The 288,358-nt window shown below is 39.7% G+C and overlaps 1 protein-coding gene, 4 long non-coding RNA genes and 1 pseudogene across 21 annotated transcripts, besides 8 other annotated features; 2 read left to right on the top strand and 4 right to left on the bottom strand.

Moving 5' to 3' along the window:
• On the bottom strand, nt 17,383-19,470 carry LOC146253 (tropomyosin 3 pseudogene; annotated as a pseudogene).
• Nucleotides 44,679-45,878: an enhancer, noted in NCBI's record as "CDK7 strongly-dependent group 2 enhancer chr16:52662737-52663936 (GRCh37/hg19 assembly coordinates)". NCBI's record gives its function as "activates an origin of replication core promoter dependent on BRD2, BRD4, P300/CBP, MED14 and CDK7 cofactors, with strong dependence on CDK7, by STARR-seq in HCT116 cells {active_cell/tissue: HCT116}" and the evidence as "EXISTENCE:reporter gene assay evidence [ECO:0000049][PMID:35650434]".
• Nucleotides 59,932-67,643, bottom strand: LINC03064 (long intergenic non-protein coding RNA 3064). Of its 13 annotated transcripts, none has more exons than NR_184326.1 (3): nt 67,165-67,643; nt 62,007-62,228; nt 59,932-61,050 (listed from the first exon to the last, which is right to left on the bottom strand). It is a non-coding gene; the product is annotated as a long intergenic non-protein coding RNA 3064 (long non-coding RNA). The 13 variants fall into 13 exon arrangements; NR_184325.1 differs by having other exon boundaries at nt 62,007-62,131; NR_184327.1 differs by having other exon boundaries at nt 62,007-62,131; nt 67,550-67,643.
• An 84-nt stretch (nt 67,644-67,727) lies between these two features.
• CASC16 (cancer susceptibility 16) lies at nt 67,728-122,616 on the top strand. The gene is made up of 4 exons (NR_033920.1): nt 67,728-68,199; nt 83,636-83,767; nt 111,841-111,889; nt 122,269-122,616. It is a non-coding gene; the product is annotated as a cancer susceptibility 16 (long non-coding RNA).
• On the bottom strand, nt 86,092-93,550 carry LOC105371265 (uncharacterized). The gene is made up of 4 exons (XR_933581.3): nt 93,362-93,550; nt 87,163-87,261; nt 86,782-86,893; nt 86,092-86,261 (listed from the first exon to the last, which is right to left on the bottom strand). It is a non-coding gene; the product is annotated as an uncharacterized LOC105371265 (long non-coding RNA).
• Nucleotides 96,256-97,455: an enhancer, noted in NCBI's record as "BRD4-independent group 4 enhancer chr16:52611160-52612359 (GRCh37/hg19 assembly coordinates)". NCBI's record gives its function as "activates an origin of replication core promoter dependent on BRD2, P300/CBP, MED14 and CDK7 cofactors, and independent of BRD4, by STARR-seq in HCT116 cells {active_cell/tissue: HCT116}" and the evidence as "EXISTENCE:reporter gene assay evidence [ECO:0000049][PMID:35650434]".
• TOX3 (TOX high mobility group box family member 3) lies at nt 126,901-238,287 on the top strand. 5 transcript variants are annotated; one of them, NM_001146188.2, is made up of 8 exons: nt 126,901-126,989; nt 155,124-155,297; nt 206,129-206,194; nt 210,518-210,769; nt 224,157-224,426; nt 228,482-228,709; nt 230,347-230,427; nt 234,735-238,287. In NM_001146188.2, the coding sequence occupies exons 2-8, from the start codon at nt 155,223-155,225 to the stop codon at nt 235,476-235,478; spliced, it is 1,716 nt and encodes a 571-aa protein (NP_001139660.1). In that variant the 5' UTR covers nt 126,901-126,989; nt 155,124-155,222; the 3' UTR covers nt 235,479-238,287. The 5 variants fall into 5 exon arrangements, with proteins under 5 accessions (NP_001139660.1, XP_047289865.1, XP_005255949.1 ...); XM_047433909.1 differs by lacking the exon at nt 126,901-126,989 and adding an exon at nt 127,560-128,066 and having other exon boundaries at nt 210,515-210,769; XM_005255892.4 differs by lacking the exons at nt 126,901-126,989; nt 155,124-155,297 and adding an exon at nt 127,560-128,066.
• Nucleotides 141,039-141,542: an enhancer, noted in NCBI's record as "NANOG hESC enhancer chr16:52567073-52567576 (GRCh37/hg19 assembly coordinates)". NCBI's record gives its function as "activates a minimal SCP1, AML or CMV promoter by ChIP-STARR-seq in primed H9 embryonic stem cells {active_cell/tissue: H9 hESC(primed)}" and the evidence as "EXISTENCE:reporter gene assay evidence [ECO:0000049][PMID:30033119]".
• Nucleotides 203,612-204,222: an enhancer, noted in NCBI's record as "OCT4-NANOG hESC enhancer chr16:52504393-52505003 (GRCh37/hg19 assembly coordinates)". NCBI's record gives its function as "activates a minimal SCP1, AML or CMV promoter by ChIP-STARR-seq in primed H9 embryonic stem cells {active_cell/tissue: H9 hESC(primed)}" and the evidence as "EXISTENCE:reporter gene assay evidence [ECO:0000049][PMID:30033119]".
• Nucleotides 234,688-235,188: an enhancer, noted in NCBI's record as "H3K4me1 hESC enhancer chr16:52473427-52473927 (GRCh37/hg19 assembly coordinates)". NCBI's record gives its function as "activates a minimal SCP1, AML or CMV promoter by ChIP-STARR-seq in naive H9 embryonic stem cells {active_cell/tissue: H9 hESC(naive)}" and the evidence as "EXISTENCE:reporter gene assay evidence [ECO:0000049][PMID:30033119]".
• Nucleotides 235,189-235,689: an enhancer, noted in NCBI's record as "H3K4me1 hESC enhancer chr16:52472926-52473426 (GRCh37/hg19 assembly coordinates)". NCBI's record gives its function as "activates a minimal SCP1, AML or CMV promoter by ChIP-STARR-seq in naive H9 embryonic stem cells {active_cell/tissue: H9 hESC(naive)}" and the evidence as "EXISTENCE:reporter gene assay evidence [ECO:0000049][PMID:30033119]".
• Nucleotides 236,853-240,086: an enhancer, noted in NCBI's record as "VISTA enhancer hs1300". NCBI's record gives its function as "enhancer in: neural tube[11/14] | hindbrain (rhombencephalon)[11/14] | midbrain (mesencephalon)[11/14] | dorsal root ganglion[9/14] | forebrain[11/14] | limb[9/14] | trigeminal V (ganglion, cranial)[8/14] | cranial nerve[9/14]" and the evidence as "EXISTENCE:transgenic organism evidence [ECO:0001131][PMID:17130149]".
• LOC105371262 (uncharacterized) lies at nt 254,837-257,913 on the bottom strand. Its single transcript, XR_933573.1, has 3 exons — nt 257,841-257,913; nt 256,189-256,341; nt 254,837-255,128 (listed from the first exon to the last, which is right to left on the bottom strand). It is a non-coding gene; the product is annotated as an uncharacterized LOC105371262 (long non-coding RNA).
• Nucleotides 261,378-262,565: an enhancer, noted in NCBI's record as "VISTA enhancer hs161". NCBI's record gives its function as "enhancer in: hindbrain (rhombencephalon)[3/4]" and the evidence as "EXISTENCE:transgenic organism evidence [ECO:0001131][PMID:17130149]".

The raw sequence follows: 288,358 nt of genomic DNA, 5'->3' as shown, positions 1-288,358 counted from the left end.
CTAGAAGGAAATATTGATAAACAGTGTACAACACAGGACTCAGAATTATCCCACTCAAGGGGCCAGGAAGCTGGGATGTTTATATGTCAACTCTCAAGACTCATTGGTTGAGGTCTTCTTCCCGGGTTTAATCCCTAGCACTTCTGGTCTGCTCTGCAGGGACAATACAGCCATCTGCAGACCCAGAAAAGCTCTTCAGAGAGGCAAACACTGGCAGTTGGAAGTCAGCCACCAAACAGCTAGGGGCAGGTGATTCTCTGACAGCATCTGTGGTATCCTTTAGCTATGGCTGAAGACAAATGGTATTTCAATACTTTGGAGGAAGCAGACCTAGTTTTTCACCTGGGTTCCACCACTTAAACACTTCGACCTTGAGCAAGTTATTTAATTTCTCTAAACCTCAGTTCCCTCCTCTACACAATGGAGGTGAAAAGAGTTATGACTTCTCAGGGTTGCTGTGGACACACTATGAAGTCACTCACATGGAGCACAGAGCACTGGGCCTGACTCAAAAATACAATGTCTTATGACTTTATGATGATTAACATCATTACTTAAAGTGATGATCCAAGAGGAGACTTCAGAAGGAAATGCTGGTCTCTATGGAGCTTGGAGCAACTCAACACTTGCCAAACAATTTAGAGCTGTCAAAAGAATTCAAACTGTTTGAGGCATCTACAAGCATTTTCTTCTTTTTCCTCCCCCAAAAGATCAAACATATGCTTGGAGTGGGACATTTCCTTCAATCACTTTCAAAATAACAATTTGTTGGAACATTTGTATTAACCTTGAAACTTGTCCAATCTGCTGAGAAATAAGAAACTACACTGACATGTATGATAATAAAGTCCCCAACAAACCTGGCCAACAAATGACACATGGACCCTCTCTTTGCACATAATTAAATGATTTTTTAAATGCCAAAAGTGATCGGCACACAGAGCTGGTCCTCTCAAGGGGGGTGTTCATATGGCAAACTGCCAAAAGAGGATGCACTGCTTTGCTTTAATAAAGAGGTAACAGCAACAATATTTTCCTCCTTAGCCATGAGTCAGGTGTAGACCAGCATGTGGGATGGTGAGGGGTCCAAGAGCTAAAGGCCCAAAGGGGCCGAGTGCAGTGGCTCATGTCTGTAATTGTAGCATTTTGGGGGGTCGAGGCAGAAGGATCCCTTGAGTCTAGGAGTTTGAGACCAGCCAGGGCAAGATAGGGAGACTGCATCTCTCCAAAATAAAAAAAGAAAAGAAAAAAGAAAAAATTAAGTCGAGCGTGGTGGTGTGTGCCTATAATCCCAGCTACTCGGGAGGCCGAGGTGGGAGGGTGCTTGAGCCTGGGAGGTCAAGGCTACAGTGAGCTACGATTGCACCACTGCACTCCAGCCTGGGCGAGAGTGACCCTGTCTCGAAAAATCAAAAAACAAAAGATAAAGATGCAGAAGGACTACCTGCAGGGAGACATTTCATTGGTGAAGACCTTATGTGCTCAATTAATCAGGCGTGAGAAAGTGGTTGCCTTGTACTTGGTCTCCTGGGAACAGATTTGTATGTGGAAGGCTGGTAGGGGCGTGTTCCTAGGCAACACTCTTGTAAGGAAGTAGGGAAGGCAGCGTCAGGCAAAGGGGGAAACTGATCTCCAATATGGCTACAACTGGTGCCTCTGTCAATCTTATGGGGAGCTCTGGAGCTGAGATGGTCCTTCAGGGTTATCCCATGTTGCGGCAAGGCAGCAGGAAACAATATCTTTTTAAATTTTTTTTATATGTTGTTATTACATTTTGGCAAAGTAGGAGAATAGGAATAGAGTGTACTTTATTTAACAGCTTTTAGCTACATTTATAACTTGCAGACATCCAGAAACAGGCTATGTGTGCCTCTACTTGTCATCCTGCCCTGGGACCTACAAATGTTGGAGGAAGCATCAAGGAAGGTGTTCAGTCTCAGAAGCTTTGAATTCACATGCGTGATTACCTGTGTGGAGTTAGCACAAGCAAGGAAAGAAAATTCTGCCATTTTCTGACTATGTGATTTTGTCTGCCAAAAGTGGGCACTGGTTTTATGACCCTCTTTCTCAGCAGAAACTGAGGATCAGAGTGCTTTATTCTCTTGCTCAAATCATGCAGCTGTTGGTAAGTGGTAGAGCCAGGACTGAATCTAGACAAACTGATCCCAGTGACTGTACACTGAACGACTCTGTGTCCAAGGCTGAGCAGGAATTTGATCAATTCTGAAGATGCTTGCACTGGGTCCACCTCTCCACTTTCTGAAATTCTGTTAGAATTTTAAGGCACAAATGTCACCTCCTCCATGAAGCCTTTTCTGATTTTCTTCAGCCATATTTTTTTCTCCATTTAGCTTGTCTTTCTCACACATAAGCTTATGTACCCTGACTAGTATTAAAATTACCTTATATGTATCTCATCTCCCCCCAGGACTTGCATATAATTTCCTTGATGTCAGTGAGCCTGCCATATTCCCATATCTGCATCACTTTATATTAGTTTTTTCTTGCACCATAAGAAATTCTCACAATTTTATCAGTTTAAAACAACAGAGAATGAGAGAAAACATTTGCAAACTACTCATCTAACAGGAGACACATATCTAGAATATACATGGAACCCAAACAACAGAAAAAAAAATTTCATTAAAAATGGGCAAAGGACATGAGTAGATATTTCTCAAAAGACATAAAAATGGCCAACAGATATATGAAAAAAATGCTCAACATCACTAATCATCAGGGAAATGCAAATCAAAACCACAATGAGATATCATCTTACCCCAGTTAGAACGGCTATTACTAAAAAGACAAAAAATAACAGATGTTAGTAAGGAGGTGGAGAAAAGGAAATTCCACATGGTTAATGAGAATGTAAATTAGTATAACCTTTATGGAAAACAGTATGGAGATTTCTCAAGAAAGTAAAAATAGAACTATTGCACAATCCAGCAAGCTCACTACTAGGTATGTATCCAAAGGAAAAAAAAATCAATCTATCAAAGGGATACATGCACTTCCATGTTTATTGCAGCACTATTCACAATAACAAAAATATTGAATCAACCTAAGCATCCATCAACAGATGAATGGATAAAGAAAATATGGTAGAGGTATACAATGGAATACTATGCAGCCACAAAAATGAATGCAACCCATCATTTGAAGGAACTTGGATGGAATGGGGAGATATTATGTTAAGTGAAATAAGCCAGGCACAGAAAGATGAATATTTCATGTTTTCACTCACATATGGCAGCTAAAAACATTGATTGTGTGGAGATAGAGATTGTGTGGAGATAGAGATTGTGTGGAGATAGTGAAATGATAGATACAAGACTAAGAAAGAGGTTGTTTAATGAATACAAACATACAATTAGGCAGAGGGAATAAGTTATAAGATTTGGTAGCATTGTAGGGTGAGTATAGTTAACAACAATGTATTGCATTTTTCAAAATAGCTAGAAGAGGAGACTTGAATGTACCTAACACATCGAAATGATAAATGTTTGAGTGATAGATACCTCAAATACCCCAAATAGAATTACACATTCTTTGCATGTAACAAAATTTCACATGTACCCCATACATATGTACAAATATAATATATCAGAAATAGGTAAAGGGTAAATCTAAAAAATAAAAATAAAAGGTAAAAAAATAATAAAACAACACAAAGTTATTATCTCATAGTTTCTGTGGGTCAGAAGTCTGGGCTCAGAGTCCTCTTCCAAATTCGCTAGTTGGCTGAATTCATTCCTTGCATTTGTAGGACTAAGGTTCCTACGCTCCTGCTAGTTGTTGGCCAGGAACTGCCTTCAGCTCCTAGAGTCTGCCCATAGTTCCTTGCCACGTGGCTCCCATAAGCAGTTCACAGCATGGATGTTTGCTTTATTCCCAGAGAGCTGGAGTGCATCTCTGTGACTTTCTTTTCTGCAACCTGCTGAAGAAAATTTGATTTTAAAGCACTCACATGGTTAGGTGAGGCCCCCAGGATAATCTCCCTTTTGCCATAAAATTTAACAGTCACAGATGTGATACAGTTATATTCACAGGTTCAACCCATACTTTAAGGGGGAGGGATTTTACAAGGATGAGGGCCCTTGCAGATCTTATAATTCTCCTACCATACTGTCTACCACCTGAAATGTATCCTGTGAAAGTTTGCAATGTAGTGAGTGATTCCTCGTTTAGTTTTCCTCGTTGATTGCATGTGGCATGGAAGCAAAGTGGCATATAAGCAAAGAATAACCCAGGAGCCCCACATTCTTTCAGTCTTGGAGATAAAAGAAGGAACTTATATCAAAGGGGGCAGATGTGATTTTGGTCACTCTTATACCTCGAATTCAATGTTTCCACCAAATAAGTATGCAGCTGAGGGGATGCAAGATGATTTTTAAGTGTTGCATAGGCATGATAATAAATAATATTGAAGCACAGGGTGAAAAATTTATTCCCTTCTAATTTCTTTGCCTGTGCCTCATATTACATTGAGGAGAAAGCCTCAGTTTGGTGCCACTATTTCTTTTAAGACCTCCTACATTTGGGAATCTCCCTTTTAACCAAGAGAAGGATGGCTCAGGCTCAGAAACTTAAAGAGGCAACATTAACAAAGTAGCACTGAACAGCATTTTTGTTTATATTGGGCCCATTTTTAGTTCTTTTTAAATTATGGCCATGACACCAACTTTTACTTACAGTACTGGTAAAGTATTTGCTTATTAAACTTTTAATTAAAGAAAAAAGTCAACATTAATTTAAATAAAATTTTTATGTAAATAATACTATGGGTGGTTTATGGATATGGCAAAAGTCATTGATATTGGATGTGAATGATGGAAGTTGGGAAAGGATGCTCGAACCCAGGGATAACACTGGCTGCAATACCTGTGCTGGGGCTGAACCTGCAGGTGAGAGTTAAAGGGTGGCTCAATTGCTAGCACTTGGGAAAAGAGTGGGACAAGACCTTGTGAATAGCCTGGGAACTGGGAGCCTGGGTTCTTATCTTAGCTCAGCCATTTACCAGCTGTGTGACTTTGTGCAACTTTGAGCATTCACTTTCCGGTCTGGACTTGTAGGGTCCTCATTGTGAAATAAGGAGTTTGGATCTCATGGTCTCCATTGTTCGTTGGAACCATGATGTTTTATGATTCTGTGAATGAGGCAGGCCATTATAGTCATTTTGACCCAATTTTAATGTGTCGTTACGAAAAAAACCCCTCTTCATAGCCGATCATGTAAAGCGGAGTTTTTCAACCTCTGCACTATTGATATCGGGGGCTCAATAATTATTTGTTGTGGGAGCTGTCCTGTATATTGTAGGACGTATAGCAGCAACCGTGGACTCTACCTGCACATAGCAGCCTACCAGTGGTGACAACCAAAAATGCCTCCAGATATTGCTAAATATCTCCTAGTGGGCAAAATTGCCCTGGTTGGAAATCGCCAGTTTAGTGAAAACTCGCCTGTTTTTGTGCGGCACCTGTTCCATTGGTTCTAATGGTATAATGCTACTCAAACTCCACCAGCAATTCTTTTAGTCTGCAAGTTGCCTTCCATGGAGCAATAGGAGACACTAGGCCACTGGATTTATCAATTGATTCATTGATTAATTCACTCATGAATCATTTATTTCGCATGTATATATTGAACACCAGGCATACAATGGTGAACAAGAACTTTCAAGAACCCACAACTGGCCACCATTGATTTATGCATCATTTCTTGCAAAACATATTAATGTATTACTTGTGTGCCTATTCTACATCTAACACGTATTTCTTGCATTTCTAGTTTTTATCAAGCACTATGATGAAATACTGACACAATAAACAGAACACACATGCTACATGCCTTTAAGAAGATTCCAGTGTGCAAGGCATTCTGCTAGACATTGGTTGGCACTCGACTATAATGAACGCATATGAATATGATGGATTGAACGCTACTTCAAGTAGGCTTCAATGCAGTGAGGACAATCAGGTGCACATCTAATTGAGTCTTTAGGAAGACAAGAAATGGAGAGATTCCTTCTTGGGAGGAGAGAACTCTGTGTACTCTGGCTGGGGAGAGTACATAGACCTTTCTGGATGCATTTGAACTGATTAATTAAATACATTTGTAAAGTGTTACTATATACCCCTTTGAGAGATGAAAAAACTTCTTCAGAAGGTTAAAGAGGTTGTCTAAGCTTACCTAGTGGAACACAGTAAATGAAGGGAGGGGTAGGGGAAGGAACTCAAATCCAGGCCTATCCATCAGGCACCAAAGCCCCATGAATGTGTTTACATTGACAGCCAGATACTAAAGGGTGTGGGGAAATTTCTCAGAGAAAGACAGATAGAAGTTATAGAAGTGTGAGGAAGCAACATCAGTAACTAAACATCTACAGATAATCATCACTAAGAAGGCTGTGTAAAAGTAAACGTATGACTCTTCCTGGTTTCAGGAGTCTAGGCTTTCAAAAAAATCCAGTACAGTGAGAAAGACATGACATGGCTGAGATGGAGAGAATATGAGGTGGCCACAGCAGAAAAGTTGAGAACAATTTGAAAGAGGAAAATCTGTGGCCAAATTCAAGGTGAGCTGCGTGGGACCTTGCTTAGTATTATCTTGCTTTTGTTGTTTTAGATCTTTGAAACCCTCTTTATGAAACCTATAAAAGTAAACTTTTTCTCATTCTTACTTTTTTAGTCTTGGTTTTTTTCCCAAAATTTACTTGGAAAACAAATCCAAATCTCAAAGACTTTCCCCATTACTGGAGAAAGAAATCTCTGCAAGCTCTTTACTAGTCTCACTACTGAGTGAACTGTCTTACCACAGAGGTCATTTTACACATTTGGCTAAGGAGCAGGGGAATATTTTCAGTACATGCTGTACATAAGTGAAGCATGGGTTTCCACGACATGATTTTATGTCTATTTGCTGCCCTTCCCCAGTGATTTGTGATTTTTTCATAAATAATACAAAATCTGAGAGCAAATGAAGTAATTTTTATCTTGTTCCATCAAAGGATTTCTGTTGAAGTGAGTCCTACTCTTTTTTTTTTTTTTTGCTAATGGTCTTTAAATATCTTGAGAGACTAGTTATGTCTAGCCACAAATGCCGTAATGCTAAATAGAAATTACCCAAGAATCCTATTACAGTGTGGGTCTTTAAAATGTAATAAGGTAGAACATTCGGAAGAGATGGTATTATAGCTGCATTGTTACAAATTGTCAACTTTTCAATCTTTGAGAATTGAACCTTTGGGAAACTCACTGTACTTACCTTGATGGGCTCCAAAGAACAATAAGTACTAATGCTGATGTGGATTTCTTTTGGAAAAAAGCAAAGCAATTAATCAAAATGGGTATGTCTGTGTCTCTACTAGAATGTAGGCTCAATGAGGTCAGGGAGAGGGGCTTTAGTATCTCTCATAGCACTTGGCATAGTCACTTGTATTATGGGGTGCTGGTACTGCCTGGGTATCTGTATTTAAAAGATGCAGTGATTTTCCAACCAGTTGCAAAACATTTGGTAGTTTGAAATTAGCCATAGTAGGAATATTTACTTCATAGAAGTTGGTAAACACTACCAACCAGGGTTTGTGTGTGTGTGTGTGTGTGTGTGTGTGTGTGCATTTGTATGTGCACTTGGTTGGTTTGTTTTGTTTTGAGAGCTGGTTTACCAACACACTGAAGCATATAATCCAGTACCCAGGAACTGTTTGCTCATTTACAATTTAGAAGCCTCCATTTTGGGGAAATAACAACAATGAAATCCTAAACTAATGGTCAATTTAGTTAGAATTTTTCCTTTGTTGCCTGGAACTCACTCTGTACTTCACTTCTCCCTCAATAACTTTATTTCACAGTATGTGTGAAGAGACTAGGGTAGAGAATTATCACAATTTTCCAAACATAAAAAATACTTGTCATATAGGCTATGTCTATGCAAAGAAAGCATTTCCAAGTTTACTGTATATTATACTCTGTTCACACTCTTTCCTCTTTAGAATTAATACTCTGATACATCCCTCATTGTAATTAATACTCTGATTCTATTTTGGAACTCAACAGTACACAAATCACTTTCCCAGGAACCAAAGGATGCTTAGCATGACTAAGAACTAGTTTATGCTGTTTGATATTCCTTATCTGGCAGGAGGAAGAGATGATAGCATTTGAGAAAATCTGGGTATGGCCACTCTTATCTTGTTACCCTGATGTGTGGAGTCAATATCCATAGGAAGTGATAGGTCAGGGCCAGGGTCACCTCTTAGAGCTAGAACAAAAAGCATGAGACAAGGTGTAAAATCAAGTAAGGTATAGATCAGGGAGTGTCAATGCAAGAAGAGATTTGGTGGGGAAGGTGGGGAGCTAGACTCAGTAATTCTAGAACCGAAGTCTGGGCAATGAGATAATTCCAGTATTGAGCTGTAGGCATGGGAATGACAATTGTTCCAGTCCTGGTGACTGTGGGCATGGGTGTGTTGAGACCATGGAGCAGGACATTAGTAAAACCTATGACTGCAAGGGGCTTGCAGCTGGCTTGAAGAGCCATTAAATATGCAGGAAAATGGATCTTATAATGGAGTCAAAAGAAGAAAATGTTAAGTATGTGGCAAGGATTGAAATGCAGCACATCTCTGGATTAATGACTTCAAGGATGAGGTAGGATTTTATATGGTCTTCAAAAGATGGGTAGAAAGAGGCAGTAGGTGAAAATGGTTTGAGTAAGCACAAATGAGAAAAATGCTTAATGTGATATTGGCAGATGAGGATGGTACCCGACTGACTGGAGTACAGGAAGATTTACCATGGCTACATTTGGATAGTTACAGGTTTTGGTTAATAGGGTCACCAAAACATTGATTTTTATTAAGAATTAAAATGCCATAACATTTTAAATGTTAAAAGAACACAAAAACATACACTTGAGAATGAAACTAGATTCAACAAAACTGTGTTATCTAAAGTCCTTAAATGTGTGCACTTCATCGTGATCAACATTTTTTGTACACTTTACACATTTCTGAAGACTAAGTTGGAGGATACCAAGATAAACCATACATGGTTTTGCCTTAAAAGGGTAGGGAAGAGAGAGCTAATATATGGGTGATGGCAACACAATGAAAATCATAAATGCTTTTAAGAGGAATATGGATAAAACACTGCAGACATTATTTTTTAAATTCTTTAAATTGTCACATAATAATTGTACATACTTACAGGGTACACAGTGATGTTGCAATACATATGATGTATAGTGATGAGATTAGGGAAATTAGCATATTCATAATCTCAAACATTTATCACTTCTTTGGGCTGAGAACATTCAATATCCTCCTTCTAGCTACTTGAAACTATGTAATATATTATTGTTAACTCTAGTCATCCTACAGTGCTATAGTACACTGAAACATTCCTCCTATCCAATTGTAATTGTGTATCCTTTAACAAATCTCCTTATTCCTCCCCTTCCCCCACTCTTCCCAGCCTCTAGTACCATCTATTCTTTTTTAGTTGTATAAGATCAACTTTTTTAAAGCTTCTATATATGAGTGAGAACATGCAATGTTCAACTTTCTGTTCCTAGCTAATTTCAATTAATGTAATATCCTCTAGTTCCATTCATGTTGCCAAAAATGGCAAGATTTTTGGCATTCTTATTTTATGGCTGAATAGTATTCCATTGTGTATATATGCCACAGTTTCTTTATCCATTCATCTGTTGTTGGACACCTAGGTTGATTCTATATCTTGGCTATTGTGAATAGTGATGCAATAAACATGGGAGTACAGGTATCTCTTCTAAGTACTGATTTTCTTTCCTTTGGATAAATGCCCAATAATGGAATAGCTGGATCATATGGTAATTCTATCTGTAGATTTTTGAGGAAACTCCATACTATTCTTCATAGTGGCTAAACTAATTTACATTTCTACCAACAGTGTATAAGAGTTCCCTTTCTCGGCATTTTCTCCAGAACTTGTTATTTTTCGTCTTTTTGATAATAGCCATCCTAACTGGGATGAGATGATACTTCATTGTGGTTTTGATTTGCATTTCCTTGATGATTCGTTATGTTGAGCATTTTTTTTCATATATTTGTTGGACATTTGTATGTCTTCTTTGAGAAGTGCCTATTCAGATAATTTACTCATTTTGAAATTTTATTGTTTGTTTTTATGCTGTTGAGATGTTTGAGTTTCTTGTATATTCTGGATATTAATCCCTGGTCAGATGAATAGTTTGCAAATGTTTTCTCCCATTCTGTAGGTGGTCTTTTTACTCTATTGATTGTTACCTTTGCTGTGCAGACATTTTTTAGTTTGATATAATTTCATTTGTTTATTTTTGCTTTTGTTGGCTGGGCTTTTGAGGTCTTAGTCATAATTTTTCCCCCAAACCATGTCCTGAAGCTTTTCCCTTTTGGTTTATTCTAGTACTTTTATGCTTTTGGGTGTTAGGCTTAAGTCTTTGATTCATTTTGAGTTGATTTTTATATAGGGTGAAAGGTAGAAGTCTAGTTTCATTCTTCTGCATGTAGATATCCAGTTTTTCCAGCGCTATTTATTGAAGAGACTATCCTTTCTTGTTAAAATGCCTTTTGACAAAGGCATACGTTCTTGGTGCCTTTGTCAAAAATCAGTTGGCTGAAGATAGGTGGATTAATTTTGGGTGGTCTCTATTCTGTGCCATTGGTATAAGTTACTGTTTTTATGCTAGTATCATGCTGTTTTGGTTACTACAGCTTTGTGGTAATTTTGAAGTCTGGTAGTGTGATGCCTCCAGCGTTTTTCTTTTTGCTCAGGATTGCTTTGGCTATTTGGGGTCTTTTCTGGCTCTATACAGATTTTAGAATTTCTTTTGGTTTCTCTGAAGAATGTCATTGGTATTTTGATAGGGCTTTCATTGAATCTGTAGATTGCTTTGGGTAGTATGGTCATTTTAACAATATTAATTCTTCCAATCCATGTTTTTCTATTTGTGTGTATCCTTTTCAATTTCTTTCATCAGTGTTTTGTAGTTCCACTTGTAAAGGTCTTTCACCTCCTTGGTTAAATTTATTCCTATGTATTTTATTATTTTTTGCAGCTATTATAAATCAGATTAACTTCTTGATTTCTTTTTCAGCTAGTTCATTGTGTATACAAATGCTACTGATTTTTGTACGTTGATTTTGTATCTGGCAACTTAACTGAATTATCTTTTGTATCTGGCAAGTTAACTGATAACTTATCAGTTCTAAGACTTTTTTGGTACAGTCTTTAGTTTTTCTCTGTACATAAGATGATGTCATCTACAAACAAGGAAAATTTGACTTCTCCTTTCCAATTTGGATGCCCTTTATTTCTTTCTCTTGCCCAACTGCCCTGGCTAGAACTTCCAGTACTATGTTGAATAGAAGTGGCATCCTTGTCTTGTTCCAGTTCTTAGAGGACGTTTAACTTTTCCCCATTCAGTATGATGTTAGCAGTGGATCTGTCACGTATGGTCTTTATTATGTTGAAGTACTTTACTTTTTTTTTGTTTGTTTTGTTTTTTTGAGACGGAGTCTTGCTCTGTCACCCAGGCTGCAGTGCAGTGGCGCGATCTCGTCTCACTGCAAGCTCCGCCTCCCGGGTTCATGCCATTCTCCTGCCTCAGCCTCCTCAGCAGCTGGGACTACAGGCGCACGCCCCCACGCCTGGCTAATTTTTTTTGTATTTTTAGTAGAGACGGGGTTTCACCATGTTAGCCAGGATGGCCTGGATCTCCTGATCTCATGACCCGACTGCCTCTGCCTCCCAAAGCGCTGGGATTACAGGCGTGAGCCACCACACCCGGCCAAAGTACTTTATTTCTATACCTGATTTATTGGGAATTTGTATCACAAAAGATGTTGAATTTTATCATAAGCGTTTTCTGCATCTATTGAGATGCATATGGGTTTTGTCCTTCATTCTATTCATGTAATGTAAGATGTTTATTATATGTTCAGCCATCCCTGCATTCCTAGGATATTCTGCTGGATCTTGAACTATTATCTTTTTGATGTCTTATCAGATTTGGTTTGCTAGTGTTGAAGATTTCTGTGTCTATGTTTATTAGGGATGTTGCCCTTTAGTTTTCTATTTTGTCCTGGGCTTTTCTGGTTTTGGTATCAGGATTATGTTAGCCCTGTAAAGTGGTTGGAAAGTATTCCTTCCACTTAAGTTATCTGAAATATTTTGAGAAGATTGGTATTAATTTTTCTTTAAAGTTTCAGTAGAATTTTGCAAAACAATTGGTTCTGGACTTTTCTTTTTTGGGAGACTTTTTATTACTGATTCAATCTCATGACTTGTTATTGGTCAGTTCAGGTTTTCTATTTCTTCTTGATTCAATCTCGGTAGGTTGTATATGCCTAGGAATTTATCCATTTCTTCTAGGTTTTTAAATTTATTGGCATATAGTTCATCATAGTTGTCTACATAATACTTTGTATTTCTGTGGTATCCATTGTGACATCTTCTTTTCATTTTTTTGTTTCATTTATTTAGCTCTTCTCTTTCTTTCCCAGTCTAGCTTATGGTTTATCAATTTTATCTTTCCCAAAAACCGTTTTTTATGTGTTTTGATTTTTTGTATTTTTTTAGTTTCAATTTCATTTATTTATCTCCTGATCTTTATTATTTCTTTACTCCTACTAGTTTTTGGTTTAATTTTTCTTGCTTCTCTAGTTCCTTGAGATGTATCATTAGGTTTTTTATTTGAAATTTTTCTAGTTTTTTTTTTTTTTAAATGTAGGCATTTGTTTTTAAGAGGTCTCTTGCCTCTTTTTACTGCTTTTGCTGTGTCCCATAGGTTTTGGTATGTTATGTTTCTATTTTCATTTGTTTCTAGAAATTTTTAAATTTTATTCTTAATTTTTTCCTCCACCCACTAGTCATTCAGAAGTATGTTGTTTAATGTTCAAGTATTTGTAGTTATATATATTCCTCTTGTGATTTCTTTCTAGTTTTATTACATTCTGGTTTGATAAGATACTTGATATAATTTTGATTTTGAAAAATTTTTTGAGACTTGTTTTGTGTCCTAACATATGGCCAATTCTGGAAAATGTTCTATGTGTTAATGAAAATAATGTGTATTCTGCAACTGTTGGGTGAAATCTTCTATAAATATCTGTTAGGTACATTTGGTCAATAGTACAGTTTAAATTCAATGTTTCTTTGTTGATTTCTGTCTAGATGATCTGTTCAAAGCTGAGAATAGGATGCTTTGTTGAGTAGGATGCCAAAGTCTTCAGCTACTATTGTATTAGGGTCTATATCTCCCTTTAGATCTAGTAATATTTGCTTCATATATCTGGGTGCTCCAATGTTGGATGCATATATATTTACATTTCTTATAGTCACTTGTCAAATTAATCCCTTTATTATTATATAATGTCCTTCTTTGTTCATTTTTACAGCTTTTGACTTAAAGTCTGTTTTGTGTGATATAGATACACACAAAACTGTATAGATACAGTTACTCCTGCTTGCTTTTGGTTTCCATGTGCATGACATGCCTTTTTCCATCTATTTACTTTAAGCCTAGCTGTGTCTTTACAGATTAGGTTGAGTTTCTGATAGGCAGCATATAGTTAGGTCTTGTTTATTTGTCCATTCAGCCAGTCTATATCTTTTAAATGAGAAATTTAATTCACTTACATTTAAGGTTATCACCGATAGGTGAAGACTTATCCTTGTCATTCTATTCATTTTTTTCCTGGTTGTTTTGTACATCCTTTGTTCCTTACTTCCTCTCTTATTGTTTATTTTTATAATCGGGTGGGGATTTTGTAATGAAAAGGTTTGATTCCTTTCTCTTTCTCCTTTGTATATGGGATCTACCAGGGAGTTTTATGGTTTTACATTCTCTCATGATGATGGTTATCAGTTTTTCACTTCCAGATGTAAGACTCTTCTGAATATTTCTAATAAGGCCAGTGTAATGCTGATAAATTCTTCTATTTTTTTATTGTGAAAGATTTTATCTCTCTTTCATTTCTAGAGGACAGCTTTGCTGGCTATAATATTCTTGGTTGGTAGCTTTTATTTCTCCCTTCAGTGCTTTAAAGATATCATTCCCTTCTCTCCTGGCCTGTAAGGTTTCTGCTGAGAAATCTGCTATTAGTCTAATGGAGATTCCCTGATATATGACTTGATGCTTTTCTCTTGCTGCTTTGAGAATTCTTTGTCTTCGCCTTTTTTTTTTTTTTTTTTTTTTTTTTTTTTTTTTAATTTTCTGAGACAGGGTCTCACTTTGTCACCCAGGGTGGAGTGCAGTGGTGCTATCTCAGCTCACTGCAACTTTGACCTCCCAGGCTCAAGCAATCTTCCCACCTCAGTCTCTCAAGTGTCTGGGACTACAGCCTTGCCCCACAATGCCCAACTAATTTTTCATGCTTTTTGTAGAGACAGGGTTTTGCCATGTTGCCCAGGCTGGTCTTAAACTCCTGAGCTCAAGCAATCTTCCTGCCTTGGCCTCCCAAAATGCTAAGATTACAGGCATGAGCCGCCACACCTGGCTGTCTTTCACTTTTGACAATTTGACTATAATGTGCCTCAGAAAGAATCTGGTTTGGTTTAACCTATTTGGAGTTCTTTGAGAATCCTGAAACTGGATATCCATCTCTCTCCCCAAACTTGGGAAGTTTTAAGCTAATATTTCCTTAAATATATTTTCTATCCCTTTTCTCTTCTCTTTTCCTTCTACAACACCCATTAGTTTTAAGCTAATACTTCCTTAAATATATTTTCTATCCCTTTTCTCTTCTCTTTTCCTTCTGCAAAACCCTCTTTTCCTTCTGCAACACACTCTTTTCCTTCTGCAACATGTGAATATTTGTTTGCTTAATGGTATCCCATACATCCTGTATGCTTTCTTTCTTTATTCTTTTCTAAGTATTCTTTTTTTCCTTTTCTTTTTTATCTTCCTGTGTTATTTCAAAGACCTGTCTTCAAGTTTAGAAATGTTTTCTTCTGCTTGATCTAGTCTGTTGTTGAAGCTCTTGATTTTATATTTTATTTCATTCTTTGAATTCTTCAGCTCTAGGAGTTCTGTTTGACTCTTTTTAAAAATGATTATCTCTTTGTTGAATATCTCATTCAAATCATGAATTGTTTTCCTTATTTTGTTGAATTGACTATTTGTATTATAGATAAACTTGTATCTCACTAAATTTTCTTAAGATTATTATTTCAAATTCTTTTTCTGGCATTTTATATATTTCCTTATGATTAGGGAATTATACTGGAAAATTATTGTGTTCCTTTGGAGGTGTCATTTTTCTTTGTTTTTTCATGTTTGATGTGTTGCTACCTTGATTTCTGTGCATCTGGTGTAAAATCACCTCTTTCAATTTATGGAGTAGGTTTCATAGGGAAAGATTTATTTGTGTAAATAGGTCTTGGGGTGTCAGTTTGGTGAGGTGTGTCAGCTTTGGTTCCAGGTGGATGCAGTAATGTAGTCCTCATGTTGTTTCTTCAGCTGTAATTCATGCTACTGACATTTGCAAGTGTCTTAGTGGCCTAGGCTGAGAGAGTTTGTAGCAATGATGGTGTGGGTTCATGAGGGTTAGGCTTGCCAGGCTATTTCTCAGGTTGGAGGTGCATGTGTACACACAGTGGGTTGGCCCACTTGGAGCTGGGGTAGGGGAGCTGGGGTTATTATTCTGAACAGCAGGATGCATGTGCACATGGCTGCTCAGCAGGCCTGGGGGCATGCCTGCCAGGAGGGGCCCATGAGGCTGTTTCTCAGGCCTGGGACTCGGGCACACAGCTGCTCAGTTGTATGTTTCTTAGGCCTGAGACATGGACACACAGCTGCTCAGCTGCTCAGGGGTGTGTTTGGCAGGGTGGGCTGTGGGGTTGTTTCTCAGGCCCAGAACATGGCTGCATGGCTTGTCAGCTGTCATGGGTACATGTCTTCTGGGGGTGGTCCATGGGATTCTTTCTCAGACCTCAGATGGGGCTGCATAACTGCTTGGCTGACCTGATGTGTCTGCTGGGGTGGCCCATGGGGCTCCACAGGCTTGGAACATGAATGCAAAGCTGCTCAGCCTGACTGGGGGGTTGTCCCTGCTGCGGGTGGCCCACAGGGCTGTTTTTCAGGCACAGGACATGGGCTCTCAGCTGCTCAGCCAGTGTGGGGGCTGGCCCATTGGGGGCAGCCTGTGAGGGCTGTTTCTCAGTCTCAGGATGCAGGCACAGAGCTGCTTGGCTGGTCTGGGGCAAGTCTGCTGGGGCAGCCCACATAGCTGGTTCTCTGCTGTTTGCAGTTGTGGGGCCACTGGGCAGGCCAGGGGCTTGTCTGCAAGGGATGGGGCACCACAGAGCTATTTCTGAAGTTCTGGACATGGGCACATAGCTGTTCTACTGGCTTGGGAGCCTGTCAGTGGCTTGAAGGCTTGGGGGCCTCTCTAGCTTGGGAGAGGACATAAAGCAGTTTGGCCCACTCAAGGGCAGGTTAGCCCTGGCACTGTCAGACTGTTCCTCTAGCTGGAACTGAGAATGGCAGAAGTTAGTTTTCCTGTGGTGCAGGACCTGAGCCACAGCCAATCCTGGGCCCAGGCTCTGTGCTACGGGGCTTGTGGTGTTCAGCCACCAGTGTGGGTTTGGCCGAATAAAGATGGAACCCCAGCACTGGAGAGGTGAAGTGGCTATTGGCCCCTAGAGGCGGGCACACTCCAGAGTGGGCTCTGGTCTCAAGAGAGTGATGTGCTGCAGCAGCTTGGCTCACAGAAGGTGGGTAGAGAGTGGGGAGTGTGCACACCTTGTGCTCCTAATCTGGGACAATGCAGCCGCATCAATTCTTGGCAGTTCTTCAGACTGGGCTGAGGGCTTGTGAGGACTGTGGGATTCTCCTTTGTTAAGGACTGTAGTGTTTGCAGTGGCAATGGGGGCTGGTAGAGTTCTTCTGCTTACTTTTTCCCTGCCATGGGAAGTCACTCCTGACTCTGGGCAGATCCAATCCAGGTGTCTGCAGAGGCTGGGTGTCTTCACACTGCCCTCCTAGACTTCTAATCACCAAAGGGGAATCTCTACTCCCCCACCCACTGCACTCCAATGCTCTCCGTTTGACAGTCAAGTCAAACCATACCATATCTATTTATTTGTTGCTTTGGTCTTTCTTTGTGGTGAGGATGAGCACCAGGCCTCTTTAGTCAGGCATCTTGCTGACATCATTCTCAGCACTCTAGACATTATGAGAAGGAAGAGATTATCTGTGACCAGCAGGAATCAGAGATGTTTCATGGAGAATAAGAAGAATGTGTGACATCCATTCAGCTTAAAAGTCATCTCCAAAGAGAGGCTTTCCTCTGCCACCTTAGAATCTAAAGTAGATCTTTTCTACCAAAACATGGCAAAAGTGTTTTTTTTTTTTTTTTTGGAGGGACTGGTTCTTTATTTCAAAAAGACACTTGTCAATATTCAGTATCAAAACAGTTGCACTATTGATTTCTCTTTCTCCCAATCAGCCCCAAAGAGACGACATAAAAGGAGAGTACATTTTAAGCCAATAAGCTGCAGGATGTACACCTAACAGACCTCCTAGAAACCTTACCAGAAAATGGGGACTGGGTAGGGAAAGAAATTTTAACAGATCAGCAAACTGCCAGCCCACGGACTGCAGAGGCTGTCACAGCCACATGGGGTGGCCAGGGTGCCACAAACCCAAAGAAGCAAAGTTTTAAAATAATATAAAATTTAAAAAGTTTTGTACATAAGCTATTCAAGATTTCTCCAGCACTGACTGATACGAAGCACAATGAGATGGCACTTCTAGAGACAGCAGCTTGAAACCCAGAAAAGGGTAATGAGATGAGTTTCACATGGCTAAATCAGTGGAGAAAACACAATCTTCTTTCTTTCAAGGAGGCAGGAAAGCAATTAAGTGGTCACCTCAACATAAGGGGGACATGATCCGTTCTGTGAGCAGTTGGGAGGGGGTAGAGATGAGAGAAAGTTTTGGTCTCAGAGGTCTTAACCATCTTAATTTGATCATTTCTAATGAAAAAAATAAAAAATAGAAATAATATTATCCAAAGATATCTTAAAGCTGAAAACTTGAACAGCACATTTTTGTTTTTGTTGTTGTTGGGCTAACTCCTCCTGGAATCACCTTTCTGGTTTAGCTAGTACTTTGTACAGAGCAATGAGGTTTCCCACAGTGGAGTCTCCCTGGGCTCTGTTTGGCTCTCAGCAAGGCAAGCCTATACCTTTTCCTCTCCTCTATGGAGAGGGGAATATGCATTAAGGTGAAAAGTCACCTTCCAAAAGTGAGAAAGGGATTTGATTGCTGCTTCAGGGCTGTGGAATTATTTGGAATGTTTTACAAATGTTTGCTACAAAACAACAAAAAAGGTAATTACAAAATGTGTACATCACAACACGCTTTTTAAAGACATTATGCATTGTGCTCACATTCCCTTAAATGTTGTTTCCAAAGGTGCTCAGCCTCTAGCCCAGCTGGATTCTCCGGGAAAAGGCAGAGACAGTTTGGCGAAAAAGACACAGGGAAGGAGGGGGCGGTGAAAGGAGAAAGCAGCCTTCCAGTTAAAGATCAGCCCTCAGTTAAAGGTCAGCTTCTGGCAGGCTGGCCTCAGGCGGAGTCTGGGTCACAGGGAGGAGCAGCAGCAGGGTGGGACTGGGGCATTCTACATCTCATTCAGGTCAAGCAGAGTCTGGTCCAGCATCCTTTGTGTACAGAGGTGCTCCTCTTTGGTGCATTTCAGTTTATCTTCCAAGTCATCAATTGTCTTTTCCAGCTTGGCTACCGATCGCTCAGCAAACTCAGCACAGGTCTCTGCCTCCTTGGGTTTATCAGTAAAAATCTTGATTTCTTCCTCATATTTGTCTTCTTTTTGAGAGTACTTTTCTTCAGCAGCACTCAGACACTTCAGGTTCTGGTCCATCAGTCTAATCTGCTCATCCATCTCTCGGCAACGGGACTCTGTCAGCTCAGCTCGTTCCTCTGTGCGTTCCAAGTCTCCTTCAATGGTCACCAACTTACGAGCCACCTCTTCATACTTCCTATCTGCCTCTTCTGCAATGTGCTTAGCTTCTTTGAGTTGGAGTTCTTGGAGTTCCATCTTTTCTTCATCTTTTAAAGCCCGGTTTTCAATAACCTTCATACCTCTCTCACTCTCACCAGCAGCTTTTTCTGCTTCTTCCAGCTTTTGCAGGGCAGTGGCCAGGCGCTCCTGAGGACGATCCAGCTCTTCTTCAACCAGCTGGATCCTACGGTTCAAGGAGGCCACCTCAGCCTCAGCCTGTTTCCGGGCCCGCCTTTCTCCCTCAACTTCTTGCTGGAGGCGCTCAGCTCGCTCCTCTGCATCATCTGCCTGCTGCTGCAGAACCTGGATCTTGCGCTTCACCGCCTCAATGGTGGTGATCCCAGCCGTGGTGCCCACCCAGCTACTGCTCGCGCTCCGGTTCCTGCCTCCTCCGCTCGGTGTTGCAGCCTCCTCTCACCGGCAAAAGTTTTTGCCATGGGGAAAAATCCAAGAAGAATGAAACATTAAGGGTCTTCCGTAGCCAAGAGCTGTGTCTGGAGGTTACCACCCCCATTCTATATCCATACATATTGGTTGGTTTGATTGCACTAATTTATTCATTAAATATTTTCTGAAAGCCTTGTGCCAGATGCAGCTCTAGGAGCTGGGGATAAAGTGATTAACAAAACAGACAGTGTCCAGGCACTCATGGAGTATATGTTCTGTGAGAAGACAGACATCAATCAAATAGCCATATGAATACACAGTGTCAAACTGCCAAATACTATCAAGGAAAAGGAGCTATGAGAACATGGAGCTGTGATATCTGGCCAGGTCTAGGGGCCCAGGAAGCCTTTCCAGATAACTAACCACAGTAAAAGAATGAGTAGGACTTTATGTAGCAGAAAAAGACAGTGGGTAGAAGTTTTAGGCAGAAGGAACAGCAAACACAAAAGCAGTGAAATTAGAAGGTCAGTGTGGTCAGTGTGCAAGGAATGGGAGAGTGTGGGACCTACAAAAAACACACATCTAACATCATATTAGATGTAACATCGAATACTTTTGACCTAACATCAGTACTAAGATGAAGATCTCTGTTCTTGCCATTTCTATTCAACATTGTACTGGTTCTAGCCAGAACAACTGAGTAAGAAAAATAAATAAAAGGCATCATATTTGGAAATGAAGAAGTAAAGATATCTTCATTTGCAGATGACATTATATTCAACATAGAAATTCTAAGGAATCCACAAAAAAACTGTTAGAAATAATGCACAAATTCAGGAAGATTGGAAGATATAAAATGAAGATATGAAAATCAGTTTTGTTTCTATACACTAGCAATGAAAAATTTGAAAGTGAAATTAAGAATACAATTTATAATGGCGTCAAAATAACAAAATACTTAAGAATAAATTAAACAAAATTATAAGAATTGTACATTGGAAACTACAAAATATTATCAAAAGAAATTTAAAAACATTTAAATAGATGGAAAGATATCCCATGTTTATGAATTAGAATATTTAATGTTGTTAAGATGGCAACACTCCCCCAATGTGATCTACAGATTCAATGCAATCTTACCAATATTCCAGCTGCCTATTTTGCAGAAATTGACAAGCTGATTTTAAAATTTGTTTGGAAATTCAAGGGTCCCAGAATAGCCAAAACAAGCTTGAAAAAGAAAGAGTAAGTTGGAGGACTCACAATTCCACATTTCAAAACTTACTGCCAAGCTTCAGTAATCACGGCAGTGTAGTACTATCATAAGGATAAACATGTAGGTGAGTGGAATAGCAAGCAATAAGAGTCTAACAACAAATTCTTATATTATGGTCAGTTAACTGTTAATAATCTTTTCCAAAAATGGTGCTAAATTAAAAATGGATGAAGGATATTAATAGATATTTCCAATATTTCCCCCAAAAAAGTATAAAAATGGACAAAAAGCCCATGAAAAGATGCTAAACATCATTTTTGATTAGGAAAATGCAAATCAAAAGTGGTATCTCATAGACACTACTTCACATTCATTAGGATGGCTAAAATTTAAAAGTCAGACAATAAGAAATATTGGTAAGAATGTAGAGAAATCAGATTTCCTGGTGGTGGGATTGTAAAATGGTGCAGCTGCAGTGGAAAACGGTTTGGCAATTCTTCAGAAAGTTAAAAATAGAGTTACCAGGTGATCTAGCAACTCTACTCCTAGGTATCTAACCAAGAAAAATGAAAGTATGTGTCCACACAAAACCTTATACATAAAATATTTATAACAGCCTGATTCAAAACAGACAAAAAGTAGAAACAACCCAAATGCTCATCAACTGAATGAATAGATTAAGAAAATATGTATAGCCATACAATGGAATATTATTTGCAATAAACAGGAAGGAAGTACTGATACATTCTACAGCATTAATAACCCTTGAACCATTATGTAACTGAAAGAAGCCAGACACATATTATATGCTTTCATTCACAGGAAATGTCTAGTACAGGCAAATTAATACAGACAAAAGTAAATTAGTGATTGTCATGGAATGGAGGGAGGGAGGAATAAAGAGTAACTGCTAATAGGTATAGAGTTTCTTTTTGGAGTAATGAAAATACTCTAGAATTAGACAGTGGTGTTGGCTTCACAACTCTGTGAACATACTAAAACGCTGAGTTGTGCTCGAAATTGTGAAATTTTTGGTTGTGAGTAGTAGGGGGAAGTGGATAATGAAGAGTTTATTAGTGGGTACAAATATACGGTTTGATAAAAGAAAGACCTAGTGTTAGATCAACAGGGTGACTATTGTTTACAATAATCTATTGTACATTTAAAAATAGCTAGAAGAGAATAATTTGAATGTTTCTAGCATAAAGAAAAGACAAATATTTAATGTGATCGATATCCCAAGTACACTGATTTGAGCTTTACAAATTATATAAATGTATTACATTATTATGTATACCCCAAAACTATGTACATCTATCAGGCATCAATAAAAATAAATAAATACATTTACGAAATGGCAGTAAAAAGCTAGTCTAATGTAATAGTCCTGGTGAGAGACGATGGTGGCATGGAAATAGGGTGACTGTGAAAATAAAGAGAAATGAGACATATGATGGAAAGCTATTCATAGGAATTTCTACTCACTGTCACACCACCCTGTACCAACCTAGCCCAAGCCCCAGCTGTGGGGAGTGGATCTAGAAGTGATGGTGGAGTAGGTTTTATTCTGGCAGGCTTTTTTCTCCAGCCAGTAACCGAGCAGATCATAATATGAAGCTGATACAAAGCTGAAGCTAAGCAGTCTCGGTGACATCGAAGGTTGATGCACAGCACAGTTGCTTTATTTAAGGTAATTTGGACATTGATTCAACACCAGCAAGGCCAGGGTTTAATTAGTATCCCCCTCCAGCTCTCGGCTAAAATATGTCCCTCCCTTCTTCATGTCCTTATTTCACTCAACTTGTCTTGACTAAACAGCTAATGGTATTCACTGACTGAGGCTGTGCTTCTCTTCAAGCAGTGAGCGTGGTACAAACATTGTGTCATTTAATCTCATAATAGCTCATTATTATGTCAGTTTTATAGATGAGTACACAGAAAATCAGAGGTTTAACTAACATGATCAAGATCTCCTAACCAGTTAAGTGGTGAAGTTGGAATTTTTACCCAAGTCTGTTTGCTAAATGTATGCTCTTCATCATTACATCTACATAGGACCAGCTACATAACTTGTAGTGCCCAGTGCAAAATGAAAATGTAAGTCCACTTGTTAAGAGATTATGAAGAATTTCAAGGGGATATCAGTGCATTAAACAGAGTTAGGACCTTCTGAGTTCCCTGTGTGATTGCATAGGTTGTACACCTCCGAAGCCAGCCCTGCTTCCATGTTTCTCCAGTTTACCTAATGGTAAGAATTACCTTGGGAAGGTGCTTTGATTTTACAGACTTCTATGTCTTTCTCCAGGATAATCCAATAGAGGGGGTTGGGGTGGAGCTCTGGAATCTATTCCTTTTTATTAGAAATAGAGTCTTGCTCTGTCACCCAGGCTGGAGTGCCGTGGCACAATCATGGCTCACTGCAGACTTGAACTCCTGGGCTCAAGCAATCTTCTCATCTTAGCCTTCCAAATAGCTGAGACTGCAGGTCTGGCTAATTAATGTGTTTTTTTTTTTTTTTTTTTTTTTTTTTTTTTTTTTTTTGTAGAGATGAGGGGTCTTGCTATGTTGCACAGGCTGGTCTTGAACTCTTGGCCTCAAGTGATCCTCCCACCTTGGCCTCCCAAAGTGCTAGGATTACAAGTGTGAGCCACCACCCCTGCCCAGGAATCTGTGTTTTTAACAGGTATCTTCAGTAATTCTTATTGCAAGCAAATTGGGGAAATTGTAATATGCCGTGCATCCTGGCTGTTTTGGAGGACTTGTTTCGTGTGTAGCACTGTGCTAGGCACTGTGTGTGTGTGTGTGTGTGTGTGTGTGGTGGGCAGGCATGGGATGCTGGTATTGTCAGGGAATTCAAATGTATACATTATGTGGGACAATCATTTTCCAAATTTGCCCTCTCTGACACCTCCAAAACCAGGAATGGGGCTCCTTTATTCCCCCGTGATTGGAACTGCTTGAATTTTAAAGCACTGCACACTTTATTCAGAGGAAGTCTTTCAAGAAGGAGTGGGAGCTAGGCCACAGGATTCTAATCTTGAATATTCAGGGAAAGCAGCATGTCCTATTCAACACGGCTGATCAATAATGAGTGCATTCACACTCTAAATGTGTGCATTATGTACAGATACAAAATATACAATGCCCCCAAAACGGGGAAAGACATTTCTGATTGAATTTTTTTGTTTGGGTTTATAAAAATAACTTGTGGTGCATCAATTACTCTCCATTTCCATGGATACAGGCAATACTTTATTATGTAACTCTACAGCTGTGCCGGTTTTTAATATAAAACCCAGATTTTTTCATCTATTTCTCTTTCATAGTTACTGAACTGAGATAATAACATCTTTTACCTATGAATGTATTCAGTTCCCCCTTTTTTTCAGCATCCTGCAAACTATTATTGATTAGAATTTCATTTTGTGGCTTTTGTAATAAAATCTGCAGTAAATGTTACCATTGCAGGCAGTAGAAGGGCGGAGTGGGGGAAGGTCATTCTTTATGTATATTGTGTGTAAATATGTATGTATAAAGAATGCCGTTTGTGTGTGCACATTCTTCCAAGTCTAACAAGTGAACGCCTGGACATTGTACTGACTTCCAATTTGCTCTAGGGCAGTTTTCAAATGGCTGTTTATGAAATGTTGAGAAAATATTCCTCTACACTTTTTTTTTAAAGACCCCATCACCCACTTTTTTGTGAACAGAACTTTATTTCTGCAGTCCTACAATTTGCAATTCAGTACCATTGTTTTCACCCTCCTGGTGATGCTCAAAGTTGATTGATATCTTGTTGTTCCCTGCACAGAAATGGCTTCCCATCATCCTAGTGGGGATTGGAACAGAGAGTGAGGGGAGAGCAAAGAAATGACATGGAATGAAAATCTGAGACAGGCCTAAAAGGGGCAGATTAGGGAAATGGAGCTGGAGGGGATTTGAGGGGCTATAGAAAGGGATTCTGCTTCTGCAAATTATCAACCATTAGGAATTCTTCTGCTGGCAATTCAAATCCTTTGTGTAAACAGGGTTAATCTCCAGGCCTGGAATGAGCATGAAGGGTCCAACAACTCCCTGGAATTTTATGTAAAAAACTGCACGTATGTGTGTCTGTGTACTTTTGGAGGAAAGGATCTGTTGTAGGTAGATTTGATGGTGATGGCCTGTCTTACAACAATTCTTAGAGAGGTCATTCCCCCTTTTGATGACAAAGCCAGCAAAGAGGTGGGGGCATAGCTAAGCCAGTCATCACCATCCTGATCACAGTGCTTGACTTGAGGGATGAGCACCTGACTCAAGCAGGGCCAGTTAGAGTCCTTCCCTGGGACATTTCCAACTTCATTTGGAGGAAAGAACATACTTCCCACTTTAGCTGATGGTGTAAGGATTCAGCCATGCCTCTGCCATGTGGCAAAAGCACATCTGTAATAGAAGGGAAGTAAGCTGTCAATCAGAAAAAAGCAGAGATGAGAATGAGAGCCAGGGAGAGAGAATATAAGAGATTGCTGACAGCACTCCACTGATCCGGTTACCCCTTGGACCAGTTCCACCCATGCCCTTTCTAATTTTGCATATTTGAATCACTAAACGGACCTTTTTGGCAAAAGCTAATTCTACCTGGTACCTGTCACCACAGCCAATAAAATCTTGATAAAACATAATCCACAGCTTTCATCAGATTTGTGTGACCACCAGATGGGGTGAAAACAGCCATGTAAGACCTCCTCTCCCAGTAGTTATCTTAAATTGTCATGGCCTCTGGGAGGGATGGCTCAGAAAGTGGTAAGCCCTGGTGTGAATGGGAAGGAGTTGATTATGTACTTTTTCCATTGATAAAAGATCCTAGGAATGAAAGTGGGGGCCTCCAGTGACCCACTTACTTCACAATTTTGCTTGGAATAGTCCCTGGGCTGATGGTGCTGACTGTGAGTAAGCACTTATTAAGGACCACTACATGCACAGTTACTGTGAGATGAAAAAGATTAAGGCTATGACCCATGCCTCCAACTTATATGAGGTTGAGGCTCAGAGAATATTTTCCAGGTATGTTGCAAGTAGGAGTGTGAGATGAGGTATAGCAAAGAGCTCATGTGTGAAGGAGGAGGTGGGGCAACTAGAAAAGCCACCAGAATTATTGCTGGAATATCAATTAAATTACTTAATTGATTAATTCAAGAGATCATCACAGAATAGGATGGTAATAGAACATCATGTAATGCTCAGCATTGGGCCTTTCCCTGTATTTGTGTGGTCCTCCTTCTCAGGAGGAATCAAATGCACAGGAATTCTGCTTCAATGACTTCTTTTTAGAGGACCTCCATGTCTCAGTCTTTCTTGTCTATCAAATGGTCATAATCATTTCAGTCCCACCCACTTCACTGAGGTGTCATGAGGATCTAATGAGATCTTTAAATGTTGTTAAATGTTGTTCAAATGCCCCAAGTAGCTGCATCTATACCTGCACTAGTGTGTCTTGGCCCTGGGAGAGAGACATTGCCATATAGAAGGCCATGCCTCCTTTCTACCTGTGGAAGACATCATCAATAGATCTTAGCAGTCTTTTCTGCCTCAACTTGCTTGAGCTCAACCTCTCTGGCTCAACTTTAGAGTCTTTTTCAACACAACACTCTATGAAGCGTCTGCCACTGATGAAAGCTGGCATGTAAAATGCTATTTGCAGTCCCTGATCTAGGTTCTCAAATGATTGGTATTAGGGTGGCAGGTTGGGGATGAATTTTCTAACTAATTATGGAGGAAGGATGAAGATATCATGATGTGTTTGAAAAGAACCAAATGGCATGACTGTTAGGCAAACATAAACAGGAATTTAGGAGTTAGGAGAAGGGCTTGCCATTTTAGTTATTTAAACATCTATGTTATCATTAAAAACAAAATGAGGAGTGTTAGCTAAAATCAGCCTAATTACTTCTCCCCAGGCACCCTAGGCTGTGATCCTGGAACTGAACATCTGATGAGTCAATACAGGGCACGGAGTAGGTAAGTCATTATTACTTTTTGCTCCTGGGGATATAAGACAGTGATATAAGAACAATCTGATGAACAGGGAACAAAAACAAATTAGCAAATTTACTTAAAAGTAAGTTTTGAGTAGTTGAAGATGAGAGCATTTGCATTCTTATTGGTATGTTTATCCAGAAGTGAGCAACCACATGCAAAACCATAACTCATCTACCACTGATTAAAAGACACAAGTGGCCTCTGGGCAGGGACTAGAAGCTTTAGCCAAACATAATTCAGAGACCCAGAGCTACTGCATTGCCTCGGGCTCTCCCCATATAGCCAGTGGCTTCTCAGAATACTCTGGACAGTGCTAATTTCCTGATTTCCACAGTGACTGATAGGCCACTGAAGACTCCCTCCAAGGCTTGTCTCAATCTTAGGGATGCTTACCCCCAGGGGTCACACCCCTACTGGCGCTATGGTCAACTGAGTCAGGGCTGGATTTCTCACCCACCCTGGCCAATCGGATTTTCTTTCCCCACATTCAGTATTAAATGACTGAATCTCTAGCAGGTGTGACTAGGCTTAGCAGGTCATTTAGATGTGAGGGATAAGAGTTCAATCTTGCAGGTGGAGCAGAGATGCTTTTCTGAAGAAAGGGGTTGGGGAGAGAATTGGCTGTGCTTTCTCAAGATAAAGCCCCTTTAATTTCATCTAGCTTAATTGGGCTTCTGTTCTCTGCAAGCAAACTTGCCTTGAACCAAACTGCTTCCCCAAATCTGGAATGTGTACCCCTGGGGTGCACAAGCTGATATTTAGGCAGCAGGAGAGATGATTTTTACATGGTGCATAGCTGCAGCCTTTTAAAACATCAGCATTGATTTCCATTCTGAGAAAGAAATTCCCTTTCAGTCCTTTTGATTATCTCAGTTTGGTGCTTGTCTTTAACACCTAAGACTTGCTAATTTCCTGTTTCAACAAAGAGAGGATAGGGCTTAAGTTAAGAGCCTTCAGCAATCAACATTATGTTGCTAGACTTGAATAATATTATTTTGCATTTATTCTTAGGTTGTCTTTTTTATGGTAGTTCATCTTACTTTTTTCATTTCCCTCATTCTGACCTACAGAATCCGTGAGAGATATTAAAATAATTGTTGTTGTTTAAAGCCACTATGTTTAGGGGTGGTTTGTTATATGGCAATAGAGAATGGGAACAGAATCCATACCAGATAATTAAATAGAGGGGAATTAATACAGAGAATCAGTTTTTAAAAAACTGTGTTACCAGAAAGGGTCCCAATCCAGACTCCAAGTGAGGGTTCTTGGATCTCATGCAAGAAAGAATTTGGAGCGAGTCCATAGAGTAAAGTGAAAGCAAGTTTATTAAAAAAAGTAAAGGAATAAAAGTATGGCTATTCCATAGGCAGAGCAGCAGCCTGAGATGCTGGTTGGCCATTTTTATGGTTATTTCTTGATGATATCTCAAACAAAGTGTGGATTATTCATGAGTTTTCTGGGAAAGGGGTGGGCACTTCCCAGAACTGAGGGTTCCTCCCCTTTTTAGACCATACAGGATAACTTCCTGACGTTGCCATGGCATTTGTAAACTGTCATGGCTTGTGGGAGTGTCTTTAACATGATAATGCATTATAATTAGCATGTAATGAGCAGCGAGGATGACCAGAGGTCAGTCTCATTGCCATCTTGGTTTTGGTGGGTTTTGAAGGGCTTCTTTACTGCAATCTGTTTGATCAGCAAGGTTTTTTTTTTTTTTTTTTTGAGACGGAGTCTCGCTCTGTGGCCCAGGTGGGAGTGCAGTGGCGCAATCTCGGCTTACTGCAAGCTCCGCCTCCCAGGTTCACGCCATTCTCCTGCCTCAGCCTCCCGAGTAGCTGGGACTACAGGCGCCCGCCACCACGCCCGGCTAATTTTTTTGTATTTTTAGTAGAGACGGGGTTTCACCGTGTTAGCCAGGATGGTCTCGATCTCCTGACCTCGTGATCCGCCCGCCTCGGCCTCCCAAAGTGCTGAGATTACAAGCGTGAGCCACCGCGCCCGGCCAGCAAGGTTTTTATGACCTCTATTTTGTACCAATCTCCTATCTCATTCTGTGACTTAGAATATGTAACCTCCTAGGAATGCAGCCCAGTAAGTCTTAGCTTTATTTTACCCATCCCCTATTTAAGATGGACTTGCTCTAGTTGGAATGCCTCGGACAATTAGAAGAGTACAAAAAGCAAATAGGAGATGGTGAGGCAATCCAGATTTAGCAATGGTAAGGAAGCATTACTGCTCATAGGACTGGAGGGACAAAGAGAGCAGGACGAGTTACAAGTGTCCAGGAACCAGAGTCACCTGTGAGAGCTGGAGCCATGGTAGGGACTGCCTGGTGGGAGCTGGAATCCAAGAGGTGATGTAGCTACTGCCAAAGAGAGTCCCAAGGAGATAGGGGCATATCAATACTTTAGCTCTATCCCTTCTCCCAGTCTTTAATCTCCTGTTGGGGCTCCCATGAGACTCCTACCAAAAGCCTGTTGCTATGGAGCCTAGGCATCATAATTGTCAAGGGCCAGTCCCCTGGGATACAGAAGAGGGCAAGGCCAAGGCTGGCAAGGGATTGAAGAGCAAATGGGGCAAGTGACCAGTACACAGGACCATGTGACACAAAGCAAGGCAAAGCACTTCCCAGGAATGACTGTGACCACAATGGCTGAGCGCAGAATCGAGGACATGAAAGGCATGTGGAGTTTCATAAATTGCCCTTCAGCCAGTTCAGGTGGCACCTGCTCAATAGCCATGCTTGATTCCTGGAGATCTGACTTAATTCTTTCCACACAATGCCACTGTTCTAGTAACAATCAGGGCTCTTTTCAGTTGCAAGTGGCCCACTTTTTAAAAATATCCAGTGTAAAAAGGCTTCAGGCAGAGAAGGAAGCAGATGTTCAACGATGTCATCAGGTAACTGTATTTGTCCATCTTTTAACTCTGCTCCCCTGTCTTGTTTTTATTTTCAAACAAAAGCTCCTCATGTAGGAACAACACACCTGCCAGGAACTCCAAGTTTGCATCCATTGGCTGCATAACCCCAGTGAAAACTCAACACCTCTTCCATAGGAACTTCAATAGTTCCAGCCAAAGTGCTGGAGTTGAGTTTCATTGTTCTGGCTTGGGTCAAGTGTCCATGCCTGAGCTGACCACTAGAGCCAGGAGAGTGGAGATGTTCTGATTGTTCAGACCTGGAACATGTGCCCAGCTCTGCAGCCAGGGCATGAAGTAGGGTGGTGTAGGAGTCAGCCTCATCTGAGTGGAAAGGCATTTCATCTAAAGAAAAAAAAGGTTTTTGTCTCCAGAAGAGGGGATGCTGGGCAGGTACAAATAATAGACATCTTCCCTAACCCCTTCAGCACTTCTGTTACCAGCCATGCTCAAGTTTCCCTTTGGTCTTGAGTGGTCAAACTAGTTCTGACAACACATTATACCCCCTTCATCTTCATATCCCCACAATGTCTGACACGGTGCCAGGGACATAGTAAGTGCTCAGTAAACATTTGTGGAAATGAATTGGGTGCAACTGATTGAAGTCTGCATTCATTTCTGGGGTGCAATGGGCATTTCCATATCCTGAGGATGCAGGCTATATTTCTCGTACTTTCCCTAGGGTGGGTAGTGGGCAGAGAAGAGGGAAGCAGCAGTGGCCCAAGTGCAGCCTCCCTCCCACGTCCTGCGACCTGATCTCTTGGGAACCCTGGCCAAACCAGCTGAGAGCTCATCTCCATTTGCTACAAATTAGAAAACCACCATTTTCCCTTCAGTCGGCCTGAGGCACAGTCTTTCCTTTCCAATTTGAATTGCATATAAGTCCCATTTCTTCCTGTTGGACGTTTAAGAACAATCTGACACTTCAGTTGTTTGTTCTTGTCTCAGATTTACAGGAGAAAATACATTTTAGAGCCCTGTTTGGTATTCTAGCTCCTTTTAGAAAGTTCCTTCAGTATCACACCACAAAACTGAAGTTCTTCAATCACTCTGCACAAATTAGCTTCAGACTCAGTCTTTGCACAGGGCCACCACGTAAGCCCGGACTCCTTTAGTCACTGGCCTCCAGACCAGCCTCCCACTAAGCAGAACCATTATGGAGTCTGTTTATAACAGCACCATTAAAAATGAAGAGCTGTCAAGAATCCCTTATAATGATGTTGGAAGCTGTATTCGCAAAGATTTTTTAATGACTAGATGGTTTTTAAAAGGCAATAGAACACTTTTAATGAACTGTAATGTAATAAATCAATCACAGTTTCTCTGACTTGACTACACTGTCTTTATATTTCTTGCAACTTATGGAAAACCACACAATTAATTCTTTCCTAATTTCCCTTTCCCACACCATACACCTGCAAAACTCAAGCAGACATCTAGGTAAAGCGTATTTATATTTTAAGAGATCTAGGTTTGCCATGAATATTGTTTAACAAACTCAATATTTAAGCTACCTATTGGAACATGGGCTCTTTTAAATTTTATTTTTAGTGTTTGTTCTTTTAAGGGTGTAGTATTAACTAGAGCATCCTAGTCATAGGCAAAAGAAACTAAGTCCAACTAACTTAAGAAGTGAACATTTATTGGAAGGATATCAGAAGCTCACAGAATTGCTGAGAGCTTTGAGCTTGATTAGAAATGGACAGGAACCAGGACAACTCTGAAGGGCTAGAAAATAGGAATTACAGAAAGTATCTTGTAGCAGAGCAGAGGGACGAGAAAGCTACTACCACCTCCAAACATGAAAATACCTCTCTCCTGGTTTCACTCTCTCCTAACACAGTATGCGATTGGTTGAGTTTAAGTCATGTTCCCTGGTGGCTCCCTGGCTGTGCTGAGGAGAGGAGAGGAAAAGATAGGGCCTTTTTGGCTTCCATCATGGGAAATGAGCACCTGATTTGCTATCTCATCCAGTTGACACACAACGGACAAGGTAATTTCCCAAAAGGAAATTATGGAACTGCTCAAAAGTGGTATTAATGAAAGGAATGCCAGCTGCCATACAAGATAATATCCTCAATTTTCTGTATTGGCTTAACACAGTACAAGTTTATTTCCAACTTACATAATAGTCCATTTTGGTTGTTTCTAATTAGAAGGCTCACTTTCAAGGGGTAATTCAGGGATCTAGGTTATTTTGTCTGATACCTCTGCATCCTGACATGTAGCTCCCAAATTTACACTGTAGGTCTTCTATATTCCTGGGGTAAAGAGTTTTTTGTTTTTGTTTTTAGAGACAAGGCCTGTTGCTCAGGCTGGAGTGCAGTGGCACAATCATAACTCACTGAAAACTTGAAAGGCTGGGGTCAAGAGATCCTCCTGCCTTAGTCTCCTGAATAGCTGAGATTATATGCCAGGTGCATGACACCATGCCTGGCAAACTACTTTTTTAAATTTTTTTTACTTTTTGTAGAGATGGGGTCTCTGGATATTGCCTAGGCTGGTCTCAAACTCCTGGCTCAAGTGACCCTCTCACCCTGGCCTCCCAAAGCACTGGGATTACAGGCGTGAGCCATTGCACCCAGCGTTTCTGCCTCTTTTTAATGGGCTACATCTGAAGTGGTGGGCATCACTTCTGTTCACATTCCATTGGCCGGAACTCACATGATCCCTTTTGAATTGCCAAGGAAGTGAGAAATACAACCCCACCTGGGAGAGCTGTTTCCTAGCAATGCTCTGCATCATGGAATGGGAAGCAGGAACCTTTGGAGGATGGAGACTAACCTTTGCCACAGCAGAGGAAATGGGAGATGGAGATGGATTGACAGCCCCTCCAATGGATAAAGGTCCACTATGGAGTTTGGGAAGGTCATGGACTTCCCTAATTTGAGCACAGGTAATTTCAGGAGGGAGAATTTTTCTAGTTTTGCCAACATATATTTCCCCCCTACAACGGGATTCTGATGCAAAAGTTCCCAGTGAGACTGGAAAGGTGTTGTTATTCCCAATTTTGCACCTGAAAATTTGAGGATTAGGGTTGATGAGGGCTAGCACTTAGCTCTTTTGACTCCTGAGAAAGTTCCCCTTTTACTACACAACCCTGTGTCCATAGCATTTTGACATCTTATTGCTTCCTTGAGTAGAGCAAAACAGAAAGTTCCATACCAGCACTGGAACCAAAACGAAATCCCATTCCCCACTCTAATGGAAAAGATTGCTGTGTACTTGTAATATCCTAAAGTAAAGCAAACTTTCCCTCATCTTCCTCTCCACATAGCTCCCCTTTAACTCGGCTCCCCAATTCAACTCTCTATCTGGGCTTGTCTCATGAATTTATTTTTTTCCCCAGAGACAAAACTTCCTTAGAACAACAACAATTTTAAAACAAAGATCTTAGTTGTTATGCAAACACAGTTTCATTTCCACAAAAGAACATTTCACAAAAAGAAAAATAAATGCACATTTTAAAATGTCAGCTAAAGAAAAGGAAAACCAAACCAAACCAAAAAAAAAAAAAACCAACGTAAACCTGCCATGGGGAATACATGGTATAATGCCATGTTGCCCAAAGAGTGATTTTACCAATGTCATTGAGGTAAGTGAAGGAGACTGGCCCTTGACCAGGAACATTCTGACAATTTAAAACGTGTGTGTGTGTGTGTGTGTGTGTGTGTATTTGTGTATATATCTACATCTATATTTATTAATATAATAGTGTGTGTATGTGTACACACATTATAGATACACTGTGACATATATATATATAAAATATGAAAATACATATCATTTAAACCAATGCAGTATATTGGATAGAATGGTAGGCTAGGAACAGAGTAAACAGAATAAGTCACAGAGTGATTGAGGTGTCTCAGCCACCACCACCATTACCCCATCTCCTAATTTCTTGCTTCTGTATCATGGACTTTTAATGGTAACTCCACTTAAATACATTATTAAGCAAAGTAGTAAGCTGGAAATGTAATTCTGATAAGTGCCATGCCATTTCATGGTGAGGTGGAGAAGGTCATTATTCCTGTGGCTGGAGTGTGCCTGAGTGGTGTGTGTGCTGGCTTTCAGGTTGGTAGAACTGGGTTCATGTCTCAGCCATGCCCATGACTGTGTGCACAGATCTTTATTTTTCTGGGACTCAGTTTCTCCTACCATAAAATGAAGGAGTTAGAGGAGGTGATTTTAGCATCACCTTCCAGCTCCGAATTTGTTCCCTGATTCTCAGTGCCAGAAAGTTGTGGCAAAGCAAGTGTGTTGTTCTTTTCCCAAATCACAATTTTTGGCTAATTATGTATCTCCCCATTTCCTCTTGCCATAAATTTTCATTTCAACTCAGTAAGTTGTAGACCTTCGTCAACACCGGTGCAGGAACGAGTGGACATGTCTTGTTGGATTTGCTCGCTCCTGCCCCTGCCTGCTTCCTAGATCCACAGATCCACAGGATGGAAATCCTGCATTACCTGTCCTGTCTCTCACTCTACAAAAGAAGGAACGGAGGTGATAGAACAGCTCAGATACAAAAAGCTTCAGCATGGGATGGGGTTTCCCACATTACTTACTGAGCCTGTTAGTGTACAGTAGAGGGTATGGAGGTGCTTCAGTCTCCACCACCATCACCCCATCTCCTAACACTGTTGGCTGCCTCCGCCTCCCCTGGGGGTGAAGCTGCATTTCAGCATGACCTCCATTGTCCTTGTCTTTGCTCTACCCCCAGTGCTCAGTCTAACCAGTTTGGACCCACAGAATGCAATGAGTAGAATGCATGTTGGAATCGTGGAGGAGAAACCTTTGTGAAGCAAACTCTATCCAATGAGAGGAAAGAGATGGGAAAAAGTCTGCAAATAAACCCCTCCCTCTTCCTTCTTCTCACAGACAAGTTGCAAGTTGCAGAGGTTCCATAGTTTCTTGAGAGATGTCCTACTTGACCAAGCGATGGGTTGTGTTTCTTGCAAGGCTGTGGCCAGCTCAGTAAAGCACTTCCTGGTATTTTTTTCTTCCTTCCTCCCTGATGCTCATCTCTTTTTCCTCACTTTTGCTGTCCTGGTGTTGTGTGCTCCAGTAAAGCCCCAGCCCATAAGCTTTTCCTCAGGCCATTCTCCAGGGAACTGTGCTAGGACACCACCTGTCAGCAGCATCTCCCCCAATACTGGACGCTACCACCAGTGTTTGGGAGATGGTTTTAGATGTTACAGCAGATACAACGTTGAATCTGATGGCGAAGATGTTACTTCTGTCTCAATTTGCTTTCAATCCTTTTAATTGCCCCATGGAGAAAGTTTCTGTTTAAAGCTGTTTTGTCTTAGGTAATTCTCTACCACTCTTAATAAATTCCTCTTCCACAAACAGACACCTGCTCTCAGGAGGAAAGCTTTCAGTGAAAATCATAAGCACATATCATTTAATCACATTGTTTCATTTCCAGTTTATTTATTTTGTGTTTAGCTTCTCTTTAGGGAGATACTTATTTTCTGATTATAAGTGATACACATCTTTCTTTCAAATAAATTTAACTACAAAAAGTCAATTAAAAATAACTAACCAAATAACACAGAGAGGTGATCAGGGATAGTACAGAAATATACACATGGTGTATAGGACAGGGATGTGGCCTAACCCATGAAGGTGAAACATGATCAGCTGGAATTTGGGAAACTGCTTTAGAGCAAAGGATTTTTCTTCATGCTTTAGGAGCAACAACAATTTGCCTCAACCTTCACTTCCAAATCTACTTTGTTCCTTGTAGCCTTTCCCTGAGATCTTCACACACTCTAAGTGGCCCCTTTCCTCCCCAGGGTACAGACATCCCCTAGTCTTTAAGCAGATTTTGGCAACTGTGTTTTATACAGTGCAACAGTGAGATTCATACTTCCCACTGTCTAGAACTACAGGCACTGAAATAACTAACAAGATTGCCAGAGAACAAGTAGGCCCCCACAGCCACCCCTGAGTTTTCTCCCTTTATTCACATGTTCCCCTACCACTCTGATCCCTAGCAATTTCTCTGAACTTGGTCTGGTTGCTGGTGTGGCCCCAGTCGTACCATCTCAGCTCACACTGCAAGGCCTACTGCAATCCATTCTTCATCTTCATTCCAGTTTAGTAGACCCAGTGTTGGCCCCAAGGCTGCCATTATATTCCCATAATCTTTATTGCCCCACCATTATTTGAGATGGTAATTGATGGCCTCTTAGTCTCTGTATACAGCTCTGCAACATAGTTTGGATATTTGTTCCTGCCCAAATCTCATGTTGAATTGTAATCCCCAATATTGGAGGTGGACTGGTGGATGGCATTTGGGTCATGGGGGCAGACCCCTCATCATAGCTTGGTGCTGTCCTTGCAATAGTGAGTGAGTTCTCTCGAGATCTGGTTGTTGTAAACTATGGCATCCCCCCACCTGCCCAACTTTCTCTCTTGCTTCTGCCTTTGCGATGTGACATGCCTTCACCTACTTCCCCTTTCCCCATGAGTAAAAGCTCCCTGAGGCCTCCCTAGAAGCTGCGTCAATTACTGTCCCATGCTTGTACAGTCTTCAGAACCATGAGCCAATTAACCCTCTTTTCTTGTTTTTTTGAGATGAAGTCTCACTCTGTCACCCAGGCTGGAGTGCAGTGGCACCATCTGGGCTCACTGCAATCTCCGCCTCCCAGGTTCACACCATTCTCCTGCCTCAGCCTCCCGAGTAGCTGGGACTACAGGCGCCCGCCACCACGCCCGGCTAATTTTTTTGTATTTTTAGTAGAGACGGGGTTTCACTGTGTTAGCCAGGAAGGTCTCAATCTCCTGACCTTGTGATCTGCCCGCCTTGGCCTCCCAAAGTGCTGGAATTACAGATGTGAGCCACCGCACCCGGCCAATTAACCCTCTTTTCTTTATAAGTTACCCAGACTCAGATATTTCTTTACAGCAATGCAAGAAATAGCCTTACACACTCTGAAGGCCATCTTCAAGCCCTCCTTTCTACCAGCCTGCTTTTCCTAGACTCCTCCTATCTAGAAATTCTGTAGTTTCTGCTGAATCCTTTCCTCCGTTCCTGTGGCTCATTGCTCTAGCCCACCCCTGCTATCTGCCATTTCTCTAGGTTCTTTCCCTTCCCTCCCTCTTTCACTCTAGACCTCTCTCACCTGGTTTTCTTCTTTCAGGTTCTCTGGGCCTCTTTTTAGGCTTACCCAGTGTCCTGAAAGCATGATGTTTAAATGCCACCTTTCTTCCATAATTCATGGAGAGAGGATTCTCAGGGCTTAGAAAATGCCATTGCAAAGGCCCTTCCCCTAATACCCCATCACTTCCTTCTCCTGCACCCATGCCTTGATCCAGATGCAGAGCTCCTCTTTGCATTTCAGGAGAAAAAGGTTTGTCCCCCAAGCAACTCCCCCTCTGCCAGACCTGGAGAGGACTGTGGCTAGCAGGGCAGTGCCGTCTTACCTTCTGCTACTGCACACTGGGACTAAGGGGCCAGAGGCCTCACCAGAACAAAGGCCTAACTGGGACCCAACACAGAAGGAGCTCATGTGATCCACAGAGGGAAATCCACTAAGAACCACATGCCACATTCGTATGTCTGAGATGCCCAAGAGAGTCTTCAGGACATACAACACCTATCCTGTGGTCCCAGTTCCTTTTTTGAGAAAGAAGCCAAAAAACAAAAGGAAAGAAAGAAAGGAAAGGAAAAAAAAAGGAAAAGAAAAGATGACAGAAAGGAAGGGGAAGAAAGAAAATGAAAAGTAAAGGAGGCCTCGGCCTTGTGCTTATCATGGGAAATGCAGGTCTTGTGCAACATAATGGAGAGCTTTGGCTCTATCAGCTCTTGCCTTTAGCACCCTGGATTGACAGAACACAGCATCCAACTCCACTCTAAATCCAAGGGGGAATGACCTTGGTTGCAATTTGCTGAGGCCTCTGTGGAAGTTGGAACAGCAACTCTGAACTCCAGGATTGGAAAGAATGAAGTCTTCCTGCCCTGGGATGGGCTCCCCAAAAATCTGAGGACAAGAGTTGAGGGTACCTCTTCCCCCATGTTCATATACCAAAGAAACTGGAAGGAAAGAGCCATTTTTCTATACCCTTCTTTTAATGTGGGCCCAGCACTACATCCTAGAAGCCTTCCTGGATGACCTTAGCTCATACTGAGTTTCCTTTTTGTAGGAATGGCACAACTCCTAATCTAATTATACACCATCCTGTTTTTCTTTCAGGGACATTGCCTTGTTTTTCTTTCAGCTCTGCCCTCAAATATGCATGTTTCTCAGAAATTCACGTAGTAGGTGCTTAATAAAGACTATCTGTTGAGTAAACAAACGAGAAGAACTGTGATCTAGGTAGGAAATACTGCGGAATTCTTTGGAAACTGTGTTCCATTTTCATCTACACCATTTATTTAGCTGTATGGTCCCCTGTAAGACTAATTCTTTGACCCTGAGTTTTCTCATCTGTAAAATCAGGATAATACCTACCTTACAGGGAAGTTAAAAAACTTACAAGTGTGGTAGGCAGAACAATACCTTCCCTACAAAGATGTCCACATCCTAATCCCTGGAACTTGGGAATATGTTATGTTACATAGTAAAGAAAGGGGAATTAAACATGCAGAAGGGATTAAGGATGCTAATCAGTTAACCTTAAAACAGGGAGATTATCCTGAATTATCTTCGTGGGCCCAATGTAATCATGAGGATCTTTAAAAAGGGAAAAGTGAGGCAGAAGAGAACCAGAGAGATGGCACTACAGGAAGGTGCTATAAGACTGAGATTGTTGACTTTGAAGATGGAAGAATGAGGCCACAAGCCAAGGGATGTGGGTGTCCTGGGAATTAGAAAAGGCTGGGAAATGCAGCTTGGATGACACCTGGCTTTCAGGACAGTGAGATCCATTTTGGATTTCCAGTCTCCAGAGCTGTAGGAGAATAAAGTTATGTTGCTGTAAGCCTCTGAATATGTGGTAGTTTCTTACAGCAGCAAGTGGAAACTAATACACAGGTGTTGTGTGGGAAGCACCTGGCATACAGTGGGTGGTTGAACAGTTGGTAGGCAGAGACTGTTAGTGTTTTCCCACTAGACTATCAGCAACTTAGAGACAATGTTTCTTACTCCTTTTTTTTTTTTTTTTTTGAGACAAGGTCTCACTCTGTCACCCAGGCAGAAGTGCAGTGTCAATCACAGCTCACTGTAGCCTTGGATTCTGGGCTTAAGCAATCCTCCAACCATCATCCTCCCACATAGTTTGGATGACAGGTGCACACCACTATGCCTAGTTAATTTTTTTTTTTTTTTGAGATGAGGTCTTGCTGTATTGCCCAGACTGGTCTTGAACTCCTGAGCTCAAATGATCCTCCCACCTCAGCCTCCCAAAATGTTAGGATTACAGGTGTGAGACACTGTGCTTGGCTGTTTCTTGCTTCTTTTGCATTCTTCTCAGTGCCTACCAGGTTACTGGGGACACACCAATGCTCAAAAAAGTTTCCAGACTCAGATTTAATTTTAGATTTGGGCATTGATTCTGGCAGGAAGGATGGGAAAGAGATTCAGTGTAGAAAGGGAACAAACGGGTTATAGAAGGCAAATCGGCTTTCTCTCGAAATGTGGGTTTAGTTTGCCTTCAAAGGCATATAATACAGAAGCCAGATTTAAATATACCCAAAGAAAAATAAAGTATCTACCAAAAAGACACCTGCACTTCATGTTCATCACGGCATTATTCTCAATCACAAAGGCATGGAATCAACCTAGTTGCCCATCAACAGTGGATTGGATAAGGAAAATGTGGTACATATGCACCATGGAATACTATACAGCCATAAAAAGGAAAAAAATCATATTGTTTGCAGCCACATGAATGCAGCTGGAGGCCATTTTCCTAAGCAAATTAATGCAGAAACAGAAAACCAAATATTGTATATTCTCACTTATAAGTGGGAGCTAAACACTGGGTACACATGAACATAAACATGGGCACAAAAGACACTGAGGATGGATGGAGAGAGAGGGAAGGGGGAAAAGGCTGAAAAACCACCTGTTGGATACTTTGCTCACTACTTGGGTTATGGATCCATTCATATCCCAAACTTCAGTATCATACAACATACCTTTTTATAACAAAGTTGCACATGTATCCCTGATTTTAAAAAGCTGAAAAATATTACTGCAAAAAAAAAAAAATAAATAAATACCACTGTGCCCTGAGATTCCAGGCAAAAATGTTTGGGGAAGATGTGGGGGAAAGACCTTTCACTCTTTTCCACAAAACACAAGAGGCCATCTCTCTGGGTGAGAGATGCTATTCATCGGGGGAAAACGTGTATTATGAGCAAGCCCGTTTCTATTTACCAACACTGTTTGCAGATGCATCAGTTTGAAGTCACCAGTGTGTCCAAAGGGCTGGGCCCTGGCATAGGCTAAGACAGTGAAAGCCATTGCAGAGCAGGATTTCGCAAATTTTCTTCATGTATTTGGCTCCACTCAGAACTCCAGGTTCCAAATAACAGAATCTTGGTTATGGGGATACTGCTGATCAATTGATCAGTATGATGCGGCTTCAAATCCCTGAATGTCTTCCTTCATTTTTAGAAGAAAGGAAAAAATTTTATTTCAGTTCTGAATGCATGGGGTAAGAAACCCAGAGGTCACTTTCTTTTTCTTTCCAGCTCTCTCTCACTCTCTTAAATAAGGAGAAAGGCTATATTTTTCCATGGATTAAGTCCAACACAGAGAAAACTGTCACTGTGAAAACAATAGAATTTATCTCCACTGATATAGCTTGACACTGGGACAAGTGCCTGAATTGTTGCCATAGCAATAAATGTGTCAGACTTATGCATGCGTTTTCTGCTATAGGATTTTGATTAATGGCATTGACTAACTGGTGTGAAGGGGGAGAGGCCATTCAGAAGGCCCAAGGAGAGAGAGCCAGGCTGCACAGGACTTGCTGTGGCCCACTTTGGAGGGATGTCACATAGCGTTGGCTAGAAACCAGTTAAACAAGGTGCAGAATCTCTTCCGTGGAGCAGAATCCACTTGCCAGCAGTGTCTTGTGGCAGGGGCTTGGGAGGTGGGTGCAAGACACTGAGGCCAGAGCTTGATCAGAGCCAGAAAGCTATTGAAATCTTACGTGTATGGTTGCTTCCTATATGCCAGGCACTGATCCAAGGACTTCGTGTCTCAACTTATTTAATCCTTACATGAACTCTATGAGTTAGATATTACTATTTTTTTCTGATAAGAAAATTGAAGCACAGAGAAGTTCATTAGCTTTTAAAAAGTCACACAGCTAGTTGGTGACAGAACCAGGATTTAAACCCAGTCAGCCTGGCTTTGGAAGGCAAGCTTAACCACCACACTGTGATTTGCTCTAGAAACAAATACTGCCCTCTTGACCTTGCTCATAGATGCTGGCAATGAGGGTAGAAGATAAGAGAGAGAGAGAGAGAGAATGGCTCAGTGAAAAAATCCCCACCCCTGGAAAATCAACTCAAAGCCCACACAGCTCTCTGAGGGAAGGCAGCGTATATTCCTCATTGCCAGCATTATAGGCACCCATTTAGCACCTGGGCCTGCAGTGTGCTTCCTGGAAGTCTGTACTGAATCTTTCACATTAATCAAAAAGCAGACTGGCGGGATGGTCAGAGCAAGGCCTGGGAGCCAGGGAGGCTTGAAACCTGGCTGATGGCTGTCGACGTGACCTCAGGCTGTTCACGTGACCTCTTTAGGCCTCCATTTCCTCATCTGCAAAATGGGTATAATAGTACAACCTTGCCTATGGTTGTGGGGATTAAATGAGATGATGTATTGTGACCACTGAACGCAGTGACTGGCACACAGTAAGTCCTAAAATTAAGTCAGATTTTTAAAAGACTCATTTTTACTAATATGCCTGGTGTTCAGAAAACCTTTTCAGTTTGCAGATTCAGACTTTCCTTTAGCTCAAACAAGTTTTCTATTATTATTTTCTTTGATTTTTTTGTTTCTGCTTCCTCTGTTCTTTCCTTTTTGATCTTCCCTTTACTTTTAAACCGCACCTCCTTAGGGTGCCCGCTCATCATTCTTCTCTCTTGTTTTCATTTTCAAACTCTTTGTTCTCTTTGGAGATGAGGCTGCTTTTGTCAAGTTTGTCTTCTACTTCACTCATTGGATAGTTTTCTTCATTATTCATCCTATTGTTCATGCCTTTGAAATTATTTCTAATTTTAGGTTATTCCTTTTTGACTAGTCTAATTTCACAGATTCAAAAATAGTTTTGAAATCACTACTCAGAATTCAATTTTTCAACAATAAATCTGTATAGGAAAGGCTGCTTCTCCAAAATGTTCCTATTCTGTTGGACCACTATGTTACTGATCAGATTTCATTCATTCACTCACTCATTCACTACCTCAAGAGTATTTTACTGTGTGTCTGTTATAAGTCCACATCATTTGTCATGTCATGGGCATAAGGACTCTGAAGGAAGATACAGCAGACTAAGGGAAACCAAGAGTGACAGGGGTAACTATTTCATGTGAAGTGGTCAGGGGAGGCCTCTCTGCACAGGCAACATTTGAGCACACACTTGAAAAAAGTAAGGGAGTGAGAGATGTGGCTATTGAGAGGAAGAATATTCCATGTGGAGGGACATCCAGTGCAAAGACCCTGCTGTGTTTGCAGAAGCAAACCTGTTTGCTGTGGAAGACAGCTCAAGTGGAAAACTCCAAAGAGATGGTTTTCACCTGGGTAACTCTTTCTCTCTCATGGCTTGCCTGCCCTATAGATTATTGTTTTTAGTGTTTTCTTTAATTCCCAGAAATAAAGTTCTTTCCTAAGAGGGGAAATTTTGAGTGGTCCATGATGCATCCTACAATAAGATTCTATTCGTACTCCAGCAGAAATCCTTTGAGTTTGGCATGTGGATGTCATCTGTCCTACTTTCAGGGACTGTTACTGAAATGCTAATGGCTTGAAAAGGGGACTGTACCCCATACCCCACTGCAGGAGATCAGGGATGGCAAATGCATGACACATATGCCTTGATTTCAGAGTAGATGGCACATATCGACTTAGAGGTCTTTCCTGCTGAGACAAGAAGCCACTTCAGAAATCTCTCAACAGCCCCAGTCAGTCAAGGTTGGCACCCAACATGAAACCTTTTGGCCAACCTTGATGATGATTTCTGATGAGACACCTATAAATTACATTTTTGTGTTAGGTTGAGCCACATGAAATTGCTGATAGGCAATTTTTTTATCCTCAATAATGGCTATTTTATATGGCCCAATTTAATGCATCGAATTAAATACAACTCTGTTCAATGGACCCTTGCTGGGAAATCTTTTGCTAAGCAAAGGTCTCTTTGTCTTCTCAGAACACTTAAGTCATAATATAAACTCACTTTTCATGTATTGAATTTTCTTGCAGTGGGACTCACCTGCATTCATTAATTTGCTAACACATCTACCACAGCACCAGCTCCATTTCTGGACCTTGTCTAATTTTTTTCACCTTCTGGGACCATGAGGTGGCTGAACCTAAAATAAGAAGCCCCTGGGCTTGATGCTGTGGCTCACACCTGTAATCCCAGTACTTAGGGAGGCCGAGGTGTGGATCATGAGGTCAGGAGTTCGAAACCAGCCTGGCCTATATGGTGAAACCCCATCTCTACTAAAAATACAAAAATTAGCCAAGCATGGTGGCACACGCCTGTAGTCCTAGCTACTTGGGAGGCTGATGCAGGAGAATCGCTTGAACCCAGGAGGCAGAGGTTGCAGTGAGTCGAGATTGCACCACTGCACTCCAACCTGGGTGACAGAAAAAAAAGGAGCCCCTAACAGACATACCAATAGACCATAGCTTTCTCCCCTAACCTCCATGTAGTTTCTGTGTTATTGTTCTCCTTTATTCACTCTCCTCCCTGTAGGAGGTTTATACTTTCCCCACCCACTGCCATGTGACTTGCAGTACTCCCTGAAGAAGTGTACTTTCCTGCCCTCTTGACCTCAAACTTGGTCATGTGACTTGCTTTGGCCAATGGAATGTGACACACAATATCTGTGTGCAGAAGTTTTAAAAGACTTTGTATGGTTCATTCACAGTGCTCTTCTCCCTGAACCATGAGACCTGCATCTCAGGTTGCAGAAAACATGTGGAGCAGAGGTACAGAGCCTTCACTTTGCTGCAGCAACAAATAAAGTGAGTGAGAAATGGACCTCCATAAGGCACTGAAAAGTTGGGGAATGTTTGTTACTGTAGCCTTACCTAGCCAAAGCTGACTGATATACCTTGTCAGCATTCAACACCATGTTAAGGAATAATTTTCCCCAGGGACTTGCTGTGGATAAGGGTCATATAGCCGTAGAGCTTGCTGGAGGGTATGTTGGTTTTCATACGTTGATATGAAGGCCATGGATGGTCCACCCTTTCTAAACATAACAAGTGATGGATGTGTCAGAAACCTGTAAGAGAATGTATCCAAATCATGGAAGGATCACAGATGCTTTGCAAGAAAAAAAAAGAGGTTTAAGGCTCAAATAAGCTTGGAAACACTGGATTCGATGAAGTAAAACAGGTTTCTTTCCAGCAAGACTTCTCAGAGCCTTTAATCTGCTAACATGCATTGTGAAACTCCAAGAAAAGAGGGTATACATAAATTCACTGTTTTCCAAAATTGTTTGATCATAGAGCGTTTCATGGGCTTAACACTCTGCAAAAAAGTTGGCAAATGTTGCCTCTGGTGGCGGCAGAATTTTGCATATTTCTCTTGTATTTCCCATCTCTTCTAACCATCTTTTACACTGCTTGTCTTCTTCTTCTCCTCATTTGTCTTCTTTCCTTTTCTCCCACCTGTTCTTCTGCCTCTACCTGCTCTTCCACATCCTCTCATTATTCTACCTTTGCTTCCAATTTCTCCTTCTCTTTTCCTCCCTCTTTTCTTTATTCTCACCTCTCCTCCCTTTCCTATTGTTCCCTCCTCCCCTCTGTTCACTCTCCTCATCCCTTTTCTCTTGTTCTCTTTGGCTTTTCAAGAAGCCAGTGAGTTTTCTTGGACTGGACGACCCAAGGGGATGTCCTGCCTGATTGACAGGTGTCATTCTTGAACAGGAAAGCCAGTGATGGTGCTGCCTGCTCTTCCCAGGTGTGGTGTCAATTTTAGAGTGATGGGCTTTAACATCGCATCAGCCTCCTTAAGGGCCGATCCTTTGTTCTAGATTCAGACAAAGCAGCACAGTCGGCCTTAAAAGAAAAAAAAAAAGCTGTTTCATTTTATATTGGAAAAATACAATGTGACATCTGGAGAATAAATTGTTCAGTCAGCCAGAAATACGCCTTGTAAAAATTGCTTAGGTTTCTGTAACAAGATTATTTACTGCGAGTGTTCACCTATAATACAGCACACTTTTGAAATGGACCTTTTATGAAACACATCAAGAACTGTAGAAATGTATTCAGTGCATTAATCTACAACACTGCACACTTTACCACACTTTTAGAGCAGATTTCAAAACTCAGACCATCTAATGAGATAGAAAAAAGTTATTCTCGTCCTGTATTCATTCCAGTCATGTTCTACACCGAGCCCTTGGGATATTTAACATAATGCAATAGGTTTTTCAACATACACACACCCACACACACACTCACACACACTGTCACACACAGTCTCATGCACAAACAAAATATATGACTGTTCAGATGAGTATTCAGTTTAGAATGCACCAGGCCCATATTTCAACAGCCCACGTGCAAGGCAAAGACTGGCTATTTCAGATACCAGAACTTTATAAATATTTAAAGAACTTGATTTAATCCAAATGAGAGATCGCTCAGGTGCTGTCAGTTACTTACATAACTCCTTCTTTTCTGATCAGGGGGTGACAGTTTGGATAGCGATCTCCTGGCAATTTGAGGATCTGACTCCGTTGGAGTCTGGCAGCTGGGATCAGGCCTGAGGTAGCTGAAGCAGGTGGATTGTGGAGAAGTGGGTCAGGTGGGGGAGGCAGAGAACAGACTCCTGCTTTTCTGACCTTGACTCTTTTTTATGTATTCTGATGACAGCAATAAATTCTTCTAGCTGGGCAACTCAGGAATAGGTGATTCAAGCCCTTCTACCTCAAGGTCAACTCAACTGCCCCTTTGGTTCAGTGGATATCAGCTCTAGAAGATAGAGAACAGAGACCCTGCAAACTGGTCCTCCACGTATCCAATGAGAGGCCCAGACTCTCCACAAAATTCTACTTGGCCTCTTGACCTTAATGTTGTTGCTGGGAGAGCTAACCTGAAGGAAAGAAGCTAGCACAGAAATTCAGGAGAGAAGAAATAGAACCTTCCCTAAATTCTCTCTCCAGTGTCAAAGATTGACTAATTTCTCTGCTACCACTTCCCATCCTCTAGTCATGACCACACTACAAAAGTTGCATTATACTCAAGGTAGGGCTAGTGGCAATTGTGCATCCTCTGCACCTTGGAGGATGGAGTGCTGGAGATAGCTTGCCCAGCCCTGCTTCCTGAGGATCTCTCTCTCTCTCTCTCTCTCTCTCTCTCTCTCTGAAACAGGGTCTCGCTCTGTCACCCAGGCTGGAGTGCAGTGACATGATCACAGCTGCAGCCTCAATCTCCTGGGCTCAACTGATCCTCCAAACTCAGCCTCCTAAGTAGCTGAGACTACAGGTATGTGCCACTAAGCCTGGCCAAAATTTTTTTTTTTTTTTGGTAGAGACAGGCTCTTGCTGTGTTTCTCATGCTGGTCCCGACCTCCTGGCCTCAAGCAATCCTCAGCCCTGAAGATCTCTTCTCTTCTTTAATTTATTAATTTTTATTTTAATAGTTTTGGGGGTTACAGGTGGTTTTTGGTTACATAATTAAGTTCTTCAGTGCTGATTTCTGAGATTTTAGGGCACCCATCTCCTGAGCAGTGTACACTGTATCCAATATGTAGTCTTTTATCCCTCAACTCCCTTCCCCTCTGAGTCCCCAGAGTACATTATGACATTCTTATACCTTTGCATCCTTATAAATTAGCTCCCAATTATAAGAGAGAACATATGATATTTGATTTTCCTTTTCTGAGTTATTTCACTTAGAATAATGGCCTCCAACTTCATCCAAGTTTCTGAGAAAGATATTATTTCTTTCCTTTTTATCACTATATAGATGACATTTTGTTTATCCATTTGTTGGTTGATGGGCATTTAAGTTGGTTCCATATCTTGGCAATTGAGAATTGCATTGCTATAAACATGCACATGCATGTGTCTTTTTCATGTAATGACTTACTTTCGTTTGGGTAGATACCCAGTAGTAGGAGTGCTGGATCAAATGGTAATTCTATTTTTGGTTCTTTAAGAAATCTCCATACTGTTTTCCTTAGTGGTAGTACTAGTTTATGTTCCAGAATAAAAGTGTTCTGAGAGCCTCTTCTTAATGGACTTCAGCATTTTCCATTTTTGTTTTTCTGAGTCTCATACTCTGGGAAACTAACAGCATCCTTGAGAAACTTTCTTCTTCTCATTGCTTCCATTCCTTTCATGGAAATGTTGTCTTCACTCTTTGTGGTCCAACTCAAGACACTTGTCCTTCCTCAAACCTTCCATGACCCTCTGGCTCCCCCTAATTTTTCATTTTTCTGCTTTTTTGAGACAGGATCTTGCTCACTGTGTTGCCAAAGCTGGAGTGCAGTGGTGTTTTCTATCATAGCTCACTGCAGCCTTGACCTCCCTCAAGTGATCCTTCCACCTAAGCCTCCCGAGTAGCTGGGATCACTGGTACACAACCATGGCTGGCTAATTTTTATTTTTCATAGGGATCGGGTTCACCCTGTGCTGTGCAGGCTTATCTTGAGCTGCTGGGCGCAAGTGATCCTACAGTCTTGACCAACCGAAGTGCTGGTATCACAGGAATGAGCCATCACAACTGGTCTTCATTATTGATCCTCTCATGTAATCTACTGGACTGTGCAGTCTAGAAATCCATCAGACATAGCCTTGCCTTATTTTTTACAGCATGTCTTCTCCTGTAGGTTAAGCGGAGGCATAGGGGATAGAAAGACAAGTGCACCAAGAAGAATCAAACTAGGATTCTAATTTTTCCTCCCTCACCATTTTTATGCATCATGTGAACCTTGGTCAAGCACCTTAACCATTCTGAGCCTCAATTTTCTCACCTATCAAAAGAAGGCATTTCTTATATTGCTTGTCTCATCAAATAGTTATTAGTATTAAGTGAACTAATTGAGTGAAAACATTTCACAAACTGAAAATTTTGGAATGTGTACGAGTATCAAAAATAATTAGCTGCTTGTCCTACACTTGCTTTTATTTCCCCCACAGAAGCTAGAAAATGGTTGAACACGGAGTAGGAAATCAACAAATATTTGTTAATTAGAATGTCTGTTCATTCTTCATGCCCCAAGTCACCCTTCACCAGTTCTGGCTTCTGGAAGGTCTACTAAGATACACAGAGCAAGCCCTAATCAGGATGAAAAGGATTTAATGACTGCATCTGTACTTTTCACAAAGATTCAGAGAGGTGGGTTTAGGTTTTCCTTTACAATTTTCTAAGAGCCTAAGTTGAAAGCTTCGTTATGGAATATTCTCTGGAAAGATTCTGGGTGGGGCTTAAAATTAAAACTTTAACACAAACTCTGAGATGATCTTTTCCCTTCTTTCAGGAACAGAGAATACTAATAAATTAGGAAGACCATTTGATAAGCCAGATGTCACTGAATTATTTCCTGTAAGGTTGTGACATGTCTGTACTACAGGAAAGTGAGAAACATCTAAAATTTTGGGGAGAGCCTGTCTCAGTCTGTTTTGTGTTGCTATAACAGAATACATGAGACTGGGGAATTTATGAAGAACAGAAATTTATTGGCTTACAGTTCTGGAGTCTGAGAAGTTCAAGATCAAGGTGCTGGCATCTTGTAAGGGCCTTCTTGTTTTGTCATAACCTAGCAGAAGGCATCATATGGGCTCAAGAGAGGTGGGAGGAGGCTGAACTCATCCTTCTATAAGGAACCCCCTCCTGCAATAATGGCATTAATCCATTCAAGAGAGCAGAGCCCTTACAACCTAATCACCTCTTAAAGGTCTCACCTCCCAACACTTCTGCACTGATGATCAAATTTCCAACACATAAACTTCGGAGACACATTCAAACCATAGCAGAGCCCATTTGATTAACAATTCAGTTGACTTACTCCTTGGTTTTGTATTTCTCCACAAATGACCCCTCCTTTGTATTCTGAAGAGAGCAATGGATTTCACTGTGGACAACCCTATTTTCCTTCATTGCAATGGTGGCTTGGGAGAGAAATTTGGTTAAAAGGCCTTAATACTGGCCCTGAGGCTCAGAGCCACTCAGATGCTTGAAGATTTCATCTTTAGGTAGATGCTGAAATGTGTGTTGTGGCTGTATATGGTTTGGCTATTCAGATTGGGAGTAAAGGCAGGTGAATCCTTTCAGTCAATCTCACCTGGTAGTTCTAGAATCTCCACCTCATTGTGATGTAAAAGAAATAAGGTGCAGGCTGGTCCAGAGAAAAGAGATAACATCAGGATTGCCAGCCCCCATGGGAGATCCTGGCTTCTGCACCCTGGCCGAAGCAACTGTTTCCCCTTGTTCCCATGAACTGACACATCTCTAAACATAAACTAATGTGGGGGAAACTGCAGGCTCCAAACTGAAGCCCCATTCATAGAATTCACTCCATTTTCCTTCAAATGATGTCAGAAGGGGGCTGAGAAAATCGTATCTCAACATGAGCCACATACATTGGTGAAAATTTCCCCTAAAATTTTTTTTAATGGCATTCATTGAAAGGATTGTAGTTTTAAGGTTTTGTAATAATAACTATGGGAGAAATAGAAACAAGTAAGATGTGATCCTTTTCTCAAATGACTCACCATCTGCAGGCGGAGACAGCTGTACAAATTCAATTATGGCTCTAGACTAACTGTTGTAAGTGTAGTAATATATGTGCAAGTGAAGTTCACTCAAAGAGCAGGGAGGAAGGGATATGTGAGGGCTGAGGGATCTAAGAAAACTTCTTGGAGGAGGAAGACAATCTAATGAGGGCTATCCATGGTGATGAAACCAATAGCTTCAGCCATTACATTTTAGCCATGGCTTCAGCACCAGATTGATCAATGAGGCATTTGAGGAGTATCTGGCAAGCCAGATTGGAGAAAAGGTCCTAGAAATGGGGTGTGTTCATGCTATTTAGAAAAGAGAGGTGCAGGCACAGTGGCTCACGCCTGTAATCCCAGCACCGTGGGAGGCCAAGTCAGGAGGATTGCTTGAGCCCAGAAGTTTGAGACCAGCCTGGGCAACAAAGTGAGACTCTGTCTCTATCAAAAAAAAAAAAAAAAAAAAAGAAAAATAATTAAAAAGTAGTGTGGCATGGTGGTGCATGCCTGTAGCTATTTAGGAGGCTGAGCTGGGAAGATTTCTTGAGCCCAGGAGGTCGAGGCTGCAGTGAGCTGTGTTCACACCACTGCACTCCAGCCTGGATAACAGAATGAGACTCCGTCTCAAAAGAAAACAAAAGGCAGGTGACTTGTTTCAGCAATATTAGTACTTGAGACTTTTTCTCCTCTCCTCCTCCATATCTTCTTAGTCTTTATGATTCCTGGTGGCCACTAGCAGGTGGGGACTCTGATTTAGGTACTGTCAAAACTATCTGGGTTTCAAGTAACAGAAGCCAACTTAAGAAAGCTCAAGCAAAAAAATATAGATTTACTAAGAATATGAATGTCTCATGGAACCCGAGGTGAGGAATATATTTGAGTCTGAGAAAGAAATTGCTCTCAAAAACTGGGAAAGCAGCTAGGAGTCCAGGCAGTGCTCCCACTCATCTCTGCTTCTCTCTGAGCATCTATGACTCTTCTCTTTATACAGCAGTTCTTTCTGCTTCTTAGTCTATATAAAAAATATGACTGTTCCAGAGTTTCTAAGCTTTTACCATGTCCTTCAAAATCTCCAGTTCACAGAGACTATGTGGTTATCTCTGAGTTCCTATTTTATTCACATTTCTGGTAAAGAGAATCTGTTTAAACTAACTTAAGCCATGTGTCTTGTCTCTCTTTGGTCCAATACGTTTTGCCTGTAGGGTGGCTGTCAAGATCCTATCCTTGTGGGTGGAAATGTTGTTCTTAAAACATAAAAGGATTGCTCAAAGCCTGGCCACATCACCCCCTGCCACCCTCAGCTCTCAAAAGGATATGCCATCTACCCCATCCCAAGCTCCTGTTCTGCAGGTGAATCACAAATCATCAGTTTAGGGAAAGCTCAGTTATAGGAAGAAATAAAAAGAAAAAAAGAATACTGCTGATTTGGGATGCCATCCTTTAAGAAAACAGTGATATAAGCCTTCTCTTTTTCATAAACTCAAGCTTTCACCACATCGAGGTTGTGTTTCTGGTTGTTCCTGCTGTGCATAAAAGGCTATTTTCTTGGTCTCAATAACTTCATTTTCTACCAGTCTTATTATCCTGCCTCACAGATGTGTATATGATGCTTCTGAATAAGGCAGATTCAGGAAGGCCCTAGTAAGTCCAAACTCTTGGTATTATACACAAGGCCATTTAAACTCTGACTCCTGACTACTTCTTCTGCCCGAACTATTACCACACTTGATCTTGCAATGAATGTTCCGGGCATTTATAATTGCTTTTAATCCCTGAAACTGCATGGTGTTTGTGACTCCATGCCTCTGAACATCCTGTTTCCTCTTTCTGAAGCCTCCTTCCCATCTGAACCTCTTTCCCATTAACTCCTACTCACCTGTTAGAACCTCGCTTACATATACCACTCCCTACCTCACTTCCAGAAAGCCCTCCCTGAGAAGGAGACTTTCTTTCTTTTCTGTCTGTCTTCTGTACTAAAATGAGATGATGAAGTGGCTTAATACAAAGTAGCACTCTGAGGCTGGATACCTCATTGCATAGCACCACCTTCCATTCCTCTCTTTTTATTTACTCACACATTATTCATATATACTAGACAACACTCTGAGCTCCCTTAGGGTATCTCTGTTCTGTTTATCTTCATATTTGTTCCTCTGCAAACACACACCTTTGTGCAAGAAAGTGTTATAGCTTGGAGATTAAGCACGAGCCCTCTCATGCCAGATGAACATGCTGGGGTTCAAATCTCAACTTGTCCAATCCTTAGCTGTAACCCTGGGCAAGTTATCCTACCCTCTACATCCAGTTTCCATGACTATAAAATGATTATAATCATAAGACTTACCTGTAAGTGTTCTAATGTGGTGATTTAGCGAGGTAATGCATGTAATATAGTAAGCCTCACCAAATGTTGGGTACTATCCAAAAGTCTTCTGAGCAGAATTTCTCTTTTACTTGATGACTTAGAAGACACTCTATTTCAACAACCAAAAATGTATTGTGCATCTTGGGGGCCTTTACTAAAGACACTGATAAAGTATTTTTCAGTAGATGGGCCAAAGTGCTGGTTGCCAGAAGGTTCTGATCAATTAGAGAGTCTTTCTCTTACTACATTTTTTAAAGGCTTTGATTCCATTGCCCTTTTCCTAGATGGGGAAGAAATGGAAATCCAAGCAACTTTGATTTTGCATCTGGGGATCTCCTTCGACCACCATGAGACTCTTGGATGAAATGTACACCCAGAGCTGCTTGCCAGTCAAACCTCTGCCCAGTTCACCCCAGAAAAATGCTCATCTTGGAACAATAGAGGAGCTTTTGCAAAGTTCTAGAACTCTCAGTTTTTCAAGCAGAACTCAGGACAGGGGAATAACCTATTATTCTGAAAGAGAAAACAGAGATTAGGAAAGGAAATCTGCCCTGCTCAACACACACCTATGATTATGGGATATAGGAATTTTGGATTTGTAAAAAAATACACCTACTTTCTAAGTCTGTGGTGACAGCTCTTCTTTCCAGATCTTATTGAGGGCTGTTCTCTGGGTGTCCCTACATCCTAAAAGGTACAAGGACTGAAGGCTTGCAGTTCCCCTGCCTCCCTTCTCATCCACCTTCTCTTGCTTTCTCTCTAGCCCCTCAGGCACTTGCTCCTTGTTTCTTCTATTTTTTCATCTCAGTTCTCTCTGCATTTCTTCCCTCTGTATCTCCTCTCCCCAGCCCTCTCTTTTCCTCTTTCCTTCTTCCTACCTCCCTCTCTCTCAGTTACTCAAGAGGCATGTTCATTCCTGGTCATATTCTATTCTCAACTCTAGAAGATGAGATGCATTTTCAGCTCCATAAAACCAGCCCCCGGGGCTGTGTTCATCATGCGTGAGCACAGCTTTTGTGGGCAGGCATATGCCCGGAGGGATGCTGGCACTGGAACACAGCAGAGCAGCCTCTTCCCTCCTCTGTAGAATTTGGACAATATTGCTCCATCCAGAAAAGCCTGCATTTCCAGAGCTGCCACTTTCAGCCCCGGCCAAGCGACTCTTTGAGCTCTTTATTTGGAAATCATGTCTTGTTGGATTCTCCAACAGTCTGTCTTGAAAGAAAGAAAAATAAAAAAAGAAAGAAAGACAAAAAGAGAGAAAGAGGGTGAGAAAGAGAGAAAGAAAGAAATAAAGAAAAGAAAGAAGAAAGAAAGAAGAAAAAGAAAGAAAGACCTGATTGCCACCTATTGATTACTGACCACGAAACACAATAGATCTCTAACATGAGGCAAATAACCATTTTAAATCTGCTGCGACTTTTCTAAGTATTAGCATTAGGATTAAACAGAAATTTCTCCTGCCAAAAAAAAAAAAAAAAAAAAAAAAAAGAAGACTAGGTTTAGGACCAAAGGGAGTTGATTCTGACATTCATTATAGTATTTTAAAAAATATTTCAATTTGGAGAAAGGGAAATAGGGGATGACTGATGACTGGGTACAGAAGAGGTTTTTTATTTATTTATTTATTTTTTTTGTGAAAGGGGGTTTGGTCTGAAGCTGTGCATGTCAGAGAATTTACCCAGGGGGATGGCAAACCTGCGACAGAGTCAATTTAGTTACAAGATCAAAATCTCTGGACTCACAGGAGACAGTGTTAAAAGGTTGGGAAAAGCTACAGATCTGTTAAAATCATGCTTTTGCAGCAAAATCAGATTCTGAATTGCTTTACAGGCTCTCCATTTATAAAGCCCCTTTCAAGCTGGCAGTTTTTGGTCCAAGCAGTCAGGATGTTTAGGAAGCCGTTGAACCAAGGCATTGACTTCACACAGCCCTCCTCTTCTATCTCCACCCCAACTCCCAGCCCCTACCTAGGTCAGGTTCAGCTGCTTAAAAGACAAAAGGAAAAAGTAAAGGCCCAGGCAAGAACTGATTTTCTGGTGCTTATAGAATGACAGGTTGCAGAACTAATGTCCAGTGCTCCCTTGTTAATAGTAATAACAAACAAGTTAACAATAGCTAATGAACACTTACTATGTGCCAGATATTGTACCAAATATTTACAGACAAGGGTGGGCAAACTATGGCTCATGGGCCAAGTCTAATCCACTGCTTCTTTTTGTGCAGCCGGCATGCTCAGAATTGTTTTGACATATTTTTAAATAATTTTTAAAAATTCAGAAAAAGAATATTTTATGACTCATAAAAATTACATGAAAATCAAATCACAATGTCCATAAGTAAAGTTTCATTGGAACACAGTTATGTTCATTCATCCATTCAATGAACTGTGTTCATCTCTACCTATTATTTATGGCTGCTTGTGGGCTATGAAGGCGGGGTTAAGCTGTCGTAGTAGAAATCATATGACCCACAAAGCCTAAAATATTTACTGTCTGGACCTTTACAGAAAAAGCTTGCCAATCCCTATTTATGTACAACACCTTATTCTTACAAATGTCTTGGAAAGTAGGGACTAAGATTATCCCCATTGCTGCAGGTGGAGAGGAAATGGGGGCCAGAAAAGTCACTGCACCTGAAGTACTTCTCTTAATTTCCTCCTTGAAAAGCCTCTTTTAATGAGACTATTCTAAAAGGAAGCACTTCCTTAGGTGCTAGGAAGTAGTGAAAAGTGACTGGAAAAAGTCAAAATCCACAAGAGTTTCAATCTACAGTGAAAGTCTATGGTAACTATAGCTAATGTAAATCTTCAAAGTCATAAACACTTTTTGATTTATTTAACAAGCATATATATAGAACTTAGTATGTGGCAGGTACTATTCTCAGTGCTTGGCAAATATTAACTAATTTCATTCTCTCAGCATCCCTATGAAGTAAATCCTATTACTACTTCCATTTTATAGATGGGGAAACAGGCACAGAGGTGTTTGTAGGTAACTAACAGTCACACAACTGTCAGTGGAGAGACAGGATTTGCACTTGGTTGAACTTGGTTGGAATGCCAGTGCTCTGCATCAATGTGTTATGCTGTTTCCTCCTCTCAACCTATCATTGGATCATTACAGCAAACCTGGGAGCAGAAGGCTGCTCGTTATTCCCACTTAACAGATATGGAAACTGAGGACTTATGAGGTAAATGACAGGACCAGGAATGAACACCTATTTAATTGCAAAGCCATCCCCTGCTTACTTCACTCCACATCACTTTCTTCTTGCTGTTTGCCTTTAAGCTACTCTGACTTTCTTTCAGTTTATTGCACCTGAGATTCCTTCTGCCTGGAGCACTTCCCCTTCACTTTTCATGTGCTTAGTTCCTTTTCAACTCTCATGTTAGACAGTCTTACTAAAAACAGGCCCTGCTTTCTCAACAAATAGATTTTCAAATAACAGTGTTTCTTTCTCTCGCATGCAGAAGTGTGGGTTAAAGGGTGTTAGGCAGCTGCACGGTCATGAAGGACCAGGCTCCTTCTTCAACATGGCTTCTGACTGGAAGTCCAGAAATGTTGCTGTAGCTCCTGCCATCACATCTGACTTCCAACCAATTAGAAGGAAGAAAAGAAAGTAGAACAACCCTCCACTTTTACTCATATCCTATTGTCTAGGATTTAGTCAGATGACCACACCTATCTGCAAAAGAGTCTGAGGGAATCTAATCTTTTTTTGTTTTGTTTTGTTTTTGAAGGCTTTATATCAGCTAAAAAGTAGAGTTCTGGTGGTGAATGAGAAAGGGAGGATGGGCACTATACGGCAACTGTCATAGAACTTTGTATTTTTCCTTTATCACACTTCTCCAACTTGTAATTAGATCTTTATTTGTGTGGTTATTACTCAATGTCTTTCTCTCTCACTGGACCAAAACTATGACCTTCTGACTCATTTCTGCTGTGTCCCCAGCACTTAGCAGAGAGCCTGGCACATTGCACCTGATCAGTAAGTATTTTTAAAATGGCTGCTGTATTAATCAAGGTTTTCCAGAGAGACAGAACCAATAGGATGGATGAATGGATGGATGGATGGATATATAGATAAGTAGATAGATAGATAGACAGATAGATAGATAGATGATAGATTAGATGGATAGATAAATTATATATTAGATAATAAATAATAGATGAATTGATAGATGTACAGATAGATGAATAGATAGATGGATAGACAAATGAACAGATAAATAGATGGATGGATGTGTATATAGATGAATAGATAGATAATTAGATGGTAGGTTAGACAGGCAGACACAGAGATAGATGATAGATAGATAGATAGATAGATAGATGAATAGATAGATAAATAGATGGATAGGTTAGACAGAGAGATGAGAGATAGATAGATGTATAGATAGATAGATAGAGAGATAGAGATATAGATGTGGCTATAGAGATACAGCTAGAGATAGACATAGATATGTGACAGGGGACTTATTAGGGGAATTGGCTCACATGATTATGGAGGCTGAGAAGACTCACCATAGGTCATCTGGAGAACCAGGGGAGCTAATGCCAGCTCCAGAATCCAAAGGCCAGAGAATCTGAAGCTCTGATGTCCAAGGACAGGAGTAGAAGGGTATTCTGGCTCCAGAAGAGAGAGAGCATTCACTTTTCCTCTGCTTTTTTAATCTGTCCAGGCCCTCAGCTCATTAGATAGTACCCACTCACATAGGATGAGGGTGGATCTTCCTTACTCAGTCCACTGATTTAAATGCGTCTCTTCTGGAAACACCCCCACAGACACACCCAGAAATAATGCTTTACCAGCTATCTGGGTATACCTTAATGCAGTCAAATTGAGACCTAAAATTAACAATCACAGAGGCCAAGCAGAGTTTGGATGCCAGACACTTATCCTATTTCCCCAACTTTAAACCAGGGTATAGGCAAAGATCACCTTATCCCTGTGAAGCTACAAGGTAAGAGAATTCCAGGCAGAGTATAAAGGTGAGCACTCCTTTCCTGAACCCCTGGGTAATGTTGTTTCATCTGGTTAGTAATTGTCCACTTGGCGGGAGAGACATTCAATAAGAATGTGATACTTGCCTGTACAGGTCCACAGCAATGGCCTAACTTGGTAGCAAGGGGGCTGGTTTCCTGTGTGTAACCCTCTGCCCAAGTCATGCTTGGCAATTTCATTTCGTGATGCTCAGACAATAGGGAGTGTAACCGTAAGTCCATTATATGGGCAAAATTAGCACCAATCCTCCTACTTTTGAATAAGATCTCTGCTAGCTGAGGTCATTTTTCTAGCTTTCTCATAGAGGAATACCTTTTAGAGCCAAATATAATTTTCATTTTGCAGAATGTTAATTAGAGGTATCATTTGTCAACTGCCCTCTATGTGCCTGGAACATCCAGTTCCTGGAACATACGTGATCTCAGAGCCCTCAACAGCTACGAGAGATTGCCAGTGTAGCCAGTGGAAGAAACAGGTTATCTTTTCACCAAATCATTTCTTTTTTTCTCTTGGGCTCTCAGGAAGGGTATATTTTTAAGATATTCCTTTTGATGGGAAGATGGAGGTGTGTGTGACAAGATCTGATCAGTGGAATGTGGGTAGGAATGACATTTGCTACCTCCAGGCCTGGCTTTTTCTTTTTCTCCATCTTCCCCTTCCGAGGCATGGAGGCCATGGGTGAAGATGGTCAGGCTGTAATATGGAAGAAGCCTATACCCTTTGTACTCACCTCCCTGGGTCTCTATGCATGAGACATCTCAAATGCACCCCTTCAGATTCTCAAGGTCTCACTTGGACAATGCTCCAGCCACTGCTATGGTTGCCGGCTCTCCATGAGAATTCAGTCATGCAACTCTTATATGTACACCAAGGGCTTCAGTGGTGCTGGAGAACATATGGAGGACAGACATGGGGACAAGTGGGAAAGCCTCGTTGGGGTAAAGTTTTGATCCAAGGGGATGGGAGCCAATGGGATAAACACTTCACCCTTATCCTACAAGACATATAGTCTTATGGCCCATTTTATGATTTTTTTTTGAGTCCGCAGGACCACACAGCCCACTGCCCTCAGTGGCAGACAATGCAACAAGGCATCCTTGTGCTCACTTTTCCTCTACCTGCTATACTCTCCTTGTTTTCACTGTTGTTCTCTGATACCATACTTCCTAACAAAGCACTTCCACATAAGCCTTTGCCTTTTCTCACTGTGGGACCCAGTTTAAGACACACTACTGGGTAGAAAGCTATCTGGTAGAACCACCCAACCAGGAACATAAATACTGAATTTTGTGTGAGTGAGAAATTAATTTTGATTGTATTAAACTATTGAAATTTGGGGTTTGTTTGTCAGAGCAGTTAATGCTAATTACCCTAATAGATGACTCTCCTTTTACAGATAAGAGAGCTGAGTTCAAAGAATTGAAATAACTTTTGCATAGTCACACAGTTACGTTGGAACAGAGAGTTCAAATCAAGGTCTGCTAGCTTGTAGTGATTTGTGGTAAATCACAATTTTCATGATCCATTTACAAAATGGTAATCTTTTGGAGGATGATTTCTTCATCTTTCTATCTCCCTCCTTCCAACTCCATCTCATTCAAAGGCTCATGCGTGTATTTGCTTAGCTGAGCTGAGTCCAGAAAGTACTTGTATAAGCAACCTTCCCTTTTCCATCAACGAATGCCCATTGATATACTTGGCTGCTTTTTAAAAAAATAGGTTGGGTAGGGGCAAAAACTTCCTTTGAGGATTACAGAAATAAGTGAGTGTGACTTTGAAGGGGTCTTAGTTCCTAATTTTCCATACTAGGATTGTTCCGACAAACAATCATTATTTATTATATGATAAAAATGTTTTTCATTTGACACATTCAGAAAAGTAGCAAAAAGAAAGAAAACTAATCTGTAATATCAGGGGTTAAATGAATTATTCAAAATGAGAAGGAAAGAATTGCCTCTCCACTCCTTACAAACTCCAGCACTATCAGATTCACCTTCCAAAGAAAAGCATTGTTAAAATTATGGAGCAAAGTTATTCCTCTATCTATGTACCTCCTATTTGCCCATCTATTTATCTATCTATTCACATATACAATTTTGAGCAAGTTTTTCAACTACATGCATTTGAAAACAATATTTGGATGTTACTCAAAATGGCTAAATCTTTTCTCTTAATTCTATATCATTAAAATGTTTCAATTACCATATATTCATTAATGTATACAACAAATATTTAGTGATCACTGTCTATATGCCTGGTGTTTTTTTAGTGGTGAACAAGACAAAGCTTCTACTCTAGTGAATCATACAATAAAAATTTATATTATGATGTAATATTTCATCATATAGATGTACCAGATTTTACTTAACCAATTCCCCAAAGATGGGCATTCTAAATTGTTTCAATTTTATTTACTGTTACAAAAAATACTGTAATGAGAACACTTGCATATTTATCTTTACATACTCACGCTATTATTTTTGTAGAGTAGAATCCCAGAAATAGAATTATTAGGTCACATGTAACATTTTAATGGATACTGGTAAGTTACCCTCCAAATATTGTACCAATGTTTTAATACAGTATGAATCTGCTCTCCTCTCCCTACTGTTTCCTGCACTTAATGTTATCAATGTTGGCTTTTGGTTTTTGGCCCATCTCTTTAGTGAAAATAATCTCTTTTTTTGTACATTTCTTTAATATTAGTGAAACTGAGCACCATTTGACATGTTTGTTGCTAAAGGTGCTTCTTCTGTAAGTGGCTGCTGATAGCATCTGTCCCTGTGTCTATCTGTTTATTTTTTCTTATGAATAAATATCGAGCTCCTACCATTGTGAACGTGACAGGTATATTCCCTCATGGAGCTTCCAATCCAGCTGGGAAGATAGACCTTGACCAATGGTAAAAAGACGCAGGACGCATCTTATGAACATGTGGTATCAGGTTCTATGGGAGCACATAACAGTCTTGGGTGAAAGTGAGCAGGAAAGGCTTCTTGGTAAAGGAGATGTTCCACAGTAGGAGGAATTGGCCCCGTGGAGGTAGAGACCGGAATTAAATTAACAGGATGAAGAAGCACTAAGCAGGAAGGCGATTAGGAGTCTCTGGTTTGGCTTTATTGCTTTACATATTTATGTAAATGTAATTGCTTGTATCCACCGACTGATGAGAAACAGGTGATATTAGGATTATAATAGCAATTGTTAATAATAATAGTAACTAACATTTTTGAATGTTCGGTTTATTCTAGATAATCTTATGAGCAATTTACATGTATTTTCATTTAATCCCTTCTCCATCTCTTGCACTAGCTACTCTTTCTTTTTTTTTTTTTTTTTTTTTTTTGTTGTTGTCGTTTTTTTTGAGACAGAGTCTCCCTCTGTCGCCCAGACTGGAGTGCAGTGGCGCGATCTCGGCTCACTGCAAGCTCCGCCTTCCGAGTTAACGACATTCTCCTACCTCAGCCTCCCGAGTAGCTGGGACTACAGGCACCCGCCACTGCGCACAGCTAATTTTTTGTATTTTTAGTAGAGACGGGGTTTCACTGTGGTCTCGATCTCCTGACCTCTTGATCTGCCCGCCTCGGCCTCCCAAAGTGCTGGGATTACAGGCGTGAGCCACCGCACCCAGCCACTAGCTGCTCTTTTATTAGTCCCATTTAACTGATCAGGAAATTGAGGCACAGCTAGGAAGTAGTGGGGCCTATTCTTTGCAGTTGTATAGCAAGAATTCCCTGCAGTTAGAAAATTTCTATTTATGCTATATTCCCCTTGGTGTCCACTTTAAAACGTGGGCCTTCAGTATGCTTCCATCACATAATTGCTGAGTGATATTGAGACCACTACTCTGAGCTTTAGATTCTTCTTCTGTAAAATAAATTTAGTGATACTTAACATTGATAGATGACTTTCTGCATGGGTCAGGGGAAGCTGAGTTATACTTCAGTTTAAAAAAAACTTCTAGCAACAAAGTGTTATTTATTTCTCACTCATGTTACATATTGACTGGGCTGGGAGCTCTGTTCCATGTCTCCTTTCTCCAGGACTCCCTGTCTCCTTGCTCCAGCATGGCACACATGTCTAGAATCTCTGCAGCAGGGGCAGGGGCCACTTGCTTCCATTCAGCAGTGTTACATACTCTTCCTCTTTCATTGGCCAAGGCAAGTCACGTGGTCATAGCTGAGCTTCAGCAGGCAGAGAATTGCAGTCTTGTCCTGGACAGGAAAGAAGAGAAACAGTACTGTTTATGAACTACCATAATCCACGTGCCAGTTTCTGTTCTACCTGCTTTACTGTAACAATCCACTTACTTGCCAACAACCCTGTGTAGTAACTATGATTGCTATCCCCATTTTAAAGATGAAGTATCTGAACTCCCATGGTCTCTGAAGCCCTGTTCACAAGAGCCAAGAAATGGAATCAACCTAAGTGCTCATCAGTGGATGAATGGACAAAGAAAATGTTACATATAAACACAGTGGAATACTATTCGGCCATAAAAAAGAAAGAACTCCTGTCGTTTGCAGCAAGATGGATGGAACTAGAGGTCATTGTGTTAAGTGAAATAAGAAAGGCAAAGAAAGACAAATACCATATTTGTTAGATAGTCGAGTGATGGTTATCAGAGGCATAGAAGGGTAGTGTGGAGGGTGGATGAGAAGTTGGTTAATGAATACAAACATACAGTTAAATAGAAGGAATAAGTTCTAGTATTATAGTATTAATATACTACATATTACTAATATAATATAGTATATCTAATATTCTATAGAACAGTAGAGAAATTATAGTTAATAATAATTTATTGCATATTTCAAAGTAGCCAGAAGAGAAAAATTGTTCTGTTTCCAACACAAACAAATGATAAATGTTTGAGGTAATGGGTATCCCAATCCTGATTTGATCATTCTGGATTGTACACAGGTCTCAAAATATCACGTGTACCCCCAAAATATGTACAGCTATTATATATCATTTTTTAAGATGAGGAAATTGAGGGAAATAAAGATTGAGTCACTTGCCCAAGGTCACTTGGCTAGAAAGTAATAGATCAAGTTTCTACCCAAGACACAGTCTCCAGATCCCATACTCTTAAACCACCCACTGTATTTACCTTATAGGGTTATTGTGAGAATAATAGATTAGATGGGACTTGGAAAGTGTAACTTACCATAAGGGAGCATTAGCATTATTGTTGTTGTTGCTGCTGGTCCTTCAGTGCGCTGGTCTTAGGAAGTCCTCAGGTGAGGAGATTGATTTGACTCAGCCTCTCCAGTGGCCATCTCCAGCAACACTCTGCCAGAAAGACACAGGTTTTTGAAGGAGGTGTCACTGCCTTTGCCATGAATGATTCCCACACAAACAATCCTTTTCCAGTCCAGGTCCCATTAACCTAAAAATCACAGGCAAGTGCGGTGATTAGAATGAATCAACATCAGGCGCCGAAGGGCTGGCTCTGTGAATAAGTCATGTAGCACAATGTAAAGTGGGATAGCACGTTGTAAATTAATGTTGTTAAAATGAATACTTGATAGTAATCCCAAGGAAGGCTATTTACCATCCGCACTTGAAGCGACAGGAGCTGTGTGGAAGCCAAAGCAATTTGCATTGCACAGAAACACTCAGGTTTGCTGCTGCTGATGAATTATCAAACACTTTGGCTTCTTTCCATGTGAAGTGCTGTTTAATGTTTACCTAAAAAGCAATGGGGCAGGAATGCGCTCTGTGTACCTTGGGAATGACGAGTGACAGAGGTCAGTGGGATGAACAAAACAAAGGAAATCTGTTTTAGTAGCCACCACCTTCTCTGGGCTATCACAACTGGCTTTCATTCTCTCTTGAATTTTGGATGGACCATTCCATCCTGGAGCTGGGTGAACAGAAGCACTGTCAAGACATCAGTAGTCACCTGTTCTTTCTGTCCAAGCTCACTTTCCTGGTCTGGGTCTTCTGATGTCCTGCCTCCATTTTTTAGGTGTTGGAATTTCTATATGCTTCATCAGAGAGCTGATGAATGGCACTGTTCATCAGTGCAAGTCTTGGGCAAAAATTATCTTTGTCTCTTTTAAAAAATATTCACCCCAGAATACTCAAGCTTACCTTGAATACTTTGAGTGCCACATAGAAAATAACACCCACTGTTTTTGACCTCCTCTCCTTCACGAAAAGTCAACATTACCCTGTACAATAGCTTCAGAATTCTGCTGCTTATGTGCATGGTTTATTTACATGATAGGCCCAGGAGACAACCAAAAGAAGGAGGAGAAAGAAAAATTTAAAAGTCCTGATGATTTTACCCACAGTTCCACTCCATGTGAGGCTGAGAAGGGGAATAGGAACTTAGTTTCCACAGGGCATGGCGCTTGCCTTCAAGCTAACTACTTTGTCAGGAAACAGACCCAAGAATCCACAATCATTCCAGTGTTAGAAGGAGAACTTCATGAGTTGAACTCACTGAGCTTCTTCCTATGGGATTCTGAAAACCACGACTTGCTTTTCATTTTAAGAGGTAGAAACTATACTCTACTGTAATGGGAGAGTCCAATAATAAATTAACATAATTTAAGCCCATTCTTTTAAACTTAACTTTTAGCAGATTTTGCACCTTCTGGGAGTTGTACCAGGAAGAATAAATGATTCCTCTTCCTGGTACTCCTTCTTCCTCCCTGCCACCACTAAAAAGCAAAATCATGTAGTCTAGAATAGGGCAGCCCATTGTTTGATTTTTATTTCATTGAGACTAGGGTTTCTCAAACTTGAGTTATATACAGACCCTTTTGAGAGGAAAATAATTACCATGGATCCCAATGAGTATATAAAAGACTTTTATTAAAATGTTAATATATAAAGTCAGATAGAAACTCTTTGTGCTTATTGTTTTAGTGAATTATGAAACCAAAACAAATTAGAAATTAAATACAAACATCAGTACAGATCTAATAAAATTCAAATTAACAATATTAAATAAATATGATGAATCATGTTGTCTGGCTGAAATGGAATCTTCTCTTTAAACGTGGCTGTTGTACTTTGGGCTTTGTTGCAAGTTCTCTTGGGGTAGGAGACCTAGACCATCGTGTATGAACAATGCTCTCATCTCTCTTCTCTAGTTCTCATCACTTGGCATGAATTGATCATTTCCTATGAGTTTTTGCACTGGATCTTTCTCTGTTCTTTTCTGCAGGTAACACAGGTAGTAGTATTAGGAGCCTAGAGGATGGCAAATTACAAAAGCAAAGTCTTTTCTGAAATCATATGGCTGAACTCAATGAGAAGGTGGCCATGCAAATAATCCACAACATGCTTCCATTGATTTATTCTTGCTTGTCTCTGAAACTTCATGTGAAATGAAAATTTATTTTGGAGAGAATGTGTGTGGACCCTGAGGGGCTGTGGACTCTAGTTTGGGTGCAGTGTTCTAGATGTATTCTCTTAATGACCTTCTTATTTCCCCACCAGTCATCTTCCTTTGTCCCATATACCATCAGAGCATGGTCAGTTTACAGGATCCAGCTGGACAATTAGGAGACCCAGGCTCTGGTTTTGGTTGTAGCTTTAACCACTCTCTGTCTGCAGTAAAGCCTCCTCTTAAGTCTCTACCAGTCCAAGAAAAGCCATCATTATCTCTTGCCCCAACTGGAATGGCCTCCCAACTTGCCAACCTGCTTCCATGCTTGGCCCCCTGCCCCATCCATTTTTCACCCTAGAGCAGAGGGCAATCTTCTTAAATTGTGCATTAATCATGTCACTTTCTTGTTTTATACCTCTCCACTGAAGTTCCAATTTTATTTACAATAAAACCCATGACCTACTATGCTGTAGGTCCATTTTCCACAACCCCCCCACTCTATTTTCGTCCTACAGCAGAGGGTAATCTTAAATTATAAATTAGTCATGTCATTTCCTTGTTTAATACCCTGCCATTGAGGTTCCAGTTTTACTTACAATAAAATCTATGACCTACCAAGTTGTATGGGATCCAGTCCCACCTATCTCTCCAGCTCCAACCCCTCCTCACTTCTTCACATTCTCCGTGCCCAGTCCTAGAGTTTCATTTCAATTCTTCAAATTGCCCAACTCTTCTTTGCATGAGGTTTTTGAATGGGCTTTTTGCTCTCCCTGAAACACTCCCCATTTCTACCAGTCAGCTCCTCTCTCCCTAGTTTCTAATAATCCTTTAGAGCTTATTTTAATTCCTGCCTTTTCAGATCAGGCTCCTCTGATTACCCTACCTTGGTTAAATTTACCCTCAAACCTTGCTCTCTGTATCCATATTTTGTTGAACTCCATCATGCCACAATTTAGTTGTGTGATGTGGGCATACATTCCTTTTTGCATCTGTCTTCCTCCACTAGAATGTCAGCTCCTTGAGGGCAGCAACATTGTCTGCCCTTTTATCATGGTATCTCCCTGCACCTAAGACAGTGCAGGTATGGAGACTCTATTGAATTATTGAATTAATATTTATGAAGGAATGAAAGCCTTCCTTCCACTGGACTCATTTCCTGGGCTTAATTTTCCTTAGCTATAAAGTGGAGCTAATAACATTTGCTTCTGCTACCACTGAGACAACACATCTCTGGCCCTAACATTGGGGCTTGGTGTGCTAGTTGCTTTTCTGAAGTCCATCTTCCTTATAGAACTCTGCGGCATCATAACCACGTGGTGAGCTGGAGTGGAATTTAGGAACTCAGCCTTCTTACCTCCTTCTACAGGAACAGTGTGACATTGGGTGGGTTTCTTAACCTCTCTAAATCAAGGATTTCCTAACATGTAAAACAGGGCTATAAATTCCTGCTCCACCTACTTCTTTGGGTTCTTTTCAGACTTGAGATAATGAGCACGAGGGAGCTTAAAAGAAGCATAGAGCAAAATGAAAATATAATTAACTCAATGACTGTAAAATGCCAAGAGAGGTAAAGATAAGGAAACTAATGCTGATTACATATTTACCATGTGCTTGAGGCTTTGCTAGATGCTTCATGTGCAATACTCAAACTGTCATGAAAAGCCATTTTTCCTGGAGAGAAAACTGGGACCAAGAATGCCAGGTCACTTTTTCAAGACTGTGCAGCCAGTAAGCAATGAGGTTGGCTTTCCAACCAGATCTGGGTGACTTTTAAGGCCAATATGCCCACTGCTTCAGGCTGTCCAAAATGACTGAACATTGTGTATCATTGTGGAGGGTCGTTCAGCCTCTACCTAAATGCTTCCATATGGGCGTGGCCCGATTTCTTTGGGATCCTTACCCTGGAGACAGATAGGATAGACCTAAGGTCAGAATATCTCTCTATTGGTAAAGTTAGATCTTTTGTCCTTCCTCCATCCAGCTGGAAGTGCGCTCTAGACGTCATGGGCTTGCTGGCAATTTGGGGAATGTCTTAAAAAATCCCTTTCTTGGCTGGGTGTGGTAGCTCATGCCTGTAATCCCAGCACTTTGGGAGGCCCAGGAGGGCAGATCACCTGAGGTCAGGAGTTTGAGAACAGCCTGACCAACATGGCGAAACCCCATCTCTACAAAAATACAAAATTAGCCAGGTGTAGTGGCACGTGCCTATAATCCAGCTACTTGGGAGGCTGAGGCAGGAGACTCCCTTGAACGTGGGAGGCGGAGGTTGCAGTGAGCTGAGATCGTGCCATTGCACTCCAGCCTAGGCAATAAGAACAAAACTCTGTCTCAAAAAAATAAAAAAATCCCTTCTCCTTTCAGACAACTCAAGTTGCCCCAAGTCCTGGTGGTAGGCCAACACCCTTACAATTCCAGAAATGCCTCCTTATCAGCTGAAAGCTCCAGCCCATTGACAACTGCTTTCTGAATTGTGAGGACGCTCCCTATCCTGTAGGTAATACAATAACAGGGTAGAGGCTGCAGCAAGAGAGATGAAGCCTGAAGCAGTTTGGTAGCAGCTAACACCCCAAATACCCTGAGCTTCATCTGTACTCATTCTCCCCAGCGCTGTGGATGGCTCCTGTGGACTCCAGTTTATCTCAGCCTCAAAGCTAATAGAGTTAAACCAGCTGCTCAATTTAAAGAGGAACTGAAGCAGTGAGATGTTACTGTATTCTGAGATGGGGCTAATAAACTTTAATAGATTTCAGCTAACAATTTGGTATAAATTAGACATTGCACTGCTGCTGAGGTAATAACTTTTGGCACTAAATAACAGAAAATCAAGCTCTGTGATGTGCTTCAAAAACACCTTCATCGAGCTTCCGAGATTCAGGCAGATTTCACTATTGATTACTGCTCACTCTTCCCCAAGCTTTAAGAAAACAGCAAACTGCTCCAAAATATACCCCCTCAAAGGGGCCCAGACTTTTTCTCTCACCTGCTCAGTAACTCATTTACGTTAAAGAGCCCTTGGGCTTGAAATGGGTACAAGGTGGCTGGAAGACTTCTAAGGATGAGTCAGGAGCCAAGATATTAGACAATCCCCTTAAGAGCACTCAAACACTTGTTCATGTTTTTCTGGAATCTTCCAAAATGTTCACCAGCTGAACGAAGTCATTTCCATTAGAGTCTGTTTAACAATGGTTCCAATGTGAGCTCTGTGATGAGCATGGGTTAGGCACTAGAGTCAATGGAGTATGTGACAAGAGGCCTGACCTGGCTTTAGGAGAACGTGCTCAGGTCTTGGCTATGGCATTAATGATCTGCATGACCTTAGGCAAGTGATTTAACTTCCCTGAACCAGAGTTCCCACACTCACTTGCCTTAAAAGGATGTGAGGTGGGAGGAAGTTTGAGAATCCCTGAGAAAGTGCGTTGTAGGCTGGGAAGTGCTATCCAAACATATGTTGTGAGATTCAATAGGTTGTGGGACGTTTGGGTGGTCTAGGGTATACTAGGGTTCTAAAGCTCTGTGACATCATCATGAGTCTCAGAAATGGCCAGAATGTTCCTTGCTGCAGATGCATTGGCCCCATCTGCAGGTCCTCTTTGACACCTACCTTACTCTCTCCCTCCACTCACACTCTGAGAACTGTGCTCAGGGGCAGCGCTACAACTTCCACATTGGTCTTTACAGGGCTTGAGTGATTATTTCAAGAACAGAACGCTGTGTGGAAACCTTTACCATATTTCGTTGTATCTAAGACACATTTTTTTTTTTTGAAATTTAACATCTCTAAGGTTGGGTTATGTTTCTTCATCATTGTCAGGTTGGAGCTTAATCAGCAGCACTTTTTTTTAATGTCACACACAGTAATGGTGATGCATCTCACAATTGAGATCATCTTAGACATGATGGAATATGGAATCGTGTGCCTGTTACAAGCCAGGCTCTTGTCTGGGTTCTAGAGACGGTGGAAACCAAGACAGCACCATCCTCTAGTGGTGTTCACATCCCACCACAGTGGAGTCAGGTAAGTCAAACAAGAGCAAGTCAACAAGAGGATTTCATATGGTATTACATTTTGGAACAACATAATAGAAAAAAACAAAGATGATCTAGAGTTTTAAGCTACTATTAAGAGGACAGTCCATGGGGGCATCTCAGAGGAGGTGAAATTTACACAGGAAGCTGAATGCTAGAAGGAAGGTTACCTGGTAAGGTCCAGGACCAAGAGCTTTCCAGTGTGAAGGAATAGCCAGGTCGTCCCTACAATGAGAATTGTGTTAGCAGGATGTTACTGGTAGAGTCCTTATGCGCATAATTCTCTAAATATGTGCACATGAGAATAGTCATAGATTTCCCCAAAGATCTTGTGCCTTTATCTTTCCTTGATTTTTTTTAAAACCAAGCTCCCAATCTACCTTCATCAAGGACTGTCTTAGTTTCCTAGGGCTGCTGTAGTAAATTACCACAAACTTGAGTGGTTTAAAACAAGAGAAATTTATTTCATTATAGTTCTAGAGGCTACCAGTCTGAAATAAAGGTGTCTGTAGGGCCATACTCTCTCTGAAGGATGTAGGGGAAAATGTGTTCTATGCTTTCTCATAGTTTTTGGTGTTAGCTGGAAATCCTTGTAATTCCTCGGCTTGGAGTAGACACATTTCTCCAAGCTCTGCCTCTGTAATCACAGGGCTTTCTCCCCATGCATGTCTGTCTCTTTTCCTCTTCTTACAAAGACATCAACCATGTCGGATTGGGACCCACTCTCATTCCGTATGACCTTGTCTTCACTTGATTACATCTACAAAGACTCTATAAAAGCATAGTCACAGGTACCAGGGATTAGGACTTCAACATATCTGTTTAGAGGACACGATTGAACTCATAACAGTTTTCCTAATAATACATATCAAGAGGAGGCCTTAATGGAAGTCTGATGCCACTTTGATAACATGAGACCCGAACCCTCTCACCACCAAACAGATCTCCTACATTTTGTTTACAGAGAAGAGAAGTCATGACCCCATCTTTAGGGTTTAGGATCCAAATGCCAGGTTTCCCTGCAAGCATTTTCTAATCTCTCTATTGGCCTAGGTGATTTTGGTGATAAGGTAAAAGCTTTATTTTGGTGGAAGATGGTCATCACCCTAAACCTCCCTAATGGTAATCATTGACTGCAACAATTAATGACACTATTTTTGGAGTATGCGGGTGGCAGCCATAGCCAAGTGAGAAATTTCTAATAACTTGGTAGCCAGTTGTCATCAGGAGTATTAGTATTAAAATAGGTAGTTCATTCCTCTGTCTATTCCTGTTATGATATAATGCCACCTTTGGAAGTCATCATAAAATAATAGCTGCCATTTATTGAGTGCTTATCATGTGTTAGGTATTTGCCACATGGTTTAAATGTATTGTGAACCCATTTAATTATTGCAGTAACCTCATGAAGTAGGTACTATTATTCCCCTCACTTTAAGTTGCGGGGAACGAAAGTTACAAAAGCTTCTGTGTCTTGCATACTGTCACTAAGCTGGTGGGTGATGTAAAGAAGATTCAAATTTAACAGGCCTGGCTTGAAAGCTTGTGGGTGTAACCACTCTCTCTACTGCTCTTCAACAGGGCAGCCCCCTCGTTTTATGCCAGACAAGGGAAATGATGTTCTCAAGGTCACACAGCTGAAAGATACCAGAACTGATTAAAGGACCCAGATTCTTCTGATTCCCGGGCCAAGTGCTTGCTCTGCTGCCCCTTGCTTTCCCAAGGCTTCATCAACATTCACGGCCCTGTGAAATTTCCCAGTGTGGTATCTGACCCCGATCCCTAAGAGCAAGCCTAAGATAGTCCATGAAAAGGTCCTGCTGGCAGAGGCTAGAGCCCTGACAGTGCCGCCCTGCACAGTGGACACCAGCCCCTGTGAAGTCCAGATGTTGCTCAGGAACATATTGGTCATTGTAGGCAAAGGAGTGCCCCTCGATGTAAAGTGTTTTCTGGACCTCTGTCATTGCTACAGAACTAAGTCTGCTCCATCTCAGCTCACTGCTGGCTGAAGCACAGTGGGGTCACTCTTCTGAAATGGAACTAGATTCTAAATCTGATCAGTTTCACCTTTCAAAGCTATTGGTTTCCTAAAATGCTGTCTCACAAGAGATTGAGACCAGGTACCTTGGTCTCCATTTGGGGAGGGGAACAGGGTGGTTTGGGGTCAGGGGTGGGAGGAAGGTTTCTCAAGTATATCTCTCCTTTTGTATTTTTTTTTTTTTGAATGTTGTACCCTGTGAATATATGGGCTATTGAAAAGAAGGTCTGAAGTACAACCTTGGGTTGGTGAGAAAATACTAAATACATTGTAACCGATTAGCAGTGTCTGCCGTGAGTGGGGATAAAGCAGTATCAGTACACGGGCTGACATTTCTTACCTCTGGATACTTTTCATGAGATTCATAATTTATAGCTCATGAGGATAGAGCTCCTTATTTCCCAGGGAGAAGATTGCAGGGCAGTTGTCAATGTTTTGCACATTTCCAGATCTTTTTCAAAGCTCATCATAGCTATGTGAGTGTCAGAAAATGGGTTTTAACAACTTCTCAGCTGTGAGAGGAAGCAAGACCCCCGGGGATCTATTTCATGTCTAACCTCACTCCCTCTTGTTGACTGCATAAAAAATAAGGGGTGGCATTTTTTGTTTCCCCCCAGGGGTGTCCTAACCTCATGCTCCCTGGTGTCACCCCTTCCTCCTTCTGCAGGAATTAGATAGCTCTTCTTCAGGTTCCTCCCGCTACTCAGGCTCCAGCCTCCAGCAGAGGCGCACAGGAGTGAAGACTCAAGATGATCCCATTTTGGGCCAGGCACAGTGACTCATGCCTGTAATCCCAGCACTTTGGGAGGCCCCAGCGGTGGGCAGATAGCTTGAGTTCAGGAGTTCGAGGCCAGCCTGGACAACATGGTGAAACCCCGTCTCTACTAAAAATATAAGCATTAGCTGGGTGTAGTGGTGTGCACCTGTAATTCTAGCTATTTGGGTGGCTGAGGCAGGAGAAATGCTTGAACCTGGGAGGTGGAGGTTGCAGTAGCCAAGACTGTGCCACTGCACTCCAGCCTGGGAGATAGAGTGAGACTCTGTTTCAAAAAAAGAAAAGAGAAAGATGAGCCTGTTTTGATGTTTCTGCCTGGAAAAACTACCCTTGACAAACACATTTGTTGCTCATGCTTTATCTGTTGGCTATCTACCCATGTGCCCATCTGTTGAGATGGCAGTGTGCCTGATCCCAGGCCCTGAAGCCAGCCCCAGTAAACCTAGGTGTCAATCATCAGTGAGCTGGCTGCAGGAGACTTTGCCCTCTGGGGATCCTTCTCCCAACTTTGCCTTGAGAAGACTGAGCCTGCAGGCATGCTTCCGGCTTTCTAGCCTGATTCTTGGCTGGAGGTATACTCCCTGTTGGAGATTCCCAGCTTAGGATGAGAGAGACTTGTCCTGTGGAGGATGAGGCCCAGTCTAAGCTGAGACTCTGTGTTGGAGGGAGAGGAGAGGTGGTGAACTTGGGACATGTGCTTAAGTCAAATGGGATCCTGCCTGCCTACACTGTGGAGAAAGGCAGGGATGTCAGTGTAGAGTAGAACCACATCTCTTCCACTGAATCCCATATGTGTGAGTGTGTGTATATGTGGGGTGGGGGGACTAAGTTCATCTACATCGCCAGTGACAAGTCAAATGTCTTTATTTCCCTCCCTTGTTCCAAAATGGATTTGAAGAGACAGATAAAATATGCTAACAAGGGCACATTTCCATCTCTGGTGATACATTTAGGCTCCAAAATGCACCTGGCAGGGTGGAGGTAGAAAATTAACTATGGCTTATGTCTGGCGTAGCATCAGCCACACAGTATGAATGAGAATATGAATGAATGATAGAGGTTCCCTCACAGATGGCTTTGTCAATGAAATGTGATGACCTATTTCTTTACCTTATATTTTGAGCAACTACTATATGCCAGGGACCCTTCTGGGCTATTGGGAAGTAATACCAAGCAAGATAGACAAGCCCTCTGCTCTCAGAGGGCTTATCTTCTATCAGTGAACATACAAAAACAAACAAATGAATGTGCAATGAAAACTGGGCAGAGCTCAAAAACTTTTCTCTTGCCCTGTGGAAAATAGCAGAATAGAAACTGGCATACATGTGTGTATTAATCCATTTTCATACGGCTATAAAGAAATACCTGAGACTGGATAATTTATAAAAGTAGAGGTTTAATTGACTCGCAGTTCTGCATGGCTGGGGAGGCCTCAGGAAACTTACAGTCACGGCAAAGATGAAGGGGAAGGAAGGATCTTCTTCACAAGGCAGCAGGAGGGAGAAAGAGAGAGAAGGAGGAACTTTCAAACACCTATAAAAGCATCAGATCTCGTGAGAACTCACTCACTATCATGAGAATAGCATGGGGGAAACCGCCCCCATGATCCAATCACCTTCCTCCCTGGACATGTGGGAATTACAGGTCCCTCCCTCCACACGTGGGGATTACAATTGGAGATGAGATTTGGGTGGGGACACAGAGCCAAACCATATCAACCTGTTAAGCCGTCACCTGTATTTGCTAGAAGGTTTCCAAAGAGCCCCCTGCCACAGCACACATACTCATGTATGTAAACATATACACTCACATGTACACATACTGTCTTCTTGAACTTGGAATGCTGCTCAGAGATACATAAGTTTTTCCTGTCAAATGTGCAAAAGGCATACCTCTATGACTAGACTGGGGGTCTTGTCAAGAATCCAGAGAGATCCCAGTTTGCTTGGATCTGTTGTCAGGTTTCTGTACCTCAAATCATAACATCTGGGCATCTCTTTGGAGCCCTAACACCTGCGTGCTGACTCTGGATATGTGTGGGAAAGGGCCGTGGCTTCTGTGTCATGTCCCCCCATGTATCTACCCTGGAAAGCTGCGAAGGTGGGAGAATGGCTACTGTAGAATCAGGGCACATGAAATGTGACTTGGGAGAAATTACCACATAGGATCCTCTACTTCTTCTAAGATTCCATCTGCCTTAGAGACTGTGATTCCTGGAAGATTCCAGAGCTCTGACTTCCTTGGGTTGCTTGAATGCTCAGGGGTTTGAAGAGTGATGGGAACCATGGCTTGGTTATATGATTGAAGATATTTGGATGTCAGGGAGACAATACCATCTAGATCTGAGGGATGGCAGTCAGAAAAATGTAATCTTCCATGGGATGGAGACTGAGTCTCCTTTTTAGCATACAAGGGCCACTCTGATTACGTCTAATAACCAAATCATCCATGAGTAGCCTGGTATAGTGCTCAGTCAGCCAGGGTGGTTATCTCCAATTATACCCAGCAGGATTAAGAACCTAATGCCCATTAAGTTCTCCATGGCTGGTGAGTGAGTGCCTGTGAGAGAGATAGAAGAGAATGTGATAATGGGACTATCTCATGTGCTGAGATGTGAGTAGACTATGAGCCCCAGGCAGTCTACTATGTAAATGGTGGGAAGGATGGTATTGTCTGTCACTATATTATCAAGATCTACCATAACAATGCTGGTCCAGGGTAGGATTCAGTAATATTGGTGTGATGAGTGAATGAATGAATGGTAGTAACTGTTCTTTTCCTCAAAATGAAGTAAATGTGATGGGAACATTTTTGATGTTAGTACCCATAGTGCAGAGAAATTGGTAGTGCTGGTGATGATGATGAGGGAGAGGGAAATTATTATTAGACTGAGAGACAACATGCTACCTTGGTGCTGGCTGCAAAATCCCAGCATAAATCAAATTGTCACAGATAAAAAGTAATAATCACCATTGTGGGTGACAGTATGGATAGACAGGCAAGTTTCTGCAACTTTTGTAGGAGCATAATTTGGTGTACTACCTCTCTGGAGATGCATGTTGGCAATAAGTTTCAAAAAAATTTAAATATGTGTGATGGTCCAGCTGGGCCCAGCTAAACTAGGACACATAAACTAGTTTACAGGTTTATCCTAAGATATCTAAGGATTTACATGGGTGCTTAGCTACTAGGGAGATCCTTAATACTTTGTTGAACATAGCAAAATATTGGAAATAGCTTAAACATCCTCCAAGAATGGGCTGGTTGAGTAAATGGTGGCCCTTCCCTATCCTAGAATACCATGCTGCCATTTAAACAGCATTGTAGACATATTTGTCGACATAGAAGCTTGTGTATTTATTAGGATCTGGTTAGGCTGCAAGTAACAGAGAAGAAAAAAAGTGTTGCTTTAACAACAGAAAAAGAAGCTGGTTTCTACTGTGGCTTGAATGTTTGTTCCCTCCCAAATGTAGGTTGAAGTTTAATTATAACAGTATTAAGAGATAGGACCTTTAAAAGGTGATTAGGCCGTGAGGGCTCTGCCCTGATGAATGATTAATGCTGTTATCTCAGGAGGGAGTTCCTTACAGAGGGATGAGTTTGGCCCCCTTTTGCTTCTCTCCCTCACCCTCTCTGGCCATTCCACCATGGAATGATGCAGCTAGAACACTCTTGTCGGATGCGGGTCCCATGATCTTGGATGTCCCAGCATTTAGAACTGTGAGAAAATAAATTTCTGTTCATTATAAATGACCTAGTCTGTGGTTTTCTCTTAATGGCAAACGAACTAAGAGTTCCTCTCTTATGTGAGAGTTCAGGGTCATGTTGGGGGCTCTTCAGTCTTCTAGGATCAAGCTTCCAGATTTCTGCTGTCAGGATTGTTAAAAAAAAAAAAAAAAACCTTGGCACTGGGTAGCCATCAAAGTGTTACAAGTAGCATGTGGCTTTCCTCTGCCTTCTTTGCAAAGATGTCCTCATTCTTCTCAATGAAGTTGGGAGTTGTTCTAGTTTGTAGGACTCATGCAAACTCAGACAGTGCTTATGAGGACTTTAGACAAAGAAGTAAAGATATGGGGCTCCACATAGTCATGACTCTGTATCCCTGAGTAAGCTGCTTTTAATTTTTGTTGGCTGTTTCACTTCCGTTACATTCTCAGTTAATAAATAGTGAAAGTTTAGAGAAACATCTCTCTATTTTTTTTGAGCTTTGAAGCCACAATAGCAAATGAAAGGCATATGTGAAGGATAAATCAGGTTTATTTTAGTACTTCCCAGCATATCCCCATGTGTAATTGTGTTGGGTGATCTCTAAGACACCAAGAAGTGTTTGTAAAGATTTTCTTTACAAGTCTACATTTGCAGCCTTCTGTGAAAGTAAGGCAGCATTTGCTCATTAGGATGGACCCTGAAGCAAGGAAAACATCACCAGTCTTACTGGAACACTCAATTCAGTCAAATTAGATATGAGAGCATCACTTCAATACCAGCTTTGCAAGGCCATGGCCTCAAGCCAAAATAACTACCACTAAGTGTTGACTATGATTACTTCTGGGAGGCAATAGAGTTCTCGGAAGCTGGGTGGGGTATGAGAGTTAGGGGGTCCCAAAGGACTGAAGTCAATAGGGGAGGTGGTGACATGTTAGTGGTGGACAATAAAGCCTCGTTTTACTGGGTTGGAAAGAGTTAGCACAGCATTGGTCTTGATAGAGGCCTTAGCAGTTTAGCAGTTTATACTTTATTTGATAGCAACTCCCACTCTGTTGTTTTTAATAGGTCCTTTAAATTTGCATTTTCACCAGAGACACTTAAAACTAAGATAGAGAGAAGTCAATGATGAGAGTGCTTTGTTATAGAAGGGACTCTTTGGGTTGCAAAAAATGGCAATGAACTTGAGTCAGCTAATGTACAGGGAAACTTCTATCAAATAATCAGAGATAGTCCATACACCCTGGGGCAAGAAGTTTGGTGGGAGAACTATAATGCCATTAGGAGTCTGGTGAACTTAACTGACAAGTGCTCTCTGATTGTTGGTGGGAATACAGGGTCCATGGTGGCTATCACGAAATAGCTACCTTGTCCACCTTCCAAGTCTGCATCGTCCTATAGTTTCAGCATCCAAAGTTAACTGGTACTGTTTCTTCATGCTCTGATTCAGAAATCTGAAACAATCAAATGTGACTGGCACAGTCTAGGTCAGGTGCTTATCCAATCAGCTGTGGTTGATGGGGGTAGCAGGTCATGTGGGGCTCATGAGAGCTGAGTCTTTGAAAAAATGAAAAGGGCAGATACTCTAAGAAGGAACGTGGAGTGGTTATAAATAATCAACAGAGAACATCATTTGTGTCTATAACATATTTACCTAAAAAGAGAAGCAAATATGCTAAGCTCACAGCCTACACAGTAGATTCTTAGGAGACAGGAAGACAATCTGTGTGCTGTGCTGCCCCCCTCTTTGGGCTTCTCTCCTTACTTCTTTACCAGTTTTCTAATTACTACCAGCAGAGCAATCAATACAAGGTTATCAACAATAGGAACAAGTTAATTAAGATGAGCAAATTAATCAGGTAATTAAATGGCCTTCCCTCAAAAGGTGAGCCTGTCGAGATGTTAGTAACATTAGGCCACATTAAGTTGTCTTTCTGCAGGCATACAGGAATCGTGGCAACTGTGGATCATGCCAGCCTGAACCAGGATTTATAATCCTCATCCGTGTGCACAGGATTTCTTTGGTCTTATCCACAGTAAGATCATATTCCAATGTAAACTCCCAGAGCCTTGATTTTGTTCCCAATGTATGAGCCCTTTGTGTCAGGGGCAGACCTGGGTAGCTTAGTAACCCGATACATATTCTTTCCTTTTACCTGGTAAACAAAAATCCAGTCTATCATTGGTGTGCCTGCTTAAAGACTACATTTCCCAGCATTCCTTGCAGCTGGAAAGTAGCCAAGGAAATTAGGTGAAAATCATTGAATAGTTCTTCTGCACTTCTTTGAATGGCTGATCTGGCTAGGAGACATGCCCTTTCTATTTCTGTTTTATTTTAGAGTTTCTGCATATTTTAGAGTTCTGTGGTTTCCTTTTTTTAAAAAAATAAAAAAACTATTTTTTGCCCAGATTTTATATTTTTTTTATTTGTTTCAAGAGAATGTGTAATTGATTGTTGAAGCATTTCTGTCTCCTTTAAAATCCTTGTTAGGCAATTCCAGCATCTGATTCATCTGAGCATGGCTGTCAGTTGATGGTCTTTTTTAGTTCACTTGTGTTTTGCTTGGTTCTCAGTGTCATGGCTTTTTACTGTATACTGAACATTTTGGCTATTATATTAGGAGACTCTGGATCCTGTTTTAATCTTTTATTTTAGCAGGCAGTCAGCCTGTTTAGGTTTAGCACGGAGGTCTTGGCATAGTTTCGTGGACTGTGGTTACAAAGACAGTTTAATTTTCAGAGCCTTTGTGATGTTGTTTTGGTCTGCTTGGTGTATCTGGTGCTGCTGCCTGAAGAGACAGAGGAGTTTCTGCAGACCAGCAGAAAGGTGACACTTGGTAGGAGAGGAGAATCTCAGGCCCCGTGAGGAAGAACAGCATTTCTCCTGGATGCTTATTTTCAAGGAGCAAAAAAGTAGAACCCTGGTCCTGTGGACTGGAACCCACCATACCAGCTTTAGGCTAAATAAGCTTTAGGCTGCTCTTTTCTTATGTAAGAGAAAAAAAATTGTATCTTGTTTTAGCCACTGTTATTCATGTTTTCTGCAATATACTTGATATGATTTGGCTGTGTCCCCACCCAAATCTCATCTTGAATTGTAGATCCCATAATTCCTAAGTGTTGTGGGAGGGACCTGGTGGGAGAGAAATGAATCATGGGGGACAGTTTCCTCATACTGTTCTCATGGTAGTGAGTAAGTCTCACGAGATCTGATGGTTTTATAAAGAGAGATCCCCCTTTCACTTGGCTCTCATTCTCTCTTGTCTGCCACCATGTAAGATGTGACTTTTGTCTTCTGCCATGATTGTGAGGCCTCCCCAGCCATGTGGAACTCTGAGTCCATTAAACCTCTTTTTTTTTTTTTTTAAGTAAATTACCCAGTCTTTGGTATGTCTTTATCAGCCTCATGAAAATGGACTAATACACAGAACTTAATCCTATTGCCATAAGAGGGAGGGGGATAGAACAGGGAGTCCCCAAAGTTGGCTGACTCTTGTTCTTCTAGGCTAAGCAATTTGACAGCCCCATGTCTATGGCTTATGCCACCATCCTTGGCTACAGGAATTCTCTCCTCCAAATCAGAGAATGCTTTCCTGTGTGAAGGGACAGAGTGACTATGTTTAGAGATTAAAGTATGGTCAGCCTGAGTCTGAATCCCAGCTTTATCACTGGCTTTGTGACCTCACGCATGTCACTTCAATTACAACTGAAAAAAGGATAATAATAACTGGTTGTTATGAACACTAAAATATATAATGCACATTTGGCCATCACCATCATCTTCTACTTGTAGCAAACATTATTTCATAAGAAATGGGTCACATAAAACACAGCATGTAAATAACCAAAGCTAACATTTACAGAGCACTTACTAAGAACCAGGCACTGGCTTACACACTTTGTGTTAACTCATTGAGTCCATACACACTCATGAGGTAGTTATTATAATTATAACCATTGTTCCCCTTTAATAAGCCATGGGACTCAAAGGAAGCTGAGAACTTTGTCTCAGTTACACAGCTAGCAAGAACTGGAGCTGAGATGTGATCCCAGGTCTGTCCAACTCCAGAGCAAAGTTTTAACAAAATAGATTATTAAACAGAGAGATATCTCTCAGATTTGGGGATACGAACAATTAATTCACTTCATTCATTCAGCCATTCAAGTAGTATCCATTGAGTTCTCATTCTGTATCAGTTCTGTGGTAGGCACTGCTATGGTTTGAATGTTTGTGTCTTTCTAAAATTTGTAAAACTTAATCACCAATGCAATGGTATTAAGAGGTGGGGCCATTAGGAGGTGATTAGGTTATGAGGCCCTGCCCTTATGAATGGAATTAGTGCCCTTGTAAAACATCTTAAAGAAGTCTGTTTAGTCCTTTTTACTCTCTGTCATTTTGCTATGTGAGGATGCACCAAGAAGGCACCATCTTGAAAGCAGAGACAGCCCTCTGCAGACATCAAATCTTCTGGTGCCCTGATGTTGGACTTCCCAGTCGTCAGGATTGTGAGAAATAAATCTCTATGATTTATAATTTACCAGATTTAAGGTATTTTCTTACAGCAATAGAAATGGACTAAGACAGGCACTATACATACAAAGATGTACAAAACATGGTCATGCTTTCAAGGGGCTTCCAGTGTAATTGCAGGAGGTAGACATGTAAAGAAATGTGTGCCCTAAAAATTTAGAGGCATGATGAGGTATGTATATATGGAGTTCATTTGGAGCATACAGCAGAAAGAAGTCAATTCTCAGGGAATGAAGGAATATTTGGTCCCATATCCCAGAAAGCCAATTCTGCAACATTTCCTGAAAGGTCTATTTTCTAATAGAATTTTGAAGGATCCCTAGTTTCTTGTTTTGCTTGTGACAAAGAAGCATGACAGCACGTGCCAAACATACCTGAACAAGGGCTTTTGTTAATTGTGAAGGAAAAGATCCATGCTTCGTTTAAAGCTGGAAAGTACTAGAAGGTGCCTCAGCAGACAAGGCACTTCCCTTTCTAGAGCACATGGGAAGCTCCAGGGCAGGTTAGGTTTGGCTTCTGTTTCTACTGTTGTTCCCTGACACCTCATTGGCCTTTACCCACTCACAGCTTCCACCAGTAGGCACCAGATGGTTGGATTGATGAGGAAAAGTCCACACAGCAAGAGAGTTGGCAGCCAAGTAAAAAAACAGAGGCTGAGCAGGGGTTGAAAGGCAGGTGCTCTTGAATCTTTTCACTAAGCACCACAACATTTCTTTTTCTCAAAAGCAACTTAAGTTCAAAATTTCTGTACTTAGAAAGATACTATGATGAAGCCAGTCACGGTAGCTCACGCCTGTAATCCCAGCACTTTGAGAGGCCGAGGTGGGCAGATCTCTTGAGGTCAAGAGTTAGAGACCAGGCTGGCCAGCATGGCAAAACCCTGTCTCTACTAAAAATACAAAAATTAGCTGAGTGTGGTGGCAAGTGCCTGTAATCCGGGCTGCTACATGAGAATCACTTGAACCCAGCAGGTGGAGGTTACAGTGAGGTGAGATGGTGCCACTGCACTGCAGTCTGGGTGATGGAGTGAGACTGTCTCACCAAAAAAAAAAAAAAGAAAAGAAAAAGAAATAAAGGAAGAAAGAAAAGAAAGAAAGAGAAAGAAAGAAAGAAAGAAAGAAAGAAAGAAAGAAAGAAAGAAAGAAAGAAAGAAAGAAACTATAAACAAAATGAAAATGAAAACCACAGGTTGGGAGATAATATTTGCAAAACATCTGACAAAGGGCTTATATCCAGAATATATGAAGAACTCCTACAACTCAATAAGACAAATGACCTAATAAAAAATGAAAAGAAGATTTGAATAGTCAACTCACAAAATAAAATACCCAAGTGGAGAATAAGCACATGAAAAGATGCTCACATTCTTAATTATTAGGGGAATGTAAATTAAAACGATAATGACATATCACTACACACCTGCCAGAATGGCTAAAATTAAAATGATTGGGAAACCAAGTATTGAGAAGGAGGTGGAGCAACTAGAATTTTCATACATTGTTGCAGTGTTGTAAAATGATATAATCACTTTGGAAACAAGTTTGGTAGTTCTTTATAAAGTTAAACATTTATTTCCCATATAATCCAGCTATTTTACTCATGGAGGGTTACCCAAAACAGATGAAAGCATCTATTTATAAAAAGAAAAACTATACAATAATTTCATAGTAGCTTTATTCATAAAAGTCCAAATTAGAAACAATCTAAATGCCCTCACTATGGGTTTTATTAAATGTAAATATCCTAAATGTTTTTAATAATTATATAAGTTGTGGAACATCATTTAATTAACTGGTCTCTATTGTTTGACACCTAGGTCATTTGTGATATTTTTGTCATATCATAAGTAAAACTACATTTTCATAGCTAAATTTGTGCACAAATCATAATTATGTCTTAAGATACATCCTAGAAGAACAATTTTTTGGTCAAAGGTTGGAAATGTTTTAAGGCTTTTGATATATTAATTTCATACATACATAGTTATTTGATAAATCATCTATAACTGGGGAGATCTGAACTGTCTTCAAATGGGATATTTTAAAGCAAGCTTGTCCTGCATGTGGCCCAGGATGGCTTTGAATGCGGCCCAACACAAATTTGTAAACTTTCTTAAAACATTATGAGAAATTTTTTGTGATTCTTTTTTTTTTTTTTTGCCCATCAGTTATCATTGGTGTTAGTGTATTTTATGTGTGGCCCAAGACAATTCTTCTTCCAGTGTGGCCCAGGGAAGCCAAAAGACTGAACACCGCTATTTTAAAGTGTATGCCAATTGAGAAGAGGAAGATGGTATCTCATTGGTGCCTTACTATGCATTTTTCTGATTGCTTCTACCACTCTTTTCTTGCTATTTTGGCTGTAACAGGATTGGACCCAGGAGTTTATCATGACTAAGTTCAAAGGGTGGAGCAGCAGCAAACATGGATGACTTCTGACTCTCTAAGTCACCCGACCCCAGGGTCAACCAGCTAATATCGGTCTTGACATTAAACAGATCCCCAGGCAACAAGAGTCTCTGAACCAAATCCTTAGCTCAATTGCAGCACTGGCCAGATGGGAGAAAAATGTCTCAGTGCCCAAGGATCATGGTCCAATTTCAGACAGCTAAGACCTGAAGAAAGTGAACTAATTCACACTAAAGGGATAAGTGCTACTATGGCCAACACCCCTCCTATTATCATCTCCTTCACAAGCACACAGATCTGTTAAGACTTTGATCCAGTTACTAAGCTCTCCCTTGGGGAATCAACACCACCGAAAAGAAAAAAAAAAAATGTAATACTCAAGGAGCATCTCTACTTTTCTATTCTCCTTCCAGATTTATCGGAGATGGAGACCAAATAAATGCTTTCTAATATTTATAGAAAAACAAAGATCTTACTGGTAGAGGGGTCGATTTTTCTTTTCTACAACATTCCAAGTGTTAGCACATGCCCCTGACTTTTGTTCGACTTTTCCTGGCCAGAGAGAAAGTCTGTTTATCCTTCAGTCTGAAAGAAAACCTTGGGATGGGAATTCTCCATAAAGGCAGAATTGTTGGTGCTGGTAAAAGAACAATGTTGTGTATTGTGAACACGAAAATTGATGAGGTCAGAACCACCCCAGGGACATGAAAATATATATTTATGTAAGAGGCAGTGAAATTTGTCTGCAATTAAGTTTTACCAAAACTCTCAAATCTGTTGTTTGGTTTTAAGCAGATGTTGAAAAGGTTTATCCTGGATTCTGTCTTTATTGATAGGATGTCTTTTGATCTGCAGCCAAATAAGAAATCTGGATGTTATTTTGGATTTGGAAATTTCTTTTAAATAAACATATTAGTTAAGTATGTAAATCTGCTTATCATCACTTCAGGCATATTGCCAGAGTGGGAAACATCTGGGGCCTGGTGTCAGCCGACTTATTAATTCACACTTAGAGTATGTTTCACCCAGGTTACTGCTGAATACTGTTGTCTTGATTGCCTAAGTCAGCTGTGTCTTGACAACAGTTAGTTACAAGTTTCGAGGCTTAAATTTTGACTCATGAGAAATTCATGGAGTGGGGTCTGCCTGGACCTAGCGATTTAGGCTTCTAGCCCCCTTCAGGATTGATTTTGGAAATTAATTGTTAACGTTTTGGATTATAAATGACAGAGATCTGGGTTATTTATCTGAACCGACCAGCATGTAATTCCGGGAAGGGATTATATGGCCTGCTCCTGATAAGCACTGAAGTGGGGTCATTAATAGAACTTTCTGCCATAAAGCTCTCACCACTTTATGGAAGCGCCTCTCCCTCCAGTTCAAAGGATACTCAATTGACTTCAACCTGTAAGTCTAGGGTGAATCATTTTGTCTGGCGGGCTGGTAGATAATGAATGGGTACAGCCTAGCATTCTTATTAATACAGGTAATGTAGTATATAGATCCAGGGAGTGTGCTGTTCCTCATATGCTTCTATACCAAGAAATGAACACCATGGAATGAATGCGTTTGGAGAGCACCCTCATGAATGAAGACTTTGCACTCAACAGCAAAAATGTTTCTAGACATTGGTTGACAGAGCAGCTGGAATTCACATTCTGAGGCCCTGAAGAAGTGATTTGTGACAAAAATGAATTTGAGCAAAGCTGTGTTTATGTGTGTCTTCTGGTTAGTCCTTACAAAGCATTGGAAAGACTTTTTGGTCTTCCTTGGCATTAGCTAGGGTAATTAATACTAGCAACTATAAGGAAGAGTCCTCAAATTTCCGTGACATAAGAGAAATGAAATTGTGTTTCTATGTCACATTCTTGTGCAATGTGGGACAGCAGGGCAGGGAGTGGGAGCTCTGCTCCACGTGGTCATTCATGGATGACATTCTTTCTGTCTTGTCGCTTTGCCATCTTCTAGGACTTTGAAGTCCTCCATTGGATCTTCTCGGAAGATGAGGGAAATGAGAGAGTGTGGAGAGAGATTTTGTAAGTCCGGTCTGGAAGTGGTCATTGTTCAGAATCCAGCCACGTGGGTACATGGAACTGTAAGGTAAGTTGGAAAATATGCTCAAGTTGTATGCTCAACAGAAAACATTTGATATATATTTAGTCTTGCAGTAGGCATCTTGACCATAATAATAACAAAGATTATCATAACACTAGCTAACAGTTGTGGCATATGTAATACATGCCATGATCTGAGCTAAATGTCTAGTGATGCATCATCTCATTTAATGTTATTAATTCCATTCTGTAGATGAGTAGTAAACTGAGGCTCAGGGAGCTGAAATGATCCTCACAGTCCGATAAATACTGCAGCTGAGACCTAAACCCAGAGTACACTTGACTTTGGGTCACATGAGCTCAATTATTTTCTCCCCATGCACATCTTCAGACTCGTCCAGCGCTGGGTCAACCCTGTCTCCTCTCTTCCTCTTTCTCTAGGCTGACACAGGTCGTTTTACTGACCGAGACCTAAAAATTTTCATTTAAATCCCCTGTCACTACCACGAACCTACAGTAAATCCTAGTGGGGGAAAGATACTTGAATATTCAGTCATAAACAATGCAAACTTCCTGCTCTGGGATGAGAAATGGATAAAATTGGTACCAGACATTTTAAGTCCCAAATATCACTCTAGTTAAAATTTTCCCTTTATAAGTATTTTCCCCTTTATAGGTAGAAGTAGTGATGTTTAACAAACATTTAAGTGACTCCTCCAACTCCTCATAATTCTAAAAAATAGGGGTCTTTGTATTTTTTGTTTTATTCCAAACTTTTTTTTTTCAAAATAAGAAACATATTTTTCTATAAACTGTTATTTCCTCTTTACTCACAGTAACTGTCCTAGCAGTTGAGTTTCAGGACAACTTAATTTCTTTTCTCCCTCCCGCCCCCTTTTCTCTAGCTCCCTCCTCCCTTCTTACCTTCCTCTTCCCTCCTTCTCTGTCTTCCTTTCATTTAATATTTTCTAACCAACAATTTCATACTAGATTTATTATAATGACAAAGATAGCCAAGGTTTCTCCTTTCAATGGGCTTACATCTGGTTTTCTACAAAAAAATAAAGTTCTTAATTTCTGTAAGAGTGCTGTCCATGTGAAAAGAGATGAGGACCACAAAGTAGCTTACAACATGAGTGTGAGGAAATTTCACAAATCTCCCCAGCAAAGCAACTTGCTTGCATATATCATGTATGTGGGATTTAAATCTGAACCATACAAAAAAAGAAATTGTATTTTTTTGTGCACAAACAAATGTATACTTTTGAATAAATGAAAAGTAATAATACAAAATTTGTTAGTGGGATAAAAGGAGTAGAGATCAAGGAAGAAATCAGATGGAGGTAGCATAGAGACTGGATCTTCATTGTGACTAGGGAACCCTACTGGGATGGAACATAAGTGTCCGATGGCAGGAAGTAATGATGGGTCACTCAGCTCAGTGCTATCCATGTACCAATTGCCATACTCTGTTAGGTGTGAAAGGGCCCGGGTAGAGATGAGAAGTAAATGTGACTGTCTTTAGGTCTCTTTCCATCACAAGGTCCATATTGCTGGGATAAAGAGACCAGTTCTCCTCCTACTCATTCCCTACTCTATTGTATCCTGGGCCATGTGGCTTTCCTGGAAGTGGGGAAGCCATGAGCCATTGGTTGGCATGGCCTGTGGACATGGATAAACAGAACCCTGCCTGCCCTCCAGAGAGTGGCTGGAATGAGGGAAGAGATTTCTGCCAGGAGCAGGTGGAGACAGAGGTAGCAGGCACAGGACAATTTATTATCAAGGTGCTTTAGTGGCCTGAGAGCAAGTGTTCTCAGGAGCCAGGATAGATTCTAATTTGTTCTGTGTTTGCGTATGTTTGTGTTTGGGAGGACATGTGTCCTGTCATGGAGCTGGTCCTCCCTTCAAGGACACCTGCTCTTCCAGTGCGTGTGTTCACTCAAGAAGGGGGAAAAAACCAGTGGAGTGTGAGGGTGGGAGTGGGACAGATGTGGGAAAACTCTCCTCACAGGGTGCAGGTAGTGAAGGGGCCATAGTCGGTATAGAATTAAAAAACAATAATCAACTAAAAGTTGTTTTGCTTTTTATTATCACCATACTCCACCAATTCTGAGCCACTCTTCCCATCAGGGTGCCATGCCACTGAAACCACATGAAGCCTGCAGGCACCCATGGGGCAGGTAACCCCTGCAGGCCAGATTGGTTCCCTGCCCCACTTCCCACACTACACCCCCACCCCCATTACTGGCCCCATGGGATGTGAAGATTCACAAAGCACAAACACCAATGACTAAGGACACATTCGTTGTAAAGACAATTAATATTTTATGAACTAAATTAATAATTAATATAAAATAGATTAATACTCTATTTTATTAAATAATCATTTAATGGTTGTTTTCTCTCCCAAGGCTGAGTTTCTTCATTTTTCTTTCAGTCAAGAAGTTTGCATTAAGTCCTATAATGTGCAAGGCTAGGTGCTGGGCATGGGTGGTACGACACAGTAGACCAGACAGTGACAGGGAGCCGACCTCCTAGAGCTAGAGACAGGCAGGGGGCAAGTGAGCAATCCACAAACAAGATGGTTTTAGCTGGTGTGAGCTATCACGAAGGGGCACATTGTAGGGTCATGAGATAGAAAGTGATGGGCAGGAGCAGATCTGTATTGTATAAAGGTGATCAAGGCTGGTGTCTCAGAGGAGATATTGTTTGGGCTGAGATTCCATGTTTGGGAAGGAGCCAGCTATGGCAGAAAAAACAGTGAATGCCAAGACCGGGAGCCAGGAACAAGTCTGGCCTGTTAGAGGAAATGAAGGAAGGCTTGTGTGGCTGGCAATAAGGAGGAGTCCTTTTGGGGAAGAGGCTGAAGGGATGCAGAGGCCAGGTGCAGTCAGTCATGTAGGGTCATAAGACTGAGTTTGCACTGGTTGAGCCATGAGAAACACACCTTTGACCACTCCCCCCTTATCATCCTAATTTGCACAACTGCTTGTTTTGTGTTGTGTCTTTCATGTTTGCTAGCTTCTGCTGACCCTTTTCCCAGCACTCCAGTCTCCCCACCTCCTCTGCACTTGCTTGCACCACCTTCACTCTGTTCATGCACCTTCGAATGTCTTCTCCTTGACACCCAATTCCACAATATGGCATCTTCTTCATGCTGCAGCCTTGTCATCTAATGAGGAAGGAAAGTTTGATTGGTTCTGGCCACAAGCAATTGTCAGAACTCACATCCATTGTTGAGGTTGGAGGAGATAAACCAAATTAACCTGTGCCTTCCTTTTCTTATAAATGGAATTTCTTATCTTGGACTTTTTCTTGAGTCTTCTTGGGGAAAGAGATGTGAATGAGGAGGAGGGAGAATGAAGAAAGGAAAGATTAGGAGCTGTTGAGGCCTGGGAGAGTTCAGAGAGAAGGGTAAATGTCAGTCTGTGATTCCCTTACCTGACCTCTGTGCTGAAAGGAGTTATCTCTGTCCACCAAGTATATTTCTCTTTTCAGTCTTCAACAAAATCTTCTTCCTTTGGACCTTCGTCTGCAGATCTGAGGGAAAAAAAAACCAGCCATTTAAGAATTTAAAGTGTAAACTCACTTGGGTGGGAGTAAGCCTGATTATCCTCTTATTTAAGAATAAAAATGCTGGTGTATATCTACCTTTTTTTTCTCTCTCTCTCTACACACACACACACACGCACACACGCACACACACACACACACAATTTTTCAATAATTGGAGAGAAATGGCTGCTGGATTCCACTCTGACATACAGAATAGGTCAGGTGGATTCTACCTTTTTACTAAAGTAGAGGATGAATTCTATGGAATCCCTGCTTTAGTTTTTTCTTCCTTTTTTTTTTGTGCAAAAAGAAGAAAATAAATTGCAGGAATAATGCAGCAAGTTGTAGCAATAAGTGGATGGTGTCCTGGAGGACAGGAAAGGCAGATACATCTAGACCTCTTGCCTAGAAGCACTACATGCCTTTATTTTATTTTAGAAAGAAAAAGATGACATCATTTCAGGTTTTTATAGCAAGGAGGGTAGGATTAAAGCCCAGATTTTTCTGGGTTCCCTTGAGGGAGATGGCAGAGTTGGGTTCCTTAGATACAATGTCTCAGATGTATTTGTTTTCAGCTATTGTGATGGTTGGAGAAGCACCTTGTATCTTCCAAATTTCTGTTGAGGCTCTAAGCCAAATAAAGTACAATTGCCCTACAGATGACATTGGAGACTCAAGAGCAAATATATTCTTTGCTCTTCAAAATGTGATTTGTGAATCTGTCAATATGACATAGTCAATCACTAAGTAGTTATTGATCAGTCACTCAGCTTTGGATCCAGATAGGGCAAGTGCTTTGGATAAGGATAAGACAGAATCCCTAATGATGCTATCTAGTGGGGGAAATAAAGACACATCTTTAATGTGTTAAGAATTGTTTTATTTCAAGTCACAGAAAACCCATTCCTAACTGACTACATCAAAAATAAAATTATCGGTTCATATAAATGAAAAATTCAGGGATGGGATGTGTATCAGTTATTGATGAATAATAAATCACCTCAACATACAGTAGCTTAAAACAACTGTTTATTTCGCAGAAAATCTGCAAGTCAGCAATTTAAGCTGGGCTCAGTTGGATGTTTCTTCTGGTCTGAACTGGGCTCCCTTATTGATCTGCAGTTAGCTGTGGGTCAGCTAGGCAACACTACTTCTGGCTGTTGGCTGGGATGCCTTGGCTCTCATCCACATTGTCTCTCATCCTCCAGCAGGTTCACCTAGGCTTTTCTGCATGGTGCAGGATTCTGACAGCAAAAGTGCACACCATCACTTCCACTGGAATGCATGGGTCAAAGCAAGCTACAAGAGCAGTCCATATTCAAGGAGTAGGAAGTAGTTTCCATCTCTTAATGTTCTCAATGGGAGAATCTGCAAAGTCACATTACAAAGGGTTTAGATAAAGGAAATTGTGAAAACTTGTCTATATTTTCTCCCAACCAATACCAGCTTTAGGCATGGCTCTATGTGGGGCTTGAACAATGTCATCCTTCTACTCTGTTGACTTCAGCCTCAGGCTCCCCATATATCCACAATGGCTGCAGCAGTTCCAGCCCTCACATTCAAGCCTAGTGAGAAAGGACAGCCTGTCTAATCACTTTCCTAGAAAGTCTCATTGGCTGTAACTGGATCATTTGCCTATAATTAAACAAATCTCTCTGCCCAAGGTATACAGTATATTAATTGGTCTAGGCTTGGTCACATGTTCCACCCTTGCCACAGAGATGGAGCTCCACCAGAAGTGGAAAGTGTGAGGCTTTAAGTGTGAGAGTGAGGGAACCTCAGTGAAAATGGGTGGCTTTTTCCAGGAGTAATGGATGCTACTTGTGATAGTCATAGTGGTGGAATGACAGCAGATGTCTGCAACCCCACAACAGAACACATTGCATTTGTTACAGCTCTATTTGCTGCTTCCATATGATAAAGAAGTAGGTTAGAAGTTCTATGAAGCCAGATTTGAATCCAGATCTTCAGATGCCAAGCCCTGCATTTTGGCCTGAATTATTTTTCTCAGCACAAAGCATAATTCTTACATGATATGAGAAATGGATAGCCCTGCCTGGAAGGGCTTTTACTTTGTAATAGAAATATCACCCTGATTGATGGCAGCATTGGCTCTTCGTGATCATCTTCTAGGTGTTGCAGGATCAATAAACTTTCAAATACTAGCCCATTCACTAGAGCATTATCTCCCCAAACTTCTTTGTCCCTGCTTATATTTGTCAACTTTACAATCCTTTTATTACCAGCAAAAGCTTTGGGAAGCTACAAATAAAAGCAGGGATTATAAAAGGATTCTTATTAAAGCATGCTTTCTTTGAGGAACAGAGTACAATGTCCTCCGTTCTCCCTTTGTGAAAAGATGTGTTTTCTTGTTTAATTAGAATAGACCTCCATTCCATTAGAAGAGGACAAGTAGGGCAGCAGGGTTGAGAGTGCAGGCCCCAGGGGAAAAAAAAAGGCTTATTTATTTCAGCTCCCATCAACTTTAAGAGTGTACTGCAACTTTGTGAAATATTCTATCATATTTGGGAATGGATGAATACATGTAAACACCACCACTTCCCTGCTACAGAGTAATTGGTTGTAGTCTCCATTTTCTTGTTTTTTTTGTTGTTGTTACTTTGCAATTAAAGCCTGTGTTGGAGAAATGCAAAGCCAAGTGCATCAATTAGGGTCCTAGCAAGAAACAGATGGCACACTCAATTTGGATAATTCGAGGGGAGCTTAGTAAAGGGGCTTTTTGCAAAGATGTGAGCAGGATTAAAGGAAACCACAAGGGACCGTGCTGTCCCAGAGTAAGCAACCATGGGGAACTGTATCACTTAGAGCAGGTGTTGGCAAACCATGGCCCATGGATCAAACCTGGCCCTGTACCTGTTTCTGAAAATAAAGTTTTATTGAAACACAGCTGTGCCCATTTGTTTACATATTGTCTATGACTGCCCTCACATTTCAAAAGCAGAATTGAATACTTGCATCAGAAACTGTGTGTCCTACAAAGCCTAAAATATTTATTCTCTAGTCCTTTACAAAGGAAGTTTTCATCAAGGCCGGGACAAGGGTAAGGCAAGTGAGGTGTCCAGGGTGCAAAATTTAAGAAAGAATGGACTCTCAGGCCCTGCATTTGCATAACTCCGAGGGTAACCTTGGCTTCCAAGGCACTTTGCTTGCCACCCCTTAGTCTGGGCCTTGTTTGACAATCCCTGACCTAGAGAGTAGCTATAAAGAGAGTGCTGCTTGACAAGGGTGGTGGCTTTGCCAAGAGAGAGGCTGCCAACACTTGACAATTCTGCAGATAGATAGATAGAGAACAAAACCCACAGCCTTCATCGCCTCCTGCTTTCCAAGCCACCTGGAGGCACAGGGTGAGGGAGGCAGTTGATTGGGTCCATAAAGGTCCACCTCTTGGGGAACAGAATAGAGATATCTTAGGGTTCTCTAGAGGGATGGAATTAATAGGATAGATGTATATATAAAAGGGAGTTTATTAACGAGCGTTGACTCACGGTCACAGGATGAGGTCCCACAATAGGCCGTCTGCAAGCTGAGGATCAGGGAAGCCAGAATTGAAGAACTTGGAGTCTGATGTTTGAGGGCAGGAAGCATCCAGCACAGGAGAAAGATGTAGGCCAGAAGACTAAACGAGTCTAGTCTTTTCACGTTCTTTGCCTGCTTTTATTGTGGTTACGCTGGCAGCTGATTAAATTGTGCCCACCCAGATTGAGGGTGAGTCTGCCTTCCCCAGTCCACTGACTCAAATGTTAATCTCCTTTGGCAACACCTTCATAGACACTCCCAGGAACAATAATTTGCATCCTTCAATCCAATCAAGTTGACACTCAATATTAACCATCATGAAGTGGAGAAGAGTGGAGAGAATATCCATGGAGTAAACTGAAATAACCTGCTCTAAGCTCCAAGGCAATCCAGCCACTATGGAATCACAGTCTGGAGCTGGTAAGGATGACGGTGATCATTTGGCCCAAAGAAACTGCATTAAAAATAGAATACAAGGAAGAAGGCTGGTGGCTCATCTACTCAGACACTTACTTTACCATTCAGAAGTAGGAAATCCATCCCAGGTCTGAGTTATATAAAAACAGAGTGAACTCTGAATTTCTCCATAACGCACACCACAGTTATTATTAAATGATGATTCTCTCATTATTTAAAGTCTGTTTTCTCTACTGTTGGCTCTACAGTTCGTTGGTCTATGCCCAGGACCCAGGCCAGTGCTTGGCACATAGTAATTGTCCAGGAAATATTTGTAGAGGGCCAGATGTGTTGGCTCATGCCTGTAACCCAGCACTTTGGGAGGCCAAGGTGGGAGGACTGCTTGAACCCAGGAGTTTGAGACCAACCTGGGCAACATAGGCAGATCCCATCTCTTTAAAAAATTTTTTAAAATAAATATTGTTGAATGAGGTAATTGGATAAAAAAAGATATGTGAAAGACCTCGCACTTAAAGGTAGCACAGTATGTCTGTGGAAGGGGAAATGGGAAAATGGCAAACAGGAAAAGTAATTATGTGAAAGTCCTTATATCAGAAGCAATTGGGACAAATAGGTAGGGCTTGAATTCAGAAATGATTAAAAACGATCCATACTTTAAATATTTCATTTTATTTTAACACAAAACCTATACATTGTTTTGGGTTATCGTTTTGACAATCATTTGATATATGACTTAGGCTTTTAAAAAACATGGTTACATTCCATTGCTAAGACGTCTAGATTGCCTTTCTTGTATAAATCACACTCGCAATGCATTGTCCATGAATTTCAGTTTGTTTCTTTAACACAGAATGTGAAGCCTTGGGAAACTAAAAGAACATTCTGAGGGCAGGTTCCACATAGACCATAACTTTTGTCAATTTTTTGTTACAGGTCTGCCAACACTCTTTTTAGTAACTTGCTTTTATCAAATCTTTCCAAAGCGTTCTATCCAGTCTTCACAGAAATATGTTTTTTTCTGACTCACATTACATTAAGGTACATAATGACAATAAGAAATACAGTGAGCATAAACAAGCCTGGGAATGAACCTAATAGACTCTTAGTAAACATAGCACTCAAAGATGGGAGAGCAGGACCTTGGACATGCTGGACAGTAGCCTACTTGCCAAGAGCCTCTAACCTGCATTAGAAGCATGTTTTATAGGAAAAAGGGAGAACTTTGGTTTGTTTAGTGAACTGGTTAAAAGGAGGTTATTTAGTTGAGATTCTTCCATATGCAAATTAGGAGACAATATTTTTAAGATCATATTACAAAGGTCAATCCTGCTACTACTAACTTTTGCCTTTCTATCTTGCAAAAACAATCACATGAAAGATGAACACAGGCCAGGCATGGTGGCTCACACCTATAATCCCAGCACTTTGGGAGGCCAACGTAGGAAGATCGCTTGATCCCAGGAGTTAGAGACGAGATTGAGCAACATAGGGAGACCCTGTCTCTAAAAAAAAAAAAAAAAAAATTAAATTTGCTGGGTGGGGTAGCACGCACCTGTGGTTCTAACTACTTGGGAGGCTGAGGTAGGAGGATCGCTTGAGCCCAGGATGTTGAGGCTGCAATGAGCAGTGATTGTGCCACTGCACTCCAGCCTGGGCGATGCAGTAAGACCCTTTCTCAAACAAAAAACAAAAAACACTCAAACTGGACAATGAAGCTCCTTACAGTTGACTTCATTGAGGGTTATCACTGTGAACTTTCTCTGGTGGTTTCTCTAGCAAAGACCCAATGTCGTCATCTGCTGGCAACTGCATGTACTTGTTTTTCCTTGGCCTGATTTTTGCCCAATAACTTGGATTCCTCCTGAGTGGTGGGGGAAGAGGAGTGTGAGTACAAAGCTAGATATACCAATCTGAGTATACCCAAGGGCAGGTAATGGTGCTCCAGTCCTTTTTTGGAGGAAGTGTTCTGCATTGAAGAAAGATCAGTCATTACAAGCCTTGTGCTCCAAACCTAGCCCTTCCACTTATAAACTTTGTGATCTTGGGCAGGACACTTAAACTGCTATGTCAGTGTTAAATTATCTGTAAATAGTAATTTATAAATACATAATAAATAATAGCCATTCCTTACCTTTCTCATAGGAATGCTGTGAGTCTCAAGTGAAAAAGTTGCAGTGTAGAAATGTTAACTGTTTCCCTTCACACGTCTTCCTAGCATCTGGAAGAGTGGGGATGGGCTCAGTGATGCTACAGTAGCAAGCAACCATCACACTTCAGGGGCTCAAAATAACACAAAGGTTTATTGCTTTTATCACTCTCATTATGTGTCTATCATAGGTTGGTGGGGGTCTCTGGTGAGCATATTCACTCACTATGGATACAGGTTTATGATGCAACCACCATCTTGAATATTGGCAATTTTCATGGCAGAGGAAAGAGAGATAGCTCTGTAAGGTGTCCACAAGCAATTAAATATTTGATCTGAAAATGAAACATGAAACCGCTGCTGCCAATTCATTGGCCAAACCTATTTACATGGCTCCCACCTACTTCTAAGCAGGGCAGGAAGTATAATCCTTCACATACCTCAGAGACTAAAAACTGGAGATTCTTGGTGAACAGCACTAATGACTACCACACCACCCTTTTATTTCATCTTGATTTCCTTCCCTTTTCCTTTTTTTTTTTTAAGAGAAAATAGAGTACAGTGAAAGTGTAAACTTTGAATCCAAGCCAAATACCATTTCTGTTACCCAGCAGTGTGGGTGACCTTGGGCATATCACTTAAACCTGTCGTCAGTCACCTTATCTTAAAAAGGTGCTTGTTGTGAAGATTAAATGAAGGAATACATGGAAAACCTCCAAGAACAGGGTAGAAACTTAACGAGTGTCTGTTTCCTTCCTTAATTCATCAGTTTCTCCCCTCTCCTTTCTCTCTATTTCACAAATTCTCTTTGGAAGAAAAAGGGGAAGATTTTCGGGTCTGCTGTGGATCCAGAAAGAGAAATCATTTCTGCTTTTACTATGTCCTCTACTTCCAGCCCTGTCTTCAGATAACATGAAAATGGAAGCCAGAATCAACCTTGATCACCCAAGATCATCTCAAGGTCATCTCAAGGTGTTGCAAATTGCAAGGAAATGCTTAACCAAGTAGTTGCTGGGAGATTTGCCTGAGTCACCATTCTCTCAAAAGGCAGTGTACTATCCAATAGTTCCAGTGCTTCTTAAACTTCAGTGTGTGAGAATCACTAGAGGATCTTATAAAATGTGGAGTCTTATTCTGCAGGTCTAGGGTGAGGCCCAAGATTCCAATGAGCTTCCAGGTGGCGCCAATGCTCCTGGTCCCTGGACCACACTTTGAGTAGCAAGGTTCTAGGGGAATGAAATGAAGATTTAGGGGCTGTAGACCTAAATTAGAATCCTGGATCTGCTACTCATGAGTAGCAAGGCTTGGACACCATACTTTTCTACTCCATCATTCTGTTTCCTCATCTGTACATCAGGCACCCTCACAGTGTTATCAGGAGGCCTCAGTGAAATCATACATGTAAAAAGCTTTATTAACTGGAAAGCACAGTGGAGTGTTAGCTTTTAGTGGAATCTCTTCAGCTGTCAAGCACTGGGCTCTCTCTAAACCAGAAGTGATTCTGTCCTCTCCCCTTTTTTGCATTGCCTTACATACCAGATGCTGGAAGATGCCTCTTTCCCATATGCTGTGGTAAGCACTTCTCACTTCCAGAGAGATTTACCTTCTGTAACTGACAAGTGTCAGGGAAAAGTGGGAGAGGAGCGCTAAATCTAGATCAGGTACGCATACGTGTGGGCAGGGAGCATGACAGACAGCTGGGGGGTGCGTGGCCCCAAAGCTAAGCAAAGTGAGTATAAATGGTGCCCACAAAGGCATCTTAACCAAATAGAACCTGTTAAACCAGGCCATGAGCAGCGAGACCCTACTTTTTCTTATGGGATGCGGTGATAAAGAAATTACATAGTTATTTGAGAGGAACATAAATAAAGATTAATAGGTTAATGAGTTATTTTCCTTTCATTACTACACTATTGTACTTTATTATAATTGCTTTGCACTCATTTAATTAAATTTGAACTGGGGCCAACACAAGATAATTTGTTTTCCCTGTACTGAACAATGAGTATGCAGATTGGATGTACTGAAGCAGTAATCAGCCCTCTGTTTGCAACACTTTTCTACTCTGAGTAGACATTATAATTGATAATTTGATTGTTGCAGCACTCTGTGCAATATATTTTAAAGCAACATTAACATAATGGAAATTATGTTGTGAGCTTAATCTCAGCTTTTCACTGAGAGGCTATCTGGTTCCTCAGCGTAAACCAGTCAGGTTCTGACAACAGCAGGTTTCTCTCTCATTCTTTCTTTTTGTCTCTCTCTCTGCCTCTCTCCTTCCTTCCTTTCTTCTTCCCTCTCCTTTCTGCTCCTTCCTCCCTCGCTCCCTCCCTGCCATCTTTTGTCCCCATTCTGCCCTCCCTTTCTTCCTTTCTCTCCCATCTTTTTTCCGCTTCCCTTCTGCCCCGCTGCCTTCCCTCTGTCTTTCCTCCCTCCTTTCATAATTGCATTATTTTCTTTTCTTGCCTGCTTCTCTAGCTCTATTGAAGAAAGAAAAAAGATGAAATAAGGGTTGTTGATAGCAGCCATTCCCAGCTGCATTTCCTAATTTTGAGACCTGTTCACATCCGGGACATTTGAGAAAAGCAAACAACAGCCTTTCCCGCAAACACCTAAGTAGGAAATTATTCCTGGTGGTCAGTGTGGTAGTCAGCACCACTCTTTGTGTTGTTGGTCAACATAGGGATTAATTCGCAAGGCAGTCATGAGCTCTTCAAGGGCATTTCTGCACGTATGGGCAGATGAGGAAAAAGTCACTGGTGTTTCCTTTGTCCAAAGTCCATTCTTCCTTGGAGCTGCAAACACTTTCTTGAAAAGATGAGGCCTTTATCCTTACGAACACATTCTGCAGACTGATTCTCTTTGGCTCAAAGATTTCCTGTCCCGTAATGGAAAGTAGGTGTGACGTTCTGTTTGATAATCCCAGGCCAGAGATCTTGGATGCAGGTGAGGAAATTTGTGCCCCTGTGACTTCTATTGAATTTTCATAACTCTGTAAATATTTGTTTCTGTGTTTGTTTTGGGAAGAAAAACACCTGTGAGTGGTTGGAAATGACTGTGTTTGTTTGGAAAAGCTGAAAGAGAGGGGTCTGAGCATTTTTTATTCTTCATTAAACTGTCCAGGCCCTGAATTTGTTGCAAAAAAATCGAATTTATTTGAAGAAAAGCCTATTCTTTAATCTCTTTGTTCTAAGGCGTGGGCACCCACACTCTAGTCGGCTGCTTTACTTTCAAACTCTCTGTCAGTGTGGAGGAAAAAATCCCACAACGAGAAGCATTTTTTTTGGAGGGGGCAATGTTTTGGAGAAGGCAGATTTTTCTCTGACACATATTAAATTTCTCCAGTGAACACTTGGGTGACATAGCTGCATCTGAGTGGCTTTTCTTTTCTCTATGTTGTTATTTTTCATAGAAAATTGGGCTAGAGCTTATTCATGAATCAATTACTGAGTTGAGAAGTAGCACTCTTAAGTTTTACTTTTTAGCTCACTATTTCCTTATCTGTTTGTGGGAGAGCGTGTTTTAGTCTCTCTTGTTATTATGAGACAGACTTCTCTCAGCTGGGTCTATTGTTCTAATTATTATTATTTTTTAAAAAATGTTTTTAACAGAAACAGGACCCAGAGAGTTAAGTTGGGTTTTGCTTTGTTTTGTGTTTACATTTTAACCTCTGTTAAAGATACAGGAAAGAAAACTTCAACTTGCCTGGATGGAGGGTGCTTCCTCTTGTGCCCAGATGTTGAGTTTAAATTGAGAAGCTCACAGCTGTGATGCTGTCGCAGCCTAGAGACACAACTGCAGTTTCTTGCATCAGCCCACCCGTGGCTCCCTGACCCCAGGGACATTGCTAAGCAAGCCTGTTGCCAAATAAGAACTCGAGGGTAGATTTGGAGCACAGGTATCAGACATACAGCAGCTTTCCACTGCGGGAAGCCGGGGAAAAGGACCTCTCTCCCAGTGGGCCCAAACACAAATTCCTGGCACTTGCCACGTATCTGGACATCACAGCACTTTGAAAGATTCGTCTTGGCACTTCAGTTTATATCTGTCATAATTTGGTTTCCCCAAAGCATACCTTAAGGCAAGGTTTCTTAAGGTCAGCAGCAGAAAGATGGGTCACGACAGTGCACATGAGCAGCAATGCTGAGACCAGATGGGTGGCACGGGCAGCACTGACTACAACTTTGCTGAGAAAAATCTCATGTGCACCTATTCTATCTGGACTGTAAGCTCCATGAGGCAAGTGCTGAACTTAAGTATCAGTCTGTGTTCCACAGTGCCCACCTGGATGATAACATCACCCAAGCAGCATCCATCCTGGTCCAAGCATTGTGCTGAGCACATTATAAGGGTGACCCCTGTCAATCTTCCCAACAGCCCAATGAGGTATCTCCATCTTACAGATGAGGCAAGAAGCACAGAGTTTAGTACCTTGCTGAAGTGGTAGAGTCAGGATATTTAAACTTAGGCAGCCTGGAGCCTACCCTTTTGCCACTGTGGGGACCATGTCTCATGGCTGTCTGGTTAGGAATCTGAGTCTGGAAGCTTTAGAGACCATCACCACCATAACTAGAGCTGTCCTTTGTTGAATACTTCTCATGTGCCTTGTCTTGGGATAAGTGCTTTACATTTGTTATTTTGCTTTAATTTGCTCATTGAGGCTGCTACCCCCATTTTAGAGCTAGAGACACTGAAGTTCAGAGAGATTAAACCACGCAGCTCACAAGTGGCTCTGTCCAAACTCTATCTACTCCCTGTCACCAGACACCAAAGCCATGACTTCAAGAAGTGACATTTTCCACTTGAGTCTCTGCAGCAGTAGCAGGCAAATGATGATGGAAATCAAGAAAGTTGTGTCCCCTGACTCATCTCAGAGGTAGCAGGTGGGCCACGGGTCATTCAAGAAATGGAGGTCATTGAGGACAACTTCCCCCCAGATTCCTATCACAAACCTGGCACAATCAGGTGAGGTCGTTGCTGTTTTTTTTCCCCAAATAACCTTGATAATATTCAAAGTATTTTACAGTCTGCTTCCCCTTCACCTGGTGCAGTGGCAAGGATACCGGAAAAGAGACAAACCTACCAGGCTTGCAGAAGTCACTATTCCAACTCACCCTTGAAAATTCTTTTCTCCCTATCTGTGCTCTATCTCTGCTCCATGCATGGGGGCAACAGTGAGGGTGCACAGTTGTTATTGGTGGTGGTGGGCTGTAGCAGGCAGGAGAAAGGGGTAGGCACCTGTGTTCCTCTGAAAGGCATGCTGGGCACTCCCTAGGTAATAACAACTGGGGACCTTCCTCTCTCTTCCTCTCTTTCCTTCACTAGCTCTTTCTCCTCTTTTGTCACTCCTTTTTCCATGTCCTTTCTAGCAAAGGAAGCCCATTGTGGTGGAATAAGGTCTGCCTAGGAAGCTAGGTGACCTTGCTAACCACAACAACCACGGTCACCTTGTGTTTAGCAAAGAACGATGAACACTGCATTCGGACTAGATGGCCCCAGCTCTGTGTTTCAATTGCTAACCAGTCAGGCAGCCTTTCTCTACTCCCTAGATTGCAGGCCCCAATCTACAACAAAGGGCAGATGCACTTGATTATGGTTTTCAGCTCTTTTAAGAAAAACAATAAAACTTGCCCTGTGCAGTGTTTACAATTGTTCTTGAGCCTGTATTTTGTAAATGGTAGATTTTATATTAAAAACAATCAGTATCACTGGCATTCCTTTAGAAGTCAGATTTGGACATCCTGGACTCATAGTCCTGCATGGTGCCTGTTCTTTGGCTCTGAATTCTGGCTTCCCCTTCTACCAGAGGCATGCATTCCCCATCCAGTGCCCACACAGTTTGTCCTACAGTCACCTTGCTTTCAGGTTTGCAAGAGGCTAAGGAAAGATATAACCCTAAAGGGATCTTGAAAGTTCCTGAAGTGCACATAGATAGAGAATTTACATGTCTGCATTTTTAATTTGTGAGAAAGGTGGAAAACATAGCAAACCAAAAGGCCAGCAATAACCTGGGATTGACCTTAGGTGATGGTAGAAATGATGTGCCCTGTATGTGCAATTTCAAGGTGCTGACTCACGTGGGATCCCACAGGATCCTCCAACCCGGAGAGGTTCTGCTTTCCACATTGCAAGATGAGGAACCTGCAGTGTGGAGAGGTGAAATGACTTGCCCAAAGTCACAAAGCTGCTGATCATCCAAGCCCAGGTTCAAATGCAGATTTGCTCACTCTTGGCCTGGTGTTCCTTCTCTCCACCTTGATTTTAATACTACTTGATTTTCAAAATAAGTTTCCCCATTGTCTTATCTATCTGGCTCTTCTAACACCTTGGACAGGTGTGCAGGGCAACTATTCCTAAACACATTTCGACAGATGAGGACACTGAGGCAGTAAGGTCATTGATACAAAAGCAGAGTGAGTTGTTTTCTCTGTGGCAAAATTTGAGGGATAATAGGAAGGATATTTTTACCTCTCTGTTTCCCTCTCTCTCTAATTCTAGATGGGGTAGGACTCTAACACACTCATCCCCCTTTTTTTTAAGAAAAGGAGAGATCAAAGAGTACCAAACACCAATCTTGCTCACTTTGGAAATTTGAAAATATCAGTCCTGAATTCTTTTCTCTTTTTCTCCTCTCCCTTCCTTCTTCCTTTCTCTTTCCTATGAAAACAAAACAAAACCAATCTAATAGTATTTTATATTTTCAAAATGCTACATGGACTTCTCGGTTATTCTTATCAAAATACTTAAAAGGAGGAGTGGAATGATGAGTTCTATTTCCCAACTTAGGATACTGAAGTCAACACCAGAACTAACATGTCCAGTTTCACTCAATGGCTTAGAAATGGCTGGAGAGTGAACCCTAGATCATTTGAGACTTCAGCCTGAGCCAAGCTAAGCTTCTAAGAACTGTTGCTTTGGTTTTGGGAGCACTTACTGTGTGCCAGGTGTCTGCTGGGGACTTTATATACAAAATCTGATAATCCATGCGATATTTCTAGGATGATGTATTATCTCTATCTTACAAGCTGAAGTGGGCCAAAGCTGCCTAGACTGCTTCCCAGGTCATCCTACAGGCCTGGGCCTGACTCCAAAGTCCATATTCACTCTATCATGCTGATTCTGCAGTAGAAACAAAATTGTCTATAATTCTCCACCCCGACCCCCAATAATCCCATAAATCAGGCCATTTCCTTAATCCATTTGTTGCCAGTGACCCCTCTGGGGTGCTTGGTGGTTTCCTGCAGATCCTCTGGGATTGTCTGGAGGTTAGATAATGTGTGGGCCATGTTGCCATCAAGGAATCTTCAACAATATAAAAGGAAAGACAAAATCTTGCATGGTAGTCAATCGCGTACTGGAATCAGCTCCTGTTTTTCTGTGAGCTTAAAGGGCTGTCACTTTTATGTCACTTTGAAAGAGAGTAAAGCTGGTTGAAACTGAGTAACAAACATTCAGGAAGTGAAAAGCCCATGCCACACCCTTAATGTGGTGTGCTAGGGAGGAGGGAGTAAATATTAACCAGAAGGCAAATACGGAAACATCCTAGAGGCAGTGCACGGAACAAAAATCAGTGAAGCTGGGTAGCAGCAGCTAAGCTTGTGGACTTGGAAACCAGCCAAGGCCTGGGTTCAAATCCGTTCTCTGATACTTACTAGCTGCAGGCTACTCGGCCAATTACCTAACATTCTTAGCCTTAATTTTCTCTGTGAATCTGGGATGGTAATACATTTACTCTGTAAATCTGGGATGGTAATACATTCCTCTGAGTGTTATTATGTAGATTAAATGAAGTAATGTGTAGAGCATATTTAGGGGAGTTACTAGTATTATTATAGGCTTAATCAATGGTAGCTCTTATTAGATACAATTAAACTACTATTAACCTATTTTCAGGCTCTTCTCTCAAATGTCTTTGCTATACTCATATTTCAAGCAAAAGTTGCATCAGGGTTTTCATTATATTATGTACTTTTAACTTCTAGAATATGTTCTGTGGACACTACAGATGCAGATTAAATCACCTGCAAAGTGAATCTGTCAGCCCTAACAATAAGAATAGCTCTTTTATGATGAGCAGGTGAGACCAGGTAATTACCGAAGAAAGAGAGTGATGTGTTCATTGAAGTCTACTCATGGAGGAAAGAAGGTAGGCAGAAAACCAATAGGTTTTCAAAAATATATGCAGAACAGGCTTTGGGGAGAATGCCAACCCTCAGTTAACCCAAGTCCCCGTCCAGGGTACGGGTATGCCGGTCAACTGATGTCCCACAAAAATGGAAACTTGGCAGAGGCTGGAAAACAGCAGCCCCAAGATACAGGGAGAAAAATTTCCTGGTTCATAAGAGGCAGGAGGAAAGCTGACACCAGCCCTTCCTGAAAAGAGAAAATGAGGGTATCCAATAGACAGCACATGGTATCTGCGATGAATGTAGTGATTCTGGCCAGGTACAAAAGTCTACTGTGTCATGTGGGATACCTTATTATGAAAAGGATATTGTGCCATTAGCAAGGCCCAGTGCAATACAGCCAAAGTGATTGGGGCACAAAGATCTGTGGATATTTTACAAGGGAAGTGAAACTAGGCTGGTATTCTCCAGGAAAGAAGAGATTATGAGGAGGGGATTCACTGATGACACAGCATTTTGAAGTGAAAAGAGAGAATAAAAGTGAAAAGGCTATTTGAGTTCATCGGTCCTTCTTTCTCCCTGACCCACATCTGCTTCCTCAAGCAAGGCAGGACAGTCTGAAAGAACTGTATATTAGCAAGGATTTATAATGTATGAGCATTTTTAAAAAGACTAAAAATTTACCTTGGATCAAACAAGGGAAAGTGAGAAAGAGAACAATGCAATATGTAATTAAGAAAAGGAATGCCTACAGGAACAATTCTGATGATTTTGGCATAGCACCAAATAATTGGAGGAAAAAAAAAGAAACCAAGAAATATGCAATTAATATGCTGCAGAACTGGCTTTGGAGTCAGACATATGGATTCAACCCTTGCCCATTAGCTTTGTGACTTTGGGCTGGTCCCTTCAATACTCTAAACGTTGGGAGCAACACAAGCCCCTAACTCATTGCATTTTTTGTGACGATGACGTGGCCAGGTGCAGTGGCTCATGCCTGTAATTTGGGAGGCCAAAGCAGGAGGATCACTTGAGGCTAGAAGTTTGAGAACCAGCCTGGGCAATATAGCAAAACCTCAGCCTCTACAAAAAAATGAAAAAAAAAATTAGCTGAAATTTGTAGTCCCAGCTATTCAGACAGGAGGCTGAGATGGTAGGATCACTTGAGCCCAGGAGTTTGAGGCTACAGTGAGCTGCAATTGCACCACTCCACTCCAGCCTAAGCAACAAAGCAAGACCATGTCTCAAAAAAAAAAAAAAGAAGAGAATGTGTATAAAATGCCTAGAGTCAGGCCTGTCATGGAATGGACACCCATGACAGGGTAACTGGTATTACTGTCATTATTATCAGTGTTGGTCTACATATCATCCCTGCAGGAGGGTTCATTTTATGCATGAGGAGAACAAGGCACCAAGGCTCAGAGAGGTTAAAGAATTTGCCCAAGGTCAAACAGGCAGCAAATGTTGAAACTAGTATTTGATCCCTGTTTTGTCTGATACATTCAGTCTCCATCCTGCCTTATTACAGGTGATGAAAGGAAAAGAAAAAATCATACATACTAGCTGTGCTTAATCCCTGCCTCCTTCATAGATATACATTTTTCTAGAAACCCAAATCATTAGCATATCTTTAGATGATTTCCACACCTGTGAGGGCTCTGTGGTTTTCTGTGAAAACCTGATTTATATTTGGAGATTCCGGGGAAATGAACATCCTCAAAAGCTAAAATAAGTGGGGCACGGGAGCTGCATGCATTGTAATCAGTTAAAAACAGCATTCAAGACAATGGCTTGGAGAAAGAGGCTTCAGTGGTTCACAAGTGACTATGGAACCTCTCTGAAGATTCCTAAAGCTTCTGTGTGCATGGACATGTTTCTGCCCACAGCAAGATTACTGCCCCATAGGGGCATCTACTTACTTAAGCTGCTCTTGTTATTCACCGTGTAAAGGAAGTTGTGGCCATCCCCTCTTCTTTCTTGCCTATCATTCAGAGCCTAGATTTTGTTCAGGACAGTTTAACCCCAACAATGGCTCCTGCTTGGCCTTAAGCAATTTTGATGACCCATTTCCCTTTGCCAATGATAGTTCAAGGATGTGCATGTGACCCAGTTCCAGCCAATGAGGTGTGAGGAAATGTCTGCAGGAAACTTCCTGGTTCTCTTTCTCGAGCAAGAGAGATATGTGAGAAGAACACTTTTCCTATGCTTGCTTTGTTCCTTGCAGGAAACTTCTTGGTTCTCTTTCTCGAGCAAGAGAGATATGTGAGAAGAACACTTTTCCTATGCTTGCTTTGTTCCTTCCTGGTATGCTGGTGTGAGGATGTGATGCTTGGAGCCATAGCAGCTGTTTTGCAACCATGAGGAAAGACATTGCTGATATATTGGGAATGGCAGATCAGGAAGAAAGAGCCTAGGTTCTTGGTGGCATCATTAAACTGCCATACCAACCCTGGAATAACTTATTTCCATACACTTTGCTATGTGAGTTCCTGCTTTATTGCTGACACTGCTATTACTTGGAGTTTCTGTTTCCAGATCAATAATATGAGACTATCTTGGGATGGGACCTGGGCGTGTATGATTTAAGTATTCTCAAGTCATCATGGATAGTTAGAGTGGAGAATCACTTTTCTATACCACAAACATCTCGAATACCATGAGAAGTGTTAAGACCACCCAGAAGAGGTAGAGAAACTTCTTTTTGGTTGGAGCATCAGTGAAAACATCTTGGAAAAGGTAGCACTTGGTTTGCACTGAGTGGGATGGATGGGGTCTAGACAAGGGAGGATAATGGTCTATAAGTGAGCAAAGACTTGAAAAGCAGGGGCTGTGTATCGGGAAGGACAGGTATCTCAATTCGGCTGGATAATAAGATGGGAAAGGTAGGAGAGAGGCTGCAAAGATGGTTTGAGGCTGCACTGGGTGTTGGGTGATGATTTAATGCCATGCTAAGGGCTTGGTGCCTGACACTGAGCTAATAGCTATAGGCAATTTAAGAGAAACTTAAGACTCAGCCTGCACACTGAAATGCTTCCAAAGCAATTAGGAAGACAAGAAATACTCATGGAATCTCTTAGAGACACAAAGAAGCCATATATAATTAGGTTCCCCAAGGAATGGCACAGAGAGTAAAAGCCTCAGGATGTCAGAGTCAAGAGGAAGAGTATGGGATAGAACAGGACTATGGAATTTGAGGATGTTGGAGTAGGAAAGATACTAACTGGCTCAGTCTCTAACTTTCCAAATGACACCGGAATTCCATCTGGGATGCTCTTGGGAAATGACCCATTGAACTCTGTCTAATCCCTTCTGGGACAAAGACTTCAGTTGTTTGCATCCATCTTTGGACAGTTCCAACGATCATCCAGTTTTTTATTACCAAAATCTATCTTCCTATAGCTTCAGACCACTGACCCTCATTTTGACCTGCTAGTCTGGAGTGGAATAAATTAAATTATTTGTTCCACTACTCCATAATAGGAATACATGCAGTTCCCTTCCCATGGCCTCACAGTGGCTGAAGCCCCTTAAATTTGGGATGGCTTAACTTGGGCAATGGATATTGGCAGACATGATATCAGCAGAGGCTTTTAATGCATGCACCCTCGTGTGCCTCTTCTATCACTGTAAGAAAAATATTCCCAGGGGCACCTACTGATTCCCAAAGAAAAAGAAACACATGCAGCAAACCTGAACCACAATCATGGCCTGGAGCCAAGCCCAGCCAAGCCTACATTAGATCAGACAAACTCCAGCTTATCTGTGAATGCATAAGAGATAAATAGATGTTATTACAAGCCAACATGGTATTAATGTGACCATAGCTGACTAAAGCATAGAGCAAAAAGAATAGGTTTACTCCCTTTTACACCTGAATACTCATCAAATAGATGGAGGTCACTATTATTCCTGTAAAATATTATCATTTTGTTCGCATTTATCCCCGGTGCTGATAACCAGTCCTTGTGTGACATGCATTTGAAATCCCTCCTGTATGTAATTGCTCACTCTTTCACCCAGAACTGAGTACACAATACTCCAGATGTAGCCTCACAGAATCTATTAGGATCATCACTGCTCTTCAGCTGAGAATAAGGCTTTTATTACTGCAGCCTAAAATTGCTTTAAAAAATAAGCTGTTTCATTGTTGGATCTTATTGAACTTTGGGTTAATTAAAACCCACAGGTCTTTTCCAACTCAATTGCTGTCAATCCAACTCCCCAATCCTGTGCCAACACAACTGACTTTTTAATGTTAAATACAGATTCTATTACTCTTAAATTGCATATGGTTGGTGTTGACCTAACATCCTGACCTGTCAGTACAATTTGAATCCTGATTCTGCCATCAAACATGCCAATGATTCCTTCCATAAATGTGGTGAGTATGCCTGCTACATCTTCTTCCAAATCATTGAGGAAAGAATATCGAATACAATAAACACAAGAGTAAAAACAAGCACCTGTGGCATATCTCTAGAGAGCTGAGTATAGTTGATTGAAATCTGCTGTATAGTCAAAAAATATTTTTGACTGTACAGTCATTCCACCTGTGTTTTGGCATGTTGTCCAGAAAAATATTATCAGTGACATGGCCAGAAGCAATGCTTAGATCAATGTATATCAGCAAAGTAATTCTATCAAAAATGGAAATTTGTTGGTACACTATGATCTATTTCTGGAGAACCAGAATTAGGTCCTAGTAATTACCTTTCTTTTCTACCTGCTCACCAACATTCTTTACCTTATAATCATCAATAAGCAATATTAAAATAATGTCTAGTCTTGAGAATCTACTTTTAAAAATGTTTATGAATTTTCTCCTTGGTGAAATAGCATAATGTGGTGCAATGTGCTCTAAGATGCTGTGAACTGTCAGGGCACTCCTCTTAGCCTTGGCGCAGTCTCCTTTGTTAGGTTCTGGATTAGGTTTCATTTATTCACCACCCTGGATCCATCCTGGCCTTGCTTTTGGATGGGAGGCCCTGACATCGGCATGCATGTTTCCCACTGTTGTAAAGCCTGCTTACTACAGTTTCCGCCAGTGTTACAGATGGAGGAGCTCACTGGGGCAGCAGCTCCCAGACTCTCAGGGTTATCAGGCACCTCCTCTCCCCTCTCCTGCATTATGTACCACTCACTTCCTGCCCCGGGACTTTCCTGCTGCCACCAAGGTGCAAGACACCACAATCCATACTCAATAAGCACCTTTACATGGACAATGCAGAAGTGCAGAGGAGCCGAAGTCCCCTGGAAATTTCTTCCTTCCTCTTTTACAGAGGCGTAATGTGTAGACAAAGTAGCTTCCTATGGTCTCCTAGAAAACATCTGATAAAACTAAAAAATCAACTTGTTGGCTGGGCACGGTGGCTCACGCCTGTAATCCCAGCACTTTGGGAGGCTGAGGCAGGTGGATCACCTGAGGTCAGGAGTTTGAGACCAGCCTGGCCAACATGGCAAAACTCCATCTCCACTAAAAAATACAAAAAAAAAAAAAATAGCCAGGCTTGGTGATGAGCGCCTGTAATCCCAGCTACCTGGGAGGCTGAGGGCAGGAGAATTGCTTGAAACTGGGAGGGAGACGTTGCAGTGAACTGATATAGCACCACTGCACTCCAGCCTGGTCAACAAGAGCAAAACTCCATCTCAAAAAAAAAAAAAATCATAAAGTAATGCACTTCCCTGCATGGTTCGCTCTCTCTCTCCTGCCACATAAGCACACGAGCTTTTGTCTCTGGCTTTGCTGTCTAGGTAAGCAAATGCACTGACAGTGCCCTGCCTGTATCTGCTCAGTACTCACCTCCTCTACACGCTGACAACTTCCCCAGACCAGCACTTGCTCTGGTATCTCAGCCAGCAAGCAGAGCTGACTGGAAACACTGGAGAATTGATGCCCCTGGGAGCAGAGTATAAATTCTCCAGATTCCTCCCACTTAGGATGGGACACCCTGAAACATGTCCTACAGTGTCTCCCAGAGGTCCCCAGTGGGACGAAACCCCAGTTGCCCACAAAGGTAACTCACAGTCCCTTCAGTGACTTCCTTTCCTTCTCTGTGTCCTTTCCCCACTTCTGTTTTGGTGCTTCTTGGGACCACTTCCCACATAGATTACTCTCATTAAAATCCTTCACTCTGAATTTGCTTCTTGGAGAACCCGACCTCAGGCACTAGGGAAGCCAATACCTTTTCCATTGTAAGAACCCCCTCCCCACTGCCATCTTCCTTTCTAATAGAATAGTTGGCAAGGGTATGCATTAGCCAGATGGGTTTTAAATTCTTTCCTCTATTCTTGTATTCGATTCTGAGTAAAATTTAGGCAAAACTCGAATCATCAAGTTTAATATAATAGTGTGTTCCCATAGTGTGGTAGCTAGTTGTCTTCAACATTATATAAGCAGGCCTCACTTTTTTGTTAAAATGTTATTTCTATGATTTGAATAAGTGATACCTGCAAATAAGGTAAAAATATGTACAAAAGGATACACAATGAAAATATGTACAAAAGGATACACAATCTCCCCTCTTCTTCAAGTCTTCCAGTCTGTTCTAATGTCTTATGTATCTTTCCAGAAATCTTCTATGCATTTACAAATTTATAGTCACACACACACACACACACACACAAATGCACATGCACGCATGCACAAATACTTACCTTCCCTTTTTCATGCAATGGCAAATCCCGTACTATACCCTACAGATTCTTCTGAATCTTGCTTTGTCATGTTAGGGTAAATCTTGGTGATTTTCTTTCATGTCGGTAAACATGGATTTGCCTTCTTCTTTTAATAGTTGTGCAGTTCTCCATTGTACTGATCAATTTTTTTATTGATGGCTATTTAGGGATCTCACATACTTAACATAATCTAAACTCTAAGATCATCTAAAAACCTTAAAACATCAACTGCTTTATTTGCTTACAATCTGCAATTTGAACTGGACTTGGCTGGGCTTGTGCTGGCCTGTCAGTGGTTACTCTTGTAGATGTGCTCAGTTGGCAGATGGGTTTGGAGTGGGGCTCAGCTGGGACACTGGGATGGCTGGGTGTTGTTCTTCCTAGCTCCATGTAGTCTCAGGGTCCCTCTCTTTCTCTATGAGCTCCCCATGGCCTCTCTCCATGGCCTTCCCAGCAGGGTAGCTGGACTTTCTTACTAGTAGCTCAGGGCTCTGGAAGCCACTGTGCCTTCTTTGAGCTTATGCCAGAAACCCACCTATTCTCATCTGTGCATTCTATGCATCAAATCAGGCCATAGGCCCAGTCCAGATTCAAGGTGAAGGACCTTCACAAGAGTGTGGATATGAGGAAATGTTCACTGGGGAGTCCCCATGTGAATAGGCTACTACAAGTGGCTTCAGGGAATACTAAACCAGTTATAGGATCAGGGGTCTCAACAGACGTACATTTCCTTTTATCAGAATTTATTTGTAATATTTAGTTTGAAAAGATAATTACACTTTTTAATGTTGAAAATCACTGAGTTACTTAATGGAGTTACATCATGTCCCTCTAAAGATTTGGAGAGATCTAACCCTTTGCCTTCATTTGACCAGTGAGGGATCTGAAAACATGTACAACATTCCTCTGACTTATGGTTCAGGGGTCTGTACCCCCAATTCTCTGCCCTTCTTTTTACTCTTACCTGCCTTCTACTGATTTCCCATCTGTGGGCTTCAACACAGTCAGTTCCTGGATCAACAAACATTTATTCAGCACCTGCTGTGTTCCAGGCATATGGTCCAGAAAGTTGCTATTCCAGTTATGTAGTAATTCTAGCCTCATATATAACAGTGGAGTGCTGGGGCCGGCTTGGGCCATCTCACGAGACCTGATTATGCCTGTTCATCTCCTTCCAACTCCAAGTTCAGTGTCAGCATGTTGGTAGCTTGAAATTGGTCATGATGGGAGTATTTACATCACAATAATCGGCAAACACTACAAATTGGGACTTTTTTCCTCCCCAAAGAGTTGGCTGTTAAACATTTACCAGCATATCCTGGATTTAATCTTAGATCACATTCTCTTTCAGGCTCAGCCAGGTTCCTTTACCGCCGTCCATGCTGACCTATAGGGCTCTGACTTTTCATTCATGTATTCTTTCATTCAGCAAATATTTACTGATCAACTCCCATGCTATTTATACCGTGTCTAAAGGGGTCAGTCCCTACTCTTTCCCAGCTAATTATTTTCAGGAAGGAATGTGGGCCTACCATTGCTAGATGTTATTTTTTTAAGAGACATGAGTAATTCAGATTTTTATGTAGAAATTGTCCAGTTTTTAAATGTGAACAACAAATTAAAACTTTTTTAAACTACTGCCTGGGTCAAAGTAAACACATCTTTAGGTTATCTTTGTGGCTGGGTGCAGTGGCTCATGTCTGTAATCCCAGCATTTTGGGAAGCCTAGATGGGAGGACTGCTTGAGCCCAAGAATTCGAGATCAACCTGAACAACAAGGTGAGACCCCATCTCTACAAAAAAGAAAAAGAAAAAAAATTAGCCGGGTGGAGTGGCATGTGCCTGTAGTCCCAGCTACTCAGGAGGCTGAGGTGGGGGAGCATGGCTTGAGCCAGGGAGTTTGAGGCTGCCGCGAGCTGAGATCATGCCACTGCACTCTAGCCTGTGTGACAGAGTGAGACTGTCTCAAAAAATAAAAAATTGAAAAAGAAAATTACATTTGCCATGGGGTCCAACAGTTTGTGACCCCTGTTCTAATCCTAACAAAAGTAGGTGACATCAAGACCTTAGCCTCTCCACTCCTTCAGTCCCGCCAGTCATGCTACAGTTCAGCCACCTGGAAACCCAGGCACACGCCTAGTACTCCACCCTCTGCCCTATGTCTGTCATGTAAGTAGTGAGTTTTAGATGTGTGTTTAAAACAATGTCCTCTCCTTAAAGGCCTTGTAGGGGTCCCCAGCAATGCTCACCTCTCAGCCTCCCATTCCACTCTCTCCTATATTATTTCCATTAGGCTGCTCTGGCCTTCTTTCAGTTTCTTGAACATCCCATGCTGCCTTCTGCCACAGGGCCTTTGCACTCGCCACTCTTTCTGGAACATTGCTCTTTTCCCTTGTGAATGTAAGACAGAGACTATTTTCTGAAACAATCTTCCTTGTCCCAGACCAGATCATGTCCCTCTAATTTATCTTGTTTTTATTGTGTTTTGCTCTATTTTAGCATTGCAGTGGCCATGAGCATGTAATTCTTAGATCCCTTACTGATGGACAGCCCCAGCTGCTGTACTCCAAATCCATCACCACATGTCTGCAGAGACCACACTTCCCAATGGCTGTTCCCAGCTTGTAGCTAAGCCCAGCAGGAAAACTAAGCCAGTTCCATCCTTGAGAAAGGGGGACTCTTCTGATGGGCAAATGTGGCCTTGCCAGAACTTCCTTAGGATGACACTGAATCTAAGACCATCCATCCTCCTCTCTCCTCTTCACAGAACTACTTCCCAGTCTGATGGCTTTCCTGGCCTTCTCCAGCCTCCCCCACCATTTTCTTTTACTTTTTCTTTTCATTTATTTTATTTTATTTATTTATTTTTTTGAGACACGGTCTCGGTCTGTTGCCCAGGCTGGAGCACAGTGGCGTGATCAAGACTCACTGTAGCCTGGAACTCCCTGGCTCAAGTGATTCTCCCACCTCAGCCTCCCAGTAGGTGGGATGACAGGCATGCGGCACCATAGCTGGCTAATTTTTGTATGTTTTTTTGTAGAGATGGGGTTTTGCTGTGTTTCCCAGGCTCATTTTGAACTCCTGGGCTCAAGCAGCCTACCTACCTCGGCCTCCCAAAGTGCTGGGATTATATGCATGAGCCATCGTGCTTGACCTCCAATTTTCACTCACAGGCATTTTCCCCAATAAATCCCTTACCTGTTTATTCCTGTCTTAGTGTGCATCACGGAGGACCTGCACTAAAACAAGTATCTATTATGGTGGTAAATTTATGTTTATATATGTAATTTTTTTTAACTGACTAATTTTTATTCCTTGATCTCATTCTTCAAAGCAAACTTCTTTTTGACCTTTTTAAATTAAACAACTGACAGCGTTTAGTTTTATACATACATACACAATCATATATGTGCGATTATTTGACAAATGCTTACCTCCCAGACTAGATATGAGGGCAGAGACCAGATTGAGCATATATTTGTCTTTGGTTTATCATTAAATCCCAGTACCTCCACCAGGGCGGAACTCCCACACTGTGAGCTCCCACAGTGGGTGCTCATGAACATTTGTTAATTTCACAGTGATTGAAACAATTAAAAATATAGTACCTTATAAAAAATGGAAGGTATGCTTAAATGTAATGTATGTTTGTCTCAACTGTAGGCTATTTCAACATGGGAAACTGAAATCGGGCATATCCCTGCGGAAGAAGGTAAATATAAGGCAAATGTGGTCAGTCACAATAGTCCATGTTGTAATACGGGGACTTAGAATTGGATTACATTTCAGTGTGCTTGTAGGATGGACCTCTGGTTTCTCCTTCCCTAAGCCATAATAGTCTAGTAATGGAGAATACACTAAAAAGTGCCAATCCAAATACTGACCAAGATTGAGCAAGTCAGGTAGTAGGCAATGAAAGCAGCTGGCACCGTTTTGAGACCTGACTTGCTTGAAGTGGGCTAGCTCCGGGTCTTGGGCAAGTCACTTTGCCTCTTCTGATTCTGATATTTCCATCTGTATCATGAGAGGAGTGGCCTGAGACTCTGAGGCACACCTCTAGCTTGGATTCTAAGTGGAGAGGAGAGAGAGGTGGGGGAGGAGGGACCTCTTTATTGTTCCTTACTGTGTTCCCAGTACCTACCTTGGTGCCTGCATTTTAGGAGGCACTCAAGAAATCTTGCCTGAATGAATGAATGGAAACCTAAATGGAGAATACCTCCTCTTTTGCCTGGGTACACACTGTTTCAGGGCCCCAATCTGTGCTAGCAGGGGAGGCAGAAAGCAGCTGTTTACCTTTGAGGGAGCGGCTGGGTGATCTGCCTGTGTAAACAGCCATTTACCCAGGTGTCAAGAGGAGCAACTGAAAGAGAACACACATTTATTCCCTTCCTCATGGTAATGATCCAGAAATCCTGGCTCGTCTCTGCATTTTTCCGGGCACTGCTGCAGTGGGAGCCTGGTCTTTTTCTAATGCAGCCCTGGGCCAAGCCACAAACCCCACTGCTACTGTCCTACACCTACCCCAAGTCACTCCCTCTCTAGTCACCCTGCTAGTCACCCTTTTGCCCTTCAGGACAAAAATCAGTATCTGAAGTTACCTTTTAATTGAATGTTTTGGCCTGCCTCTTGTCTATATCCTTTCCCTACAATGTAAACACCTTGAGAATAAATTGCCTTGCTCAATGCCCTGCCCTCACACCTGGAACAGTGTCTGGTACTTGGTGGGGCTGCTCAATCAATGGACATTGACTGATGGACAAGTGAGGCTTGTGTCAAGCCTGGTTTAGTACAGTCCCCAATGTGAAAGGGTGCCTGAAATTCCCATTAATAAAGTCATCTCTTGGGTTAAGTCTGCATTCGTCACTCAATCACAGCACACCACTTTTAGCTTTGTCATATTTCCTACTTTTACTTATTTCCTTAATTCATCTTCCCTCTTTAATTTAAACAAATGTATTTAAAATGCAAATTGTATGTCATGACTATAAACAGAAACCAATTGCACTTTCCATAAGTAGAAAGTAACCATGAAAATAAATACAACAATCACAAACTGTAGTGGCAAAAGGATGGTGGATGGAACTGTATTTCAACATATTCTTTACTTTGTAATACTAGGTATTTTATTGTAAGAATTTACAAGCATTATTTTGATATAGGGTTCATAGACTTTACCAGATGTCCAAAGGAGCCCATAGCATTTTCCTTAAGAACACCAGAGTAGAGATACCAAGACATTGACTGAGAAGCTTGAGATCTTTCTCTGTTAAAAAAAAAAAAAATCAAATAGCATTAGGATGGTATAAAAGACACGTCAGCACCAAGCTGAGACTCCCTCTATGGCATAATCAGAAGGACTAAAAGGAAACAGAAAAGGGGCCAGGTATCTCACACCTATAATTCTAGCACTTTGGGAGGTAAGAGGATCACTTGAGGCCAGGAGTTTAAGACTAGCTTGGGCAACATAGTGAGACCCTGTCTTTACAAAATTTTTGTTAGAAACTTAGTTAGATATGATGATGCATGCCTGTAGTCCCAGCTACTCAAGAGGCTGAGGCAGGAGGATCACTTGAGCCCAGGAGTTTGAGGCTGCAGTGAGCTATGATTGCACTACTGCACTACAGCCTGGACAACAGAGTGAGAACCTTCTCTTAAAAAAAATAGAAAAGAGTGACTTTCTCCATGTAATTTAGTGTCTGTGGGCTCCATTAAATCATCTCAAGGAACCTGAGGTGATTTAATGGAGCCCTCAGACAGTAAGACTTAATAGGGTGTTCAGAAACCCCAATTGCCCATATATTACTTAGGTTAAAATTGCAAATATATTAGTACCATTATTTTGGATTATCAGTTCATATCATTAAATATTTGTTGAGGGACTATTACATACACAGCTCATGTGCTAAGTCCATGTACTAAGTATCTCTTGAGTAATGTGAGTGGAGAATGACCATGTAATCACAGTTATTTTAAAGTCAATGTCTAGCAACTCCAATATCCCGACACTCTTAGGGTCCGCCCCTCTCATCTATTTCTTCAGTCATGTGGTCTTGTCTCCTTAAATGACTGGTAGTTTGAAATTAGATGCCAGATGTGTATATAAGATTAAGATAATTTGAGCCTCTTGGTAATTTTATTTTCTTTCAAGGAAGATTCATTTTTATTTTTAGTAAACTGTTAGCATAGAGGCAGATCACCTAATCCAATCACGGATAATGTTTAATCAAAGCTAGACTTTGTTCTTTGTGAGGGTTGGTCTATTTCTGGTTCACTCCTATGTTCTAGGGTATAGCCCTTGGTGGACGTCAACAAAAACCTTGGGATGCTTATCACGGACTCTTTTCCTTTTAGGGCTCTGAATTCTAATTTTTCCCTTCAGTATGATAAGACTACCAGAAGCTTAGCTCAGCTTCTCTGCTCTCAGCCACTACTTGTGAATCAGCTAAAGACCTTGAGAAGAAAGCAGACTGAATGTCGAGCACACTCCTTGTACTTCCCTTTTCTCAAAAATCTTAGCCCCTCAAGTCCTTGCAGACATGGTAGCTCTCTCACGCCTTCAAACCAAATCAATCGAATATTTTGTCTGGCTTTTCTAGTTGCCCTTGGCTAATGGATTGTTCTGCAAAAAACAAGTCTATCATTACAGCCTGCAGGCCATATTATTACATGGGAAAAGCAAATTACAAAAGAATAAGTAGGGTGTGATTCTATATTCATTAAAATAAAAATATTGATAATTTGTTAGAAAATGCTCAGGAATGTAATCTGAAAGAGGAGTCACCTAATCATTTACATTGGTTATGCAGTATTTCATTTCACTTCCTATGCTATGTATTTTTTGTAATGTTTGGACTCCAGTTTTCAATAAAGATATATTTCATAATAAGAGGAAATTCATAAGGTCATTTCCAAAAGTTGAAAGAAATAAAAAAGGCATAACGAAATAGCTGGAAAGTGAGTTTATCCTTATCTCTGTGTCCTAATTTGGGAAAGCCAAACTTACAGAATATCCAGCAATATAGGGAAAGGTATGGTACCCTGGTTAGACTTATGCTATTAATTATGGTAGCCCTCCCTTACAGTATCAAGGGGCCTCTTGGTTCAGGGATTTTCAAGGTTGGTGAGTTAACTGTGGTGACTCCAAATTATTTACTGGGTCATTTAAACTACTTGATCTGCAAACAAAAGGGAAACTGAAATTATAGAAATCTCCCAACCCTAGGAAAACATTTACTTAGCCAAACTAACTTTAGCATGCGACTAATTAAAAAGGACTTCCTTCTTGGAAAGAGAGACACATATCCACAGAGTGCTATAATTTATTTAAGAGTTCATTTTGAAAACTCCATTCCATCACTTTGCAAGTGAGCACTGAAATCCAAATTTGGAAGTTAATATTTATGTGAGCTAATTTTTATCTTATTGATTCTACACAGATTTCTAGCCCTTTAAGATGATTTTGAGTCTGAATCTCATTTCTAACTATCTTAACAAATGTTTCCATCATTTTGTCAACTAAAAATTCGTAGGTATATTTTCTATGTCCTAATCTGTTTATTAAAATATTGGGAACATTAAAAAAAAAATCAGAACCGAGGGCAAGATAAAGTGGGACTTTACTAAAGACTTCTTACAGCCTGTCAGTAATGAATCAACACCTTTGTGTATGACTGTTTCATCTGCTTCAAATCCACTTGACTACACTATAATTTTATCCACATTACCCTCTTCCACTAGAGCTGCTAAGGAATTTATTCCCATTCAAGTCCTCTGGGTGAGCTAACTTAGCCACAGATCACAAGAGGCAGCCCTTGTGTACCGCCTGACCCATGCCCCTGGCCACAGCCTATTGGATCAAGGATAAACACTTGATACAAACTGGGCCAATCAGATTCTCTATCTCAAGAATTTCACAAAGAGGCATGGAGCCTGAGTTTGCTAGCTAGGGGTAGCCAAACATAAGGGTCATGTGACTTAGGGGCTGAAGCCCATCATCGGGCACTCATGATGAGCTTTGTATAAGCAGAAGGGTGAGGAGAAAGAAAAAACCAAAGCATGCATGCTGAGAGAAATGTAAAATTGAAGCCATGAAGAGGGAAAAACATGAAGAGATTAGCTGCCTATTGGCTTCCCAGTTCTCTGGATGTCTGACTTTGATAAAGTGCACTTGGAGTCTGTGAGGCTTTTTTCTGAAATTTTAAACTCCTTTTTTTGGCTTGAGCAAATGTTATAGGCTGAACTGTGTCCCCCACAAAATTCATATTTGGGCCAGGTGCGGTGGCTCACGCCTGTAATCCCAGCACTTTGGGAGGCCGAGGTGGGCGGATCACTTGAGGTCAAGAGTTCGAGACCAGCCTGACCAACATGGTGAAACCCATCTCTACTAAAAATACAAAAATTAGCCGGGTGTGGTGGCATGTGCCTGTAATCCCAGCTACTCGGGAGGCTGAGGCAGGAGAATCACTTAAACACAGGAGGCGGAGGTTGCAGTGAGCCAAGATCACACTGCTGGACTCCAGCCTAGGCGACAGAGTGAGACTCCATCTCAAAAAAAAAATAAAAGAAAAAAAAAATTCATATTTCAAAGCTCTAACCCCCAGTACCTCAGAATGTGACTGTATTTGGAGACAGAGCCTTTAAAGAGGTGGTTAGGTTAAAATGAGGCCCTTAGGGTGGGCCCTAATCAAATCTGCCTTGTGACTTTATGAGAGAGGAAGAGACACCAGAGATGTGCACTCACAGAGGGAGGGCCATGTGAGGACACAGCAAGAAGGTGGCCATCCGCAAGCCAAGGAGAGAGGCTTCAAGAGAATCTAAACCTGCTGCACCTTGATCTGGGACTTCCAGCCTTCATAACCATGAGAATATGAATTTCTGTTATGAAAGCCACCCAGCCTATAGTATTTTGTTACGGGTACCCTAATGGACTCAGTCTAAGAGGGTTTCACTGCTTTCCATTGCACGTAACAGAAAACTAGGACTCAATTAGATCAAAAGATAAGATTATGAGTTATTTCACATAACTAGAAATCAGGACAGAAGGAGCTCCAGGGTTAGTTAATCAGTGACTCCTGACATCATCAAGGATCTATGTTCTTTCCGTGTTTCTGCCCCTCCATTCTCATCTCAGCGTGTCAGCTCTGACCTCGGGCTAGAGATCCTTTCATGCTGATGAGCTGGCTGCAACATTTCGAGACATGACACTGTCCAGAAGAAGAAATTATTATATATTTTCTGAGTGTTTCTTTTTAAAAGCACAGAAACCCTTCTTAGAAGCCCTCTTACACTCTTTTCCACAACTTATCAACCAGAAACGCATCAGAGTTCATGACTACAGTAATCATTGGCAGTGAAAATAGGGCCATTGTAAAGGATCCTCCCTAGATAAATATGGTCCCAAGGAGAAGGGCAGAACTTAAATAAAATAGAGGTAGAGTTAAGAAAAAAAAGAGGGAATGAATTTGGAGTAGATAACCAACAGGGTCTCCCTGGTTTCCTTTACCATTTCTCCCTAGACAGCAATTCCATGCAAGATTGTCATGGGAGATTTTGACAAATGTGCTACTGAAATGGCAACACATTTTTTAATGTCACTCCTCTGATCTATCAATTTATTTAATATATACCAACAACAAGTACAAAATAAATTTGGATTTTCATAATGCTGCATAACTTAAACTTTTGTATGCATTATGTCTTTTGCTACAAATAACAACTTTACAGAATGAGAAACTGAGGCTCAGAGACTTGAAATGATTTGCTTAAGAACACTAAATGTTTGTCCCTAGAACAGTGAATATAGTGACCAGGGGTCACAGGCCAGTAGTGATAGGTTAGATTGGATTAGAGCAATAAATTGGTAAAGTTGTAGGAATCTAGGTGAGATTATGGGGACCTTGAATGTCAAAGGAAGGAGTTTAAAATTGATTAAATATATAATAAAGTCTTAATCTGAGGAGTGATCTGATGAAATGATATATCAAAAAGATTGATCAACCACTGGTTTCTAAAAGCAGTAAATAAGTGGTTTAACCAAATAGTAGACAGAGGCCAGACTCAATTTGAGATTCATTCATTTTCCACTAATCAAACTTTATTGAGCATATATTATGTGGGAGGTCCTGTATTCAGCAGTAGGGATAAGAGGATGTGCAAGACAGATATGGTCACTTTCCTTGTATCAATTAAAGTCAGAAGGATCTGTATTAATCAGGATAGGTTGGGCTATGCTGCTGTAACAAATAGACACTGGATATCTTGTAGTGCAATACCATCAAGACATGGTTTCGCTCATGTGAATTCTGAGGCATGAATTGTCTTCTTCCATCTGGTGCATGTGTCTTCCAAGGACACCACAGCAGGTCAAGAAAGATATGGAGGAAGCACACCAATTCTTTATTGCCTCAGCTGCTCCTCACCTAACAGCAGGAAAAACTGGGAAATACATAGTGGAGAGCATTCTGTATTTGGTTAGAAGTAACTGTCTCTGCCACGAAATTTTATAATAAATACCTCAGTTAAAGATCTGTCTCTTTTTTATTCACTTATGAAGTTGTACTATGCAAGGATTAGTTATATAAACATCATTTTAATTAATATGAGAAAAAGCATCATATTAACCTTGCTTTCAGACTGTGTATTTAAGGAGAAGATAAAGAATAACAAGTCAATACTAAAGAAAGGTGACATTTTAATTTCTTTGCCCTGCAGTGATGCAGTAGAAAGACCTCACTTTGCATCACAGTTCTGTGTGCTGCTTTTGTGTCCTTAAGCAAGTCATTCAACCTTGGTGAGCCTCCTTCAGCTTAACAAAGAGAATAATACTTATCTAACCCAGAGAGGTGTCATGAGGATCAAAATTTAAAATATAGATCTATGCAAATGTCTACCTGCCACCACAACTGACACACAGTATAAACTAATTAAATGTTAAATGAGTCTGCTCTATATGGGTCAAAACAAACTTTAGATCAGAACTCACAGCTGCGTTTTTTCATGCCATCATACATCCTTTTGCATCGAATCTAACTCAGCTGCCCAGCCTTCAATACTTTATAATGTTTCACTTCCCAGCCTGTCTCCTTCCCCCTATCACTTCCCGGCATCTTATCTCACCAAACTCTTCCCCTCAACACTCACTCACTCCTTTTACTAAACAATTTTGCTTGCTGCCTGAAACTTTTGGTAGGTCTCTAAAACACTCTTTCCATGGCACCGACTACATTATTGCAAAATAGGGGACTCCTCCTTACTCTTTGCCAGACCAGTCCCTCCGGGAGGATCATACTTTCTGCCCCATTGACATGGGGCTTGGCCATCTGATTTGCTTTGCCCAGTGAAAAGTGAGCGGGAATGAGGTGAGCAGCTTTGACAACTGTAGCGGGTTTCCACTCTCTCTTTTTCCTCTGCTACAAGACCCACATGCCCCAGATAGAAGCTTCTTTTTCAGCTTTGGTCCTGAGATGAAGATGTGCAAATGAACAGCAGCTGATGGGTGGTGGACTGGAACGGGGCTGAGAAATAGTCCTCTGTGCTGGTAACCCACTAAGATATTAAAGGTTATTTGTTACTGAAGCTTAATCTACCCAACAAATGGCTGATGCAACCCAAAATTCCCACCACACATGGAATATTTTCTCTCTAATAACTGTGTTCAAAATCTCCCTCCACTAGTGTATTTTTTCATCCCTTTTGCCTCACCAAAATGCTATCTACTTTCAAATGCCTTCTCCATGAAGTTTCCTCTGATTATCCTGATCATAAATGATCCCCGCCTTTTCTAAGCAGCACACTAACATATTACCTGTAACAATTTCTGTAAATAAATGTTTGTTGACTACACTAGCCTAAGAATGCTTTTCCTATGGCACTCATTACAATATTTCATTATTATACTACTTTCCTCATGTCTTGTCATGTTTAGTATAAACAGGGATCATGCTTTTTCCCATTTCTGGAAACGTAGGAGCATATAGTTAGAAAGGCACAGTCAGCATTTGTTGAAAAATAAATGACACAGGTTTCAGCTGTGGGTAAGATGGGGTAATCACACTCTACTTTTTCTCACTGGCACTGAACACAGCTCTCTAACTTGGTGTTTAAGCACACAGGGGGAATTTAGTTGGTGGTTCCAGATTAAGAGGGCTCAGTCTTTCAGTTAAACAATAGTTGAAATGTGGTTTTGGACTGCAGAAGAAGTTTTAGACTGGTGAGATGCAAAAACTTTCTTAAACTCCTTTCTCTGGGCCTGAGAATTGGCCAGTTACACAAACATTAACCAGGACATTGGCTCTACAGTGGCTATAATTGTGTTGTTGTTGTTGCTGTTGTAGGTATGTGAGACACCAACCAGAGTTCGTAATTCTAATGACCTCTCCAGATTTATGGCTGCAGCATTCCCAAGAAGGGGTAGGGAGGGGCATATAATGAGCTACCCTCAGGGGATCAGAAAGAAAAGGGAAGGTGAGGAGGTATGATCTAGAATGCTCAGGGTGGTGTTTGCATGACAATCTGCATGCCTTATGAAACTGACTTTATTTCACAGTGAAGAAGACATTTTGAGGAACAGTAGAGAACCTTCTTGAATAAACAGTTACTTCCTCCTGGGGAAAAATAAAACAATTAAAGATGTAGTAGCACTGGGCAGATTGGCCAATAAATAAGCAACTTGGATGGAAAAAAATCAAACACGGATTTTACTCTAAGGTTTAGACTAATAGAGGACACTCATGGAATTTGTTGTGGGTGAATGAAGGAGGAGACCAAATGGGGAAAGAGGCAAGATGCAGTAGGAGAGGCCAGCTTCAGAATCAGCCACACCAGAGAGTGTCATTTTCAGTCGCCATCCTACCTCAAGATGTTCCACCCAAGCACCAGTTCTGAAGAGTCTTCAAAACTCCATTACCACCTTCATTTCCTTCCTGCCCTGGGCTTCTAGATGTGTGGGTTGGGATAAGAGGTGGAAGGAAAAACAGCAATGCTATTTCATCGCACAACTCTAGGGGGCACCATCCACACTGCATTTATGTAACAGAACATTGTAATTCCCCCTTTCCTCCCTGAGGCCTCAGCAGGGAGGAAACACAATGTTTTCCCTGAACCACTTTCAAAGACCACCTTTCTATTTGATTTCTATTATATATTTAACCATTCTTCAATTCCCAAAGCACTAGTTCAGAATTTTTAAATCTTTTCCTTTCCTTCAACATGTTGTTGACACAGGATAGATGGAGTAGATGAAGCTAAATGATTTTTACCTGCTGTCCTTAAAAAGAAAATCTCTTGTGCTAACTAACCTCAGTTTTTAAAACACGCATTTTAAAAAGTGCAAATCCTCTAATCTAACTTGTAAAACATTTAATATTTTGGATATGTGGCTTTAATGACCATCCAAAAGTCAGGGTGGCTGGACAATGGGAGCTGCCAGACTATTGTCCATTGGCCACAAAGCCATGAGGTGGCTCTTTTTCCTGGGTCAGGAGGTCAAGCTTCACAGCATTAATTTTGCAGAGTTTCTTTGTTATAAATAACAAACAAGGTCATTTATTTTCATTTTCTTGTTTCTAATTGCATGCATCTTCTCCCGAGGATGAACTCCATAAACAGGTGGCTGGAATGCTGGGGAGAAAACTTGAAACTGTTCCAGAAAAAGAGGGCATGTCCCATTCTGGCGAAACAGTTTGATGAGTTAGAGATTTAGTCACTGCAGGATACGCACCTGCACTATTACTCGAAAAGCAAACACTCATCTGTTTGGCACGCACAGATCTATGTAAATTAGGAGAGATTATTTTGCTGCTAGTCCTTGGCTGTTCTGTGATCAAATGCAATTGTTTCCCATTTCTTAAGAAACAGAATCTTTATTAGACTCAGTTCTTTTCTTGGTTATTTTTACAATTTTATTGTTCTATGGTTATTAAAAAATAACATGTCATATAAATTAAGCCTAGAAACATGGATGTTTATCAAAGAAAGGATTGTCATCCAAAGCACCAACTATGAGAGATATCTATGTGCAATGGTATATAGATCTGTCATAGAAGGGTTTAATTATATCTGCCTAATGATTTTCTCTCCTTAATGCCTCTATAGCTGTCTCTTAGCGAAGAATAAAACTGTGGACTGACCCCCACCCATTTGCGAAGAAAGTACTGGGTCTTCAGCTTTCATTGTTCAGCCGGTGGTCTTTGTGGACAACACCAGGGGCCCCTCCTGCTGAAGACTGTCTGGACTTCCTGATTTTCACTCCTGTATAAACCCCCTCCCCCATTACTACCTTTGTCTCCTTGGGGAAAAAAAATGTTTTTCACTTAAGCAAAATAATAACTACCCAGTATTTGTTTCTGGAGTGAAATTGTAAACTTCATTGTACATTCTTCCTGGCTTTGATGCTTATCGTGAAGAGTTCAGTGAAAATAAATTGTTTTTATGAAAGCAGAGAAACCATTTGATAAACACGCTGTCTCTGAAAATCGTTCCTGCAAAAGAGGTCATTCTTTCACTTTAAAAGAAATAGAATATATTTCAGAAAACAGGCAGGACAACATACAAATTTTTTTTTAAGGCAGAGTGTAAATACAGTGAAAATTGCACACCTCCTGATTGTGTGGAGTGTTTTGGTTTCTAAAATATCTTTATTGAAGAGCTACTTAGGTCACAAGCAAATACTTGCTGCATTCCATATTTGTGGTAATGAATTCTTGGCTTAATAGTTTTTTGCTACCAGGGTGTTGGAGGTGACTGTTCCATAATTACTATGTATCTGTCAGAACCTATGGGTGTTATCTATTCTTTGTAAAAGTAATAGTCAACTGACAAAATGATTAGTTTTCTAGAGCCCTTCTTGTGCCTGGTAATACAGAGACCAATAGGACTAAAATTGTAGTAGTATGGGAAACAACCTCATGTACACAACTGAATATATATTTATTATCATGAAGGAAAAGTTTGCTTATTTTTATCCCATTTCCCAGATTTCTGTATTTTTTGGATTTCTGTGTTTTTTTGACCAAAGTAAAAATATCAAAATAGCTCACATTTTCATACTAGAAGAGTTTAGATTCACTGAAAACTGAAGCTAACAATGTCTATGATTGGGGATTTTTTTTCACACTATAATTCCTGTGTGGATCTCTCTATGGTGATTCGCTTTAGGTCCTGCACTGGTAATGTGTCATCAGGTCTCCCAGGTAAGAATTCTTCCTCTATACCATGTGTAGGTTCACTATGGTGAGAGTCTTGGTAGGTTCTGACTTGCTTTTATCTGCATGTGGTTTAGACTATGCACATGAAGTGTTGATTTGCAGACACGAAACTCTCCTAAATTTCATGAGGATACACATATTAAGAATCCAGTCTGGATAGGAATGCTACGCTTTATGACACAACACCAAGTTCAGACATAAAACTGAATATAAGATATTTTAGCAATATAATACATTAGCTGTTACTATGGGAATAGATGAGAGGAAACGTGAGTAGCCCTGGCCTTGTTAATTTCCACCTGGAGCTATCGTTAATTTGGTTACATTACGTATTGCAAGGATCATAATATTTGGATAGGATTTTTCATCACCAAAACTCAAGAGAATTAAACTGTATATACTGTTTAATAGTATTTGCATCTGATCTTGGGCAAGCAGAACACAGAGGGGTTAAATTACTTTCATAGATTCGTAAAAGTGGGGGTTCCAGTGAGGTTTTTGGTTATAAAACTCTGGCAGGTTTAATGAAGTCCTCATGGGGACTTTCTTGCATAATTTGAAACCAGATAAAGTAGAGAAAGTTTTCAGGTTCCGTCAAGATGTAAGGTAGTTTTCCCACAATGTAAAGTTTGTGTATTTTCTCCCCATTTTTAAGGGATTCTTGGATGACATCAACTATTTAATTAGAAACATCAAGCATTATAATAAGATGGACAGTTTTGATCCGAATCATCTCAAAACCCTAAAGGAATTTTCTTATGCCCAGAAGTTGTATTTTGGCTGCAGAATTGATTCTTCTGCTGCCCTTCTAAATCAATAACTGTTAGCATTGTTCAGCATAAATTCAAAGCATATTTAAGATATGTTCTTGGAGAAGGTTCTTCAAATTCAAGGCTAATCCAGTATAAAGGAAACCTTTGTCTATGGCTTTCAGAAACAAGACTGCTGACAGACTGAAAATAGTGACACCCTTAAGATAACAAATACCATGACAGTTACAATTGCATTTAATTTTTTAAAGCATTATTCTAAAGTTTTTAATGGATAGTCTTCAAAACCACTGGAACTCTTAAAATTAGATGATAGTGCGAAAGCAATGGAGAGTGTAATCAGATCAGTTCTAAAGGAAACCACATAGGATCTTAGTTTTTATGTCTGCGAAGGGTCTACAACAGCAGGGTGCAAAAGGCCCCCACCCCACCCAAAGTAGATTGTTCTAATTCACATCAGAGGTCCTGGATATACTCTTCTCAAATCCTGCCTTAAGGTTCCCTGCAAATAAATTACACTATTAAAACATTCTGTGTTTTTTTCCTTCTTCCTTCCCATGTTCTTTCTAAACTTTCTTTCTTTAATGAATATTTATTTCCTGCAAACAAACTATGTATCAAGCATGGTCTGAGGTTCTTGGGATCCAGCAATGATGTAGCAAGGGATGCACTGCCTCATCCCTTGAGCCTTCTTATACAAATACCATGGGGGTGTAGAAGCTGGCATCCTTCACACTGTATGTGAGTTTGTTTTTCATGTCGCTTCTCTCAACAGCAGCTAGTGGCTGTGCCATGACAGTATCTCCAGGTGACTGGGATGGTTCAGGGCATGTATACACGTGTGCATGTGAGTTCGTGTGTATTTTGTGTTCCAAGAGCCAAAATCATAGTCCTCTTTGAGGACTTCTATATGTGTCATGTCGGGAATTGAATCCTCTTTCTCATTCACAAGTGCCTAAAATCATGTCTGGCACATGGTAGGTACTCAAAAAAAAAAAAAAAAAAAAAACAATAAATAAAGATAGCTGCCAAATGCGTGGAGATTGGGCTAAATCGTCAAGTCAGCAGCCTTCACCAATGCCCTTTTTCTGTTCCAGTGATTTTCTCATTCTAAATGCCTCAACATACACATCTTCAGCTCATCACCCGGATTCTTCCCCTCCCTCTAAATCAAAATCTAAACTCAGATCTTTTGCTTACCTTATATCCTAAATCAAATAATAAAATGCAGACAGATGAGTATTGTTCCCTTCACAAAGGTATTTGCATCCTAACAGGGAAGGGAAATTTAAGAGAAAGACTTTTCCAAAACAATGGCCAGGAGTTAGGGATTGTCACCGAGCATTCCTAACTCCTGAGAGCCTTAGGGGTAAAGTTCTCGCTTCATTTTCTAGGCTCTACCGCCCAAAGCTGAATGCAGTACATCAGCCCACTTGCAATTCCCATTCTTGCAGCTAGCGGGTTTCCACTGCGAAGCGTATTTATATTCCTGATCCTCGAAGTCTGATTACAAGTTCAGGTTTAGTCTCTGTAACTTTGATTATACTTTTCTTCATCCTTTAATCAAGCTCAGATTGCTTCAGATGCAAAACAGAATGAGCAGAAGGTGAGGATTGTGAGTGTGCAAAGAAAAACTTAGCTTTCCAGAGTTTTGGCTCCTTGTAAGAGCTATCTGTAAAATTTTTTTTTTAAAAAATTCTTTTTTGGTACCCCAGATCATCACACTGCTCCTCTCCTGTGGCCAGATCCTGCTCTGTAGGCCATTGTTAAATACTAATAGCGAAACTTAAAAGATGTTCTCTTGCGAGACAACAGGTGGCCACTGCAACCTCCAGCTCTGATTGGTGGAAAGGCCACAGGCGCCCAGTGGCCCAGAGAAAGGGCCTCCACTTCTGCGTTTCAAGAACTTGCTCAATGGGGTGTTGTCCTGATAATATCTCAGCTCACTGTCAATTTGTGCAACCTGCTGGGCCATTAGGGAGCACCGCTGGGTTGTCAACGTTAAATGGAGACTAGGGAGGGGAAACCAAAGCTTTTTCGGGAGGGTGGGGATCAGAGTCAACCCAGGGACAACGTGGGCAGTTGTTTCTTTTCTCAACACACACTGCTCTCTCATGCAGTAGTCTCCTGACCCAAGTTTTTGCTAAGAGAAGAGCAAATACACAAACTTTCACCTAATTGAAGTTTATTTTTTTCTGCTCCGTTCCAGAAAGATAATATTGAGTGAAGGTACACACACAGGTGTCACAAGCCCGATCTACTCTGGAGAACAGAAGAAATGAAAAGAAAACCCATGTCATGCTTGTCTGAAAAAGCTCAGGCCCTGGGCCAGCAAGGTGTGACCAGGGGATGAAACTGTTAGCGAGTGTCATAGGAAATATTTCAGAATGTCGCCACTCTGGTTAAAGTAGCTGGCAGATAACTAAACTGGGGAGGGCGCAGATCTCACGGCCTCTCCACAACGTTCCCATTTAGTATAAAGCCCCTTCCCTTCGCCAAGGCTGAAGGCCAAACTCTCAGATTAACTCAAAGCAATAAAGCCGATGAGAAAAAAAATTAAATAAAAAGATGGAGCTTAAGAAAGATAAAGAAATAAAGAGGGGTGGGTGAGTGTAGAGTGGGGAAGTTAATCAGCTAGGACCTTTTAGGAAAATAGGGACATTTTCTCTCCCAGAGCAGTGAATGATCTGCCTAGATCCAGTTACTCAAATGCCTTTCGAATACAAACAAGAGCAAAGAGAATACGAAGAGAACCGACACGAGGCTTCACCTGGGAAGCTTCAAGTCTGCCTACCTGTGAAAGGTCAGGCCCCAACACCCCTTCTGGGAAATCCTACAGGTGAACTTGGGGTCCCGGCTCCCGGCTACCGGGAGACACTCGTGCAGGTTGGCGTCTGGGTTAGGTGTGTCCACGCAGGGGACATTCGAAAGGCAAGGCGGGGTCGAGGAGAGGGGCCCGGGGACAGGCACCCATGAAGAAGGAAGGGGGTCATGGGGAGGAAAGCGACAGGAAGGGAGCAGACGGCTTGGGGATGCTGGGGCCCGGGGAAGCTGTGGTCGCGCAGGAGGAGGGTGGGACACACGGGACGCAGGGCTGGCGTCCGCTTCGGCCGAGGAAAGGAGGGGAGAGAGGAGCGCTCCGAGGCAGTGGGGACAAAGAGGACCGGAGCGGGAAGGGGGGCGAGGTAGGGAGAAGAGGGGCCCCGGAGAGGGGGCGGCCGCGGCGGGGGTGATGGGGCCGGCGGGGCGGGGTGGGCGCTCCCGGAGGCGGTCCGGGCCGAGGAGCGCACCGGCGGGGCGGGCGGCGCGCCAGCTGCCCGCGGTGGGAGGGGCGGAGCGGCGGCGGCGCGGGGAGGGGACCGGCGGCTGAGGCAGGAGGGGGAGAAGGAGGGGAGGGGCCGGGCCCCTTGTCTCCGCGGCTCGTCTCCTCAGTCCGCCCGGGGAGGAGGAGGAGGAGCGGGGCCAGCCGCCGCCGCCGCCGCCGTCCCAGCCTCGCCCAGCGCACCTGAACTCGCCTCGCCGACCCGGGCCCCAGCGCCGCGCCCCGCGCCCCCGGCGCCCGGCCCGCGCGCAGCGCTGCCTCGGTGCCCCGGCGGGGCGCGTCCCCCCGGCCGCCTCCCGCTCTCCCGCGGCTCGCGTGGCCGCGCCTTTGTGTGCGGCGGCCGCGGCTCCCGAGCTCCTCGGGCTCTGGGTCCCGGCGCCCCTCCGGCCGCGAGTCCCACGCGCCACCCCCGGGCGCCCTCGACGGTGGATCTAGCGGCGGCGAGGAGGCGGGTCCCGGCCCCGGCGAACCCCAGTCCCGGCCCCCGGCCCCGGGCCCAGCTTCGGCATGGATGTGAGGTTCTACCCCGCGGCGGCCGGGGACCCTGCCAGCCTGGACTTCGCGCAGTGCCTGGGGTACTACGGCTACAGCAAGGTGACCGGGCTGGGCCGGTGGGCCGGGGGGCGGGGGCCACCTCCCCATCCTGGGCGCGCCCCGCGCTCGGGCTCACCGCCTGCTGCACTTTTCTTTGGCCTCTTTCCTCCCATGTCTCTTCTACCTTTGAGCCTTCGTCTCTGTCCAGCTCTCCCCGCTTCTCTTTCTGCCCCATCCCACGCCGCTTTTTGTCCCCCAGCCGGCGCTCTCCTCAGCCCCTCCGCTCCCTCCCACCTCCCCGCCAGACTCTCCTTTGCTGCCCCCAAAAAGCGAAGAGAGCCCGAGGACTGAAAGAAGGGCTGGCGTGTGATTGTTTGTTGCTGTTATTAGTAAACACGATCGCAGCCCCCCTGGACTGAGTGGGGGCTACGCAGGGGTCCCTGATCTCCTGGTCCGATGATCTTGCCCTCCCCCACCCCCAGTCCTTCTTACCTCCCCCACCTACTCCAGAGCCGGCCTCGGGGCCGCTTACGGACGGAAAGGAACAAACTTTTGAGTATGCCTGGACAGGGGAGTGGGGGGAAGTGGTGGGACCCCGCAGGTGGCCTTTGCTGCCCTTTCGTTAGGGCACTTTGGACCTCGGAACCGGGGTGCCCGCCCCTCCCCGCTTAGAGTAAGTGGCTTCTTTCCTCTCATTTTTTTGGGGGGGCTAAGTTTTGCATTTCGGGGAGATCGGGATTGGAGACCTCCACACCACACCCTGGGGTCACTCCACCTTCTCCACCTCCCCCTGCGCCAACTTCGAGGACCGAGCGTTCCAGGTGGCGAGGTGGACCTCAGAAGGGCAGCGGGCGTCGCTCGGAGCAGCGAGGCGGGCGAGAGTCGCAGCCCTGGTACCCGGGCCGCGCGGAATTCCCCCCCACCATCCGGTGTCCTCTGTCCTCCCTGAAGCCCCCAGCGCCGAATTTGTCGAAAACATCACCCTGAGGGCGAGATTCAGAGAAACAGCCGGGCTCTGAATGGCCTGTGCCTTTTGAATGTGGTTTTCTTTCCCCTTCCTCCTGCTCCTCCCTCCTCCCTCTCTTTTTCTTTCAAATCGTAGTTTGTTTGTGATTGCTTGGATAACAGGAGGAAATAAGGAGCCTGCTGAAAGAAAGGTGCTAAACAAAACTAATGAATAAATAACAGGAAGAGGAGGAATTGCATCTAGAGTGAGGAACAGTTTGCTGTGCCCCGTGGCTGATGGAGGCTCGTGTTCCTTTCTATTTGTTTATACTGCGTTCCCAACTCTAGTGCTGAAGTTTGTAAAAGACCATTAGGGTCTCTCTTGCTCGCCCTCGCGTGTCATCATCGCCCAGCTCAGCGTCTGGCACAGAGGGGCCTCCCAAAAAATATAGATCGAGGGGACTTTATTCCGTGTGCTTTAACCCTTTGGTGGTTGGAGCGTTCCTGCTCTCCGAATTCTAAGGGCTACGCTAAGCATTTATAGAGAGGCAAGAAAAGGCCGATCGCTGGAGCCAGAGTTAAGGATTAGTTTGTGTCCTCTGATTTTGGATTTACTCAGGTTATTAAATGCTTTAAAAAGTCCCCCATGTATGCTCAGTAAGGGACTTAGGCAGCCTAATTAAGTATGTAGTGTTTCTGAGAATCTACCTAATTGTTCCAGTGGGGTATTATTTATCTCCTTACAACTTAGCATGTGGATGCAAGCCTTGTATAAACTGGGCATGCTCTTATTTTTGGAAGCCATTACCTTGCCTAATGTAACTCCTTCTTTCTCTGATTTAAGATCTGCAACACTCGAATGACACCAAAATAGAAACCTATTGTACAAATGCAGTCACTGCAATGCGTGGCAAATCTCTGTTCACTGGGATCCCAAGGGTACTTCAAGGGACCAGAGGAAATTGGGGGTGTTTTGTGTGTGTCTCTTTTTTATTTTCTGAGAAAGGCTATTTTGAGTCTATTTAAGCTCAGAACATTTATTTCAGGGAGGGTATATAAAGCTTGAAAACAGACATTATTTATTGAGATGCTTGTTCAGCTTCAGGAGTGTGGATACAAGTTGGCTTACTGTCGTATTTTCTTAATGCAGCTATTTGCCTGAAATAACTTGCTTTCTTACTTATTTAGCAATCTGATCGTCATCAGTGCTCTGTGTACCCAAGTTATGAAAGTTAGACATAGCGCTTAATATTGGTAGGAATCAAATTATACTTATTGTAAGGGATCTTTGTATTGACTTCCTTGCAAGTAAAAATATAACTATCTTTAAACTGAGCCACAATACTATATTTTGCTACTTTTATTTTCGGAAGTGAAAAACACAATTTTATTTCCCATAATTTTCCTTTACAGAGAATATAGTAGAAGAGGAAGTATTAACTTTATGGGTATAAAGCAGCAAGTGCTAATTAAAGGTTTATAGCATTTTGTTTCACAGCTAATTTGTGTGTCTGAAGTGGTGCTGTTCAATATAGGTTTATACTGAAAATGTAAAAACTAGCATATAAAGACATGCATTTATTTTATTTGAAAATACTCACATTATTAATTAATCTCTAAAGACTTAACTTTTGATGACATGTATTATCTTTCTGGATGGGAAATGATGGATTTCAAAGAAAGTATGTTTCTTCCCTCTCTTGTTTTAATGACCATCTGGGAAACTTTAGAAGAAACACCGAACTCTTGGCTCTAGGCTTAACAAGTGAAAGTTAGCGCTTATCTTTAAATTTATTTACAAACCGTGAATAATAGGGTTTCATTCATTACTCTCTTTAACAAATGACCAGAGTCCTTTGTATCAATTATATGCATGTGTATTATCTTTACATTCTGTGAGTATATGGATCCTTTTCAAATGTCAGTGCTCATGAAAGTGTACTGTGTCTGTGGAGAATGGATGAAAGAGTTTTGTGGGTTCAAAAGTCGTTGCAAGTAGGAGAATAACTTCAAATAAAATATAGCCAGGATCATTAAAATCAGTTAATAATTCATGAACCAGCCACTGATGTATAAACTTAAAGTCATCACTGTTTCCTAAGGGCTAATTTCCATTTTAATTTCAAGTAGAAAGTCGACTGTTTGAACATTTCTTTTTCTGGTGTGGTTAACAAATTAAACCCTGTATATTAAGAAATAAAAACTCATTATGTTGCTCAAATGATCTGGTGACTCTTTGACTATATATTTGTAATTTTTCTTTCCTGAGTTCAATTTGTCTTTTCACCAGTAAGAAAACAATACACAGAATATCAATTAGCAAATATAATTTAGCACTAATCTGAAATCCAACATACTCCAAAATCCAAAACTTTTTAGAGCACTGATGTGACAGTCAAAGGAAATGCTCATTGGAACATTTCGGATTTCAGATTTTTGGATTAGGGATGCTGAACTGGTAAGTATAATGCAAATATTCCAAAATCCAAAGAACCCCTAAATCTGAAACTTCTAGATCTAAGCATTTCAGATAAGGGATACTCAACCTGTAGTTGTCAGAATTCTGCCATCCCAAAATAAGATACTGTGTTTAATGTGGGTGTGAGGTGAAATCATACAGTGGGTTGTTAACAAACTTGGACTAAACTCCAGTTACTAGCTATTTCTGCATATTTTTAGGGCTTTTCCTTTTGAATTATGGCTATTGACCTCTCACCCTTACTTAGATTAGTGCTATGTTGTTTTTATTCTATCAGTCCCAGACTTTGCTTTCTAATTATTATGTGTATTATTTATTGATCACTTTGATTAATTAAGACATTCTTATATTAGTGCTTTGACTCCACCTGATTGGGCTTCTGCCTTGGCTAGCTTGAAGGGCAAAAGAAACTGCAGGGTAATTTGTCATTTGTCAATCTTCTTGGGGATCATGGTTCAAATTGAGAACATATTGGGGGGAATTTGATTGAAACTCTTCTTAGATTGAGAGATTCCTGTATCCTATCACGACAGGTCTTCACGTAAGATATTGAAGCCACATTGTGAAAAAGAAATAAGGTTTTCCTAAGAGCCTTAAACTAGGGGGCATAAACTCAATTGTCTCTTGGGACAGCAAGTTAGCCTACATGGAGACAGGGTTTGCGGCCAAGTAGAGAACATACCCCATTTAAAGGGATAGCCTTCGTCAGCATTAGTAGAGTGTTGCCATGCCAACATTTGGGTCCAATATCTCTATACTTTACAATTCTTTTTTCAAGAGGATGATAATCTGGGTTTTTATGTGAATTATCATGAATTTTAAATGTTGGAATAAATTAACAAAAAATAATTAAAATCATTATGTGGGACCCTCAAAACTTGCTTGTGTGCTGATTCTTGTACTTCTTGTCTTAAATTCATATGTAGATGAGGATCCAAACATAACTTTTTAATAAGTCATTTATGGTTTACATGCAACTATGTGGACAGTTCTGCTCCCATGTCCAACTATGTAGACAGTTCAATAGAATGGAGTAGAGCTGCGTAAAGAAATTTGTGACACCTGTGAAGACCAGACTTACCACAGAATGGTTGGCTTCAGGTTGGTACCCAGGGCCTTTTTAGAACCTTGGCAGCTCTAAGCACTATTGATCTGAGCTCCCTTCCATGCCCCATCAAACATTAAAATGCATCCACATCCTGCATTTAATCTAATGTGATATGATACCATATCTGAGTTGATATGGATCCGTTGACTTAGTTTACATTTTGTAAATATTTAGCTTCACATCTATTAGTTGTAATTTTGTAGTTTTCTGGTGATGTGTGGCCAGTTTATTTTTTTCTCACATTTTAAACATTGTTGTGGGCCCATGAGAAGCTTGCAGTTCTAAGTGTGTGGTGTATAGTGACTAATGGATAAAACAGTCCTGCTGCTCCTAACTAGAGGTCCACAAACTATTTGACCACTCCAGATGCTGGGCTACTGATGAAGACCCTGTGCTCAGTAGAGACTAGCATATAGTTAGCCAAAGAAAATTAATTTTAGTCATTTCAAATGAAGTCAATGCATGTAGGTGGTCACAGTTTTCAAAGTATGTGTCGATATTTCAAGGAATCTACTTCATGTCACAAACTCAGCTGGATGTGAATCCACTTGAAAATTTGTTTAATCTGCAGAGTATTAAAAAAGGCTTGGTTGTCTATATCTAAAAAACTTTGCATATAAATCTGGATTCCAGCTTTTCTTTAGACATCTGGCAACACTGAACCAATATCCTTGTATGGCAACATCTGCTCGGTGTCCTTCAGATGTGCCTGTACCCCATAGTTCATCACGGCCTGTTTCACAGCCTGTCTCATATTCAGACCTTTGTAATCCTCTCAGGACCTGAAGGCTTCAAGTTTGAAGATTTTGATTAAGAGGAGAAGAAACTAAAGGAGCAACAAATGATGCTCAAACCCGGAAAGGTTACTGCCACCAGACAAATTGCAGATCAAGTGCATCTCATGCTATGTACGGTAGTAGCTGAGATGGTAAAAAATAATTTGTGATCATTTTGTAGGGCAGTGTTTCTCAAACTTTACCATGCACAAGAACCACCTGGGAGCTTGTTATAACACAGGCTTTTGGACTTTACCCTTGGAGATTCTGATTCATGGGCCCAGGGCTGGGCTCCCAGGCAATGCTAAGGTTGTGGGTCTGTAGACTACACTTTGAGTAGCACATCAAGCAGAGGGCCTTCTAAGGTCAAGAGTTTGCTCTTTCTAAGTTTATCAGTTAGAGTGCTTTGGGCTGCAGAGAACAGAAAACTCAACAAATGGTGGCATAAACCATAAAAGACACTTGTTTACCTTCAAAGAAGTCTTTGGGTTGGCAGTGCCAGGTTGTTTTGGATGGTTCAATCATGTCTTGAAGAGCCCTTCTTTGATTTTCTTTTTATTCTGCTATCCTTGGAGTTTTATCAGTCTTCCCATGGCTACAAGTTGGCTGCTGTAGCTCTGGGTGTCACATCGTCACATGAAAACACACAAAATAAGAAGCAAGGTGATGGTGGTGGGAGTGGTCACAAATGAGTACTTTCTCTTCCTGTACATCTCTTGGCAAGAAGGAAAAGCTTTTCCACTAGACCGTCTCTTTTATCTTATTGGTCAGAAATGGGTTGCGTACCAACCCTAGGCTACTCACTAGCAAAGAGGAAGATTACTTTGATCAGTTTAGACCAATCCAATATCCCTTGAGGCTGGGCATTGCTACGTGAGCATAATTAATTAGTGTTATGCTCTGTTAGCAAGGAAGAAGGCTGTTGGAAAGTCAACGGTGTCTGCAACTGAGTGCATTCGAGGAATATATATATACACATAAATATTTTTTGAGATGGAGTCTTGCTGTGTCACCCAGGCTTGAGTGCAGTGACCATGGCTTATTGTAGTCTCAATTTCCCAGGCTCAAGAGATGCACACATACCTGTGGTCCCAGCTACTCAGGCCTCCTGAGTAGCTGGGACCACAGGTGTGTGTTCGCTATGCTTGGCTAACTTTTTCATTTTATTTTTTGCAGAGATAGGGTCTTGCTGTGTCACCAGGGTTGGTCTTGAACTCTTGGCCGCCAGTGATCCTCCTGCCTTTGACCTCCCAAAGTGCTGAGATTACAGGTGTGAACCACTGCGCCCAGCCTGAAAAATTTTAAGTGGACCGGTGGATTGGTTAGAGTTTTACTTTTGTAAAGATTGATCTGACCTTTTGAGTAGAATGGTGTAGGCCCCGGCAAGAGTAGGAGAGACCGGGAGTAGGATGCCATCACCCAGTTGAGGTAAGGTATGGGAAGGATTTGAATCAAGGAGATGTGAATTTGGATGCAAAAGAAAAGAAAGCACTAAACAGAACCTCCCGACTGGAAGGCAGAAAGAGGAAGCAGAAACGATTGAGGGTGTTTGAATTTGGGGCCTGGACGAATGGTAAGACCTTGAGTGGAAGCAGAGCGGAGAGAGGAGAAGCTGGTTTTGAGGAAAGATAACCAGATCAAGCTCATTTTGGATATTTCAGTGGTATATTCTCACAGAGTCATGCACTGGAACTCAAGAGAGAGTTTGGGGCTGAACAACCAAAGATGGAGTCTTTCTGTTTGTAGTAAAGCAGATGAATGAAATGAATTTGAGTCCTTCAAGAGGAAGGAGACAGGAAATGCAAGGACAACATCCTTGGACCTGAGGATTGGCTGGTGTTGCCAATTCAACTTCCCAGTCAGTGAGGCAGTAATTTAGGAAGTAACATGTGAAACAGAGAATTTGGAAATCCTACTGCACTGTTAAAAACAATGACATAAACAAGGAATGTGTGCTTATGTGTGTGTTTGCATGATGAAACATCCTTTCTCTCTTAATAGTTATTTGGAAGGAAACATTCTTGAATGTGTGAAACTTGAAGAATTTGGAAATCCTACTGCACCATTAAAAACAATGACATAAACAAGGAGTGTGTGTTTATGTGTGTGTATGCATGATGAAACATCCTTTCTCTCTTAATAGCTATTTGGAAGGAAACATTCTTAAATGGTTATTAAGGGGGAATGATGCAAAATTTGTGATAACATAATTTAAAACCATATTAGCCATTTATGAATGAAAACATTTATTTTTTTGGAAGACACATTTGTTTTGGATTTCATGAAATGTTAATGGTGTCATAACTATTTTAGAGAATCTGTTTTGAGTATGGTTAATAAGAAAGGACAGGATTTTTGTTGAGTATACTTACAAACTCAAATATATTTTGAAGGTGGAATTAGTGCTCTAAAAAAAAAAGAAAAATCCTGTTTAAAAATATAAGGAGTAGAGGCTTTTATTTAAGGTCCGCATGAGCTTCTCACAGGTTAATCTTATCCCTTTGAGGTAGATCGTTTTATTTTCTTTGTTTCCTAGGTTTGTATCCTTAATCTCTTCCTCAGGGAGGCCATGTTCTCTTAAATATGTTTCATGCTTGTGTAAAACATGCCAGGCCCTGGAAAATGGCCCTTCTTGTATGATTAACATTCTATCTTTAATCTTAATTCAATTTTGCTTTGTTTGTAAAAGAAGAATTTGAAGATAGACAAATGGGCTAATATGAAGACACATTTGAGTTTTTACTCTAAATTCATATTTGAATGATATATACTCATTCTTTTGGGGGAGTGAGGTTTTAAGCTGGGTCCTTCTATTCCAAATGTTGCAAATTTAATGTAGCCTTATCTACATTGACTAAATTGTTTATGCAGAAGAATTATGTCAAAGATGGTGATAAGAGTGAGTTTTAAAATTCAATTTATTTTAAATGGATGTAGTATAACTGTACCAAATTGTGAGATTTTTTCCAGCAATTTCTACAGCTAATTTGTAATAAGCAAGGGATTTACTGTAGAATAATAAAAATTCTACAGTTTCTTTAAAAAATCTCCTAGGTGTAGGAAGTAGAAGTTCAAAATGCTGACCTGACTAGAAAACTTTTATTAAATATGTATGATTGGTTGGAAGTTGATCTTCTTCAAAAGGGGATGAGTTAAATCTAGAAATATCAAACAGTTAATAAAATATACTCGGTAGATCCATCGTGCTGCTCCTTGATGCCAACTTATCTTTAATGAGAGATTCAACCCTTATTATTTGACTTATTTAAAAATTCTAATAAAAATGTTTAATGGAAAAGTGGTTAAAATGATTGTTTTAGTAAAAATGCTTTGGTTGCAAGTGAGAAAAAGACTTCAGTCAAACTGAGTTAAATAGAAAAGGGATTGTAAGTTTTGTTTCAGGCATAGCTGGATCTAGAGTCTCAAGGGATGCTATCAAGACTTTCTTATATTAGCTCTGCTTTCATCTGTTTTTTTCTTTTTCTTTCTTTTTTTTTTTTTTTTTTTTTTATCATATCAGCCAGGCTGTACTCAAGTAGTGGGAAGTTGTCCAGCAGCAGCTCCAAGTTACATTCTCACAGCTCAGCCTCTTCAAGAGGGAGAGATTCTTTCTTGCATGTTTCAGCAGCTTTTCTGGATCAAGTCTCATTGGATAGACTTGGGTCCCATGCCCAGGCTCGTAGCCACGTAGGCATACCAGTGGGGGAGCTGGACACTGTCATCTTCTTGGAAGCCACAGGAGCTAAGAGTATGGAGCAGTGGTTCTTTGGAGGAAAAACAAAGTGCTGATGTCACAATGAGAGAATGTGGGTGTAGGATAGGAAAGCAAAGTCCATTGAAACGGCTAACTGGAGTGAAGCTTGATGATTTTGAAGATTTCTGAGGATTTCCATTGTCTATGTTTATTATTATTCTTTGTGGAAACCAAAATGAGCCTGTGCTTATGTAATGTAAATATCATAAATATTGTTTATATTAGGAACGCCCTTCTTGTTGAGGCTGAGATTGGATGTGGTCTGCCTTCAAGAAACCTATAGGTCACCTGGATATTCTATGGATATGAGATTTTCTCTTTCCATGGTGGGAGATGTGGTTGGTTGAGAACAAACTGTGGAGACACTAGAATGTCTGGTGAAAGATCCTAGGTTGTATTGAGTAGGTACTAGTAAACTGTGTATGTGTGTGTCTCGGTACATTTGCATATGTATGTGTTTACATACATATATGTGTGTATAGGTAGAGGGTGACATTTTGAAGTGGGGCTAATGAGAAGATATTTTCAAGACAATGTCTGAACATGTTTGAAGAAGAGATTAGAGAGAGAGTGAGAGAGCTATTGAATGATGGATTGGGTGGTCAGTTGCTGTTGGAACGAACACTGTAGATAAAGGAGAGTTAGCCCTTAAATGAAGCCTTGGTAACTATTTCTTTGTGATAATAGGAAAGAAAGGGAAGATGGCTGAAGATTCATATATATATAAAATATGTAAATATGTGCACACATGTGTATATATACATATATATGTACACACACACACACACAGACACACACACCACTGCACTTCCAGCCTGGGAAACACAGCAAGACCTTGACTCTTAAAAATGTCAAGAGTTAAGGAAAAGGGCCAGTGGATTGGACTATGGGAATAAGATTCTCAGTGGCTGTATGGATATAGAGTGAGAAATATATCTTGTTCTATATATACACATGTATATATATATATATATATATATATATATATATATATATATATATATATAGTGTATATCTATTTCAGTAGAAAAGATGTTGGGGAAGAGAGGAGAGAGAGAGAGAACAATATGTATGGGCATGGGAATTGATTGACAAGCCTGAGATCTATCCCTGTGTACTTTTCCTACCTCATTTTCTTACCACTCCTCCCCTCTACCCTCGCTTTATGTGTTTTAACGGTACCAGCCTTCATCCCATCTTTTTGAACTTGATATTCTCTCTGTCTAGAGCCCTCTCCCCAAATGTCTTCACTTGGCTGGCCTCTTCTCAGCACCTATGTCTGAGCCCAGATATCACCTTCAAGTATGTCCTGACCATTAAAAAAATCTCAATTTCTAAAATATCCTTTTCCCCATCTCTCTAATTAATATCTCTCTACCTTCATAATTTTGTTCATAGCATGTACCCTATTTGAATTTCTTGATTATTCATTTATTCATCTGCTCTTGTTGATCTCTTTCCACTGAAATGTAAACTTCATGAGGATAGGGGGTGTATTTACTTTGATGCACATGGTACATCTCACATTTAGAGAAGTGCCTGGCACATAAAATGTGGTAAGAAGTGAACTAGAGATGAATAAAAATACTGTTGAGCAGAAGATCTGGTTGTAGTTTAGTATTTGAGTGAATATGTGTTGACATAGTATGGGTCAGACACTTCTAGGCAATAGGAATGCAGCAGTGAAGTCACTTGTCCATTTTCAAGGAGTTGGACTACAGTTGTGATGATCCCTATTAGAAGTGTTTAAGTTTACATTTTATTTTTAATTTTTTTTATCAGTATTTGATGTGTTGGTGGCAGGAAGAGAACAATGATTATGAAGCTGACTTGGTGGTGGATTTTGCCTAGGCAGGGATGAGAGAACAGGAGTTGAGGGAAATGTGGTATTGAAGTGACTGCTTTTAATCCAACTATTCAGGCCATTGAAGAAATGGTCAAGGAATAGGAGGCCCCCATAATAGCAAAGAGGGTACATTAGGGTTCAACTTACATGTAATAGAAAAAATCTTGAACAGCAACGTCTTAAATGAAGTAGATACTCATTTCTTGTTTCCCTAACCAAATCTAGAGGGAAGTAGTCCAAGGCTAGTATGGAGGCTTCTTAAACACTGAAGAGCCAAGCTGCCTCTAGCTATCCTGTGACCCTTATCCTTATGGCTCAAGGTTGACCTCTAGTCAACCTCCATGGTTTGACCAGCAAGAAGGACGAAGGGGATTGAAGGGGATCAAGGGCAAACGGAGGTTTCCAGAAGCTGCCACATGCCACTTTGCTTATATCTCACTGGCTAGCCTTCATCACATGGCCACACTTGGGTACTCAGGAAATGTACTTTATATTGTGGCTGGCCATGTGCCCAGTGAAACTCTCAATTACTGTGGAAGGAGTGAGTGGAGAGGAAGGGACACCAGGTAGTTCAGCAAGTGTGCTGTGTGTGAGTGAGCGATGGGTGAGGTCTGAGAAACCCTTCTTGGGTATCTCCAAGTTTGAAATTTTATGTATACTCTGTAGTGTTCTTGTTTTTCCTAAACTTCAAAGTTTTAGTTTTTATGTGCTTCTTGGATGATCCTCTTTTGGTGAGAGAGACACACTGTAATAAGATTTATATCTTTTCAGGCCTTTCTTCAGTTTTGGGATTTTATTTTGGGCACACTTAAAATACCCAGTGATTTATGTTCTTTGCAAGAACCACACATCATTATGTCCTAATTTTAATTGATTACCTGCATTTTAGGCCCAAATTTCTCTTCTTTTCAAAATTTTTCCTGAGTTTTTGTAGTGCCATTTATCAAGTCCCAACTCTTGGTAACAAAATTTTGAACACTAGTTAATATTTAGTTGACATTTTAAAAACCAGTTTTTTAAAAACATGATGTTTTTCCTTTTTGATCAAACCTAGTTTATTTCTCACTTCTTATATCCCTATATCCACTGAGAATCTTGTTCCCAGAGTCCAGTCTACTGGCCTTTTCCATTAACTCTTTTTTGTTTTTTTTAAGAGTCAGGGTCTTGTTGTGTTGCCCCGGCTGGAGTGCAGTGGTGTGATCATAGCCACTGCAGCCTCAAACTCCTGGGTTCAAGCAAACCTCCTGATTTAGCTTCCTGAGTAGCTAGGACTGCAAGTGCACACCCCATACCCAGCTAATTTTTAATATTTTTGTAGAGATGGGGTCTCACTATGTTGACCAGACTGGTCTTGAACTCCTGGCCTCAAGTGATCCTCTCGCCATGGCCCTGCAAAGAGTTGGAATTACAGACATGAGCCACTGCACCTAGCCAACCTTTGACTTTGTATGTAACCTTGACTATGAGGACTTGTCAGCTATGCTTGCCACTACTACCTAATCTCCTCTGCCCCCTTTCTTTGCTGTTGTATTTTTTGTGTCAGCCTTAGAGTTTCATTTCTCAGCTTTGGGATAAACTGTGTCCATTTTCCTTACTAAAAATTAATGCTGCCTGACTGTCCCTGGGCCTTTGCTGCGGAATCCTTTTCATCTGTTTGTTCTCTTGGTCATTGTCCACAATGGATATTCCAAGTCTTTCATACTCTTTTGCAGTCCCAGTCAAACCAACCTACCCTCATTTTAGAGGGGACCTCCAATCTTTTACTTATGAAGAATTTGATATTATCTGCCTTAGATCTCTGATTTGTCATCCTCACCCATTCAGGGACCAGATCTTTCTTTCTTCCAGGCCCAGAGAGGGCAGCTTCTACTCTGGGATAAATCCTTCCAACAGTCCTTCCTGCCTGTTGAATATTCTTTGTTCTGCAAACAGCTCCCATCTTTCCTGTCTCTTGCCTTTCTACCTTCAAATGTGCCCAGATGTCTTCTGACTTCCACTATAGATTTTCCAGTCTTCGCTTTGAGTGCCACCTCACTTGTAACAACTTTTGCTGTCTTCTCATTTGCATCCACATTATTATATGCTACATATTTTTATTTACCTCTTTTTTTCTCTTAAATAAATTAATGTGAAATTAAGACTACTGCAAATGGAAAACCTGATTGCTTTCCACACATAAAAGAAAATCCTAAAAATAAACACAAAAGGGGTGTAAACAGTGTTTTTCAAATCTCACTGGAGACCTTGCTTGCCTAAGGCTCTGCTCTCTGTTGAACTCTGTTGAAAAGGGAGATTTGCAAGTGTTAGGGAGGTGTCGAAGATGGCTTAGTACCAAGGCAAGACTTTGTGTTATTTTATCTGGGGGATTGAAAGGGAATTCAAAACAGAATGACTTTCTCAAGATGTCATTAAATGCTCTTCAGTTCCTTGTCTTTGTACTTCCTAGAGCAGAGCTTCTCAAACTTGAATGGCACATGGGGATGTGGATAAAAGACAGGTAGTGGGTCTGGGGTGGGCCTGAGAGTGGGCATTGCTAACAAATTCCCAAGTGATGCTGGCATGGATGGTCCCAGCCACACTTGTGATTGTAGGGTCCTAGAGAAAGGACCATTCACATTTACACTTTTGTCCAACTCTGTTGACCTCGTCTTCAACATCTCTCTGAATGATTCTTCAAACAAGTAATCTTTACCTAGGGTTCCATATCTTTCCCACCCAGGCCCTCCTTAACACTCCATAGACCACTTCTATTCCTTGTTACGTTACTGACACTGTCTTCTCACTCTTCTCCAGCGAGCTCTGCCTTGACAGATCAAACTTCAATCATTCATGCAAAAATACCAGTGCCTTCTCTAGGCAGATTCTCTGCTAAGCCCAGTGCTATACTTCCCTGATGAGTCCTTGACTTCTCCTACCCCCACTTTTATCCTCTGTGTCCCCTGCCCCCATGTTCCTGGTTCCCTGATATTATATACTTGAATGTTTCTGATTGCCATTGCCCTGTTGTCTTGTCTACAGCTTTCCCCCTTCTTCCTAGGAATTGGGAATATCCTCCTAAAGCTTGACCTCTTACTGTTTTGCCTTCGTATGTTTTTCACTTTCTAGGCAGACCCGTGTTGTCTGTACCAGTTATCTATCGCGAGTGATAAACCGCCTCTAAACTTTGTGACTTCAAAAACACATATTTTGTTTCTGATTCTGCATGTCAGCAATTTAGGTTGGGCTCAGAAGGGCAGTGCTTATCCTATTCTGGGTCTCTTATGTGTTTGCAGTCAACTGCAGATTGGCAGGGAGGGTTTGCTTCAGGAGGTTGGCTGGCTGTCCACCGGGGTCCCTCAGTTCTCTGGCATGTATCTTTCACCTCCAGCACGCCAGCCTGGGCTTGTTCATGATGGCAGTATTTCGGACAGCAGGAAAGTACACAAGAACCCTTGAGTCCAGGCCCAGAAATGGCACACTGTTCCTTCTACTACATTCTACTGGCTAAAGCAAGTCACTGGGCCAGCCCAGGTTCTAGGGGAGAGGACGCAGAATCCATTTCTTGATGGGAGGAGCCACAAAATTACATTACAGAAGGGCATGGATAGACAGAGGTGTGGAGAATTGTGGCCATTTTTGCAATTTACCCCAGGGTCTCAAATCCTCATCTCTACTGTGATCTACATTTCTCATCTCCTGCATAGTGGCTCTCTCCAGGCTATGACCGCTTCCCTGTCTGCCGTCAGTTCAAATCCAGCATAAGCCAGAGGGCAACCTGTATCCCCACTGCCCCCCAAACTCCCCTTTGAATTTCTGTTTTTTTCAGTGCCGTATTTCCAGGTGCAAAACTTCAAAATTAATTTAGATTACTTGGCTTCTTTCATTCCCTTAGTCCAGGGAGTCTTCATGTCTTCTTTATTATGCTTCTGATAATCTTTTTCTTTTCTTTCAGCCATCAGTATCCTAGCCCAGGCCTCTCTCCCTGCTTGTCATCTTTTCTCACCTTCAATGGAATCTATGCTTTACTTCTGGTTTAATCTTCTAAAGGATAGCTTAGACAGCTACCATTTTCCTTCTGAACACTTCCAGTGTCTTGCAATGTGTTCGCAGATTTGCCACATTCATTTCTGCTGTATCTACCTATCACTGCTATTATTTATAATTTTTTACATTGACCCACTTTTTAATTTGTATCACCATTGCATATGGCGACCCTGTATTGCTTGCAATGTGTAAAGATTACCCATACAATAAATGCATAGCTATTAAACTTTTAAAAAGTTTTTTATACACCACTTAAGTTAATCTAATATGAATAGTAGACACTAGGAACACTGGCCTGCAGGGTAAATTGCTATGTCCTCAACTTGACATTGAACACCCTCCGTATTTAGTATCAAACTTACCACCTTAAGCAAAAATAAAATTCCTTGGAAAACAGGTGGTGAGTTTTCTTAACTGTTTGAGTTCTGCTCAGGGTCACTATTGACAGTCATTGCAGTGGTAATAGATCAGCACCACAAACTAGGATTGCCTGCCTTTATATTTTTGCACCTTTCCTGGATATATTCGTTGTTTTTAAAATAGCTATTGTCCATGTGACTCAAAACCCATTGTTTATAATAAATAACTTTCTTGGTGGCATAAAAGCCTTGCTCTGTCTGCATTAATAACTTTTCGAATATCCTCCCCAATCCTGGCTTTGGCTAACGATTTCTAATTGCCAGTGGGGTAAAATAATATATTACATGTTCCTCTTTTTACATCTTGTCTCAATCCTAGATTCCTAGAAGACACTGTAGTTTTGACTATACAGCTTAAATCATCGGAGCCTTTCTTCATAGTTTAAACACTGAAAACAGTGGAGCTTTAAACAGGTACAAGATGGCAGGTGACAGCATTTTCCTTCCTCCATGTTTTTCAAGGCTGCATGATTATTAGGGTGAAGCTTGTGGAAGTCCAAGGCAGAAACCAAGTAAAGGAAAACGTAGTCAAGTTAAAAGCTAGTAAGATGAGTAAGAAGAGTGATAACAGAAGACCAAGAAGAATGCAATGGATGGGAGTGATCTAGAAGATTCTTATATCAGGGAGAAAGACCATTCAGTTGTAGAGAGGAAAAAGAGAAGGGTGTAGTTAGAAAAAAAAGAAAAAAAAAAAAGAGGGGCCAGGCATGGTGGCTCACGCCTACATTCCCAACACTTTGGGAGGCCGAGGCAGGGCATATCACCTGAGGTCAGGAGTTCCAGACCATCCTGGCCAACCATGACCAACATGGTGAAACCCCGTCTCTACTACAAATATAAAAAGTAGCCGGGCGTGGTGGCAGGCACCTGTAATCCCAGCTACTCGGGAGATTGAGGCCGGAGAATTGCTTGAACCTGGGAGGCGGAGGTTGCAGTGGGTTGAGATCATGGCACTGCACTTTAGCCTGGGCAAGAGAGTGAGACACTGTCTCAAAAAAAAAAAAAGTGGGGTGGGGGGCAGTTCAACCCTAAGTTAACAGATACATTTGATGACAGGCAAAACTCATGGCCTGATTCCAGTTGCACACTAAAATTTCCATTGTAACACCACACATACATTAGAATTCAACTTCCTGGGACGCTTTTCCTGATGATAAATGTTGCCAACATATGTAATGGTTTTGACACAGGATTTTTGTCCTTCTTGAAGTCCCTGCTGCCCAGTTTGTGTTAATAAAATCTGTTGGAAGAAATAATATATCTAAGGAGAATGGCATGAAGAAGATGCCTTGCTTCCTTCCGTTCATCCAGATAACCTAATTTGATAAGAGATTTCTGCCAGACTTGTGAGAGAGCTGAATGCTCACGATGGCATATTATGTGGCACCCCACTTCACAGTTGCCTTCACAGGCCCTCTCTGCTTTATTGAATTGCACACTGATTAAGGCTTCACTTTGTATTGAGAGGATTATGAGTAATAGTTTCGTGAACATCATTTTTTTTAAAAAGTTCTATTTACAATGTATAGCTCATTACACCTCATGGTGTCTTTTTAAATGATGATTTACAGAGAATCTTCTTAGGTTACTATATCAAGAAGAACTGAAAAAAATCCACTTCGCTGTATCTTACTGGGCATTAATCTTACCATTCTTGTTCTTTCTTTGCATTGATGGCCAAGAAGCTTGGAGTCAAACAGGAAACCCATTTAGTAGCTGTCTAGGGCAGTAGGATATGCATTCCTGTGTGCTGGCCATCTAGGCTTTATTATTTTCTCAAATTTACTTTTTCCTTGCTTTGATTCACCTGTTACTTACCTTTTAAAAATCACATATGCTTTTAAAAGTCACCTCACTTCCTTTGTAGAGAAAGGCAGGCTATGAATAAATACTTAAAGCACTTATAAGTACAATGACTATGTTTGTATAGTGTCCAGGCTAGTATTCTTATCGTTCTAAAAGGGAAATTTCCACATTTAAAAAAAAATAAAGCCTACTATGTCAATATTGTAAAACTAAAAAACAAGCTCTTATCTCTTCTTCTTTTAGTCTTTTTATAAAGGTGGATACAATTCTTTATTTACAGTACTTGCTAGAATTTATTTCTTATGGGATATTTCCCCCTAGAATTATAGAATCTACTGAAATGATGAAAACAGGAAAATTAGTATACTCTCTGAGACTTTAAATTAATGTTTGCACTCTCTTATCATTCAAAAAGTATTAATTCCTGAAAGTTGACCTCCTGACATAATCAGCATTGATCTAGATTTTACCCGAAGACTGTGCTAAGGTTAACTTGGCACTGGGGATCCATTGGACTGGTGGCCAAGTTGTTGTCTGGTCCACATGTAAATCCCATGATCCCTGAGTTAGCTCCCTAGTGGTTGCAAAGAGTTTCTGCACTCATGCAGGGCATTTGTCCTTTGAGAAAGTGGCCATTTTAGCTTCAGGAAGCCTGCCCGGTGCCTAGTGCCTGGTGCCACATGAGTCTTGCTCAAACTGAGAAGCAGTTAACCTCTTATAAAACCAGCCACCCTCTTAGATTGCTTTCAAGTGTCTCATGGCAATACAAATGTACTTCACCATTGTCTTGGGGTCACTGGTTTGTTTAATCAGTCTCTTGAATATTGGGAAACTTTTGGTAACTTTGGAAAGCAGCCTAATTCCTTCCCCCTTAGGTTGGTTCTGCTTATCTAAGGTTAGACTCAAGAGGTCTAATAGGTTTCAATGACTCCACATATGAAGCAGTTGGCCGGCTGGCACGGTGCGAGAGAGAGAGGCTAGGGAACCAGGCAGTCTGCCCGGTTTGAACTGGGGTTCCACCATTTATTGGCCCTGTGATCTCTGGCATGTTCCTGAGCCTCTCAGCATCATCATTTCTGAAATGGAGATTTCACTCTGCTGGGTGCTGGACAGATGGTGGTGAAAAAAAAAACAGATCAAGTCTTGCCCACAGCACACACTTCCTAGGGGGTTATAAACCCACCTACTCCATAGAGTTATTGTATGTGATTAATACAGTTACCTTCTAGAGGACACTAATAACATTTGCAACATAGGGTCATTGTAAATATGCACTATAACTCTCTGTATACCAAGCATTTCATTAATGTTACCATTACCATCAGTATTATTTTAAAATATTGTTAACATCCTAAGATCGGGTCAGTTTTTAACATCTGGTTAAGTTGCTGAACATAGACTCTGGGAGAAGAATCCTACTTCAGAATATTTTAACAGAACTATCTGGGGTCACCAGTAGATGCCCTGCTGTTCTTTATTTAATGTATAACTTAAGCAGGATTTCTTCATCTCAGCACTGTTGATGTTTTGGGCTAAATAGTTCTTTGTTTTGGGGAACTTTCCTGTGTATCATAGGAGGTTTAGCAGCATCCCTGGCCTCTACCCACTAGATGCCAGCAGCACCCCCAGTTGTGACAACAAAATATGTCTTTAGATATTGCCGAACGTCCCCTGGTTCAGAGCCACTGAGCTAGAAGAATATTTTCGAAAACTTTCTGGTTCTGTCATTTAGAAAGTGCTAACTGGGATGAATTATTCCTTTGTTACAAAGGGCATCTATCTAAATATAGGGCAGTTATTTCTCTAGGGCCTGATGGAGCTAAAAGGAGCCTCCATCATTGTGTTCCCCAGAATAGCTAAGAAGGCCAGCACTCATTCTGAGGAGTAGGTAGTCACCAGGGAAGGAGGCTCCTGGATCAGGTAAAATAATCTACGCGTGTTTCAGCACCTTGCAGATGTTTTCTTTTTCCATCTCCCTCTTTCTGTTAGAGAATACCTCTAGGTTAGCAAAAAGACTTTTCAAACTTATAAAGCTGTGTGATCTGGCGGATTGAGAAGAGAAGATCTTTGTTCATTTGAGAAAATAGTTGTCCTTCAACAGGGGACTTGCCTGAATTGGGGCTCATCTGTCTCTGGGTGCTTGGACTAAGTCACAAAGCTATTTAGGAGGAATTGTTAAAGCACCACCAATGACTGGTTCTGTGCAACGATGATATTAAAATAATAAATAGGAGCAATATGTCGAGGGTTTTGATTTCTTGTTCCATTTCTCCTAATATTGTGGGAGCACACTCTGGCTCATTATTTTGTGTGTTTGGTTCTAGTATACCTGCTAGCTTTTTCTTTTCTTTTACTTTTTTATTTTTTTATTTTTAAATCTTGAGTCACATGAACCTCAAGCTCTGAAGTCTTTTTATTCATTCATTCCTCAAATATTTATGGAATGGCTACTGTGTCTGGCATGGAGTGCACAGAGATTTAAGAAGCAGTTTTGTCTTTCCTAACTGTGATTTCCAGACAGTAGTGACCGCTGTGTTTCGTTTGTTCGCTGCTATGTGTTTAGTGCCCAGCACTGTGCCTGGTGTGTAGGAGAATCTCAATACATAACTAGTTATGAGATTTTATGCTAACATTTAATGTTCTTTGCTTAAAGATTTCATAAGCTGATTACACATTTTTGGAACAATTGACAGGATGTCTTAAGAAAGTCTGTAGCAATTTGTTTAAAAGAACACATTCCAAGAAAATGTATTGTTGTAGGCCAGCTTTTCCCAAACAGAAAATCGCAAAGACTACCTGGTTAGAGCCTTCCCAAGCAGTTGTCACTGTGACCCTCTTCTCTCTACTACGCCTGGAATTCCCAAAGGAGAGGGGAGTGCTGAAGACAACAATGTCCCCTCTCTGGCTCTGATCAGGGGTTTATTGTCAGGAAATCCCCCTTTTCAGGGACTTCATTGTCTGTATCCTCTAACCAGCCCTCCCCCACCACCCCCATCCCCTGCCGACCAACGATTTCAAGGCTTTATGGAAATGAAAAGTTGCTCTTCTTCACAAAAAAGATTGGGGGAGATAAAGTGATTAACACTTATTTTGTTCAGGAATCCATCCGAGCTACCATCCTTGAACACTCATTTGGCTTGTTGGAAGGGTAATCTCTTTCAGAAACATTGGACAGAATTGACCAATTCATTATGTATGTAAGTCTGCTTAAGAATGTTTAATTCAGTGTGCCCTCATCTCCTGGCTTCGTAATCTCCTGCCTTGGCTATTCTGTTCTCTTTGAGTTTCTGCAACTCATTTCTCCCTGATTATTGAAGCTTTCGCTGGACATTCCAGGCAGGCTTGGTCGAATCTTGATGAATAGATTTATGAGGGAAAAAAATACCATCCTCTTTTATTTGGTTATTGATGACCAGATTGTTCTGGGGTAATTAAACTTGGGAAACTACAAATTTAGGCAGAAAAGTATGAGAATACTTAAGCCAATGGGAATGTCAGAGAATATTTCAAAGGCAGTGGGAAATTCTTATAAAAAGTAGCTACTTTGGGCAACATGGGCAGTTCCTGAACAGCCAATTCTGGAAGATCTAGATTAAAACAAACAAACCTTTAGTTCTTTGTGGGCATACTAATATTTGCACTATTTAAAAACGGTAACAAGTAATTTAATTATGGGCACCTTTCAATGCGATGTATTGCATATTTTTTTCCTAATCGTTTTCCTTTTGGGTTCATTAGGCAGGTTTCCATTAAAGTGCATTATCACTGCTGCTACCCATAACAAGGAAGAGAGGGAGTGGACAAAATATGGGAAAATGTTGGAATGGTGTGCGTGTGTGTGTGTGTACGCAGGCATGCACGCACTTGCATTTTGGCATGTGCACTCTCTAGAACTCAAATGGACTTCCCAATATTGGAGAGGAGTAGAGGTGTGAGATGAGCCCCTCTTTTTAGTTATTGCCTTTGTAGTTCATGCCCCCACTGTCTTTGATAGCAAAGATACTTTGGGTTGCAGTGATAAATCCTTGACATTGCTCTGGATTTGAAATTAGCGTTTGCCCTCTGAGTATAGATGGTAATGTTACTGACTGCAGGATGCATGCTCTTAGCAAGTGTTCAAGTACCCAAAGTAACATTTGATTATCTTCTTTTGTATGTCCTTTATTGTCTTAGTAATTTAGGTAGGCACTCCGGACTCCACATAAGGTTTTCTTCCATTCCCTTTCCAGTAGGAGAGCTTCAGGAAAAAAGGACAGAGGAAAAGATAGAGAACCCCCCTCCCCAAACTTAATTAAATGGATCTTTAGTATACTCAAAGAAGATACATGAATAGCCCTCCACCCACAAAATATCATCAGCCTTTGCATTCGTCAGAAAGGTTCTCAAGTCATTTTATTTACTGTACCTGATTAGATTGCAGTGTGATCAGCACACACAAAGCACGGGATTGTCAGGACCTGCAAATTTATTTTTTAAAAAGCAACAAAACAATATTCTCTTTTTTCCCTCAAATATCTTGCCTTTCAGGTTTTTGAAATCAGAATAGAACAAAGTAGGATTTTTTTTTTTTTAATTTAATAATGATCACTCTAGCTCAAGAGACTTTCTGGGGAGGTTACCATCACAGAAGAAGAACACTGGGGTGGGTGAGCCAGGGAGGGAAAACAGCATCATGCATAAGTGTGGAGTTGTGAAAAGGCAGAAAATAGGGGTTCTCAGAAAGGAGACCCAGAGAGGATGGTCGAGGCCAGATTTTGAAAGGTCTTGCCTGTCGTGCTGAAGTTTAGGCTTTATCTTCTAGGCACTTTTAAGCTCAATGTGCTTCAAGGGCCATGCTGCGATTTCTTTTTGGATGGTGGCTGAAACTGGGGTGAGGGATGGACTGGGAAGAGGAAGAGAGGGAGGAGTGGCCGTGTTCTTGTAACAAGAGTGAGTCCCTTTCAGCCCTCTGTGGGAAGGGGAGGGCACTGAAGAGTTCATTTGCTTTATGTCTTGTTCAGTGAATGCTGAAATCTTTTCAATGCTCATTAAGAGACTTTGTAATTGAGTACACGTACCCGTGGTGATTGGAAATCATTTGCATTTACTGCTCCATACATGTAAATCATAGTAATTTTAGGAAGAAAGAATTGCAAACATCTAAAAAATTCATTTGAATTCATTTCTCAAATTCCATTTTTAATATATCATTTTCTTTCAGGCAGTCTAAAGTCTTATCAGAATTATTTTTTAAAACTCAAATAGACCACTTTTAGGCCCTATTGGATTCAGTGAGTTATTAAATTTGACATCTTCCAGGGTTTATTTTTTCTGATGCCATAGTTCAAGATAATGTTTTTAATACTACATGCAGAATTGTAGAGATTCATAATAGCTTATGGCATCTTAATGTCCACAGTGACATTCCACTGGTCATATCCAACTGTGATAAACAGCTCTATACTCCATAAAAGACGACAGTCACTAAGTAAATGCAGAAAGATGCAAACAGCCCCTCAATCTCATGAATAATGTTACAGATCCTGAATGTTAATTTTGAAGAAAACACATGCTTAAATTTAAAGTTTATGTCTTCAATTCACAGTTCTTTTATTCTTCCAGGGAAAAAAAATATCAAGCAGCTATGCTTTAAATGAATCTAATGAACTGCAAAGACTGACATTTTCACTATAAAAGTCACAATTCATTTAATGAGTAGTTAAATATTGATGCTATATTCAAATACAGGCAGAATAAAAATGGCACAATGGATTTCAAAATAGGAATTCAGGGTTCTTTTATGGTGAAAATTTCATGAACTGAAAAAAAAAGTCTCGTTCATCAGGATGTCTTCATAAACACAAATATTCCAGTGAAATAGAGTATTAGTTTGCAGTATATAAATCCCCATAAATAAACTGAGGTAAGTCTTCCCTTTTGCTGTTTGGTTCCCTGTCAGTCTTTATTCCCACAGGACTCATTGATGTTAAACGTGGTTCCTGTCTTCAATGAGAGGGGATGCTGAAATTATAGAAGGTGGGGAATCTAGTTTCCTTGGACTGACCTCCTTGAATAACAAGTCAAAACAACTAGATGTCGATGGCTATTTGAGAAAAATAAGTAAGCTAGGTCCCTGTGACTCCTCTGCTTGGAGCTCTCCAATGGCTCCCTGATTCATTCAGAGGAAAGCCTGGTCTTAACTCAGTGGTGGACATTATTTCCTTGACCTCATCAAGGCCTGTCTGACTTCCCTCCCACCACATACCCCGCTCTTCTTGATCACTTGGAAACCCCTGGCACACGCCCACCTCAAGGCCCAGGTCCTGTTTTCCTCTGCCCCAAATACCGTTGCATCAGATATTTGCATGGCTCAATTGTTCATTCTCTTCAAGTCTTTCCTCAGATGTCCCTTTTCTCAGGGAGGACTTTGATGGGCACCTCATTGCTTTCCCTGATACTCTCCGTCCTCCTGCCTTGCTTCCGTTTTCTCCAGGCACTTACTACCATTCAACATTCCCTCTGCCTTATTTATTCATTGTCTCTCTCCTCCATGCTAGAACATAACCTGGCGAAGGCAGAGATTTCTGTCTCTTTTGTTCGTTGCTTCATCTCCAGTGTCCAGGACTGTGCCTGCTATAGAGGAGGCCTTCATCCATGAAGTGCTTGAATAGCACATGATAAACGTGAAGGAAAGTGTGTTTTGAGGCAAAAGTGGGATTCGCAAAAAACAAAAAACAAACAAACAAAAAAATGCTTCTCATGGTACTTGGAAACAGGGACCAGATAGGAGAGACACTTGGATTGTAGACTTGGGAACCATCTGCACAGATAGGGTGACCATTTTTTCCCAGGTTTCCTGGGACTCTCCCTGTTGTTGCATGAAAGACCAGTGTCTTGGGAACTCCCTTGCTTTCCCAGTGGGACAGCTGTCACCCTGTCCTGCACACAGAGGACACACTTAGAGGCCTTAGAGTTTGCAGAAGGACAGGGCTCACAAACCCCTGTGTCATAGGTGTGAGGAAGATGGTACATGACTGCAACTGAACTGCCCATTTGTGTGAGACTGCAAGAGACGAGACTTCTTCAAAGGAGGTGGTTGCTCCTCCACTCTGCCTGCCAGTAGCTCTAGGGAATCCTAGAGTAGTGTTGTCTGAGGTCCTGATTTTTCAAGGGGAACCAGAAATTTTGATTTCTGTGATATTTTAACATTTTTAAATGTTAGCACTATTTGGAAACTGTCTAAAGTCTGCATCTGGCCTGTGGCCTGACATTTGGCTGTCTCTGCTGAAGTTCCACACTTCCACTTTATTAGGAGACAAAGCCTATGAACCTCATTCTGAGCATCAAATGAAGCTTGTAGTTATTAATTGTCTTTATTATTTGGAGAAAATACTATTATTTAGCTGTAAGTAAAGGTTTTATGTAGCTTACATGGAATACTATTGATATTTGTGCAGTATTTTCAGGAACTATTCTAAGTACTCTATCTGTATTAATAAATTTAATCCTCCACGACTCTATAAGGTAAGTACTATTAATGTCCCAGTTAACAGAAACGGAAATGGAAGCATGGCTGAAATTAAATAACTTGTTCAAAGTCTCAGGTGAGGAGGTGATTGATCTGGGATTCCTTCAAATCAACAGGCAGGTTCCAGAGACTGTGCTCGTTACCCACAGGCTTTTCAAACTTCACTGAGCATGAGAGTCACCTGAACGCCTTGTTAGAATCCATGTTGCCGCTCCACACCCAGAGTTTCTGATTCAGTAGGTCTGGGGTAGGGCCCAAGAATTTGCATTTCTAACAAGTTGCTAGGTGATGCTGATGCTGCCTTCCTGGGATCACAGTTTGAGTTCTACTGCTCAGAACCATCCAAAGGCCTCTGAAGGGACCCAGGATCATCGGAGAGATCATACTTGCATCCACTGAAGCTGTGTACGCACAGTTGATCACTGCACTCATATTTAGGTACTCTAGTGGTAACAGTGTCATCGGCACAGATGGCCATGCACAAAGGCAAAACATATTTAAGGGGCATAAAGTAAAATGGGCTTTATGTAAAATGAAGCACTTCCTGGACCCCTGTGGTCTTATACCACTGAACTTTTTTTTTTTCCAGCTGAATACTACAACCCTTGTATGTTTCCAAATATCTGGCAGAGAAGGTAGAACTGGCCAGGGACATGAGCAAACATGGTGTGCTGGTTGGCATAGGATAGATGGAAGCTAGGCAGGTGGTACTGGGCTTCTACCATTGGTAGGCTGTAGCTTGATTTTTAGCTACAAGGATATGTTTTTAAACCATATTGAATTACATAGAAAGCATTTCCATTTTCCTTTCAGGCTTTCTTATTACATCAGTGAGAAAATCTCAGTTTGGTGCGAATATGTCTTTAACACCTAATACTTGCTAATCTCTTTTTTAGCAGAGAGATTGAGACACATTATAGGGGAAGAGAGAGAGAGGGAGAGACGGAGGAGATCATACAGGACCCAGTTACAACCCTTCTGTAGCTTTGGTTTGCTAGAATTAAATAGATTATTTTGTATTTATTGTATTTATTTTGATAGTTATGTGCTATTTATAGAAAGGAATACCAGTTTTCCATGTATGAAATAAAGTGTCCTTTTGTTAACAAAAAAGCATATTAATTTTTATGCAAATGCATGAATTAAAGAAAAATAAAGGCTCACAATACTATACCTTAGCCATAATTCCAAATTCTAAATGCTCTGAAAAACAAATTAAAAAAAATGTTTAGGGTTACACATTTGCATCAAAACTTGACCTGAATTCACATGAAACTTTTTTTTCCTGTATTTATCTTTATGTGAATATTCAGACATTTTGCTACAAAAATGTCCACATGTTTGACTATGGGGTGCTGCCTCAGACCACTAGAGGTATTATGTAATAAGGGAATATGCACCATATTACTTTCCTAATCTTGAAAACTTTCAACTGTAAAATACATCTGGCCCTAAGGTTTTGGATAAGGAAGAGTGTGGACCTGCTTTAAATGGCAAAATGCATGAAAGTGATATACAAATAACTGAAATTTGGCAGACACTGATCTAGGAAGAAGAGCTGACATTGAACATGAGTCTATTAACACGAGCAGAACAAACATAACACCTAATAGGGCTTCCCAGCTTTTGCTTGTTGTAAACAGCTGGCAGTGGTTACATCTATATTTGTTAAGAGGCAGAGCACTGTATTTTGTGTAAGATAAGGTGCTAGTCTTGGCCAGGCTGCCAAGCCTGGGCTTTTAAAATAAAAGTTTTAAAGAAAAATTATAGCATAATAAATTACACAATTTTATTGGAAAACTGAAGGTGTTCAACCAATGCTAGTTTTTAAATATATTTAGAAATACTATTTCAGGAAATTTTAACTACACTCATTAGTCTTATGGATCTGATTTTTATGTTTGGATTTTATATACCCATATTTCATAAAATTAGATATATGGGACATGTCATATCTGCATCCATACTTCAGTTTCCTTCAGCCATTGGGGCATTGTATTTGTAGCTCATCTACTACTATTTCTTCTCCTTCTTCTTCTTCTTTTTTTTTTTTTTTTGTTTTTGAGACAGAGTCTTGCTCTGTCACGCAGGCTGGAGTGCAGTGGTGTGACCAGTGCTCACTGTGCTCACCGCAGCCTTGACCTCCCAGGCTCAAGCAATCCTCCCACCTCAACCTCTTGAGTAGCTGGGACTGTGGATGCGTGCCACCCTGCTCATCTAATTTTTTAATTTTTTTTTTGTAGAGATAAGCTCTCAATACATTGCCCAAGTTGGTCTTGAACTCCCAGGCCCAAGAGCTCCTGCTGTGTTGGCCTCCCAAAGTGCTGGGATTACAGGTGTGAGCGACTGCGCCCAGCCCATTCTACTACTTCTTGCTTGGTAAGAAGTGATGTCTTCTCAGTGTGACAAATAGCTGATTGCCCAACCATGTTGTTTTTTTTTTCGTCTGCTCAGCTAGGATGCATTTCTCTCACTGAACCCCATCCAGCAGAGGACAGAAGAGTCAGAAGAGGGTAGAGAGGATTTAGATACTCATAGAAGATGTAGTGGAGGATGAAGTGCCAACCTCGCTCGGGAGCCAGGCGCATTGAGGAGAGACTTCATTACCTGATAACTACCTATCTGAAAGTAAGACCTAATCTTCTGGTGAGGTTTCTAATGGATCTGGACAGGCTAACCAGATAGTGTCTTTTATCAGTTTGTCTGATGAATGCACTAACCCTTACATTTCTAGTTTAAGAATAAGATGAAAGTGGTTGGGAATAATGAGGTGTAGATTCAAATATAACATGCATGAGTGAATGTCAGTTTCAGTGGCTTTAAACAATTTGTGGCCCCCGCAGTATTTGTAGATAACTGAAGACGGATTAGCCCATCCATCTGTCTGGTGCATTTAGCGCTAGAACAGGTTGGTTCTACATGCCTCGCATGATACCATTTCCCTTTGATCTTCCTGGCAATAGTTGTCTTGTGAGTCGTCCTTACTATGAGGAAGGATTTCCTGATACCTGACATTTTGCTACCTGTATCTTCTAACAGCCTCTAAATCCAGGCTCATTAATCATTGCCATTGGTGTTTACACTCAAGTGTAGATTTTGGTTGGAAAAAATTGAAATGATTTGCTCAACCACAGGATATTAATGATTATTGAAATACGATTCAAATCAGAAACATATCCAGCTACAGAAGAGAATGGGAAAGCAGTTCATTGATCATCAGGCTTGTAATCTGTGAAAACTATATCCAGCAAAGTGGTTGTTCTTTTTATTTATATTACTCAAATGAACATTAAACTCAACAATTCCAAATTACTATGAGGTATTCTTCATCTCTGTTCCATACAGTGTTGCATTTTATCAAGATAATGTAGATATTTAAGAAATACATTGCTGACAATTCTTGTAAATATTAGAATTCTGTATGAGAATATTGATATTAAAGCTGTACTAGGATGGATACCATTAGCAACAATATAGAGAAGACGTTTTATTAAATACTAATTTCATATGTTATTTAACAAGTAGCCGGCTTTGAACGCATTAATCTCTCTTTTTAATTCAAGGTTGATGGTCTGGGTCTTACATATTGTATCCCTGAATAGGCCATTCAATAACTATGCAAAATATCTATTTCTCCCATGGGTATTTGTGCTTTGATATATTCTGATCCTTATTAAATTTAAACAGGATCAAATTTATACAGCTCTGGCAGAGATTTATTAAAATACACTGAATGGGCAGCTTGTGGGAGTGCAGTGTACTGTAATAACATATGCCTTTTACCAGAGAATAGTAATTATTGAGAATCAAATAAATCTGTAGGAGGTTAAGTATATACGGAAAAGATATCAATTTCAGTTCTTCAAAACTGGCCTGAAATATTATTAGGAGATGTGTTACTGTGCAAAATAATGAATCTCATCTTTTTAGACTCTAAATATTTAGCAATATTTGAAAAATGCAGATCTTATGCGGGATGTTTCAAATTCCAAAAGGGGAGGGGGTGGTTCAACATTATCAGAAGTGTTACATGTATTTAGTATACTCCATCTGTAGAGGCACCTGTTTTTCACTTTGCCCTACTTTTTATTAGATAAAATTGAAAGCACTTATATTATCCTGTTGGTAAAATATACTTTGTTTTTAGAAGCAAAAATCTGTGTCTCTTTCGGTCAGAGGTTTGGGAGAGAGATCAGAGATGGACTAAATAGAAACGTTTTTGATACTTTTAAACTGGTTTATATTTTAAAAGTATTATTTTGTTCTTAATTTGGTGTTTTCCTCCATACTTTCAGAGTGACCTTGGTGTGTTTAATCTGATCAGATTGCAATAGTTCCAATGGATTGGTCTTCTGGGTGGGGCATCACTGCAGAGGGCAGCTAGGATTTTTAATACTCAATGTGTAGGTAAGATGCATGTAGTCTACCTATTCTTTCAGAGCTCTCATGACTCTGATATTTTATCCTTCATAAATTATTTAATTATGTTATAATCATCATTAGTGCTTTTCTCTTCTCCTACTTATAGACACCCTTGAGGGTGGGCTGGGGCACCACCAAGAAGAGAGCCATCTGTATGACAAGAGAATACTTTGCCCCAACAAACCATCCTGGCTTCCCAATACCTTCTTTTCCTTCCAGTATTTGAATCTCTTTCTCTGCCTAATCCTTTCTAGTATAGAGGCAGAGGCACAGGTGGAGGTGGCGCACCCTTCTTTCCTGGTCAAAGTTGTATGAATGTCAAGTGAAGGCTCTGGGAACCACGGGAATCTTTGAGTGGTGGTATCTAGAGGAAGTGAATTAGGAAGTGAATTAGGATACTCTCTGAAATTCCCCCAATTCTTAAATTCGATTGAATGTTGGTAAATGATAGTTATGGCAGGGGGCAGGAAATCTGTTTCTGCCATGTATTATGGTAGCTCCCCTAATTTTTGTACTCATTTCTTAACATATTGTGTATGTGTGTAGATTTTATAGGAGAATCACTGTTTATGCATACTTTATAGTGTTTTCTTGGGTCATGGTTAATATTTGAGTGTCCATGATGTTCTAGGTAAGTCTCTGTAGGAATTATTTTTAGGTGTCATGGTATAACAGAGTTTTGGTTTTTTTGGTCGGGGAGTCAGATATGTTACATACAATAAAATCTGCCAATTTTAAATGTGCTATTGGTAAGTTTTGACAAACATGTACAGTTGTGAACAACCACCACATAATAAATATAGAACATTTCCATCACCACAAGTTTCCTTGTACCCCTTTGCAGTTAATCCCCTACCCCCAGCCACTGATCTGCTCTTCTGTTCACATGATGTGTATGATATGCATATTCATTTATATCAACTAAGTTAAACCAATAAGTACATAAATGTTTAGATATATCATATTGATAAACCTTTATGGGTAGCATATATCTGATTTTTTTCAATCTTTCATTCCATTTTGCTCACATGAAGTCATTATCAGTAGAATAAGGAAATGTCAGAAATCTGGAGTTTGAGCAAAAAATGTATATTTTAGTGAAAAAGATTTTTAAATGCCTCCAATTATTGGCTACTTAGAAAGTAAGTATACTTGGCTCTGTTGCCAACTTTTCTCCTTCATTGCTGCTGATGAATGAGACAGATTTTTCTAAATGCATGTAACTGATGAATCCAGTTCCCTTTCTCTTGCAATTAAAAGTTTTCATTTATGTGTCTATCTGTATATTGGGAAATCTTTGTAATTTTTCTTTTATAGTGCTTGTTAGATCTATAGGACAATATAGACCTAGTTTCTGAAATTTGAAAATGGATAAAAAATATTAAATGCAATGATTTTTAAAATCTAATGTCTTAATGTTAATCTTTGATTGATTTTCTTAGGTATTAATATTCATTACCATTTGGATAACTGTGAAATTTGAAAGTGATTTTACAATACCAACACTTTGGACCAGATGAACTCCAATATTCCTTCAGTTCTGTAATATGTGATTGATTCTTTGAGGATTTTTTTAAAACAAGTATATGTGTGTGTATTTGATTTATATGTACAGATTCAGATACACACACACACACACACACAAGCACACATTTCAAATGGGAAAGAAAAGAGAAAAAAGTAATTGTGCTGTTTATATTTTCAAGTTAGCATTTCAGAAGATTGATTATAAAGATAAAATAATTTGTACACTTTTTGGATGTTGATTAATGCTAGTGCAAATAGTGGAGAAAATAGAAAGCTAATATAGTTTGCTATAGATATCCTTAAAAGGAAAAAGGAAGTAAAGAAACGAAAAGAAGGAATTTAGCTTATGCCATTCTTCTGTTTTACCTGCTTCTAATTTAGAGTAACATGATCACTGGCTTCATAAATTCAAAGCTCTTAAATCGTTTGCAGTAACAAGAGCATGTTCCAGTGTTCTCAGAACTTTTGTTTGCACCTGGTGTTACACTTGATCACTGAATAATTGAGTGATAATGACTGTTATTTTTAAACTAAAGCGTAACATCAGGAGAGGATGGTAAACACAAACCGCCCAGCTTCCCAAAGCTGGTAGGGAAAATATTTCTAAGTGTCAAAGCATGATAGAATTGTTGAAAGTACATGCAGCCAGCTATGTAACCTCAGAAAATAAGACATGGAATGATTTGTTCTGCAGCTTAAAAATTATACTTTTTAGTTTCATGGAGATGGAAAGTTCAAACAAAGAAAAACTAGTAGAATTTGAACACCATGAGCTAGGGTTAGGAAACCATACTATCTGGCCAAACAGTTATTCAGGACCAAGGACAAGGCCATAGGCATGCCTCTCCCCACTTAATTTTTTCTTTTTTCTTTCTTTTTCTTTTTCTTTTTTTTTTTTTAACATTCATAGCTATACTTTTAAGTTATTCATTTGCTTAATTTATTCACTCAGAAATTAAATTACATATTGAGTATCAAATAGGTAATGTGACAAAACAAGACAGACTCGAGCTCTGTTTTCATGGGACTTATATTCTCTTGGGTCCTTTTTTTTTTTTTTTTTTTTTTTTTTTGAGATGGAGTCTCGCTCTGTGGTCCAGGATGGAGTGCAGTGGCTGTCATCTTGGCTCACTGCAACCTCCACCTCCCGGGTTCATGCCATTCTCCTGCCTCAACCTCCCAAGTAGCTGGGACTACAGGTGCCTGCCACCATGCCCGGCTGATTTTTTATATTGGTGGTAGAGACGAGGTTTCACCATGTTAACCAGGATGGTCTTGATCTCCTGATCTCGTGATCCACCCGCCTTGGCCTCCCAAAGTGCTGGGATTACAGGCCTAAGCCACCGCACCTGGCCCTGGGTCCTTTTATAGTTAGCTGTTATATTCTGTTTTTCTTCTTCTGGGGCTCTGCTCTTCCTTCAAGGTAATTCCTGTCTCCCACATAAATAGCTCTTCTTAGATTCTTGACCTACTGATCTTCTTCCAATATACTCATCCTCCCATAGCCTTCACAAGCCTTTCGGCTCTATTGAACTTGCCAAAATGTTCTTATCTCAGCTTTTACAGCCATACAGAGAAAACAATACCTATTTTTCTCATTTCTTAAATGGCTTCTTTTCAGTGTGTTATATGAATGGTTTAGTGGTTAGGCATCAGTTGGGCTCAAAACTCATAATGTGAAGTTAAATTTGTAAGCATTGGCTTATGATTCATGGTTGACATGATATTCAGAATACAAGGGAAGAAGGGCAATATTGAAACAAAAAAGTGTCTATTTAGGCCCCAATAATTTGGAATTTGTTAAACTTGTATGTTTGGGTGGCCGTCTGATAAGTGGAGCAACATGGATGTGGAGCCTAGTAAGCCAGGATTTGACTCCATTATTTAGCTCCATGTCTTTGTTTACAGTATTCTGATTCCCTTAGAAATAAGGAGATAGTAATACCTACCTCAAGTTCATTGCCAGGCCTAATGCATATAAAACGTCAAGAAAAATATATGTAAATCTCTTGCTCTCCCTTTTCTGCAGTGGTCAATGACTTTTAATGAATGAAACCCAGAATACTTCTTTCTGTACAAATATTTAGAGTTTAACTTTTCCAAGCCAAGGTTTCTGTCAAATAGAAACATACTTTCAAATTATGCTAGACATCTTGATCTTTCCATTATGGTTGAGAAACTTTTATATAAATGGTTTAATACAGGCCTCCCATTATTATTTCTTGAACTTCTAATTGAAGAATAACATATATAAAATGCACAAATCATAAGTCTACAGTTTTAAATTCACAATCACTAGGTATTTTTATTTTTAATGAGTCAAATAAGCAGTGAACATCCCCTTATTTTAAAAGTTTGACATTTTAGACTTTTCAGTTTTAGATTGGCCTATCTCAATTGTAAGTCACTCTGCTTTTATTCAGTAGAGGTTTAGCTTTAGATCTCAAGGGGGAGCAACACAGAAAAATCAGGTCACTTTTACTTTGGAAAGCAAACTAACATTTACTCAGCCCTTATAGGATTGTAGGTACGCTGTTAGGAACTATGCATATATTATCCCATGTTAACTATAGGAGACTTTAGGTTTTAGTGTATTTTCAATTTCCATCTCATCTAGATTTCTATAATTTTAATTCATGCCTTTACCCTTGTAACAGTTCCAGTTGCATGAATATTTGGGAAGCAGAGGCCTAGTCTTAGAGATTTCTGTCCATTGAATACACAAAGAGGAAATGATTATCATCTTTGTGATGAATATACCATACATCTCCAGTTATAACCCAAATGTTTCTATAACACAGAAGTAACATTGTATTACCTGTTGTTTGGAAGATGATGCCATTAATTGTGATAGCTCTCAGAGGGCATGAGAAGCATTGAACCAGTTGCCTTTTCTACAGCCTATGCCCTTAATATTGTTCTTTGAGTAAGGTTGTGATTTATTCAGCCTTTTGTGTTGGTGCCTGGACTTCTTTTTTCTTAAGCTCCCCAAAGAGTCAGTTGCTGTTTGTTTGCATTATAGCTCTTCTTTCCTTGTGTTCCACCGCAGTGGTATGCAACGTGACATTATGTACTTACATGTATTTTGGCATTGGAAAAAGAAATCTGATCAGCTTTTGGATGTGAAGAAAGGTATTATTTATTGTTTTCGCTTACGTTACTCACACCGTGTTCTCTAGCTCTTTCCTTCCCCTGCAAGCTCACATCTTAACACTTCTTGGCATTCACTTTGTTTAAGCCTTCTTTTCTTCTTCTTCTTTTTTTTTAATAACATGCCAGCCACATTCCTAACTCAGAGCTTTTCCATTGATTCTTTCTTCTGCAAGGAATTCTTTCCCCAGCTCTTTGTAATGCCAGCTCCTTGTCATTTGTGTCTCAGCTCAAAAATGTCACCTCTTCTGAGAAGCCTTTCAAAAGTATGCTACCCACCAAGTCATTTTAAGTGACATAGTCTTATTTTACTTCCTTCATCTAATATTCTTATTTATTGCCATCCACCTTTGCCTGTCCCCAGTCACCAAGGGCATGGACTTTGGCCTCTTTTGTCACTAACTGCATCTTAAGCACATAGAACGTGCCTGGCATGGGATCATGAATATGGCACTTGTTGCATGAATGGATGTATTGAGCAGCAACTATGCTCTGAGTAAATAGAAAACAGAGGTTCATGTTGGTTGGATTATCTCTGGAGTCAAGTTCTGGGTAATAGAGCATTTTGGGTTGGAATCATTTTGAACATTCAATCTGTCAGCTTCCTAGTTTTTCCTTTGAAACCTCCTGGTACTTGGTCAACTATTTCTGGGGCAAATTTTCATCCCTTTGATTCAGGTAAAACAAAATCCCTTTGATTCAGGTAAAACAAAATCCATTTGAGCCAATATTTATGTGTCTTTACCAGAATATGTCCTGATTTTGAGATAGGGTCATAAAAAGTACCTTGCTATCTTCATGGGCAAACTATCTTAAAGATGGACCTGCAAATACAGTTGAACAAACATAAACCACAGGGAGAGTTCCTCAGACTTACCCTGGGAGGCAGATATGGCAGGATTGATCATTCTTAAAGTTGAGGAATAGGCAACGTGGTGCTTGAACGTGGAATTTCTGATTCCAAGTTCTCTTGCCCTCTGTGTTCTGCTCGTTCCCTCAGGAGTTCTGAATGTGTCCATTTAGGCATTTCCCATACTGCTTTAAGTATTCTTTGAAATTATAAAGGCAAACATGACTTTACATTAAATATTTTTTCTCCATGCACTAAACTTTCAAGTCATTAGAATATAGGCTAACGGTTCTCAAACTACTTGTTTTCTGACTCACTCTTCAAACTATTGCTGCCATCTTTCATGGTATATTCCTACTTTTCTGGAACTATTTGGGTTAGAATTCTCTGCATTCATTCTGTCCTACAAACACACAAAAAGAAAAATGCTGATTCTTTCCTCATAAAGAAGCACATACTTCACAGGAGAAAGAGAGTATCCTAATCTTTAAATACTTCACCATCTATTTTTAGGACATCTTATAGTCACTCTTCTTTGGTATTATGATACAAATGTGTTTTCAGTAGGCCTTACCTTTTCTTCTCCTGCCCCGAGATGGAGTCTTGCTCTGTTGTCCAGAGCTGGAGTGCAATGGCACAATCTTGGCCCACTGCAACCTCCGCCTCCCAGGTTTAAGCAATTTTCCTGCCTCAGCCTCCCGAGTAGCTGGGATTACAGGCGCTTGCCACCACAGCCAGCTAATTTTTGTATTTTTAGTAGAGACAGGGTTTCACCATGTTGGCCAGGCTGGTCTCTAACTCCTGACCTCGTGATCCACCCTTCTCGGCCTCCCAAAGTGCTGGGATTACAGGCATGAGTCACCGTGCCCAGCCAGCCTTACTGTTTCTCTTTGAGTATCCTGGACTCTCAGCTTTTATGGGATGCACTTGTTCTAATTAATTAAAATTCATATTGTCATGTCGATGCTCAGATGGTCACAGCATGACCTGCGGGAGTCCCTTTAAATGTCCTCTTTGGTCCCCTTAGCATTACCCCCAGGCATTCTTGAAAGCACTGTTGTTTTCTGGGAACCACAAGTTCCAGTGGATCTTGATTTTCTCATGACCCAATACATGGAGTCAGCTATTCTCTGAGGAGCTCTGATTCCTTTGATAGAGCATAGTGGCATCCAAAATTTAGGTGCTCTGCATGATATCAAGCTGTTCCATTCAAATGCTTCTGGAAGGTAGAAATGATTCCCCAGTTAGTTCATTTTAGGGAGAGAGCCAGAAGACAAATTTTCTTTTTCTTCTTCTTCTTCTTCTTTTTTTTTTTTTTTTTTTTTGAGACAGGGTCCTTCTCTGTCTGTTTCCCAGGCTGGAGTGCAGTGGTCCCATCTCGGCTCACTGCAACCTCCACCTCCCAGGTTCAAGCGGTTCTCCTGCCTCAGCGCCCCAAGCAGCTGGGACTGCAGGCATGTACCACCATGCCCAGCTAATTTTTGTATTTTTAGTAGAGATGGGATTTCACCATGTTGGCCAGGCTGGTCTCAAACTTCTGACCTCAAGTGATCTGCCTGCCTTGGCCTCCCAAAGTGCTGGGATTACAGGCGTGAGCCACCGCAGTTGGCCAAGACAAATTTTCTTTAAGGTCATGAGTTTAAACAGCTATTTCCAATTTAAATCCAGCATTACTAAATCCATTTTTATTTTGTTCTAATGTAAATTTTTAGTATCTATTTCTGCTCAACATACTTACTCTAGATTTGTAAGACCCTGGTCCCAAATATTACTTTGATTCATTTCTCTAATCATTATGTCTTGTCTATCACTTTATTTTAATCACTTTATTGACAAACAAATATTTTGAGATTATTCATGCCTAGTCTAAGAGAAAGGGGAAAAAAACAAAACACCTTGCCTTTTATCTTGTAAGTAGTGGCATTTTTTTTTTTTTTTTTAACAGCAAGGCTTATATCATTGTTCTTTCCCTTGGAAATGCAACAGATATTTTTTGAGGTATCAGAGGCGAGGGCAGATTTCCAGGGAATGAAAGAATAGAGCTGATCTTGTACTTAGAAACCCCCTCCTCATTATTACCAGCAGCAAATATCTCTGGTTTCTGGTAGGGGCAGGACTGAGGGGCCTTTTAGACTCATCTCTTGAATACCATGACTTGCCATTATTGTACCGGCCTGAGAACCACTGCTCTCGGTCTTAGACTTTGAACTTGATAATTCAAATCTAAAGGTTAATTACATTAATGAAACTACTAATATCAATCATTATGTTTAATAAGTTGGTATGCTGTAAGCCTGTTTGTTTTAACCAATACCTAGCAATGAATGTGTTTATATGTATTTAAACATTATGCCTGTTTGTGTGTGCACATGTACATACATAAGCATACACATTAGGCCACATTGCATCATCTGGAGGAATTGTGAGTGGGCGTGTGTGATTGGCAAGTGTGAAATTGAATTTAATATGAGATTCTCTGTCTTAGGTAAAATATTTGAAAGAACGTGGATAGAGAAAAGCTGTCTAGCTTTGGAAAAAATGGCTTATGTGTTTTGGGAGCAAGAGGTCTGAATGTTAAAATTTCATTTAAATGGCAAAACACTTTTAGAACTATGCTGAAGAATTTGGTTTTAGTGGGAAAACTTTAATTTGCCTATAACATGAAGTACAAGTTATTAATTGCACCAAAGATAACATGCTAATTAAAAGGTTCATGCATAATTGTCAGAGGTTAACAGTGCACACTGACAGACTTGGAATAGAAACTAATTATATTATGTTCTCTAAAAGGAGTATTTTTACCCATGAATGTAAGATACCTTATTATAGCACTGTTTTTTCTTAGGTTGGAAAAAAATCTTTTAGATGTTCTTTGTAATGAGGCTGCAATGATAAGCATTCAAACAATGATGAAGCTATATATAAATAGCTTTATTTGAAACATGAGCTTCCAGTATAGTTATAATTCCAAATAAGCATTTATTTGTATTTGCAACTTAGAAGAAAGACACTCAAAGTAGAAACTTCCTAAAATTTATCTTCCTGGGGTAATAAATAATAAATGAATAATAAAGCAACCAGGATTTCTGGAAATAGTCTAATGTTCCTTTTTGAGATACTTTATGAATAACAATCATCTTTTGATTGGCAGTATGCTAGAGATTTGGGCTTGTACACTTTTTTATTGCATTTTATACCTCTGAATTGTTTTATATCTATAATACATAATATATAGCTATACATGTGAATTTAAATTATGAGCATGTTTAAATAATAGTAATAAAATGATCACCTATTTGTCTAACATCCAACTTTGTTGAAAGTTATCAATAATTTTGAAGTTCTCTCTGTGCGCTTCTCAGTTGCAACTCCCTCCCTTCCTGCCCCCAGAGATAGTCACTTTCCTGAATTTTACATTTATTATTCCCTTGTTTTTTCTTTATATAAAATTTTACCATACATCTCTTTATCCCCTAATAATATATTGCTTAGTTGTACATATTCCTGGTTTCTTTATAAGTGGAATGATGTTATATATTTTATTTTCTGACTTGCTTTTCCCCGCTTCAATATTAGTTTTGTAATATTCTTCTAAGTGGATGCAGGTGTCTTTCTTTTGGTTTGCCACTGTACAGTATTCCATGGTCTGAGTATACTCCCTCTGGACATTTGATTTTTTACCAGTGCTTTGCTATCATGGGCGGGTCCTGCAAACACCCTTGTGTATGCACGCTGTTGCACATGTGCAAGAATTGTTCTCATGTCTTTACTTGGGAGAGGAACTCATGGGTTTTAGGGAATGCTCTTGACTTGGCAACGTTGAATTATTTTCCAGAATGGTTGTATGAATTTAATACTTACACCCAGAATGTATCTGCATTATACATTTCCTCCAAATCAGCCTTCATAATAATGTCTTCAGATATTTGTATGTTTAATTGACTCTCCAATTAAACAAAGGAAACATTTTCTTATACAATGGAAACTTACAGGTGTCCTGCTATGATAGCGTATTTCTTTGCTTACAGTGCTTAGTCAAAACTGCTCGATATTTTGGATCAAATATTAAACATCTTCAGTAAGAAACCTCAAGCTCATTTATAATATTGTTATAGTTGTGCAAACATCACAGCTTAAATTGTAATATAGTTCAGTCATCTGATTTACCTTCACTCCTTCCTGGGAATTCTGTTGCCTAACATGATTTGAAGCCATTATTTACTTTCAAATAATGTAATCTAGAAATTCTAAAAAAGAAAGAAAAACTAGTATTAGGCTTAGTAAAATGTAATTAAGATCATAGACACACTGTAAAAATTATCTGATGTATTTCACTTCTCAGTATCTGACTTCTGGATTACCTGGTATCTTGGATTATTCATGGTATTCCTTTGCTCTATTAATATGAAAATAATTGATTATGTATCTTTTTTTAAAAAAGGTTTTTGAAGCAATATTGCTTATTTGTGACTTATTTTGCTTACCAAGCTGTGTGCATACAATTGAGTATGTTGAAGTAAAGATTTCAGTTACCTCCTTTAAGGTTTGCCTTCCTATACGTAATCACAGAAGCACTCCTGATGACAAAGAAGGCAGAGAACTTATATTCTTTAAGTCACGTAGCCTGCAGCAGTTCTTTAAAGCCTCTAGTTTCATTTTTTAATGCAAAGATGTTTTTGTGTGTGTGGAGATGGGGTCTCACTCTCACTGTGTTTCTCAGTCCTGTCTTGGACTTCTGACCTCAAGCAATTCTGCCTTGGCCTACCAAAATGGTGGGATTACAGGCATGAGCCACTACCCTCTGGCATTAACAATTTTGATAATTTCTTTTACACAGGATCTCCTTGTTTGCTGTGATACAAAACAGCCCCCTCCTTTATTTTGTCATGGCTCCCTTTCTATCCCCATTCTTTGAATCAATTGTTAATCTGAGACACGATCCAGTTCATTCTGTAACTCTGGAAACTTCTAAGATGTAGGTCTTAGGTGTACATGTACCCCAGTTGAGAAGTGAAGTGCCGAACATTTTAACATTACATGTGAACTCTATGGGTCTCTTCACTTTCAGAGTCCATCACTGTTTTGTTGTCAGCTTTGAACTGTTTGAGCAGAATTCAGATTTCTATGGGCAACTCTAATCAGGGTTTCCAGCTACTTAAATCCATTAACCTTCAAGATAACCTTTTTTGGGAATTTGACACAAACAATACTACATAATAAATACTAGTGCTTCTTAGATGCAGTGGATGTTGGACATTCTAAGGAGAGTCAGAGCTCTAATTAGGAGATTGTTAACATGTGATTCAATCATGTTTTTAAATCTTTAATGTAATTATAGGTGATATCTCATTGTTGGAGGCCTCTCCAATAATTCCCCACCCCAGCATAAGTGTCCTCTTATCTGCACCCTTCCTGTAGCCTCTAAAGAGTCTGAATCACTTTATAAACCTGACCAATAAGCTTGTGGTTATGAACAATTTATGGTAGGGGGCTGGCTTCCATGACTCTGTGGGTTCTATTCCTGTCTAGAAACCCCCCTTCTTTAAAAGAAGGGCCAAGAATCCAGGAGGTTCTTGGGTTGTGCATGCCAGTTCTTTCATAGAGTCTCCAATCTGTCTCCAATCCAATCTGATACATTGCTTGGTGGGTTGGGTTGAGATGAAGACATTGGTTGACTCTGTGTTGATTTCTCACCTTTGAGAGATGGTTTACCTTCTCGTTCTATCCTCTTTCTTCACCTTGGACTTGCTTCCATCAGTTGGGGGAAAATGCTCCTTTTTATCTGTCTTTTGATAGCTAGACCTTTGGACATGTGTATAAAGAGTATGAGCATTTTGCTGTGTTTCAGGCATCAGCCTAGTGAGGCTTAAACCTGAGAGGTGCTTTGTGCATTGGTTTTAGTGTGAGAAGACTTTTAATTGCAGTGCTCCCAAAATATTGGATGTGTATAAAATAGCCTTAGCATTTAACACGACGGCTCTTGTCCTACAATGATTGCAGTTTTCACCAGGAATGTCAGTTCAGGGCTAAGTTCATAAAATTCATCATTGAATTTTCAGATAGGTTTAGATAAAAATTAAGACTTTCCGAGAAATTCTTTTCTTTTTTTGAGACAGGGTCTTGCTCTGTCACCCAGGCTGGAGTGCAGTGGTGTGATCATGGCTCACTACAGCCGCCATCTCTTGGGCTCAATCAATCCTCCCACCTCAGCCTCCTGGGTAGCTGGGACTACAGGCATGTGCCACCATGCCCAGCTGATTTTTATATTTTTTGTAGGACGGGGTCTCCCTATGTTGCCCAGGCTGGTCTTGAACTGCTGGGCTTAAGTGATCTGCCTGCCTCGATCTCCCAAAGTGCTGGGATCACAGACATGAGCTACTGTACCCAGCCTTCTAGAGATTCCTAATTCTTATTGTGACATAAAATTATTAATTAGTTGAATGTGATTTTGACATTTTGTAGTTTTTGGAACTTGGGGCTTATCCATGAGGCCATTCTCTGGAAGCCAAAGCAGTTAGTGATTTTTGTGGCAAAATCCAGTCACGAGCTTCATGAAAACCCAATCTAGTGATATTGCCTAGCATCATCTGTAATTATTCCTATGCTTCCGAATTGTCAATCAGTTTGTTTAATGCTTAGTTTGGTGACTCTGGCATTCAGAGTTTATTATAGCTAAAGAAACAAGCAAACAAGTAATCCCGCTGAAGAAATGGATTAACCAGATGATTATTTTTATTGGAATGAGAAGTTAACAAAATTAGAGCTATTGGTGGCACAAATTAATCACTATGTGATTCGATTTGATTGCGTTGATTCTTAACTGCATTGATGACTAACAAGAGAGTAGTGAAATGAGAAGGTTCAGGGAATCCTAGCCAGGCCTTTTCCTTCCTATGCAGTTCTCTCTTTAACGGATCTTCCTATCTTGCTTCTTTAAAAGACCCTCTTCTTGGCCGGGTGCGGTGGTTCACGCCTGTAATCCCAGCACTTTGTGGGGCCAAGATGAGCAGAGCATTTGAGGTCAGGAGTTCAAGACCAGCCTGGCCAACATGGTGAAACCCGTCTCTACTAAAAATACAAAAATTAGCCGGGCGTGGTGGCGCGGGCCTGAAATCCCAGCTACTTGGGTGGCTGAGGCAGGAGAATCGCTTGAACCCGGGAGGCAGAGGTTGCAGTGAGCCAAGATCATGCCACTGCACTCCAGCCTGGGCAACAGAGCAAGACTCTATCTCAAACAAACAAACAAACAAACAAACAAAAAGACCCTCTTCTTTAAATATATCTCCAGTGACTGCCATTCCATTGGACTTCTTTCATCTCCACTCACCACTTCCTGAGATCGAGTCCCTTGCCTTGCCTTGCCTTGCCTTTCTGTCTCATTGATCCTTTACTTGTCCATCCCATAAGCCCCTAAAAGCCTCCGTTACCCCATCCATGAAACAAACGCCATTTCTTCCATCCTTTAAGTCTCATCTCTGCTTTGAAATGTCACGTGAGCTGGAGGGTGGGCATGACTGTGGTCTCTAACTAATGTGTGTATGTGGGAAGTTGTGTGCACATAGACATTTCTCATTTCTCTTCATTTTAGAGTGTGAACTTCTTTTTTTTTTTTTTTTTTGAGACGGAGTCTCGCTCTATCACCTAGGCTGGAGTGCAGTGACACGATCTCGGCTCACTGCAAGCTCCGCCTCCTGGGTTCACGCCATTCTCCTGCCTCAGCCTCCTGAGTAGCTGGAACGACAGGTGCCCACCACCACGCCTGGCTAATTTTTTTGTATTTTTAGTAGAGACGGGGTTTCACCGTCTTAGCCAGGATGGTCTCGATCTCCTGACCTAGTGATCCGCCTGCCTCAGCCACCCAAAGTGCTGGGATTATAGGTGTGAGCCACCGCGCCTGGCCTTTTAGAGTGTGAACTTCTTATGGGAAAATACTTGGCTTTGTTATCCTCTCCCAACACAGAAATTGTTGCTCAACTAGGAACGGCTGGCATATGCTACCCTCATATTAAATTTTGCTAAAAGAAACTACTTAATCCCTGGATTATGATGTCCTATTATTTATTAAATATCTCATCTCATGCTGTAGTGAATATGAAAGTGATGATTCTTTTGGAGAACAAATACCAGAGTATGACAATTGGATTTTACAAACAATGATAAAGCGGACTTCGGAATGATGTATTTATTTAATGTATTTATTTAAATTATCGACATGAGGTACATAGATTATATGATACATTTATTCTTGGAAGTATTATTTTATAACATTGAAACTGATTAATTTACAACATGTATGTTGTTACCATAAACACATTCTTTGGTTCAAATAAAGTCTTAAAATAACAGCTCTTTAAAAAAAATTTATTGCTTATTTTTGGAAGTTGGAGAATAACAAGTTCTATAGAATTTTCCCTGGAAAACCTGTCAGTACAGCTTAAATATTAATTATGGTTCTGATTGCCTTTCCTTTTTGTAAAGCATTAAAAAACTCAGGTTATACTTTAGCTTGGAAACCAAGGTAAAATTTTGCCATTGCCCTCCCTCCTTTCATTTGCTCATTCATTCACATCCTTATGCTGGCGTTATGCTGGGTGTTTTTATAGTATCATTAATGATAAGCTAGAAGAAAGTTGATAGCAATTGCTATAATAAGGTAGGTACAGGGTTATCCATAACTATGCTAAGTGCTGTATGCATGTTCACTTGTGTGGTCCTTGCAGTGAGTGACCCTATGAGGTGAGGGCTGTCAGCATCTTAATTTTACAAGTGAGGAAACTAACACCTAGAGATGGCAGGTCAGTTTCCCAAAGTCACACAGCAGTCCTGGAACCCAGTCCTATTTGACTTCATAGCCCAAGGCTTGCTCTTTATTCTGTATTTTAATACTTCCCAAATCACTTTCATAAAAACATAATTTTCATGATGGAAAGACCCTAAAAAACATCATCTTTTAAAAAAAGGTAGATACTAATAATAATTTAAACCAAGTTTCAGCAAATTACCACCCATGGGCCAGTTGCCTGTTTTTATTAATAAAATGTTATTGGAACACAGTCATACTCATTTGTTTATGTATTGTCTGTCTTCTGTGGTTGCTTTCCTGCTTTTCGTGTAGTTGCAACAGGGGTGATATAGTTTGTATAGTTGCAGTGTGTCTGTGGATGACCCATAGAGCTTAAAAGCTTGACTATCTGGTACTTTAAGAAAAAAGTTTTTTGACCCCAATTTAAAGTACATTGCATTGTCATTGTTAGGATTATTCTAGCAAACCAATGCTATACTTAATGCAAGAAGCAATATTATTTGGTAGTGTTTTAAAATTTCTAGAAACTGCATTACCTGGGTTCATTGCTCTTTAGGATATCATGGAATTCTTATGTTGGTGTCAAAAATTTGTAATATTAAAAAATACTTCCTCTGCTTTCTCAGTTTTGTTAAAAATTGTATTTCAGAGAACTTTCTGGCATTCTTCATTTTGATGACAAAGTAATTTATTTGGTTGAACTTCAATGCTAATATTTTCTTTAAGACCTTACTGCTTTTTATTAAAAATGGCAACCTGGATCAATGGTAATTTTCCTTTTTTGCTATTGAATTAGTTTCTCAATCTGTGCTTTTTTTGTTGAATATGGATTTTTAGATTTTGACCGAAAATTATTTCCCTTTCTTGAAGACCCATTCTTGTAGGTTTGACTTGCATAATATTTATTTCTGCTTGTCTTGCTGGAAACTGGCTTTCTGGCTAACATATGAGGACAGACATTTTAGAAATGGAAACTAAACTTGAAGCATGGAAAAGTGTGGCTTTTTTCCATCCATGTTAGATTTTCCTCCTATTTTTCATTTTGAAATCTTGTTCCTGAATGGCCATAGCTTTTATTTTTGTGTTCCTGGTGCTGCATACAGCCTGGCAAATAGTAGGCACTCAGGAAGTGCTTAGCTGTTTGTCTTACAGTGCCTACAGGCTTGGAAGGAACTTTTAGGAAAGAATGGAGTTGCAGTGTGTCAGAAAACTGTGTATTACTAAGCCACCTGGGAAATCGCGGCCACTTTTTCCCTCATTGGCATGGCTCAAGTTTTACTTGCGGAGGCAGGGAGGTATTTAAAGTACAGGAAACTGTGTTACCCTCCTTCTCTATTCTGTTGCTGCCTTCCTGCAGGTAATTGGGAATGGTGAGAAGGGTCCATCTTAGCCCACCCCAGGAGGGAAGGCAGAAGGAACTTTACTTGTTGACATGGTTGTCTCTTACAGACCATTCTCGATAGGGAGGCTTCTTAAAAGGAATCTGTTTACATTAGTGGGTTAAGGCAGTACTTTCACTAGTATAATCCACATAGCTCAGGGAGTGAGCATTAAGGTTGGAGAAGAAAATATTAGTAATTCTCTCTCTGTTTTTTTTTTTGTTTGTTTGTTTGTTTGTTTTTGAGATAGAGTCTTGCTTTGTCACCCAGGCTGGAGTGCAGTGGCGCGGTGTCGACTCACTGAAACCTCCGCCTCCTGGGTTCAAGCGATTCTCCTGCTTCAGCCTCCCTAGTAGCTGGGATCACCACCATGCCCGGCTAATTTTTGTATTTTTAGTAGACAGGGTTTCACCATGTTGGCCAGGCTGGTCTCGAACTCCTGGCCTCAGGTGATCCGCCCGCCTCAGCCTCCCAAAGTGCTGGGATTACAGGCATGAGCCACCACGCTCAGCCATCTCTATATTTTTATTCATCATTTTTAATTATAATTTTTGGTATGTTCTGAAATACACATAATACATCAGGATGGTGGTAACTGTGTATATAGTTTATGAATAAATAAACAAACCTGCATATGTTGCAATTGGGTGCCCATGTTATTAAAGAGACAGTATAGTGGCTCAGAGTGTAGACTTGGAGGCCTGTTTGTCTGCATCATCATCATGTAGGCTTGGCCAAAGTCCTGTTTGTTCCTCTGTAGAATGGGTACAGTGATTGTACCTGTATCATAGGCTGTTGTGAGGAATTAATGAGTTAACATATGGAAAGTGCTTTAAACTGTACTTGGCACATGGCAAGTTATATGTAAGTGTTAATTGGTATTATTTATATGAAAATCTTTAGTAGAGGTGTCTAGTAAAAAATAATTGGAGACTACTTATTTAGCACTTAAGACTTCAGACTCACACAGTTGTTAGTTCAAGTCCAGACTTTCTTGTGTGTAACTGTGGACAAGTTAGCTATAAATGGGCATGGTAATAATAGTAGCATATTTTACTGACTTAGGCACACATATTTTTCACATTTTAACATGTCTGTAGTTAGATTATATCTTATAATCAATGGTGTCTTAGATTTTATGAAATATGATAGTTTCTACTTTCTAAGGTTGTGAGGAAGAAATAAGACGATAAATGGGAAGTGGTTAGCATAATGCCTAGAATATAGATGGTGTTTAATAAATGTTAACTGTTATAATTAAGATATATTGGCATATGCATTATTCTAAGAGGGAAATGAGAATGCAAAATGCAGTGACAATAGTTGGAAGGTCTTGATCAGCCTTTGATATCTAGTAGGATTATAGATTTTCACCTTTACAACTCTTGGAATACTTCTGTGGTACCCAGCTTGGGAAATATGGCCACCTTTTAATATTCTCCAAAAACCCTGTGAAACACTGCCATGTGATATTATTGCTTCATATGATCGAATGCCGATTAACTGGTACCCATAGTCCTCAATTAACAAGGTATTTTTTGATTAGAAGTCTGTGCCAGGAGTTAAGGCCTAGGCTAAGATGATGTGCATGGGTTGTACCTGTTTTATTTACATACTCTTTGGTTTTTGCTCCAATCATAGTGCTGCATCCTCTAATAACCTAAATGTTTAAAACACATGAGAAGGAAGCATACAGATATAGAGTAACATTTGATGCGATGTGACTTCCTTTACAGACTAAACATTAATACGTTTTTAAGAATCTCTTAAATATAGCAGAATCTCTTCTGTTTGGAGGAGAAAACCATGATAAGCATTTTCATTTCCAGTATCAGAGCTCCCTGTCTCTGCAGAGATGGAAAACTTCTGGCCAACATAAACATATCTCTTGTTACATTGGATCAGAAGCAGAAATTTGTAGTTGTCACTTTGTAGCCAGCGACCCTTGTGTTCAGGCCAAAGATTGGTGCTTGTCATGGTTTTCTGCTCTTCTCAGATTGTACACTCTCAGAACCTGATGGAGAAGTGACTTGGAAAGAGCTTTTATAAAGAGCTTTGCATCCTTTCCTTGTACCTAGGGTGGCTGGAAAGTTGTTCAGCAGCTTCTGTGTTCACCCTCTGCCTGCCTAGGCAGGTATGTGTTTGAAGCCATAGGGAAAACATATTTTCAGCTCAGTAGAACCATGGCGTCCAGGTGAGAGTATGCTGGGGTGGGTCTTAGATCTTTCCGGACTCCTGTGGAGGACACTGGTTTAGAAATAATCACAACTGGTTTTAGCATCCTTGTTATTTAGGGTGAGAGCCATGTCTAAAAAAAGTCCTTTGACCTCAGGCAATTTTGTTTCTTGTGGATTCGTAGAATCAATCTGGTTCTAAGAATCTGATTCCTGAAGTGATAGATTCTTCATACTTTCCCTAGCATCATCTCATTTATGTTTTGTTTGTTTGTTTGTCTTGTATTTATTTTATGAATCAGTGAATCTTGCCTTAATACTATACTCAAACACAGCTTTAGTTAACGTTTTGAGTATCTGGAACACTTGCCACGAAGAAAAACAAAAGAAAACCTCTTGAATAATTTGCAAGGACTGGGTTTTGCATGTCGTTTCGAAGTAAATGCTGCCTGGCTTCATTTGAGCAGCTGTCTGCATTGCTAAGGCTCTGGTGTGGAGCACCTAATTCCCTTCTGTTGCTTACTGGCTTTCTAATTTTTCCCCTGTGATCATAGTTATAAAACCTAATTTCCAGGGGGTCTTGTGAATCATATTAGTAGCTTTGTGTTATAATAGCAATTTTATATTGCATTGGTATTCATTTTCACTATTACGGAATAATCAAATCAGCACCTCTCTTATTATGCCGTTGAAATAGAAAATAATGGGACTGTAATGTAAAACTGCTAATGTGATGAAACTCGCTCATTGTGTTAGGGTAAGAATGTTCTCCTTTCTTGTTCCAGCTCACTTGAAACTGTGATTGAGGAAGGAAATGGAAAGCATTTCTACATCTGTGATAAGGCCCCGCGTACATCCTTCATTTGAATACGTAATTGTCTTTCGATGGCGCAGGGTGTGCTTGTTCGCACACTCGGAGGCCTTCCCTGCCACCGTGGCGATGCACGGGGAAGCAGGATATGCACGGACCAGTTTTATCCTGTGGTTTCCCTTTTAATCATGAGTTACACTGAATGTCTCTTTGTTTCCAGAGGACTTGTTTGCACCCTTTCTTGCTCATGGAGGCCTTCTTCTGGCCTTTTTTAAAACTTGAAGGGCACATTTTGACTACGTTGTTAGAAAATACAGCCTCCCCCCCCCAACCCCACAAAGGTTCAGATTTGACAGGGATGTTGGGAGGCAGGTCAAGTGACTGCCTAATGAAGATGAATGAAGAAAATTGCTGGTACCAGGATCATGCGGGGGCTCCCAGCCCAGTTTGCTGCAAGTGTGATGGAATCTCATCGCTTCATTTATCAGTGTCATATTTGGGCTAAAAGTGAGCAGTATTGTTCTCATTTTTCCCAGATGGATAGGTCAACTTTAATATTTATTGCTCTTATATAACATTTGTTTGATGTATTTCCATTAGCTAGGCAATAATAGAAAAGCGGTGGAGAGAAACATAAAACAGTTCCCTTCCTATTCAGTTGAAATACAGTGTACACTAATGTATAACTACGGCTTGAAGTGCCATTGATTTTCTCCCCTTTTGGTTGATGACATGATTGTATATATTAAAGATTCCCATGAAAATAATGGAGAGGCAGCGTGAATGTCATATACATTGAGAGCAGCTGGCGGGGTAGAAATTGTGTTGTCTTTTTATTTTTGTGATTTGGTCACATAATTGGTGAATGTCTCTTGGCCGTATATTAAATTCTTAGCCCAAAATCATATTTTAGAATGGGGAGTAATGTGCAGTAGATCGCATCATCCTCTGGGTTCTACGGTGAATCTCAATAAAGCTAGAATTTTCTTCCCATTATAGAGCAAATTGTTTTCAGTTGCTGAATAATGTTGATTTTTTCTTTATATCTTTGCGGGTGAAAAATACCTTGTTATGAAAAGTATTTTCCCCTATGTTTTGAATATATTAAAGATATGGCCCTAAACATTAAAAAAAACACAACTGGCTCTGTAAGGACATCTAGCTCCTGAGATATTAGTTGATGATCACATTTTGCAGTAATCTGAACATTGGGCTATTATTTTGTACTGTGGAATAAACCTAGCTCTTTGTGAGGTAGGTGTTGTCTTAAGTGCAAAGCAAACATCCTAGCCATATGTTTCTATAATTTAAATTAATTTGGTACAGTCATACTGTTAATCTTTAGTGACTTGTTGATTGGCATTTTGCAGACATATTTCTGGAAGGCTCCCAATACCATTTTCTGCAGCCTTTCTGGCAGTAGCAGAGAGCAACATTTCCACAAATTGGAATCTTGTACAGCACTGGGAAGCAAGCCAAGATTTAAATTAGACAATAACCTCTGCTCTGTATATAGCTTCTATTCTTCAGCTGTAGGCAGAGTGATTTGTTTAATACAGTCAGCCCTGTAGCATATAATAGACTGATATATGAGTCACTCCTTGGCAATGTGTTTCTTAAATTTATATAGATTGAACAACTGGTTGGTAATGTACTTAGTTACAGTTGTACAAACAATAACTATTAGCAGGGCTGAAACAGGCCTAGAAAGGCTGCACTGGGCTGGTGTTTGTGAGGATCCCGAAGTATTGCTGATTTTCAGAATAATTCCCCTTTGAGGCTAAGGGAGACTCTATTTCATAAACATGAGTGTGCTTTTTTAGCAAAGTAGCAATAAAAGTTTTATGTTACAGTTTTCTGTTTCTCATTTTCTATTTGCTTAAAATTGAATTGGGGAACCTAATTTCCTTCAAAAATTAAACTTAACATCCGTCTACATTAGGGGCAAGATAATTTGATTGCAGGGGTTTTGTTTTTGTTTTTAAACACTTGCTTTTTTTTTTTAACAAATAAATAACATAGGTATAAATATGTATTTTCTGTTTTTTTTTCCCCAGGTTAGACTGCCGTGGGCACTAACTGTTCATGGGTTGAAAGAAATCTTTCTGAGCAACAAAGATCTTTTCTTAAGGGAAAAGCTTGTGCTCCAAGTTCAGTTCATGTTTATTTAAAAGATTAAAATCATTAGACCAGATCTCACTTTTTTGTCCAAAAGAAAATTGATTTTGCTTCCCATAAAAGTGGGATCTGAAAGAGGATATTCAGGAATACGCAAATAGAGGCAATGTCGAAATCTGTTTGTGCAGCTGAACAAAGCAATTCTGTTTTTACCGCTGAACATTTACTTAGCCTTGGTGTGAAAATTTCTGAACAGAATTGTCACCTGTCTTTAGAAAGTACTTCTTTTGTAAGGCAAAGAGGATCATTTTGATCTGAAATGTTTTAATGCTTTTTCTTTTTAAACTTCTGCCAACTGGAGCATTTATAAAATAACGTACCCTGTAAATATTGAACAATACAAAGACATCTTTCATAACAGTTTATAGTATGTTGCGTGTGCTCAGTGGAAGCCAGGCAGCAGTTAGTGGCAAATGATATGCCAATCAAAAATTATTACTGCAAGTATAACCTGGTATAATGCAGTATCTTATCTGGAAGTGTCAACTTGATATAAGCCAACTCTTTGTCTTTTAAAGTTAAGCTCTTGTTTGCCCTCAGTTAATTCTGTCTCCCAAAGGCTCATTTGAATTGCATAAAGGATAATCTGCTTGACAGTTTTATACATTTAAGCAATCTTGATTATATGGTATTTTACATGTTTTTTAAGCTCCCAGTTACTATTTTATTTGGCTTTTAAGTCTTTAGTTAGGAAAGAATGAGAGAAACTGATAGGTAGAATTTGATACTCTTTCTGTGAACAGCATTTAGTAAAACTGATATAGCACCTCTTTTTATTGCCCCATGGTTCATGATGGTAATATTTGATAATTGTTGATGATGGGGTGGAGGTGAGAGTAAATTCTTGTGAGAATAAACGGAAGAAAATGTAGTAGCCAAATTTCATTATACTGAAATAGAGATTTATAGATGATCTTTTCCTCCCTCTCAACCATGACTTAATTTGGAGAATTTCTAGATGAATTTTGGGTGAAATTTTAGGATCAAGTGCCTAGTGGAAGAATTTGGAGGTTGTATATGTGTTAACTGTACTCTGGAAAGGCATGAGTTGTGTGTTAACACCGTGGTGGTAGTTAAGAGCATACCATCTGGTATTATACAGACTGGCTTCAAATTCTGCGTACACCACATGTGCATGTGCTGTGTGATTTTAAAACAAGACACTAAACCTCTCTGAGAGTCTGCACCTATAACCAGAGGAGAAAGTAATACTCCCCCAATAGGGTTATGATCAAGGTGAAATGTGCTGAAATGCCAATAAATGCTACTGTTATTAAGGTCTGCCTTCCCCCACACTTTAGGCCTGGTGAGATTTGAAAAAGTTGGTCCAGAGTGGTAGCTTTAGTACTTACCTTCCTTTCACTAGCAAATTATTTGATAATCATTAGTGGAGAGTCACATGGCTGTTCTCTATATCCTGGGACGAAATGAATTTAATTTTGAAGAGAATATAAGGCATCAGGGAATTGCATTTTGGGGAATTAGGAAGCTCTTCTGTTTCCAAAAGCACGTTCTGGGCTCCCAACTCCTTTCAAAGTTTTATTATGATGTCTTAAAGGTAAAAGGGGTTTTGTTACATTGCTTTGTCAATTGATGGGCAACAATTCTGCAAGTTTAGCACCAGTATTATCTTGTTTTAAAGATAAGGAAATGAGAATGTAGAGAAGGACCTTATAAAGAACGTACCTAACCCCAGCAAGTGGATGGGATTTGAACCGATGCCGCTTTCACCCACAGCAGGTAGTAAGCCTGTTTCAGGAGAGTCACTTCTCCATGGAAGATCTCCCCTACCTGTATGGTACTGAGAATTGTGGTGTAAACAAGCCAATTACTAGCCATTTGACATAAACTCATACCTACTGGCCTATGCCACAGGTAGATGGTTTGTCACCAAAGAGCAAACAAACTGAAAAAAACCTCTCTCCTCTAGAATCATATAATCAGATTGGTGAAATAATTTTGCATCTGATGTAAGAGTGCTGAGTCAATATTTATTGATGGAGAGGCTGAATGGGCGATGTAACCAAATGCAAGCGAATGTAGTAGAAACATCCTCAAAATGTTGAGAGGATGATCTTGAGTGGAAGTTTTTGTTAGAGAGATGGATTTAATCAGAGACTTGAAGGACAAGAGGGGCACAGAGTAATCTAACAAATGTAGAACTACTGAGATAGCCTTAAAGGATATGGAAAGTAGAAATAAATAAATAGGATATGGTGGCTCAGTTAGAATATCGTAACAGCTGTTAACACATAAACCCACCATGTATAATGAGGTAAATGTAATAGAGGTGTATTTCCTGTTCAAGTATTAAGTTCAAGGTTGTTCTGGTAGGCAGTGGAGGAGGGACCCAGGCCGGTGGAGGCCTTGCCATCTTGTTTTAGGTTTTAACACCCAGTTGGGGTGGAACGGGACATAGAGAAGGTGGAGAAGCCACACCTGCTCAGCTGCTTTGGCCCCAAAGTGAGACACATCCTTCTGCTCACATTGCACTAGTAAGAGCTAAATTGCCTGCCCCCCAACCCGCATCAAAATGCAAGGGAGTTGGAAACAGCCCATAATGATTTATGATGGTAAGAGGAGCATGACTCTTAGAAAATAATTAGCCTAGCTGCCACATATGACAAGCAGATTTGTTTGTCAGTATTAGAAGATTCTTTGGGGAGTTGGAAGAAGAGATAATAAAATTATTATTACAGTTGTGGGTGAAAGGGTTATAGGGGAGTTTTGGATTATCAGTCAGAAAATATCTGTTCTCCTAAGATATGAAATTCAAGCCTTTCAATATTGGTGAAGATAAATGTTTAAAGAGCATGTGCCCACAGGGAGAATTATCAACAGTGGAAAAGCATCTGAAGTATTGACATTGAATATAAGGAGTGTGGCAGTGACTGAAGAACTGTCTGGGTAATTATGTGCTTAAATGGGTAGGAGTTTGGGAAATAATTACCACCTTTCCTCCAAATGAAAAGGGAGACTTTGTAGGAAAGGTGGGATTTCAAGAGGTGGAAGCAAAGACTGTTTAGATGAGAAGCCTTGTTCTTTAAACTAGGCGGTGTTTTTAAGATGATTCTGTGATGGAGTAGGATAAAAATAAGAAGATATGGAGGACATTTTCTGGTGAGAAAAAAGGGGCTAGGGAGAACAAACGAGAATATTTAGGTTTGTCCAATATTTATAAGCAATCTTCTCCCTTTATTCTTGCCAGTAAGTAATTCTCTTCAGATGATATTTGGCATAAAATGTACCTTATTGCTTTGCATCACCTTGTAGTTTATATATACATTTATTTTTTAACCTCTCCTGGGAATTCACCATTGCCACTTTCATTTTATGGTCCAATTTATGGATACGCTGAACTCGATTAAAAATTGCACTCTCACTTTCCCAAAGAGCTGGATTCTGAGAGGAAGAGGGCTGATATGTATGTGGTTATACGATGTGTGTGTAGGTGTGGCTATGCATATAGGTATATGCGTGTCCAAGGTGAAAGAGTTCTCAGTGTTACCTTACATGTCTTTCTCACTTGCACCTTATTCTGTGAAAGTTCCTTGAAATACTGCTATTGAGATCCTGTTCCCGTTGCCCCAGTTATAAGTCACCGATTCCAGGTGCCTATTTCTTTTGTAGGACTGTATAGTCTTTTGCAGGTATGAATATTGACTAAGCACAGGGAAGCTTGGTTCTGTCCACTTGCTCTGTGTTCAGTGAAAGTACAAAGTACATGTTTGTTTCACTTGTAAGTATAAAGGGAAAAACCCACCTGTTTTGCCTTCAGAAAAAGTCTTTTGATCTGACTGTTCTCAGAACGAAAGCTGGAGTGAACTTTTTTTTTTTTTTTGCAGTTGGGTTTTCTGATCTACCTTGTGCCTCTCATGAAAACACAATTGGGAGTTGAAAGAATCTACTGGTGAGGAAAAAAAGGAAGGGGCTTTTCATCATCCTGCAAATTAGAAGCAAAGATAGGGTCTTTTTTTTCTTTTCTTGTCATATCTGATAACACCTGGTAACATGTGGAGCCCTAACTCAGCTGGGAAAATGAAGAGTAACTTAATTTTGATTGGCCATCTGTCTTAGGTCTCAGATTCAGTATATGAAAATTTAGTTTCTCATGAACATTCTACCTGAAAGGAAAAAATTAAGGAATATATATATATATATATATATATATATATTTATATACAACTAATATAGTGTTGTGTTATTGGTCATTTTTCAAACTAATATATAATATTATATATATATCATATATTATATATATAAATTGGTCATCATATAATATATAAATATTGGTCATTTTTCAAACTAATATATATATAATATTCATGATGATAATATTTGATAATTGTTGATGATGGGATGGAGGTGAGAGTAAATTCTAGTGAGAATAAATGGAAGAAAATGTAATATCCAAATTTCATTATACTGAAATAGAGATTTATAGATGATCTTTTCCTCCCTCTCAACCATTATATATTTATATTGTATAATATATAATATAAATATATATAATATATAATATAAATATATATATTAGTTTGAAAAATGACCAATAACACAGCACTATTAAAAAGTTTCCCAAATATTGACAAAGTAATTATGATGTTAGAATTCATTGTACAGACCCATTTTGAGAAATAGATTTCACTTACAAAGACAGGAACAACTGAAGAGGAATGCTTCAGAGTCAGCCTTTGTTGTGTCAAGGGGCCTAGTAAAGCTGTTCAGATTGGAGTCCTGCAAAAGCTCAATGCTTCCTACTGCTCCTGGCAATGTGGTGTGTAGCCCCGAGCGCAGCTTCATCTGTGGCCGTGGTACTTTCTTTCATGAGAGGCAAGAAACCATCAGAAAAATTAGAACGGAATATTGAAACATACTGGCGTGTCATCTTCTCATCTTTGATGTGAAACCCAACCAAAGGAATTCTGCTTCAGTTCCCCTCTCTAAGGATGGAGATAACACTGTGAATGACCTCAGGGGGTCATTTCTTCATCTATGCAGAAAATACATATTTAGCATCAACAGTGTTCCACATAGTGTATCCAATACTGAGAACAAAAGAGGGAGCAAAAAGAGATGTAATTCCTTTGTGACATTTCCAGTCCATGGGTAGGACAAGCAGATCAGTCCAATAATTACCCAAAGACATGTAAAATTGCAACTCTGATGATCAAACAAGGTTATACATACCAGCACATACTTAGCACTCAATACATGTGAGCTCTTGTTAGAAATATTACACAATAAGTCCTTTTCTGCTGACAAATCTAAATGAAATAAAACATTACTCCCATTTATTTAACACAGATTTGAGGAGCTGCTGTGAGTCTTCAGCTGTGTGGTAAGATTACATGTCTACTGGGGGCGCTCACAGCTTAATTAGGAAGAAAGACAAAGAAACCAATCATAGTCCAGTGTGAAAGGGCTTCAGTGTAGGGGCAGGAGGAAGAAGAGCTCACCCCATTGGATGTTAACAGAAAAGGATCCTTCTATGAAAGGGACTGGAAGAACCAAGAAGAAGAGAAGGATTATGAGAGTAGAGGTGATGAGGTTGGCAATGGAGGAGAGGAGCAGAAGGAATAGAAGGGAATGAGGCTATATAAACAAAGTGATGTTGATTTGTAAATGGCTTTTTCCTTCAATGAGGAAAAGAGTTTTAATTAGGCTGTGGGTAACTGTGGAAGTATTTTAACCCTGACAGTGACATGTATGATCAGACTTCCATATTGGAAGACTAACCCTATTGAAAACCAATTAGGTAAATTACGCTTTAGCCATGCCTTGGCATACTGTGTTAAAAATCACATCTTAGGCCAGGTGTGGTAGCTTACAACTGTCATCCTGGCATTTTGGGAGGCTGAGGTGGGTGGATCGCTTGAGCCCAGAAGTTTGAGACCAGCCTGGGCAACATAGAGAAACCTTGTCTCTACAAAAAATAAAAAATTAGCTGGGTGTGATGGTGTGCACCTGTAGTCCCAGCTACTCAGGAGGCTGAGGTGGGAGGATTGGTTGAGTCCAGGAAGCTAAGGCTGCAGTAAGCCATGTTCATGCCACTGCACTCCAGCCTGGGTGACAGAGCAAGACCCTGTATTAAAAAAAAAAAAAAAAAAAAATTACATCCTAGAAGGAAGGTCTCAGTGAAGAAAATGATTACAGAATACTTTTCAATTTAAAAAATATACTAAATATACTTTTTGGTTCCCCCTTGTGAAGTGTTCATCTTGAGAGTGGGGTGAGAAATGCCTTTTGTGTTAGTCCTCAGGCTTTCCAGTATTTTCCATTATTTTAAACAATGCAATATAAATGACAAATGGAAATAAAGATGTATTAGTCCATTCTCACACTGCTATAAAGAACTACATGAGGCTGGGTAATTTATGAAGAAAAGAGGTTTAATTGACTCACAGTTCCACAGGCTTAACAGGAAGCATGACTGGGAGGCCTCAGGAAACTTACAATCATGGCAGAAGGCGGAAGGGAAGCAAGGACCTTCTTCACATAGTGGCAGGAGAGAGGGAGAGAGTGAAGGGGGAAGTGCCACACACTTTTACACCATCAGATTTCCTGAGAACTCACTCACTATCATGAGAACAGCAAGCGGGAAATCTTCCCCCATGATCCAGTCACCTCCTACCTTGGCATACTGCGTTAAAAAATCACATCATATGCTGGGCGCGGTAGCTTACACCTGTCATCAATTCAACGTGAGATTTGGGCAGGGACACAAATCCAAACCATATCAAAGGGTAACTCCAGGTGCAGTGTGGAGGATGGGTTTGAAGGGAGGAAATTGGCATCTGAAGATTGGTTAGGATTGCTGGTACCATTAGAAAGATATGCAGTGATGTGAAAGATGTTGGTGTGGTTGGTGTAGTTGAATGACCACATGTGGAGGATAAGAGAGAATCAAAGGTCGTGGCTTTGGAAAGGAAATTTAATAGAGTGATTGATTTCTGGGTGGGAGCATATCTGAGATTGGTAAAGATAAGCTCTGTATTTGATTTGTTGAATATAAGTTGGTAGTAAGTCATCCAAGGCAATATTCAGAAGGAGTAAGAAATTTGCAACTCAGTATAGTGAAAGATATTCAAACTGGAGAGTGTTCGTGGTTGATGCATTGGGACATGATGAATTGTTAGAGGATGTGTTAAGAAGAAGCTGAGAACCTTTCCAGGGGATAAGACCACTGGCTTAGAGTGACTGTTTCCAAATGAAAATAACTCTTTCCAGAGGGTGATAGCTGAAAATGTCAGAGGAGAAAAAGTAATCATTTGAGACCTAGATACTACGGGGGACATGTCCATGGGCTTTGGAGATTAGAAGTCCACAGTAGACTTAATGATCACAGCGCATTAAATAGAGGAAGACAAATTGTAGGAGGCTTAAAGGTGAAGGGGGACAGATCACAATGTGGAGATGGACACATAGTTAGTGGGTTTAGGGGAGGGAGGTACAAGATTAATTTGAGAGGGGCTCAGCAGTGTTTGCTCCCCTAACTCTAAGGGTGAATGGGACTGGAACATTTTGCTAGGAAGAAACAGTGGAGTGGGAAAAGATGAAGAATCAAATGAGAGGTAAATTGACAGAGCCAAACCAAACCATGGTGGAGTGGGATTCAGAACACAGATGGAAGAATATGTTTTGCTGGGCAAAGGAAAAAAAAGGGATGATTTGAAGTTCTGGTTTGGGGTGATAGTTGCAAAAGAACTGCATACCTCATGGCCTCTGTTTACCCATTGAGGGACAAAGTCCATTAGTTGACAAGTGGGTGAGGTTTGGTGCTGAAAGCTTGGCAGAGCTGCTGTGGGGAAATGGGATAGGAAAAGTTACAGGTGCTGAGTGCTTGGAGAGGCTCTGCTGAGTCAGAAACCTAACAATAAAAAAGCTCATGCCTATTGGGAGAGAGACATTTTTGATGCTTATGTCTCCAAGGTATATTAATCGTGTGTGTATCTGTATGTCTCTCTCTGTGTGTATATCTATTCCATAATGAGAGCTCAGTACACATTTGTTGAATAAATGAGTCAATCATAGATTTGAGGACAATTTTTTTGGTCTACTTCCTAGAACCCAAGTAAATATAATGCCAAGATTTGAGTCTTTTTCTTGAGTCTGCTTTACTTTTTTAACTTTTGTTTTCCTTCTCTATACTTGGTATTGCCTCTTCCACTAAAAAGAAAGTTTGTGCAAGAAGAAAAAATTGCATCCAAACACTTCTTGTGTCTTTTCTATGGATAAAGCATTAGAATTGCAGAAAAGTCATGGCAACAAGATGGTCATTGCCCTTAGAAGCTTCCACTGTAGTGGGCATGGGGGTGGTGGGATGGAGCAGAGGAAGAATTAACCATTATCAACACAAGCTGTGTCATAAAAAGAGATAGAAAGGAAGAGCTCTGGACATTCCAGAGAAGGAGGTCAGTAAATCTGGTAGCTTGAGCTGAGCAAAGTTCCTGCAGTAGGTGAGGTGGTTTACACGGGACACTGATGAAAGCATGGAATTTCAGCAGGGGGCCACTGGCTAGGGGCAGGGTGTTTTGGAATGGAGGTGGCAAGAAGAGTTTCCAATGGAAGAGAAAGCCTGAAGTTGGGAAAATATGGAATGTGGTCAAGAAATAAAATATACATACCAGGATACATAGGCAGAGACATCCATATGCAGAAAGCACAGTGAGTTAGTTACTCATTGTCAAGTTTTGGCACTTGGAAGTTTCCCTTTGGCTTACTTAAGATAACTGATAGGACCTCAGATGAAAGGGGAAAGGATTCAATATGGGTCAGTTTCATTTTTTTAGACATATCAGAATTGTGGGGGAAAATTTGCTTTTCCCTCTTAGTCATTAAATATTTGATTCCAAAAATCACAGACTTAAATTCACATTGCTCCACAGACACAACTGTCAGTTTCAAAGGGTCCCAACATCAACATTTATCAAAACCAAATTATGTTGAACAATGGTTTCAAGTTTTGTCAGAAATTTCTTTAAATTCCCAGTTAATATTTCATGTATTAACTTTAACTGCAAACCCTCATCTGATTCTCTTGTTTTTAAGACCTTATTGAAAAGATACAGGACAACAGTAGTTTGGGGCTTATACATTTTGTTGTCCTAGAGACAAAAACAATCCTTTAATCCTGTTTCTTTTAGTAGATGTCACTTTCTTATGAACACATTCAGATACTTTCCCCTACTTAAATGACGTGGGTATATAAAATTGGGGATGGAAGTGTTTCTCGAGCAATACATGTGTGTTTAGTTTTGAACTGACCCTCCTTTAGAGCTGTTAGTTCTTGAAGTGAAAGCAATCTACATTACTTTCTGATATATGACACTCCCTAGTAGTGAAAGGGTATTGAGGAAGCTTATTTTTCTTCATTTTGCCACCATTCATGATGAAGGGATGTCTTTTTCTTTTTCTCTTTCTTTTTTTTTTTTCCATCTGACTCAGCTGCTCTGGTGGTTGTTATGGAGAGGATTGTGGGATTAGGGGGTGAGCTTGGCGCCATGCATGGTCACTACCAGAAGCCAACAGTTTTCGAGTTGTACAACTGTTGTCATCCCATGGTGAACAAGGCCTTCTCACTAATCCCAAAAGATGCATCTTCTGCTTTATTATAAGAAAATAGTTTTTGTCCATTTGTTCCAAGGATTTCCATTTATGTACCATTTTGGACTCTTTATCTACACAGGGATAATTTATATGCTAGGGGCATAATGCTTATTATTTTTCCCCTTAGAACAAAGCAAGATCATATGGTGGATGGTCACCACTTTTTTTCTTTTAAAAATTAATTAATTAATTAAAGATGTAGAGGCTCGCTTTGTTGCTCAGGCTGGAGTGCAGTGGTACAATCATATCTTAATACACTCTCAACTTCCAGGGCTCAAGTGATACCCCCGTCTCAGCCTCCAGAGTAGCTGGGACTACAGGCGCGCACTACCACACTCTGCTAATTTAAAATACATTTTTTGTAAAGACAGGGGTCTCAATATGTTGCCCAGGCTGGTCTCGAACTCCAGGGCTCAGCTGATTCTCCTGCCTAGGTCTCCCAAAGTGCTGGGATTACAGGCATGAGGCACTGCACCCAGCCCACAATTTCTTTATATCTATAATTCTTCCTTGGCCATAGCAGGCCCTCTTACTCTCAGCCACTTTTCCATTCTCCCACCAAAACTGGAGTTGAGTATTTGAATTTTTTTTGATATGGTTCTGTGTAGGTACATGCATGTTCGTCCTGTTTTCACAACTCCTGGAGGGCAGCTGGTGCCATCCCTCCCTTATACTTCTTCTCTGTGCTTTTGATAAATACCAAAGTGTCTTTGATGTCATTGAACCCAACAGATCTATTTCAGCCTCATTGTACTTCAAGCTTTTGCAGCATTCAACATTATTAATCACTTTCTCTTTAGTGAAGTCTTCTCTTGATGTCAGGGATCCCACCCTTGCTAGGCTTCCCTTCCACATCCCTTGCTGCCCTTTCTCAGGCTCCTTTTTGGGATCCGTGTCTTGGTCATCAGACACTGGTGTTCTTCAGGGTTCTCCTCTAGGCCTCTTCTCATCTCCCTTGGGATGTTCTCCCTTCCCAGTCTCACTACGGGGGGCCTCATTCATTGAACACCAGCACCCATGTGTCTCACAAAGAGTCTCACATGAAAAGGTCACTGTATTCCAGACTTTTCTGGTAAATGACAGACATCTCTTGGCACCTCAACCCCAACAATGTTTAAAATGCACCCGTGCTTTGGCCCACTGCTGGAAGACTGATTCTGTTCAGCTTCCCCTGTGTTGATGAATGGCATTGCCACATATCCAGTTATGCCAGCCCCAAACCTAGAAGCTTCCTTGATGGCTCTTCTCCCTCACCCCTCTCAATTCATCATCAAGTCCAGGGAAAACACTCCAAAGGAAGTTCCTGGGATCCATCCATGACTCAACTTTCCCCATCTTTGCTCTCTTCTCTCCATTACCATCTGGGGTCATGCTCTCATCATCTCTCATCTGGTCTGAGGCACAATTTTCCTAACTGATCTGCCAGTGCTCACTCTTATTTATTCTCCATCTATATGCTTCCTTTTTTGTTAATTTTATTTTATTTTAGATTCAGGGGGTACATGTGCATGTTTGTTACATGGGTATATTCATGGGTATATTGCAACCCAACTGGTCGGGTTGGTCTTCTAATGTACCTGTTACCCAAATAGTGAACATTGTACCTGATAGGTAATTCTGCAACCTTCATCACCCCCCAACGTCCTTTTGGAGTCCCCAGTGTCTGCCATTTCCATTTTTTATGTCCATGTGTACCCATTATTTAGCTCTCACTTTTAAGTGACAATATGTGGTATTTGGTTTTCTGTTTCTGAGTTAAGTTTACTTAGGATAATGGCCTCCAGCTCTATCTATGTTGCTGCAAAGAACATGATTTCATTCTTTTTTTATGACTCCATAGTATTCCATGGGAGATATGTATATATATATATATATATATATATACACACACACATACACACACACACATGTATATACACACACACATATACACACACACTACATATACACACGCATATATACATACATGTATATATACACACACATATACACACATATGTATACACACACATATATACATACATGTGTATATATATACACACACATACATGTATATATGTGTGTGTTTGTGTGTGTGTATATATATATATATATTTATCTGACATTTTCTTTATCCAGTTAGCTGCTTATATGTACTTAGGTTGGTTCCATGACTTTGCTATTGTGAATAGTGCTGCAATGAACATAACAAGTATAGATGTCATTTTTATGTCATGATTTCTTTTTCTTTGGGTAGATACCCAGTTCTGGGATTGCTGGGTTGAATGGTAGCTCTATTTTTAGTTCTTTGAGAAACCTCCATACTGTTTTTCATAGAGATTGAACTAATTTCCATTCCCATCAATAGCTGTATCCTTCATGGCATAATTCACAGGAGAAGTCTCACATTCATTCATTTTTTCACTTATATCTGTAGTTATTTGACTGTTATCTTATTTCTCTGCACTGGGCTAGATGCTCCATGAAGGCATAGATTTTTTTTTTCTAATGTTTTTTCACTACCTTAGCAAACTTTCTGGCACATAGGAGTTAATCAGAATATATTTGTTGTAAGAATGAGTAAATGAATCAACAGTAAAACTTGATTATTGCTGTTTGTTATTTTCAGAATTTATGTTTATTTACATGCTTCATGCCGATGGAGATTAATGAAATCCTTCTTGAGCAGTTTCATTATAAATAAATATATACTTTTTTTCTGATTGCAGAACTAGTAGGTCCTAATGTTAAAACACCTGGAAAGCATAGAAAAGCAAAAGAATAAAAGAATTCTGTCAAACTGGATATGGTTTTGAATCATGTTTTTCTGTTATACCATGACTATTTTCCTTTGTCATTCAAACTGCTTCAGAATTGTTTAAAATTAAATTGACAAATTTGAGACACAAAACCTTTCTAGAATATTTATCTTTGATGAATGAAAACTCTTGGAAAGACTTTGTTTAAAGAAATTTCCCTAAAGTATTGGAGTCCATAAGGTATGATGAACTTTAGGCTCCTTTTAAAATATATTACATTTTGTTTAGGGTCAAAAATGTTTTCTGCTTCAGTAACTACTGCCAGTTTATGTAACCCCATGTTATTATCTAGATATTCCATCATTCCAATTTCTCAAGGCTAGTATGAGGATTCCTTGGTTAGTATTTTTTACAAAGCAACATTGTATATAGTTCCAGTTAACCACATTAAGTGCTAACTTCAGGTTCTACCACTAGGAATTAAATATTTCTTTGTTAAGGTTACTTTTCTTGTATTAAAAATACTGCCCTGTGGCTCCTCTCATGCCTGTAATCCCAGCACTTCGGGAGGCTGAGGTGGGAGGATCACTGAGGTCAGGAGTTTGAGACCAGCCTGACCAACATGGTGAAACCCTGTCTCTAATAAAAATACAAAAATTAGCCGGGTGTGGTGGCAGGCACCTGTAATCCAAGCTACTCGGGAGGCTGAGGCAGGAGAATGACTTGAACCCAGGAGGCAGAGGTTGAAGTGAGCCGTGATCGCGCCACTGCACTCCAGCCTGGGCGACAGAGCAAGACTCTGTCTCAAAAAAAAAAAAAAAAAAAAAACCAAACTGCCCTGTCTAATAGAGGAAGCAACTTTACCATTTTACCCAACGGTGAATGGGTAGGCAACATGTAGGTTTCATCTCAGCTCATTTCACAAAGGCACACGAAGGGAGATTATAACTGTACAGTGCTGGAATGAGTTACGCCCGTGGTGTTTTCCCAGCTCTCCCCTTCTAGGCAATGCAAGAGTCAAGAACTTTGACTTAATATAATGTATTTTCTGTTTTCTCTGGAGGGTTTATTTTTCCTTGGGGAATTCTGATCCCTTGTGTCTAGAGCTTTCCTTTGATATGCACCCTTTTATTTTCAGTTGTGCATTAAGATATTCAGTGTCACCACTTTACAATCTTATTAAAGTCATTAAAACATGGAAGTGAAACAGTGTGGGTGATGTGCGTCGTTGTTGAAGGCGTGGTTTTCCTGGGAGGTTTTCTTGGGAGGGCATATTTTTGGTCTGGAGTATTTAGCACAGTGGAAAAGGGAGTGGCTTATGGCTAGTGCCAGATGGACATCCCTCATGGAATCTGTTACTTATCCCAGGGGCCCTATTATACGGGGTTTATTTTCAATATTAATCTTGATATGAAGGCAGCTGCAGTTCTTAAAAAAAAATCATACCTCTAACTTATTTTTATTATGGCCAAAGAAATTTATAGATTGGCTTTATAGATGGATTCTACTATTCCCCTCAGTTATTAACCAGCACTGTGGAATGTGTAGTAATTTTTCCTGTGTGCCATATATATTTTTCCACTAGTAGCGATGAGAAAAATAATTCTTTTTTGTTAGGAATAAATGGAGTCAGTGTGTATGGTAATATGTACACTTCGTATAAGAGTTGCTGTGAATAAGGTGCTAACATTTTACTTTAAAGGTAAGTAGTGTGTCCCCCCTCCCTTTTTTTAGCTTCTCAACAAGAATTTTCTCTCCAAATATGCTGCATGTTTAACTGTGGCATATTCAGAGGGTTAATAAATATTTAGATAGTATATGTAGTGTCTTTAGCTTAAAATGCACCCTAACTGATATTCTTTTGTGGTTGTTTTAAGAACTTTTACATCTGTTTTTCCTCCCTTTTGGTCACTTTTGCATTTACAACTTGATATAATTTGCCTAAATACAGTTGAGTCACTCTTTTAGAATTTGATTTTTGCTGAAGTGAGTAAAATTTAATATATGATTTAAGAAGAGCTACTTACAAATTGCTGTATAATCACATCTTTTTAAATGTTTGTAAGGAAATGTTAAGGTAATCTTAAATGTATTAGTATGCAGTGACTGTTTGGGATCCCAAGAATAAAATGCCTCCATTATTTAGGAATACTTAAATTCATGGTTATTTTATATAAAATGCTAAAATAAGTTGTAGCTGAACGCCCGATTGAAATTTACATCTTGACTGAATTCCATTATTTGTCTTCAAGATGAAAGCCAGCAACCCCTACTTTGAAGGGATTTTATTTTATGGTTATGTTTAAGAAACCATTAGCCACATACTCAAACTAATGAAAATATAGGTTTAGCAAAAACCCTTCTTTTAAAATAAATATAAGATATAAAATCTTAAGTTACAGATTTTGGAATAGTTGGTTGGGAGGAATGTGATTTCTGTCCTTCCTGCCCTAAGACCTCGTCGGAAGTGGGATTTAGAGTCTCATGTGAGCTCTTTCCTAGTAAAAGATTTTAGATAAACACAACTGGTAAAATACAGAGAACTAATGATAGCTATATGATCACCCATCTGGTAAAAAGTTGTCCCTACAGAATTCCGGCAATCATAAAATCACAGAAAAATGTATGTAATCAAGATATTCTTGCAGTGTGAGCAAAAGCTCTCTGCCACTATGCAGTAAAACATTAGCCCTGACATGTTTCTAAAGCCAGACTGGTACCAGTGGTTTCATAGATTCCCATAATTTCTTATCAGCTATCTTAGACTTGCTCTTAAACAATGATAAATGTGAATTAAGAGACATTAATAGACCTCAGATGTAATCTTGTTTGGCTTAAGTGATTATATGTTATATATGCTTATGAACTTCTTATCATTGATGATTTGTGAGTTAAGTAGGCTTTAGGTATTTGGTTTATCAAATATGATTAAGACTGGAAAATAAACACATTCAGTCCCTTATAATACTTAAGGAAGAATTTATAGGTTTATTGATCTTTTAAAAATGTTAGCCTTAAAAGAACACGTTAAACTATTTCTGTTTCTTGGCTTATTCTCAGCAGGAACAAAAAAAGCAACTGGGTGTTTATATAAATGGAAAACTTCATTGCTGAGAACCTACTAGTTGATATATATTTGAAACACATTTAAGAGAATCTTTAATTGCAGTCAGTAATCTTATAGATATATCCAAAGGCAACACAATGCCCTCTTGAAGAAACAACACATTGTATTTGGATAGTGTAGAAGCAATGATTCTGTAATATTTATTGTAAAATACCTCATCTCGAATTTATGTTTAATGTATGGATTGATCTATATCAGAGTTTCTCAGTCTCTGTTGATGCTTTGGATAGGGCAGGTCTTTGTTGTGGGAGGCCGCCCCGTGAATTGTAGGATGTTTAGTGACACCCTGGCCTTTATCCCCTGGATGCCAGAAGTCATGACAATAAAAAAAAAAAACTCTCTTCAGACATTATCAAAGGTCCCCTGAGGAATAAAATTGCCCCGGCAGAGAATCACTGATGTTTATACCTGTCTGTTTATAACTGTTTATGGCTTTATCTGCATCTGTGCATTAGCACATTAGTTTTTGGCACCTGAACATGATTATGGTTTAAGAGCATTATATTTTATACTTTAGAAATCAAAGAATGGAAGATAGTATAGGAAGTCATTGATGTTTTGGTGGAATTCACACTAACTCATAATTAAAGGGATTTATTGAAATTAGAGAGCACATGTTTTTACTATTGGTTAGTGAAAGTTTGGTTACTGAACTAAGGGAGTTTTGTAATTCGTTAAAAGGTTTTCATTTAAAAATACTGAGGAACATTTTATTTAATTTGTTGTTCCTTTTTTACATTTGAAGTTTCATATGGTTGTGCAAGAAGTGATGCCCAGGAGACTTACTCGGGGTGTCCAGTGTAAATATGTCATGTCATTAGAGGCCTGAAAGTTTGTTTTCAGCAGAAAGTCTCTAAGGTCCTTCATTGGATTGCAGCAAGAACTACGAAGTCTGGCAGTACAAGGAAAATAACTCAGATTTTATCTTACATGACTTTTTATTTCTATTTTGTTTTAAGGCTTGACAGTACTTTGGCAACCATAATAACAGTGGTTCACCTGAATTTGATGTGGGCTGCATCATGTGCACAGAAAAATAAATGGCTTAGTAACAAGTGTCTTTAACCACATTGAAGCTGCCAAGTGCAAGCCTCCCTGGGGTTGATCCTGAGGCCATTGCATTATCAATTGAGAACCTATCGTGTGCCTGGCCCTGGTGTTGCAATGGCCAATGAGGCATTGCCTCTGCCCCCAAGGACTGTAGCAGGGAGACAGACACTGAAATGGGATCATTTTAACACAGTTTAGAGCAATGCACAGGTTGCCTTGGAGCTTAAAGGAGGAGAATCCAGTCCAGCTAGGGGAGGGGAAGGTGGTGCCAAGGAAGCCTTTTCCAAAGAGTTGTTTTCTGAGCATCCTTGAAGATGATACCCACTGTGTGCATCAGTAGAACTGCTTATTATGAACGAATTCACACTAAAGTGCCCATGGCAGATGAGAGCTAAGTTGTTATTCCTCCCAGCGATATTGGGATTTATAACAGGTCACAACCCTTTCTAAACCCAAGAGAGGATACTGCTAGTAATAGAAGCTTGCATGTCATATCTTTCCATGGAGAAGGGGTCTTTTCAATTCTAGCAACATCAGAGAAAGTAACCACCTTTTCCATCTGGACTAATGGATTCTCTCAGCTGTCACTTCAGTGATTCTCACAAAAACCATAACAGACTAAGCACATCTCTTTTGTAAGTTGCTGTCATTTTATAAGAGATGCCCAGTAGTTTGCCAAATACAAGAGAAGACACGCAGAATAGACATTATTCTTACCTTCTGAAAATTATGCCTCAAATTTTATCTTCAGCTGTCATGGTCTGATCTTCCTTCTCCTTTGTGCTTAGTTTCTTCTCTACCTGCAAACATTCGCAAGTCTCCTTTTATTCATAAGCATATTCAAGCTAAGCCTCCCCTAAGCACAGTGTATACTTGCAGGCTCCTATATCAGCCTTGTCTCTGTCCTTCCTGCCTAGAATGCATACATCTTCATTTCTTGGTATGCAAGGCTCACTTTGATGACATTAGGTAGGCCTTTGCCCAAGTAGTTTTATCTACCAAAGTGCTTTTGTCTTACAGGTGAGATCCTACACATCCTTCAAGACCCCACTCCAGTGGCTCCTCTTGTTTGAAAACTTATGCTGACTTTCAAGGGGGAGTACTTCAAATACCTCCTCCACGTAGTACCTGTCATGAGGAGTCATATATGTCTTTTCTATTAGAGCTGTTCTTGGGTAGAAACTGGGTCTTATTCACATTTTTAGCCTAATATTTACCATTGTATCTTTTATATTGTAGGCACTTAATAAATGTTATACAGAATGTTTCAATGACCCATTCATTTTCCCCAGATCATTGAACTTCTGTCTTCCCAGGCTTCTCACTTCCAACTCTGACATTTATCAAGTGCCTCTCTGTATGACATCCTTTCTTGGGAGTTTGTGTTGTCTCCCTTCTTCTTGCAAAGCCCAGTCCCATATAGTTCTATGCTTTCCTCCTTAGAAGTGAGGAAACAGAAGTTCAGAGAGGTAACATGAAGCAACTTACCTGATGATACCCAGCTTGTAAGTGGTAGAGCTGGGCTATGAATTTGGATGTTTCTGGCTCACTCATTCACTTATGCATTCAACAGAAACATACTGAGCAGCTCCTGTGGGCCAGATACTCTTCCAAGGAAACAGCATTGAACTAGACAAATGGACTGTCTATTCTAGAACGGAGAGAAATAGTGAATGGACAAATAAATCCAGTACATTAGTCAGTGATGAGTGACTTTGTATCTCTGATGAGATATAAAGGAAGAGAATGGGCAAGAGACAAGGAGGGCACATGGAGGTCCTTTTAGCTAAGCTGACCTGGGAGGACTCCCTGAGGAGTGAACATTGAGCAGAAACCTGCGTAAAGTAGGGATAGAAGGGAGAGTGGCCCAGGCAAGAACAGCAAGTGCAATGAGTGGCCCAGAGAAAGAACTGAGGACCAGGCAGTGCAGTGTTTCTGGAGCTTAGTGGGTGGCAGCTGCTCTCTTAGGAGGGAGTTTGGAGAAGGAGCCAGCACCCAGATGATATAGGGACTTGTAGCCCATGGCAAGGAGTTTGAATTTTACTCTAAGTGTCTTTGGGAAGCCATTGGATTTCTCTAAATAGTAAAATTCTCTTGCACTGTCATATAAGCTATAGCAGTTTGTAAAACAGATATGCTTGGTCTCTTTTGGTTTCTTCAAAACTCATTGAAATGTCACCTGGCCATTAGTATAGATACAAAAGGTGGCTTTAAGCCTGGCATGGTGGCACATTCCTGTAATCCAAGTGACTTGGGAGACTTAAGTGGGAGGATCATTTGAGCCTAGGAGTTTGAGGCCACAGTGAGCTATGGTAGCACCATTGCACTCCATCCTGGGCAACAGAGCAAGACTCTGTCTCTTAAAAAAATTAAACATTTCTGAAAAAGAAAAGGTGACGTTATAATACTTACCCATTTAATCCTCAAAACCCCTGTGATGTGGCAAATACTGTTCTTATCCCTGTTTTATTGATGGGAAAATTGAAACACATGGAGAGTAAACAGCTTGTACACAATGACCCCTAGCAAGCTTGTACACAATGACCCCTAGCAAGTAGTTCAGCTGGAAGCTGAACTTGTTCTTAAGGCAAGTAAGACAGCTTGCCTGCCATCCCACAACTAGTTTGGTGCTAGGATTGGAATTCAAAGTTAGTCTGACTCCTGTAAAGCGCTTTCTGAATTTTGTTCTCCCTACTGTTGCCTCTGCCCGGTCTAGACACTTTCAACCTCCTGCCAGCCTTGAAGTGTTCTTCACTGGTCTCCTTGGCACCAGCCTTTCTTAATACTACTCTTGTGCATCTCACACTATTGATAAGTTCGGGTGTGGGCTTTACATCTCTCTCTCTCTGCCTCCTTCCTCTAACAAAATCCTTTGTGGACACTCTTATTTAATATATTTCAAAATATTTAGGTTAGCCTTCAAGGCCCACCAGAGCCTGGCTTTCTACCATCTCCTCCAGCTTTCTTCCTTTTCTTCTGTAGCCAAATTGCTCTCTGCTTTGTTCTTTGAACACAGCCTGTGTACAAGTAGGTCTGAAGCTTCACTCACTCCCTCCTTTTTGCCTGGGACTCTCCCTCTGTCTGCCTTCTTTCTTGGTTAAAGACTTGTTCCTAACTATTGGGTACTATACTCAGTACCTAGATGATGGGATCATTCATATCCCAAACCTCAGCATCATGCAATATACCCATGTAACAAACATGTACATCTACTCCCTGAATCTAAAATAAAAGGTGAAATTATATATTGAAAAAAGACTTGTTCCTCTGAAAGGCCATTCCTTTTTGACTCCTCCTCCTAGATTTGCAAGCCACTTGTCACTGAGTTGGCCCTTAGCTTGATATATTTTTTTGTCTCATCACCCAAACTGAGTTTTCACCCCTTAAAATCAACAGTCATATCTTCTACTTCTCTGCATCTGCAGAGAAGTAGATAATATATTCCACTAAATATATCCTATTAAGTAGCATTTAATAGGGACTCAGTTAAGTGTTGGTAAGGCTTTCAGGCAGAAGGGAGGGAGACAAACTGGAATTAACACAAAAGATGTAGTCACTTCACAACATATGTGTTACCATTGGATTTTTTTGTGGGTGTGTATTCGAAGAGAACCAGAGATCAGAGGCCTTCTCTTCCTGTTCTCCGAATATTGGTGATGATTGGTTGCTTGGCCAATCTCAAAGATGGCCCCATTTTTGCTAAAAAAAAAAGCAAGAAAAAACTTCCCAAAACAAAACAAAAAAGCCCCCTTAATTCTGGAACCTTAGTATCCACTTCTACTTATATTTGTTTTCCTGATATTAAACAAGTGCAGTTGGGTTTGAGAGGGTGTTTTTCTTTTTTGCCACTTTTAACTAGTCCAGATGGTTATGCGATTCACAGACTCAAATGTGTCCAGATCATGAAAATCCCAAGGCCTCCGTGTTTGAGCAGAGTCCATATGTTTAGGCATTGTTGTTACTTGTGTGGGTCCACAGAACTTGTTGAAGAATCCAACAATGGAACTTGTGTTCCTGCTTGATCCAAGTTTGGATGTTCCCATCCTTTCTCCTGGTGATATGGGTAGAAGGGGCTGGATGGTCACTTCACAAATGGTTGCATGTCCCTATCATCCAGGAAAGTGAGAGGAGATTGTAAATATGCGTGCCAAGCCTTCATTGCTATCAACAAAACAGCCTGTGCTCTATCAGCATTTCTGTGAGATGTGTAGAAATGTTTATTTTAAAAAAAGGAATTTCCATATTAGTCTAAAATGAACTAGGCTAGTCGTTCTCAAATATTAGAGTGCTTTGGAGTTCCTTCAAAGCTGGTTAAAAATACATGTATTAGGGTCCCACCGCCTAGAGATTCTGCTACAGTAAATCCAGAGTGGGGAGCGGGTAATGCGCATTTTTAACAGCCATCTGGTTGTTCTGCAGTCCTTAGCACAACACTTGGAGAAACCCTGACCTATAATATAAAGCAGTTTTTTTAGAAGAGGAAATTTTAAATTAGAAAAAAAAATTAGCTGTCAAATCTAACACTTGAATCCTTGCCCCCATTGACTTTATGCTGTTGGTTCTCTCTTCTCTCAGCATTTTGCCTGCAGGCTAGAATCTGTGTTGTTCATTGCAGTTTGTGCTCAGCCACGGAAGGCACCTATCCCTAGCACCCAACCCCCATCCACCTAGGGCTCTATAAAAAGGTTAGTGCATTTTCTAGAATAAAGCCTTTTTCTAGGTAGATAGTTCTGGGGTTCAAAATGGGACTTTATTATAACACAGAAGCCTTAATGTTACCATATTTTTCCCATAGATGTAGTTTGGGGAGTGACTAGTGGTGTTGGCTGCTGGACATCTTATTTTCACTTGGATTTCAAGTTCTGTGTCTGGATGGGCTTGGACAGCAGTTCTGAGTATCATTATTTTGCACCCAGAAATTCATTTGTGCCTATTGAACACCTACTATTTACCAAACACTCTTCTTCTTACTGGGACATCAGTGTAAAAGGCAGACAAAACATTCTTATCTTTATTGAATTTATATTCTAGTGGGAGGAGAAAGGCAGTAATGATATTGTTGGATGTTGAAAACTATTCATGGAAAAAGTAGACTTGGGGAAGAGGGATAGAGAGTGTTGGAGGTGGAGGAGGGTAGTCAGAGAGAAGGTGACATCTGAGAAAAGACTCCAAAGGCAGGGAGTGAACGAACCCTGGGAACATTTACAGGGACAATAGTCCAGACAGAAGAAACAGCCAGTGCAAAGGCCCTGGGGTGGGAACATGTCTGGGGTGGTGAAGGAACAATAGGAAGCCAGTAGGCTAGAGGAGTGTGAGAAAGGGGAAGGACGATGGCCAAAAGGTAAGAAGAAATGGGGCAATTGTAAGGATTGGGCATCTCCCTTGAATGAATCGGAAGCCATTGGAGAGTTTTGAGCAGAAGAGTGACATGGTCTGAGTTAGATTTACTGCCTCCCTCCCTTCCTTCCCTCCTTCCTTAGTTCTTTTCTTCCTTCCCTCCGTCTCTTACTTTCTCTTTCTTTTCCTCTGTCCCTCTCTCCCTCCCTTCTTTCTTCCTTTCCTTCATTTTCTTTCTTTCCTCTTTCTTCTTTTTTTTTTTGAGACAGGGTCTCACTTTGTCACCCTGGCTAGAGTGCAGTGGCAGAGTCATAGCTTATTGCAGCCTCAAACTCCTGGGCTCAAGCAATCCTCCCATCTCAGCCTCCTGTGTAGCTGAAACTACAGGCATGTGCCAACATGCCTATAATTTTTTTTTTAGTAGAGATGGGGTCTCACTATGTTGCCCAGGCTAAACTTAGATTTTCGAAAGGCCTCTTTGTCTCTGTGTTGAGGATAGTCTGTTGGGAAGTATGGTAGAACCAGAGGGACTTGCTGGGAAGGTAGTTGCAGAGGTCCAGGAGGAAATGGATGGCTTCGGCCTGGGTGGATCCCAAAAGGCAGGCACACATGGTCCATTTTGGGTACAGTTGGAAAGATAAGCCAACAGAATCTCCTGATGATTGGATGAAGGAAGGGAGACAGAGAGAGAGGATTTAAGAATGATATTTGGCCGGAGTCACCAAAAGTGAGTCATTTCCCCATCAAAGACTGTGGGTGGAGCAGGCTTTGAGGAGAAGATGAGGAATTCAGTTTTGGACATAGGTCTAAGATGTTTACTGACATCCAATTGGAAGGGCTGTAGACCGTTGGATGTACGAGTGTGGTGCTCAGGGGATCCTCATCTAGGAGTTTTAGCATGTGGACGTGTGTGTGTGTGATTATATGTATGTGCGTGTAAATCTATATAATTGTATGTACATAATTAGCAGAATTGTGTGCATATATGCTTGTGTGTATACATAACTATATATGATTATATATAGATTCCTATATTATACCTCATAGCCTGTTGTTTGCAATGTTTTGTTTCTAAAGTATTGTTGAACCTCCAACCTTTGGTGTAGATGGTCTTTAGTCACAAAGTCATGCTTTGCCTTCTAATGTGGTGCTCCAGACCCATCCACGATAATCATCAGTATTCATCATCATCCGCCATATTGGCTTGTTTTCACTCCTTTGGGCTTTGTGTCTTGAAACAGATTACTAATGCTGAAAATGGTTGAACCTTGATGATCTCTCCTAAGTTCTCTTCCAGGGGGTAGTTAACCGAGCCTTCACGTGCGTGTGGACTTTGCAGTCCGGCCTCTGCCAGCATGTGACCGTGCGTGGCACACTTGATCCATCATGGCACAGTTCATTTGTGTAAGTGACTTGACAGATGTCCATAGTGAGGCATCAAGTTGGATGGTGTCTGCTAATAAATCTAATGGGGGAAAAAGAAAAGAGAATTCGAAGGATTATCTTTTTTTTTTTTAGGATTAAGTTTGTGCCATTTAGCTGTTTGAGACCCTGTAGTTAATGCTGCTTTATTAGAAGCCTATACAATTCTTCACATGGGTGTCAAAATAATTTCAGTGAAAATGATGTTGTGTGGACGCATCAAGCTGAAGTATTCGTCTTGTGATTACAGATGGGTTTTTGTCTGGGCTGTTCCACTTTCTTCCGGCCGCTTTGCTGGACTAGCTAGACTTAACAATCCACATTAATTTACTTTGGCACTTCACATGGTCAAATAGGCCACAGACACGATGGTCCTTAATAAATTTCTAAAAAATCCTGCGGTGCTCCTTTTTAATTGACATCCTTCACAAATTGTATTTGCCCAAGCTATAATTACTCATCAAGCAGCAAAAGCAAATCTACCTCCAAGTACAATGAGGATGTTCTTTTTGAAATTATTAAGATACAGAAGTTCAATGCAGAGTAATTTAGTTCTGCTTTATAATGATATCTTTGGGGACTCTATCTTTGGGGATCACATCTATTAGAGCCTATCAGCATGGAAAAGGACCTATTACCACCAGTGTGCCTCATAAATGCCAAATACCCCTGATTCCCAGTGACCATTTATGTGTCTTTAAAACAGTTGGAATTGCCTGATTTCTTTAATAATGTTTGTATATGACCTTTAGAACAATTAACTACTTTACCTGATATTCATTTAGTTTATTTGGAATATTTTGTCTTGACTCTTGAAATTGCATAGAAGGCCCCATATATGGTTGAGTAGGGGATCTTTGAGGGGACATCAGTGGAGGGTTATAATCTAGAAAGTTTAGAAATAGACCAAGTTAAGGTGACTTAGAATGAATAATTAAAAATTCTTATTTAGTTGATTCATATTAATAAAACAAATACATTTTACCATGGTGTAAAATTAGGATATTAGCTTTCCTAAGAAAGATTCAGGGAAAATAAAATAATATTGTCAATAAAGGGCTTAGAACAAGCCTTCCCAAACTGTGATTTCACAGGGTATTGCAGGGGAAACAGAAGCAAGTGATCCACAGCATGTTGTTTGTTTGTTTCCTGTCTCCCCCTTTAAGAAAAATGTAAGCTTCATCCAAGTAGAAAATTCGTCATCTTTTCCATAATATTGCCTCCAGTGCCTAGCACAGCCCCTTGTACATAATAGGCACATAAATATTTGTTGGATGAAGGAACTGTGGGCCTTCTCAGAGCCTTTAACTTTATAGCGAGCATCGTGACTCATCAAAGGGAAGTCAGCCTTTCCCAACCTTACTGGACCATGGAACCATTTCTTGAGGAGCATTTTACTAGACTTGAGTACCTCTGGGAAATTCTAACTTTGAGTAAAATAGATAAAAAAGTAAAACTGAATTGATCACTGAGTGAAATACTCAAGCTTTTGCAGATACCGGAATGTAAATGATAGAGATCATGAGGTAGGGAGGAGGCTAGACTTCCGTGGTTGAATCTATAACCTTCGGCAAGTTACTTGAGCCCTAGAAGCCTCAGTCTACTGATCCATAAAATAGGGATGATAATTATCTTACTGGGTGTTGGGAAAATAGATTATGATTAGTCCCAGTTTGGAAAACTAAATGAAATAAAGTATGTAGAGGGTGTCACTGGGCTAAATACTTATTCCTATCATCTTTTAAAAAGTAAGTGAAAATGACTCCAGTTAGGATGGGCGATTAGGAGGCATTGAAGTTTATGTGTGATCAACCTTTCTCCCTCTCTCCCTTCAACAAATACTAGAGTGCTTATAATATTCCAGACATTGTTAGTTCTGGGAGAGATGTCAGTGAACACAGTTAAGGCCCCTTCCCCATGGACCTATGGGGTTTTGTACTATAATGTGTTTACTGATGTCACTGCCTCTTAGAACATAAAGTAAATTTAATTGTACACAATTCACTTAAAGTTAATTGTTCTGAGGTCATTATATTAGAGACCTGCCCCAAAGGAGCACTTTTTCTCTCAGAATCAGATCTGTTCTTACACCAAATGACTAAAGCAGGATTCATAGGTCACATTTTAAAATAAAACAAATAAGATCAAGCTAGCATTACTAGGTAAGGTAATCAAATGAAAATACCACCCTTTCATTCTGATTAGTTTAACCACCATGGTAGGGTAGCCAGATTTACCAAATAAAAATACACAGCACCCAGTTAAATTTGAATCTCAGATAAATAAAGAATAGTTCTTTTATTATAAGTATACCCCAAATAGTGCATGGGATATACTTATACTAAAGCAAATTTGCTGTTTATTCAATAAATTTAACTGGGTGTCCTGTATATTATCTAACTACCTTGCCACACTGAACTAGGGTCCCAGGTACCTATGCAGGAGAAAGACAATTGCCTGCAACAAGTCAATATTTAAAGCCCCCTTTGTAGAGGGGCTGTTTTACCCAATACAGAATAGAAACCTTTAGTTCTATTTGAAGTGATTTATAACTGTTCCCGCCTGATCAGCAAGTGTTTCCAAATTAAAAGCCATTAATTAAGGCCTTCTATAGATACAAAAGATATGCAAGGAGTGCTTTGTAATGCTAGCTCAGTACTTCAGGTAAGAGCGTTTCAAATTACCTGGACCACTGGAGCCACCTGCTTGACTAAACGCTGCGTGGCCTGCTCTGCTCATCAGTGTGCACTGCGGTGCCAGTGTTGTTACTGATTTTTCTCATTTCTCCAGGGCAAATACTAATTAATGGATACAATTCACAGCTGATTAGCTGTAGTTTCTTCAGTAATTACATTCGCATACTAACTGTTCAGAAGAGGATTTCTAACCCAGTTCTTATTTCACTCTAAGCTTAATTTGTTTTTTGAATTGTTTAGGCCTTTAGTTTAATAGCCATTTTATTTTTCTTTGTTGTTTTAGGTGCTATTAGATAATAAGTAAGTTTAATCTTAAAAAAAATACTCTGTGATAATGAGCTGTTTGCTTTAAATGGATTTCTAATTCCCCAACAAAACCTACATTTAAATAACGTTGAGGTTGTGATATATGTTGTTAGGCGGTTTGGGGGGCCAGGACTGGTGCACGGAATACTCATCTCGAGCCCAGGTTCTCATAAATATCCAAAAGGAACATTTGCATGGAGACCTGAGATTTTAACTCTAGCATCATTCATTCATCAAAAATTTCATGATAGAAAATAAAATACTTAAAATACTTTTTCTTGCATGTATTTAACATTGTAGAAAAACAAGGGAAAATATGTGTGTGAGTGTGTGTGTGCCCATGTGCAGCCATGCACATGTTTCTGATATCACATGCCTTCAGAGAAACCAGATAAAGGTCTTTCTTAAGCGCCAATTCATCTTTCAGAAATCCTTATAAAGATATTTACCTAAATGAAGCTGAGTGCTCAGTGAGAGCTTGTCGGATGACTCATTGTATGTGCATTTCGGTGTGTTGGCTGTTGTGGGATACTCTGGAACCATTAGAGTCTTTTGTATAAATCCTGCTTAGTTCTTGGATCCCTGACATGATAAAGTGTAGCATGTCAATCCTGCTTCTGGGTGTAAGTCCTTCAGAGTCAGAGATTGAGAGCCCCCCAGAAATAAGTGTTAGTTTATTGAGGAAGAGGATTATATGAGTCTTCCATATCTATGTATCTCTCTCCATATTCTATTTATTCTCAATATTTATCTGTGTATTTATCTATGTACCTACCCATTTATCTCCATCCATCCATCTCTCACTCTCCTTGGGAAAATTCTATCTTTAAATAATTACTAGCTTTATTTATATTAGAGAATAGATATACACATTTCACCCTTTGGAGATCAAACCTATGTTTTATTTGATGCATTCAAGGAAGGAAATAATACACTTTATAAAAAGGACATTCTTTTACCAGTTAAAAATCATGAAAATAATATAGCTCTAGATTATTATACTCACAGAGCCTTTCCATATTACCAGACTGATAATGGAATGTTTAAAGCAACAAAATGTGCCGATTTAGACCATTTGAACCTGAAAATACATTTCTGCCAAAATCCAAGTTTTACGTTTTGATAACAGGTCCCTAGAGGTAAAGAGCTTAAGTCTGAAATGCTGATACGGTCTTATTTGTGATGATATGAATGGCCCATTGTGTTAGCGAATGAAATAAAAATTGATGTGTTCATGAGATCCCGCTTATTTTTAAACCTCTTTGCACTTAATGTTACATTGAGAGATTAAATATCACTGTTTTCAGCAACTCTGATGGATATAGATATCGCTTTAAGCTCTGTTTGGAGATTTTAAAAATATTCTTTAGTCTTACAATTTATATTCATGCCACACCCCATTCACTAGAAAATAGAATTTGAGTCCTGGGAATTGAATTTTATTCCCTTTAATTCATATTTTAACCTACCCACACTTGTGACATCTGTTCTTGAAAACTAAGCTATAAAATCCTTACATGCTTTTAAAATGTGTCAAGGTGATTTTCTTGGAAACTCTTTTCCCTCTCACCTCTCACAAATGCCAGGTCAATAAGCAACACACACTGGTGACCAGTTGGCTTAATGTTTGTAATCCTTTCCCTTCACAGTTAGTCTTGATGAGAAACAAAACTATTTTATAGAATTATTGAGTTAGCTTAACTCTGTGCTTTATTTTCTGAGGGAACCAGCTGACAGTATAGCCTTGAAACCTTTGTCATGTTTTGCATTTGGGCTGATAAAACTCTCTTTTATTTAGCAACACCAGCATTCTTTCCAAATCACAGCCAGAATGCTTTATTATGCCGCATATTAACGTAAAACAATCTGTTTTCTTTCAGTTTGGAAATAATAATAACTATATGAATATGGCTGAGGCGAACAATGCGTTCTTCGCTGCCAGTGAGGTAGGTGACTGTCTTAATGTGTTTGTTCCTGTTTTTTGTGTTATTGAGATAATTTAATAGGCTTGAAGGGAAAAACAAAGTATCAAATTTATCTCTCTCTTATGTGGCACAAGGTAACTACTTTGGAGGAGAAAAGAGAAAAGCTTATTGGAAAAGAAAACCTGATAAGTCTTTTATCACTTGTCTGTAGACTGTTACTAATGTTAGTAACTTCATACGAATCTTTTGATTAAAAAATAATGCAAACAAAAAGTAAATATATAAGAATGTATGTTAAAACACACACACACACATATACAGTGTTGGTATCTAAGCAGATAAGTGGTTATTTTTTTAGATACCAGGCTAGAAGTGACTTTTAATGGAAAATAGTTTAACTTCACATATATCTAGGGATAATTAAGTGTCATTAAGTTGTCATGGTTTGGGAAACTATGTGACAGAAGAGTATTATAGTTTCCTGGGGCTTGGGGTGATGTGAAATGAGTGTTGTAATTTGTTGCTAGATCCCCACAGCCCAGTACAGTGCCTGGCAGTAGTAGGTGCTCAATAAATATTTATAGAATGAATGAATGAGTGGCTGGCATGCTCCAAGACTTGGTCACAGCTGGGGAAACTGGGTGATGGAATCAAAATGCAGCACCTCATTGTCTCTGGGTCTGTCTTCAGTTTACGGGTGCAGATGAAACAAGCATCATCTTCTTGCTGCTCTTTTTACTGCATTTCCTATTATTGATTTTGGGCTGCTGTTTGGTCTCATTGGCCTGCCCTCCAGAAAAACCTCAATCTTGATTAGATAAAACATGGTTTCCTAAAAATGGTAGACTGTGTGAGATTTAAGATTTTAGAACAAGAACAAACAGAAGTGAAATTGGCCCAAATGGAACATTTCCTCTTGTGGTTCATGTAATATAAAGTCCTCATTTTCCAGATACATTCAAATACAGGAAACTGAACTAGCTTGACCCCAGAGAATGAAAATAATAATGGCTTCATAAATGATCTTGGTAAAGGGAGGCAAGTGTTATGAAAGAAATTAACTTTGAGAAATTATTAGAATAAACGGGGGATCAAGAATTAAAGCTATTCCTAGATTAATCATTTTTATAGTGACCATCATCTCTCTAACCAAGAAGACAGTTTAGATAAGGGAATATTGTTTGGCACTGGCTGCTGTGTTGTTTGTGGTAATGAACACAAACCCCATCTGTAAGGACGACATGATGTTTCATTCTGTAGGATTTTTTTTTCCCTACATTTGAATCAAACATTGATGAAAGCTCTACTGCCAGCAGCTGTTCAGAGACAATTTAATTCCAGCTGTGATAATTCACCGTGTCAGACATTGGCTGTTATATGTTGATACAACAGTTCTCCAGATTTGCATTTTTATCAAAAGGAACAAATGTTTTGAACATTTCAGTACAGATGGTATTTAACCATGTACATACTACTTTAACATGTTCAAGGTAAACATTGAAAAGTCAATATCTGTAAAAAAATAATCACGTAAACTCTAAATGATTAATCTGATATTGGTCAGATGGCACAGTTACCAAAGTCAGTGTGTCTTTTTGTTGTTTTTGTTGTTGTTGATGCCATATGTGGTTATTTTTTTATAATCTCAGATATCCAGCATTTTGGATTCCTTTTTTTCTCTAAGGAAAGCTTAATTTTAATATATTACCTGCCTTTAAAGGTAGTTTAACATTTTAACATTTTCTTGGTTATTTCAGTGGATTATTATATTAGGTTAGGATATTGTAATATGCTTAATTGAAATTAATTTGTCGTTAAAAAAATTATACCATAGGGACATATTGCATATGACATCTCTCTCTGTTCCTGAACAAAAATAAAAACCTTCCTAATTATGACTGCTTAGCATAGACATGTTTTATGTTAGTTTTGGAAGTAATCTTATGTAATGATTTCTCTGTACATCTTTTCTTGAACAAAAAATAAAGCCCAAGTAAATGTTAATGCTACATTATAGCACGTGCCTAATTTCCCAGTCACTGCATTAAAAGTAAATTTACTTGGTTTTTTAACATTTTAATGAGTGTAAACTAATTCAGGAAGTCTTTAGGTTTGCATGCTGTAAAGTCTAAATTGTGCCTGAAACCAATTCCCTTCACATGGATATTGTCCTGTAGATAACACTACAGGAACTAGGATACTCTGAGTTTGAAATTCACACATTTGCTTTATGTTTTCTATCTGTGTCATGATTACCCTGACCATTTTTAAAGTACTTTAAATATTTATTGAAATAATATTTCAAGTGTTAATTACAGTGGTAATGAAAACAGCCAAATGCCACATATCAAGAATGAGTGTTTATCCGTATTGTTAATGTGATATGTTAGATTTCATTAAGCAGTAATGGGGTAGCAAATGAGTCACAAATTACAGTTGCATCTGTTACTAGACCATATTAGTGCCAAAATAACGGCAAATGCAACCATAGGGTTATGCTCATTAGCCAACCACGTTTGTGGCCAATTCATCCCTTTGTGTTTGGGAACTAGGGGTTCCACAGTTAGAAACTGACAGCTTTTGGGGTCATTATTAGAATGCATGTGTCAGAAAATCCAATATTTTAGTCTAGCATTCAAATGTATTATTCTGCTACGATGTTTTGAATATATTGAGCCTGCTAAGAACCTCAAGATGTTCAGTTGTCCCACCATAGACTGCCATAGCTCGTGACCTCTTTTTTTCTGGTGAGATACAAATAACATTTGACAGGTTCTATATGTAAGAAATGTTTTTTGTTGCTTTTTTTTCTTGAGTTTTTCTTTTCCCTCAAGTGGTCATTACATTATATCATGATTGATAGCTTGAAGAATGATGATTTTCAGCACTTAATTAGTCCTCTTAACTGATAATAGCAGACTCAAATTATCTTGCACCAGTTCATTCTTTCAAATACTATTAATAGTAAATGAACTATAAGTTTGACTCTCTGAGCTAGGAATAAAAAATATGAGTAGCCCCCCAAACCCTCCACCTGACCAAAAAAAAAAAAAAAAAAACCAAAAAGAAACAAAAAAAAACCTAGACCTTGCCACTCCCCCAGAACCTCTCGCCAAAAAAATCCCCCCAAAAATGGTTAGTGTGGTTGGGTGGAGCAACACTGATTTATATCACGAGGCCCTATTTTAAAACACTGCCTTTAAGAATCTCAGTATTGGCTGGGCACGGTGGCTCACTCCTGTAATCCCAGCACTTTGGGAGGCCGAGGTGGGTGGATCACAAGGTCAGGAGATCGAGACCATCCTGCCTAACACGGTGAAACCCCGTCTCTACTAAAAAATTCAAGAATTAGCCGTGTATGGTGGCGGGCGCCTGTAGTCCCAGCTACTCGAGAGGCTGAGGCAGGAGAATGGCGTGAATCCGGGAGGCGGAGCTTGCAGTGAGCCGAGATGGCACCACTGCCCTCCAGCCTGGGAGACAGAGCGAGACTCTGTCTCAAAAAAAAAAAAAAAAAAAAAAAAAAAGAATGCATTAAGACTTACTTAGGTCTTGAGATATAATACTTCTCTAAGTAAGCGAACAGCATCAAATCTAGTTAGTATTTCTATATCAATATAGCTCTATGCTCTCTAGATCATCTTTAAAAAGTCGAAGACTGGTAGAAAATGTTCAGATAAATACATATTAAAATGTTCATGTAAAAGAAAATAACCCTCTTTGTAGTTTAAATAAAAGCGCTGGCATCTTTTAATATGAACTATGATAATCCTTATATAAAACATTGTATTACACACAGTAACAATTTCCATAGAAGTAGTCATTGCACTTGGGAATATACCAATGAGGAAATTAAAAAAGCAAACCACAAATTTAATATTACTTGTTTTATATGTTGTGGCAGAAAGTAAATATATGTAATGTTCACTTCTGGATTAATATGTGTGTGTGTGTGTGCATGCCACAAAATCATCAGCATTTTATAAAGCATGTGGATAGTGTCAGCGGTTTGAGCTGTTTCACTAACATATCAATAAAGTAGCAATTTGTTATATGCTCCAACTAACAACAAAGACAGATGTTGCTAATTAAGTAGGCATTAAAAAACTGTTAATACTGATACTCCATTAAAACCATATGATAATGAGACTTAAATCTTTAATCAGAATGATCAGCAAAACTTTATATATGGAAATCTGTGTTTAAGATATTTTCATTTGAGAAATAAATATTTGGCCTAGATATGTATGTAGTGTTTTCATGCAATGTCTTTCTCTTTCCCTCCCCGGAGGAATAAGATATAGGAACAGAATATGAAGATACCTGTATTTTGTTTCCTTTTAGCAGACATTCCACACACCAAGCCTTGGGGACGAGGAATTCGAAATTCCACCAATCACGCCTCCTCCAGAGTCAGACCCTGCCCTAGGCATGCCGGATGTACTGCTACCCTTTCAAGCCCTCAGCGATCCATTGCCTTCCCAGGGAAGTGAATTCACACCCCAGTTTCCCCCTCAAAGCCTGGACCTCCCTTCCATTACAATCTCAAGAAATCTCGTGGAACAAGATGGCGTGCTTCATAGCAGTGGGTTGCATATGGTAGGCACCACATTTATTACTTAAATTATTTTTTATCATTTGCACAAATCATAGTAAAGATCTGAGAGTCCATGTTCTGAAACGTGCTCTTGCCTGTTCCTAGTGGATTGATTCTAGTGCTATTTACATGCAGGTACTGGATCGCTGCCTGGTATTGAACAAAGGGGTATTGGGTTGGTTGACAGTAACCAAAAAGAGGATGATCCAAAAAGAGTCTGCTGATTTAAAATGATTTTTTTTTAAAGTCTAATTCATTAATTTGGAAGTAGCCAATCTTCCCTTGCTGTTGGCTTAACACAAAGGTGTGCTTGAGTTGAAAGTTTGCCCAGGCAAGATTTTAGAAATGGAAGTCCTTATCAGGTGCCTAAGTCTTTTGAGTTTTTAGTATTATAATGCTTACGATACACGATTTATTCTTATTGCAAATGAAATACCAAACTGAGATACCAAAAAAGGGAAAAAGTATAATTGCTTATAACCAGCAGAGAAAAATATAGAACAAGTGATTATGTGAAATACACCTAATTGCGTTATTTATTGTCATAAACATCGATTAAGGCACTCCAGAGAGCCAAGATAACTAATGCAATAATTTTGGTTCTATTTTTCTTAGTGTGCAATTATAGTCAGCAATCACTAGAGTAAATCTGCTTAAGTATTTTAAACTCTTCTGCTGGGATTTTTCTTTTTTTTCCATCATAGCATATAATGCATTTGTGTCTAGCTAGGTGAGGTACTAAGTAGACATTTTTAAAACAAGATTAATAGTTTATAGAGCTTTTTTTTAAAAAACCCTGATAAAATGAAACAGATGTGTTGGTATAACAAAAAACAAATCCTCTTGCTTGTTTACATATTTCTCTGCACATTAGGACCATGCCAGTGATGTTTATTGGCTTCATTGTTAATTCCCCAGATAACAACATATGATTGCAAAATATGTAGTGGATTAGTGGTGCAAAGATTCAAAGTGCTCTCTGAAATATAAGATTGCTTTCCCAAATAGGATTGCAGCAACATAATTTTCTTTGCTTGTGATCTTTTGTGTTTGAGCTGAACATCAGGGTTTTTATTTTTTACTTTTTTTTTTTTGGTCAGAAAAGAATTCAGTGAACAGTCGGGAAATAGTCATTAAGTATTCATAAACGTTACTAGACATCACAAATAATTGTTTCCTGGGGACTTTCTTATATTTTTGTACCTTTGACACTGGAATGGAGGGTTCTATTCTCTGTTTCTCTACAGCCAGGCTTGCAATGTTTTGCTTAGAAAAGAATAAAAATAAAATGGGTGTGTTTAGTCACCAAGGGAGTTTGCCAGGGTTCACCATCATTCATAGATGCTCAGAGAGGCTCATTTAAGTTGCAGAAATAGTTAAATGTGTGTTAAAATGTGTACTTTCTTAAATTGGTAAATATTTATTAATAATATAAGAATCTGCCTTTAAATTAAACATCTGATGAATTACCTTGCCTTAAAGCTATAAAACTGTTATTGCTGCCATAAAAAAGTGTAAAGGAGGCATTTTGACTATGAAATTTCATTTCATGGTCAATTGAATTTACTATATTGGAAAGAACTAAAGATGGAATCATAAAATAATTATGATATTCACATACACTTAAAGAACAATGCTTTCACGGACTGGCGTTGGGAAAGAGGACTCAATTTTTAATGCTTCTTTTGTAATGTATGGCTAATCACTAAAGCAGTTGAATTATTTCATTGATTTTTAAAAGTATAGGTACTTTAGCTAAGTGCAGGCTGTTGTCATGGTATTTACATGGACCTCATCACATTTATTGGTGCCTTTTTGAAGTTTTGCTGAACCTGAGTGATATTTATTTTGGCTTGAAACAAACTAATCTTGTTGAAAATTCTAGTAGAATTTCACCTTGAAGAAATGTCATGGGATTTTAAATCACAAATGTTGGAAAAAAATAAAATGTACTAGGACAGAATTATGATGAATACAATGTGTTGTTGGCTTTGTTCTATGTACTACCTGACATGTTCACCTATAAACTTGAATTCAGAATCGCCAGAGGCATGGTTAAAAATTGGTTATGTCAGGGTTCTTCTATATCTCTCTGCGGGTACTGAGTTGGCTGGCTACATCATAACACTCCACAGAAGCCTCCTCAGAGATTTCCCTTAGGAAAGTCACCAGAAAAATAATAAATAATACTTTATACGTCATGCATTCAGCTTCCCAGTGTGTGTTGGATATTTCATACCTTATGCAAGTAAGAAGTTTTATTATCCAAATGAATATGGCTGTCTGTTAAGGATTGCTATGGTGAATTAAGACTATCATATAAGAAGAAAAGCCAGCTTGTTGATGTTGTATTGAACCAGCTTTTCTTCAGAGCTTCATCGGTTTTCCTTTAGAAAGAGTGACAGTTTGTCACATTACTGATTAGCTGCATTATTGTTGGCAACAAGCACAACATGTTTATCTTCGTTAAATTTATGCCATTATATTTAAAAACAGAAGGCAGGAACAAAAAAGGGGGATTAAAAAGAGTCCAGTGATTAGCATTCACATTTCAAAATATGCAAATAATGCCCCAGTATTCAAAAGCGAATTGCTGAAAAATTGAATGTCGATGCATTTGTGACTTCAAAGAACAACCTTGATTTGCTTGTCGTGAATACGTGTATTTTAAAACAGGATGTGGTTGGCAAGTCAAAATCAACAGTATATTTTGGTTAAAAATTTGTTACCTCTAAGTGTTATTGTCAGTTCAGATGATCAGAGGAAATTGTTTTAATCCACAAAAGATTGCAATTCTAAAAATCTACAATGTGAGTTCCAAAGGGTTGTGTGTGTTTTTTTTTAACACCTCTCTATAATCTGCCCAGCCTGCTGAGTAGCACTGACATCAGTAGTACATCAATTTCAGAAAGTGGATTATTTTTACTAGACAGCTATTGTGACATATTGGGTCAGTCATAAATGAAAGATATTCATGCAAGCATGCAATACTTGTAATGAAGTCTCACTCTGACCTTCTGTATGATTGATTCTGTAATTTAGTTTTCTCAGGCAGTGCCTGAAATGAAATGAAATCATGTTGAACAAGTTTTGAATACCCACAGTGCACCAGGAGAAGAAAAATCTGCAGCCCTAGAGGCTTGAGAGAGAGCAGATGAACGATTTATCTCTATGCTATTATAGCCTTTGCCAGCATTCAACATTTCTTTTTTTTTTCTTATTTGGCTTAAGTACTTAATTCTGCAGGTAGCTGTAAATGGGAAAATAAAATGCTGTTCAGATTTAAAATGACAGGACAGGAGTATGTGCAGGGGACTGATAAAATATCTTGAATAGAACTGACCTTTCATGTAGCTGAAAGTTACTGGGGGATTCATCCTCATAATTACCATATAGATTATTTTTATTTCTTTCCTGCAATGAAACATTTCAGAGAGCAGTAGTGCTGATTGAATGAAAATTGAACTTGTTAACATTCTTTTCAGCTTAGCCTGTTGTACATAACAGAAGGTTAGCTTTGATGAATTTCAAAATTCTCTTTGATATCTAAGAAACAGACAGTAAAATAATTGTCTCTGGTCTGATATTTTGTATGCCCCCCAAAAGAGAATTTATAAAACACACTGATAATTCACATACTTTTCTTCATATATTATATTTCCATGTTTAGAGGACTGACATTTTCTGTTTGATATTACCTTGGATTTAATTGTGATCACACATATTTATAGAAAATGCTATAGTGGTGCTCTAGCAATATCAAACGGAGTATTAGAAAATTGAAAAAGATGGAAGTAAGGAAAGTATTTGAGTATGGTAGTATTCGTACCTGTTAAAGGGAAGAGAAAAAGAGAAGAAAAGGTCCTATAGGAGACATTTATGCAGAGAAGAAAATTATGAGCTTTTAAAATATTCATAAGACTCTTAAGTCATAATCCAGACAGATATCATTTTTGATAGAAAAATGGCAATTTATCAAAATATTACATCTAAAATTACCAGGCTTATTTTAGAAGTTTTTTTTATTATTATACTTGGCATGGCTCTAATTTTGAAGTTGAATTATTATATTTATTTTTAAGAAAATGACTTTCATGCCATTTTTATACTTAAAAAAATCTTACGTTAAGAGAAATAGCAGACTTTCAATTAATATGTTGTTTTTAGCAACGTTGCTTAATGTGTTACAGATAAAGCCGTTATTTCATGGGTCATTAATGTGTTTAATGCATGGAACATTCTATTAAAACAAGCCTTTATTATTGTTATGAACGCATTCATTGCCATTGTCAATAGAGGCTGGGGAGCTAAAGTTCACAGGATGATGACTATTTAGCCATGGGGGGACAAGCAATTTCTCATACAAATTGAATGCTTACAAATTTATCATACATATTGAATAATTTTGGTCAAGTTACGGTCAAAAACTATTTTATTATAAATTAACAATGTAAAGGTCACAACTTACCTAGGCAAAAATACACATTGAATGGAATAAGACCTATCTGCATGAACTCTAAATTATAAAACTGAAGCCATATATTAACCTTCAATGAATATTTACTGAGCACCTACTAAGTGCTGTATATTGTTTGTTGTTATTTTTTTTAATTTTACATATTTTTTAGAGAGAGGATCTTACTCTGTCACTCAGGCTGAGGTACAGTGGTATGATCATAGCTCATTGCAGTCTCGAACTCCCGTGTTCAAGCGATCCTCAGCTTCTCGAGTATCTTGGACTACAGGTGTGTGCCACCATGTCCAGCTAGTTTTTAAAATTATTATAGAGACAGGGCCTTGCTCTCAGTTGCCCAGGCTGGTCTTGAATTCCTGGCTTCCAGCTGTTCTCCTGTCTTGGCCTCCCAAAGTGCTGTGATTAGAGGCATGAGCCACTGCACCTGGCCTGTTTTTAATCATTAGAGATTGATTATACTGTTTGTGAAATTGTTTTGTGTTTCTTTCTTTTTTTTTGACTACCAGTGTCCCCTCAATGAATTACAGAGATTCAATCTGACTGCTGCCTGAAAGAAGCTTATTGTCAAAAACCAACTTTAATTTAGCTGTTACTATACCTTGATAATTGTCTGCCAAAAATACCCAGGCCACAGACACTTTTACAAGCTGCCTTCTTTGTAGAGCCTTGTACCACACTGAGCTTAAAATAAATATTCTTTATTCTTGGCCTGTGCATACTACTGACTCTGAACAGATAGGAATTGTCTTTAGGGCTGAGTTAACCTGAGGGTCATCTGTCAAAGTAGGACTGTGTTCCAAACTTCTACTAAACCTAATTAGACCTTGTGCAGTGTGATACATGATTATTGTTTAGTTTATAACATTTAAAGGAAAATGTTATGAGAAGGCTGGCTGTGGTTTATTTCCCTGTATCTTCTTTTTAACATAGATCATCTACAGTTAAGTATTGTAGTACTTAGTGATGGTTCAGAGACAGCAAAGACACCCTTTTACAGCACTTAGATTCCCACATAAGACTGACATGATGGCTCAAATATTTTTTGGAGAGGTGAGAGTTACTCTGTATGCCATTACCCCTGTTCCTTTTATTCACAGCCCTTGTCGTCCTTTGCAATGGTTTCCTTTGCTTGCTTCCCATCTGTCTCCTCCCTACCAGAATAGAAGCTCCAGGAAGGCAAGTGCTCCTTGGGTCTGTTTGGTGTCGTCCCTGGGCCTGGAATATACTTGGCTTTCAATAAATATTTCATTTGTTCAATATATAAATTAATAAAAGGACAATGAAAGAACATTTACTTGTTATTAAGAGCATACTTAGACTGCTAAGTTAAAATGGAGGGGAGGGGGCTTGAAGTATCAACAGCTATAAAAAGTGGAATTGCTCTTTAAAATTTTAATTTAGGACTGAATAAAATAAGTGTGGAGTTGTCCCTTTGGTAAAACAAAGGCAGTTGCAGGGTACATGAGTAAACTACCATTAAGTGTTCATAATAAACTCTTGAAAATTTTATTTTGCCAAGAAACTATTAATTAACTTTAGGGAACACTGTTTTTTACAAAACTTTCATGGGTAGGTATGTCTGATTACAACCCTGAGAGTAGTTATTAAGTAAAAATGATCTATTTCAGTGCAGATATTTTGATGAGTATAAAGGTGGTGGTATGCAGGTCTGTAATTATCATTGGTATGCATTTGGCATTACTGTGTCAGGGTCCATTGGAGTTACAAAAGTAGTAGCTATGCATAACTATTTGATCGTTGTTAATTTGGAAATAAAATTTTAACATTGCTATAAGACATAACTAAATAATTGAAGATAAAATTACTGGCCTGCATTTCCTATTTGCAGTTAACTCTGATATTTATGAATACAAAGTAATTTTTATTGCTGATAATTGTTTAATTACTTCATTTCTCAAGAAATATTGATTAAAAACTGGCACAGTGAAAATATATTTAGTCACACTCTAATATATTTGGGTTAGTTGCTTCTTAATTGGATGTTATGCTCTATTTTGAAAACCTAATATTGGATCGTTATGGAGAATATTTCTGTGTAAGTATAGATAGAAGATGCATTAAACACATTTGCATATTAGAATTTAAAAAAATTTTAATGATGAAATCAACCCAAGTGTAAGTGCCATTGTAATAAGTATAAACACATAATATAGAATAATAATGTGTAATATTTACAATAAAATGTCAGGGTGAAAGCTTATATCTTAGATTTGCAAAAAGAAACAAAACAAAGCAAGACCGTAGTATGTATAGCTATGGACTACTAATTGTGCAGCACAAAGATAAATGTAGCACTGCTCCAGGTTTGAAAAAATGAGTGAAAAGGATTTAAATATGTAGAGTTTTCTCATTTAAGGAAATTAGAGCAAGTTTTATCCATTCTCTTCTCATATCCTGCTACCCTAAGACATATCTTCATATGAAGTACAAACATGATATTATAACATAGTGACTTACACAGTAAGGAAGTTTTTCACCTTTCAATTCTCTTTTAATCTTGATTAAGTCCAGGAGAAAGACTCAGTTTGGGGCTAATTAAGTCTTTCACACCTTTCTTTTGCCTTCTTAAGTTAAAGAAAGCAGAACTCAGGCCCAGAGCCTTAGGCAGGCCCCAGTATCCACACTGACTATAACAGTATTGTTTTCTTTTCCTGGTGTTTATTTGGCATTCTATTGGCCATGAGTGATTTTAATTTTTCATTTATGTTAGTGATCTAAAGTTTCCTTATTAATATAACATTATTCAGATTTTAACCGTTCACTCAAATGATTAATGTTCAATAATAGACTGGGTTTCAGGCAATTTAAGAAAATGAGGGATTGCTACCCAAAATATCCATTCATTGGATTTTTCCTGTTTAAAAAAGACAAAGAGGCTCTTTCATCAGGTGGAGAGAGAGGCGAGCCTCCGCCAGGCACTCCCCTACCCCCACCAAGGCATACAGAAACCAGAAGGCTTTGTTGAACACCACAGGCATGAATCATATAGGCCAATAGATAGAAGGCAATGCCCCTCCTATTAGTGAGAGCATTTTATGAGATCCATGGCCCACCCACTCTGAGTGACCTTCTGTGACTGCAAATGTTAATCTTTGGGTATTCTTCGAAACACAGATTGAGGTGGCAGGCTATACATTTATATTTAAACTAAATAGAAATGTCCGCAATTGATTTAGATGGGTTGGTTGTCCATGAGGTATGGTCAGTTAATATTTATTGCAATGAATAGTCCCACCAGATATATACCATGCTTTAAACTTTCAATGGCAGCCTTCTACACTGTGAATATAATCCAGACTTCCTAACCCAGACAATAAACCTTGTCACTTTATGGCCATGACTTGCCGTTCCAGCCTCATAGCCAGCTATGCTCTTCCTGGCCCAGTCACACTGGACTGTCATTTCCTTATCGGCAGTATGTTTGCCCATGCCCCAGGTTTGGGTACATGTTCATCTCTGTCTGGGATGCCCTGGCTTGGTTAGCTTCTACTTCCCTTTATACCTCAGCATAGTAGGTCACCTCTTCGGGGAAGCATCCCATGATTTCCCCACCTTACACAATGAGGCCAGTCTCTCCAAGCCTATTGCATTTCACCCTTTACCTTGCCTACCCTGCACCCAGCTTTCCTGTCCACCTTTTCATTTCTCAAGCATGTCAAGATCTCTCCCACTTCAGACCTTGCACATGCTGTTCCCTCTGCATGAGACATGCTTTTCCCTTCACTTCACAGTTGGCTTCTCCCCATCCTTCAGCATCAGCTCAAATACTATCTTTTTTGAGAGGCCTTTCCTATTGACCCAATCAAATGTAGCCATCCTTCCCCAATAACTCTCTTTTGTATAACCTATTTATTTTCTTCCCAATATTTATCACAGTTGGAATCTTGTTTATGTGGATGCTTTCTATTTTTAGGAAAAGAATATAAGCTTTGAACATTCACTACCTGCCTCCCCCAAGGAGATGATTTTTATGATATTTGTCTAATACAGTAATTTGCAAATGAAGGGGATTTTGACATTTGCTAATGTCTGTATACATTTTGGTTGTCACAGCCCGGTAGGGAAAGGGCGGCTACTGGTATCTAGTGGGTAGAGGCCAGAGATGCTGCTAAATATTCTATAATGTACAGAATGCCCCTCCCCCAACAAAGGATCATCCAGACCCAAATGTCAGTACCACTCAGGCTGAGAAACTCTTATCTAATATCGCCAATTAGAAGACAAAACGAGACAAGGCAGAGAGAATGAGTTTTTCCCAAATACTGAAAAATTTAGGAAACTATATAAAGGAACATTACATATAAAATGTAATTGTGAAAGGAGTTGAAAAAGCTACCAGCATTCAGCTCTTATTGTTGGTTATGATAGTGGGCAATCTCTTAGAACCCAATAGCTGCTTTGCCTTTAAATGATCACTGGTAAATCTTTCAGGACTTAATTTTTGTAAGTAAGAAGTAATATTAACAAAATCACATTAAATTTCTCTGGGCTATATTCATAGTTATACATTTCCTTATTGTGTCATTACTACTGGGAAAAATTGTGAGCAATTTTGGTGGGAGTATATAAAAATTATTCTGGCCTACATTATGTTGTAGTAAATTTGTTCATCCATTCAGGATTTTGTTTAATGTGTAAAATAATCGCATGGTAATTTCCTGGTTCTCAAAGATATAAGGTTTGATATATTGCCTTCTCTGGCCTGATACATAGTAGGGGCTCAGTAAATACTTTTATACTGAGCTGACATCTTCCTCTTTTTATGTGGTAGTCCTAAGATCAAGGGTAACATCTTTTAAAGGTTACTTTTATGGAAAATGATTGGAGCTGTTGAGGATCCTCAAGTTCCCCAAGGCAGTTGTTAATAATTTGTGGCCCTAAAAGAGCTTGAATTTCCAAAGAGACACTTTAGCCATTAATCGTCTTATACTATAATCTTCACTCATAGGAGGTGATTATGGGATAACTGTGAACCGTGGTGAGTGGTGGCACATTTTGATGCATCAATTATGTGGGTCAGAGGTTACTTTAAAAATAGTCTAGAGGCCCTTGGTATCTTGTCCAGTGGGAGATGGCATCTTTTTGGATCTGAAGACTATGTGGATGACTCTAAGTTTTGGCAAGGCCTTGGCCCCACCACCAGTACTCTTCAGGAGTGGTTTCCATACTGTCACACTGCAAAATAATCTTTTTTTTTTTTGTAATGAAATATTATGAGGAACCTCAATTTATAAAACAAATGGAAATGGAGTTGATTTTGTTAAAGGGGGATGATGGCAGTGGAGATCCCAGAGTCTTATTCATCTATCTCTGCCGGGACATGCCTCTACCGTGAAGATACCATGGCTCTCTAGGGCCCAGGTTTTCTGTCAAGCATTCACTAGCTAGCTTGGGGGCCTGGGGAATCATTCTTATCTGTCTAAGAATAAGTATAGTACTAGTATCTAATGCAGAAAGCAATCTAGGGGATTAAATTAGAAAGTGCATATTAAGCTTAGCACAAATGCTGGCTCATAGTAATAAACACACAGTAAAACTCCCTTTTTAGTACAGTGAACCTTGGCTGTCTATCAGCAGGAGCTCCCCAGCAACAAGATCCATAATAAAGGCATAAATTGCAGATGGAATTCAGGAAGGGCTGACAAAGCCAAGGAGACATGCTTGTGTTTGGCCATGATAGCCATCTGAAAAATGCTCTAGGTGTGGGGTGAGTCAATCGAGCACCTATATGTGCAAATTTTCACAGGCATTGGAGCAAAGAGAGCAAAGTAACTCTCTGCTAATGAGAAAACTGCATAAATCAGATGATCACATTTCATGACCATACCAGTTAACTAATTTAGTATTATACAGTCAGAATTAAAATACTTCATTTAAATGTGCCCTAGAATTTGCCTGTAGATACTTTAAAACATCTAGATTTAAATAAGATGGAAAGATTTTTAAAAAGCATTCTGGGCCGGGCACGGTGCCTCATGCCTGTAATCCCAGCACTTTGGGAGGCCGAGGCTGGCAGATCACTTGAGGTCAGGAGTTCGAGACAAGCCTGACCAACATGGTGAAACCCCGTCTCTACTAAAAATACAAAAATTAGCTGGGTATGGTGGTGCGTGCCTGTAATTTCAGCTACTCAGGAGGCTAAGGAAGGAGAATCACTTGAACCTGGGAGGTGGAGGTTGCAGTGAGCCGAGATGGCACCACTGCACTCCAGCCTGGGCAACAGAGCGAGACTCCATCTAAAAAAAAAAAAAAGCATTCTGAAAGACATATATGAAGACGAAAATTTAGAATAAGCTAGATGGCGTAATTACCAGTAGTGTGGGGGTGGAAGTTATGTCAGTGAGCAGTGGTTACACTTCAAGAGAACATGGAAGACTGAATAGATAGCTCAGATTTTCTAGGAGAAATGAGCAAATGTGGTAGAATTCCAATAAAAAAAGATAATTAGGATGAACAGATAACATAAAATCCACACAATCTGTAGAAAGACACCTGCAAGTAGAACGTAATATTGTAGGAACAACGAAGGAGAACACTGCCGGTGATATAAGGGAGTGTGGTGTTCTGATACTTGTGACACTTTCCTCCAGGATTTCACAGTAATTATTCGGAAATTATTAAGAAATGGGAAATGTATGTATTTAATATTCTAACACTTGTTGGCAGACTCTTTTAACCACTTGCATTATCTTCCTTTTTTTTCTGATTAAAGTGTTTTAGTTTTTGTTTACTTTTTTTTTCCATTTCTTTTTTTTATTATTATTATACTTTAAGTTTTAGGGTACATGTGCACAATGTGCAGGTTTGTTATATATGTATACACATGCCATGTTGGTGTGCTGCACCCATTAACTCGTCATTTAGCATTAGGTATATCTCCTAATGCTATCCCTCCCCATTCCCCCCACCCCACAACAATAGCAAAGACTTGGAACCAACCCAAATGTCCAACAACAATAGACTGGATTAAGAAAATGTGGCACATATACACTATGGAATACTATGCAGCCATAAAAAATGAAGAGTTCATGTCCTTTATAGGTACATGGATGAAACTGGAAACCATTGTTCTCAGCAATCTATCACAAGGACAAAAAACCAAACACCGCATGTTCTCACTCATAGGTGGGAATTGAACAATGTTTACTTTTGTATTGTGGTCACAGCTTATCAAAACAGCATACACATGTACGTAGAAAAAGTTGAAACTCTCCCCTCCTTGCCCCTCCCATTCTACCCCTTATAATGTAACCATTGTTAATGTTAGGATACACTTTTTTTTTTCCCAAAGAAAACAAGGCTGTCCTGTATAGTTATTTTTTAACTTGCCTTTTATGTACTGTATCTTGGGTAGGTTAGTGGTTCTCAACTGGGAGTGGTTTTGCCCCGCCTGGGGCAAAGTCTGGAGACATTTTTCATTGTCATGACTGGTACGGGGAGGGACGTTGTTAGCATCTAGTGGGAAGAGGCTGGGGATGCATCTGAGTACCTACAATATGCAGGACAAGCCCCCTCAATATGCAGGACAAGCCCTTACAATAAAAATTATCTGGTCCAAAATGTCAAGAGAGCTGAAATTGAGAAACTCTGCCCTAGGTCAATGCACATAAATCTAATTCATTATTTTTAAAAGCTTCATAACACTTTGACGTATGGGTAGACCATAATTTATTCAACTAGTTTTCTTTGATAGATCTTCTCATTGAGTGGCATTTATATATTTAATATGAAGAAACCAAATGCTCCAATTTAGTTATTTACAATTCATTCCGCTTCTTTAAAGAGCAAAAATAAGCCTTATCGGAAGGACTCAAAAAAGGAACAGTTAAGAATTCATAGGCTTGTGTATAAAATTAGATTCTGGGTCACTGTGAGTCAAGAGAATTTGGTTTCAGCAAAATCACAGACTCACTCCAAATGACATGTCTTAAAGTAAGTCATTTGAAAAACATGTCTTCATTTTTTGATTCTTTGGAATTAAAAAAAAATAGAGAATAAGCAGTAACAACTATAAGGCCTTTCTGTATGACTACCAAGAACAGAGAAAGCTGCATTTGAAGTAACTGCAATAAGTTTCAGAAAAAGCTATTTCTGATGGTTTCTACCATCTTTTTTTACGTATTTATGAAGAAATTCATTAGTACATTAAATCATGATGGATTGAACAAAAGAAAACAAAGTAAGTTTAAGTGAAAAAAGTGATATCCAATCCAAAAGACATTGAATGACTTCCAGATGCCGCTGACAATGTAATTCAGAATCGGAATGACCGTCTGGTTAACCACAGAGGATTTCACAGAAAGGGTGCCCTAAAGCAAACAGATGTTTGCTCTGTGAAACTAAAGCTCTATGCTTTGCTGGCCCATCCTCTGCGTGCCCTGTGCATTTCTGGGAGAATAAAATAAAGAATGGCTTCGCCTTCTCTCATAACAGCTACATGTTTGAGAAGGATGGTAAACTAATGGATGAGCCTAAATGGGTGCGGTCTCTGCTTCAGCCCTTTCCCTGCCACCAGTTTACTCAATAAGAAACAAGAGATGAAAGATTATATTTAGTTTTTCTAATTTCCTTTCTTCTTTTTTTCCTTCCTTCCTTCCTTCCTTCCTTCCTTCCTTCCTTCCTTCCTTCCTTCCTTCCTTCCTTCCTTCCACATCCACTGACAGTTCTATAATGAAATATTCTGTTCTGGATATTTGGATTTTGTGCTTCTCAACTTTCAACTTCTTGGCATGGGTCCTTATATTTAATAAATGAACGGAGACCATCATCCTGCAATAGGTCAGACCTATCAACATTGCAACAGTTCAAACCTATCTAAGGAGATGCTAACCTGATAAGTTCACTGATATCTGGAAAAGCTGAAATATTTTCCCCCTTTGTTGCTGCCTTTCTAGGATCAGAGCCACACACAAGTGTCCCAGTACCGGCAGGATCCCTCCCTGATCATGCGGTCCATCGTCCACATGACCGATGCTGCGCGTTCTGGGGTCATGCCTCCTGCCCAGCTCACCACCATCAACCAGTCTCAGCTCAGCGCCCAGTTGGGGTTGAATTTGGGAGGTGCCAGTATGCCTCACACATCTCCTTCACCTCCAGCAAGCAAATCAGCCACTCCCTCCCCTTCCAGCTCCATCAATGAAGAGGATGCTGATGAAGCCAACAGAGTAAGTTAGAACTGCCTTAGTGTGTAACCTGCCAGAGAATATGGGATTACCCCATGCTGTTTGAATTTCATTCATGGTGTTATCTTGTTTGTCTTCATGGATTTGGAGTAGCATTTAAATGTATGATGGTTTGTTGTTTTTCTTCACTCTTTCATTTATTTTCTGTAGAAAGTATATTGGACTGGAAATTGAGAGATCTGGCTTCTCCTACTATAGCTGTAAGGCATTGGACATGTTATTTAATTCTTGTAGGCCCAATTTTTCTAATCTGCAAAAGGAAGGCTTGGACTCCCTGCTACAAATTTCCAGAAATTCTAGACATTCCAGAAATTCTAAACTGCTCTGGTTCTAAGTTAATGTCCATGTGAGCAAGTTTCATCCAGTGTGTTGGTCAAGCTGCTGCCACATTTGACAGCCTTGCGGCTTCGGTGATGTTTATCGCTGAGTTCATTCTCTTCATCTTACATTTTTGCCTTTGTCATGGGAAATGTATAATTTGAAATGATACAAAGTTTGAAATAAAAACTGTGTTCCAGTATGACTTTTCCAAATGCTTAGAATGATGAAAAAGAGTACTGTAATAGTACATAATTACTCATTAGTCACTTATTAATTATGTGCTGTATACCTACTCTGTGCTTGGCATTTTGTTTGGTTCTTGTGATACAAAGATTTATAAGAGAATTACTGCTAATGAGATTCCCCTTTGGGGATGAATAGCAATGTTTAAAACTAGCTCCATATGTGATTAGTGATATAATTGATGTATCTGGTGTGCTGAGATTCTAATCGATTCTGCTTGGGAGAGTGATTTGAGGAAGACTTTACTGAGAAAGTGATATTTGAATTAGGTCTAAGAGGATGAATAAAAGTTTGTGAGGCAGAAGACAGAGGCCAGCATTTTGGTTGGGGGCTAGTGAGGAACAGTGGAAGTACATGCTATTTATGGGTATAGTGAAGTTCGATATGGGGGAAGAGAGAAATAGAAGTTGAAGAACGAAATGGCTTAAATGTGGTGGTCTTTCTTCTGTTGGTAGCTGAGAGCTGATTAATTATTTGCATCGAGGAATGGCATAAGTAATTTATGCTTTAGAGAGACAACTTTGGCTATATAGAGAATGCCTTATAAAGGGAGGGACCAAAGAAAAGGAAATTAATTAGAAGACTCTTTTGTTATGTTTCCTTTCATCAAGGGAGGGAATGAACAGAAGGTACCAGATTAGCAGGCATTTTAGGAGTGAAAATCATAAAGATTTTAAGGATTTGGTGATCCACTGGAATTTGAAGAAGAGACAAATTGGGTTTTAGTTTGAGAGCCAGAATGGCTATCAGCAAATGAGAGGAGCAACCCACAAAGAGAGGAGTGTTCTCCCCCATGGGGAACATGAGAGTTTGGGATGTTAGAGTTGAATTTGACGTGCTTACATTGGAGTCTAGAACTCAGTCATGGGGAACTGGAACTATAGATTTTGGGACCATCAGCACGTGGATGAGAAGATGTGAAAGTAATCAGGACTTCTCAGAGAGTATTAAGGAGTAAGTCAAGGACAGAACCCTGAGCATCATCTATTTCTAAGTAGCAAAAGGAAGAAGAGGAGCTAGAGAAGATTAAGAGTGATGAGGAACAGAGAAGGGAGGTTCAAGTGATGCTGCAGAAATTGAAGGGGTTTCAAGATGAAGGGTTTATTCTATAACATCATGTTAGCACCCCCATTGGGCCCAGGAATGGTAAATACACTGACAGTCTTCTCACAGTCACAGAACTTCAGTCCAGAGGATTGAGAAGTAATGGTTAAAGACTCTTGAGGGATATGATCAGATGGGGTTAGGTAACAGCTTAGCCATTACAGTTGAGAGGGATTCCTTTCCCTCCAATCACACGTCCGCTGATCTTCATACTTGCCACTGTACCATACTGAAATTGTCATGTCTTAAAGAGGACCTCTTATGGGACTCCTAGCTTGCTCCATTTTAAGCGAGGGTCTAGGTTTTGTGTAAAGGCAATACAGCCAATGTATCTTCATTGAATCTTAGCTGAGAAAGGAAGATTAAAACTATCATTGATTATGTCTCTTTGGGGTAAATCTTTTTCTCCAGCTTTCTGTCTCAACCCTTTTAAGTCAATGACACAAAAATTTCCTTAGGAGAATTAATTCTGAATTTTTGTTTAAAATGTGAGACTCCACATTTCTTGTTTATTCTTAAAAAATAATAATGATTAGGGCACATCATGGTTATCCAAGAAAGGCGTCAAAGGTGGTCGACATTTGAATATTGTTTTACAGAGAATGAAATTGAACTCCTCTTATTTGGAAAAAAAGCTACTCTGGAAAGTAATAGCAACTTGCCATTGGTCAGGGTATTGTGGCACTAACAGTGCCAGATTTTCTTCCAGGAGAAGAATATAGTTGTTTGACTCAACTAGAAAAATATGTGTGTCTGTATATAGTTTTTCTTGTTTAAATAATGTTTTTCATTGAAGGAAAACTTGGCTCCAGGTGAAGCTCTAACTGAAAGGCATCTGACTCTCTTGGAAATTCACATTCATTAAGTAGAATTAAACAAGTGTCACTTATTTTGAAAATTTAGAAAAAAGACTATGGGCTCTAGAGAATTATTGAATCAATTGTGTGAGTTATGAAAGATGGCATTTTGGAGGAGAAGTGAGATATGACTTAAAACCATCTGAAGCTTGTAAACTACTCAGATAAAGTGTGGATGCTGTTATCACTTAAATAGTGCAAACAGTAGGCTCACCTAGAGGTAGGCCAGTGGTTTCTTAACACTTTGAGTGTTCAGAGCTCTCTAAGAAAAGTTCCTTATCCGTTTCCTCCCTAAGAATTTTAGTAAATGGTAAAAATTTAGTGAAAGTTCCAAATGACCCTCATTTAGAAAGTAAATAATACTCTAGGAAAATTTGAATTAGAATTCAAGTCATTAAAAGCCTATCTGTTAGTAACTTGAATCTATCTTGGTTGATCTTGCCCAAGGCTGGCTTTGAAAACAGATTTTGTCAAACATTGCAGGATTCTTGATGAAGTTAACTGCAAAATTATCTTCGATATTGTAATCTAGGGGAATAAAACAAGGTTTACAAATCATTTCCCTGCTTCTCTGATAAGTATGTTAAATGATCAGTGAACTTAGATGGTGGTAGCTGGTGAGTATGGAGCTTAGTCATCTTTAAATTGGGAAACTATACCCATATCAGTTTGTGGTTCTGATCTCTCAGAGTTCATATGGTCAATGTGTGTGAGTCTCTATGGAGTATTCTTGTGAGCAGGGTTACTTGCCATAAATAACAAACATCTTCTTTTTAGTCTTCTTAGTGATTTTTAAGTATCAACTATTGCTCTTTTTTTTACACGTTTTTAATTTTACGGAGAGTATCAATTTCCCTTTTATCTCCACTTAAAGTAGTTTTGACATTTTTACATTTGCTGTTAATCTTCAGAAAATTATTTTTAGAAAATAAAGATGACCTTTTCCTAATGCTGCAAGTATAGAAATTGGAGCTAACTTCCATTTGAATTTCTGGAGAGCCATTAGCAAAGTAACATTCTGGTAAAATTAAAAAATCAGCCTCAAAAAAAAAAATCAATTCAGACAGATCACACATATGGCATGTGACTATGGCTAGGGACCTCATTTAAAATATTTGAATATGATCAACATCCTGAATATTATTTAGGTTTTACTTCTAAAACCTCTGAAGATATAAAATATTTTGCTGATGTATGTATGTGTAGTATAGCATATATATAGCATTGCCTGGTACAGAGTGTTCTGTTTTTCATTACTCATAATTGCTATTTCGAGCATATGTTGTGAACGTATTGAAGATACTTCTGGGTCTCATTAATCGATGTTCTAAATGCTAATCTCTGCTGTCTAGTTAACTCCAAGCAAGTTTACCCCTCCCCCGCTTTTGGTGGTGATTCATCTGTTGATGATGCCTAACAAAACCTTCAAAGAACAATTATGGATCTGAGTTAAGTCTTGTTGCATTCTCTGCAAGTACATTCTAGGCAGTGAATTTTCTTCCTGCTTTGCAGGCCATTGGAGAGAAAAGAGCTGCTCCAGACTCTGGCAAGAAGCCCAAGACTCCAAAGAAAAAGAAAAAGAAAGATCCCAATGAGCCACAGAAGCCAGTGTCAGCATATGCCCTGTTTTTCAGAGACACACAGGCTGCAATTAAAGGTCAAAACCCCAATGCAACCTTTGGAGAGGTCTCAAAAATTGTAGCATCTATGTGGGACAGCCTTGGAGAAGAACAAAAGCAGGTGAGACAAAGACCCATCAAGGCTCCATCAATAAACCTCATGATCATTTAAAATATTCCTCACACCTTTTCCAAGTGCATGTGTTCACTTAATATGATTGCTTCTTTTGAAATCCTTTTCTAAGCAATGGAATTTAAAAACCCAGACATATAAATCTAAACAACTCTCCAGTTATATTGATTTCTCTGTCAGCTTATGGGTGCATGTTCAGAACCCATTCAGAGGAAGGTTGGAAGAAATCCAGGCAGTATCCTGCAAGCATAAACTTTTGATGATAATCTTTTCATTTTAAATAATGTGGAATTTTTTCCCCTTTGTTCAAAAAGGGCACTACAAAGGGATTAGGTCCATCCTGCTTGCCTTTCCATTGATCATCTTTCTGAACCCTTGTGCTGTCCTGGTGGGTTTCCAAACTTTGAAGCTGCCTCTGCGTGTCTCATTATTGTCACCGGGCATTTGAAATTTTATTCCAAGTTCATTTTAAAGCAAGGCAGTATGAGAGGTATTCAGAAATTAGCCATGCTTGTGGGAGATACTTCCTTAGGGGCTTCGTCTCCTCTCCTTCCCCTTGCAACTCCTCCACACAAATGAAGGGAAGAATGGGTTCCTTGGGGGTCGATCCCCCCCTTACTCCTTGCATGAAACTCCAATTACCATTAAAAGAAGTTAACTTTTACATATCCACAGAAGAATAGATCAACTCCTATGAGTGATAAAATAGAATAATTGTTTTCAAGAATGAAGAGTGGAAAGTCCTTGATTTTGTTTACAAATCATGAACTTATTTCAGGAACTCATTCCTAGAAGCTTGTTTTGTTGGGAAGGTGCAACATTAGAAATTTCTTTTTAGTTTGCACTGAGTTTATTACTGTAGATAGCAGACTGATTTTCTGTCCCAGAAATATAATTCTGAGGGACTGGAAAAGTGCTGCACCTAACTTTTAAACTCTGGAGAGAAAGATGCATGTTGACTGAACACCCAGCCATCAGACCACTTAGGAAAAGGAGAAGCCCAAATCATGTTTAATATGCTGGAATTTTATTTATGTAACTCAGTGGGGTCACTAATGGAAATCTCCTAGCTTGGATGATTTCTGACTTTTAATTTTGCTCCAAAAGAAAACCAACATTGAAATGCTTTGCTCTTTTCTCTTCTGTCTTCATCATTTTACCTGTTGTTTTTATCCTCTTGTTTGGTATAGTTTAGAAAGGTATCTGAGGGAAAGAAGACATTGATGGAGAAACTCATTATTTTCTCTAAAGTAAGCCATTTGCAGCAAAGCTTATTCTTCTTGCTACCTTATTTATTGCCTTAGCATGAGGTTTTCAGCTGTTCTCAAGAAAAAGTGATTCTCAAGTAATCTGTATTGCATCCAGAAATCTTTTTCTTATTTGCAATAGTAAATATAAAAATTGTGCTCCAGTGAGGGTGGCAGGGTTCTGTTTTGTTTTAATATCCGTGTGTGTGTGTGTGTGTGTGTGTGTGTGTGTGTGCATGCGCTAACATTTAAAAATCAAAGCCAAGGAGACCAACCTTTTTATGTGAGTTGTGTTTATGTGACCTAATTTGTGCAGCAGCTATTTTATAGCTGAGAATTTATACGCTAAAGGTGGTGCTAATTGTGGTCTTTTAATAGGTATATAAAAGGAAAACAGAAGCTGCCAAAAAAGAATACCTGAAGGCCCTGGCGGCATACAGGGCCAGCCTCGTTTCTAAGGTAAACCTGGGCAGGGGCGGCCAGGCTCCAAAATAGTCACAGCGTGGAAAACAGCCCTCAAGCATTGAAAACATACTTGTAGCTCCCCTAAAAGTTGATGGAAAGGCATCTTGAACAACTTGTAAACTTAGGCGTTTCCATTAGAGATTACCCAAGTGATGATCTGAAAATATGAGTTAATTTAAGCAGCTGAGTCTAAGTTGTTTCTGAAAGATTTCCCTGATCTTTATATATGTGTATGTAGCTATATACATAAATTTTAAATAGGCTCTTATGCTTTCTTCTGGTCAGGGATTGGGACCTGTGCTAGTGTCCTCTGTTTAAACTGGGAGGTATGTTTGTCAGGCATTTTTGGACATCATATTATAAATTCTCCTGTGGTTATATTACTACAATTGGGGGGCATTGCATTTTTGACCAAACTGTTCCATATCATATAAATAAATAAACCTCATGATCATTTAAAATGAAATTATACTCCAAGTACTAAACAAAACCTACATGTATTATATAGAGAGTATACAGTGGACCCTGGTGTGTTATAAAATATCCCAATATCCCAAGCAAATGTCACTCTAGCAAATGAATCCAAAGGAATATGAGCTAATACATGATATTAACATTTAATTAGCTTTTTCTCTTGCCTTTCTAGATTTTAGAGGTTTTGGAAAGGATAATTTGATCTAATATATTTTTGCTCTAGACAAATTTTTTCTGACAAGTAGGGATACAATTTCATTGTCACTGTTGCTGTCTCAAGTACAACCTAGGGTCTCAAAGCCATTTAAAAAGGGTTCATTCCTTTTTTTCTCTTTTCACCTGAGTTGCTTCTTCTTTATATTATCTGTATTAAGTATTTGTATCAAGATCTACCATTTGCAGCTGCTCAGAATCAGATCAACAGAGGTCCTCCTCTCTTTGCTGACAGCTATTAGGACACTTCCCACTTCATTAGATAGATAAAACATTTATCAGGTCAATAGCAAAACCTCTTTCTCAGACTCTGGAAGACACATACTGGAAGATATACTGATGTTGTACTCAGACTTGCACATTGGCAGAAAACAGCTGACTGTGTGGGCTGCAGATGTTAAGAATTAAAGTATAGTTGGTTAACTAGATGGAGTGAAGTGAATAGAGTAACAGTGTGCATGTACTTCTTAAGTGAATCATTTATTCATTCATTTATCCAGAGCAGGTATAGGTGATTTTGTGCATTAAAGCATGAATAATTGACCGTATATGGATTTAAACCAAGATCCGGTATCTCAAAAGGCATTCAGGGAATATTAACCATGATTGGGCTCATGAAGCCTGTGACTGACTTAGAGGGGATAACTTAAAACTTACACATTGCATACTAGAATCAGGATTCAGAAATACTTCCAGGTAGAATTCAATGACACCAAAAAAGAGAAAAAAAATCAATAGGATAGAATTTAGAAGGAATAAATTTAAAATACTAGGGTTTGGTTTGTTTGTTTTTTAATTCAGTAAATGCACTTTGAGAGGATCCTAAATCTCTATTCAAAGAACTGTGAGGCAACTAATATAGTCCTTTAGGTATAAGTTTAGAATAATTTCAGCCTGAACCCAAACTGTGAAGTAGCTGCTAATATAGTGATCGCACAGGAAGCAGCATTGAATTGTACAGTGATTATTAGACCGCTTCTAAAGAATTGGTTCTGTTTTGGATCCCACAGTTTAAAGAGAGATGACAATCAATTGATGTCTCTCTAGAGCATTGCCTCCACGATAGTGAGGACTGAAAATCACATCATGTTAGAATAACTGAAAGAATCAGGGAGGCAAGGACTTGGAGGCATATGATCTTAGTCCTCAAATATAAGGGCCGTTATATAAGGGAAATGAAGTCGATCTTTGTGCCCAAGAGAGGAGAACTCATCCAAGGGGTGAGCTTACAGGGAGTGAGAGTTCAGCCCCAGCATCAGAAATATCAATAGGGTTGCATCATATGCACATTTAACTTATGCCTCTGCACGCAGAGCCTCAGACCTCCCCCCTTAAGATACGACTCTGCTATCACTTTTAATCTTTACAATAACCAAAGAAATTCATGGAAGCTTACTATTAAGCCATAAAGGAACAAGAAGGCAGGCAAGGAAGAACTCTGTGCAATCATCCACCCATCTCCATTTACCGTTAAGGCAGCATCTTAAAGGCACAATAGTGCAACTGAGCTGCCCAGGTGTTGAAATACAGACTTTCTTTGTGTTTTTTTCTTTAAGACAGCTTGTTAATTTTTAACTACTAGAGTATATAAGAATTATGTACATGTTTATTGTGTGTATTCAACTTTATGGGTGATTTAATGGTTTTTTGAAGACAAATTTGAATATTTATAGGCTGCTTCTTACCCTAAGACCTTAGAACATGACGGTTCAGGAACATGCAGCCCCACTGAGTTTTGTAATGTGGAGAGCTGCCCACTGAAGGGGAGTGCCTTATAATGATGACATGTGTTCAAACAGAAAACATCAGAGATGGCTTTTCCTACACTGGATGACTCTCTATATGAGGTTACATCTCAGTTTGTTTCCAACAGCAGGATTTTATAAATCGGAGTCATAAAAATTTAGAAATATAAAATTATTGAAGATAATGGATGGCTGTTTGATGTCTCCTAGGTGCCCCTACAACACACCCCCAAAAACATCCTAATCAAATGAAAAATACAAGGAAAAAATCGTCTCTGGAATGAATCATTCCAATCACTGTTGCATTAGTGGAAGAATTTCTTTTTGTAGAGGCAGTGAAGTGTTTTTAGTACAAAATGTAATAGATAGTTTCTCTCTATGTTCAGCCCTAGATCTGCTGTTTATCTTTTAACAGGTGATTTGGTCCCATGAAGTTGAACATTTTCCCCTTATCTATGACTCCTTTGATAAATTCTACAAATCTTCAAAAATAGTTGATGAACTAAAACATTTCTAAAATTGTGAAAACTTCAATTTGGTATCTCTGAGGAAACCAATAATGGTTTTCTTATACTTGAGTGAACCTTGTTATAAATAATCACACAACACAGGGCTTTCAAGTATTCCAGTGGCCATTTTCTGGTAATAGTAACTGTTAACTAATAAAAATAGCTAATATTTATTGCTTCCTATGGACCAGGCGCTTTCCTAAATGCTTAACATGTGAGTTCATTTAATTCTCACAACCTCTGCACAAGAAAAATACCATATAACCTGGCCAGGGGTAGTGGCTCACGCCTGTAATCACAGCACTTTGGGAGGCCGAGGTGGGCAGATCACGAGGTCAGGAGATCAAGACCATCCTGGCTAACATGGTAAAACCCTGTCTCTACTAAAAAATACAAAAAAATTAGCTGGGTGTGGTGGTGGGCACCTGTAGTGCCAGCTACTTGGGAGGCTGAGGCAGGAGAATGGCACAAACCCAGGAGGCAGAGGTTGCAGTGAGCTGAGATCGCGCCGCTGCACTCCAGCCTGGGTGACAGAGAGAGACTCCACCTCAAAAAAAAAAAAAAAAAAAAAAAAAAGAAAGAAAGAAAAATACCATATAACCCAATGTTACAGATAAGGAAACAGGAACAGATGAGTAAATTAACTTGCCCAATGTCACAAAGTTGTTAAGTCAGAGAACTGCATTTGAACTCAGGCAGCCTGTACTCTGTTGTCTTTAAACATATGGTACTCAATGGTAAAGTCGTTAGTACAGACTTAAATGCAGAAGAATTGTTGCTCTTAAATATGTGTATCGGTTATCTTTTGCCACAATAGTGCTGTGTAACAACCATCCCCAAAGCTCAATGATGTGATGTAAGATGAGCATTTATCCTCAGAGAGTGCCAGTTAGCTGACTGGTTCTTCAGATCTAGGCCAGGATTGGTAGAACCAGCTAGTCTTGCTTTTCTGTCTGGGGTCAGCTTGCATGTTGGAGGGGGCTGGACTCATTCACATTGATCACAGTTGGCTGGCTGGCAGTGAACTGACTCTTGAGGGGGGTAATTGGGCCACATGTCTGTCATCATGCACATGGCAGGGGCAGGCTTGAAGCCTCGTCTTGGAACTGGAGCAGTATCACTGTCATCACATTCTGTTAGCCAAAGCAAAGGCACAAGAGCAGCCCAGACTCAAGGAGGTAGGGGATTTGACTCCACCTCAGGGAGGAGTGAAAAAGTCACAAGACAAAGAGTACACATACAGGAGGGCATGAATAATGGTGGCCGTTAAAAAAAATCAATTTATAATATCTAAAAATGCTTAAATATTTTAAATACTTATGTGTTGTAACAGTCTGGAATTTTCTCCCCCAAAATGCAGGCTGCTGCTGAGTCAGCAGAAGCCCAGACCATCCGTTCTGTTCAGCAGACCCTGGCGTCGACCAATCTAACATCCTCTCTCCTTCTCAACACTCCACTGTCTCAACATGGAACAGTGTCAGCATCACCTCAGACTCTCCAGCAATCCCTCCCTAGGTCAATCGCTCCCAAACCCTTAACCATGAGACTCCCCATGAACCAGATTGTCACATCAGTCACCATTGCAGCCAACATGCCCTCGAACATTGGGGCTCCACTGATAAGCTCCATGGGAACGACCATGGTTGGCTCAGCACCCTCCACCCAAGTGAGTCCTTCGGTGCAAACCCAGCAGCATCAGATGCAATTGCAGCAGCAGCAGCAGCAGCAACAACAACAGATGCAACAGATGCAGCAGCAGCAACTCCAGCAGCACCAAATGCATCAGCAAATCCAGCAGCAGATGCAGCAGCAGCATTTCCAGCACCACATGCAGCAGCACCTGCAGCAGCAGCAGCAGCATCTCCAGCAGCAAATTAATCAACAGCAGCTGCAGCAGCAGCTGCAGCAGCGCCTCCAGCTGCAGCAGCTGCAACACATGCAGCACCAGTCTCAGCCTTCTCCTCGGCAGCACTCCCCTGTCGCCTCTCAGATAACATCCCCCATCCCTGCCATCGGGAGCCCCCAGCCAGCCTCTCAGCAGCACCAGTCGCAAATACAGTCTCAGACACAGACTCAAGTATTATCGCAGGTCAGTATTTTCTGAAGACGCATATGGCAGACGGATTTGCGTATACCAAGGAGAGTGGCATAGGAGGGAAAAGCATATGTGGCTGAAACCTGTAAGTTGGTGTTGGTTATGCAGAAATGTGTAACAGATCAAACGGTCCTCTCAAGTGTCTATTAGATAGGCAATAAGAACTGCAGTGTAGCTGAGTAACATCTTTTAGCTGACTATAAATCACTTTGTTTTTAAACAAGAAAAGCTGTGCTCTTTTATGTGATGCCTTTTTTATTTATTCAGGCTATACCTACAATATGTGAATCAAACTGTTTAATGAATCCTGGGACATACTGATGACTATAAACTGGCCTCTCTGAGTCATAGAAAAATGGCCTTATTTCTCCAGAAGTGAGTAAACCACACTTCCAGGCTATCTGAACTCCTGAAGCCCTAAAAATAAAAAGCACAGTTGTAACTACCTGAAATATGAAGATCCAGTTTCATACAAACATTTGTATGACGTGAATAGTTGATGGCATTTTTTTGTCATGAAAAAAATAATGTAAATCACAGACTTTTGCCAAAGCTCTTATTTTTTTTCCTAAATCTCTCCAGAAAAAAAATGCAAGTGACTAAATTCAATTATTGACTAATTTCCACTTTTTATCCATGACTTCTCCAAATCAAACCACAGTATATGTTGTAACAATATCTATGACCACTGTTAGCCCATTATATTCATTCCAATTAGAAGAAATGTGAATACTATATTCCGTGTTTTGAGTGACAAGTTTCGAAAAATAAAAACACTGTATTTTTAAAAGGGAAATGCACTTAAATGAAAACAGTTATTACAAAAGTTAAGATTTAAAAAGAAAAAGCAAGAGTTTTTATTATGATGTAATACCAGTAGAATATTTAAAAGGCACACCACATCTGAATAATCAATGTAAATATTTTCTTTCAAAGTTGTAAGTTTTCATATCATGTGCTGTAAAGTTTTCCTAAATGAGGCTTTAACGTAAACACTGGTGACATAAACCATTCATTGCTACGTTGCTTATTGTGTTTTTATGCTGTTTTATACTTTTTTATGAGTTATGATAGCAGCAATTAAGTTGTTTGTATTTTGCTTAACTAAAACAAAAATGCTTTTATCTTGCTATAGAATAAACACATTTCAGTAAAAACTGTGGACTGTATTTTGATGCAACAACAAAGAAACTGTTCACTTTTCAAATAAAATGATATGTCAGATTTCATTTTTGGTTCCTTGAATACATGTAAGATGGGGAAATATGCCACATACCAAGTTTCGTTTTAGCCCAAACATCATCTTCCATTTTTCAATTGGAAATATGATATTTATGGCCAAGAATATGCATTGCATAGCCTGAAATGAAGATCCTTGAAAAAACCAAAACAACGCATTGGAAATATTTGTGTAATTGTCTTTTTTTTTTTTTTTTTTTTTTTTAAGATGCAAGTACAAGGTAAGTATAGAGAAAAAAGTAATCGCTTTTTTGAGGGGGCTAGAACTAGCTGGGTATTGTAATGTTATTGCGATTAAAATAGATGGTGAATGCTAATTCTTAAGCCAAAATAATTATTTCGGTGCCCATTTATTCCCCCCTTTTCTTGCTCTGTAGCGGTTCCTCTTTGAGAGCAGTGTGACCACTATCCCCAGTTGTCTTGCATGATTAATTACAGCATCTGTCCTGTCAGAAGCTATAATGAAGAGGTCTTGATAAAAATTGCAAATTACCACTGGCAACAGTCTTAAACTGCTTATGATAAAATGAAAATTAAAAACAGCAAGTGTCAACCCTGACCAGAATCCTAATCTGGAAAGAATGAGGGTGTGCGTGGTGCGCTCCACAGCTACTATGTGCAAGACATTCAAAAATAATGGAATATGGATCCCTCAAAGTTGTTGTATTTCAGAGATTATTTACTGTATGTTGTGGGTTATGAATAATGAATTCAGCTTTCAATATTTCATAATCCTCTCCTACTCTGTATTATGTACAAATATTGAACAGCAAGAGATTCTAATTATAAATTTATGGATTTCTTGCTGTAGAAAAATTTATGTCTAAATTGAAGCTTTTCATAAGATGTATTAGTTGACAGGTATCAGTGTTCAAACAGCCTTAGAATGATGCCTAATTACATCTACAAGGGAGTGATTGTATTCCACAAAGAAATGATGTGCTAGCATCAGATCCTTCAGAAGTAGAGCTCGAATGGTAAAAGATTTTCTGTGAATTGAAACTAACATTACATAACAATAACCATTTTATATTCTGTTGTGAAACCTTTAGACAGATGTCTTCAAAATTAATTGCTAAACTACATGTGACAGTAATTGTGTATTAGTTCTGTAATTGTCATTTTGAAAACCCATGAAGTATTGCTTGGAAAAAAATGTCACTAGTGATAAGACTTAATTGCAAGTGAAGTCTGTTTTCAACTGTTTGCAGTTAGAAGCAGGTGTTGTAACATCTATTAAATGATTTTATAAATCTTGGGTTTTATCACATTTGATTAAATGCTGCTAAGCCACTGATGGTCAATTCCAGAGGAAAAAAAAAGTTTAATGACTACAGTTTATAAAATTAATCACCAGGCAAAACTACATATTTAAAATGTCAAAAGGCTTGAATCATGAAAAGAATTCCTCAACCTTGTTACCAAATTATTGTTTTCAGGATTCACAAAGCATGTTATATATCCATTTATATTTCAGTTTATACATATGACTGGTTTCTATTCCTGAGACTTAAGTAAGTACTTGGTGCGCTTTTTCTTTTGTTACAGGTCAGAAATAAATCAGGATAATGAAAAATAGACATGAGAAATGTGGTATCTGATTAGTGTCATATCTAAATGGCCTAAATGCCTTCCCTCTTAAGTGGTCTACAGACACCCCCCCCCACCCCCACCACCTCCATTTCTCTCTCTCTCTCTCTCTCACACACACACACACACACACACACACACACACACACCCCTTGTCTCTCCCAATGCCATGTAGACATTATTTTATTACTCTGGCTAAACATGTTCTCTCTTTGCATTAACCTGTACTGCTGTATGATGAAAGAACATAAGGCATTTTCATTTTTAGCTGACAAGGGGTCATTAGTTCCCGAGTCAGAGAACAAAAGCTTAAATGCCTTCGTGCAGCATAATTTCTGCAATATATTACCACCTGATGGAGGTTTGAAGGCTTTCTAGACAGATGGATTAATATCTCAAGTTTAAGTAGAAGTCCTCCACTGTGTCCATTCAGTGAGCTTTAGACATCTGAATGGTTTCTTTCCCATTTCTCACTTCATGGAGCATTTTTCAGCACTGGACTTCAATATAACCTTTCCTCCCCGCCCCCGCCAACCCCCCTTTGTTTGGCTTTTGTTTTGCAACAGCTGTTATTATCGTTTTTGGTCAGCTGTGATTGCTGGAGGCAAAATAGGACCAGATGGTGTTTTGCTATGCATGAATGGAGAGTTAGAGGAGTTGGGATTGAATAGGCCAAGTTTGAATGGTGTCTATGCACCACCTGCCTGCCTTAGATGTGGCGTACACATCACAGTAGCATGATCCGTCTCAGACCTACTAGAATCGGATGGGAAAGTGGAGAGCTGGGGTGGCTTTTCCTCATATTTATTGATCTTCCATGCACTAACAGAATAATGCAGTGTACAGTCAATTTGAGATAATTGGATATGACACAGCATGGACATGTAATCTATCACTCCAGAATTCTGGTTCACTTTAAGGATCTGACTGCTCTCCCAAATACACGCACACACACACACACACACATGCATACACACACACACTCATTCACTCAGTAGTAGCAAAAAATGGGCTAAGTAGGCGCAAGTTAAAAAAATATATAAAATAGACTTTTAGGAGTCTGAGGTTTTGGGAAGGGAAGACGTTGAAAAATGTGAATGCAAAGTGAAGAAAACCTGGTATTAATAGAAAGCCCTCATATTTGTACATTATTCTTCAGGTATTACACATTTATAAAAAAATGTGCTAAAGAAAATCAAACAGATATACAACCAGACTTGAATTCTCTTAGAAAATATTCTTAAATATATAAATGTTTTCTCCCCATCCCCTCAAATGCAGTTAGCTTTACTGATGATCTGAACTGACCTCAGAATAAAGACTTTCCCTGAATTTTAAAGCCAGTGAGCGGGTTTAATCCTTGTAGATTGTGATCCTACAGGTGTATGGGTTGTGTGTGTGTGTGACTGAGGAAAAGCTTAACGATCCAGGAGACAACGGCATCAGATATGCAGACAGACAGCTCCATTTGCCTAAGGCTCTAATTACTTAAATTTACCTCTGCTACATGCAAAACACTGTGATAGGTCCCAAAGAGATGCAAAAACAAACAGTGCCTTCTGTTTATTTTGTATATGTTTGAAATTTTTCATAATAAATGTTTAAAAAATAAAATAATAAAAGAAAGCCATTCTGACCTTTAGGAGCTTTCATTTTTTATTGGGGTGGAAAAGATACCCACCAGACACAATGATCTGTGTACCCATAAGAGCCATTTTTAAAGTGTGTTTTTTAATCTGAGAAAATTAAAATGTATTTAGAAAAGGGAGAGATTGCCATTGGTTAGGGGTATTAAGGAAAGCTACATGAAATTATGGGCATTTAAGATGTGCCTTGGAGGTTGTGTAGGATCTGAACAGGCCAAGATAAAAGTCATCCTGGTAGATGTAGAAGACATCTCCCGCCAAGGGGAGAGCAGAGAAAATCCATTCAGGTTGAAAACACAGGCACCTCAAAACAGCAGAAGAGAATCAAACAAAATTGGACAAACAGCTTTTGTGGAGGTGAGTAGGAAAAGCACTGGAGAGGAAGTGTGGGGTCAGATTTGTAGAAGATCTGCTGGGGAATTATGATGAACTCAAAAAGCACTGAAGGCATCCAAATAAGGCAGGTATGATGAGAATTAATTGAATGCATGAAGGCTGAAGGGTTTAATCTATTTTTTTAAGGGAGTGTCCAGGGGACACCGAAAGCTGAAAGAAAAGTGGAACAAGATGACCACTTGAAAATGTATCTCAATATTTAATTATTCATATGGATAAATGAAGCCGTCGCTTCATGTGCTTTCTCCTCTTTCTCATGACACTCCCATCTTCCTGGTGCAAGAACACACCATCAACAAAGCCAAAGCAAATCAATCAAGGTGTTTTTTTCATGTGTGTGTGTGTGTGTGTGTGGTGGCAACTGTAGAATAAGCCTTATCCTTCCATTAGCATCAAGAGAGAGATCATTTTCTGTGTTTCTGCTGTGAAAAGAAAGCTATTTTCACCACTGGTAAAAAGTACCTCTTGGTGCTTGAACTCAAATGTGATGAAGGATGAAAGAAGCCCTTGCTTTGTTGCTGAGTAAAACCTCAGGCAGCACTGGGAGAGATGTTGGTTACGGTCTCAATTTAATTTCAAAGAAGAACCTTCACAGAAAACGTGAATGTGGATGTACCCTTCTTAGCAAAGGAATAATGCTCTTTTGTGAAACATATCATTATCCCTGGCATTTGTATAGCACTCTGGACTTTTCAAAGCAGTTTTCTGTGTATTACTTCATTTGGTTCCCTTTCTAGGTAGGGTAGAGTTAACCTCATGTAACAAATTAGGAAACTGAGGAACAGAGGGGTGGTGGTGGCTTGTTTCAATATCTCTTTGTTTTTAAGAGGGACAGCCAGAAATGGAATGGATATGTCCTCGCTCTAGGTCAAATATTCATATATGTATGACATATATATTTGATATAGATTTATGCCTATCATATATTTGTATATAAGATGTGTAAATATATGTTTGTGTGTGTAGCTAGCTAGATGAAACATCCATCACAACACTGAACAGAAACATTAGTCCGTGCTTTCCACATGGCGAGGCAGGCAGTAAGGCAGAGTGAATGCCACAAGTAGTAGCCGACGTTCTCAATGGGACTTAATGCCACATGGCACTTTTTTTGGTGTGAATGGTTTCCAGTCTATTTTCCCTACTTCTCTGTCATTCTTTTATAGTCAAGCAAACAGCTTTGCCTTGTGGGGTTCAAGTGTTATGGCTGGAGGTACTACAAAAGTGCCAAGGCATAGTATCCTTCTATACGTTTAAAAAGAAAAACAAGATTTAAGGAAGCTTGAGATGGGTGAGCATCGGGTAGGTGTTCATTGTTATACATTACTTAAGGAATCCAATGAACCGCTCCAATGTTGAGCATGAAAAATCTAACAGTATAGGGGATGTATCTTCCCAGGAATTATGCAGTAACAACACTGTATACTACTTCATGAGTTACCATTCAATTTCTGAGACCACATGCCCCTTACTAAGTGCGGTGCATGCTACCACTCATTTGTCAAAGGAGATATGTCCCAAGTCCACAAGATTTTATTATTGTCTTAGTTTTAAATGAACAGCACACTAAAGCTACCTTGAAAATGGTCACGTGCTAAAACTGGTAGAAGTGAATGACAGTTTTGAACATATTCATCCAGACACCAGGTATGAGCATTCTGGTATTTGAGGCTTTAATTTGCAAGGTGTTTGAGTGACGTATCCAGAGGCAACTGAGTAGTGGTTTTTTTGAGATCCAGGTCTTATGTTTATTTTCAGATTTTTGGCTTATTTTTTCTTACCAGGCAGTTTGCCTTGTGTCTAAGGATATATTGTTACCAGGAAAGATGCTTCTGATAGCATTTCTTGTTCTGTCATTACTGTCATCCTTCTGACATGCAGAGAGAGCCTTAATTTCCAGTTTGTCACAGTGAGCAAAAATGATGCCATGTTCTAAACCTGCCTTAATTGGTAATTTGCAAATTTGATATAAGATCTTAGTCCAAATCATTCAGGCCTGCTGTTGCAGCCCTCACCCTTTTGGCCTATTCTTAATCCTCTCCTCTATAATTGGTATTGCGTATGTGGGATCCCAGGGGACAAATAATAGCATCGGAGGAAATTACCTACATACAGTCTGACCCCTTGTGTGTATTTTGGATGCCAAATTAAGACATCCATCTTTGGATATTTGGACAGTTACCTGGAAGGAATGGCACCATTTTGTCCATAATAACACTTTTATAAATTGTGTCCAAATGCTGGCATACCTAGCTTTCATCTTTTAAATGATGTTCAGAATATTTTGGCCAAACAATGTGAATATAGCTATAGTTCTTTCCAAATCAGAAACTAATTCCATGGGGGAAATGCAATATCCTTTTGCATGCAACAAAACCTTTGCTTATGCTGCTTGGAGGTAGAAATTTGGTAACAAAAAAAAGAGAGAAGAAACAGTATGTTTTTTCATAGCTTAAATCCTAAAGTCTTAGTTAGCAAGGAGATCAGGCTTTCTAATAAGGAAAATTTTCAAGACTAAAATATGCTAAAGGCCAGGCACAGTGGCTCATTCCTGTAATCCCAGCACTTTGGGAGGCCAAGGCAGGCAGATCACGAGGTCAGGAGATCGAGATCATCCTGGCTAACACGGTGAAACCCTGTCTCTACTAAAAATACAAAAAATTAGCCAGGCGTGGTGGCGGGCACCTGTAGTCCCAGCTACTAGGGAGGCTAAGGCAGGAGAATGGTGTGAACCCGGGAGGTGGAGCTTGCAGTGAGCTGAGATCATGCCACTGCACTCCAGCCTGGGTGACACAGCGAGAAAACATCTCAAAAAAAATGCTAAAAAGGTGACAATGATATTGACTTCTAGATCATCAGACACCTGGAAATGTGCTGACTGGGCTTAGTCAATGGCTAAAGACAAGCAACAAATCTGAGCAGAATGACTTTTGAGAATGGGCACAGCTTATCTTTCTTAGATTGGGTTAAATTTCTGAGAAGATATTTTTGTTTATTTGCAGGTTGTATTTGAAGTTTGTTTCCTGATGAAGAACCACTTATCTGTTGGAGACAAAATGTGTACTTTGTTCAGTCTTCTCAAAGTCAGGCTGTCTTGAGTAGGTTAGATAGCTGTCAATAGAGATTTAAATTCTTAGACCAAAGATTGTTCAGAGATCAGTCATATTTTAAAAGTTGCTGTTCTGTTTAATTGTTAAAACTTTTTACATAGTGAGGGGGCCTCTTCAGGGGGAAAACTTCATTTGATGATTTCTGGAGGAACAGCTTGGAAGGGGCACCGAAAGACCCTGATAGCACTTCATGAAGGGAAATTTAGGAAGCATTCCTGTTGGCCAAATTTAAGGACCTAAATCTGTATCACACATATAGGAAATGAGCAGAAATCTGTAGCACAAAGTAAGTGCACTTAATGCTGAACAGAACTGTAGAGGTGTGTCAACATTCCAGGCATGTGGGCCATGATTTCTGCCATGATCCTATGCTATCAAGGTAACCAGGCTTCAAGTCAAAGAAACGGAACACAGCTGGAGAAGATCATCGGATTCATGTGGATTGTGGAAGCCTACGCAATAGCCATGAAACTGCTTGGCCCCAGAACTAATAAGCTACATTTTGTAAGCCCGTATTCTTACAACAACTAAGAGTTTTATGTTTGATACAGATGGTGTTTATATAGAGTATGTGAGCTCAGTGTGAGAAGTAGTCATAAAACAGACTGGGGTTTGGTATAATTATTCACAATTACTATTGTATAATTGAATGCCATAACTATTATATAAAAATATTTTAAGAAGTAGACTCGCTTATACTTCCACAATAGTTCTTAACAATAAGAGACATATGCTGTAAACATCATAACATATTTTATGGTGTTTACAAACTTACACAAGGTTTGGCGAAGTTGCAAATATAAAAGGCCGGGTTCTCCTTCTTGCATCCTTAGGGGAATCAGCTGCCCTTACTCACCCGCAGTAGCAAGCTCCCCTTCTAGTCACCTGTGGACTTGAGAAGTCAACTGCATTGGACCACCCAAATGAATGAATGAATGTGGATAACAATATTTTGGCAGATACAAAAGAGAAGAGAAGAACGGGCATGTTCTGTGGAAAATACACAGTTCTCTATCTTTCTCCAAGTGAGCAAAGGAGAGTTCTGTTGGGCCAAATTATGGCAATTGGCACATTAGCATAATGCTTATTTTAATATTTCTGGATGAAATTAGTGAATCTATAGTGTCTAATTGTTATGTGCATAATCTCCTATGTTTTCTAATAGAAAGATAAGCCTATGTCCCTATCACCCCCAAGCTACAAAACAACCAAAAATAAAATTCATTAGAGTTTTAAGTGAAACTTCATTTCTTTTTAATTGCATATGCAAAACAGGTCTGTGTTCATAAGCATGGCAACTCTTCATGCAGGGAACAGTAGAGCACAGGAAGCGAACTTCAGAATAAATGACTTTGTGATAGTTTTGTTTTCTAACACACCTGTAATGGGTATGGAAATCATGCCCTCCTTTGCTCCTACTCATGGGTGGCATCCATTGCTAAACTTTTGCCTGTTACTCTGGAGGCTAATTGCTAAGATTTGATGACACAGTAGTTTCAAGAGATGTCCAATATGTGCTATGTTAGCATTGAGAGTGAGAAGCATCTTTATTGTCTGGACCCCTCTCCAATTTCCATGATTCCTAATGCAGAGGAGCACATGCCAGGCTGGAGACCATTACTCGCGCAAGCCCATCTTCTGTTGTCGTAATGATGGTGCCTTTGAATATTTATCTGCCAGATGACAAACAGGACATCTTGTGCCTTAGCAGCCTGGGAGAGTGAGAGTAAGCTCTCTTGTTATATTGGAAGCCAAGACTTAATGTTCCAAGTCTGAACTGAAACAACCTGTCTTAGGTATGGTTTCCAAAGAGAATGCTTCCAAATGTCCTCCTTGGCCCTGGAGGAGGGAGGCAGTGAAGTATGGCTTTAGTACCTTTACACCTGAGTGTGTAGCTTCAGCCTTTAGGAGATTCTCAGCTATCTTGCTGTTTCCTACACCTGGAAGATGGCCAAGAAGGCTACTGACTCAATGAGAGCAACAACACATACAGTGAACTCCAGGATCAGAGTTCCTGAGAAAGAGAATGTGAATGCTTAGTGAGCAAGGATGCTTGGGGTTTCGCCTACCTGAGTCTGGACTGGCTCACCCTAATTTTTTTTTTTTGCAGGTGGAACACAAGCATACATATTTATGTACTGCTAAGTTTGACCTACACATTACAGCTGTTTCTTTATGATTGTATAGTACCACTTTTTACCAACCTGGCTTAATTCTATGGTGCAAGTAGCCCAAGGGACTGTTAATAAAAGCGAACCGTTGTGCTTTCTGATGTCAACCTCAGTGCTTAGGATTTTATTTCAAACATTCTAGCTTCCATTAATAGCTTGCTGTGAATGCATTACCTATTAATTATTCTCACCTTGTCATGTTTACAAACGTTGTTGTTTTTCTCTAAGCTTTATAAAATAGAGTATCTATTTATTTGACTTTTTACCCTTTATCCCATCATCTCATTGGCTTACATGCCAGCATAATATTATCCAATTGAGTCATTCACTTACGCATTCATTTAGCAAATATTTACATGGAGCCTTCTCTCATGGAGTTATATTCTGATGGGGGAATGCAGTTTTATTCAGTAAGTATTTGGGAACCCAATAAATGCCATGAATAAAAATAAGCATGGAAGGGGGAGAAGGAGGGTATGAGGTGGATAGGGGATGAGCTACAAGTTTAAATAGGGTAGACAAGGAGGGGCTTATTGAAAAACTGACAATGGATGAAGGATGAATCTGTGTGTTTATATGGGAGAAGATCAACCTAGACAGAGAAAAGGTGACTAAAGGCTCCCAGGTATGCAGTGTTTGAGATGCTGCAAGGCAGCCCCTGTGGTTTGAGGGGAATGAAAGAGAGAAAAAGCAGTGGATGAGGTCTAAATGGGAAGCCCCAAGGCAGGCTGTGTAGGGCAGTGGTTCTCCATCCTTGCAGTGGATCACAATAGCTGTACATTCTTCCTTAGATGTGTTAATGACATTGTGGTTATGTTGGAAGAAAAATGAATTCTTAATTTATTGAGTTGCATTCTGAAATATTTATAGATATTGATAATCTAGATAATGACTACCTGGATAATGCAATGATGTCTGAATTTGCTCCATAGTAATACAAGACAGGGGAACTGTATGGGGATGTGGAGGGGGCAGGATTGGCCATGGGTTGAGAGATGGCTGGATGATGGATACACAGAGGTCAAAGTGCTAGCTTGTCTACTTTAGTGTATGTTCAAAATTCTCCATAATAATAACATTAAAAAGAATTACCTGGGGGGCCTTTTAGAAAAATAACAGCTCCAGGAATTGATGTAATTAGTTTTGGGTGGGTGCAGCATTGACATTGCTTGCTTGTTTGTTTTTCATAAGCCTCTCTAGGTTTTGTTAATTTCCTATTAGTAGGAGAACCACTGGTATAGGGTCTTCTAGGTCATTCTTAGGGCTTGCGATTTTACTGTGAGTGAGAAATGAAGTCAATGGAGAATTTTGAACAGTCGACTGACACAATCTGCCTTTTGTTTAAGACAGATCATTCTGGATGCTGGGTTGAGGATAAACCATAGAGGAACAAGCGCAGAGGCCAGCAGATCCAGCAAATTATAGACAAAAGTAATTACAAAACAGTTTGGTGAGGGCTGCGATAGGAGAGAACATAGGGCACATAGAAAGGTAGGCTGAACACACATATTGTCAATCCACCCAACCACTGCTCAGCAAAGAGGGACATTCCAAAATATGCTGGGATGATGTACTGTGAAGGAGTAATGATATTTCAGGTCTTGGATAGAATATAGTATGTGAGAGAGAGTGAGATGACCTAGGAAACCTCCCATTGCAGGGGAAAGTCACTCGTTCTTAAAGACCTTTGATTTCCTTTACCCAAAGTAATTAATGCATTGCAGTTATTTGTCCAATCTTCACTCTTATTTCTGATTTTTAATGAATACGACAAGACTAGGAGGGGTAGAAAGAAGAAATGTTTTCAGAGTCCAATATACAGAAACTTAGCCTCTCATCTTTCACTCACTTGTGAATGTACAGAAGGCTTTGGAAGTCCAGCCAAACCATTCAAACCACAGTCTTCAATGACAGTTATGGCATTTTCCCCACACGATGAAATCTTCCACATTTAGAAGCAGAGCATTGCCCATCACTCTGGGCTGTATATTCCAAATATTACTCCCAGACACCTTCTTCAGTAAATCTTCTATAATCCCCAGCAATATATGGAGTGAGCCTTTGTAAGGTTCTGTATTGGATCTAGCAGGGAACAAATTGCCTGAAATGCAAGCTTTGCTTTCAGGTAGCTTTTTAAAATGTATGATTATTGCTATTATTATTATTTTATTTGTACAAGTTGATGGGTTATATGAACAATTTTGTTAAATGCATGGTTTGCATAGCAGTCAAGTCAAGGCTTTTAGGGTATTCATCACCTGATTAACATATGTCGTACCCATTAACAACTTCTCATCATGTACCTCTCTCCCATCCCCTCATCCATCCCAGTCTCCACTATCTATCACTCCACTCTCTATGCACACGTGTACACATTTTTTAGTACCCACTTATGAGTGAGAACATATGATGGTTGACTTCCTATGCTTGGTTTATTTAACTGAAGATAATGACCTCCAGTTCCATCCATGTTGCTGCAAAAGATGTGATTTCATTCTTTTTTATGGCTGAATCATGTAGGGAGCTGACATTCTGATCCTCCCTCTTTTCATGCTAACCATTGCACTTTATTGGGTACACATACAAGCATTTGCTGATAATCTAATTTGTTATATAGGTCACTACTGATTGTAAAGCTCATGGGATACAGGGTCCGTGTCTTACACATGAATGTTTACATTCCCCTCATCACAAGGTGGGCCCACAATAGACGCTTAAAGATGTTGATTGACTGATTTCTAGATAATTTTTATGTGAAGTCAGTAATAGGACGCAGAGTTCAAGAATAGTGCATCTTCAAAGTTATTGTAGGGGGATATTGAGATGACTATAGCTGATCTGACTTAACCCTGGAGCATCTGGAGAGCTCTCCAAATCCAACACACCAAAAAGCACGTGGGAGGGGAAGCTGAATTGTTAGATTTCCCAGTGGCATCTAAGAGGATTGTGGTGTTGGCCAAGACTCTTACTGCTGTCTCAAGCATAAACCCTTTGGCCCAAGCCCATCTGGCTAAGCGGGGGAAGAAATAACCAAATTTGACATTGACCCAGCTTATCTCTCCTCCAAGAAAACTACACCTGTGCCTTCCATGTTGACTTTTCTCTTTGGACCACCTCAGCCCTTCTGTATTTCATTTGCTACATAAACCCCTTTTTATTGCTATAAGTAGATATTATGCTATACTTTGTGCATGTATAAACACTGTCTTTCCTTTAGCACTTCAGAAGGACAATGCCTTCTACTTCTTCAGAAGCCCAAAGCACGTGCTCAATAGTTTTAAAAGAAATAGAACTTAACACAATGCATTATTCTGTTTATTCCTGTTTTAATTAGGACTCTCAATTACAAGAGATAAAAACACAAATCAAATTGGCTGAGGGAAAGTAAGCGCATTTATTTGCTTGTATAACTGTGAAGTCCAGGGACATAAGTAGCTTCAGACACAACTGGTGCCAAGAGTGCAAACATGTCATCAGCACTCATTTTCTCTCTATGTCTTTGTTCTGTGTTCTACTGGGGTGTTTTCATTCTCTGTTTTCACTCAATGACTTCTGGAAGCCCAGCTCAAATATCTGTACTGCTAGCATTTCCAGCAGAAAAGAGAATGGTCTCTTCTCTCACCACCTCAATAAAATCTCTGTGTTTAGCTGGGTCTAATTGGGTCTTGTGCTCAAGTATAAAGCAATGACGATGAGCTAGTGTAGGGTACTGATCTAATTTGTTAGGCTTAAGTCACCTGCTCATCCCTGGAACTGAGGATGCGTTCAACTCCATGAGAAGTACGTGGGTTAAGAACAGAGAGAAGTGCTTCTCCTGTGAAAAACGAGACCCCTGTTGTCAAAAGAAAAGTGAGTGGAATTGCAAAGAAAATTCTTTTCAGAGAGTTGGCTGATAACAAAGCATTTATCAGGAGTCTGGGAAAAGGAAAAACTCACTTTTGGTTTAGGCCAAAATAATTAGTTTTATGGCTTTTGGAAGGTGTTCTCTTACTCTCAGCCTGCCTTTTATGTGAGGACATTGCCTAGAGTCAACTCCAACAGTCTATTCTTCAAAGTGAGGCCATATGACCTGCCTCTTGTTCAGATTCCCTCCTTGGCTTTATGCATAAAATAAGAAGAAAAACTCTCCTTTGCAAAACCCACCAAACATCCATATCACACTTGCCTCCTCTTGTTAGCTTCCCCATGTGGCTGTTGAATAAATGATTGAACATAGGGCAGCACTTAATCTTCCTAACAATAGCCCTCCAAACACCCAACACTGTCAGATGCTTTCCTGGCATTTGAAAATATGCCTGCAGCAAAACTTTCTATTGAACTTTCACAGTGACTAAGACCTTGCGGACAAAGAAGACTGTCTGTTAAGCTGCCATCATTTGGCAAAATCAGTGGCCATGGGGCCTCCGGGGGAAGAGCAGAAGACATGGATGGTAACCCCCAAAAGCCAGCCAGGAGTGGGGTGCTGGGGCTTTCCCAAGCTTGTACACTGACTTCATGACTTGATTGCACTCCAATTTGGGGACATTTCAGGGTGGGGGCTTGGAGGTTGGGAAGAGGGGTAGCCCTCCATAGTATAAGTGGTGTCCGAGATGTCTTAGATGTAGCATTCGTCACTGTAAGCCTCTGTGTCTTGGCTGTTTTCCTCTTGCTCCATGCAAACTCTTGATCAAGGTTGGATTTGCCACCGGGATACTTCCTCCAATTTTCCAGCACAGCATCATTTTATAATTTCAAAAAATAGTTGATATAATATTTCAGAATGCTAAATGAGATTTAAAGACTGGATAGTGAAATGTACATAGCTTTGGCTTATTTTGTTGGTAATAGACACTACTTAGCAGTGATTCTCTGCTCTTGGTGATTTCTCCTTCTCTGGCACTGGCCCGTGACACACTGGACAGTGTTTTTCAATACACAGTCTTTCTGGCCATAGCTGATGGACTCAGGGGCAGACACCTGTCCGTGGGTGAGCCAATCAGCTTATCCCTTCCTGGAATTTGCCAGTTGAAGCAGAGCCTGAGGTTCAATGGAGTGGAGTTAATATTAGCACTGTCTTCAGTGTTTCTTGGTCTTTTCTATTAAATATACAGATCCCAGCATACCCCCGGCCCAAAGTTCTGATTCAGCAGGTGTGGGTTAGACCCAGCAATCAGTGTTTTAACAAACACTTCTAAGTGAGTCCTATCATCAAGTTGACTTGGAAAATGCTTGTTAGAGAAGGTTTAGGAATTTTCACTGTGGGATTTCCTTAGCAGGCTTGGTCCTTCCTTCCCAAGTCCTTGCAAGTGTTCCACTCTTCATTCCATAAATAAGCCTACTACCTCCTCTTTTGTCTTTATTTATTTACTTTACTAGTGTTCATTTCTATTGCTTACAATAAAAGACTATGAATTTGAAAATATATCATTTCTTGAGGGACCAGACAAAGGGTATTACATGTTGAAATCAGAAGAGGAAAGAAACCGTAGATGCATACACCAGAAGTAGATGAGCTAATTGAACTCAGCTCATAGCTGAGTGGGGGAAGACTCCATACTAGAATATGCTCTACATTCATTTTCCCTGGAAAGAAGAAAAACATAACAAATGAGGGACTCTGGCCTTTTAAGAAAATTGACAAGCTGTAGCTATTGTTTTTGCAGATGTATGTGACCTATTATATGCCTGACACCTTATTTTTTTCCTATCATTTCATTTTCAGAAACTTGCCAATGCCCCAAGCCTTGTTGGTCAATATCCCCTTTGTGCAAGGATGCCCTGTGTTCATCTTTAGATGTAACATTGATATATGAGATAAATGAGGCTAAATTGGAAAAGCACCATGATCCCCTGTCATGATCCCCTTGACAGCTGGGTCAAGAAAGGCCAGGTCAAATGGTTTTTTGGTTTTGTTTTGTTTTGCTTTTGAGCACACAGTCAGTGAGATGTTCTGTTTTTGTTCAGTCTCTTAATTCCAAGCCACTGGTAGCTAGCTTCTGCCTGCTTAAGTGAGGTGTGTCTACTGATGTACCTGGATGTTCTTGCAAAAGCAGCAAACTTCAGTGGTCAGTTGCTTGGGTAGTCTTTTATTTAACCAGAAATCTCTCATTTAAACTTCAGTCTTGTGCATTAGAAAATTTGTGACACAGTGCTCCCCAAATGAATAACAATGCCGTAGACAGAGGTTTCCAAAATGCACATTCTTTGTAAGAAATAAGGGATCTCTGCAGTAAGGCAACTGATTTCTACAGCCCTAGTATGCTTTCTGTTTTCTTTTCTCCCGAGAGCCAAACTTTACAATAGCCTTTACCACCCCTTTCCAATATTTTGTATGTGGATGGGATTCTAAGTAACTCTAGATTCCCCTAAAAATAACAGTCTGCACTTGGCTGACAGTATGACTCTAGACATCCCAAGATAACTTGATAGAGAGTAACAGTGTCCACTCTAATATATCAAACATTTCTTCTTATTTTTCAACTCTGAACTGCCTTTTTGTCCCTTTTCACATTGACAGCCTGCTATCAATTCCAGCAGGGAGAACACAGCCTGGATATTTGCCCGGTAATTAGTTGGCTATAAATCAGTGAGAGTTGGTCATTTTATTAAGCATGTTCAGATCTTGTTAGCAGTTCCTCACCAGGGCCCATCAGCATTGTGGCAGCTTTAGTTGGTTAATGTGATATTAAGCCTTCTAGGTAATGAGAAATTGAGAAAAAACCTCATTCAGATTGGGTAATGTTTGGTGTCCTTATTTTTGCATTGTACATTGGTATCTAATATCAGCTGTATGAACCCACTGTCAGGCAGCAATGCCATCTCTTGTTCTATTTTTAGTGCCTTCTGTCCTTGTGAACATTAAAGTTGCTCACAAAATACCAGAGTGATGTTCTCTCCAGGCATTCTGGAAATTCCAAACCTTCCTGGTGTCTCCTCTGATGTAGGGAAACTGACTTTAGATCTCTACTTAGTTTTGCTAATCTGAGAAGGTTAATGTGTGTGCCTTAGAGTTAGGCAAGACTTTTCTATTTTTCAAGTATCAAATGATTTCACTTACAAACCTGATCAACCTGAATTCTTTGGGTCATTCTTTTCAGCATCAAGTTTAGCATCATAAAATTCCATCTTCTACTCTTTCCCCATGGAAGTATAAGCTCTCCTTTTTCTTTTTCTTTTTGCTTGTCTGGTAGCCATTCTTCTTTTGGTAACTGCCTCCTGGTGTTCCTTCATTTATGTGGCATGGATGTTGCTGACTCCATTTTTGGCCCAAGGATAGATGTGTGAACCAGGCCTGGCCACTGAGAGCATCACGTCTTATTACTCACAAGAATAGGCTTACAGATGGACATGTGACTCAGTCACAGTCTATTGAACTGAATTCTGTGAGTTTTTTTTTTTCTAGATCGCTTAGGAAAAAGATAATCCTTAATTTTTCTAAGGTTGCTCAGAATCAAACATAACAACTAACTCTAGGAGAGACACTCCATGAGTGGAAATGGTGTCCAATTGAGAAAAGTGAAACCAGGAAATCAAAGAGTAAACCTGAGTCTGGTGACATGATTTAAGTCTCTGGATCCAGCTGTGCCTGCAGCATGAATTGGACTTCTTAATTATTCATGCCAATAAATTCCTTTTTCTGCTTAAGTCATTAAGTTGGATTTTTGTCAGTGGTAGCATGGGAGTCCTAATAACCACAGGTCTTTGCCTCCTACCCCACCTGCCTATTTTTCCTACCCTGGCCCACTCCATTATATGCATCTCCATCAAAATCTGCTTATTTTCGAAGATTGAATTCACATGTCCTTGCTTCCAGAAAGTTTTCCCTAGTACTTCCCCTAATAAATTGAATTTCTCACTCCTTTCTTTTTCCACAGCATCCTAAAATTCCCCATGACATTTTTTGACATTCACATTTCCATTTATTATAAGCTTTCTGGTGATGCTGTGTCCTGAACACTGTAGATATTCAATAATGTAGTGAATCAAAATTAGTGCCTTTGGAGGCTGCAAGCACTTTTCACCTTCTTAGGAAACAATTAGATTAGCCATGAGTCCCCTAAGCAACATTTCCCAAACTGATCCATTAAATACCAGTGTACTTTAAGGTACTCGAATAACAGGTGGTTAGCTATAAAAATGTCTTGTGGTCCAGCAAACCTAGGAAACTCTCAGTTAAACAAAATTAACCTAATGCCTCTTGGAGCATTTATTAAACTAAGAAACAATGTAACAGAGTGGGCAGGATGTGGGGGGATGTGGACATAAAATGGCATGGGTATCAGTCAGGGTCCAGTGAAGAGACAGAAGCTATAACGTCATCTGAACTGGAAAGGTTTAATACAAAATGGTTATTAATGAGTGTCAGGGGACTGGTTAATGAGGAATAAAGAGAACTAGAAAGAATATAGGAAGAGATTCACACCTGATGCAGAGTAGGTGGTTCTACCCCACTGGATGGTAGAGAAGTTCACTGAGGTGCCATAGACCAAGGCTGCAAGCAGGAGACCACTGGCTGAGAGCTCAATAAAACTTTCCCAGAAACTGCCCAGTTTGAACTGTTAAACTGACTTCTCAGATCTCACCTTCAAGGGAATAAACCCTTTATAGTCTTACTCTGAAAATTGACATGTTTTAATCTTTCTTTCTTCAAATGTACTGGCATTGATAAACTGCCAGTATGGGCTTAAAGTTGCCTGAGATTAGTGAACATTTTTCTTTTTCTGTGATACATAGTGCCTTGAAAAGTGCCAAGTATACCGTTTTCCCTTCTCCAACTTTACACATAATTATTTGCACTTCTTTGTGGCACTTCTTTTGTTTTTATTATTATACTTTAAGTTTTAGGGTCCATGTGCACAACGTGCAGGTTTGTTACATATGTATACACGTGCCATGTTGGTGTGCTGCACCCATTAACTCTTCATTTAACATCAGGTATATCTCCTAATGCTATCCCTTCCCCCTCCCCCCACCCCACAACAGGCCCCAGTGTGTGATGTTCCCCTTCCTGTGTCCATGTGTTCTCATTGTTCAATTCCCACCTATGAGTGAGAACATGCCGTGTTTGGTTTTTTGTCCTTGCGATAGTTTGCTGAGAATGATGGTTTCCAGCTTCATCCATGTCCCTACAAAGGACATGAACTCATCATTTTCTATGGCTGCGTAGTATTCCATGGTGTATATGTGCCACAGTTTCTTAATCCAGTCTATCATTGTTGGACATTTGTGTTGGTTCCAAGTCTTTGCTATTGTGAATAGTACTGCACTTCTTATTTCTACCTTGCATGAATTATATTAGAGGTTCAACAAGAATTCTAGTTTAAATCCTATGTATTCCACTAAGATTTGCAAGACTGACCCAGAAGGACATTTTGTTTTTTACCTAAAAACCTGTATTTTACTGAAAATCTGTATTTAAACTTTATTGCTATTTGCCTGCATTCCTTATCTTCCTGTTTCAAGGCCCCCAAGAAAGTATCTGACTGACTTGACATCTTGGTAGTCTCGATGGTATGTGGATGATTTTAGCTGAAATAAAAGAAAATCCTAGTTAACACTGGATTAACAGCTGAAGACATTTACTTTTCTCACATAACAAGAGCTCTGGAGGTCAGTGATTCATGGATGGCTTGGTTGTTTAATGGTATACATAGACCTCTAGCTCTTTCTGTTCATCCATCCTGCTATCTATAGTTTCTTGGTTTTGCATACTCAAAGTTGTCACTTCAGATTTGCAAGATGGAGTCTGTACTCTAAGTATCAAGTTCTTACATGAGAATATCCAAAGGAAGAAGGGAAAATTAATTTTCTCTCATATCAGATCTTTATCACATGACCACACCCAGATGCCAGGGAACTTGCTACAGTAGGGATGAGACATTTGTATAATAGCTTCTGTCATGGGACTGGACAAGAGTGAAGGGGGATTAGAATGCCTATTCATATGCAGTCTGTAGTTGTAGGCTAGAGAAGATGCTTATTAAACACTCACTGAGTGAATGCATGCACAAATGAAAGATTTTAGTGTGTACTTTTTATATTAAATGCTATTTATAGGGTCCCAGCTTTAAATTGGAAATTATGCCACATGAACAAGAGATGACTCTTGATCTCCAGTTGCTTATTCTTTAGGAAGCTGTTTTCTTTGCTTGTTTTCTTATTTTCCTAATCATTGAAACATCATGTTACTAATATTTCACTAGTGTGAGTAACAGGATCAGAGGCAATATGTGGGAAAACTGATCTGGTTAAAAAAGATTTTAAAGTCATCTCTCATTTATATGTCATACTAATTTCTTCTTTTGTGTGCATGTAAAATTCTTTATTTCCTCACTATTTGAGGCATTCCATAAGACTCTGAATTCTTCAGATATTACCCAGTTATTCTTTCCATTATTATTTCTCACAATATTGATTGGGTTTTTCTCTGTGATAGTATTATACTATGGATTTAGCATGCATTATCTCATTTAATCCTCCCTTTACCCATTCACATTGCAAATCTAGCATTTGAATGAAGATCTGTCAGACATTAAAAATTATTTCCTTTACTAGAATTCTGTACTACTTCCCATAGAGATCCTCTTACCTATCTTTTTCTCTGTGAAATATTATTTATCCTGTGTTTCAAACTGCTCTCTCATATTAATGGTGCTGGACTTCCACCTCTGACCATGAGGAAGTAATTGCTATCTAACCGTGGTTTCAGACACTGGGCAATAAATGCACTGGATTGTGAGTTCTGAAAGAAGCGAGACCAATGAGGTGAGACTAATGATCACCAAAACTTTCTGCTTGAGACGTTTTATGGATTCCAATAAATTGGGAAAGCCCATTGAAAGCAAATCAGACCCCCTGAGTTCAGGATAAGGAGACTGGGGAGGCCTAGGCAGCTGGAATTTGTGGGCCAGAGTACAGAAGAAGAGGAGGTATGCTTAGAAAGAGCTCTCAAAATTTTCATAGGAGTTCTTGAGCCTTTTGGTTAAATACTAAAATGCATGTACACAGTAAGAAACTTCATGAGATTAGCCCAGAAAAACTACTGAAGCTGAACAATTCCTAGATCTCACACTGGACTGGGAGACATTCAACTTTTCCCATACCACACGGGAAAAATTCGTTGAATATTTACACTCAGTAGAAAGCCCAGAGGGCCATAGCTTAGAAGTGGGATGTAGCCCTCGAGTTAAACCTACTCTATACTCTCTGTAACAAAATTTACAAACAAATCTCGAAAGGAACAAGCAAATCTACATGAAACTTCCTAATAAAACAAAATTCAACACTCTTCGAAGACAATCAAAATCTAGAAACTCAATATTGTAACATTGATAATTTCTGGAATACTATTACAAAATAATAGAAATGATAAGAAAAAGGGGAATGTGACCCATAACTACAAGAAATCAATCAATAGAAATAGACTCAGAAGTGACAGAGAAGATGGAAATAGCAGACAAGACTTTAAAACAGGTCTTATATATAGGCTCAAAAATTTAGATAAAAATATGCATGCAGTTGAAGAGGGAAATGAAAGATATAAAAAAGAATAAAACATATTGAAATGAAAAAATACAATATTGAAAATAAAAAATTCAATGGGTTGGCTTAGTTAGACACTGATGAAAAATATTAGTGAACTTGAAGATACAGCAATAGAAACAAACCAAACTGAAACAGAGAAAAAAGAATAAAAATAAAAATAAGAAAGCCTCATTGACCTATGAGGCAATATACAAAGTCCTAATATGTGTCACTGAAATCCCAGAAAAGGGAAAGGAACAGGAAAAAATGTTTTAAGAAATGATGACCACAAAATTTCAAATTTGATAACAACTTGAAATTTACAGATCCAACAAATTCAACAAACCAAAACCAGGATAAATGCAAAGAAAACTGCATCAAGGTACAACAAGGCAAATTGCTGAAAACCAGTGATAAAGGAAAAATCTTAAAAGCAGCAAGAGAAAAAAGTATACATTGTATATAGGGGATCCAAGGTAAGAATGAATGCTGACTTCTCATCAGAAACAATGCTGGCCAGAAGACAATAGAATGACATCTTTAAAATGCCAACAAACAAACAAAAACTTCGCCATTAACCTAGGATTCTCTATCAAGAGAAAATACCCTTCAAAAAGGAAGAAAAACAAAGATATTTGTAGGCCCAATAAAAACTAAGAGAATCCCTATCAATGGTGCTCATAGTAGATAATTTAAGACCACATCTCTCTATCTTACCTGACTTCTGTTTCCTTTATTGACCCTACTCTTCTAATGCCATGCGATCCAGGTAATACTCTCTGTATTTGACTATGCCACCTAGTGAGATTTAAACATAGCTCCTATATGAAATAATTCCAGTGTTCTGATTTGGAATCTTGGCACTGGAAACTCCAATATTCACCTTGTCTTTGATCTTTTCAGTTTTTTATTTGTTCTTTCCAATTCTTGGTGGATTTGTAAGCTCATAGAAGGCAAGGACTATGTATTATTCATTTTTCTGTAGCTTTTTTGTAGCACTTTTAGCCATATGCGCTTTAAAAATGTTAATTTATAATTGACATTGAAATTGTACTCCAAAGAGTTAAAGAAATAAATGCCTAACAGATTCTTGAGTTTGTAGGATGACAGATTAAAAAAACAACTACTTGCTGAAATGCTGGAACTCCCTCTGCTTGTAGGATAACAAAACTGGCTGAAATTGATTGGAACCAATATGGCTGACTACAGTCTATGCAGAATGAACTTGCTGACATCACAGTCCAAATTCCCGCCACATGGTTCATACTATCTTCTCCTGAAATTGCATGTGTGACTCATGAAGAGGCATGAAGAGATAACAGTACATGCTTGAGGACTCTCCAGACCTCCTCTTTCCCTCCCCCAATCATGTACTAAAGCCAGAATCCACCCTTGAACATTTTCTAATAAAAATACTGCCTTGAAGGTGGCACCAGGAGACAGATTTGAGCTGGACTCCTGTCTCCTTTTTGGTTGACCTTCAATAAAAACCTTTTCTTTTCTCAAAAACCCAGTGTCATTGTATTGGCTTCTAGAGCATCAGGCAGTGAGCCTGTTTTGCTTGGTAACAATATTAGAAAATTGGTAAATCAAATTTGTTACTTTTTAATGAATACTCTGCCATTATCAGGTAAGGATTTTTGATATTGTTGTAGTTTTTTGTTTTTGTTTTGTTTTGTTTTCAGCCCAGGATGTTTAGCAGATAAATATTTTTTCAGAGAAGTGATAGTTATGAGAAAAAAAACAAACAACCCCATCAAAAAGTGGGCAAAGGATATGAACAGACACTTCTCAAAAGAAAACATTTATGCAGACAACAGGCATATGAAAAAAAGCTCATCATCACTGGTCATTAGAGAAATGAAAATCAAAACCACAATGAGATACCATCTCACACCAGTTAGAATGGTGATCATTAAAATGTCAGGAAACAACAGATGCTGGAGAGGATGTGGGGAAACAGGAACACTTTTACACTATTGGTGGGAGTGTAAATTAGTTCAACCATTGTGGAAGACAGTGTGGCGATTCCTCAAGGATCTAGAACCAGAAATACCATTTGACGCAGCAATCCCATTACTGGGTATATACCCAAAGGATTAGAAATCATTCTATTATAAAGACACATGCACACTTAGGTTTATTGCGGCACTATTTGCAATAGCAAAGACTTGGAACCAACCCAATTGCCTATCAATGATAGACTGGATAAATACAATATGGCACATATACACCATGGAATACCATGCAGCCATAAAAAAGGATTAGCACATGTCCTTTGCAGGGACATGGATGAAGCTGGAAACCATCATTCTCAGCAAACTAACACAAGAACAGAAAACCAAACACCACATGTTCTCACTCATAAGTGGGAGCTGAACAATGAGAACACATAGACACAGGGAGGGGAACATCACACACAGGGCCAGTCGGGGGATGGGGGGGCTAGGGGAGGGAAAGCATTAGGAGAAATACCTAATGTAGATGATGGGTTGGTGGGTGCAGCAAACCACCATGGCACGTGTATACCTATGTAACAAAACTGCATGTTCTGCACATGTACCCCAGAACTTAAAGTATACTAACAAAAAAATAAGAATGAGTTTTATTTTCTTAAAACAAAAGCAAAGCAAAGAAAAGAAAGGCGGAACACCAGTACTGTGGGAATCATTGGTGGAAAAGCAGTTTTGGTTTTATTATGACACATAGATGTTTCCTCTGTTAGAATGTAGCTTCATGAGGAGAGATATGTTTTTGCTGTTCTATTCACTATTGTATCCCTCATATCTAGAACCATAGTGTCCACTCTATGAATCTTTGAATGACTGAATCAATAGCCATTGCATAACACCTGCCCATCACGGGCTCCTACTCAGAAAGCTATTTCTAAGGAAAGCTTTTCACCAGGGAGAATTAGCAAGAAATAGCCTCACACAATTATTAAGAAAATTTTAAAAAGGATCAAAATGCACATAAACATTTGACATAGAACTTATGAATTATTTTATTATGCACTACTAGTAAACATTATCATGTCTTCATTGGGGCCAAGAATATGATATAATTGTGTGTTTGTTCCTTTAATATTTTGAGAAAATAAGAAAATATGATGAGGGGGTAGTGGGCAGTATTTTACTTTGGAAATAGATGGCCTGAGGTTTGAATCTGAATCTGGGCTTTATTACTTACTAGCTCTGCAACCTTGATAAGAGCTTGTTGTTTCCCTATCTTTAAAACACAATAACTTTTTTGCAAGGAGGTTGTATAATGAAATGTATTATATGAGACACAATGCTTTGCTCAGGAGGGTTTAAGAAATTATAGGTCTTGTTTTGGTGAAACTGAGGTTTCCTTCTGCTTTATTAAAACCTCATGTAGCCCAACATTCGAACTCCTTAAAACTACCTAAAAGGCCTTATATAATCTGGCCCTGACGGTCTCTCTGTCCTGGCTTACTACCTCTCCCTTCTTACGGGAAAAGGGGAGTGCTTGCCTCCTGTCTCTTCTTTCCATGGACCAACCTGTCCCTGCCTCAGGGCCATTGCATTTGCTGCTCTCACTGCATAATATGTTCTTTGAAAAACTGGCTTCTATTCAGCTAAAATGTCATCTATTTATCAAGGCCTTTCTCTCTTTTTTTAATTTTTTTTTTTTTTTGAGACAGGGTCTCACTCTGTTGCCCAAGCTAGGGTGCAGTGGCTTGATCACGGTTCACTGCAGCCTCAAACTCCTGGACTCAGGTGATCATCCCACCTAAGCGTCCCTAGTAGCTGGGACTACGAACACATGTCACCATGCCTGGTTAATTTTTGTAGATTAATTTTTGTAGAGACAGTGTTTTGCCACATTGCCCAGGGTGGTCTTGAACTCCTGGGTTCAACCTTGGCCTCCCAAAGTGCTGGGATTACAGGTGTGAGCCACTGCACCTGGCCAGCAAGTTCTTTCTTGACCTTCCAAATGAAATCTCCATCGCCATCACTTTCTATTAAATCATCCTGTTTTATTTTCTTTATACAACATAGAGCTCTCTGAAATAATCTCATTTATTTATTTGTTCACTTGGATATTGCCTATCCCTTTCCACTAAGATGAGCATTCCTAGAAAGCAAAAACTGTATCTGCTGAAGCCCTAGTGCCTAGAACAGTGCCGGATGTATAAAAGGTTCAGGAAATATTTACAGAATAGACACATTTTTATTAATCATTATCTTCTCTTCTACCTATTTGAACAAAAATAACTAAATGAGTCTGTTTTTCATTGTGGTTTGAAATCCTGACAATATCTAACTGATTAAACTGAGAGTTAAGTAGATAGAGATGTTAAGAAAGAGGAAAGGTCTTGAAGAAGAAAATTCCCAAATTTCTTTTCCCCAAAGTAGTACAACTGATTTTCAATGTTTACTTCAGGGTCCCTTTTCAGCATTCGTTTTTTTCCTCTATCATCAATCATTGTCAATTTGAAATAGTACAATACTTAGGGTCATTTATCTAGACCTATTGGAGTCTAAAATTATGCAGCTCAGTCAAATATATGTGAATAAAGACTGTCATTTCTGATTAATGACATGTGACTTGAATGTCTTACAAAATCATTTGTGCCATCCAAGCTTTACAGAAAGGTTATTATGTAAGGTCTTCCCCTAATGTTTCTGCTTTTCCCTCTAAGAACCCTAGAGGATCCAATTTCTCCATAGGAGAAAACATGGATGCTTAATGATTTCAGTCGTAATTGTTACTCAGGTCCTTGGATTGCTAGACCAAGAGTGTTTTTCAAGTTGAAAATTCTCTTCCACTGGATGGTTAGGCAAGCCTATGATGTTGCTGTTTTGCAATTTTTGTTGCCAACATAGCCTTCCCTATTATTGAAAAAATAATCCATGTAAGACACTAATCTTATTCAGTTGATGCAGAAAAAAGAAGAGTGAAAAACATGCCAACTCTTTGTCAATTACACTTTCCATGAATCATCAACTCTCTTCTTGAAGCATAAAATTCCACTTCAGCATAGTCCCAAAAACATGAGAAAAAAAAAAAAGATTTAGAAAGAAACTTTGGATAAGAAAAGGTCAGGACTGAAAGAATGAAAAAAGAGATTTTTTTTTTTTTATAAAGTAACACCATGTCTACTTCTCCTAGGTGATATTACCCAGTCTCTTAGATCATTTCCTCACAATCTCTTTGTGGCTTCTTTTTTTATCACTGGGAACATAAGAGGAGACCATTGGCACCCATCAGTCGCATGCCTCTAAGGTATGACTAGAGCAAGTGGCTGGGAGTATGTGTTGAGAGATGGGAATGCTTCTTCTCTACTCTTGATGTTTCCTTCAAGGCAGAGGGAACTCCTTAGGTATGGCACTTATGGTCTTACCCTCTCTATCCTTTGCTTGGGGAGGTGGAATGACATTTGATTGTAATTGTTAATGGAACAACCGGGTATAGTTGGCTCCGTTCTGACTTTATTTATCTTGGAAGTGAGCTGTCCACAGGGAGCATAATTTCTCTGCTTCTCCTTCTACCCTAGAAGAAGTGGGGAGGTGAAGCGTCCCTGGTTCAGTGCTGCCAACACTAGGAAATTAAGTCTTCCTAATTTGGGGATTCAGTATTAGTAAGCTCACATGACCATCATTCCTGATGGGTCATCTTCCATGCTGGTCTGTATTAATTTATGAGTGATATTTTGGCTTTCATTTATTTTCTTTGTTTTTTCAAAGTATGTAGAAGTCAGTTGGGTTTGAGGGATTCTGGTTTGAGAGACCTCCCTCAGAGACCCAAATAATAGATATGTCCTCTTGGGTCATAGGAGACAAATGACAGAAACTCACAACATGATATTTTCAAAGTTCAATAGCATCTTGACCCCTTCCCAAGAACTCTATGCATAATAAGCATCTCCAGTTCAGTTTTTTGAGAAATGTCACATAATAAATTAGGAAGTACCTACTGTGTTTTAAGCTTTGTTTCAGGTTTTGAGGTGAATAAAAAAAAAAAAATAAAACATGGCCCCTAATTGGAATATTGTACTTAGGGTTGAAACTCATTTAAAAAATCAAATAGGCAATAAACAGATGAAATTGTTCAGAAAAAGAGAAAGAAGTAAAGATGGGTGGCTAGGGAAGACTTCTTAGAGAAGATGTCATTTGAATTGCTCCTTTAAAGATAAATAGATTTAGAATGAGGAAGGATGAATAGAATTAGAATGAGGGAGAAGGAGCCATTTTAACCATAGCTCTCTTGTTTGCAAGAGATAGAATTATATTCAAACTAGCTTAAGTGAAAAAGGGAAGGCCTTTGTTCACATCTGAAAAGTCCAGAGGTGAATGTGTTTCGAGCATGGCTGGCTCCATGGAATCCAGTGTTGTTCTGAGAGTTTAGTCTCATCTTCTCCACCTATTGGTTTGTATCTTCTTTAACTTATGTTGGCTTCGTTCCCAGGCAGGCTGTCTCTTTGGTGGCAAGATGGCTGCCAGGATTTCCAGATTTAAATCCCATTAGCAACCCAAACAAAAAGCAAATCAGTTCTAAAAGTCCTGGAATTCAGGCTAACAGACTTCAATCGACCCAATTGTCCATCCTTGAAGTATTCATTGTTACTGTCTGATCATGATTCTCTGTTGACTGGAGATTTGAGTCATATGGATTGAAAGTAGGGGAAGTGTATTTCTCCATGGAAATGTGGGGTGCAATCAGCAAGACACTAGGGGAGTAAATGTTGGACAGACAAATGCAAGACATGTTTACTGTAGGAGGTAAACCCATAAAGGTAGAGGGGAAATTCTGCTTACCTAAGAGATGCTCTACAAATATAAGAAAATATCAGGAGTTGGATATGGAATGGGAATTGAAGTAAAACCTGATTAGGACATCATTGGGGAAGAAAATGTGTACTTATGAAACAAGGGAAAATAGTGACTGATTAGAATGTAAAATTATCTTGGAAATGGTGAGTAAATAAAGACAGAGAAGGAGAATGGACTAAAACACAGAGGGACTAGGAGTTAAACTAGAAGCTCATTAGATTTTATGCACTATGTAAAATCAATTAGCCACTGAGAAATGTTAAATATCTTCTTTAAACGTTGCACCACATTATTTGTTATGTCAATATGCTAAAAAGACCTCCCTATCTGTTTTCCTTTTTTTTGGAGGGAAAGGTACTTGATTCACCTCCTAAGGAATTTGAGGTAAGCCAATCAGGTAAAGTTCTTTTCCCTGACCCATGACTGGGTCAGAAGTGGTGAGCATGTCACCCAACTCCATCTCATGAGAGGTAAGGGGAAGTCTGTTGGGGAATTTCTGCAGAACATTTTCTCTTTTCTAAGACAGGTCTAAGTAAAAATATTATTTTTTCTTTTCCCATGGGAAACTGGCCTTGATACCTAGAACTGTTGAACCCTTTTACTACCAGTCTGAGGATGAAGCTCACACTAGGAAGATGTAGGAACCCAGGTCCTATTGTCACTGTCAAGCCGGTCATTGTAGAATAATCTACTCCACTTTGGGTTTTCTGTTATGTGAGATAATACATATCTTTATTGTTTCAGCCAATTTGAGTTGGGTTTTCTGTTATTTGCAGCCAAAAGCAACCCAAAAGATGTACTTTTTGTACTGAAATTGTGGTCATAGAGACCCTTATTAAAAGTGATTTATTTACTTTTCTATTATCTATACAATAAAACTCTAATTAAAATATAAAAGAAAATGTTATACTCTCATGCTGAAGTAAGGCACAGAATTGTGTGTGTATATATATATGTGTGTGTGTGTGTGTGTGTGTGTGCGTGTGACAATTAAATGGAGAAAAAAGGACTGGAAGAAAACTGGCCAAAATCTTAATAGTACTACTGTCTCTTTATGGAATATAACAATGGATGATGTGATATTTTTCTTCTTTCTATTTTTTCCAAATATTATATTGAAAAATCTCATTGCTTTTATAAAAATGAAAAAAATCTAAGTTTTTTTTTCAAGATCAACCCGAATTCAATTACCCTGAATTTTGAGGAATGGGCTATTTTTGACATTTTAATCATCTGGGTAATTCAGAACCCTTTTGATTTCAAATTTTGTGATGACACATTGTTCTGAAATGTATGAGTCACTTTTCTATCTTAGTAAATTGTGTAGTAACCATAATGAAATTTTTCTTCACTGATGGCAAATATCTCAGGCTTCAGGTCCTCTTTCTGAGGGTCGAGGCCTGGAGATAGAGATGGAGCCGGTGCTGGAAATTAGGCATAATGTGTAATGACTGAACACTGCCAAAGAAATTGCCTTCCCTCTCTGTCTTGTAAGTGAGTTCCTGATAGCCATATATTATTTGAATGACTTGCCAAATATGTATTTTTAAATTGTTTCATACTTCTTTGAGAAAAAGTTAATTAAAAGGAAAAATATACATCACTATCATATAGTGAAAAACAGTGTCATTTGACATAAATAAAAAGCAACCCATAAACACAACCCAAATAACATTTAATAATATTAATCATATTATGTCTTGATGCTGTTGAATACTAGAGGTTCTGAGCCTGGGCCCTGCTCTGTCTTTATTTTAAAAGGAAGATTAACAAAGGTTAGAGAGAAAATAGAGTCTCTGTTCATAACAAACAAAGTTTTTTTGAACAGTGACAAGGATAGAAAAAGATTCACTTTTTCACCAAGAGATTCAATATTATTTAAAATTACATTCCACTGCCATTTTAAATCACACCTTCCAGATCATGCGAAGTTACTTGTCTACCACTTAACATTTGTGTGTCACCAGTGGTACCTGCTGCATTCCATTTTTTAGGAGACAGGAAATTACATCAGTGATTATTGACTCTGGCTACACATCAAAAGCACTTGGAGGGGACACACACACACAAACACACACACACACAGTTCTCAAATATTAACATGCATCAGAAGGGCTTGTTGAAACAAAGGGTTTCTGACCCAGTAGGTTTGGCACAGGACCTCAACATTTACATTCCTAACAAGACCCCAGGTAACACTGACAATCCTGCCTAAAACCACACTTTGAAAACCACTGCACTAAGCGGTAGAGGGGCCCATGCATTACTAACTTCCAAATCATGTTGCTTTCTCCATTTTGTTGGGGCCAGCACATGTTGGTCTATACAATAAGCAGAAGACTAGAGCAGAGTTGAAATCCAGATGAATTAAGATGCACATATTTCTTAACCTTTACTCCAGCTAGGAGTACATCAGTTCCTACAAGTTGAACTGCATTATAAAGTAAATAGATCTGCTCTGAGAAAAGGTCAGTACACATGTTCTGCTGCAATCTAATTTAAGTCTATTGCACTCTGCCCTATTACTCACTCTGGTGCAAGAGGTACAATGGTGAAAAGCTGGAATTTAATTGTCTCTTCTATACTAAAAACTTCTTGGTCCACAGAATATGCATGAGAGCTAAAGAGATGAGCTCAAGAAGGCAGGCTTTTCTAGACATAGTATTGCACCCATCTCTTCTTCTTGAACACTGCTTCTTGAGTTCCCCATCAGTGTTGAGGAGAAGGCTCCTTTTAAATCTTAAAGTGGCCCTCGAATCTGTTTTCCTTCCTCTTCACTCACTCTGTGTCATTACCAAGAACCTGATACCAGGAAGTATTTCAGAGAGCAGTCCTGAACACATTTCTCTGACTGTAGTGTGCTAGTTATTTGCCAGCCCTCTGCCTATTATGGAATTGTGTTTAGTTTCTATGACTTAATAATTACTTTAATTTCACTTTGTACTGTTTTGAAGAACTCTTTTTGAATGAGGGGCACTTAGCACACTCCTACTGCTTGCCTGGAACAGACACAGCTAATCAGAATGTGTAGAATTACATAAAAGAATAATTATGAGAGTCTGCGATGTGTTATAACAGATGTACCAAACAAGGCTGGATCAACTCATTGCTCGGAAGAGAAAGAACTTATTAAGGCAGTTGCAGTCACGAATCTTACAAGCACAAGTGGAAGCTTCTAACAGGGCAGAAGAGGGAAAAAAACTGAAGTCTTTGAAGCATGGAATTAAAAAAAATTCCAATTATTTTATTTTTTCTGTGTGCTGGTTCGTGTTCAGGTGCATCTTCTTAGAGTCCATGGTGCTCAATACTGTTTCCAATTGCCTGTACATGGGAAATGGGTTCCTTTCTTGGTTCAAATGACCATGAAGCAAAGGTCACTAGGGTAGAATAGAGGTCACACAGAGGTATAAAGATATCCCCAACCCTAAGGGTCTGAGGTAAGTCTCTTGTCTGCCAAGCTACTCATCCCTCCCTTTCTTTTAAGGTAATCCATGGTTTACTAGGTGGAAAATCAAAGGTAAGAAAAATGAGAATCTGCTACTGAGGGTAGCCTGCACTTACAACGTGCTATTTCCCAGCTGCTGTTTGGTCCCATCTAGTTCTCAGTTATGCCAAGATTTCAGGGAGTGTTTCCTAAACACTGCATGGTTAAAAAGCTATATACTGTATTTAGAGCTCATTAGCTAAATTAACTTTATTTCCAGTAAATATTAACACCAGTTTATAGTATTTAGCTTTGGCTATGAATATAAACTCTTGCTAGGCATGGTGAAAAAGGGGCAGGGAAGATAGAGAACAAGGTTTCTGAACTGCTGAGGCTTATGATTAATAAGACGAGCCCAAGCACTTCCAAATTTGAGAACAGTCCAGGACGTCATTAACTAACTGCTAAGTAACAATGTCTAATTGTTCACAAATGACCTAAGGACTAGGGTTTACAATGCATTTAGGAGGGTCCAATTCTTGACCTGATCTTTGAGAAATCCTGAATTCAAGCAATTAGCTGTCATCGAACAGGTTTGATTTGGCAAGAAGGGCCTTTGAAGGGTGACTTTGTCAGATGCCATCTTGCCATTCAACCCTTTCTCCATTTTTCCTCTGTATAGTTAGTGTGGGATTTTATCACAAATCATATAAGGTCACCATTTCATTTATTTTGTCTCAAGCTCTTTTACCTCTCTGTGGTATCTATGGATCAATCTGTCTACCTAAATTTTTATTTTTTAAAATAAAATTTTAAACTGTATTTAGATTTTTAATCTTTTTCTCAAATTAGTCTTGTGTCCACAACTAGACATCAAGATTTTGAAGATAAGTAACATTTCTTATTTATCTGTGTATCTTAACAGAGTATCTAGGACAGTGGTTTTTGTTTTTTCCATAGAAGCAATAAAACTGTCAATTGAATATAATGACCTGGGCTGTCCAGGTTGTAAGTAGCACAAATCCCAGGTGTGGACAATGAGTGAATGATTTTTAAATTTATTCCTTCTTTTCTTCTTTTTAATATTGAATTGGTAAAGAATGAGGCAGAGGGTGTGTGATTGGTGTTATGGTTGTGGGCTGAGTTCAGGTACGACAGGATACACCAGAAGGAACACAGTCTTCTACCAGAAGAGCTGGGCTCAGAACCCCGCATGCCTGCCACTGAATTGAGTTCTGGAAACGCTTAATCATTTAGGTTGCCAATGCTGCCATCCATAAACTGGGCCTGACAGTAGTACTGACCTTTGTTCCATATGTGGGATCAAATGAAATAATATGTGAAAAACATAAAGAGAAGTTCTGGTCCTGTCTAAATAAATAGGAATTGTTGTTTATGATAATAAAATGGAGAGAATAGAACACACATTTAAGCCAGCATAAACCAGTTTGATCAAGTCCAGACAGTTTGGCAGTTTCAATAAATCTCATGGCTTTATACACTTTCTACTGTTTACTTGAAAAAATCATAACATTTTCCAAAAAAGCAAATACAGGCTCCTTTAATTTGGGCCAAATTTGGAAATGAGAAGGACAGATGGTTACCAAATGGGCTGAGGGATTACTGAGAGGCAGCTGGATGCCTTGTCCTTTCATCTGGCTGGGTTATCTTGGCTGGAGGAAAACAGGGCTGTCCTGTACTTACCTGATACCTGCCTGTGCCTGTCAAATGCCACAGGCATGAGGAGATCCAGGATCTGCCCTGAGACCTCCTCCCTGCTCCAAACCAAGCCCTAAAGAAAGCTTGGAAAAGGTTAAACATAGCTGTCGGTGCTTACAGAACCATCTGCTGATTTTTGCTTCTCTGCCATCCCTTCCCAGTAAGGGCACTCTTATTTTTCTTGAGGAACCACCCTTTTCTCAGTTTTAGTCCATATGTATCCATACGTATCATGATTAACTTAAGAAGGCAAGACAAGCCCAAGCACTTCCAAATTTGAAAACAGTTCCAGTACATCAATAGTTTACTGCTAAATAATAATGTCTAATTGTTCACGAATGGCCTAAGGAGTAGGGTTTATGATGCTGTTAGGAGGATCTGAGTCTTGACTTGGTCTGAGAGAAAACCCTGAACTCCAGGCAACTAGCTGTCATCAAACAGGCTTGATTTAGCAAGAAGGGCCTTTGATGGGTGCCTTCTTCAGATGCCATCTTTCCATTGAATCTTTTCTCCATTTTTCCTCTGTACAATTTGTGTGGAATTTTATTGTCAATTGTATAGGGTCATCTTTTCATTTATTTTGTGGAGGAACTAACTGTACCACAGCCCAGAATAGGTCAGGTGACCTGCACCTGGCCAATCAGGATATCGTGTTGTCCTGGACTAGCAATTGCTTCTTATGAGCACCTGACCCATGCGAGTGAGGTCATCCAGGCCCAAAGGGACTGGATTCTAGAACTTGTGTTTGAACTGTTAGAAAAGAGAAGCCCTCTTTCTCTTGATGCTGGAAGCATGCCATATTGGAACTCCTGGTGCCATCTTACTTACACATGGGAGAATGTGCCCGAGAATGGAGCCAATGGTGAGGAAGGCAAAGCTGAGAGATAAGGACAGCTAACTAGCCTTATCACTTGAGTGGCTGGATATGGTGACTCATTGGCAATTTCCTCCTTAGAGTTCATGGTAAGAGCACAGTTAGCACAGGCTTCTCAGAGGCAAGTGGGGCAAAAGGAAAATAAATCATTATCAAGAATAGAATAAGGTCTTTTCTCTGCCTTGGATTTATTATGAAAATTTTGCACATACAGATTTTAAAATTTTATTTGTATAATCTTATGCTGTGCAAGTACATGCACTTGTATGTTCATTGCAGCACTATTTACAGGAGCAAAGATTGGAATTAACCTGAATGTCCACCAATGGATGACTGGATAAAGAAAACATGGTGTATATACACAAAGAAATATTATTCAGCCACAAAAAAGAATAAAATCATGTCTTTTGCAGCAACATGGATCGAATTGGAGGTCATTATTTTAAGTGAAACAACTCAGAAACAGAAAGAAAAAGATATTATATGCTAGAATGTGCTTTATCCTTCTTTAAGCCAAATTTCCTCTCAGAAGACCCTCCCCGACATTGTCCCTCTTTCTTACCTGGAGCCACATAGTTATGTAGTGTTTTCTCTTTGCTCGCTACATTTGGACTCCCTGGTGGATTGACTTATCCTTAAAAGCAAAGTCTATTTGAGACTTATTTTCTCTCACCTGGCAGGCAGAGCTGCTTAGAGCATACAGGCTTGAAATCCCTTATCTCTGTTGGGAGTCTTGGGAAAGTGGGGAGGCCTGTTCAATGCTCTCTACAGAAGACAGTGCCTTCTCCACGGTGTCTGTGGGTAGCTAGAGTGTACAGGTTGCTTGGCCTTAGGTCATAAGTCTTACAGTCATAACAGTCATAATAAGGGAACTCTAACTGAGCTTTTTAGGGCATGCCCAGGTTTGGGGCAGAAAATTTGTTTAATCAAGAGCAAGTGAACTCATTTCTTCCTGCCTTTGCCATCTTCTCAAGATTTCCATCACCACCTCTGTTTCATGAAATGTAACCATGTCAGGCTGTCTGTTCCACAGTACGCATGGAGCAGTGGCTCAGAAAGGACTAGGGACCCTCAACAACCTTACTATCCATGCCCTGGATTAGGACTTTCACTCCATGTCTCATGGAGCCATGCCTCTTTTGGTTTTTCCTATTCCTTCTTCCACAGGGCTGTCAATCAGATCATTCAGGCTGATGAGGGACCAGAGACTCTGCTGTCACACCATTACCAAAGACTTCTTTCTCTCCTTCCCATCAACCCTTCACCAGAATACCTTCCTCTTCCTATAGCTAAAAAGCAAGAGAGCCATTCAATGTCAACGGTTCTCCACAAGAAGCACCCAAGTCCCAGGTCCACCTCAGCCAAGGCATTCTAGGATGCTAATGGTCATTGTTAAACAGCCTTTGATTATTACTTTACGAAGTGCTTTCACATACATAGCCTTGTTGGTGCTTCGGAACACTGTGTTGAGCCAGGACACTCAGTCTCAGAATGCCCCCCGCCGTGCCCCCTTCCCCACAGAGTTTTTAAGGGACTGGGACAAGTTTGGAAAACCTGTCACCTAACATTTTTTCTTTTTAAAATTATTTCTTTCCACAACATAAACTGCTGGGCCAACGGATGGAAATCAAGCCCATCCTTCCTCAACCCTTTGCATAGCATTCTTCTTTAGCTTCTCTGGGTGTTAGTATAGCCCCCTTCTACCCTGATCCGTCTATGGAGGCCCAATTGGGCTGGAAATTTAACTCCATTTTTTCTAGACACATACGTAACAGGACCCCTAGCATCTGTCTCAGTACTGACCCACCCTGAGGGTCCCATGGGGCTCAAAGAGGGTTATGATTAGATGATCCTCTAGACCCTTGGAGTAGAATTACCCCCTCTGTAGATCAGTTGTGATTATTATGAATGATAAAGAGGTTCAGTGCTTTGTTATTCTTACCTTTAAAAATTTTGAAGCAAATGTTTCTCTCTGTACCATACTGATCATTTTAATTTCCTTGCTTTTGCTATAATAAAAATTGACGTTAAAGAATGCCTGAGGCAGTGTAATGAGAAAACGAAATTAGTTTTTCAGTTGACTGATCAAAAGCATTTTATATGTGATAATAAACAGTTTATTTTACTCTTTTGCTTATGACATAATTAATGACAAAAATATTTTCCTGAAATTCATACTGTCTGCCAAACTCTCCTTCCAAGTTCCAGGAAAATAATATTTTTATACTTCCTCAGACTGGGCAAAAAAATAATAAACTTTACCATCCCCTGCAAAAGAGAGCTTGTAATCTTTGTTTAACCCTTTACAATGCGTGGCCAGTATTAGACCAATCAGGTCAGGGGAATTATGTCAATTACATTTTGTTCCTAGGGGACAGCAATATTTCTGTATTGAAATTGAATCCAGCCTTCCCAGTGGTCTTATTATTGGAACTCTTTTCCTAAAAGCCTGACAAGCTCAAGTTTGTTGTCAAGATTAAAGGACACAGGTTAAAAAATGTAGGCTTGTTATAACCCAGAAAACTGAATTTGAACTTCTTTAATTTTTTTTTGAGACAAAGTCTCATTATGTTGCCCAGGTTGGAGTACAGTGGCAAGATCATGGCTCACTGCAGCCTAGATCTCCTGGGCTCAAGTGATCTTCCTGCCTTGGCCTCCCGAGTAGCCAGGACTTCACGTGTGAGCCACTAAACATGGCTAATTATTTTATTTTATTTTTGTAGAGATGGGATCTTGCTTTGTTGCCCAGGCTAGTATCAAATTCCTGAGCTCAAGCAATCCTCCTGGTTTGGCCTTCCAAAGTGCTGGGATTAAAGGCATGAGTCCACCATGCCTGGCTTTAATATTTGACTTTGAAAAACGTGTTGCTTTTTCTCCATCAATAAGAGGATGTTAGGTTTGAATGAATGTTACATTGGGATTTGAAGACCTGGCTACTAATTCCAAATATCTTCCTTCCCATGTGTGAGTTTGATATTACTGTTTACTTTAGCTGTGTGTCAGTTTCCTCATGTGTGCAACTTCCTAAGTTACCTTAGTCTCAATTATGAGGGCTTGCTCTCTATCAGGTGCACCAGGATATATATGCAAAGACATTCCTTAAAGCATTGCTTCTAAAACCAGAAAACTTGAGCCAACCTGCATTAGTTAGCTTTTTCTGGTAATAACTAGCCACACAATGTAGCCCAAAACAATAACCATTTTATTAACTTTCTTTCCTTCCTTCCTTGCCTTTCTTTCTTTACTTCCTCCTTTTATTTTCTATTATTTTCTTTCTTTCTTTTTCTCTTTCTTTCTTTCTCTTTCTTTCTTTCTTTCTTTCTTTCTTTCTTTCTTTCTTTCTTTCTTTCTTTCTTCTTTCTTTCTTATCTTTCTTTCTTTCTCTTTCTTTCTTTCTTTTCTTACAAAAACATCAGGTTGGTGAAAACTCTTTGGCAGACATCTACCACAAAACCTAAATAGCCATCAATACCAAGAATTGTTGATTCAATTATGGTTCATAGTTGGTCTTTACCTATAGGCTTTCCATGTGCTCTTTTCTGTGTTTAGAATGCTTTTTTCATCTGTTTAACTCATTTTTTTCCTTTGGGGCTCAGCTCAAGAAGTCTTCCCTGGTTATTTGACTGGTCAAATTCCATTTCCAAAGCTCTTACCGCCCTGTGTGCATCCCCTGTAATCCTTCCTACATTTACAATACTACATTAATTTGCATGGTTATCTAATGAAGGGCAAAGAATGTGTCTGTTTTCACTTATCACTACATCCTCAATCTAGCAGTATCTGGCATATAACATAATAGTGTTTAGTAAGTAATTGTGTTTAGATTATCTTTAATTTGTCTCAGTGGTATGTCGTTTTCACCAAAGAAGTCATATTTATCTTCCATTACATTTATTCCTGGTATTTTTAATGTCTTTAAAAAATTATTTTCTTTTTCTTGGTTGCTGGCATATTGTAATACAATTAAGTTTTATGTATTAACCTTGTGTCCTGAGACGTTATTCAGTTCACTAATTAATTTTAATATTTTGTAGATACTTTTGGATTTTCCTTATATGAAACTGTGTCATCCATGAATGATGGCTGTTTCATTTCTTTTTAATTCTTATGCCTTTATTTTCTTGCCTTATTATAGTGCTTAGAAACTTCCTTACAATGTTGGAGTGGTGATATCAGGCATCTTTATTTGCTTTTGATCTCAGAGGAAAGTGTTCAGTAACTCATCATTAAATATGAAGTTTATTAAGTATTTCTTTTTAAATTTAACTTTTATGGAAACTTTCAAATATACATAAAAGTAGAGAGAATAGTATCATAAACTCCATGTGTCTAACACTAGGCTGTAACAATTCTCAATATTTTGCTATTCTTGTTTATCAATACCCCCACATTTTTATGTCTTTGCTCACAGGATAATTAAATATATTTTGAATAAATAAATCACTTAATACAACCGAATTCTATGTAGTCACTAAATATAAAGTAGATCAATCTGTATGGACATAGAAAGACGCCTACCATATGGTAAGTGGATATACACACATACACTCACACACACATATATCCTATTTTTGTCTTAAAACTACATATGTATAGGAGCATACATCTATGTATATGTATATGTATATGTATATGTATATGTATATGTATATGTATATGTATATGTATAGAAGAAAGAAGGGTATTATTCATTAAGCTGTTAACAGAGTTACATCTGGGAAGTGAAAGAGAAGATAGACATCATTTTCTTTATACGCCTCTGTGTTATTAGAATTTCTCTCAATGACCATGCATTGCTTTTGTAATTTAAGAAACAATAAAGGAAAAATATATTACTAAACAGCTAGTTTCTTAGCATTAAGTAAAGAATGCAATGATCAGGAGCTAATAAGTTATGCAGAACTAATTTCATTTCTTTCTCTCTCTTTTAACAATATAATTATTAGACTGGTAATTCAAGAGAATGCAATAGACTAGTGTATCTTAACATCCCTTGACCTGGTTTCTTGACAAGGTGGGGAAGTGAAGGCTGATGAGTGTTCTGCTGTCATCAATATTTATTGAGAACCTGCTACATGGCAGGCATTCCTCCAGGATCTGGGGATATAGCAGACAAAGACCCTGTCCCCAAAGATCTTTCATTCTAGTTGGGGAGATTGGTAGTTTACACACAAATGGACAACCTCACCTGAATATGGTATCTCTCTGAAAATAATTAAAGTGGGTGATAGAGACCAGAGAATTGGCTCTGGGAAGGTCTTTCCGAGAAAAAAAAAAAAAGCTGAGATCTAAAAGCCAAGAAGAGCTAGCCTGGTCAAGAACAGGGAGAAAACCTACATAGATGGCCCATAAGGAGGGAATGAGCTGGGAGAGCTTGAGGAGCAGCCTGAAAATTAAGGAGGCTTCAGGGTAGAGGGAAAAGGAGGGAGTGGAAAGACACAAGGGCAGGGAAGGATGCAGGCCTCTGGTTAGGTTGGGCTGTGAAGCCAATGTAAAGATTTGCACTTCAATCTAATTGCAAATGGGAAGCCATGAAAGAGTTTTAAGCAAGGAAGCAGTGTAATCACATGGGTTTTTTGGTCTGTATTGTTTTGTTTAGTTATACTGGTAGCTGTGTTGATGTATAGGCAGGCCCAAATTAAGATGACTGACATAAGCATTAACTTTATTTCCAGTCCCCAAAATCAGAGTGGAGGATGGCTAATTAGGTAAGTCCTTTATATAAAAAAAGGCCCTAGAGTTTTGGCTGCCCATAGGTTTAATATGAACCAATAGCATGTTAAAAAAATTTAGACACATGACGAAGACCAGACCAAGGCATATTGGCCTCTAGACAAACTAATAGGGAGGACTTCTTTGAGAATATAATGTTTGAGTAGAGACCTCAAGGACACTAAAAGAGGCAGCCAAATGAGTATCTTGGAGAAGGGATTTCCAGATATTGGAAACAGGAAGTGTAAAGATCCTGAGGTAGATGCTTGCCTGACATGCTCAGGAAACAACAAGGAGGCCTGTGTGGCTAGAGTCATGTAAACAAGAGAACGAGAGCAGTAGATATGAGGTCAAAGAGCTCCCAGTGGAGCAAATCACGTGGAGAGCATTGAAGCGCTTTGGCCTTTACCCTGAGTGAAAGAAGGTGCTCTAAGAGGGTTATGAGCAAAATATTGATACAGTCTGACCTATGACACATGTGGCTCTTGAGTTGACATGCCAAAAGCCCAGGCATGTTGCAAATAATGATTTCTCATTCTAAAGACCTCTATATATTCTTATAACATGCCAGTTTCTTTCCTTCCTTAAGATTTTTATACTTTTTTTCTGGCTGAGTCACACTTGCCCAAGAACCCTCCAAATTATTGTCATCTCCTTGGTCTCTGCTCAGATTGCACTCTTTAAGGGGCCTTTCATGAAACATCCCTCTGGCACTCTTCATCACACCACCCTGTTTTGTTTTCTTTACAACATTTATCGCTATCTAGATTATCTTGTTCAATTCTTTATGCATTTTTGGATGTCTCTTGTGCAAGAGTTAAGCTCTGAGAGAGCAGGAACCTTGTCACTGTTGAATAGAGCTACATGTCTAGTGCCTAGACATTGCCAGGCACATAACAAATGACAGATGCTTAACAAATGTCTTTTTGCATTTAAAAAATAAATGCACACTTATTAACACCCACATCAATCATGATACAGTGGGGACAACTCCCCTTTCCTCTAGTTTTTCCTTCATCCCTTCCAACTCAGATTCTCTGAGCTTTCCAAATGATTGTCATCCAAAAAGCATTGATTTCTTAATTGTAAACAATTCAGTACTGAACAACATACAGGAAGAATCATGGAGACCTCTTGATATGGTTTGATTCTGTGTCCCTACCCAAATCTCACCTTGAATTGTAATAATTCCCACAGGTCAAAGGCAGGACAAAATGGAGGTAATTGAATCATGGGGACAGTTTCCCCCACGCTGTTCTCATGATAGTGAGTGAGTTCTCACGAGATCTGATGGTTTTATAAGCATCTGGCATTTCCCTTGCTTGCTGTCATTTCTCTCTTCTGTGGCCCTGTGAAGAGGTGCCTCCCACCATGACTTTAAGTTTCCTGAGGCCTCCCCAGCCATGCAGAACTGTGAGTCAATTAAACCTCTTTTCTTTACAAATTACCCAATCTCTGGTATTTCTTCATAGCAGCATGAGCATGGACTAATATACCTCTCCAACTATGTAATCTAAAATCTACTGTTAGGTTTTTGTTAGAGAACACATGTAAAATGGACTAGCACAGTGTACTTGGAATGTAACAGCTGCTCAAAATGTGTGTGTTGAATCTGAGTCTACTGTAGAAAAAAATGGATGGTGAGTAATTAGAGTCTATCAAGGTTAAATGTATTGAATGCTAAATTTTATTTCTTTCCATACATATTTATACAGTGATTATTATGTATAAGAAGCTTGACTAAAGGAAAAGAGCTAAAATGTATTGTGTGCTTAATATAAGCAGTATATATATAAATGTGTTGTATCTCACTTAATCTTAAAAACAATCATAGGAGGTGGGTAATCTTAAAAACAATCATAGGAGGTGGGATAGTACTGTTTTTCAATTGTGAAAAATTTATGGTTCAGAGAATCAGTAATTTGCTCAAGAAGACAAGTTTTTCCTGTTTGCCAGCATCAAAAGTTGGCTAATTCTACATATTTTAAATTTTTGAATTAAATAAGCATCATTCGGAAAATTCTATTGCTTTTAAACTTTTTATTTTTGAAATGTTTCCTAAGGAGTATGTGTTATTTTCTCATCTTAGCAAGTCCAGGGAAATACTATAACTTATGTCCTTGTCAGAAAACTGAGGGTATTACAGTGTTATTGCTCTAAATTCTATGCATAATTTTCTCTTCCTAGAGTTGAGTAACATACATTCAAATATATAGAAAGCTTTAAAACAAACAATGGGTAATAGATTTCACAGTAAAACCCTAGATAGTCCCATTAAAATCAACAATAAGTTAAAGATGTTGGCAATCACCAATATTATTCAATATTTGGGAATCTTGGCCAATGAAACAAGATATGAAAAAGAAATGAGGTATAAATATTGGAAAGAATATAATCATCCTTGGTATAATACATCCATATATACACATGCATAGTATATTATTACGTACATAAAACGTCTCACATATGAAGCAAATAAAAATCCATCAAGACCAATAATAGAGATCAATACAAATATCAGACTAGAATAAAAATAATTATGTGCTTTCCTAAATTTGGGAAATAATCAGTTAAAATAACAATAATTAACCACATTTACACAAATAATAAACACCAAGAAATAAAGATAATAACAAATATGCAACATCTGTTTAAGAAAACCATACAATTTCTTAGCATAGAAACTTTGTAGTTTAGAAAATATTTGAATAAATGGGATATCATACTTGACTCTTTAATGAGAAGAACTGATAGTGTTCAGTTTCTTCCACATTAATTCATATGTTGCATACAATTTCAATGAAAATTCCGATAAGAACTTTTTGGGGGTTATATTGTTTTGGAGCAAGACTCAAGATGATACTAAACATTATTGGGAAAGGTAAACATAGAAAAACAGCCATTTAAATTTTCAAGGAGACTCACTTAAGGGGAGGACATATTCTAAACTTACTTAAAGGTAGCGGAAGAGATAATCAGCAAGTATTGACCAAGCTTCTACTCTGTGATCAGCACGGAGCCAGTATGATACACTTGTGATGTTCCATTATGAATCCCTTATAGAGGCAGCGCTGTGAGGTGCTTCTTCCCCTTAGCTCCCTAGCGCAGTTTTAAAATCTCTTGCTTAGAAATGGCTTATTTATCTCCCTTTCTTTCTAACCTGTCTCCTTAGGGGTAGAAATTTTGTATTGTTCACGTTTTAGCCCCAGTGGCCACTCAAATATGGCACAACTTTTTAGAATCTAATTAATTGAGGCATTATTGCAACTTGGGAGGAAAAGCAAATTGAATATCCACTGGATTGCCTCGTTTTTTTCTTCTCTGATTAAGCCAGGAAGGTTTCCTGGAAGAGGTTAAATTCTAAGAGTTCTTTGATAGATCATTTGGACTTAGAGAAGGGAGGGTGTACAATTATATTATGCTTCTCTAGAGAAGTTCAACAGGGGTGGGGACTGGTGTTGTTTCTGGAGAAATGGTCTTACAATAATGAACACTAAAAAATGATTACCAGTTGAGGCTGATCTAGCTCCTTCATGTCATGTGTCCGGGGATGGTAAAAAATCATCATACACATGAGGGAGAAACAAGTAGCCCCAATTCTTGCTTGGAGAACTTGTGACCCTGGTACATGCCTTCTGGTGGTTTAATAGTGGACCAGGCTCTTTCTGCTCTTCCTTCCTCATGGGGACTTGACTTGGTGGAAGGTGCATTGGCAGCTAGTACACTTCATCCAACCCCTATTGCAGTCTTGGGTAGAAGTATAGTTGATTGGCCAGGCGCCGTGGCTCACGCCTGTAATCCCAGCACTTTGGGAGGCCGAGGCGGGTGGATCACAAAGTCAGGAGATCGAGACCATCCTGGCTAACACGGTGAAACCCTGTCTCTACTAAAAACACAAAAAATTAGCCGGGGGTGATGTGGGCTCCTGTAGTCCCAGCTACTCGGGAGGCTGAGGCAGGAGAATGGCGTGAACCCGGGAGGCGGAGCTTGTAGTGAGCCGAGATGGCGCCACTGCACTCCAACCTGGGAGATAGAGCGAGACTCCGTCTCAGAAAAAAAAAAAAGAAGTATAGATGATTTATTGTTGGAGAGGCACTTGTATTTTTCTCTCATTGTGTACTCCAGTGATATGGATTGAAAAAGAAACTTAGTATTTTTTATCGGAGTAAAATATACATAATATGTAATTTGCCATTTTAACCATTGTTAAATGTACAATTAAGTGCATTAAGTGCATTTACACTGCTGTACAACCATCACCACCATCCATCTCCAGAACGTTTTCATCTTCCCAAACGGAAACTCTGTACCCATTAAAAAATAACTCTCCATTCCATCTTCCCCCAAGCTGTTGGTAGTCTCCATTCTATTTTTTGTTTCTATGAATTTGATTACTCTAGGTACCTCATGTAAGTGGTATCATACAACATTTGTCTTTTTGAGACTGGCTCATTTCATTTGGCATGATGTCCTCAAGATCCATTCATACTGTAGATTATGTCAGAATGTGCTTGCTTTTTAAGGCTGAATAGTATTTTATTGTATGTATTTACCATGTTTTGTTTATCCATTCATCTGTCAATGGATACTTGGGTGTGACTCTTTCATTTTGCTTTATTTGCATAATTACGAATACTAGAAAAGGGCAGGTCCTCACATTGGACCTGGATGTCTCCTCACTGCTAAATGAGTGGTATTGACTTATCTTTGCATATCTCGGGATATTATTTGGTATAATGTACTGAAATAATAACTGCATATGAGCAAAAGTTGCAGTCAGGCAGATTTCAGCCAGAATTCTCTAGTGTTAGAATTCCTAATAAGGGAGACATCCAACATGAACGAGGCATATTACAGAGGGAGAGGACCACATTGTTCCACTCTCAAAGGCCCTGCCAGCTATGAGATTCTGGAGGTGGTGGAAGGTGGATAGAAAGATTCAGGAAACTTGGGTCAGAAACTTGCTGTGTGATATTAAGCAGATAACTTCCTCTCTCTGAACATCAGTGTCCCTGTCTGTGGAATGAGAGGAGTGATCCAGGCAAATACAGTATTTGGTTTTCCTCCAGGTCTTACTGGAGATGAACCTGGGGTCACCTCAGGGTACAAGAAGGAAACTGACAAGTGTTCTAAGCCTCCTCACCCCCACTGGTATCTACCAGGGTAATTCTGCTTCAATCTGCTTTATATTATGAGGTCTTTCTCTATCAAGACTTTGTCTGGGAAAAATAAGTTTCTATGTTTTTTTAAAAAAATCTAAACTAAATGAAACCAAATTCCCTGACCTGATTACCTACTGACCTAGGTAACAGTAATTAACAGATATTGAGGGCTGGCCACTCTTCTTTTTGTTTAACATATGCTATTACCTACCATTATTATGCCCATTTCAAAGATGAGGAAACTGAGTCTTAGAGAAGTTAACTCGCTCGCCCAGAGACATAGCTTTTATATGTGCAGCAAGTTGTTTGATTCCAGAGGCTAATTCTGATGCCGTAATTACCTCCAAAGGGAAGGTAGGGGCATAGATGATTTCTAAGACTCTTTGGATTGGAAAGTTTGTAGTCTGTGTTTAGTATTCCCATTCAGATATTTATGTTACATAACATATTTATGTTACATTTGTACAATTTAAGTTTCATTAGTTCATTCAATGAGTGATGTTTGAGCACTGTGGGGAACAGAAAGGGTCCCTGCTCTCATGGAGCATCCAAATGCTAAGTCAGCCATGAACACTGCCAAGGAAGCTTGAGTGGCCATAAACTGAGCCAGTGGGTGTTTGTTTCATGGACTCTGCCTTTGGTTCAGCCTGCTGTCACCTCACAGTTCCTGAAAGCACAATTAATTTTTACTCACTTCCTGACTATGGTAAGCGTCATCTGTCATTGAGACCACCACACATTTTGATGGGCTGCAGAAGTTCTGTTGTGGTTCTAGGGAGGTCAAATGTGTCTGTTAGGTTACAGATTCTGCTTGGGGGCAAAGATAAAGTGATTTGAAACTCCCAGGGAAACAAGTAAAATGATTGGGAACTGGTGGTCAAGGAAGGGAAATTGGAATTCAAAATCCTTTGGAAATGTCAACAGATCTATTAAAGTTTTCGCAGCCCAGGGTTCTTTCAGACTCACCTGGAAGGAGATAATCAATTCTAGAAACATCAGTGATCACCAGGTACTCAACACAGATAAATATAGGTTAATGAGGTGCACTTAGTTAGATGATTTTATAAGCACTGCTATGCAGATTTATTGATGGGAGAAAAGTACACCGTTAAGCTCAGGTTGGAAAGAATATTCTCCCAGCATGTGTGCACAAGCTTTATTCAGTAGTTTGGAAAAAAATCTGATGAAATGTAAAATTACTCTATTTAATCTGAATTTCTCATGCAATGTGTGTTAATATTTGTCTTCTTTTTTTCCTTTCTTAAGTGGCTCAATCGTTAAGTTTTCAATCACATAACCACTGAATATGCAAGATATAAACCACAGGCAATTAAATGATAGCTAAGGTAGTAAGGCTGACTTGATTAAGCTGCTGTGTTATTAAGATTATAAACACAGCCTGGCCCAGCCACTGAGTAAAATATGCCTGGCTGAGGGTACCCTGTGTCCAGGAGACAGCTAGTGTCCTGGGTGCTGGCAGATGGCCGTGTTCATGTGATGGCGTTTGAGAGGCATCCTCCAAATTTCTCCCTACCATCCTGCTTTGTATTCATTTGGCTTCTAAACATTCTATTTCTTGAAGGAATTGATTAAAATATAAATTTACTATGGGAGAAAGAGGACGAATCACAGGAACACTGAATGGAGTTTTCCACTTCTCATCTGGCTTGTTGATAGCTCCCTTTCCATGTCCTTTCAGGACCACTTTTCTTTCTGTGTAATGTTGGGGATCCCCAATTTGCATTTGTAATTCTTCCCTTCTTGCTCAGAAGTGAGAAACTGACACTTAAGATCCATTCATAAATTACAACCAATGCCACGTAGTCTAACAGAATACATTAATAATGGCAACTGGTTATAAGGGGGTTGGGAAAGTATCAAAGACAAACAGGGAAAGTTGAGGCAATCCAGACAGTAGCAACAACAGAAAACGCCATCACACCTAGGGCTAGAAGAATAATGGGAGCAGGTGGCAGTACCAAAGCCCCAGTGCCAGGATTGTCCATGGAGGCTGAAGCCATGGCAGAGGCTGCCCAGCTGGGAACTAGGGCCATGGAGAGAGATGCAACCCACATTGGAGATATCACTGAAAGTAGAGTTAGAGGCAGGGAATACCCTGACTTCTCTCTGCCTTGACCTCCTGTATCCTCCAGGGTCTCCCACTGGGTGAAGCCAGGCAGAAGTAGTTGGTCACACCTAGAAATGTACTGTTACTAGCAGGCAAATGGACCCAAGAGCCACCAATTGGCAAGAGCCATCAATTGGCAAGAACCAATGCTTGTGTTCTGAAAAAACAAAACTCTACGGGGTGGGGAGCATTTGAAAATACTGATTTTGTAATTATTTCTGGAAAATAGATCTTTAATAAATAACTCAACAAGCAGTGGATAATCTACACTGAGTCTTTCCAGAACTTCTCAAGTCTAATAAGAATTTTCAATTCAGCATAAAGCCTCAACTTCCTAACTCTGTTCAGGAGCCCTCCTAATGATTTTTTGTTTTAGTAAAATAACTGCTTTTATTTAGATGGGTCATTATTTCTCCCCAAATACCTTCATAGCCACATTTCACTGGATACAGTGATCCTTCTGGGAAGGTAGGTAAGAATTAAATTATTGATCTTATTCCATAGATGAACAAATAGAATCTTAGAGTGAAGATGTTCAGAGGTTGCCTAATAGGCCAGTGGCAGAAAAAATGAAATTCAGACCTTCTAGATGGAGGTAATGACAATAGAGTCAACAGGGAGAGTGGGAGGGTGGAGGAGAGAACTGGAGTGTATGTGAATGTGTATGCATTTCCATCATTTGGCTGAATTTTTTACAAGGATGGTAGAAAAAGGAATGAAAAATATGTAGGTAAAGAAGACTGCTTATTTAAATACTTCTTGTGTGTCTTTTAAAAGAGGTCCCATTTTGATCTCCTCACAATCTTGTTATGGAATTTTGGACATTTTGGCCCTGGACATTATTGTAATATCAGGACTAGAGTGAGAACCATTACAGATCACTGGGATATGCTGAACTTTAGGACTGACCCGCTTGTTTTCTGAAGGTGGAGACAGTGATTGTTGCAGATTGTATTATACTATCAGGATTGACTGATACCTGTGGTGGGAGTCATTCATTTTTTAAAAAATTATTATTTTTTAAAATTTTGTTTAAAATTGACCCATAATAGATGTACATGTTTATGGGATACAGTGTGATGTTTCAATACAGGTCTACATTGTATAATGACCGAATCAAGGTAGTTGACATATCCATCACCTTCAACAATCACCTTCAACATTTATTATTTATTTGTAGCGCTAACATCTCCAATCATCTTTTCTAAGCAAACTTGAAATACGCAATACATTGTTATTAGCTATAGTCACACTACTACGTTGTAGAGCACCAGAACTTATTGCTCCCACCTAACTGACCAACCTCTTCCCATCTTCCCTCCGCCCTCCCCTCCTGATCCTCTGGTAACTGCTATTCTACTCTCTACTTCTATGAGATCAATTTTTTGTATTCCACATAAAAGTAAGATCATGCGGTATTTGTCTTTCTGCACCTAGTTTATTTCACTTATCACAATGTCTTCCAGATTCATCCATGCCACCGCAAATGACAGGATTTTAGTCTCTTTTTATAGCTAATAGCAATCCATTGTTATATATACTACATTTTCTTTATCCATTCATCTGTTGATAGACATTTAGACTGATTCCATCTCTTGGCTCTTGTGACTAGTGTTCAGTAAACATGGGAGTGCAGATAGATCTCCAACATACCGATTTCATGTCCTTTGTATATATACCCAGTTGTGGGATTGCTGGACCATACAGTAGTTTTATTTTTAATTTTTTGAGGAACTTCCATAGTGTTTTCCATAATGGCTGTACCAATTTACATTCTCACCAACAGAGTATAAGGCTTCCCTTTTCTCTATATCCGCATTGGCATTTGTGATTTTTGTTTTGAAAACAGCCATTCTAATTGCGGTGAGATGATAGCTCATTGTTGGTTTGATTTGCATTTCCCTGATGATTAGTGATGTTGAGCATTTTTTTCATGTGCCTCTTGGTTATTTGTATGTCTTCTTTGAGGAATGTCTATTCAAGTCCTTTGGCCATTTTAAAAACTGGATTATTTGCTTTATTGCTATTGAGTTGTTTGGGTTCCTTATGTATTCTGCATATTAACCTTTTATCAGACGCATAGTTTGCAAATATTTTCTCCCAATTTTTAGGTTGTCTCTCATTTTGTTGATTCTTTCTTTTGCTGTGGAGAAGCTTTTTAGTTTGATATAATCCCATTTGTCTATTTTTGCATTTGTTGCCTGTGCTTTTGAAGTCTTATCCAAAAAATCCTCGCCTAGTCCAATGTCATGAAGTGTTTCCCTGTTTTCTTCTAGTGGTTTCATAGTTTTAAGTCTTTAATCTATTTAGAGTTCATTTTCATATACGGTGAGAGTTGGGAGCTCAATTTATTTTTTTATTGTGGTAAAATACAGTAACATAAAATTTAACATCTTAACTATTTTTAAATGTATAGTTCAGTGGTATTAAATACATTCATAATATTGTACAGTCATCACCACCATTCATTTCCAGAACTCTTTTCATCTTGTAAAACTGAAACTCTGTACCCATTAAACATTAACTACTCCACATTTCTCCCTCCCCCCAGCCCTGGCAACCACCACTCTGTTTTCTATCTCTATGAATTTAACCACTCTAACTACCCCATACAAGTGCAATCATACAGTATTTGTCTTTTTGTGACTGCCTTATATCACTTAGCATTATGTTCTTAAGGTTCATCCATATTGTAGCATATATCTGAATTTCCTTCCTTTTTAAGGCAGAATAATATTTCATTATATGTATAAATATAATACATATAATATTTATATGTAAGGCCCTTTGAGTAGAGTTGCAGCTACTGGGGTTGAGAGAGTAAAGGATGTGGCGGGACACAAATGTGATGGACAAAGGTTTAGAGAGAAGGCTCTTTTTCATATTCCTGCAGAGTCATACATTCTTCTCTCCCCTGGTTACTTGGAGTTTGATGTGGCATATGAAGATTAAGCCCTCCATAAAAAAGAAAGAGATCCTGTCCTTTGCAGGAACACAGATGGAGCTGGAGGCCATTATGTTTAGCAAAGTAATGCAGGAACAGAAAACCAAATACCGCATGTTCTCACTTATAAATAAGAGTTAAATAACAAGAACACATGGATGCAAAGAGGGGAAAAACTGACACTGGGGCCAACCTGAGGGTGCAGAGTGGGAGGATCAAGAAAAATAACTATTGGGTACTAGGCTTAGTACCTGGGTGATAAAATAATCTGTACAACAAACCCCAGTGCCATGAGTTTACCTGTGTAAGAAACCTCCATATGTATCCCTGAACCTGAAATAAAAGTTTAAAAAGTTAAAAATTTAAAAATAAAAATATTAAGCCCCCACTGCCCTTGAGAACAGGGAACACATTTTTGTGTTTTGAACACTTTGGTCTTCACATTTAATGGGCTGATGCATCTATCATGAAAATGACAAAATAAAAGCATGTTTTAGGGAAGAGGCAGAAAGCTGTGGGAATACAGGAGAGAGTGGAGATTCCCCTGGGTTTGGATGGAGGAGAGAGCTGTGGATGTGGCCTGGGAGGGTTGACCCAAGTGCTGCTCCGATTCATGCCTCAAGGAGTAGGCAAGCTTAGAGGGCATGACTACTGTCATGTATCATTTAACGAGGGGGATGTGCTCTGAGAAATGCATCTTTAGATTTTGTCATGGTGTGAACATCATAGAGTGCACTTAATGAACATGGATGGTGTAGCCTGCTACACACCTAGGCTGTGTGGTGTAACCTATTGCTCCTAGGCATGTGACTGTACTGAATCCTGCAGGCAATTGTAACACGATTGTAGTATTTGTATATCTAACCACAGAAAAGGTACAGTAAAAATACAGTATTATAATCTTACAGAATCACTGACATATATGTGGTCCATCATTTACCGAAACACCATTGTGCCGTGTGTGACTGTACAGGATCTCACTAGGGAGAAGAGGGTTCTCAGTCACTGTACGGCTTTCACAGACCTTTCATGGCATGAAAGTGGGTAGCAACCAGGCTCCAAAAAAACCAATGGAAAAGCAAGCAAAGAGATTATCAGCAGAAAACATGGTGGGCTGTGGTCTAAGCGCTTCCCCGCTTTTTGTTCTACTTTCAGAATTGTGGTATAACTCCAGCCAAGACTGAGAAAGGCTTGTCCATCAATCATGCAATGAGGGCTTAGGGGAAAAATTTAAGAGGATGAATGAAAAATACAGAATTGTGATAGTCATTGCCTGTCTGAGGTTTATGACTGAGATTCATGCCTGTGATGGGTATATTTAATTGGAACACAATTGTGGAAGGACCATGGTCTCTGGACACTTGCTCAACAAGGATGGTTCTCCAGCTCAACCTCTTTGAAAGATGCTTACTATTCTTAATTCACAGGATAATTACAGTCTGTCCCCTCTGCCACCTTTCTTTACAGTCTGTCCGGGAATTCAAGGTGCTCCCTGTCAGTGGTTTCCAAGGAGAAAGTCAAGTTTTGCAGCCTTAGGGCTCCTCACCCAGGGAGCTGAGCAGCAGAGTCTGACTCTCTGGCAGGAGTTACAATGTTACCATCTCATTTAATGGGTAATATTCACAGGGATAGGTTAGATTGCCTCCATTATTCAAGGAGCTACATGTGCCTGGTAGCAACAATTACCAAGTCGCATAAATACAACAAAGTTAATTAAAATGTTAGCTGATATAAATAACCTAAGGTTATTGAACACTGTTCCATTTTAAATTAATAAATACGCAAAGGTAATGTTTATAATTAAAGCTATAATTTATCTTCATGCTCTGTTTGTTTAATAGCAGTGGTAATATAACGCAACATGCAGAAATGTAGTAATAGATTTGTTTAGCACTGACATTATAAACAAATGTCTCAGTCTATTTATTCTAAGTTATGATACAGATTCTTTTCACATGCATCTGATGGCCTTTAAACCATTTAAAATGAACTGCATTAACGTAATCTAATCTTGATACTGAACATAACATTTCAGTTTGAATTATCCTGAATCCATGATCCATTTTATTACTCACAAAGCACTTTATACATTTATGATAATGGCAAACCTTGCTCTGTTATTTAAATCCCATTTCAAAAGGGATGTTATTTTTTTTTAATAAATAAACCCCACACATTTGGGGTGGTAAAGTACAAATAAGGAAAAGTCAATGCCCAGCAAGCCCTTTAACAAAGCAAACAATTCAGATTTTTATGACATTAGCAAATAATAAAGGGAAGAACTGACATTTACAGTTGATGAAATTTTATGTTATAACAGATGATGAAAATGGAATGAAAATCACATGGAAAAATTTGTCCATGAGGTTCAGCCATTCTGAGGAAATCTCTACCTGTAGACTGTCTTTGAGGACACTTTTCTAACTTGTTCAGTAGCCAGGAAAGTCCCAGGTCTACCCTGGGTTGAGGTTTGCT

This window comes from Homo sapiens, chromosome 16 (genome assembly GCF_000001405.40).
Source record: "Homo sapiens chromosome 16, GRCh38.p14 Primary Assembly".
Taxonomy (NCBI): Eukaryota; Metazoa; Chordata; class Mammalia; order Primates; family Hominidae; genus Homo; species Homo sapiens.
The sequence above is the reverse complement of the archived record's forward strand: the minus strand, read 5'-3'. Positions and strand labels throughout refer to the sequence as shown.

What these genes read in the sequence shown, in the direction of transcription:
- TOX3 (NM_001080430.4), top strand. Translation starts at nt 127,980, where the DNA reads ATGGATGTGAGGTTCTACCCCGCGGCGGCCGGGGACCCTGCCAGCCTG. An exon ending in GGTACTACGGCTACAGCAAG is followed by an intron (nt 128,067 to 206,128) that starts GTGACCGGGCTG and finishes GTTTTCTTTCAG; the next exon opens with TTTGGAAATAATAATAACTA. An exon ending in TTGGAGAAGAACAAAAGCAG is followed by an intron (nt 228,710 to 230,346) that starts GTGAGACAAAGA and finishes GTCTTTTAATAG; the next exon opens with GTATATAAAAGGAAAACAGA.